Raw genomic sequence first — 212,702 nt, forward strand, 5'->3', positions numbered from 1 at the left:
CCACAGGGCTTCAAGCGCGGAGCAGGAAGGGAGTGGGCACTATAATGGTGAGTTTATTCCGTTATTCGTATCGTCGCCGTCAAAATCTGAGGACGCAGTAATAAGTAGCAACGTAGTATAGAAACACGAATGCGTTGACCGTCAGGATGGCGGGTGGACTTCAATCTTCAGTGTACCTCACCTTTAATAAACACTGGTGTACCTATTCCTAGAAAGAGCTCATCAAAATAAGGTCCACCCGCCATTTTAAGGTTATACAGGTCCTAATTTGTTTTTTATGTTCCTGAATATTAAAGGGGCCTTAAAAATTGTCATTTTTCAAATAGTCAAGAAGAGTGCACGAACATAGATAGGGCACCTAATCAGTACAGACTTATACTGGGTCAACCAAATCTTGTCAGTACATAGGAACAAAAAAACTATACTCAACCTTTTCTTTTGGGTGCTGGTACTAGTGTAAGACAAAGATAGTATGATTCTCTCTGTCTATGTTTGAAATCAAACAGACCTTTGACACACTATAAATAATAATTTTACTTTACTTTTAATTAGTTACTGTTATTTTTACTTTTGTGCGTTCATCTGTCGCGGATGCCTCCTATAACACGTTGTTTGGCGGTATGGCAAAGAAAGGTATACTTATTTTAACTTACCGATGTAATTTAATAACTTCGGAAGTATTTTTAGACTAGTACTAGTAGTCAAAATGATAATTAGTTTAAATATTTGGTCTTTTATTATTTTAAGACAGAGTTATAAATATTTCAGCATTTGATGGTCACTGGACGCAGGAGCTCGCCCTGTGCCGCAAATACGATATTCGGGACTGCTGCGTGCTTCTCAAACGCCTCCAACACCACGAGGCTCTCGCCAGCGACGATACCCACTACATAACACACACTGACACGGAATCTGATACAGAGGAAGTACACACTAGAGTCGACTATGAGAAATCAACATGTGATCTTTGCGGAGAAACTTTTGCACTGAAATCCGATTTGAAGAAACATATCATGATTCATATGCATGTACCTACCACACACCATCCACAAGCGGGTACTGATAGGGAATTGGATACTGACGAGAAAAACATCGATATTGATTGTGAGAATACGTGTGTAGCTCGCACTAAACAAATGTATGAACATTTAGATATTCATAATTATGAGTGTGACATTTGCGGTAAAATATTTCAGCGAAAAAATAGCTTAAAGCATCATATTAAAACGCACTCAATACAGTCAAAGTCTAAGGACTTTAAATGGAATAACATAGGAGAGAAATCATACAACTGCGAAACATGTGGAAAGCGTTTCCTAACTAGAGGCCAGTTGAATAGACATATACGAATTCACACGGATATAAGACCATATTCGTGCGACGTATGTGAAAAACGATTTGGAACTGGGAGTAATTTAAAAAAGCATACTGATTCATACCGACATAAGAGCATATTCGTGTGACGTATGTAAAAAGCGATTTAGAACTGTGAATTGCTTAAAACAACATACACGGATTCATAGTGACATAAGACCATATTTGTGTGACGTATGTAAAAAACGATTTAGAACTAGGAGTAAATTAAAATGTCATACACTGATTCATGGAGACATAAGACCATATTCGTGTGACGTATGTGAAAAACGATTTAGAACTAGGAGTAGTTTAAAAGTTCATACAATGATTCATGGAGACATAAGACCATATTTATGTAACGTATGTAAAAAACGATTTAGATATTCGAGTCATTTAAAACGTCATACACGGATTCATGTTGACATAAGACCATATTCGTGTGACGTATGTAAAAAAGGATTTAGAACTGGGACTGATTTAAAAAAACATACACTGATTCACGGTGACACAAGACCATATTTGTGTGACGTTTGTAAAAAACGATTTATATATTCGAGTCAATTAAGAAATCATATACTGATTCATGGGGACATAAGACCATATTCGTGTTTCGTATGTAAAAAACGATTTAGAACTAGGTCTGATTTAAAAATTCATACACGGATTCATACTGGCGAAAAATCATACACATGCAAGATATGTGGAAAGAGTTTCGTAACTAATGGTCGGCTGAATAAACATATACGAATTCACACCGGCTTGACACCATACTATTGCGAAACATGTTGAAAGCGTTTCCCAACTAGAGGTGGGTTAAATATACATTTACGAATTCACACCGGCTTTACACCATATACGTAGTGACGTATGTAAAAAACGATTTATAACTGGGAGTGAATTAACAATTCATACACGGCTTCATACTGGCGAAAAACCATACCCATGCAAGATATGTGGAAAGAGTTTCACATCTAATAGTCGGCTGAATAAACATACACGAACTCATACCGGGTTTAGACCACTTTCGTGTGATGTATGTAAAAAAGTGACATCTATACAACTAGGGACCCAATCAAGGGCCGATTGCATAACAAACTACAACTAATATTACAAGCGGAACTCCTTTTCTAATTTCACTTATTAAATAAGGAGTTCCGCTTGTAATATTAGTTGTAGTTTGTTAATATGCAATCGGCCCCAAGTTGTATATAAAACAAGCAACAACGGTTGCACTCCGGGAGTGCCGATAGAAGTGAAAACTCACTTCACTATACTATGTTACCGACGCCCGGTAACACGATACATACGTTTAGCGGAGGTATTCTATTTATTTATTATATATTATTATCATTCTCAAATAAGATCACACTTTTTCATTGACAGGTTTATTTACATACTGCCATGACAACGTCAAATTATTTAAACATAGGTAAAGAGTCTTGAAAAGGAGTCCGCAACATAAATGTCAAATAACATTGAGTTTTTCTTTATTGATTTAAATGCCATTTAAATTATGAGTGGTCACCTTACGGGGCTTACGGTCACGTGATCGCCTTTTACGCCCCTTACGGTCACGTGATCGCCTTACGCTGTCACGAGTTTATCATTTTTTCCCCACCTCAAAAAGTGCCCAGCGCCGCTAAAGAAGTTTTCACTTCAAAATAATTTGATTGGTTCCCTAGTAATATTATAGTAAGGTTGTAGAACATTTCAAGTCAACTACTGTAAAGTACATACATAATATCCTATATTATGCAATGAAATTATTCATGAAATCAAAAATATGGCAAAATAATGTAAAATAGAGCAATAAAAAAAATCTTACTTGTGTTTCATTCCTCTACCTTGTACTGCCCCATGTGCATTATAATGTACACTCCGTTTCAATCTAATAATAGAACCAATCATAATTATCATAAATCCTAATAGCCGTTTAGACTCTCGCGCGAGCCACGAGACGAGCCGCGCCACGAGACGCGAGTGTGAGCGGTGGGCTCGCGGCTCGTCTCGTGGCCTGCAAGCTCATCGAGCTAATATAATCGCAGCTAACACTAACGGCACGGCATAAGGTTTATAACCGAATGACAAGTCAAACGCGAGTGTGTCGAGGCGAGCCACGTGACGCGCCGCGAGCCGAGAGTCTAAACGGCTATAAGGTTAATAGTCCCATAGAAAATTCTAATTTCGGGCATGAATCTAGTATATAGTCTGGAAGGGGTGAGGGGAGGGTTGCCATACTTCAGGTATGTTTTGTCCCTCACGGAGGCACGCGTTTACCACTTCTATAGGATCCTACCTTCTATGCGCGTCTCGTGGCACGGCTCGCGCCTCGGCTCGTGGCTCGAACGAGAATGTAAACCGAGTGTGAGGCCGCCTGCCTACTTTACTCGTTGCGTCTTATACAAGAAATACAAGAATAGACTGAACCGGACTTTATGTTCCCAGTAGTTACCACTGGTAACAACTTGGTGGTAACTAGTGGGAATAACCCGTTTTATCGCATGTTGACAATCGTGTCTTAAGGCCTCTCCAAACGTAATCGATAATCGCATGCGATTTTCGTTGGTCCTGTTGCAAGGTCTGGGAAGCCTTTAGTGACACTGTGAAGTTGACATTGACATTTTCTGTTTGAGGTTATGTTGATAATATAGCTCAATACATAAATTATATCCATTGAATATAAAATTAATTAATGATATCTTGGATTTAATACGATAGTAATTTTCTAAAAAGCTATTTATTTTACATCTTATTCATTCTTTTCATAAAATATGTATTATGTTTGTAATTTGATCATCGCTTGATTTGTTGTTAGTATTAAAAGTTGATGAATGTAGAATGGAAGGTTCCACCGGATTGTCTGAGTTAGTGTGCGTGAAGGAGGAGCCCGCCGAGCCAGAAGCGGAGCCCGAGCACCCGCCGCCCGGCGCGGAGCAAGGTGAGGGTCCGAGTGTTGGTATATAGTAAGGTGCATACACACAGTAGTTAAGCGATGCAACATGGTTACGTTAGGTAACTCACCTATTTACTGTTGCTCCTAATAGCACCTGTAACGTTGCTATCAGTCTCCTGATATATGAGCAATATTTAGTGTCGGGACTAGGTGTTTAAGAGCTCCAGGGTTATATCGGTCAACTTTACAATCCAGACACTTTGAATTTACAAATATTTCTATTTATTAAAATTAAAACATTGTCCATTATGGAAGATTAGTCAGCAGTCATTTGAGTCTGCATTTGTCTGCCACTGCTTGCTCCTGATGATGCTCCTTGGTACACAGTGAAACATGTTGAGCAATTTTTGACTTAAGATAAGTTAATACATTTAATATGTATGTGTTTCATGGAAGTTTTGTTATTAAAATTGATCACTTCATGTTAGGGTTAGGTTTCACTTCTTTTTTTTCACACAGGCTCATCATTACATTTTGCATTTATTCTGTATTTGAATTGATTAAATTAATCTTTTTTTTTAGCAGTACACATCAAAGAAGAACTACAGAATGGACATTATTCAGACAGTCTGAAGGACGCAGAGTGTGTCAAGCAAGAGATGGAGTGTGGAAATGAAGTCAATGAAGATCCGTGCTCCGACAGTGAGTGTGGTGTGAGCGAGGCAGCCATGCTGGCCGGCCTGTACATAGACCATGACGTCAAAGATGAGCTTGTTCTGGGACAGGAGTGTCCATATAGACCTGACGTCACTCTAGTAGTTAATGGTAAGTTCTGAATTGTTTTATATGATGCCGTTTGTTTGAAGTGCTTACTATATTGATATCCATGATTTGGAAAAGTAAAGTGAAATAAAAATAAGACTATATTTTAATGTCCATTGTTACCAGGTCGGGTTGGCTCTCTGCTCCGAGATTGTTGCGTGACACTCGAACGCCTCCCACACGTCGAGCCGCTCGCCAAGCGCAAAGACACAACTCATACTGACTCGGAATCTGATACTGACGAATTATATGCTAGAGAGAAAGCACCAATATGTGATCTGTGTGGTGAAAGCTTCAGTCTAAAGTCAGATTTATTGAAACACGTCATGGATCATATCTACAGGCCTTCAAGCGCGGAGCAGGAAGGCAGTGGGCACAGTTATGGTGAGTTTATTGTGAGCGTCAGGATGGCGGATGGACCTCAGCGAATTTGAACGAAATATTTATAAACATATTGTACTTTCGGTGTACTTTAGTGTACCTTTAATAGAATCCAGTGTACTTCTCCCAGAAACGAGATATTTAACAAAAAGGGTCCACCCGCCATTCTGACGTCAGGATGGCGGGTGGACCTGTGTAATCTTGCATTATACCGCACTCCAAGTATGTAGTTATAGTGTACTTTCAGTGTACTTCTGTAAACCTTTGATAGAAATCAGTTTACTCGTCCCTATATAGGTTATAGGTTATAGGTATTCGCGGGCTTGGTTTCCGCAACTCGACGTCATATTATTGCGCCTATTTTGCGTGATGGGGTGGCGGCCTATTCCTGCCAACCCAGCTCTACCAGGAAGCCTAGCAGACCCTTGACGTTGCCGACGACTTCTGGGAGCGACCCCGGTGAGCCGAGGTGTTGTGCCCGGTATTCTGCCACCCCTGGGCATTCGAGAATGACGTGGGCGGCTGTCTCCTCTGCCTCCATGCACGCCCTGCAGAGGGGGCTATCTGTAACACGTAGGGTTAGTAGGTGTTTGTTAAATGAGGCGTGGCCGGTTATGGCCCCAGCTATAAGCCGGAGCTGTGGTCTCTTCAGCTGTCGCAGCCTCCGTGACAGATTGGGGTTGTGTGTCGGGAGGGCTTCCTTCGCCTGCCTGCAGGTGCCTAGGTTAGACCACTATTGTTGGTGTTTTACCTTGGTGTTATGTCGCAGCATGTTCCGGAGCCAGGCAAATGGCAGAGGTATAATTGGCTCAGGTCCTGCCACCTTCAGTTCCGAGCCACCTCTCGCCAGGATGTCGGCTGCATCGTTACCTCGTGAGTTGCTGTGTCCTTTGATCCACTGCAGAGTTACGCCATTGGTGGTACATACCTCTGACAGAGCTTTGTGGCATTCGTAAATTAGCCCTGAAGTGAGAGTATAACTTTGTAGAGCTTGCAGTACTGATCGACTATCAGAGAGTATGCGGATGGGGTAGTCCATTACTTCCCTTGAGACGATTACGTGTGCTGCCATTATGATGCCCATACGTTCCGCCTGGAAGACTGTGTTATGGGCACCAAGTGGTGTTGAGATGTGTATGTCTAGGTCCTCTGAGAAAACCCCAGCGCCAGTGCCTGACCTTGTCTTTGATCCGTCTGTGAAGATTCTCAGCTCCCTTGGGTTGAGTCCTTCCTACTCGTCCCTAAAACGAGCTATGCTCAAACTAAGGTCCACCCGCCCACCTGATATTTATTTTATTTTATTTTTATTAAAGGTACACTAAAGTACACCGAAAGTATAATATGTTTATAAATATTTCGTTCAAATTCGCTGAGGTCCACCCGCCATCCTGACGCTCGCAGTTTATTCGGTTATTTGTATAATCGCGGTCAAGATCTAAGGATGCAGTAATAATTAGCAACATGTACTATGTTGACCCCTTCCATAGAAACACGAATACATTGACAATTTGACATGTATAAGTGCATACTGCATACTATACTTATTTAAAAGGCGGGTGTTGGCGGGACGGGTTGCAATTTTACAGTAGATAACCAACCGGACTAGAACAAAAACTCGTTCTTCTTATTTCCTTATTTTCTACTTTTGGTGCGTCCACCAACAACTTCAACATCTGTCGCCGACGCCTCGTACATGTTACTAGGCGGTATAGCAAAGAAAGGTTTCTTTAGTTATTTTAATATACCGATGTAATTTAATGACTTTGGAAATATTTTTAGACTGCCTAGTCAGCGTGATAATTCATTGAAACCATCTATGTGGTCTTATAACATGTTAAGACAGTGTAACAATGTTTCAGCATTTGCTGGTCAATGGACGCAGGAGCAGGAGCGCGCCCTGTGCCGCAAACACGCTATTCGGGACTGCTGCGTGCTTCTGAAACGCCTCCAACACCACGAGGCTCTCGCCAGCAACGACACCCACTACATAACTCACACTGACACGGAATCAGATACAGAGGAAGTACACACTAGAGTCGACTATGAGAAACCAACATGTGATCTTTGTGGAGAAAGTTTTGTACTGAAATCCGATTTGATGAAACATATCATGATTCATATCCATGTACCTACCACACACCATCCACAAGCGAGTCCTGATAGGGAATCGGATACTGAAGAGAAAAACATCGATATTGACTGTGAGAATGAACCTACATGTGAATTTTGTGGCGAAGAATTTACTCTAGAATCAAATTTAATGAAACATGTTATGATCCATATGGACGTAGCTCGCACTAAACAATTGTATGAAAATTCAGAAATTCATACTTATGGGTGTGACATTTGCGGTAAAATATTTCAGCGAAAAAATAGCTTAAAGCATCATATTAAAACGCACTCAATACAGTCAAAGTCTAAGGGCTTTAAATGCAATAACATAGGAGAGAAATCATACAACTGCGGAACATGTGGCAAGCGTTTCCTAGCTATAGATCTGTTGAAAATACATTTACTAATTCACACGGACATAAGACCATATCCGTGTGACGTATGTGAAACACAATTTAGATCTGGGAGTGAATTAGCAATTCATACACGGCTTCATACTGGCGAAAAACCATACCCATGCAAGATATGTGGAAAGAGTTTCGCATCTAATAGTGGGCTGAATGGACATATACGAATTCACCCTGGCTTTAGACCATATTTGTGTGACGTATGTAAAAAAGGATTTAGAACTAGGACTAGTTTAAAAATTCATACACGGATTCATAGTGGGGAAAAACCATACACATGCAAGATATGTGGAAAGAGTTTCGCATCTAAGAGTGGGCTGAATGAACATATACGAACTCACCACGGCTTGACATCATACTACTGCGGAACATGTGGAAAGCGTTTCCCAACTAGAAAACAGTTGAATAGACATTTAATAATTCACACGGACATAAGACCGTATTCGTGCGACGTCTGTGAACAACGATTTAAATTTTCGAGTCATTTAAAAATTCATATACGGATTCATGGTGACATAAGACCATATTTGTGTGAGGTATGTGAAAAACGATTTAGAACTGGGACTGATTTAAAAATTCATACACGCATTCATACTGGCGAAAAACCATACACATGCAAGATATGTGGAAAGAGTTTCGCATGTCAGAGTGGGCTGGATAGACATATACGAATTCACACCGGCATAAGACCATATTCGTGTGACGTATGTAAAAAACGCTTTGGAACTGCGTCTTGTTTAAAAGTTCATACACGGCTTCATACTGGCGAAAAGCCGTTTTCCTGTGAGATATGTAACATGCGGTATATGCGAAAACAATGTTTATTGATGCACAAATCCACCAGTCACGGATTGTGTAATTAATTTACGCGGGAGGGGTATTTTTTCTTACGAGAGGTTAGAGTTTTGATAAGATCACAATAATGCACTAAGTTAAGGTTAAACATTGATCAAGCGCGGACTGATCAAAATCATAAAAGATGAAGAAAAGTTAAAAAAAACGTCATAATTGTTTTAATTGCATGAATGTGTACAGAAAGTGTTATTTATATGCAATTAACATATACAGATATAAAAAAAATACTTGACACATTTGTCAAGCCTCAGGAAGGTATAATAATATTAAAGTTACCACAAAGTCCACCGGTGGAGGAGGCCGGAGTCGAACCGGCGTCTTCAGTTTGCACGGCTAATGTCACGGGGGCCTAGCCAAGATGACAATTGTTTGCAGAAAATGAAACAAAACGCGATCTCTCCTCCATCTGCTGCTGCTGCCTCATCTCTCCCGCATGCTGTCTTTGAATGGCTAGGCGCCTTTGACCACGTCTAATCCTTTACTGGATTACGGTATAGCGAGATAGATGGTGCTGACAGTGACATCTATACAACTAGGGACCCAATCAAGTTGTATATTAATAATAATTTAATTGGTTTCCTAGTTAATATTATAGTAAGGTTGTATTACTGAATCGCGATTAGAAAGGGATTGAGATAGCTGTCAATCCATATTGATTTTGACGTAAGTGTATGGAAATCTGTTATTTCCACAGACTTGTCATTTTCGCGCTCGCGCTTGACAGACAGCTGAAGTGTGCGAAAGGGAAGCCATCACGTATATGAACATCGCATGAGTGCGAAAGAGTCAGACTACAAATGAGAAAACGTGACCATTTTTGAGTTTGACGACGGCCGCGGACGGCCAAGAGCGTATCACCGTAATTTTCAATTTGAAAAATATACACAAATTCGGAAGAAAACTATTTGATAAAGTAATACAATGAAGATAGTGTCTTGTAGTGTACCGGATTTCAGTGTGACGGGGCCAAATAAACCTAGCAAATACTTATTTCAGAGGAATAATGATATTCCGAGCGAAATTTTCTTAACGATATTTTGTCAAATTAACAGCATAAAAAGTGTAAGAAGCTGGTTTATACAGTTGATTATAAGTTTTTCTTCCTTTGTATGCTAATATTTTATCATATTAGCTATAATTTAAAATATTTTGTGTAAAAACATAACCTGTTACTTTACGTTAGGGCTTGACAAAATGTTCATATGACAGTATCGATAACTTGTCGATATATTAATAGCTATGTAATTATTTCTTCACAAGACATCATTAAGATATTAGCTTTTATAACCGACTTCAAATAATAACGATTGTTATACCTTTTTGAAGGTGCTCATGTTTAGCGGTAAATTTAAACTTCACTTTCCAATATAGTAAGAGTTACATTAAGATAAGTCTGCAACGATTTTGATAGCACACGCAGTGCAAGTGTTCTTTATACGTCATAATGTCGTAGAATCTTAACGTTTAAAATAACACATTTGAAAAAGTAGTCGATAAAGCAATCAAACATCGACAGATTATTAATATGTTGTAACATGACATCACTTGTGGCGACAGGTATTTTAATTATTAGTATTTTTATAAATAATATTAAGATACTTAATATTCAAATGCCGTTGCGTCTCCGCGCGACGCGAGCGCAGCGTACAAGAACTTGCTTTATCGCTCGGTTTGCTTCGCCGTAGATCGGCGGCCCGAGCGCGCATTCGTGCGCGCTCGGAAATCCCAGCCAGTCGGCAATTTACCACTCTCGAGGCTGGAAGCATGCGCTCGCGCCGCCCGAGCTAACGGTTAATGCTTACGCGCCGACTCGCTTGCTTTATATTCGGTTTGCGTGCGCGCCGAATACGCTTATAGTTTTTGCCTTTTTATGTAAACTTTCTTTATGTGCTTTTCCTATCTTCTGTGCTTACTCTGACTATCTCTTCAACTATACTGTGCTGTGCTTTGTACTCTTACTTCTTTCCTTTGTGCTTGTGACTCTTGTGTGCCGTTATTTGACAATATATAATTAATGTGGAACTAGCTTGTTTCTCTTATCTCGTTAGGCTAGTTCACCACACACTATTTTTGATCTCACATAGACAATTTACGCACACAGTTGCATTTCATTTTTGGTCGCACTTTTGAAGATTGACAGTTGTTCTTGTCTATTCTAATTCTATGGTTATTTCTAATCCCTTTCTGATCGCGGCATGATAATAGAACATTTCAAGTCAACTAAAGTCTATTTTTTTATTCCGTAGACTAAAATGACATTTCATGGTATGAACATCATGTGTCACTTCATACTATGAAATGTCATTTTAGTCTACCGAATAAAAAAATAGACTTTACTGTAAAGTACATACATAATATCCTATATTATGCAATGAAATTATTCATGAAATCAAAAATATGCCAAAATAATATAAAATAGAGCAATAAAAAAAATCTTACTTGTGTTTCATTCCTCTACCTTGGACTGCCCCATGTGCATTATAATGTACACTCCGTTTCAATCTAATTATAGAACCAATCATAAACCCTAAGGTTGATAGTCCCATAGAAAATTCGAATTTCGGGCATGAATCTAGTATAACTGGAAGGGGTGAGGGTAGGGTTGCCATACGTCAGGTACGTTTTGTCCCTCACGGAGGCACGCGAATACCACTTCTATAGGATCCTACCTTCTATGGTTGACAGACTATGCAAGATGACATAATGAAAATACCACAGACAAGAAAATTATGGAACACCAAAAACGATTGTTTTCATTCGCGGCTCGTCTCGTGGCTCGCCGCGAGCGCGTAAGCACGTCGAGCTAATTATTACACTCTCGCCTCGTGGTCACAATAAGGTTTGTCGCCCAAAAACCGCTCCCCCACGCGAGCCAGACGAGCTTTAGCCCACCGTTTACACTCGCGTCTCGTGGCACGGCTCGCGCCTCGGCTCGTGGCTCGCACGAGAATGTAAACGAGTGTAAGGCCGCCTGTCTACTTTATGGCTCCTCTACACGATGGGCCAGCACCGGCCACTCCAAGGGAAGCATTTATGCGTTAGAGGGAGCACGTCATATTGCTATCTCATTCTATTGCGTGGCTGCGTCCCTTGGAGTGGCCGGCGCTGGTCCATCGTGTAGAGGAGCCATTCATGGTTTCACTCTTTGCGTCTGCTATAATAATTATACAAGAATAGACTGAAGCGGACTTTATGTTTTATCGCATGTTGACAATCATGTTTAAGGTCTCTCCAAACGTAATCGATAATCGTATGCGATTTTCGTTGGTCCTGTTGCAAGGTCTGGGAAGCCTTTAGTGACACTGTGAAGTTGACATTGACATTTTGTGTTTGAGGTTATGTTGATGATATAGCTCAATACTTACATCCATTGAATATAAAATTAATTAATGATATCTTGGATTTAATACGATAGTAATTTTCTAAAAAGCTATTAATTTTACATCTTATTCATTCTTTTCATAAAATATGTATTATTAATTTGATCATCGCTTGATTTGTTGTTAGTATTAAAAGTTGATGAATGTAGAATGGAAGATTCCACCGGATTGTCTGAGTGTGTGCGCGTGAAGGAGGAGCCCGCCGAGCCAGAAGCGGAGCCCGAGCACCCGCCGCCCGGCGCGGCGCGAGGTGAGTCGCCGAGTGTTGGTATGTAGTAAGGTGCATACACACTGTAGTTAACTTAAGCGATGCATCATGGTTACATAAGGTAACTGACCTATTTACTGTTGCTCCACAATAGCACCTGTAATGTTGCTATCAGTCTCCTGATATATGAGCAAGATTTATTGTCGGGACTAGGTGTTTAAGAGCTCCAGGGTTATATCGGTCAACTTTACAATCCAGACACTTTGAATTTACAAATATTTCTATTTATAAAAATTAAAACATTATCCATTATGGAAGACAAAGCCAGTAGTCATATGCATTTGTCTGCCACCGCTTGCTCCTGATGATGCTCCTTGGTACACAGTGAAACATGCTGAGCAATTTTTGACTTAATAAAAAAATAAAATAAAATAGCCTTTTATTTCTTGCGAATTTTTAACATTGTTTGGTGTTTTAGAATTAGTCTAAAGTTAACTTATAATTTTTATAATGTTAGTTCTAATATTTTAAATGTATTTTAATATTTGGCAAGAACCCTGTCTTCGCAGGTGAAGGCCTCCTCCAGAGTTTTCCACTCATCTCTATCTTGAGCTATTTGCATCCAGTTTTGACCAGCGATATTTTTTATTTCGTCTTCCCATCTAGTAACAGGTTTTCCTATACCCCGTTTTCCTAGTGGCCCTTTCCATGATGTCACATTTTTGGTCCAGTGCTGGTCCGGTAATTGTGATACATGTCCCGCCCACTTCCATTTTAGTTATATGGCGTGTCTAAGCGCGTCTTTGGCCTTTGTTAAGTTTCTTATCTTTGTATGCCTTATTTTTTGGATTTTTTTGATGCCGACCATACTGCGCTCCATTCCCCTTTGACAAGTTTTTATTTTGTCTTTGACTTTTTTTTTGAACTTCCATGTTTGGCAACCGTAAGTTAGCCCTGGTAGTAGACACGAGTTCAATTCTAGTTTTTAAGGTTATGGGCATGTTACTCTTGAAGATTTCTTTCAAGTTCCAATACTTGTTCCACGTGCTTTGTATTCTCCTTTCAATTTCCAGTTCATTATTTTTCTTGTTGAAACTTACTTGCTTGCCGAGGTATATATATTGTTTAATATAGTTTAAGGGCTTGTTGCCTACTGTTATTGTTTTCTCTGTACTGTTTGTCATTATCATAGTTTTAGCCAAGTTCATTTCAAGTCCCACTTTTATACTTGCTCTATGTAGAGATTCCATCATAATTTGAAGTTGCAAGCCCGTTCAGCCAGTACGACAAGGTCGTCTGCAAAACGGAGGTGGCTTAAATATTTGCCTTTTATATTTATACCGTAGTGCAGTCTAGTATTCCAGTCTAGCTGTCCCATAATTAACTCTAGGATGGCTATAAATATTTTTGGGGATAGAGGATCTCCGTCTTACGCCTCTTTTTATGGGGAAACTCGGACCCGTCGTTTCTAGTCTTATTCTGCCTGTGCTGTTTTTGTAGAGGCTCTTGAGGAGTTCTATGTACTGGTGTTCTACTCCCTGGTTTCCAAGAGCTTCCCATATGCTTTTGTGTGAAGCCGTATCGAAAGCTTTCTGGTAATCTACATAGGCAATGTAGAGCGGTCTCCGTCTCTCTTGGTATTTCTTTATTAGTAGTTCCAGTGTGTGTATGTGATTGGTGGTAGAAAACCCTTTCCTGAAGCCTGCTTGCTCCATAGGTTGGTATAATTCTAGAGTTTGACTTATTCATTGATTAATAATTATGGAGAAAAGCTTGCCTTAAGATAAGTTAATACATTTAATATGTATGTGTTTCATGGAAGTTTTGTTATCAAAATTGATCACTTCATGTTATGGTCAGGTTTCACTTCTTTTTTTTCACACAGGCTCATCATTACATTTTGCATTTATTCTGTATTTGAATTGATTAAATTAATCTTTTTTATTTGGCAGTACACATCAAAGAAGAACTACAGAATGGACATTATTCAGACAGTCTGAAGGAGGCAGAGCGTGTCAAGCAAGAGACAGAGTGTGAAAATGAAGTCAAGGAAGACCCCTCATGCTCCGACAGTGAGTGTGGTGTGAGCGAGGCAGCCATGCTGTCCGGGCTGGACAACCATGGAGTGAAGGATGAGGTTGTGCAGCCGGAGTTGGTGCCCTCACAGACAGCCTCATGCGCCGGCAATGAGTGTGGTGTGAGCGAGGCAGCCATGCTGGCCAGCCTGTACACAGACCATGAAGTCAAAGATGAGCTTGTTCTGGGACAGGAGTGTCCATATCGACCTGACGTCACTCTAGTAGTTAATGGTAAGTTCTGAATTGTTTTATATGATGCTGTTTGTTTGAAGTGCTCACTATATTGATGTCCATGATTTGGAAAAGTAAAGTGAAATAAAAATAAGACTATATTTTAATGTCCATTGTTACCAGGTCGGGTTGGCTCTCTGCTCCGAGATTGCTGCGTGACACTCGAACGCCTCCCACATGTCGAGGTGCTCGCCAAGCGCAAAGACACAACTCATACTGACACGGAATCGGATACCGACGAATTATACGCTAGAGAGAAAGAACTGATATGTGACCTTTGTGGTGAAAAATTCAGTCTAAAGTCAGATTTATTGAAACATGTCATCGATCATATCCACAGGACTTCAAGCGCAGAGCAGGAAGGGAGTGGACACAGTTATGGTGAGTTTATTCAGTTATTTGTAGTATCGGGGTCAAGATCTAAGGATGCAGTAATAAGTAGCAACACTAGATTTTGCCCTGTGCGCGGGGCCCGAGGGCCCCGCGGTGTGCGTACTGTTTGTTGTTGTTGTTGTTGTGTAGTTGGTGCTGTTGTTGGTGCTGTAGTAATTTGTTTTCCAAAGGGAAAAAGAAATAAAGTTGTACTTTTGCTAGAAAGAAAAGATCCGCATGCGAGCACTTCATTCCCGCAGCTCGGCCTACGGCCTCGCGTGCTTGGGAAACCGTAAGGGACGCTCCGGGCCTTCGGCCCTACGCGGAGCTCGGCCTTCGGCCTTCGCTGGGTTTCGAAGCTCAGCGTCGGGCCTTCGGCCCGCCGCTTCGCTTATTAAAACACTTGGGGATGGTTGGTTTTGCTTGGGAGCGTAAGCGGGAAGTTGGAGCTCAAACACGACCCAATAGTAAAAGTGTCTTGACAAGCTTACGTCGGGCCTACGGCCTTCGGCCTTCGGCCCGCCGTTTCGCTTGTCTAAGCCACTTTTACTATTGGGTCGTGTTTGAGCTCCAACTTCCCCCTCTCGTGTGACGCTTCGGGCCTTCGGCCCTACGCGGAGCTCGGCCTTCGGCCTTCGCGAGCCTCGACGCTTCGCCGCCGGGCCTTCGGCCCGACGGCTCGCTTATCAACACAGTTGACTTGGTAGAACGCTTGGAAGCACTTCATTCACGCAGCTCGGCCTTCGGCCTCGCTTTAAATTACTGGGGGTCGCACGCTTGGGGGTCTGGGTGAAGGCTCCGGGCCTTCGGCCCTCCGCCGGGGTCGGCCTTCGGCCTCCCGGCCTGAAGCTCGCCCTTCGGGCTCGCTTAACACACTTTTTGTATAGGATTTTGCTTTGTTCGTCATTCCCGCAGCTCGGCCTTCGGCCTCGCCCAAAATTACTGGGGGTGAGGCACGCTTGGAAGTTCGGGGTGAAGCTCCGGGCTTGACGGCCCTCCGCGGGGTCGTCTTTCGGCCTCCCGGCCTGAAGCTCGCCCTTCGGGCTCGCTTAACCTACTTGGAAATTTGACTTTTGCCAGTGTCCGCGCCGTTTTGGACTTTTTCCAAAAAAAATTTTTTACATAGTAATCTTGGGCCCCCAGGCTCGCCGCATGCTAAATCTCAGCGCGCTCGGACCAACTTGAAAAAAAAAAAAAAAAAAAAGTCGACCATTTTGAATTTTTTTAAATGCAGTTTGTTTTGTCTCGGGGCCCTCTATGACATTTGGTCGAGCACCCATCTCGCACCGTTTAAGAGCTGCCATACAAAAAAATAATTACCATTTTTTCCGCCATCTTGGGACTTTTCGAAAAAAATTTTTTTTCATAGGAATCTAGAGGCCTCTATCTCCCGCCGTGCCAAATCTCGGCGCGCTCGGACCAACTTGAAAAAAAAAAAAAAAAAGTCGACCATTTTGAATTTTTTTAAATGCAGTTTGTTTTGTCTCGGGGCCCTCTATGACATTTGGTCGAGCACCCCCCACCCATCTCGCACCGTTTAAGAGCTGCCATACAAAATAAAAATTGCCGTTTTTTCCGCCATGTTGGGCTTTTTCCAAAAAAATTTTTTTTCATAGGAATCTAGAGGTCTCTATCTTTCGGCATGCCAAATGTCGGCGCGCTCGGACCAACTTGAAAAAATAAAAAAAAAAAAGTCGGCCGTTTTGATTTTTTTTAAATGCAGTTTTATTTCCCTCGAGGCCCTCTATGACATTTGGTCGAGCACCCCCCACCTATCTGGCACCGTTTAAAAGTTGCCATACAAAATAAAAGTGACCAGATTTTCCGCAATTGAAACATTTTTCAAAATTTTTTTTCTTCATAGGAATCTAGGGGACCCCGAGTTTCCGGGCGCAAAATTTTAGCGCGCTAGGACAAACTTGAAAAAATTAAAAAAAAAAAGTCGGCCCGTTTGAAAAAAAAAATGGCGGCTTCAAAAACTGCCAGGGTCCCTCTATGACATTTGGTCGAGCACCCCCCACCTAGGTCTCACCGTTTGGCCGGGCCGTCAAACATTTTTCTAACCGAGAGCGGTAGACCAAATGTCAGATTTTTCTGGAGGTCACCGAGCCGCCCTCTATACGACCGTACCATAGTCAAATACCCCCCGAACCCCCTTCCGGGAGATCAATTGATCATCAGTCAGTCGTGTTGCAGCTTTATATAATATAGACAGTACCTACTTATAGAAACACGAATACATTGACAATTTGACATGTATAGGTGTATACGATACTTATTTAAAAGGCGGGTGTTGGCGGAACGGGTTGCAAATTTAGAGTAGATAACCAACTGGACTAGACCAAAAACTCTTGTTCTTCGTAATAAAAAATATTTGTTGAAATTTGAACTTTAATAGCTGTTAATAGAGTTGGATATCAAATCTGCCATATGTGGCTTCGTGTACGGTAAAGGGTTATTTACTTATTTTTTACTTTTGGTGCGTCCACCAACAACTTCCACATCTGACGCCTTGTACTTGTTATTAGGCGGTATAGCAAAGAAAGGTTTCTTTAGGTATTTGGAAGTATTTTTAGACTACCTAGTCAACGTGATAATTCGTTGAAACCATCCATGTGGTCTTATAACGTGTAAAGACAGTGTAATGTTTCAGCATTTGCTGGTCACTGGACGCAGGAGCACGAACGCGCCCTGTGCCGCAAACACGCTATTCGGGACTGCTGCGTGGTTCTGAAACGCCTCCAACACCACGAGGCTCTCGCCAGCAATGACACCCAATACATAACTCAAACTGACACGAAATCAGATACAGAGGAAGTACACACTAGAGTCGACTATGAGAAACCAACATGTGATCTTTGCGGAGAAAGTTTTGTACTGAAATCTGATTTGAAGAAACATATCATGATTCATATCCATGTACCTACCACACACCATCCACAAGCGGGTACTGATAGGGAATCAGATACTGAAGAGAAAAACATCGATATTGACTGTGAGAATGAACCTACATGTGAATTTTGTGGCGAAAAATTTGCTCTAGACTCAAATTTAATGAAACATGTTATGATCCATATGTACGTAGCTCACACAAAACAATTGTATGAAAATTCAGAAATTCATACTTATCAGTGTGACATTTGCGGTAAAATATTTCAGCGAAAAAATTGCTTTAAGCATCATATTAAGACGCACTCAACACAGTCAAACTCTAAGGACTTTAAATGCAATAACATAGGAGATAAATCATACAACTGCGAAACATGTGGCAAGCGTTTCCTAGCTATAGATCTGTTGAAAATACATTTACTAATTCACACGGACATAAGACCATATCCGTGTGACGTATGTGAAAAACGATTTAGAACTGTGAAGTGCTTAAAACAACATGCACGGATTCATAGTGACATAATAAGACCATATTCGTGTGACGTATGTGAAAAACGATTTATAACTAGGAGTGAATTAAAAAATCATACACTGATTCATGGAGACATAAGACCATATATGTGTGACGTATGTGAACAACGATTTAGAACTGGGAGTAATTTAAAAGTTCATACACGGATTCATGGAGACATAAGACCATATTTGTGTGACGTATGTAAGAAACGATTTAGAACTATAAAGTGCTTAAAACAACATGCACGGATTCATGGTGACATAAGACCATATTCGTGTGACGTATGTGAAAAACGATTTCGAACTGGGGGTAATTTAAAAGTTCATACACGGATTCATGGAGACATAAGACCATATTTGTGTGACGTATGTAAGAAACGATTTAGATATTCGAGTAGTTTAGGACGTCATACACGGATTCATGGTGACATAAGACCATATTTGTGTGACGTATGTAAAAAACGATTTAGAACTGGGACTGATTTAAAAAACCATACACGGATTCATAGTGGGGAAAAACCATACACATGCAAAATATGCAACAAACGGTTCACGCAACTGTCAACCTTAAGGAAACATGAATTAACACATACTGGAGAAAAGCGGTTTTCCCTAGACATATGTAACAAGCGGTTTGTGCGAAAATAATTGTATTACTTAGCTATATTTTAAATATCGTAAGCCGGAAAGGTACATCATAGATGCTGCATTGAAAAAACACCCTAACACCTGTACTAATGTATTTACACCTATGATGACGAAATAAAATTATTGATTGATTGATTGAAAAAGAGATGTAGAGAGGCACATTGGCACCATTCATTTATTACGTAAGACTATTTAGGGAGGGGGACGACTGGGTTTTTGAGTTTTTATATGTTTTCCGAGCAAAGCTCGGTCTCCCAGATATTTCTTATAATTTGTAATAAAAAGGTCAATACACATCAAATTGTGTAACATATTTTCTATAATATTAATATCCAGAGAGGAAAATGAGGAAGGCGTTTGTATGGAGAAGCGGTGGTCTCGTCTCCTTTCCTCTTATCAGTTTCAAAAAGATGGGTAGTCTATCTCGCGGGCGAGATATGTCGCGCCCAGTACCGTCTTTACCATAAGGGCTCACTGGGCCCGTGTCCAGGGCCCCCATCCTCAGTGGGCCCCCAAGGACAGACAGTAACAGTATATTTGATTACCCATAATAAACAGGAGATCATAGTAGCAAAATGTTAGTTTAATTAGCTTTCTTTACTTTCCAAAAGGGCCCCAAATTCTTATGTGCCCAGGGGCCCCAGCATAGTTTAAGACGGCACCGGTCGCGCCGCTCCTGTGTTAAGCCATAGAGTAATGTAAGTAAAGAAAGAGTGGTAGCTCCATACATCAGTTTTCTTACCAAAACGCGAGTTATTTCGTAGTCGACGTCTAACGTCAAATAGCGGAACTATTAGTACCGCTACTTGACACCAGATGACACAAGTGTCGCTACTGACGAAAAATGTACTACTAAAACAATTTACAACTAATATTATAAACAGATGGAGCTGAAAATAGACTTCCAGTTAATCTGGTTATAATATTAGCTGAAAATTGTTGAGCATTAGAGTTTTCGTTCGCCGCGACATCTATTGTCAACTAGCAGTACTGATAAATTCCGCTACTTGACGCTAGATGTCGACTACCAAATAACTCGCTTTGTGGTGAGAAAACTGAAGTATGGAGTTACCACTCTTTCTTTACTTATAATACTTTATGGTTAAACCTACAGCGCGAATTTACGCATGTCATTGCAAAGTTCACACAATCTTTTCAAAATTAATCAGTACTAACTCCTTAAAGTGATGAAGTTATGTAAAATACATAAATGTGTCATAGTCCATTGTGATAAAAGTGTGCTACGTTGGTCATTACACACGAGGCGGTATTGTGCATTTAGAAAGCCGATGTGTGTAATGACCAATACACACGTGTTTCAACTTCAACACACTTGCGAGGAAAAAAAGAAACTTACATACATTAATCAAATTTTAATTGTTAAAACAGCCAAGTCCTGCATCTGTCATACTGCCTGCCATGCCGGCGCTCCCTCTTGCCTGCCAACCAATTTAAGAAGGCCGTAGGTACATATTATTAGCAATAAAATTAGCTACAATCTTAACTCGATCGGTTATGATACATTACCACACTTGTGCGATAACATAATAAAAAAGCACGCGTGCGTAATATCTAGGGTTATGAGCCTAAAAGTGGTTCAATAATTTCCACGTTACGAGCAAGTGTGTTGATAAAACTATTTAAATCAATTTGTTTATTATTGAAAACTGCATGATATTTTACTACTGTCACAGTGCACGTGAATAACATGAAGTCACTAAAAGATTTTCAAAGTGTAAACGAGCGTTTCTTTTATGTTTTGCCATTTTTATATATTGTAACCTTTTCTGCAACTTTTGTGTTATTTCTTGTCAGGATCGTGAGCCATTTTCATAGGACAGGATTGGAGAAAAAAAGTGTCCCAAAATCTCCATACATTTTTCAAACTTTCCTTTTTGTTCCGCCATACAAACGGCATGCAAACGGCTAACCGGTCCGGTGACGTGACGGTGGACGTCATCGCTGTTGCTGTGGAGTGAATTTGAGACGGCGGCGGGTTTGTCGCCAACAATGGTAAAATAATATAAAATAGAATAGAACAAATAAAAAATATTACTTGCGTTTCATTCCTCTACCTTGTACTGCCCAATGTGCATTATATTATAATGTACACCCCGTCCCGTTTCAATCTAATCAGAACTAATCAAACCCTGAGGTTATAGTCCCATAGAAAATTTGAATTTCGGGCCTTTTTCTACTGACAAAGTGGTTTGACAGACTATGCAAGATGACAGCTATGCTTTTTTACAAATGAAAATACCACAGAAAATAAAATTATGGAAAATAAACAACGATTTGTCATGCACACGGTAGATAAAACTGCGCAAATCGGACTGCACAGATTAATCGCTACGATTTATAGTTACGTGTGTAGCCGGCATTATGGCCGCCTGCCCTACACTACAATAAGATTGGAGCCTTGAAGCAGCATTTAATGTTTATTTATCGCATGTTGACAATCATGTCTTAAGGCCTCTCCAAACGTAATCTACAATCTCGTGCGATTTTCGTTGATCCTAAATTATCTAAAATCGCATGCAATTTGTTGCAGGGTCAATCAATCAATTAATCTTTGGGTGTTATGGCTCCATCGATATTGTCGATGATTCCGCCAACGTCAAGGTTTAGGAAGGCACGTGCTTTATGAAGACAATTGGCCGGTGAATATCCACGACGCAGTTCACTCAGATGAGAATCGAATCTAGATCTACCTACAACCAGGACAAAACAAACATACATTATTAAAACTAACTACTACAAATACAAGTTATTGTTTTTTATGTGTTTAGCTAAGACGTTCACAAAAGGGGAGGTAACTAATGTAAGGAGGAAATTAATGTTAACCGGACGGGGAATTTTAGGGGGGAGGATGTCATATAAGGGGGTAACGAGACGATTACAATCCCAAAATACGTGTTCGAGAGTACCCTCCGCCAGACCACATTCACATAGAGAGTGGTCTCGAACACGCATCTTTTTTAAGCGAACGGGGGTGCAAACGTGGCCCAGTCGAAGGCGAATGATCGTTGATGTAATGTTCTTCGGCATTGACTTCCGTGCACCAGAGAACCACGGCTTATGGAGAATATTTGGTTGGATACTGCGAAAATGTTTAGCAATCTGTAGTTGGGTAGTTTGCCATCGGGTGTTCCAGGCATCTCGCAAGTGGGTCAGAGCTTGGGCCTTAATGTCGCGAGGAAAGCATCGGTCATACATGTGGTTGCCAATCGTTATTGCTTCTTTAGCGTATTGGTCGGCTATCTCATTGCCTGTTATTCCGCTATGACTTGGAATCCACGCCAATATTACCTGAATATTCTCCAAATGACATTTGTAAAGCACGTCTTTGATTTTTAAAGTAATGCATGAGTAATGCCGAAGTTTTCTTTAGCATGAAAAGGCCTTTTGACTATATCTTGCAAGCAACTCAACGAATCAGTTAAAATAATGGATTTATTAAGGTGGTGGGAATAGATGTAAGACACGGCCTCCAACAATGCGACTGCTTCTCCGGAAAATACCGAGTTACCAGGAGGAAGTTTAAAGCTCAAAATAATTGTTGCAGGGTCTATAGAAGCCTTTAGTGACAGTGAAGATGACATTGACATTTTGTGTTTGAGGTTATGTTGATATACTTATTACTTACATACAGCAAATATGAAATAAATTCATGGTATCTTGTATTTAATACAATAGTAATTTTCCAGAACGCTATTCATTTTATAATTTTTTCATACTTTTCAAATATATAATATTATTAACTTGAAAAGTATTATTAATTTGATCATCGCATTAGTCCGTTGTTGTTGTTACATGGTTTATACTATTAAAAGTTGACCTGTTGCATGAGTCTAGAATGGAAGATTCCAGCGGACTGTCTGAGTGTGTGCGCGTGAAGGAGGAGCCCGCCGAGCCAGAAGCGGAGCCCGAGCACCCGCCGCCCGGCGCGGCGCCAGGTGAGTCGCCGAGTGTTGGTATATAGTAAGGTGCATACACACCGTAGTTAACTTAAGCGATGCAACATGGTTACATTAGGTAACTGACCTATTTACTGTTGCTCCACAACAGTTCACAGCGGTGTGGATGCACCTGTAATGTAGATCAGTCTCCTGAAATATGAGCAAGATTCAGTGTCGGGACTAGGTGTTTAAGAGTCGTTATCGTTCAACGTTACAATCCAGACACTTTGAATTTACAAATATTTCTATTTATTAAAATTAAAACATTGTCCATTATGGAAGATTAGTCAGCAGTCATTTGAGTCTGCATTTGTCTGCCACCGCTTGCTCCTGATGATGCTCCTTGGTACACAGTAAAACATGTAGAGCAATTTTTGACTTAAGATAAGTTAATATATTTAATATGAATGTGTTTCATGGAAGTTTTGTTATTAAAATTGATCACTTCATGTTAGGGTCAGGTTTCACTTCTTTTTTTTTCACACAGGCTCATCATTACATTTTGCATTTACTCTGTATTTGAATTGATTAAATGAATCTTTTTTATTTAGCAGTACACATCAAAGAAGAACTACAGAATGGACATATTATTCAGACAGTCTGAAGAAGGCAGAGTGTGTCAAGCAAGAGACAGAGTGTGGAAATGAAGTCAATGAAGATCCGTGCTCCGGCAATGAGTGTGGTGTGAGCGAGGCAGCCATGCTGGCCGGCCTGTACACAGACCATGACGTCAAAGATGAGCTTGTTCTGGGACAGGAGTGTCCATATAAACCTGACGTCACTCTAGTAGTTAATGGTAAGTTCTGATTTTTTTTTATATGATGCTGTTTGTTTAAAGTGCTCACTATATTGATATCCATGATTTGGAAAAGTAAAGTGAAATAAAAATAAGACTATATTTTAATGTCCATTGTTACCAGATCGGGTTGGCTCTCTGCTCCGAGATTGCTGCGTGACACTCGAACGCCTTCCACACGTCGAGGCGCTCGCCAAGCGCCAAGACACAAGTCATACTGACTCGGAATCTGATACTGACGAATTATACGCTAGAGAGAATGCACCGATATGTGATCTGTGTGGTGAAAGCTTCAGTCGAAAGTCAGATTTATTGAAACACGTCATGGATCATATCCACAGGGCTTCGAGTGTGGAGCAGGAAGGCAGTGGGCACAGTTATGGTGAGTTTATTCAGTTATTTGTATAATCGCGGTCAAAATCTGAGGATACAGCAATAAGTAGCAATGTAGTACCTATAGAAACACGAATACATTGACAATTTGACATGTATAAGTGCATACTTTACTTATTTAAAAGGCGGGTGTTGGTGGAACGGGTTGCAATTTTATAGTAGATAATCAACCTGACTAGAACAAAAACTCGTTCTTCTTATTTCCTTATTTTCTACTTTTGGTGCGTCCATCAACAACTTTTACATCTGTCGCAGATGCCTCGTACGTACTTACATGTTATTAGTTATTAGGCGCCGGGCGGTATAAAAAAGAAAGGTTTCTTTAGTTATTTTAATATACCGATGTAATTTAATTACTCTGGGAGTATTTTAAAACTGCCTAGTCAACCTGATAATTCGTTGAAACCATCTATGTGGTCTTATAACATGTTAAGACAGTGTAACAATGTTTCAGCATTTGCTGGTCACTGGACGCAGGAGCATGAGCGCGCCCTGTGCCGCAAACACGCTATTCGGGACTGCTGCGTGCGCCTCGAACGCCTCCAACACCACGAGGCTCTCGCCAGCAACGATACCCAATACATAACTCAAATGGACACGGAATCTGATACAGAGGAAGTACACACTAGAGTCGACTATGAGAAACCAACATGTGATCTTTGCGGAGAAAGTTTTGCACTGAAATCCGATTTGAAGAAACATATCATGATTCATATCCATGTACCTACCACACACCATCCACAAGCGGGTCCTGATAGGGAATCGGATACTGAAGAGAAAAACATCGATATTGACTGTGAGAATGAACCTACATGTGAATTTTGTGGGGAGAAATTTACTCTAGACTCAAATTTAATGAAACATGTTATGATCCATCATATGTACGCAGGTTGCTCTAAACAAATGTATGAACGTTCAGAAATGAATACTTATGAGTGTGACATTTGCGGTAAAATATTTCAGCGAAAAAATAGCTTAAAACATCATATTAAAAAGCACTCGACCCAGTCAAAGTCTAAGGACTTTAAATGCAATAACATAGGAGAGAAATCATACAACTGCGAAACATGTGGCAAGCGTTTCATAGATAGAAATCAGTTGAAAATACATTTACTAATTCACACGGACATAAGACCATATTCATGTAACGTATGTAAAAAACGATTTAGATATTCGAGTCATTTAGAACGTCATACACGGATTCATGGTGACATAAGACCATATTTATGTGACGTATGTAAAAAACGATTTAGAACTGGGACTGATTTAAAAAATCATACACTGATTCATGGTGACATAAGGCCATATTTATGTGGCGTATGTAAAAAACGATTTAGAACTGCGAGTGATTTTAAAAAACATACACTGATTCATGGTGGCATAAGACCATATTTATGTGGCGTATGTAAAAAACGATTTAGAACTAGGAGTAAATTGAAAAATCATACACTGATTCATGGAGACATAAGACCATATTCGTGTGATGTATGTGAAAAACGATTTAGATATTCGAGTCATTTAAACCGTCATACACGGATTCATGGTGACATAAGACCATATTCGTGTGACGTATGTGAACAACGATTTAGAACTGGGAGTCATTTAAAAAACCATACACTGATTCATGGTGACATAAGACCATATTTATGTGGCGTATGTAAAAAACGATTTAGAACTGTGAGTGATTTTAAAAAACATACACGGATTCATAGTGGGGAAAAACCATACACATGCAAAATATGCAACAAACGGTTCACGCAACTGTCAACCTTAAGGAAACATGAATTAACACATACTGGAGAAAAGCGGTTTTCCAGTGACATATGTAACAAGCGGTTTGTGCGAAAAGAGATGTAGAGAGACACTTTCGCACCATTCATTTATTACGTAAGACTATTTAAGGAGGGAGGGGGGCGACCACGGAGCCAATTATCTAAAATCACATGACATATTTGTTGCAACGCCTGTAAAAGCCTTGAGGGGAAAGTGGTCGACCGCGTAAAATCACCTTTTTACACAAACGTACCTAGTCCTCATTTTCCTCCCTGGATGTTAACATTATTGGAAATATTTTGACCCAATTTGCTCTTGCAGCTCTGCCCTTACGTATTTTTATCGTATTATAAGTATAAAAGTTAGGTAGATTTAAAAAAACTATGGAATTGGTTTTTCGCTCCTAATTCTTATAATACATACCTATTAATATTGATAAATACCCCGCTACATATATTTATCAATATTTAATTACATAAACGGGTCTACTATCGGTCGGGGTCGGGGTTAATATTGATATATATTATTGATAAATATGTGACGGGGGGGATAGGCACCCTATTCAATTTTTTTCTTACGTAGGGGTGGAAGCGGTCAACATTTAGCCAAAATCGCCTTGCGATTTTGACGAACATAAATTGACCCACACGGGTTATGAGGTTTACGATATTGAACAATTTAGATTTAGATATAACTCAGAGATAGCCATACTTTTTACTTTTGCAAATACACATTATACACGCCCGGCCCGGCAAACAAATAAAACCATATAAGTTGATCAATAACTGTTTAATGATAACTTTTTAAACAAGATGAGAGTTGTACATTTTAATTGCCTACATAGATATAATGCTGGCTGTACACACTCGCCGAGAGCGCCGAGAGTCTCCGATCCAATCAGAGATGCGTGAGACGAGACGAGTAAGAGCGAAACGAGAAGGGAGCAGTATGTACGCACTCGTTATCGGCCTGTCTCGGGGTGTCTCGAGTGTGGAGTCGACTGCGCAGATCTGCGAAATCGACTCCACACTCGCGTTCGTGGCTTCGCGCCGCGATTCTCGCACGAGTGTGGAGGGGGCTTTACATAATGCAAAAATTCATGAAATCAATATTATGGTAAAATAATATAGAGCAATTAAAAAATCTTACTTGTGTTTCATTCCTCTATTTTCCCAATTTTCATTATAAAACAAATTCAATCTAATCAGAACCAATCATAAAGGTTATATTCCCGTACTAAATTTGAATTTTGGGCCTTTTTCAACTGACAAAGTGGTTTGACAGACTGCAAGATGACAGCTATGCTTTTTTACAAATGAAAATACCACAGAAAAGAAAATTATGGAATCCAAAGTATTGTATAAGGCCGCCTGCCATACACTACAATTAGATTAAAGCCTTGAAGCAGACTTTATGTTTATCTATCGCATGTTGACAATCATCTCTTAAGGCCTCTCCAGACGTAATCAACAATCGCATGCAATTTGTTGCAAGGTCTGTGGGTGCCTTTAGTGACAGCAGTGACAGTGAAGATGACATTTTGTGTTTGAGGTTATGTTAATAATATACTTACATCCGGCAAATATGAACTAAATTCATGATATCTTGTATTTAATACAATAGTAATTTTCCAGAAAGCTGTTCATTTTATAATTTATTCATACTTTTCACAAAATATATATTATTAATTTGATATTCGCATTAGTTCGTTGTTACTATTAAAAGTTGACCGTTGCATGAATCTAGAATGGAAGATTCTAGCGGACTGTCTGAGTGTGTGCGCGTGAAGGAGGAGCCCGTCGAGCCAGAAGCGGAGCCCGAGCACCCGCCGCCCGGCGCGGCGCGAGGTGAGTCGCCGGATGTCGATGGTAAGATGCATTTACACTGCAGTTACCTTATGTGGAGCACTGTGCAACAGTCTTCTTCTTCCTCGGTCCCTCTTTGCTGAGGATCGCGACCGTGTATGCTCCGTGTCCACAGTGTGCGATCATAGGCCATATGAGTCACGCACTGCATGTCGCTGCCAACCACCCTCTTCACAACATCAGACCATCTCGTGGGTGCTTTTCCTCGCGCTCGCTTGCCCTCTAACTGTGTAACAGTATGAAACCAGTTTAGTTACCTAATGTTACCGCATTTTGTCCATCTCTGTGGTAAGATGCATACACACTGCGGTTAAATTATGTAGAGCAACATGGTAACTTACCTATTTACTTACTGTTACTCAGTTTAAGGTCAGATAACAGTCGCTTCCGTAAAAACTAGTGCCTACGTGAATTCTTGGGATTAGTTGTCAAGGGGACCCCAGGCTCCTATGAGCCGTGCCAAAAATGCTGGGCAACGCGAGGAAGACTCAGTGTTGCTCCACAAAAGTTCACTGCGGTGTGGAAGCACCTGCTAGGCATCTGTGTCTCCCCAGATATGTACAAATTTGGCCCGGATTTAGAATCCAGAATCTGGACTGGGCTTTTAAAGAATTAGAGTCAAAATGGAGTATCAACTATCACTACAATCCAGACACAATGAACTTCCAGGTTGCCCAGTATACACTAGTCTCCCCAATTGAGTCATGTAAAAATTTCACTAAAACATGTACAAATACAAAATACATATACAAATACAAATGCATTTGTTATTGTTATTTTCCCTAGCTACGGTTACTTAGGTATTGATAATTGCACGTTTTATTAACCAGTTTTTTATTTAGCAGTGCACATCAAAGAGGAATTACAAAATGGACATCATTCAGACAGTTCGAAGGAGGCAGAGTGTGTCAAGCAAGAGACGCAGTGTGAAAATGAATTCGAGGAAGATCCCTCATGCTCCGACAGTGAGTGTGGTGTGAGCGAGGCAGCCATGCTGGCCGGCCTGTACACAGACCATGACATCAAAGATGAGCTTGTATTGGGACAGGAGTGTCCATATCGACCTGACGTCACTCTAGTAGTTAATGGTAAGTTCTGAATTGTTTTATATGATGCTGTTTGTTTGAAGTGCTCACTATATTGATGTCCATGATTTGGAAAAGTAAAGTGAAATAAAAATAAGACTATATTTTAATGTTCATTGTTACCAGGTGGGGTTGGCTCTCTGCTCCGAGATTGCTGCGTGACACTCGAACGCCTCCCACACGTCGAGGCGCTCGCCAAGCGCCAAGACACAACTCATACTGACACGGAATCTGATACTGACGAATTATACGCTAGAGAGAAAGAACCAATATGTGACCTTTGTGGTGAAAGATTCAGTTTAAAGTCAGATTTATTGAAACACGTCATGGATCATATCCACAGCCCTTCAAGCGCAGAGCAGGAAGGGAGTGGGCACAGTTATGGTGAGTTTATTTGGTTATTTGTATGGTTGCGGTTAAAATCTGAGGATGCAGTAATAAGTAGCAACATAGTACCTATAGAAACAGGAATACATTGACAATTTGACATGTATAAGTGCATACAATACTTATTTAATAAAAGGCGGGTGTTGGCGGAACGGGTTGCAATTTTACAGTAGATAACCAACCTAGATAACCAACCGGACTAGAACAAAAACTCGTTCTTCTTATTTCCTTATTTTCTACTTTTGGTGCGTCCACCAACAACTTCAACATCTGTCGCCGACGCCTCGTACATGTTACTAGGCGGTATAGCAAAGAAAGGTTTCTTTATTAATATTAATTAAAATAAATTAAATAAGCCTTTAATCCATATAAGAGACACTTGTAAAATACAGATTTAGATATTTGGTTTGTGAGATATACATTTGATTAAATTATAGAATGTCTCTTAGTGTGGTGTGTCTGTCGGCATAGGCCTCTTCCAACTCTTTCCAGTGCTGTCTGTCCAGGGCTACTCTGGTCCAGTTGGGTCCTCGAGTAAGTTGGATGTCATCTTCCCATCTGGTTATTTGTTTTCCTTTTGTACGCTTACAGCCAAGTGGGTGCCAGTGCGTCACTTGTTTGCTCCATTTTTCCCTATTGTCACGCAGCATGTGGCCTGTCCACTTCCACTTTTGTTGGTCGCTACGCTCGAGTATGTCCGTTACTTTTGTTCTTCGCCTTATTTCCTCGTTCCAGATTCTGTCCCTTAGTTTTGTACCAAGCATACTTCTCTCCATAGCACGTTGGCATTTAGTGAGTTTGTCTTTTTTAATATACCGATGTAATTTTATGACTTTGGATTATTTTTAGGCTACCTCGTCAACTGATAATTCGTTGAAACCATCTATGTGGTCTTATAACATGTTAAGACAGTGTAACAATGTTTCAGCATTTGCTGGTCACTGGACGCAGGAGCATGAGCGCGCCCTGTGCCGCAAACACGCTATTCGGGACTGCTGCGTGCGCCTTGAACGCCTCCAACACCACGAGGCTCTCGTCGCCAACGACACCCAAAACATAACTCAAACTGACACGGAATCAGATACAGAGGAAGTACACACTAGAGTCGACTATGAGAAACCAACATGTGATCTTTGTGGAGAAAGTTTTGTACTGAAATCTGATTTGATGAAACATATCATGATTCATATCCATGTACCTACCACACACCATCCACAAGCGGGTACTGATAGGGAATCGGATACTGAAGAGAAAAACATCGATATTGACTGTGAGAATGAACCTACATGTGAATTTTGTGGCGAAGAATTTACTCTAGAATCAAATTTAATGAAACATGTTATGATCCATATGGACGTAGCTCGCACAAAACAAGTGTATGAAAATTCAGAAATTCATACTTATGAGTGTGACGTTTGCGGTAAAATATTTCAGCGAAAAAATAGCTTAAAGCATCATATTAAAACACACTCGACCCAGTCAAAGTCTAAGGACTTTAAATGGAATAACATAGGAGAGAAATCATACTACTGCGAAACATGTGGAAAGCATTTCCCAGCTAGATATCGGTTGAAAAACCATTTAATAATTCACACGGACATAAGACCATATTCGTGTGACGTATGTGAAAAACGATTTAGATCTGGGAGTCAATTAACAATTCATACACGGCTTCATACTGGCGAAAAACCATACCCATGCAAGATATGTGGAAAGAGTTTCGCATCTAAAAATGGGCTGAATGGACACATACGAATTCACCCTGGCTTTAGACCATATTCGTGTGACTTATGTAAAAAACGATTTAGAAGTAGGTATGATTTAAAAATTCATACACGGCTTCATACTGGCGACAAACCATACACATGCAAGATATGTGGAAAGAGTTTCGCAGCTAATAGTGTGCTGAATGGACATATACGAATTCACACTGGCTTTAGACCATACGATTGCGAAACATGTGGAAAGCGTTTCCCAACTAGAAAACAGTTGAATTGTCATTTAATGATTCACACGGACATAAGACCATATTCGTGCGATTTCTGTGAACAACGATTTAAATTTTCGAGTCATTTAAAAATTCATATACGGATTCATGGTGACATAAGACCATATTCGTGTGACGTATGTGAAAAACGATTTAGAACTGGGACTGATTTAAAAATTCATACACGGCTTCATACTGGCGAAAAACCATACACGTGCAAGATATGTGGAAAGAGTTTCTCATCTAATAGTGCGATGCATTCACATATACGAACTCACACCGTCATAAAACGATATTCGTGTGACGTATGTAAAAAACGATTTATAACTGCCTATTGTTTAAAAATTCATACACAGCTTCACACTGGGGAAAAGACATTTTCCTGTGAAATATGTAACATGCGGTATAGGCGAAAAAAAGAATTAGTGATGCACAAATTCACCATTCATGAACTTCGTAAATAATTTAGAGGGGAGGGCTATTTTTTCTTACAAGAGGGATGAGTCTTGATAATTCTTACGTAAGATCACAATAATGCAACCAAGCGCGGTCTGATCAAAATCATAAGATTTAGAAAAGTACTTAAAGATGAAAAAAAAACTTTAAAATAAAGTCAAAGTTATTACCAAAAACTAAAAACTATTAGTACCTTTGGAGGTGCAAAAAACATCCCTAAAAATTGTTTCTGGGCCATTCCATATGAAATCAACAAATCGGAATTAGAAAGTGTGCTGCATGAACTCAGATTATAAAAAAAAAAATTGAAGATATCCTTTGTGGTACCCGAAGTGCTAAGCCACATCGACTTATTAGGGTTCTGTACCTCAAAAGGAAAAAAAACGGAACACTAATAGGATCACTCGTGTGTCTGTCTGTCTGTCTGTCCGTCCGTCTGTCACAGCCTATTTTCTCCGAAACTACTGGACCAATTAAGTTGAAATTTGGCACACATATGTAAGTTTGTGACCCAAAGATGGACGTGTAACGTAAATAAATAAATTTTAAATAAGGAGGCCATTTTTGGGGGGTAAATGAGAAAATTAAAAAATAAAGTTTTTCAAACTATATCGTGTTACATATCAAATGAAAGAGCTCATTGTAAGAATCGCAAATATATATTTTTTTATAATTTTAGGATAAATAGTTTAGCAGTTATTCAAGAAAATAGGCAAAAAATTACCATTCCCCCGCCCCCCCCCCCTTTATCTCCGAAACTACTGGGTCTAAACTTTTGAAAAAAAAATACACAAAATAGTTCTTTACCTATAGATGACGGGAAAAACTATTAGAAATGTGCAGTCAAGCGTGAGTCGGACTTAATGTACGGAACCCTTGGAACGCGAGTCCGACTCGCACTTGGCCGGTTTTTTTTTACCGTATGACCAAGCAGTGTCCATCTAAATTTAAGAAATTTGTCAAATTCATAAAACTTTTAATTTAGAATAGGTATTTAAATGAATACTGTTTCGTTTGATAGGGAAATAAATGTGCATTTTATTTTGTACAACAAAACTAACTTTATACTAATAAAAAACAAAATGGTCTTCGTCTAAATTTTTTTCTTAATTTTCTCATTTTTGCGATTTTCAACTGTATACTGTGTCAATCCTGTTCCATGTCAAGGATTACTTGTTTTTGAAAAATAAAGTACTTGACCTACTAATTATAATTATTTTTTTATTCAGTATCAAGAAACAAACGGTCATTTACATTAATGCGTAGTAGTTTAACATTGCATCTTAAGGTTAGACCTACAGTTTCCTTAATTAAATATAATGAAATGGTGCTAAGTTTTATACACTATGGTTTTTCTTTTACATTTCTATTGCTACAGAAAATCAGAGCTTAGTATTTATCTAATTATTAAATTATTATTAACAAATACTAAAGTTTTACATTTACCTTTACCTGCAAAGTTATTAAGTTACTACACTAATACTACTAGTTACTAATACTACAAAATAACCATGGTTGTCTTACAACAATATTTTCTATTAAAAAAGTAGGTGTGGAAATTGACAATTTCGAAAAATGCTCATGTTTGTCTCCCAAAAAACCCATGTGGAGGATAAAACAAAACTCTGAAATTTTCTGAGAATATGAGTAATATGACCTACATCTTCGTTAATCAGGTTCAGTACGTTTCATTTTGTTATTTTCCACTCCACGTCACTACACACGTTTTCATATAAATTCCATATTAGAAAATCGTTTTGACAGTTCTAAAACAGAAGCTGATTTGACTAGTAGGAAAGTAGCCAATTGCCATAATCCGAAGTTAATAAATTATGAAACCCTTTAAATTATCACGATATAAGGATTAGATATTTTTCAAAGTAGCACTTAAAAAAAACATATTTCCTATATACGTGAAAATAACAGAATAATACTGCGTACCTATAGTTAATGAAGACAAAGACATAGACTATATTTTCAGAAAAAAAAAACAGATTTTATTTTTTCCTCCACATGGGTTTTTTGGGGGTTAAAATTTACCATTAATCGAAACTCTAAATTTTCACAACTCTTTTTCTGATATTATTCTACAAGAATGAAATTTATTTAACAATATAAGAAGGTCATGTAGGTACATACTTAATATTTTAGAAAAAAGTAAACCTTGATGTGCAATAGGGTTGCCACAGAAAATGTTTAAAAACAAAAATATATTTTTTGGAATATAATATTAGCCAATAAAAAACGTTTGCTAAATAAGTTATTGTCTTATTAAAATTTGACAAAGTAAAATGATGCTAAATGATAATTTGATCAAACAAATTAAATGCGAAGTGTAACGGCAAAGACTCATTTGGGGAATGAAACTACTGCGATAAGTTTGTTGGGAAGTGAGATTTGGCGAAATGAATTTAGGCCAAACGGAAGTACATCCGTAGTGTACATGTACACAACCTGCTACTGTATGAGGGCCATTTTATTTAAAGTTTGCCCCTACACTTTTTAGGGTTCCGTACCCAAAGGGTAAAAACGGGACCCTATTACTAAGACTCCGCTGTCCGTTCGTCCGTCCGTCTGTCACCAGGCTGTATCTCACGAACCGTGATAGCTAGACAGTTGAAATTTTCACAGATGATGTATTTCTGTTGCCGCTATAACAACAAATACTAAAAACAGAATAAAATAAAGATTTAAGTGGGGCTCCCATACAACAAACGTGATTTTTGACCGAAGTTAAGCAACGTCGGGCGGGGTCAGTACTTGGATGGGTGACCGTTTTTTGCTTGTTTTGCTCTATTTTTTGTTCATGGTGCGGAACCCTCCGTGCGCGAGTCCGACTCGCACTTGGCCGGTTTTTTTTTAATTTGAGAATTTCTATGTTATTTCTACTCAGAATCACGAGCTCCTTCTATCCTAATAGGAGAAAAAAGTGTCCCAAGGTTTTTTCCCATTCGGTTACCATTTTTCATAGACTTTGTATGGCGGTTGGCGGTATGGAAAGAATGAAAAATGTATGGAAATCTTGGGACACTTTTTTTCTCCTATTAGGATCAAAAGAGCTCATGATAGTCATGATTCTGAGTAGAAATAACATAAAACATCTGTTTTTGAAAAAAAAAAGTGTAAGGGACAATTTTAAATAAAATGGCCCATGAGCAAGATTTCCGCTGCACCTAATAATTAGTACCTACTTTTTAGTTGTAGTTTATAGCTTTAATTTTAGTTTATTGTAATGAATTGTAATGGGTTTATACCTAAATAAATAACATTTTAATTTATTTATTTATTTTATTTATAAACTCTTTATTGTACAAAACACAAATTTATGGCACAGGATAGGCAGTACAAAGGCGAGAACTTATACCTTTAAGGGATTTCTTCTAGTTAACCTTTGAGTAGATGAGAATTGATGGAGAACGGTAGACAAATATAGTACTGAGTACAATAGACTAGAGGAAAGTCAATAAAATTATAAAATATTTTACCGTGTAATTTTATTTTGCAATTGACTCAATAATTCTAAATTATAACATAACTGTTACAGTATAATCAGGCAAAGTCATGTGGAATGCTAGTACAGATAAATTCCAATAGTTTTGACCCCAACTGGAGGTCGCGACAAGTGTAGAGACATTGAAAACCAGTTCACTGCACCATTTTAGGCCGATATAGTTGACTCGATCAAATATAAGTGATTTAGACACAAGGTAGTAGTATCAGCCAAGTTTATAAAGCGATAAAGTAAATAAAAGTACATAGAGTTAGACCAAACAAAAACTGCAGAGATTTTGATAGCCCACGCAGTGCAAGTGTTATTTTAAACGTCAAACTTCTATGAAATTATGACGTATAAATAACACTTGCACTTCGTGGGCTATCAAAATCGCTGCAGACTTTTCTTGGTCTAACTCTATTATCCTTATCTTAATTTTTTATTAAATCTCGTTGCGACTATCATCCGAATGTCTACGCAGAGTCCTTGAGTAAGCTTTTTGTGACTGGCAAAGTTGATGGGAAAATACGTTGGTCTGACCAGATCTGCACCGCTCTCGACTCCATCATTCAAATCATCATTGAGAAAGTGATGCAAAAGCACAGAATAAGTAATAGTATTATCATACAGAACGGCCACGCACCGTCCCGCCCCGACTCGGATTACCTCGCCCCGCGACATGAATCTGGCGGACTTATGGCGTTTTAGTAAAGCGACTTACCCACACATACACAATGACGTGTGAGACGACGTGACGTGAGACGTGCCGCGCACACATAAACACAAATTATTTTTGATGTATGGCGTGTCCGCCCTTTGGCAAAAGGGAGGTCACAGACTCACGGCTGACCCTCAATATTGAGGAATACGACGCAAGGAGGAATTACTTATTTTCCTTTTTAGGGTTCCGTACCCAAAGGGTAAAAACGGGACCCTATTACTAAGACTCCGCTGTCCGTCCGTCCGTCCGTCCGTCTGTCACCAGGCTGTATCTCACGAACCGTGATAGCTAGACAGTTGAAATTTTCACAGATGATGTATTTCTGTTGCCGCTATAACAACAAATACTAAAAACAGAATAAAATAAAGATTTAAGTGGGGCTCCCATACAACAAACGTGATTTTTGACCGAAGTTAAGCAACGTCGGGCGGGGTCAGTACTTGGATGGGTGACCCTTTATTTGCTTGTTTTTTGTTGATGGTGCGGAACCCTCCGTGCGCGAGTCCGACTCGCACTTGGCCGGTTTTTTTTTCTTACCTACCTACGTATATGGGGCATTATCTATGAACAGGGACCTTATAGTCGATGGCGCTTACGCCGCACAGCGACGCGCGGCATTGTATTTATATCGGAGCATCGTTAATAATGGCGTAAGCGCCATCGACAATAAAGTCCCTTTTCATAGATAATGTCACATATTTGTCCATTTGTCTGACTACTCGTTATTGGTAGGTACAATTCACGAAAATGTTGTATAATTATTATAATTAACTCATTAATTGACTCGGGAACTGCTTAGAGCAAATTATGCGATTCTAATGTGGCCATACGAAGTCATCATTCAAACGATAACAGTTTCTGCATATTAACTCGCCCTTATTTTTGGCGGGCCCATAACCATAACATTGACCTCCAAATTTTAAAATTTGCTATTTTAAAATTCCCAATTTAACACGCCAAGTAGGTACTGATGTAGGTAGTGCCACAGAATAAATAATAGTACTAAGTACAGAAAACTCACTCTCTAACAAAACGCGTCTGTTAATATCAGCACAGATATGGCCGCTAGGTGGCGACAGCGCCACGCGCGGCTTATGGCTTTCCCCAAAATTGGGGCCGGAACGGATGTACTTTTAGCTACCTGTAGCAAACCGACGAAACCGCGGAGTGAGACACGCCTGGTAGTGCATAATTATTTTCCATCGTATTTTCACGGAAACGTACGACGCTATTTCAGTCAGTCTCGGTACAAAAAGTACTGAGGTTGACTGAAGTAGCATGACAAATACGAACATTTCCGAGAAAATACGATGGAAAACAATTACTTATGCACTTATCTGTACCTACTACTGTCAAGTAAAAGCTAATCATTAATAATTAAAGGTATCATATACAAAATGACAGCATTACAATGGCATTATGTAAATGCGACAACAAGTTGAAACGATACATAATTAATGGTATTTTCATGTGTCAGACTAAAACAAACTTAACTATACAGTTACGAAATAATAAAACTTCTCAACCTCGTACTGACTTCGCAAATTCTAACTGCAAATGTAAAATTGTAGCATCAATTATAAAAGTAAATTTTATTTTTCAAAGCTCGTATCTAATTTGACGCGATTGTTAAAAATGTGTTCTTTGCGTGTAAGAATAAAGTCGATATTTGAAGTGCATGCGCATATTAAAAATAAGATTTGGAAATAAACGATTAAACTGACAGATATCGCGCGTTGGCGCCAGCGCCAGCTCTATTACGAGTGATTACGATTTAAAAATAAAAGTCGTAAGTACAATACCTATTTAACTTGCTAATACTTTTTCAATTCGCAACGTTACTGGCCGCTATGATTGCCGAGGTCACATTCCGAATTTGAATTTTGGCGTTCTTTGCGGGCTGTCAAATTTTGAAATTAGAACGTTCGGCCTTCACCTTAATGGTTCGCTTTTAGATTTTTGGTTCGTTTAATTTAATGTAGTACTTATGTAGGAAGTAAATAAATATACTAGTTTGCATTCGTTGGTTTTGTTTGCATATCTGGGAGAACGAGCTTTGCTCGGAAAACATAATTATAATAACTCAAAAATGCGCGTTTTCCCAGAGAGTAAGACCTAGCTAGATCGATTTTTCGCCCCCGAAAACCCTCTTATAGCAAATTTCATCGAAGTCACTAGAGCCGTTTCCGAGATCCTCGAAATATAGGTATATATAAATAAATAAATATACATATAAATAAATAAACAAGAATTGCTCGTTTATAATTAAATAAGTATTCGTTAAAAATTGTAATTATTGTAATCAATAATCATCCTGCTAGTAAGTACTACTTTTTAGTATAAAAGAAGTATTTATTATAGTTTTATAAGTCTTAAGTATTCGATTGACATATACACAAACATATTGGTTTAAACCCTGTATTTGTTGGAAGAGCGGGGTTTTCTGTCACAAGCATATCTGTTGCTAAAAGAAGATCCCAACCTAGTATATAGTAAGTAACTAGTAACCTATATTGTAGCAATACTTGTACAAAATCAATAAATATTTTTCATTTTTGAAGTGAAAACTTCTTTAGCGGCGCTGGGCACTTCTTGAGGTGGGGAAAAAATGATAAACTCGAGACAGCGTAAGGCGACCACGTGATCGTAAGGTTTAGATTTTAAACAATTAACGTTACAAATTTGAATTTCGAATTTTAAACAAGCTCACTGACCAGCAATTTCGGAACTAAAGTTTTTCTAGAGAAAGGAGAATGGGTCAATTATACATAGTGCTGCAGACATTTTGGACTAGTCATTGAGTTTTCACTTCCGTCGGCACTCCCGGAGTGCAACCTGTTATTTTTTTTTTCATTTTTTCATTACGAACATACCTACAGACAATTATTAATATTATTATGGTCAGTGTAGCGATGGCATGCACAAGGGCACCACGCGGCCTCGCGCCCGCGAAATCGATATGTAGCTTCGAGTGGACGGCGTTATGTCACATGAAACCGGCATGAATATATATATTTTTTTACATTTTTCTTGGCATCATATCTTGCAAAATGTATAATTTTATACACTAATTTTGTATTTTTCTCATTGAATTGATTTTTTTGTATTTTCCCTCAATAAAGCGTTTTTGTTAACGTCTACAACAATATTTATTATATTCTAATATTTATATTCGCCCCACTACTGGGTTTAGGATTTAAATTACTCGTACAGCATAGATTATAATGCGGGCTGTACACACTCGTCGAGAGACACCGGAGCGGTGACGAGACTCTATTGACGAGTGTGTACAGCCGACATAATAAATCGTGCTACAAGTGAAGAAGCTCACCAGTGACCGACAGTTGAAAGGAAAAATATGAGCAATAAAAGCGAAATGGAAGAAAATAAAAGGTCTTTTACTAGATCTGGGTTACACAGTTCAAATTGCCGCTTTATGAAGTCATCAGTCTCTCGTCGTTAATTGTCATACTTTTTATATAGGTTTTTGTTTAATATGACGTTCAGACGATGTTTATGTATGTACAGGCGACGTCAAAGATATGTTTACATTTTTCGCCTTATTACAAAGGCATAAGGTGCAAAAGTGTAAACATATCTTTGACGTCGACTGTACAGGCCAATGATGGTAGACGTACCTATACGGTGATTATGATTAGTAAAACCATTTACATTGTTTAGCTTATAAATTCCGAAATAAAGCGAATAAGTATATTTTATTACACTAAACTGTATAGTAAATTTATTTATTTAAACTTTATTGCACAAAATACAAATAAAATGTAAAAATGGCGGACTTAATGCCTAAAGGCATTCTATACCAGTCAATCATAGGGCTAAACCGCTGGTTCCTAACCTTTTCAGTCCGGTCACCCCTATGACTAACTAGGGAACCTGATTTTACCCCTCCTCCCAATGGTAATAAAAAATTTAAAAGTGTACGTTTGTTGTATTGTTATATTAGGTTAGCTTATTACCCCCGTATAAAACCAGTTTTACCCCCACGGGGGTAATTACCCCTAGGTTAGGAACCACTGGGCTAAACAGAGATGTAATATTACATCCTACTAGAGATGGAACGTTGTTCAAACATAACTTGATACTGATTGGTTAAATCTATTTATATGGCATGACACCGTCCTCGGATCTATATCAATGATCTATGGATCTATAACATTCTAATGCGGATAAGCTCTCACGCGCCGTTTAGTATCGTTAATCGCGCACTCCGCGGCGCTCCTATTTATTATTATTTAATTTATTTATTTTAATTTATAGTTGAATAATTTAAGATGTTGAAAATCGCTGCCGTTGTTTTTTGTTTGGGTAAGAATGGTGTTATTAAATTGAAGGTCCCAGTAAAGAATTGCAATTTAACCTCGTAAGGCCCAAGCTATTTTTAGGACGTTTATCATATCTACCCAACGGCCTAATTTTAGGTACTTATACTAGCGGCCCAGACCTTCTACTTGCTATAAAATCTGAAATTGGCATATTTTTAGCTGAAGTCTTATTAAGTACTGTAAATGTAAGTATTATGAATAAAAATAATTTAAAATTACTCGAAAAAAAATGTCCTATTTTTAGGTCACTGGGATTATATTTTGTGAATATTTGTTATTTTATCTAGTCACTACATTTGCAATAAACCAATGAAATAGCTGTTAATCATTAAATAAAAACGAACATACATATTTCATAATTATTTTTATTTATGTATAGGTAGGTAGTACATTACAGTTGTACAAAAAATCTAAACTTATGTATTCTAAACATCAACAAAAAGTACTTTCTTCTAAAATATTATCACATCAGCCTCAACTTTGTTTAACAATTGCACTTTAGTCTTTATTAAGGATGAGATCAAGTTTCTCACATTACTTATATAAACAATTAAACATCATAAAAAATAGTTTTTCCTGTAACATTACTATAGTATAGTCTCAAATTTGCTTAGATAAATATAATACTTTTTGGTATTTATCAACAATGAGATCAGTGTTCTTACATTTTTTTATCTTATCCTACAAATGAAATATCAAAATAAACATTTTCTTTCAAAATAAAGTTACAAAACTCCTAGAAAAAACAAAATTTATGATAAAACAATTACATTGTACTAATGCAATAACATTCCATCGACCTAATTTTAGGACATCGAAATTTGCTCGCATCTCCTGCTCGAAATAAATCATAACGGAAAAAAATTTTAGTGATCGTCATAATACAAAGCTTAAATTAGTAGTTTATGCAACAGTGATATAATAAGGGTTCTTAAAATTCAAGGGTCGAAGTTACAAAACGAGACGTAGTCGAGTTTTGTAAAAAAAGACCCGAGAATTTTAAGAACCAATTATGAGCTGTTGCATACATTACTTTTTCTATGACAGCAGCAGCAAGAAAAAAAAAAAAAAAATTATTAAAAAAAAGAGTTATTATTAAAAAAAAGAGTTATTATTTAAAAAAAATTGAGTTATTATTTAAAAAAAAAGAGTTATTATTGTAAATGAAAACATACCTCTTTCAATCAAGATGATCGGAACTTGTATCTTTAAAAAAAATAAAGCAGTTGTATTATACTCATAAGATGACTGCTAGCAGTCATCTTATGAGCCTGTAGACAAAGCATTCAAATGACATTGCTTTAGATATCACTGTCAGTCATTTAATTGACACATTTAAGTGCTGGAGTAGAAAAAAGTATTTTTAATTAAATTTAGGTTAAAATAATGTAAGATTCTGGTGAAAAAAACGGATTTACTTACAACGTTTTCGCGAGGACGCCATCTTCCCAACATCCGCGTGCCAAAAGACTGTCATTTGATTGTCAAACGTCAAACTGACAGGTAATCATAATAACTGCGCTCAGTTCCGCCATATTTAAGAAATAACGGTTTCTTTACACGCAAAGATTTAGGATCGGTACGTGTCAGAAAAATTTAAAAGTGTACGTTTGTTGTATTGTTATATTAGGTTAGCTTATTACCCCCGTATAAAACCAGTTTTACCCCCACGGGGGTAATTACCCCTAGGTTAGGAACCACTGGGCTAAACAGAGATGTAATATTACATCCTACTAGAGATGGAACGTTGTTCAAACATAACTTGATACTGATTGGTTAAATCTATTTATATGGCATGACACCGTCCTCGGATCTATATCAATGATCTATGGATCTATAACATTCTAATGCGGATAAGCTCTCACGCGCCGTTTAGTATCGTTAATCGCGCACTCCGCGGCGCTCCTATTTATTATTATTTAATTTATTTATTTTAATTTATAGTTGAATAATTTAAGATGTTGAAAATCGCTGCCGTTGTTTTTTGTTTGGGTAAGAATGGTGTTATTAAATTGAAGGTCCCAGTAAAGAATTGCAATTTAAATAACAACACTTCCGTGAGACACAGACAGTTATAGACGCGTCTATCGCGATTTTTTTAGTGTCGAACCGTCGGTAAATAAAGGTAATAAAATAAATTCGCGATAGACCCGTCTATAAATGTGAGTTAATATGTGTTCAAAATGCGAAAGTTTTAAATATTATATTGGCTCTGTGAACTATAATCAGACCTCACGAGGGTAGCTTTAAACTGAATAAATGTGTGGCTCTGCTATTTTGAAAATTTTCCAAAATTGAATCGCAAAAAAAAATTATCTATTTAATTATTTTACCTGCTCACAAAATATCAGGAGAATCTAGACTTATTTCGACCGGGATATGAACCGTGATTACCTTTTGTGTTGTTTTAACTAACCGTGAATCATTCAAAACTGTTATCAGGAGAATCTGTTTCATGAAACACTCGGTTTCAAAATTTCATGATCATTGCCACCTGTAGAGTAGAACATTCGGACATATGAAAGCATTTTTGCCCAAGTAACATAGACCTCCGTTAACGCTCGGTCAATAATTTAATTTTATACAAATAATGATGTTTTTATTTTAAGCCTATAAATTTTTTTGTAAGTTATAAAAAAAATACATTTATTTCAGGTCTTAAAAACCCATATTACATTTACAAAATGATATTAAAATCAAGAGTAAGAATTAAAATGAAACTTAAAAATACATTAAAGACTCTAATTTTGACCCTCCTAGTCTGCATAATTTTTATTCCCATTTCAAAAGATTTCATTAAATCTCAACTGTAATTTTTAAGTCACTTTAAACTAAGTAAATAATATTTTTTCTCAGCGCCTAAAGTTAAGGCTACGTTCGTAATAAACCATTTAATAAGATATATAACTATTTTAACCATTTTGCTGACATTTCAGCGGCCCTCTCCACCTGCCAGGTGCCGATGGACTTTGCCTACTACCACGATCTCCACTTGCCCCACTCTCCCCCGCTCCATCCCACACTAGCTCGCGACACCATTCATACGGTATTCAGCTGTCAGGGCCGAGCACGGGGGTATTATGCGGATTTGGACACTGGATGTCAGGTAAAGCCACGATCTCCGCTTGCCCCACTCTCCCCCGCTGGCTCGCGACACCATTCATACAATCTTCAGCTGTCAGGGCCGAGCACGGGGGTATTATGCGGATTTGGACACTGGATATCAGGTAAAGCTACTACCACGATCTGCACTTGCCCCACTCTCCCCCGCTCCATCCCACAGTAGCTCGCGACGCCATTCATACGGTCTTCAGCTGTCAGGGCCGAGCACGGGGGTATTATGCGGATTTGGACACTGGATGTCAGGTAAAGCTACTACCATGATCTGCCCTTGCCCCACTCTCCCCCACTGCACCCCACACTGGCTCGCGACACCATTCATATTCATAGGGTCTTCAGCTGTCAGGGCCGAGCACGGGGGTATTATGCGGATTTGGACACTGGATGTCAGGAAGCTACTATGATCTGCACTTACCCCACTGCACCCCACGCTGGCTCGGAATGCTATTCATACGGTCTTCAGCTGTCAGGGCTGTTCACGGGTGTATTACGCGAATTGGGATGGATGTCAGGTGCATAATAATGCATAAATGAATACCTAATAGGTAACATGCTTATCAAAGCTCAACAAACACGAGATTCGGTTGAGGAATGCATGACCAGCCAGCCATACGAAAGGATTTTGCCTTTAACAGAAATTGAGACCTTCGCTCTTGCTCGGTCAATACGTAGTATACCGAAGATCCGGCCCGGCCCCGGCCCGGTCTAGCGTGAGTCGTCCTTTAACCGGTTAACTCCGAATGGGATGGTGTACCTGAGGCTTACAAACCTACCTCCAACCGCAGCGGAAACTTCCGTTTCTTCAGGATCATTTATTCATTCATTCATTCATTCATCGTGTCCGTGCTGTATGTCTGTGTTGTTTCCAGGCGTACCACTTCTGCTGGCACCAGCGTCTAGTGGCGACAGACCTTTGTGCCAATGGGACTCTTTTCAATGAACAGTTCCAGGTACCGTATAATGTTTTGATTAATACCTAAGATAAATGTTATTCTTTTCTTTTTTAGTCTTTTCACTGGAGTATTTTATAACATTAAAACTTTGACTGTGTTAAATTATATTATATTAACTTTAAATTATTTATTAGCTGACATTGAGTTATTATTACTATAGAGCAGCTATACCAAATAATGAAATTGTCCTTAACCTGTCCCTGGTCTACCACGCGACCAAAATGTCGTAAGCGCAGTAAAATTCATGGAGCTTACGCGTTTAGGTCGCGAGATTCACGCTTCGCTTCTATGGTTTGTTGTCAAAACAACAACATCCCATGGCGCAAAATACTGGTTCTCTGTGTCGGTTCTATACGTAGTAATAATAGTTCAATGTTAGCTGACCATATTACCATAGAGAAATAAGTCAGTTCAGACTATTAATTTCAGTGTCTACATCTAGCATCGAGTAGCGGAACTATCAGTACTGCTACTTGACAATAGATGTAGCAGTACTGATAGTTCCGCTACTCGATGCTAGATGTTAATAGTCTTTTTGGTACTAAAACTGATGTATGGAGTGAGCACTCTATGTATTTTTTTCTCTATGATATTACTTAGTTTATTTTATATACAAGGCCAATTCAAGCTTACATTTTGATGTCAAAATGATATCAACTTTAGGTAACTTAAGAGAAGTTTGGATGACGAGCGCTTTTTTACTGTAAATAAAATAAGTAGGTACCTAAGTAAAGAATAAACAGTTCTCAATATTTATATCTAAATTAAATATTGTCATCGAGGTTAGAAATACTTATACAGGGTGTCCCAAGAAGTAGTGATATACTGAAGCTGGGAGGTAGAGGACCTAGAGGGCTATCTGAATCACCCCCATGTATGTTCCGCGATTTTTCGTATTTTCGGAGTTATGATTTTTTTTAATTTTTCACCTATCGCCGAGTACGATGAGATTTTTATTTATGGTGACGTGAATTATTGCGGTAGATGCTTGATTTTTTTTGTGTGCTAAGCTGATAGATAGGCCAATTCAGTATGGTAACATTTACTATCGTTAGATCTCTGAATGGAATTAAAAAAAATGTAATGCCAAGAAAGATAAAATTACCCAGAACGAGTGTGTATACCTACATTTAGCTTCCTTCTCGTCTCGTCTCGCCTTTCTCTCGATGAGTGTGTACATCCGGCATTAGAATATGAAGTTTTTTTTCTTTTCAGGTCTGCGATCATTTCTACAACGTGAGATGCGGGTCACCTTATGAAGATCTATGAAGAGGATAGGATGTCAATAAAAATATAAAATATATTTTTTTGGTTTTTATTTAAAAATGAGTATCCTTAAAATAAAAATGCATAGAAATGCTACAGATCTGTCAATTACAGATTACTATACATTAATGTCTTAGTAGTGTCATAAATACCAACACTTTTGGAAAATATCATTAATATTATGTATAAAAAATCAAAACCAGGATTCTAAATTATCCGGATAATCTAAATATAATCGAATTATTCAGATAATGATAGTCTTTGATAATTATCGCGATAATTGTCCGATAAATATCGGATAATTATCCCAAGTACTTACCTATGGATGGTTCTATATTTATTTCCTTTGATAATAAAAAATAATTGGACGTTTTTTGCAATTTTTTTATAAATGTTATTAGGTTATTATCAAATCGATAATTATCAGGCATATAAATCACGATAATTATCAAGATAACTATCATTGATAATTATCCTTTCGAACCCCGTAAAAAACTATAAACATGTCACAAAATAAATTTCATTGGAGACTGGCTTAGAATAAAACATATTATCAAAAAAGAGTATTAAAACTAAATGACTAAAACAATCGAAAAATCATACTGGTCTTAACCTTCTGTAGGAACGATATTAAGCCACAACCGCAAAAAGTCTTTCACTTAAAACTTAAACAATAATAGCACACAAGACAAAAAACCTAAACTGCTGACAGCCCTATGACTGGATTTGGGCGCGGGCTTGTCTTCTATCTCGTTCTCTCTCATGATCCTGTCCATCTCGTCCAAAATGCGCTTCTCTTCTAACGCTAGGGTTGTCGCCTCGTTGATGGTGCGCATGAGGGGGTAGTTGGAATATTCGGGCTCGGGGAGACGGAGGAATAATTCACCGTTTGATGCCACGTAGGCTGTGCGCTTGCTGAGGTTTTCTAAGCGGTTGGCTGTAAATAATAACAAAAGTTGTATTTATAGTTAACTAGCGACCCGCCCCGGCTTCGCAATAACAAATTATACATAAACATTCCCCTTGAATCAGTCTATCTAATTAAAAATACCGCATCAAAATCCGTTGCGTAGTTTTAAAGATCTAAGCATACATAGGGACAGGCAGACAGCGGGAAGCGACTTTGTTTTAAACTATGTAGTGATAAGTAGCATATAACCATTTTCAACTCCTTCTGCTAAAATATTAGTTGTAAATTGTTTTAGCGATATATTTTTCGTTAGTTGCGACACTCGTGACATCTGGTGTCAACTGATGTATGAAGTTAGCACTCTTTCCTTACTTATATATGTATATTTCTCTAGAGGTCCCTTTCTTTCCCATGCAGTTTTAAGTCATAATGTATTGTTTGTCATACTTACTATCATTGCCTACTCATCAACAACTAAATCTACTGAAACCGTGAACTTTTCAGGATTTACGTAGGGTTATCCTATAGATAGGTTAGGTTAGGTATGTTTTATGGCAATCCTGAGAAGTGAGGCGTTTCTGAACCAAATGACATAACTAACGAAAATGCGGACAAACAATACATTACCATTTATTAAGGTTGTCTGGAAGAGATCGCTCTTTAGTGATAAGACCGTCTGTTGTCTGCCTCTACATTTAATCGATTGTTCTATCTTTTTACTGAGGTGTGCCGATAAAGAGTATTCTATCTATCTATGACTGCAAACTTTTTGGGAAACAATAGAGACCCATTTCTCTATGATATTAAGGAAGAATACTCACCATCAGGCAATTTCAAGGTCTTAAGCGCCTCCTTCAGCACCGGGCTGTCTCTGATCTCGGCATACGTCTTCGTGAAGACTTCGTACACAGGATGAAACTTCCACATTCATAATATTAACGAAGAATACCCACCATCAGGCAATTTCAAGGTCTTGAGCGCCTCCTTTAACACCGGGCTGTCTCTGATCTCGGCATACGTCTTCGTGAAGACTTCGTACATGGTATGAAACTTCCACATTCATAATATTAACGAAGAATACCCACCATCAGGCAATTTCAAGTTCTTGAGCGCCTCCTTCAACACCGGGCTGTCTCTGATCTCGGCATACGTCTTCGTGAAGACTTCGTACATAGTATGAAACTTCCACATTCATAATATTAACGAAGAATACCCACCATCAGGCAATTTCAAGGTCTTAAGCGCCTCCTTCAGCACCGGGCTGTCTCTGATCTCGGCATACGTCTTCGTGAAGACTTCGTACATAGTATGAAACTTCCACATTCATAATATTAACGAAGAATACCCACCATCAGGCAACTTCAAGGTCTTGAGCGCCTCCTTCAACACCGGGCTGTCTCTGATCTCGGTATACGTCTTCGTGAAGACTTCGTACATAGTATGAAACTTCCACATTCATAATATTAACGAAGAATACCCACCATCAGGCAATTTCAAGGTCTTGAGCGCCTCCTTCAACACCGGGCTGTCTCTGATCTCGGCATACGTCTTCGTGAAGACTTCGTACATAGTATGAAACTTCCACATTCATAATATTAACGAAGAATACCCACCATCAGGCAATTTCAAGGTCTTAAGCGCCTCCTTCAGCACCGGGCTGTCTCTGATCTCGGCATACGTCTTCGTGAAGACTTCGTACATAGTATGAAACTTCCACATTCATAATATTAACGAAGAATACCCACCATCAGGCAATTTCAAGGTCTTGAGCGCCTCCTTCAACACCGGGCTGTCTCTGATCTCGGCATACGTCTTCGTGAAGACTTCGTACATAGTATGAAACTTCCACATTCATAATATTAACGAAGAATACCCACCATCAGGCAATTTCAAGGTCTTGAGCGCCTCCTTCAACACCGGGCTGTCTCTGATCTCGGCATACGTCTTCGTGAAGACTTCGTACGCGTTCTCCGTGGTGTCCACTTCGCAGGACCCCTTGAAGTCGTCCGTGTCGATACTCCACACCATGAGGCCGCCGAGGCCGTAGGACATTGCTAACCTGATTGAAATATGTGTTAGATTCAAGGACATATAGGCTGAGGAAACGGAACGCGGTATTAGACAATTTTTTATTAATTTTATCAGTCGATCAGGTTTGTTTTGAGGATCAAATGTCTGTATGGGACCCATTGTCTTAAAGCAATACAAAAGTCACAAATGACGGTGAACCGCACTTTACTGACGAAACGCTTCATAGAAAATGGCATCGTGACGTCACCACACCATGTAACGTTAGAAGTTTCGATGTATGAAAACAAGGAAATTCCGATTTTGTTGGTGAAATATTGCGTTTATGTATACGGTTGCTATAAAATTTCTTTTTAAATTAAATGTAAGGAGTCGAATGGTATCATTATTTTTTTCCTATTAGGAAGTATGTTGTTGAGCATAAGACTTTCCGGTCGGTGCTACATCTATTGTCAAGTAGCAGTACTGATAGTTCCGCTACTCGATGCTAGATGTAGACACTGAAATTAATAGTCTTTCTGGTACCAAAATTGATGTATGGAGTGAGCAATTTATGTATTTTTATCTCGTTACCGATTTTCTTGTTTTATTCGTCTATTTTTGAAGGAAGGACGTAACTTACTTGACTTTGACAGCGATGGACTGAGGATCATCATAAGATATAACTCGTCCACCATCGCGAAGAAAAGGCGTGTTGCTGGCTTCGTCCCACTCACGCCGCCAAGAGTTTGTCTGGTTTGAGAGCTCCATACAAATCTGTAACGAATAAAATACATTTATTAGAGCGGCAACGCAGCGAGCGTGATGGGCACCTTTGCGTCGGGGACAGCCCGGGACGGGTTTTAGTAAGTAGTTATTTTTTGTATTTTTAGTTTGTATTTATACTTATTTAAGCTGCTACAATAAATGTTTTTTCTAATGTTTATAACAATAAATACAATTTATTAGAGGTCATTTCAACTGCCTAGCTATCACGGTTCATGAGATACAGCCTGGTGACAGACAGACGGAAGGACGGACAGACGGACAGCGGAGTCTTGGTAATTCTTAGTTTTTATAAAAGTCTCAGTTTTTACCCTTTGGGTACGGAACCCTAAAAAGTTACTAATTGTCACTGTTTACCTCATAAACTATCTCTCTCTCAAGTCGAAGGCGTTCATAGGTTTATGGGTATCATTTAACCTTTAAACGGGATGCATGCAATGCAAGAGGTAATGAACAAAACTTGTTCGACACTGTCAAATCTCATTACGTAAAAACTGCGAATAGTTAACGTACCTCGTTGTACAACAAAATATGACATTGATACATCAAGGCGGTTTGTTTACAACACAGACCTAGAATCCGCGCTCGCGCTTGACAGACAGCTTAAGTGTGCGAAAGGGAAGCCATCACGTATATGAACATCCCATGAGTGCGAAAGAGTCAGACTACCAATGAGAAAACGTAACCACTTTTGAGTTTGACGACGGCCGCTAACGGCCAAGAGCGTATCACGGTAATTTTCAAATTGAAAAATATACACGGATTAGGACGAAAAGTATTAAATAAAGCAATTCAGTGAAGATGGTGTCTTGTAGTGTGCCGGGTTGCAGTGTCACAGGGCCAAATAATCCAAGCAAATACTCATTTCAGAGGATTTATGATATTCCGAGCGAAATTTTCATAACGATATTTTGTCAAATTAACAGCGTAAAAAGTGTAAGAAGCCGGTTTATAAAGTTCATTATAAGTTTTTCTTCCTTTGTGTGGTAATATTTTATCATATTAGTCTATAATTTAAAATATTTTGTGTAAAAACCTAATCTGTTACTTTACGCTAGGGCTTGACAAAATGTTCATATGACAGTATCGATAACTTGTCGGTATATTAATAGCTATGTAATTATTTCTTCACAAGACATCATTAAGATATTAGCTTTTATAACCGACTTGAAATAATAACGAATGTTATACCTTTTTGAAGGTGCTCATGTTTAGCAATAAATTTAAACTTCACTTTCCAACACAGTAAGAGTTACATTAAGATAAATCTGCAAGGATTTTGATAGCACACGCAGTGCAAGTGTTATTTATACGTCTTAATGTCGTAGAATTTTAACGTTTAAAATAACACATTTGAAAAAGTAGTCGATAAAGCAATCAAACATCGACAGATTATTAATATGTTGTAACTTGACATCACTATTTTTGATCTCACATAGACAATTTACGCACACACTTGCATTTCATTTTTGGTCACACTTTTGAAGATTGACAGTTGTTCTTGTTCATCTAATTCTATGGTTTACAAAGTGCCTACCGGGAAACGCGAAATCGAGACTCTTTATCGCTAGAATATGCAAGAGTCATTGTTTTTACAACTTGAAAGAATTTTGGAATTATAAAAACATGATGACATGAAAAATGAATTGATTTTTAATTTTTTGTTTTCTTATTATTTGGCATAATTTTAACTTGACATTGTTCATAAATTAATATAAATGTATTGTGTATAAGTGTACATATAGCTAATTAATGTACTTTGTAAATACCTACTTGAATGTTGTAGAATGTAGTTTAAGAATAATTTGCATGCTGTCATGAGATAGCGGATCAAGGTGGATCATTACTAACCTAACTATAAGACCTGTAACTAACCCTTTTTCTGCAAATAAATATGAATATATATATATATATCTCTGTTTGGCCCTATGGTTGACTGGTAGAGAATGCCATTTGGCATTAAGTCCGCCATTTGTACATTGTTGTATATATTTTATGCAATAAAGTTTAAATAAATAAATAAATAAATATGTGATAGGAGGTTATATGACAAAACGTCGACTCTCTCGTTTGCGGTAGACCCTTAGATTGGTGATTGTGGGAGTGGCGCCCCCTACGCAGAGTTTCGTTTATTCTTGGGCCTTATTTCCTGTTAATAAAGGCCTGCTTACCTCATTGTACCCCATGAAGCCTGCTTCTCTAGTATAAGGCCCCTTAAAGCCCTGGCTCTTGACAGGCGTTCTACCATACTCCACTTTTGCCACGCTGGCGTCCATTAGGTAGAATGTCCGTCCGTACATCGGGAGGCCGAGAACCATCTTGTATGGACTCACACCGTGCTCCAACATGTATTTGATTGTGTATTCCTGAAAAGAAAGGATATTGGGCGTTTTTTTTTGTTGTCCCAAACACTTTTTTTTCAAATTTGGGATTTTTTATGTTATTTCTACTCAGAATCACGAGCTCTTTCTATCCTAATAGGAGAAAAAAAGTGTCCCAAAATTTCCATACATTTTTCGATCTTTCCATTACGCGACCGCCATACAAAGTCTATGAAAAATGGTGTCGGAATGGAAAAAAACCTTAGGACACTTTTTTTCTCCTATTAGGATAGAAAGAGCTCGTGATTCTGAGTAGAAATAACATAAAAAATCCCAAATTTGAAAAAAAAAGTGTTTGGGACAACAAAAAAAAAACGCCCTATTAGAGTATTTGACTGTATTTAAAATAAATTATTTTACACCATGCATGAAATAAAGCACCAGAAGATTATTAGAGAAACGTAGACCGCAGTTATTCTTAGACACAATTTCTATTTTTAAAACCCGTATAAAACTATAAAGAGTAGGTGATATGATCGTGACGTCACAAGCTAGTGTTTCATATAAATTCCATAGTAGCAAAATCGTTTTGACAGTTCGGAAAAAGAAACTGATTTGACTAGTTTAGTAGAAAGTAGAAAACCAGTGTGAGACTAATTTTCTTATAGGGCAATTTTTTTTACCACTCTCAACATGTCTAGCTGGTTCAAGAGCTGACACTAGTGCGTTGGTGCCAAAAAAGTCGTCCCAAGTGGTAGTCTTAATATCAAGCGGATACTAATAATGTCTATACTGTGTCTGTGTAGCCCACCTCTAGACTGAGCTTAGGCCAATAGGGATGATGACACATGTTGAATTTTATAACAAAATCTAGTAAAATAGATAGCAAACGAGCAATTTATCACAATAATGTGGATATTAAAATAAAATATTGAAAAATTACAAAAATACAGGACCTGAAAGTTTTAAAATTTAAGTTTTTTTTTAACTTCCAAAAACTATAAAAGTAAGGGTACCATTCGATTCCTTACATTTCATATACATAAACGCAATATTTCACCGACAAAAACGCAATTTTCTTGTTTTGTCCATATGTTGTCCATACTACAAGATGGGCTCCCAGGGACCTTGACGTCACGTTCCCTTGCCGTTTTGTATAGGGCGTTTCGCGAGTGAAGTGCGACTGTCGGCCTTTGACTACAATTTCTGACTTTTGTGTTACTTTAATGCAATGGGTCCCATATAGACATTTGATCCTAAAAACAAACCCGATCGATTGATACCATAAATGAAAATTAGTCATGTAGCCTATTCTTTCATGAAACCGGTGCTGCCAAAAATACGGGGGTGCGGGGGGACGAGGTGAGCGAATCCCGTGCCGTGATTGGTCCGTTCAAAGACACGGACCAATCACGGCACGGGATTGACTCGAAGATGGAGTAACGCTACCGTATGTGTGGCAGAGGAGGTGCTATGTCTAGAGGTTGGATAGTCTGTGGTGTAGCCAATAGCCTGTATACATACCACGCTCAGCACATCAGGTTCAGGAGCGGACACAGGAGCGTTGGCTCCGACAAACCCGTCCCAGGTGCCGTGGTAGTCATAACACATCATGTGGATAAAGTCCAGATACCTGGAATTAGAATTGACTGATAATTAAAAAAGTTTTAGCCATAGAGAAATATAAGTAAAGAAAGAGTGGTAACTCCATACATCAGTTTTCTTACCAAAACCAGGCGTGTCTCACTCCGCGATTTCGTCGCTTTGCTACAGGTAGCTAAAAGTACATCCGTTCGGCCCCACTTTTGGGGAAAGCCATAAGCCGCGCGTGGCGCTGTCGCCACCTAGCGGCCATATCTGTGCTGATCGTAACAGACGCGTTTTGTTAGAGAGTGAGTCTTCTGTACTTAGTACTATTATTTATTCTGTGCCAAAACGCGAGTTATTTCGTAGTCGACATCTAGCGTCAAGTAGCGAACATTATCAGTTCTGCTAGTTGACGATAGATGTCGCGGCAAACTAAAACTCTATCTCAACAATTTAGCTAGCAACAATCAGCTAATATTATAACCGGATTAACCGGAACTCTATTTTCAACTCTTTCTGCTTATAATATTAGTTTCTGGTGTCAAGTAGCAGTCAGTGTTGGCCGAAAGTTAATGCAAATTGAAAATGCTGGCCATTAACCATTATAAATTGAATCGTAAACTATAATCGTCCGATACGGTTTAAGGTTCAATTTATAATGGTTAATGGCCAACATTTTCAATTCGCATTAACTTTCGGCCAACACTGGTAGCGGTACTGATAATTCCACTACTTGACGCTAGATGTAGACTACGAAATAACTCGCGTTTTGGTAGGAAAACTGATGTATGGAGTTACCACTCTTTCTTTACTTATATTTCTCCATGGTTTTAGCTAACTCTTTGAACGCCACGACTATTGTATGCAGCGCGTCAGGTTAACGACGTTCGCCATTTCACATTGCACGAAAGTTGATATTGCACTAGCCGCGCGGTCAGTTGACGTCTATAGCGGTCAATAGTGTTCTAAATGGGGTCCCGTTGTTTCCCATAAAGTTTCAAGTCATAATGTATTGTTTGTCACATTATCATTAGTCATAAAACTGAAACCGTTAACATTTCAGGATTTTCGTTAGGTTATCCTATAGATAGGTTAGGTTAGGTTAGGTTTGTGGCAATCCTGAAAAGTGACGCGTTTCTGAACCAAATGAATTATGACAAACGAAAATGCGGGCAAACAATACATTATGGCTTAAAACTATTTGGGAAACAATAGAGACCGGCCGGGTCAGGCCGAAGCGTTGACATGCCAATTTCTATGACGGCCATCACGTAGTACTTTCTATAGAAAACGAAGCGCCGGAAGCTCCGGCCAGACCCGGCCCGGTTTTCCGGTTTAGGGGCAACTGGCGGCCTAGCCAAGGTGACACTCGCTTGCGCTTCGCTATCGAACCGCTTTGTGGTTTGTGTCTCTCTATCACTCTTCCATATTATAGTCTGTGCGGAAAGAGAAGAGTCGTAGAATGTATTGGATCCCATACATTTCACGACTCTTCTCTTTCCGCTCAGACTCTAGTGTGACAGGTGTAAGGCCTGAGTGGACGCTCGCTCGGCGACGCGTGCAGCGTGGCTGTGGGCTCACTTGTGATGTGAGCAGCGTGCACTAAGGCCGCTCCTATACGTGCGCATTTGTTTAACATGCACGCCGCACGCCCCGCCCCGCTGCACGCACAACAAGAGCGTCCACTCAGGCCTTACACTGAAGCTTTGGATTCCTCCGAAAACGGTGCCGTCATATGACAGCCGCTATATAGCGGTGAATGACGTCACTAGAACGTTGTCTATGTAAACAAGATGGAGCGGTTTCCTAGACAGCGTTGATTGTCAACGTAACGTAAAAAAGCGGTGCCGTCATTTGGATGCCGGCCGCCATGACGGTGTCGATGGTTTCGTGAACGTTTTATTAGATAGCGGTGACGCCATTTTGAATAAATGACACGAGATTTGAATAAATGATTCCGTACTACGATTATTTTCCTCTTCTGAAGATATTTCATCCTCCAAGTAAATTATAGATGATCAAGCAAATCTTGTCAGTAGAAAAAGACGCGAAATTCAAATTTTCTATGGGACGATATTCCTTCGCGCCTACATTCTTCAAATTTGCCGCTTTGACTATGGTGGATGACGGCGTGTTATGACGCCGTGGTACTTTCCACATGTCGTCACCGTAAAGACGGCCGTCTTTTGCGGCCGCTATATGACGGCACCGCTTTCGGAGGAATCCAAAGCTTTACACTGACAGTTGCGTTTCGTTAGCTACGGAGCGTTAGCGATTGGCATGTTGGCTACGGGGCCTGTTTGATGATAATGATTAGTTTGTACCTGCTAAGCTTGGAGAGATCGTAAGCGGCGTCCATCGTTTCTTTACCAGCGCCGAGTGCCGCTGTTAGAAGGTATTTCTTGGGCTCAAAAGCTTCTGAAAGTTCCTGAAAATATATACATGTTATATTATTTTTCTAGAGTTAGACTAAGAAAAGTCTGCAACGATTTTAATAGCATAAGTACACAGTGCAAGTGTTAATTATAGGTACAGTCAGCAGCAGAAGTTGCTAAGCGGGTGAGGTGTTCAAAATTACCTTGACACGCTCTAATTCTCCACAATTTTAAGTGCCATGCTATTGGTCATCACTTTTATGATATCGCCTGATTGTCTGCAAGATGTTTAAACGATTTGTGCCCTTAGAATGTCCCTGATAGTACTCGTACAATCAGCAGCAGAAGTTGCTAAGCGGGCGAGGTGTCCAAAATTACCTTGACGCGCTCTTATTCTCTTAACAATATAGTCGCATCAAGATCATTTTGAACACCTGGCCCGCTTAGCAACTTCTGCTGCTGCTGACTGTACAAATGGTTATTTATTCGTCATAATTTCATAGAAGTGTGACGTTTAAAATAACAGTTGCACTGCGTGTGCTATCAAAATCGTTCCAGACTTTTCTTGATCTAACTCTACCTATAAAACAATGCTCATCTATATACAAATGTAATTTTGCATCTAATTATAATTAGATATTTTTTTAGAAATATTAAAAAAGGTAAAAAATTATACCTCCAAAAAAGGTAGGTACCTACATATCTTTTTTTTACCTTAACCAAAGTGACGTAGTTGGCTTTATCCTCTGGTCTGCCATCTCTTCTCGCAGGGTACTCCCAATCCAAGTCGAGACCATCGAACTTGTATTTGCTGAAGCAAAAAAAAAAAAATTAGGTACAAAGGAACAAAGGGTTAATCTGTCAGCTCCCACGGCTCATATATGAGCCAGAACGCTTATGGTGACGTCATATCGTGGGATTTGACAGGTTAATGTTACAGGTATTACAGCTTGGCAAAAAGAGTAGAAATTAAAAAGTCCCTTTCAAACCAATTTATATAAGAAAACGGGACCACACTACAGTGTTGCCACTTTTTAATTTCTACTCTTTTTTGCCAAGCTGTACATAAATGTACAGCTTGTACATGTACATTATTTTTAATAGCTTTGTTATGTTTTGATTTTTGTTACTAACCAATGATATGGACGATATTATGTCTGAAATAAAAAAAATCAATTTCAATAAATAGTGTAAAGAAATTCAATAGAAATCTTTGAACTTGATACAAATCTGCTGTTTATGGTAAGATTCCTAATGTAACGGCAGAGTCAGTCCGAGTTAGCTTAGCCTGGTTTGGCTTAAAAAATTAAAAACTATACGATTTTTTTTATTGAAAGTCCCATTAGTATGTTAACGAACGAATAATGAAAAATAAGTTTTTCCACCAATAAAATTTCATTCGATAAAGTGACTAGCGTTCGCGTTTGCCTTGTCTATTTTTGTATGGGATTTTGAACAGCGCGCCAAGCGGGACGTTTTGGAAACTCTAAATCCCATGCAAAATGACACACGCAAACGCGTACGTCACGTCACACTATCGAATGAAATTCACACTAGGGGTACAAATGTCTGTAGACACTACTTACTCCAAGAAAGCCATGACGCTAGTAATAAACGTCTTCCTATTATCTTCGCTGGCGGCCATCTTGGAATACTTGAGCGAACCCTCGTTCCACCCCCCGATGGCGATGGTTACCTTCAGGTGGGGGTAGCGCTCTTTCAGACCCACGAACCCTTTGTAGCCAACTTGGCCGTTGTTTTTTTCGATATCTTGCCAGGGGTCTGAAAAAAAAAACATTTTAGGCAAATTCACAGTTGCAGATAAGTACCTACATCAGTTTTCTTACCAAAACGCGAGTTATTTCGTAGTCGACATCTAGCGTCAAGTAGCGGACATTATCAGTTCTGCTAGTTGATAATAGATGTCGTGGCAAACTAAAACTCTAATACTCAACAATTTACGGCTAATATTATAATCGGATGCACCGGAACTCTATTTTCAACTCCTTCCGCTTGTATTAGCAGTACATTTTTCGTCAGTAGCGTCATTTGTGACATCTGGTGTCGAGTAGCGGTACTGATAATTCCACTACTTGACGCTAGATGTCGACTACGAAATAAGTCGCGTTTTGGTAAGTAAACTGATGTATGGAGTTACCACACTTACTTTACTTATTTTTCTACGATTTAAAGTTTCAAGAAATACTATAAAAAATTAGCCCGTGGTTAACAATCTACTATTTTGTCTAAAACATTAAAAGCGATCACTTACCCATAATTTTAATTGTATTAGTGCTTTCATCCAGTCCAGCAAAGGAGTATACGAGGTGAGTACACAAGGAAGGCTCCAGGTCGCCAATGTCGTATTTCCCGGCGTCGGGCCGGTAAGTGGCCCAGCTGGCAACGTAGCATACTACCACTTTCCCATGCATAGGGCCTGGAATGTTTAATTGTTTGTCAATGATTTGTTGAAAGATATTACTTTTCATTTTGTGGATCTTATATAAAGCTTTGAATTAAATTAATAAAGCCGATCCCGACGAGCTGGGCAAATCGACCGATTTGATTAGGAAAATAATTGGCGTCAATCTCATCTAGCGTCCACACGTATACAATTTAATCACCAATTTGCATTCCATAGATACTAACTTGAAAAGTTGGCATTTTTGTGTCCGCACCTGCTAATTTGATCGGGGAATCAAATTGGCGTTTGCGTCCGCACGTCCTGATTCGATCGGTCAATTTCATCAGATTGGTGAAAAATTGTCTCGTCTGGAATCCACTTAAAGTGGAAACATTCACTCTCTGGGTGGTTCTGCGATCTTTTATATATATTATTATAGGAGTAGTATCACAGAATAAGTAATAGTATTATCATACAGAACGGACACGCACCGCCCCGCCCCGATTCGGATTACCTCGCCCGCGACAGGCCGCGACAAGAATGTGTGCGTAAGTCGCTCTACTGAGAGCATGTCAGGATTCCGTCAGAAACTCAATGACGCGTGTACACTGTACAGACGTGCCGCGCACACATATAAACGCAAATCCTTTTTGATGTATGGCGTGTCCGCCCTGTGGTAGTATGGAGAAGCGATGGTCCACTATGCTCTTAAATTTTCTCTGACCTTGACTACCTTCATTAAGTAGGTACAGTTCAGTACAGCGGCCGAGGTGTTCAAAATGATCTTGACGCGACTTTATTGTTAAGAGAATAAGAGCGCGTCAAGGTAATTTTGGACACCTCGCCCGCTTAGCAACTTCTGCTGCTGACTGTACGAGTACTATCGGCATAGAGAAAAACCGGCCAAGTGCGAGTCGGACTCGCGCACGGAGGGTTCCGCACCATCAACATAAAATAGAGCAATAAAATCGTGTTTGTTGTATGGGAGCCCCCCTTAAATATTTATTTTATTTTATTTTTAGTATTTGTGTTATAGCGGCAACAGAGATACATCATTTGTGAAAATTTCAACTGTCTAGCTATCGCGGTTCATAAGATACAGCCTGGTGACAGACGGACGGACGGACAGCGAAGTCTTAGTAATAGAGTCCCGTTTTTTACCCTTTGGGTACGGAACCCTAAAAAATACAATTTCAGTGTCTACATCTAGCATCGAGTAGCGGAACTATCAGTACTGCTATTTGACAATAGATGTAGCAGTAAATACTGATAGTTCCGCTACTCGATGCCAGATGCTAATAGTCTTTTTGGTATGAAAACTGATGTACCTATGGAGTGAGCACTCTTGTCTTACTATATTTCTCTATGTTATCGGGGACATTCCCAGTGAACCACTTTAAGGGCACAAATCGTTTAAACGTCTTGCAGGCAATCAGGCGATATCATAAAAGTGATGACCAATAAAGGATGACTCACGTTAGACCGGGCCATAGAGAAATATAGTAAGACAAGAGTGCTCACTCCATACATCAGTTAGACTATTAATTTCAGTGTCTACATCTAGCATCGAGTATCGGAACTATCAGTACTGCTACTTGACAATAGATGTAGCACCAACCGAAAAGTCTTATCTCAACAGCATAAGACTTTCCGGTCGGTGCTACATCTATTGTCAAGTAGCAGTACTGATAGTTCCGCTACTCGATGCTAGATGCTAATAGTCTTTTTGCTACTAAAACTGATGTATGGAGTGAGCACTCTATGTATTTTTTTCTCTATGACCGGGCCGACTGGGCCGTGTCTGGGCCAGAGCTTCCGACGCTTAATTTTCTATGACAGATGACAAGTGATCCTGTGATCCTTTCCATAGAAAATGAAGCTCCGGAAGCTCCGGCCCGGACAGGGCCCGGTCTAACCTGAGTCATCCTTAACATGGCACTTAAAAATGTGGATGTTGAAAAAAAAGGTTAGCTCAGGTAATGTTTATTGTTATAAGTCTATTATTGTGTGACGGCCGACATTTGCAAACTAAGATAAGGAATCCAAAATGCATCCTAATTGCTTATCTTTATGGGGAGGCGAAGCTTAGCCCAAACAACAACAACTAATAAACTACGTACTTACCTACTTATTATTAGAACAAATTATATTATTTTCAGAAAATATTTTAATTTGTTTTTATTTCAAGTAGAAACAGTACTATACTGAAATAAATGTCATATACATACTAAGAAAAAAAGACCCAGGCCTCTATCGCGGCACCTGCGGCGATAGCAGAGGACGCTGGTTCGATTCCAGCCTGGGGCACTGGAGGCCTGGGTCCTAAATGCATCGTTATTGGGGGCCGATTTCTGAATTTCGACCACTCGATTTCGTGTATTTCGTTCAGTAATATCTCCACTACTAGGCATATAAATTCTACTAATAGAATTGAAAACGAGTGGTCGATACCACTCGATTCACAATTTCTATCACTCGTATTTCAAAATTAGCATTTCACCGTTTTCCACCGATTTTCGAGTGTCGAAATCGAGCGATCGAAATTCAAAAATCGGCCCCTTGGTTACCTATCTGTTCTCTATGGGAGGTATTCCATATTTCACATATCAGCCGGAGTTTAGCTCGCTCGTAAGGATCGGAGTGGTTCACCGGCAATGTCCCCGATAGTACATGCGTGTGACCCTGTTCCACTATTTCGGTGACATGAATCCTCTAGCGTGACAAACATCTCGAGCGTGAAACGTCTTTGTTCACGGTATAACATCTTTTCGGTAATAATAGTGGTAGGTACTTGATGGGAAAGTAATGTAGGTAAAGTGGAAGAGATCGCTCCTTAGCGATACGGCCGTCTGTTGTTTACCTCTATCTTCATGTATTTTTATCGATGAAATTTGGTATATGGGGGTTTTCGAGCATAGCTCGGTCTCCCAGATATTGCTTTGCTAATCCTCGACATGATAACGCGAAAGTAGTTTTTTAAATTTTATATTTAGTTCAAAAGGCGCGTGTGAGCGGTGCGTCACGCCCCCGTCGCAATATCACGGCAAGGTTAAACCTGTCACAAAACCGGAACGGCTTCGAATGGCCAAGATACGAGATAAATGTCACCTTTTATGTGAAATACTGAGTTTGCCACCTTTGTATAAATATACAGGGTGGCCCATTTAGATCGGTCAGTATGGGAAAGCTGAAACTATAAGACATATACGAAGATCTGTTCTTAGGAACCATGTCATCGATTTTAATAACAAGAAAAACTGCATTCATAAGTACATTAAAACCTGTAGGTACTCAAAATAATAAAAAGGCGGTGGTCATTTCGAACACTTTGCTAAAATAAATTAAAGAATATGAAAACAATGCATTTTATTCATTTTAGACACCATGTTTCAGAGTAATAGGTGTGCTTAAGACCTACACAATCGATATCTAAATATAAATAGTTTTAGTTTTATTTTTCAAAACGTCCGGGTTCGATTCCCGAGCTGAGAACAGGTTTTTTTTTAAGTATGAATGCAGTTTTCATGTTATTAAAATCGATGACATGGTTCAAGAACAGATCTTCGCATGTCTTATAGTTTCAGAGGGCCTACCGCGAACCACGTTCGAAGTGTTACCTCCCTGTCGCACTTACGTACGAATTTACAAGTGCGACAGAGAGGCAACACGTCGAACGTGGTTCGCGGTAGGCGCTCAGACTTTCCCATACTGACCGATCTAAATGGGCCACCCTGTATACCATATCATTGATAACTGAATACATCAATAGTAGTTTGTGTTACAAGGGATCAACATGATATACTTGGTCAACCAGATCCTGACAGTAGAAAAAGGCGGCAAATTTGAAAAATGTAGACGCGAAGGAATATCGTCCAATAGAAAATTTGAATTTCGCGCCTTTTTTTACTGACAAGATTTGGTTGACCAGCTATATATTTCCGTCAAGGGCGTACATTGAATCCCGAGCGTAATGAGGGATTCAAGTGTTAGGACGAAACAGGAGCTGAGATTTAAATATTTTAGGTAAATATACCCGTCTCGCTAACGGAAGCGGCTCCTAAAACTAGTGCGATAAGGACAAGGCGAAAAATCCTGCGTAAAAATCTCAAAAATCGAGGTTTCGTACTCGACTGTTTCCTCCTCCAAAACTTAACCAATCGTAACCAAATTTGGAAATCTAAATGATTATGAAATTATCTGTGTTGGACCGTTTTGCTTTTTTGGCTAATTGATATCAGTTTTGAATACCACGCCTCTCATTGCGGCATAGTCAATTAGGCCATTTTGGCCATTTTTGAAGGGCTCTAGCGCCTTAAAAAACAAAAATATCAAAAAAAGCAAAACGGTCCGACACAGATATTGACAATATTAATCTGTGTTGAAAAAATCATTGCTCTAGCTTCAAAACCCACGGAGGAAACAGTTGAGTACGTTTGTATGGAGAAATAACCACTCCTGTTGCCTCTTAACGCCCGGACGAAATAATTTTGATACCGTGTGACACATACTGCTTTTCACATCAACTATGAGGAAAATAAAAAAAACTTAATGGTGACACAATCTGATGCTTAAACAGATTATTTAAGCTAAAAAAAATGTAAAACTAGTGTGCTAGAACAGAAAAGTGCCACTTTTGATCCCTCCTAGCAGGGAGGAAAAGTGCCACTTTGATCCCTCCTAGCGGGGAAGAAAAAGCTCTTTTCCGAATAGGAGGCGTAAAAACTAGTTTTTATGTTGCTGGATTCGTCGATCTAATCTATGCGTCCAAAGTTAAAACGGCCGTTTTTGTTTTGAGTTTTTAGATTGACGAATCCAGCAACGTAAAAACTAGTTTGATGTATTCAAAAGGCACTTAAATACAAAATACAGTATGTAGCGGCCCCCTTTTTTAAATAATCACGATTATTTAGCAGTGGCGCTAGTGTGCATGTTGATGGGCTCTAAAATCAATAAGATGTGACGAAGCGGTCGATTCTCAGAAATACATGTTTTTGTTGAGTTATAAAAATCTGAATCATCATCATCATTTTCCTGGCGGGTTTCCGGTTCCCGGCAACTGCCCCAAAAATTGGTATTTGCACTAATTTTTACGAACGCGACTGATATCCCACCCAGAGGGGTCATTATAAAAATCAGATTCAATTTGTTTTTTTTTTAACAATTGTTACCTACTTCTATGTAGGTACTCAAAACAGGCAGGAATGCGATATTTTTAATAGCTACGAAAAAGACGTACCTCATTATTTTATTACCCCACAACGACATCGGAGTTTAGGATTGCCTCTATGAATAGGTATACATTATAAAAAAAAATCGGAATGAGAGTAAACGGCGATCGTCACATTTTAACAAGTGAAGTTTAGTGTACTAATTTGCAGGACAACTATAGCTGGTCAACCAAATCTTGTCAGTAAAAAAAGGCGCGAAATTCAAATTTTCTATGGGACGATATCCCTTCGCGCCTACATTTTTCAAATTTGCCGCCTTTTTCTACTGTCAAGATCTGGTTGAACAAGTATATTTTTTGTTAATTGTTCTGTCTCGTTGTCCAGCGGGCTCAGCACGGTTCCATTTCTATCGACTATCACTATGCCCATCACTTTCGCACTTACATACTTGTTAGAACGTGACAGGCATGGTGATAAACGATAAAAATATATTTTTGACATAAACTGTAACAATTTTTTAAGCATGAGCATTTGGTGACATATAATTTGATAATTTGTTATTTGACGATAGTAATAATGATATAATATTTGTAATAATTTAAAATGAAACCTGCATGTACTGTACTCAAACTCAATAGATTTAAGTATAATATTGCCTACCAGGGCCCATGTGAAACAACTATTACCTATGTATAGGTGAACCAGGATCTATTGAGGGTGCGCCATGTTGCGGAATTTCACTGGAACTAATTTTTTCATACTACACTGAATTGTCACCCTATACATGAGAATAACAGCGCCCTCTTGACAATTATCATATATTACTGGTCAGGCTATAACACCTGTGTACTTACCATGGATGCAATAAATATATGAATATGAATATGCAAATGCGACCGTGCTACTAGGGCAGGGGACAATACACAATTTGCCAGGAGATGCGTCATCACATGGATATGATGATATGATAAAGAAACTCTCTAAACTCCACGTATAGGTATTTAAGTCTGTGCTAAACTCCTAAGAATAAACCAAAAAAAAAAACAATTTTCGTGAACCTCGAAAGAAATGTAGTACCTAACGTATTTTTCACATAAAAACAACGGGCTGCACTCCGGGAGTGCCGACACAAGTGAAAATTCAATGACTAGTCCAAAATGTCTGCAGCACTATGTATAATTGACCCATCCTCCTTTCTATTGAAAAACTTTAGTTCCGAAATTGCTGGTCAGTGAGCTTGTTTAAAATTCGAAATTCAAATTTGTAGCGTTAATTGTTTAAAATTCGAATAGAAATTGTAAAGTTACCTTGCAGACCTCGCATCTAAATATATTTGGTCATGATATTTTGAGTTATATTCACCAGTATTAGAGTTCACTTTTATTAGCGATTTCATCAAGATGTAGTTTTATTGAATTATATTTGAGTGATATAAAGTTAGAATGTAACTGTGAGATCCTCGTATTTCAGCCCGTACAAGATTAGATTAGAACCTTTTTCATGTAATGTCATTGAGTTTTTCTTTATTGATTTAAATGCCATCTAAATGAGTGGCTATCTAAACCTTACGGTCACGTGATCGCCTTACGCTGTCTGGAGTTTATCATTTTTTCCCCACCTCAAAAAGTGCCTAGCGCCGCTAAAGAATTTTTCACTTCAATTATATATACAATTTCTATACCTACATAAAAATAAGAGGAGGATCAGTCTGTATTTGCTGCAAGGGCTAGTAATTGTATTTTTGACAAATTAATTTAAACTGGCTATTTTACTACCTATTGTTAAAAACGTAGACCTTGACAAAGCGTCGACGGCTATGGTCCAAATATAGCTTTTAAATTCCTTCGCGTCTCTTCAAGGTCACACTTAAAAAGTTCCCTTGGGAATAATCACAGGCCCCATACATTTATAACAAAAACTTAGGTATTTTTCTAAAGAAAAAATTTTCTCACTGGAGACAAACAATAGTAAGAAGAACTTTCTAGAGACAATCACTATTATTTAACTTAAAACCCAAAATAGCTACGAGTATGTTAGTCAATTTTAAAACATTTCTCAACGGAAAAACGTGCAATATAACCCTGATAAAAAACCCCCTTCACTTACCTCCCAAGGTCTGGCCGTCAAGAACGGACGCCATCGCCGCCACAATTAAAAAAAACAATTCCACTCCCGCCATTTCACACGTTAAAAAAACAAACGGAATCCACGGAACTTGGAACGAAAATTTTAAAATTCGGATTTGGAACACAACGACCGCGGACGCGGCATCCTCACGACTAGAGTTTGACATTTGTTGCACGTTCTACTAAACTTACCGGTTCTTTCATAGACATTCCATTTTCAACCTTATATTTTATTAAGGTTAAGATTCATTTCAGCTTGTGTTATAATTCTCAACCGGTTCGCTTAATCAGTTATTCACTTTCCCTTGCTTATTCGTTTTTTAACCTTATGTACATGTGTTAAGGTGTATTTTCGATTGTGTTGTTGAGTAAATGTAAAAGTATGCCCATTTGAGCTGAACATATCTCTTTGTGCAAGCAACTTTGCAATTTCTTTGTACAAAAAATTATATAATAATGATGCGTTGGACTTTCGGATACGTTGTTAGCTTAGGTAAGAGAAAATTTTAGGTAGCAGGTTCGAATCTAGGTGGAATATCGTTTTGACTCGGTCAATGACCTCATGTCATTGTTGTTTTGTAACAGTGGTTTCCTTACCTGCGGTTTGGTCTGGAGCGACTGTTTAGTCATAATGTCGTTAGGTCTGACGTCAGAGCCTGTTTGTACCTAGGTACAGTCGCCATCAGATATATCGGAGCGGCCGAGGTGCTCACAATATCTGAACACGCACTCTAACGCTTTGAAAATAGGCGTGTTCAGATATATGTGAGCACCTTGGCCGCTCCGATGTATTTGATGGCGACTGTACACAAGGTATGTAAGTACAGTCTGCATTAATATAATTGGTCAAACCAATTTGTCAGTAAATAAGAACAAAAAAAACTATACTTACTCATTCTTTTCTTTTGGGTGCTAATCTAGTACTAGTGTAAGACAAAGATAGTATGATTCTCTCTATGTTTGAAATAAGACAGTCCTTTGACGAACTATAGTAGCGGACGAAACAGATATTGTGATTTAAAAAAAAGTTACTGTTTTCCTTATTCAGAAGTTTATCAACCTCTCGTGCATTCAGACATCGTTTAACCCGTTTAAGACATTTAATAGCATTCGCTATGCTCGTAATATTGCTGCGTGACGGAGCAATTTTTAAGGATTTCGTTGCCTGTTCCATTTTCGAAAACTTTTGGCTGTGGCGGCGATTCCAGTATTCGATGCGGATGGCACGCCTATCGTGTCATACGCCACACGTTACAAACATTGATGACACACCTGTCGTGCCATCCGCATCGAAACGGTTTTAAACAAGTTTTGACAGATAAATGAATTTATGTTTCGTTTTTAGGGTTCCGTACCTCAAAACGAAAAACGGAATCCTTATAGGATCACTTTGTTGGCCGTCTGTCCGTCTGTCCGTCCGTCTGTCTGTCAAGACCCTTTATCTCGGAAACGCGTGGAGGAGTTGAGTTGAAATTAAAACCATATAGGTAAGTACTCAGGTCTACAATGGGGATCTATACAGTACAGGAAAACGTACAGTTGAGAACAGGGATGATGCGAACATCCGCATCCGCATCCGCAACCGCGGAACTTCCGCATTATTTTCAACATCCGCATCCGCATCCGCATCCGCATAAAATCGATGCGGAGCTTATGCGGATGCGGATGTCGAACAAGTCGGTACAGGAACGTCTTAGCGGCGGCGTAAATGCTAGATAATTTCATAATTACCTATAACGAAATCGTCTAGATCCAAAGTCAGCCAAGTTACTGTTTATTAAATATAACGCACCTATATTCTTGTTCAAATACTAAACGTTTCGTTTTTTTTTTAAATAAAAAAATACTAAAAATGTAATATTTGACGTTTTCTAAGTACCTAATCTTGACATTCGCATCCGCATCCGCATCCGCGGATGTCAAAAAATCGGCATCCGCAACATCCCTGGTTGAGAACTACCAAATATCTAAGTGGTGAAGATGGAAATGTTGTCGCGTAGAAAAATTGTAAACCCGACAAGATATCCTCCAGACTGAGCATAGCGCTACCCCCTCTGCCACAAATATACGGTAGTTTTACTCCATTTTGGAGTCAAAGTGTCCGTGTCTTTGAACGGACCAATCACGGCACGGGACTCGCTCACCTCGTCCCCCGCACCCCAGTATTTTTGGCAGCATCGGTTTCATGAAATAATTGCTATAATAATGTAGAGCGCAGTTTTTCGAAATGGTTCGCCTCTACATACCTACATTTATTTAGTTTTTACTAGTTTAGTTTAAAATAAAACGATGTCACTTACCTATTTATTAATTTTAATTTCACAATAAAATTGCACATCGAGACAATTAAAATATAAGTAAAAAGTAGTAAATATAAAACGGGAGATCAAATCAGCAGTGATTAAGATTAAGTTAATTAATTAAAGTTAAATGCAAGAAAATGGCGAGATAAGTAGTCACAGAGCTCACAGACCTAGTGTAAGGCCTGAATGGACGCTCGAAGCGGAGCGTTCGGCGGGGCGTGTAGCGTGGCGTCGGGCTCACGCGTGATGTGAGCAGCGTGCACTAAGGCCGCTCGCCCCGCCCCGCTGCACGCACAACTCGAGCGTCCACTCAGGCCTTACACTTAAGGTTTTAATGCTAAGTTAATCAGCTTATGATCGTCGTTTGTCCCTCTCTATGGCATAACGACAGATAGGGAGAAAAGACGATCATCGACTGATTAAGTAACAAGCCGATATAAGTCTAGTGAAACTAACCGTAAATCATTCAAAACTGTTAAGTCTCATTTTATTTAAGTCTTTGCTTTAGGCGATCCTAATCATTAGGTTATCTAAAATCTGCTAAAAGCTTCTAAATGTAAATATAATATATATCTTAGTCTAAGATTTTGATAAATTACAGGAAGTTACCTACGCAATAATTTTTTCACTCCAGGCCGGAACAATGGCGTTTTTACATGGGGTGGTACATTTTATAATCAAGACTGCAATGCTGCAATCAACCTCCCCGCAACACCTGATTTTGCCTGGCGCGGAGAGGGCAACCAACAAGTAACAATTGTTTGCTAGATTTTATTTTTTTGTTTTTGTATACCTTGCCGGTGGCAAGCATACGGTTCGCCTGATGGTAAGGCAGTCACCGTAGCCTATCTATAGACGCCTGCAAGATTTATGAATTACGCCAAAGATAACAACAATGTTATCTTCTAATGGCTTAAGGAGTCTTCAGAAGTCGATATAGTTGTTAGAGTTAGACCAAGAAAAGTCTGCAGCGATTTTGATAGCCCACGCAGTGCAAGTGTCATTTTAAACGTCAAACTTCTATGACTTTATGACGTGTAAATAACACTTGCACTGCGTGGGCTATTAAAATCGCTGCAGACTTTTCTTGGTCTAACTCTATTGGTGTTGGGGCTGATGATGCTCCTAAGCCAGTTGGCGGTGAACTGCACGTTGTGGTAGATCCCGGGCTGGTGGTCCACTCCGCAGCCGAACCCTGCTGATGTGATGCCGGCCAGACACCTTCCGCTGTCCAGGACTATTAGGGAACCTGAGTTACTTGAGTGGCAATAATTAACTTTGAAGTTCAGATGACTATATCTCTGTTGATGTGTTTCTTATTAGATAGTCCCTTCAGATATCCCTCTTTCTCACTCACTCTCACTCTTCCCTCTCTATCATCTTAGCATCCCAGTTGCATTTTCAACTACTGCTTTTGAGGATTGCTATAAATAGTATCTTCCATCGTTGAGCAATTTTAGAAGGCAGTCGGAGACTAGATGATTTGCATAGTGTCTTTAATAGCAATTGAGAGTCTGACGCTGGATATTATGCAAAAAATCCATTTTGGAGAGAATTCTTTCTAGTTTTTGGGACCTTGTGTCAAGATCTGGTTATTCGTGAAGAATCTTCAGAAGTCGATATAGTTGTTATTGGTGTTGGGGCTGATGATGCTCCTAAGCCAGTTGGCGGTGAACTGCACGTTGTGGTAGATCCCAGGCTGGTGGTCCACTCCGCAGCCGAATCCTGCTGATGTGATGCCGGCCAGATAGTATCTCCCGCTGTCCATGACTATTAAAGGGCCGCCTGAGTCACCTGAACAGAACAAGTAAAACGTATAAACTGACATAATCGTTCTCATTGGAGTTGAAATTGGCCGGTTCGGCTTTTAGAAGGAAAACATCCTGAGAAAACCGGTCCAATTTCAATAAGGCCTAGTTTCCCCTTTGGGTTGGACTGTCAGTACCCCTAGTGTAAATTTCATTCGATAGCGTGACGTGACGTATGCGTTTGCGTTAAGCGTCATTTCGTATATAGGATTTTGAGTTTCCAAAGCGTCCCGCTTCGCACGCTGTTCAAAATCCCATACAAAAAAAGACAACGCAAACGCGAACGCTCGTCACGCTATCGAACGAGCACTAGGGGTTCTGGTAGTAACAGTCGCTCTGAAAAATTTGGATATTTGTTAGATAGATTACGTTGCCTTGGGGTTTTTTATGATGCAACCAGCGGCGGCAGCACTGTCACCATGCCTGTCACGTTTTAACAAGTATATAAGTGCGAAAGTCACGGGCGTATTGACAGGCGATGAAAATGGAACCATGCTGCCATCAGGAAAACGATAAGAAGAAGAGACAGTAACAATTAATTGGTGTTACCTAAGCAAGCATCTTGGTGGCCATCCGAATGTCCCGCGCAGATCATCTCAGAATGAATTTCAACTGTGATCTGCTTTCGCTGATGCCAGTTAATGCACTGCTCTGTACCTGCAAGGGTACATAATTTGGGCATTAGTACAACAACAGCAAATACATTCCCAAGTTTTATATTACTGGTTTAAGATATAGGTAAGTACACTAAGTATAATTATCATTAAGGCTCACTTGCACCTTTCCACTAACCCGGGGTTAACCGGTTAAACCTGGAGTTAGTTATGGTTACCAGTACAATACTGGTTTGACTGTTTAACCGCTTAACTCCGGGTTAGTGGGATGGTGCAAGTGGGCCTAGGCGTCAGGTTAGGTTACCTAAATAGTCTGAGTTAGGGCCACTTGCACCATTCACTAACCCGGGGTTAACCGGTTAAACCTGGAGTTAACATGGTTACCAGTGCAATTTGACACTGGGTTAACGGTTTAACCAGTTAACCCCGGGTTAGTGGGATGGTGCAAGTGGCGCTTATGGTTTTAAGTTATCCAGTCAAGCCACTAGGTTATGTGGCGCTAGTAAACAATGTGTACTTATTTATTAAGTGCCAGTTGCACCATCCGTACTTGACAGACTGATCAACGTCACCCGGACGCCGCGGCGGTTTACTATGAAATTCTTCATACAATAAAATTTAGCGCACTCTTTAACGAAGACAAAAGTTTGGTGCAACCGACCTTAAAGTGTAAGGCCTGAGTGGACGCTCGAGTTGGGCGTGCGGCGGGGCGGGGCGTGCGGCGTGCATGTTAAACAAAAGCAAGCGTATAGGAGCGGCCTTAGTGCACGCTGCTCACATCACGCGTGAGCCCACAACCACGCTGCACGCCCCGCCGAACGCTCCGCTTCGAGCGTCCACTCAGGCCTTACACTATTAAGGCTTACACTTACACTAAGTCAGGCAAAGATGACGGGTAAATATTCAAAATCGAAGGGAAGGGAATAGACGGGAGGCCTTTGCCCAGCATTGGCAATAAAAACACTTACTCAATATAGGCACCGTCGCTGACCGAAGCAAATTCGTCCCAGTATGTCCATTACTAGTATCCGTCTTGCCCCATCCAGCGATCACTCCACTCTTGCCCCTCAGTTCCATGGTAGCTTCCGGCAGACAGATGGGCAGTATGTGGCTGGCGTACGCGATTGGTCGAGAGAGCTTGAGCAAAGCGATGTCGTAGCGGTCTGGCTGCGTCATTCGGAACTGGAAGAGCGGGTGGAGAATTTTTTGGATGACCCTGGAAATCAAACATCAAACATTTATTCAGCAAAGCTACAGGGGCACTTTTACATGTCAAATAATTACAAGCAATAAAAATAACCAAAATTACAAAAAAACAATTACAAATATGAAATCGATTAAATACCTATAAGATACCTTTATTATAGGATGTATACAGTCTCTTATTGTCGAAAACACAAAAAAATACTATAGATACTTAATATAATAATAAAATAAAAAGAACTCACAAATACTAAAATTCTTTAGAGATTTAAAAGTCTCTAAGTGTCAGAGATAGAATAGAATATAAGAAAATAAATAAAACAATTTGATTAGGTACATCAAGTTTGGATTTTTGATAAATGTTATTTCAAAACCGCATCAAAAACAGGATGTTGACTTTCTAGTGATCCATTTGATTTTGGCAGCTCTAGTTGCCAGCAGTCAGCCTAAAGGACGACTCACGTTAGACCGGGCCGTCTCCAGGCCGGAGCTTCCAGCGCTTCGTTTTCTATGGAAATCATCACGTGATCACCCGTCATCTTTCATAGAAAAGTAAGCGCCGGAAGCTCCGGCCTGGTCTAACGTGAGTTATCCTTTACGTAATTAATAGAGTTCACTAAAAAGCTTCTATACACACGTAAATGCTCTGGTGCGCGTAGTTTAAAGATGGTTTACCTCTAAGAATCTTTGCTGTGTGGCAGTATTAAGAATCATGCTAGACCGGGCCGTGCCCGGGCCGAGGCGTGATACATGTCATTTTCTTTGGTCTATGACGGCTGATCGGTGATCACATGGTCCTTTACATAGAAAACGAAGCGCCGGAAGCAATGCCGCTGTTGCAGGTGTCCATGAGCGACGTTAATTGCTTACCATAAGGCGATTTGTCTGCTCGCTTGCCACCTCATCATCTCCCTCGCGTTATCCTCGCATGAAAAATACGTCATAAAAAAATCTTAGATGCACTTTAAAAGTAAGTACTATTACTTACCCGACTTTCCTGGCAGTATTGGATCCAGCAGTGGTGTCCAAGGCTCCGAGCCACACCGCGATGTCTCTTGGATGCGCACGCGACACGCAATGTGCTGCTGTCGCCACGAACCAGTGGGACACTGAAATGAAACCATAAAAGGAAACCATTAGCAAAGAAATATAAGAAAGAAGTCCGCGCTGGCGATGGTTTCCAGCAGCGGTCGCGGCACACGCACCACGAACGAGGTGAAGTGCACGTAATGGCGCCATCGCAGCTATATGCAGATATTAGTGTAAGGCCTGAGTGGACGCTCGAAGCGGAGCGTTCGGCGGGGCGTGCAGCGTGGCTGTGGGCTCACGCGTGATGTGAGCAGCGTGCACTAAGGCCGCTCCTATACGTGCGCATTTGTTTAACATGCATGCCGCACGCCCCGCCCCGCTGCACGCGTAACAAGTTACGATAAATTCCATCGTAACTTGAGAAACGAGTACAGACTTGTAAATACGCATCAGACTAAATCGATTTTTTACAAAAATAGCATTTTTTCCATGTCAATCAAGATTTATAACAATATTCCGGATGTATTTAGGAACCTTGACAATACTAGATTTAAAAAAGCACTTAATGAATGGCTACTGAGCAAAATGTTTTATTACCCACGTGACTTTTTAAATAATAATGGCAAATTATAAAATATTAGTGAATAATGACTAAGTTGACATATTAAGATGTAACGTAATGACACAAAACTGGGGACTTTATTGTATAAAATAGTGTGTTAGGTATATGTTTACTTATACTGTAAATAACTTGACTGCATGTAGTTAGTGCATGATATTAAATATTGTACACCATAAATATGGTAGACTGCGGAAAAGGATTTATTATCATTAACATCTTTATATTTTTTACCTGTGGTCTGACAATAAATAATTTATACAGTGAAACCTGGTTAAGTGGGACCTGGATAAGTGAGAAACCTCTATAGCTGGGACTCATGGTGCGGTCCCGACACTTTAGCACTGAATTACCTCTGTTAGTGAGATAAAACGAACCTCTATAACTGGGATTAGCTGTTGTGATTTTATAGTCACATTTACCTCTATAAGTGAGACATAGAGTGTATTCTACCTCTTTTACTGAGACTATATGTATAAGATTACATTTTCCTAATTGTTTTTTTAGAATTGTATAGGAATTGACCTCTGTATCTGAGATAACGTCAATCTATGACCTCTCTAACTTGGACTTTATTGATCAATTTCCGTATTCTTACTAACTCTTAGTCTATGCACAAATTCCGCATTTGCTTAATTGTGTCTAAACGACTTCAAGTTTTATTTAGTTACTTTATGTGCTTAGTTAAAACTATCGAAACGAAAGCTGAAATCTTGATAAGTAACACGAATAAACAGATTTTCATTTAATACATTTCTAAGACGCAATGAAGTCCGTATCAAATTAAATTGAAAAAAAACTATCCTTTGGAGAATCATTCAAAATAAATTCAAAAAAATATTTAAACAGACTTATAAAATATTTAGGGACAAGGATTATTTTACCTTATTTATTTTTAAAGATATTTACAAAATACCTTATTAACCACCTCTATATCTGAAATATATCCTCTATTCTCACCTCTATTAATGGGACCCTCTGTAAATGAGACAGACATTTATTTGTACCTGGCTAACTGAGAGCCTGGGTAAGTGAAATACCTCTTTAAGTGAGACAAATCTGCTCGTCCCTTGAGGTCTCACTTATCCAGGTTTCACTGTATTACTATTTCTAAAAAAAAACAAGAGCGTCCACTACCTTACACAAGACTTATGGTGCTTATAAAATGTGTCTAACATAAACTAACCTAGAACACCTCCACACTGAAACTCGGAGATCCTGACATGCGCCTGCCACGGAAACTCGGCGAACCTCGCCTCTCGTCCGCCAATGATCCTCTTCTGCAGAATACGGGTGGACGGAAGACCGCAGTCCAACTGGAATTCAGAAAAGAAAATTAATACACTTTTCATCTGTTTAATGGCAACCATCGATAGGTACCAATACTAATTGTTTTACCAAAGAATTCCCAAGGCCGTCTACGGTCTACGTCATTAGGTCAGCTAAATGTCATCGTCATAATCTCTTACATAAGTACACCAAATTTCAGCTCGATTGGATTGGTATCCAACATGCTCCACCATCCATGGACCATCTGGATTGGATTGGCACAAGTAGTCGAAAAAATTTGGAAATTTTGATGACAACATACATACGTACCTATTTAAGTATATAGACTCTAACCACGCTTATTTTGCACCGGCTGACCGCCGACAGTAACAATCTATACATTGTAAATACAGTCAATAGGGTATTTGACTATTAGTCAAATCAGTTTCGTTTTTCAAAATGTCAAAACGATTTTGCTTTATGAAATTTATATGAAACACTAGCATGTGACGTCACTATCAAATTGTGTACTCTTTATAGTTTTATACGAGTTTTAAAATAGAAATCGTGTCTAAAAATAACTGCTGGCTACGTATTTCTATTAATCTTCTTGTGCTTTATTTCATACATTGTGTAAAATAATTTATTTTAAATACAGTCAAATACCCTATTACATGATGATCAGCTGATGATGGTCAGCTGGCGGAATTGGTAACGCATTGGACCGGCAATCCAAGGATGTGGGTTAGAGTCCCAATTTGGCCAGAGTTGATCATCGTTGATTTTTAATTGTGATTGACATCTGTATTTACAATTTATTGGGAGCCTTGGGTGTTCGCGAGGTCTATAGCTAATAGAGCCACTAATATACAATACTGCAAGTTTAAATAAAAGCTTATAAAAATACTAACCTTCAAATCAAGGGTGAACAGGCACCTGGGCAGGCTCGCTCCATCGTAGGCCATGTCTTTCGCCTCGGCTAGTCTGTGGCCATGATTAAGCCCATTTATAATAATAATAATAAAAACCTGAGTACTATCGTCGTCTACCCTCCTCCGGAAAACATTGTTGGGGACCACACTGCGCTGCGGCACGCGCAGGCGCGGCGGCGCCTTGTACCGCCATTCTGATGACGTCATGCTGGAACTGACCAAATTAATCGTTTAATCAGAGATTTGTATTATAAATAGATTGATAAGATATAGTAATACCATATCAATCAAAATAACCTAACCTAACAAATAGTTTCATCAGAATCGGCCTACTGTTACGCTCATTATAATTCATATGATATTAGGTTTAGGTTTAAAGAATTTATTACTCATAAGAATATTACAATTCACTTACATGAGTTAACATTACTTACTTATACTAAGAAGTAAGAGTTAATTATCTTGACGAGTACATTTTTATTAGTTATATAATATTAATATTATGTGCAAATGTATTAAGTGTTTGCAAAATATATACAGGAAAATATATATGTAGGTAGGTAGACATTTTTATTGTTTTGCCCGCAGCGACTTACACAAGTAAGTACGCGAGCACCTTATTAGTTTTATCAGCTGCGCGAGCGCAGGCGCGAGGTCTCAGGCTAACCAGAACTGCAGATCGCGGGATGGGTAGCGACTATGTGTAATTAGAGATCATGGTTACTAAGCTAGCTCGGGCGCGCCATTAACTTGCCCGCGCTCGGCAGGCGATCAGAATAGTACATAGCGATAACAACTATTCGATATTAAACTTTCGTGAGACATATTTTAAACTGTTTAGACGACAACGGTTGCACGAGTTGCAGTCGCCGCGAGCACTCAAGCCTGAAGAAGGACCCCCGAAGAGCCCGAAACATGTCGCCAACAGCGACTAAAAATTCAAGTGAGTGTTCAACGGCACTTAAAACGAAATCACTCATCTGTTCATTCCTTCATTTCTCATTCTCATTCTTCACCACACACACACACACACACGCACACACACATACTACACTTCACAATCACAAAACACACAAACACCATATCCCGACTAGAACAATTACACACCTGGAAACAAAGTGTATACCGATAGCGCCGCGTTTCCAGAAGCAAAACACTACCTTAAAAAAAAAACCGTTGTCGTCTAAACAGTTTGATATGATATTACTTACAACGCATCTCCACGAGTATATTATGTAAAGAGCGAGATATTATTTCTCTCGTTCTTACCTCTCTTTCTCCCTGACGCAGCACGTCAGCAGCCAGCCGCCGCCGCAGCCGCGTGCGCGCGCGCCGCCTCGCAGCCAACACGTCAAGGCTAAAGTGCATGGTCGGGCTTCACCGCCCACGCTACACGAGGCGGGGTAGCCGAGGAGAGAGATCATGCGGCTGGTGAGAGCTGAAAGGCATATACAGAAGATAGTTGAACATATTTAAACTTGTCAGTAAATAAGAACAAAAAAAGCGGCCAAGTGCGAGTCGGACTCGCGCACGGAGGGTTCCGCACCATCAACAAAAAATAGATCAAAACAAGCAAAAAACGGTCACCCATCCAAGTACTGACCCCGCCCGACGTTGCTTAACTTCGGTCAAAAATCACGTTTGTTGTATGGGAGCCCCACTTAAATCTTTATTTTGTTCTATTTTTAGTATTTGTTGTTATAGCGGCAACGGAAATACATCATCTGTGAAAATCTCAACTGTCTAGCTATCACGGTTCGTGAGATACAGCCTGGTGACAGACGGACGGACGGACAGCGGAGTAATAGGGTCCCGTTTTTACCCTTTGGGTACGGAACCCTAAAAACCTATACTCATTCTTGTCTTTTCGGTGTTAGTACTAGTGTAAAGTGTCATTCTATAGAACGTGCTAAATATGTAAACAAAAGTCACTAGTAAATTCATATTTTTTGACAGTTTCAAAATGGCGGTTTGTTTACATAGTTAGCAAGTTCTATAGAATGACACTATAAGACAAAGATAGTAGGATTCTCTCTGTCTATATTTAAAATGAGACAGTCCTTTGACAAACTAGAGTAGCTTAATGAAATTGTGTCATTCTCGCGTTTTCAGTCGAAATATTCTTCACAAGTTTTGCTTCTATCGATAACACTATCGAGAGCCGTTCGCGTTGTCTAAACAAAACTACAATGCATGTTTTGTTTCGTAGTATATAGTTTAGAGCAAGTTTCGTCCAAATACAATGTTATCATTAGTCTTTGAAGTTTTAAGGATGACTCACGTTAGACCGGGCCGGGTTCGGCCCGGTGCTTCCGGCGCTGCCTTTTCTATGGAAAGCATCACATCACCTGTCATCTGTCATAGAAAATTAAACGCCGGAAGATCCGGCCCGGTCCCGGCCCGGTCTAACGTGAGTCATCCTTTATATGGCGCTTTGAATACAAAATGATTCCCCCCCGAATCCTTCGTGTACCTGAACAAAATCTTGCCATATTGTAATGTCATTTATGATTTGATCGAAACGAATGTGCTAAACTTTTACATAATAATAGTATTAATGTAATTGAGAAACTAAAAAAAATACATATGGAACATTAAATAAAATAATAATATAAACTATTTATAAATAAACTTAAAATAAACGCCTTATAAATAAAAAACGGCCTCCAAGTCACTGCCGATGGCCAACGGGCAACGTGCCTAGCAGGCTGGCCGCATTGCCACGTTGAATCGCAATGCTAATGCGTTGAGCAAAATATCCTCTGGCCCCTTGTGGCGTCTATAAGGCGAGCCGCTAAGGCCTTGTATATCTGGCGCGCAGTTGGCCCCCACGGCCCCAGCGTTTCGACCCCAAACGCCTCAAAAATATAACTACCGCTAACTTTTACCGATGAGATAGTAAAGAAAAAAAAAAACTTACATTCAACAGCCCCAGCCCGTCCTGTAACATTCAAAATCATCAGCGGAATCAGCACCCTCGAGCTAAGCCGCCATTTTGTTTTCGTCCGCCATCTTGTAAACTCCAAAACGTTCCGTTTCTTGCATTCTCTATTCTCTTTTTGAAATCTAGATCTATTGTAGCGTCCATGATTTTTCTCGAGACTATTTCTGCATCCATGATTCTTTTTGAGCTTTTCATTTGTTTTGTAATATGTTTTTTGGAATTTGGTATGTGTTTGTGTGTGTGGAAGCCATGTTGTTTTCACCGCTGGCATGGTGTCGATGCGTGGGTGGTTGATGACATATCGTCGTTGTGATTGTTTGTTCTGAAATCCAGAGCAAATAAAGGTATTTAAAAAAGGCTAGTATTTAAACGATCAGCGAAAATTGCAACTCTAACCTAACCTTAAAAATAATCGCACAGCAAAAAAAAAACGAATTGCAGAGCAAAAACAGTATTATGTTGTATGATGGACTTTCAGACACCTACAGTATGAAAGACATCAACGCGTCGTTACATGCGCGTGAGTGTATTAAGACAAAAAATCGACAACCATGAACACTAAAAAGTTTACTCTCGGCCCGATTCGACCTTTAAGATACGTCAAATATTAGGTTTAGATACGCTATGGATTATGTCAGTGTCAAAAATGACGTTTTTGTTTGAAGAAACGTCACTTTTAACATATCGTATCTAAACCTAATATTTGACGTAAGTACCTATCTTAAAGTTCGAATCGGGCAGTTATACCTAATTAAAGGATCTATGGTCGCTTTTCCCAGACCTAGTGCTTGTCTTGCAACCTATAGTCAGGAGAAACCTAACCCCGCGATTAAACGCGAAAGCCGCGCGCTCCGCTGCGCAGGTGGGACGACCTCTAATCGTAGTCTAATCAACGTAGCCCAGTCAATTAGTCCTTGGTTTGACTCTTTTTACAGGGCGGCCCAAAATCAACAAAATTGGCCACAGGGGTGTTCGATTCGTCGGTATTAAAAAAAAATACATGTACGTATTCTATGTTACTGTTAATACCTCGATATATTTTAATAAACATTAATTTTCTTTTTAATTGTGGGAGGATAGATTATAATCTTAAAATTATATAAACAATTGTCTATCACACTGAAAAAAAAATCGCATAGTAAATTGTTGCCATGTATAAGGGCATTTTACGTCAAAAATGTGACGGTTACATAAGAAGTGGCGTCCTCAATAATTTTCTACAGTTTCATATTGGACTGTAACTCTGGCCAATGTGGGATTAGAACCCCCATCTTTAAGGTCCTTCTACTCTCATTCCCCTGGAATCTCATTCCCCTGGCTATAGTTACATATTCGCAAATTCCCAAGAGATTCCGCTTAGCTGTTCTGGTTGTAGATGGAACTTGGCACGAGTTACACATCAGTCATCAAAAATGAGATGCTAAAACGGAATTTCCTGGGAATCTGCGAAAAGGTATGGCCAGGGGAATGAGGTTTTTATAGAATATCGTTTGTTAGATTTCCGGTCTAACACACTATACTAACGGTCCGGTTCGAACTTTAAGATACGTCAATTAATAGATCTAGAAACGAAATGGATTAGATGTGTCAGTGTCAAATGTGACATTTCTTCTAAAACGCGAACCGCGAAATTGAAACTCAGCTATCTACCTCTTTAGCGCTCGAATATGCAAGAGTGATGGAGAGGTTAGATAACAAAATTTCGACTTGCGTTTACGGTAGACCCTTAGATTGTGACTTATTGTGGGAGTGGCGCCCCCTAGGGGCTGTCCATAAATTACGTCATCTATTTTTGACGATTTCCCCCCCCCCCCCCTAAAATCATACAAGAACCATGTTTCGAATTACCCCGTTTCCTCCTACGTCATGCTACCATCATCCGATGTCCAGACCCCCCCCCCCCCCCCTAATTTGAAATGACGTAATTTATGATAGCCCCCTATGCAGAGTTTCGCGTAATATTCCCTATTCCGTATTCAAATTATTTGTATATAATTTCTTTCGATATGTATCTGGCATATAAAAACGCAGCTTAAATCCCCGTGTGACTCAAGCGGTGAAACTCAGCCATTAAATAACGTAAGATCACTCGTATAGAAAACATTCTTTTGTTTCTTCTTTAAACAATAAATTTCACTTCACAACCTTTTGTGATGGTAATTTTGGCTTTCGAAAAGCAATACTGGGACCGATTCGACAAGTTTTATGGCAGCTCATGACATGGCAATCGTAAATAGTTCGGATTCAGACTACACCAGTATGGTTGCAGCAGTACTGCAGCGCAATATTACTGCCGACTGCATTTCTGCCACTAATGTCAAACATCCAAGCAAATATATTAAGACCAATATCGTTAAACTAGAGACTATGCAGATCAGATTTTTAAAATTACTTGTCAACCATAAAATTAAACTCAAATGTAAAGGTAACTACAGACTACTATTTAAAATTTGCAATATTTTACCAGTTAGTTTAAAACATAAATACTTACTCGCGATCAATAACCATAGCTACCAAGAGTCTAACTCAGCGGATTCCTTAACACCAGTTAATCATACATACATCACAAAGGCTGTGACTACAGGCAAACTATCCGTTCCTAGAATTAATAACTACTACGGGGATAGAACACTTAGAAAAAGAATTCCATACTTACTCAATAGTTTGTCTGAAGCTATAAGACGCGAAAACAAGAAGTCCAAATTTAAATCTATGTTAAAAAAACATTACCATGACACATTGTAGTAATTAATTTACCTACTTTAAGTTACATTAAGTTACATATTAACCAGAGACTGATGACCCCACAGTCAAACTCATTGTTGAGTTTTGCGGGGCTATGATTATAGTTAAGAATATCACTGTACTTTATTAATTAAATAAATAAATAAAATAATATCATAATCCGTCAGCTGTCAACAATGATATTTATGGTCCAGAAATGTAATTTTAGACAAACCCATTACATTTGTAGAACAAACACACACACACACACTCTCTCTCCCTCTCTCTCACACACATAATTTTTTCTTTCCTTTTTTCTTTCTTTGAATTGCTTAATTTCTCTAACTATTACATTACATAGTAGAACAAATTAAATTATTTTTAGAAAATATTTTAACCAGGCAAATAATAATAATATTTTATTTGGCCAGGGGGCGCCATAAGCCTTCAGTATGTAGTGCATATACTTGGAAAAATTCGACCGATGCCGCTGTGGCCCGGTGGCCGAGTGGTAACAGGCACCTGCCGCGATAGCAGAGGACGCTGGTTCGATTCCAGTCTGGGGCACTAGAGGCTTGAGTCACTTTTTCTTAGTATATGACATTTATTTCAGTTTATAACTATTACATTCATTACCTATTCTATTATTTCTATTAGATTACTAGATTAGTCTTTACTCAACCTTCAGCTTACGAATTACGAATCCGGCTAGCACGTGACAGGCATAATATGTCTATCCTAGTGTGGGGCCACAGGACATTATTAATTTTTAAAAAGGTTTTTTTCTTTTAAATTTATATTATTCTTATTCTTATTCTTTCAAGAAATTCAAATCAGTAGGTATTGGGCTCCTATACGATGCAAACGGGAGATGATGATGATTGAAATCTAATAATTTATTCATTAAAGTGAGTGAATACGGTCATCAGTACGAGTAAGGCCTTGTTTACAGTATAATGAATATTTTTACTTTTTACGCTCTACATAACATTAATTGGGGCATTATCTATGAAAAGGGACCTTATTGTCGATGGCGCTTACACCGCACAACGTTGCGCGGCATTGTATTTATATCGGAGCATCGTTAATATGGCGTAAGCGCCACCGACAATAAGGTCCCTTTTAATAGATAACGTCACAATTTAGCTCTAATTTAAGCGTTCCGTTTCGAACTGGGCTGTCAAATTAGAACCTCTCGGTTGCTATTCTAAATTGTTTTTTAGAGTTTATGACATCATGCTTTATGTGACATTAGAAAAACAACACGTAAAGTCCCTCTTGTATGTTGCTGTTAGAGTCTGTGAGAAGAGTCGTGAAATGTAGGGGAGCCCATACATTCTATGACTCTCCTCTTTCCGCATGGATTGAGATTTTGTATTTAAAATATACTATAACACAACATTTTCAGAAAATTTAATATTTTTAAGATATGAGAGCCAATAAGCTAGAAGGGTTGCAACTGCGTTGCTGGCATTTAAGATGGGATGGGAGTATGTTCTTGTATTGAAGGTCGTATCGGTAATTTAAATATTTTAAATGTTATGAAGAACAAGCAAAAATTGTTGTAAATGTAAAGTAATTTATAAGAATGCGTTTTTGCCTGTACACTACTAGTTGCAAGATACATTATATTTAAGTATTTTACATATGTATTTATTATATTAAACCATTTTATTATTGATATTTAGCAAACCTTTGTGGATCTTTCTCTATTATTAACCTACTAAGTTAAAAACGATTATTAAAGTACAAATACCCGAAATATTGGCCAAGTGGTCGTCATAATATGAATTCTAATGAAAAATGTCGAATCGGTCCCTTATTAACAACCCTGTCTATAGATTTTCTCGGAAACTGAAACTGGGTGTATTCTTAGCCTACTCAATAAAGTAGGAAAAGCACAAGTTTTCTTCGAGACAAAGTGACGATTCTTCATAACAAAAACGCCCCGTTTGACACTGACACATGCGATCCCGTATCGTTAGCAGATTTTTGACGTACATCTTAAAGTTCGAATCAGGTCGTGTCCAACTCTAGCGGCCCGATTCTAATTTTAAGTTACGTCAAATATTACGTCTAGATACGATATGAATTTATTAGTTAACGTATAGTTCGAGTGTTACAGTTTGTCTAAGGATAAAAAGAGGGTTTTTTTACAGTAGTAACTTATAAAATGTTTTCAACTTTTATCAAGTTTTAAGCTTTGAAAGCTCTAAAAGTATAAAAGCTGTATCTGGGTCAAATACAAAGGCATCTTCAAAACATTTCCCCTGCACCCGATCGGCTCACCTTTCACTTTTATCCAACACTTTCACTACAATAATAAACTTTATTTTCGTATTTAACACTTAAGTATAAATTTAATTAAAAATAATGTTAACGATTTTTCTATTTTTTTTTCTTTACACTGGAAGAGTTAACAAATTAAAATCTTTATTTACCTATTTTTAAACAATTATAAACTTAATAATTATTAACACTTTTCAAATCATATTTAAACTGTCAAAAAAAAAACAACAAAAAAGTACCAAAAAAAACAATAATTATGATAATGCAGTAAAAATTTAAGATATTATATGTTTTTAAACTATACGATTAAAGTCTCCACATTTATGAAGCAAAAAAGTTTTTTTTTACGCGCGCGCCGTGAATCCGGCCCAAAGCCTGTCGCACAACTGCAGTTTCTCTAAACCAGTCATAAAGCCGGAGACACACTTGCGACCGACGAAATTATACACCGTCCCACCAACTTACCTTTACAGCCGACAGAACGACGCTTTGACAATTTACATGCAAATTAGTATAAAGATTACATGTCAACGCGTTTTTGAGCTGCAAATATAAATTTGTGTTTGGAGGAAAAATTTAATAGTATGTTATGAATAGAGAGTGTATTTTCTTTTAGGCGCAGTTTTGAATTTTATTAGTAATTTATTTAATTTTATCAATGTCGTAGAAAGTAAAAACGGCCTTGAATATTCGGTGACTAATTTGGTGAATATTTATAAAGTAAAAGTTGTTTATTTCTTATATTTCATTTTTTGTTTTTAAGTAAATCATAAATCATAAAGTCATAAATCATTTATTTTACAAGTAGACATTAATGATAGGCGTTTTCATTAATATTTATTTTTCTCGTCTTTTAATTGGTTTAGTTACGTAAAATATCATTATTGAATTATTAATTTAGCTTTGGTTATTATGGTTAGTGAGAATAAATGTATTAAGGCAAACTCCTCCTCCTTTATTTATATTAATGCATTTTAACATTATAATTTAAAATAACTCTCCTTGCACATTCTATTGAATGGATTGATATCAACTAAAAAAACTCATATTTTCATAGATATTAGACGAATTTTCATGGGACTTTCATATACATATTATAAAACGACACAAGTCGTTGTTTGTAGTTCGTCCTCGTCTTGTGTACCTAAACTACATATTTAATACGTACCTGCTATTTTTTTATAGTAACTTGTAAAACCACCTAAATAAAAAAATAATTTTGTATCAAGCAGAAAAAGTCTGCGAACGATGCTTAAAAATAAGTTTACAATTTAAAAGTGGAAAAATTTACTGTCTGTGGGTGAGATTTAAACTCACGCTGGATCGCTAGCCCATTGCCATCTGAGCTACCAAGACAGCAAATATTTCCACCATATGTTCAAGTCTCACCCACAACATAAGCCATATTGAGCTTACTCAGGCACTAGGACGATTTGTGTAAAAGTGCCTCTTAATATTTATTTACAGTACATCTGGTGCTCCATTACAACACCCCGTGCTATAATAAGCACATTACGAAACTATCGAAAATTTAAACAGCCATAAAACGTTGTACGATACACACGTGCGAATAGGTAAATCGCAACTCATGTCGATTTAAAACACTCCCCACGGTTTTAAAATTCGCCGCTCGTTGCGAATTTCCAATTTTTCTCACTTGTTTGGTAAATAACTGAGCTCGAAAACAATAGAAAAGGTAATCACGGTTCATATCCCGGTCGATATAAGTCTAGTGAAATAAGTAACTATTATTTTATTATATAACTAACTTATTTAAGTACCTAGTGTGCCCGTGGCCGTATGACGGGCGAGGCTGCGCACGAGTCGACGCGTAATTTAATAGCTCTATTTCTTACAGCCTGCCTACTGTACGCCGTAACCCCTGATCGAAAGTTAGGAGTTATAATAGTAGTTTATGTGACTGTCACATAATGAAAGGCATTAAAATATGAATCTGGGTTTATGAAACGAGTCAAAAGTAAGTTTCATAAAATCAACACACGAGTTTTAATGCCTACAACTCCATATGTGTTTGAGCATTTTTTTTTTGAAGTGAAAACTTCTTTAGCGGCGCTGTGCACTTTTTGACGTGGGGAAAAAATGTTAAACTCGAGACAGCGTAAGACGATCACGTGACCGTAAGCTTTAAATGACCACTCATTTAGATGGCATTTAAATCAATAAAGAAAAAGTCAATGACGTTACATGAAAAACTGTTACATGTAATGTCATTGAGTTTTTCTTTATTGATTTAAATGCCATCTAGTGAGTTTCGATCTAACTGGTATTAATATAACTCGAGTACTAACGGTGATGTATTAGGGGTTTGAAGTAATGCGACGAAATAACGCTAGATGGCGTTAACCTCAATTATACCTAGTGCTGCAGACATTTTGCAATAGTGATTGAGTTTTCACTTCTGCCGGCATTCCCTGAGTGCAACCCGTTGTTTTTTTTTTTGACGAAGCATGTTGTGGATACTATTTTTGTGTGTAGCAATTATGACGAAGCCTGCGCTGTGGATTGATATTGTATTTAATTTGGATTATTTGTATATTCAATAATGTGCCTGATTATGAGTAGGCACAGTTATTGCAAACTTGGTAAATTTTATGTTACTTCCCTTCAGAATCACGAGCTCTTTATTGGATCCTTATAGGAGAAGAAAAGTGTCGTGATAGTTCCATCCATTTTGTGTTACTTCTATTCCTTTACCTCACTTTACTGTCATACAAAGTCTAAGGAAAATGGCAACGGACTGGAAAAAAAATCTTGCTTCACTTTTTACGTATTAGAATCGAGATTTTGAGCAGAAATAATAATATGAAAAGTATTAAAAAACGTCGTTCGATACACGTGCGGAAATGTCATTCTTCACTCGTCCCGAGTCTTGCCACTCGCCTATCGAAGTGGACCTACTATTTTTTTGAAGTGTAGTTTACCTACAGCCTTAAATAAAATGGCCTATACTTACATATATTACATTCCTCTGAAATTACCCAATGAGGAAACATTTGGGGCATTATCTATGAAAAGGGACCTTATTGTCGATGGCGCTTACGCCGCACAGCGTCGCGCGGCATTGTATTTATATCGGAGCATCGTTAATAATGACGTAACTGCTATCGACAATAAGGTGCCTTTTCATAGATAACGTCACATTTTACCACCATTTAGGTTATTTAAATGACAGTCCGTAAAGTCCGTTTGTTTTAGCTAGGGCCTACCGCGACAGGGAGGTAACATGTCGAACGTGGTTCGCGGTAGGCCTTCTGTTCCCATACGTATGTACCTATTCGTTCGCAAATAAAGCGCTAACAGCCTCAGTAACGGTACGCGCAAAAAATGTCCCGTAAGTGACTTGTGAGACACAATTCCTCGTGTGTGTAAGTGTATTAATTACAAAAGAGTAGGTTTTATGGGTATTTTATTAATTAGTAGGTATTGAGACTATTGAGAATTGCATTTAAATAAGAGAATCGGGTATTTGACTGTATTTAAAAAAAAAGAGATAGGCAGTAATTTTTAGACACAATTTCTTATTTAAAATCCTGATAAAACTATAAAGAGTAGGTATTTTAATTGTGACGTCACATGCTAGTGTTTCATATAAATTCCATAGTAGCAAAATTGTTTTGAAAGTTCGAAAAAAGGAACTGATTTGACTAGTAGTCAAATGCCCTATTGCAATAAAAGTTCTGCTGTGGCCTATTTTATAAAGCTACAAGTTACAATTTACAAGCGGAAGTCTCTTTCTAACCCTATGTGTTAGAACGAGACTTCCGCTTGTAAATTGTAACTTGTAGCTTTCTAAAATAGGCCACTGGTGTCTCCAATGTGATATCATTGAGTACGTAATTTTAAAGCGATAACTTATAATAACTTTTTAAACACACTTTGCCATTATAAAGTAGGCGAAGATATAGCTTGCTCAGACGGATTCTAAAAAGATAAACATTTAAGTTTTAAGTAAGTACTAGCAACCCGCCCCGGCTTCGCACGGGTTAGGAAATTATACACTTAAACCTTCCTCAGGAATCACTCTATTGATAGATGTGTGATGTGGGACGTTGAGTGAAACAAGTAGGTTCGAGTAAAGACGTGTAATCAATTAAATAACACGTACATGCACTTATATATGTTAAGGCTATGCTTGTGTGTGGGTGAGGCATAGCGCACACTACACCTCCCCCCTTGAAGGAAAAAAGATTAAACTAATTCATAAATTTAATCTTTTTTTTTTTACTTAAAAGTTTTATTGATTATAATTAAGTTTAACGCACCATTGCAAAGAAGAAAAGAAATAAAAACTATAGAAAATTAACAAAGATAATCAAGAAAAAGTAATAACATATGATATAAAGTTAAAAAAATATCTTTAATGCAACTGAACATGTGGGTTTTAAAATGTAAAAAATGCTATTTTATTTATTACTTAATCCTGAGATTACGGTTCAAAATAAATCCAAAGTTTGACAGTACAGGTAAAAAAAAAACATTTGTAATTATTGTAATTATTACTTATTCAACTACCTATTTCATGCACGCTTTGATGACGAAACGTAACACGTAACTCATACGTAAATCACTATAAAACTACTTAATCAAAACATTAAACAATATTGTATAGGAAAGTACACCACCAATTTTTTATAATTAAAATATAGCATAAGAAACAATTATAATTGTATTCGTCAATGCATTTCATAGTCCTTTAGTTTTTACGTACTTACGTACATATCGTACATTATATAAGTATTTTGATTGTCTCGTATTGGTACCTTGAATTATATCTTCATTACATTTTAGTATATAGTTACTTGCAAGCTTTATTCATTTAACACATTTATAATTATATGCGCATTACAACAACATTTTCTTAAAGTTTGCATCTTTAGCGTGCATCTCTATCACTCACTGCAAGGGTACACAACGCATTTACTTACCTGGTCGGCCGACCCCACAATAATTATTTATTTAAACATTTGCTCAGGATACAAGGAAATTTAATTCAACGCGCGCACACATACTATTTATTTATATTCACATTCAGGCAGTTCTTTTAACACTTCCTTACATCATATCCTTCCATGTGTCCAAGGTGTCTCCACAATTGATACTCGACCGAATCATGGTCAGACATCCAAGGATTCCGTGCCTGCCTTGTATCCTGGCGTACCCTTGTTAATTACCTAATCGCTCAAGGCTGCCTCTCGGGCCACCGAAGATGCGATAGGTTTTTTTCTATTCATATTACCCTCTCACAAAAAAAAAACATTCATAAACCATGCACATAACACAACACCATGAAAACTTCAACAAATAAGAATTTCAACAACTCTTAGTTGATCAGGCTAATCGTTCTATGAAAAACTTATCTGCTTCAGTTTACCCGAACACTACGAACGCACAATCTAATATCAATCAAATTCCATCTCCTAAATTAATCAGCCTATAACCGAACTAGGTCCCTATTATTTTACATTTCAACAAACCATTTCCAAAACTTTCAAAAGACACACATTTACAAACATTTTTACGAACCTTAAAATTCAACCCCTAAAATCCAACATTAAATCTTTTCTTAAACGTACTAAGCCTACTAACTCAATACATTTCCGTCATTTACAATACATACCATTCTTTATTCTAAAAGTCATATATCCATATTATTATACAGTCATATCTTATGTTTAATTCGTCTGATCCGTGTTTATAAAAAATTACAAGTCCGGTACATATTAAGTTTTAAAAATAAACATTTAAAAAATCTTAAATTCCAACTAAGTCTTAAATTGTACATACTAATTTATTAATCCTAGTATATGGTTAAAAGTCGGATTTGTCTTTATAATTAACAAAGAATTATTGTAAAATTTAAATAATCTAAATCGATGCACAATGCTACAATGTTTACTTTGAAATTTGAGCTGTAATTACAGACGGCGCATACCAATCGTGGTGACATCGTGGCCAATGTATAGTACCTACTTTATTTGCAAGTTATGATGAAATTACTTCTAAGTATTGGGAATAATTGTAAAACAAAAGTTTACGTAACACTGAATGAAATTGGAATAAAATAAATTGGAAATTTTAAAAAGAATAGTAGACAACAAAATATTATAAATATGTGGCTTGATTTAATCGAAAAAATTACATTGAGAAATAAAATAATTATATACCAATCTTTTAACCATATTAGTGTTTCGTCATCAAGCGGCAATTTAATTCAACGCGCGCACACATACTATTTATTTATATTCACATTCAGGCAGTTCTTTTAACACTTCCTTACATCATATCCTTCCATGTGTCCAAGGTGTCTCCACAATTGATACTCGACCGAATCATGGTCAGACATCCAAGGATTCCGTGCCTGCCTTGTATCCTGGCAGGGTCGCCATGTGATGTGGGACGTTGAGTGAAACAAGTAGGTTCGAGTAAAGACGTGTAATCAATTAAATAACACGTACATGCACTTATATATGTTAAGGCTATGCTTGTGTGTGGGTGAGGCATAGCGCACACTACAGATGAAAACCGCATGAAAATCCGTTCAGTAGTTTTTGAGTTTATCGCGAACATACAACACACAACACAAACAGACAAACGCGGCGGGGGACTTTGTTTTATAAGGTGTAGTGATATCTCGTATTTAACAACCAAAACTTTAAAATAGTCTGTCAAGCCGGATATGTCAGTAGCAATGTAAAGCAAACTAAAGTACCTATGGTATCCCTAGGAAACGAACAAAAAGCAGCAATGTACATCGAACAACGATGAAATGTAAACAAAACAGTTCCGCAAATAAGATATAAATGACACGCGATTTTCGAACAATTCAAACGTAAAGTCTATTTTTTTATTCGGTAGACTGAAATGACAGTTAATAGTATGAAATGACATTTCATGTTCATACAATTAACTGTCATTTCAGTCTACGGAATAAAAAAATAGACTTTAGTGTTGCTAACCCGCGATCTTTCAAATTTGCCGCCTTTTGCTACTGACAAGATTTGCTTGACCAAGTATAATAAATCATATTTTATTACGTTAAATGTCCGTATGAATATATAATCCGCGATTTTCGAACAATTCAAACGTAGTGTTGCTAACCCGCGATCTTTCAAATTTGCCGCCTTTTGCTACTGACAAGATTTGCTTGACCAAGTATAATAAATCATATTTTATAACGTTAAATGTCCGTATGAATATATTATCTTCGAAAGTTGTTATTTTCACGGGTTTGAATATAGACGGCGCCAGCAACGTAATACGATACGGCGCTGGAGGCAAGTTACGAGTAAACTTGTATTTTATGAGAGCCGTAATATGGCAATTTGACCATTTAAGTATCGGTCTGATTCTAATTTTAATAAACGTCAAAAATTTGATCTCGATACGATATGGATCGGATCTGTCAGTGTCAAAAGTGACGGTTCTGTTTGAAGAAACCGCAATATATAATAGGGTCAAGGCGTGAACGTCTTAGCTAAACACATAAAAAACGATAACATGTATTTGTGGTAGTTAGTTTTAATAATGTATGTTTGTTTTGTCCTGGTTGTAGGTAGATCTACATTCGATTCTCATCTGAGTGAACTGCGTCGTGGATATTCATCGGCCAATTGTCTTCATAAAGCACGTGCCTTCCTAAACCTTGACGTTGGCGGAATCATCGACAATATCGATGGAGCCATAACACCCAAAGATTGATTGAACAGTGGCTCAACGCAAACAGTGGTTCAGTCGCCCAAATATCGCTATACACTGTAGCACCCTAAGTGTTAGAATAACCATGGTTCATCCAATTCAATTTGTTGAATTACTGAATGTTTCTGCAGTAGCAGGGAAACAAATATAGCCTCTCTCATGTTGGAATTAGGTTGAGTGAGCCACTGTATCCGGCTATTTTTTCCGAGCCATTGTTCCCTACTTGACCCTACTTAATAACTACAACTCTAAGTTATGTTAGTGGCAGGAGGTCCCGGTTCAAATCTTGGTAAGGGCATTTATTCATGTGGTCATCACAGAAATTGTACTACAAATTGTACTATTTATTTACCTGTGATGAACGAATAAAGAATTGAATTGAATTGAAAGAGATTAGAGCGAAAGAGCGAGTATAAGTTTTACTTATTAATACCAAAATATTAATCCGTGAAAAGAACGTAAGGAACGTAAGTAGGTATAACGGGTTAGCACTGATTGACTAGCACGTTATCTTTTCGTGGATTAGCAAAGTAATATTATGGTAAATATTTAATTAATAGAGTGTGTTCGGAAAGAGCAGAGTCGTGGAATGTATTGGTCCCCATAAGACTCTTCTCTTTCCGCACCGACCATATTTATGGATTTCCGCAAAGTAACCTCAGGCGTGTCTCACTCCGCGATTTCGTCGCTTTGCTACAGGTAGCTAAAAGTACATCCATTCCGGCCCCAATTTTGGGGAAAGCCATAAGCCGCGCGTGGCGCTGTCGCCACCTAGCGGCCATATCTGTGCTGATCGTAACAGGCGCGTTTTGTTAGAGAGTGAGTCTACTGTACTTAGTACTATTATTTATTCTGTGGTAACGTCTGATTCTATTCAGGTTTAAGAATCTTTATTTCTCAAGAAGATACTTATAACAAAACTTCACTTATTACTTATTACTTACAGTAATAACACTAATAACATATACTAATCTATGGTCAAAAATTCTGCTCGTTCTAAACTTATCGATAGTCAAGCGCCATCTTTGAGTATTGTGAAGAACTAAATGAATCAAGTGAAAGGTTTGACTCCATGGGCCACTGCGAGTCTTACTCTATGAATCTTTTTTCACGGTTTCGTTAACAGATGGCGATGGCGCTCTAATCAGGCCCCGTAGCCAACATGCCAATCACTAACGCTCCGTAGCGAACGAAACGCAACTGTCACTGTCACACTTACATGGAAGAGTGATAGACACAAACTACACAAAGTGATTCGATAGCAAAGCGCAAGCGAATGTCACCTTGGCTAGGCCACCAGGCTTGAGACGATTGTATCAACCAGCGTTAGCGATCTTCAAGGTCATATCAAAACGAGATCAAAACCTTAAAAATTTGTTAATCAGAATCGGCGTCATTTATTTTTAAAAGGTGGGCAACGCGTAAACGTATCGTAAGCAAATAAAAATGAACCGTGATATTAATATCGATGTGAATTAAAAAATGATCGAACAGAGTCAGGTTTCTAATGTAAAAAAATCCTTTTATTATAGTAGGTACTATTGGGTCAACATTTCCGTCTTCACCACTGATGGTTGCCAGTTATCAACTGTGCGTTTCTCCAGAAACTTCCTGCCTCGCACAGCTAAACTGTGGAATGAACTCTCGTCTGCGGTATTTCTACACCGAACCGCCCTTAATTTGACGACTGGTCTGGCCTAGCGGGTAGTGACTCTGCCTGTGAAGCCGCGGTCCTGGGTTCGAATCCCAGTAAGGGCATTTATTGTGTGATGAGCACAGATATTTGTTCCTGAGTCTTGGGTGTTTTCTATGTATTTATGTATTTGTATATTATATATATCGTTGTCTGAGTACCCACAACACAAGCCTTCTTGAGCTTACTGTGGGACTTAGTCAATCTGTAAAAATGTCCTATAATATTTTTATTTTTATTTTTTATTTATTTAATTAAAACCTTCAAGAAAAGAGCAATAAAGCAGGCAACGCAGTTAAAGCCCTCTGGTGTTGCGGGCGTCCATTGGTGACGGTAATCGCTTAGGTGATTCGTCTGCACGTTTACTTCCTATAGGGAGCGTGCACAAACTGCAGGGGGCAGCACAGGTGCGAACGGAAATGGAACGGTAAGTAGGTAACCCTTCGCGCCTACATTTTTTAAATTTGCCGCTTTTTTCTACTGACGGAAATGGCTTGACAGACTATATTTACGTGACAAGGGTAAAAATTCGCCTTTTTCGGAAGTCAATTTTTAGGGTTTCGTACCCAAAGGGTAAAAACGGGACCCTATTACTAAGACTCCGCTGTCCGTCCGTCCGTCCGTCCGTCCGTCTGTCACCAGGCTGTATCTCACGAACCGTGATTGCTAGACAGTTGAAATTTTTACAGATGATGTATTTCTGTTGCCGTTATAACAACAAATACTAAAAACAGAATAAAATAAAGATTTAAGTGGGGCTCCCATACAACAAACGTGATTTTTGACCGGAGTTAAGCAACGTCGGGCGGGGTCAGTACTTGGATGGGTGACCGTTTTTTTGCTTGTTTTGCTCTATTTTTTGTTGATGGTGCGGAACCCTCCGTGCGCGAGTCCGACTCGCACTTGGCCGGTTTTTTTATAGAACGACATCCCTTCGCACCTAAATTTATTAAATTTGCCGCTTTTTACTACTGACGGAAATGGCTTGACAGACTATCTATCTATCTAATACCTTTAAACGAGCAATTCTTGCATATTTATTTATTTATTTATTTATATATGTATATTATATATTTAGGGATCTCGGAAACGGCTCTAACGATTTCGATGAAATTTGGTACCTATATGGGGGTTTTCGGGGGTGAAAAATCGATCTAGCTAGGTCTTATCTCTGGGAAAACGCTAATTTTTGAGATTTCATGTTTTCCGAGCAAAGCTCGGTCTCCCAGATATTATTTACATATGTAACAACATGTATGTCAGTTAAATAGCTGGTAAATCCCCATTTTCACGGAAAATAAATATAATTGCATTACGATCATATCATTATCGTTACGTAAACCATTTTCACCGAAACCGTCAGTAAGTTAATTGCAGACAGAGCGACACGCAAATACATCACGCCAATGTATTTGTATTATTTACTAAATGTAAATATTTATTGTAGAAACATAAATATATAAATAAAAACTAAAAATATAAAAAATAACTACTTACTAAAACCCGTCCCGGGCTGTCCCCGACGCAAAGGTGCCCATCATGCTCGCTGCGTTGCCGCGTTGGATTGCGATGGACAGCTTTTGCATTAGGAAAAACCCGGAGCGGGGGTCAAGGCCCCTTTCAATCAGGCGACGATCCAGCTCACGGAGGAAGGTCTTACCCCCTTTACTAAATAGGGTATTTAACTTTATTTAAAATAAATTATTTTATACCATGCTTCAGTTATTTTTAACACAATTTCTATTTTAAGACCCGTATAAAACTAGAAAGAGTATAGGTTTGATTGTGACGTCACATTCTAGTGAAGACAGACAGACGCACGAGTGATCCCATAAGGGTTTCGTTTTTCCTTTTAAGGTACGGAACCCTAAAAACGTATGAAATTACGTAAACTTTAACACTCTTGTTAAAACCATATCTGTCTAAATTAAATTAATATTTTACGATTTATACTTAACATGTTTTTCCTATTTCTGGTAGCGTAACATTTAGGAAGATATAACTAATTAAGGAAGAATATTAAATATGCATTCTATTTTTTATGATATAGGGGGCAAACGAGCAGACAGATCATCGGTAAGCGGTTACCGTGGCCCATGGACACCCGGAACACCAGAGGGCGGGCTTCGTGTAAGTTTCCAGAAACTTGAGAGGATGTTTCTGTATTTTTGGGAATATTCTAGGCACTTGTACATTTGCTACGCTGGTGCCCGATCGGAACTTACAAAACTTTTCACATCATTACATATGCATGCATATAAGTATATGAAATTCGCAATAAAACAGCGCCTTTCCGCTTTAGAGGACTCCTAAGTTTTATAAAATAATTAGCGACCCGCCCCGGCTTCGCACGGGTTAACAAATTATACATAAACCTTCCTCTTGAATCACTATATTAAAAAATCGCATCAAAATCCGTTGCGTAGTTTTAAAGACCTAAGCATACATAGGGACAGACAGCGGGAAGCGACTTTGTTTTATACTATGTAGTGATATTTTCATATCTGTAGTTTGAGTAGTAGCTAGCAATGTGCCAAAGAGAATCTTCAAAAATTCTGCACGTTTATTACCAAACCTTGTTATAGTTAGTTACGATTTCTATGACACTTGAAATCATAGAAAAATAATTATATTCCTCTATGCTTGAAACAGACGCCAATGAGGGATGAAAATGTTAAATGAAACAATCGTCAACAGTTAAGATTCTTAACGTTTCGTGGTTGCCCCTGGTTGTGCTTAGCAATGTGCAAGTTAAGTTGTTCTTAAGTTAAGAACATTGAGTTATATAGATTCCATAAGAGGTATGAGAATTTTCCCATGAAAGTTTCCAGAAATATTCGGAAATTTTGAAAATGTTCTTCAACTTGCACATTGCTAAGCACAACCAAGGGCCTATACGAGTACCTTGAAACTTTACAAGTGTACAATTCGACAATATTGTTAAATTGTAAACAAAAATATGTACCACAATAATTTTATATACTTATGTCACATGTACAATACTACAATTTACAAATATTTTGCATTTGAGGACCCGTAACACAAAACATAGAGGGTTAATAAAGTTTATAAAAATATATTTATATTTATATATTGCCTAGAGGGTATGTCAAGATAACACATTTCACACAAATTTATTTTTTTACAATCAGAGACGTCTGCGACCGATGCTATTAAGCTTAGAATAAATTTAAAAGTGGAAAATTTATTTTTATTTTATTTATAAGGCACACTTTACAGACGACATTCAATACATGAATACAATAAAAGTGGTAGGCTTTGTATAGAAATGCCACCCAAAATAAGTGAGCACAGCAAGAACAATAAATAATAACGAGCAAAAACTATCCTAAAATTATAAAATTATAAAAAAAAAACACTACTACTTAACTACTACTGTTATTCTTTTTGAGAAATAAAAATATCTTTAAACCGATTTAATTATTAAATTACATAAATGATCTTAACATGTTAAATTGCTTACTATTGTTGTTGTGTAGTATGGTGGCCAAGAACCTCAACGACTTGCCTCTTGAAAACCGCTAGCCGTGAGTTGAAAATGTCGATGTCTCTATGTTGTGATGCTAAATCATTGTACCGACGACACATTCTAACAATTTGGTTATAAAAAGAAGTATTATTTTTGTAGACTTGAAGGGCGAAAGTCTTAGGAGCACGGGATCTGAATCGAGGGGTATTGAAAGTAACCAGGGATAGTAAGCTAGGTGAGTCAATATTATGATGAAGAAGTTTGTGTAGGAATAAGAAGTCATGTAAGAGACGACGAGATTTAAGGGAGGATATGCAAAGTGTATGTAGTCTCTGTTCATAACTATGACGTATGAGATCAGGTTTGTAGCGATAGGACACGAGTTTAAGGCATTTTTTCTGTACTCGCTCAATGTTGTTAGAGTGCACATCGTAATGGGGCGACCAGACGATGCAACCATACTCGAGCACGCTGCGTACGAGACTCTGAAATAGGCAGAGAAGACTGCTCGGTTTTTTGAAATCTTTGGTAACACGAAGGATAAATCCCAGCATTTGGTTGCTTTTCTTAGTGATATATTCATAGTGGTACCTAAAATTAAGTTGTTCATCGAACCAAATGCCCAGGTCCTTAGCAACAACCCTACGCTCTAGTTTCTGACCGGTCAGCTCATAGTCATAGTAAAGTTTCTGTTTTTTATTAGAAAAAGATATTATAAAACATTTACTAACATTTAAAAACATACGATTACTAAGACACCAATCAGAAATTGTATGCAAGTCATTTTGGAGCTGAGTGCAATCATCAGTATTGTGTATCTTCGTGAACACCTTCAGATCGTCTGCATAAAAGAGTGATGGACAAGAGAGGTTATCTGCCAAATCGTTTATAAAAACTAAAAATAGTAATGGCCCCAGATGCGACCCTTGCGGCACCCCAGATGTAATGGGCACAGGGGCAGACATAGAACCATTGATAGCTACAAGCTGGCTCCTCTTATTCAAGTAAGAAAATATCCACCTGAACAAACTTCCGTGTATCCCGTAAAACGCAAGCTTATGGCAAAGTATACTATGATCTACCTTATCGAAGGCCTTGGAAAAGTCAGTATATATTGAGTCGACCTGTCCCCTATTCGCAAAGCTGGTACATAAAAAGTTTTTGTATTCTAGGAGATTTGTTATGGTAGACTTATTTTTAACAAAACCGTGCTGTTTTTCGGAAAATAATGTACTAAAGTGATAGTAGAGATGTATATAGACTAGAGATTCGAAAAGTTTTGCTATACATGACAGAATACTTATGGGTCTATAATTTTCGCAACACGACTTATCACCCGATTTATAAATAGGAACAATGTAGGCAGTCTTCCATACGGTTGGAAAAGTTCCAGTCTTTATGGACTTATTAAATATTAGACTCAGTGGCAAACTAAGCTCTTTAGCACAAGAGATAACAAAAGATGGAGGAATCTACTAAAAATCTACTGTCTTGGGTGAGACTTGAACTCACGGCCTCTGGATCCAGAGGATCCTGGATTCAAGTCTCACCCAAGACAGTAGATTTTCCACTTTTAAATTTATTCTAAGCTTTACATTTCACACATTCGCAGTTCACAACACACATAAACAGGACACCAATCAATTTTCCGCGTTTTCTAAATCTTGCGGTCAAATAATAAAACCTTATCCAAATAAGCACACCGTTTAAGAATTACATAAACCTGGTCGCGTCACACACTATTTTATGTAACCAGTTACAGAGATAGTGGGGAACGCACGGACGTACCAGTCCGCGATCACCAGCCAACGGCGCCGCACGCTCGCCCGCTTAATAAAAATGAAAACAAGATTATAAAAAACAATACATGTACACCAAAACATGTATTAGTTACACGAGCTACGAGGATTTTTCGAAAAAAGTGTTAGTCGTAAAATGAAAGTGAAACTCTAAGTGCAGTGACCGTTTCAATATGTTGAGCGAAAAATGGAAAGTCATTCTCATACTGGCTACGTCTGTGGTTGCGGGCGAGTCGAGCCGCGCGCTGAGCCTAGTCCGGGACCCTTACCGTCCTATCTTCATCCCTAAATACAAACCTAAACGCTCCAGAGTTCTTTTCTTAGACGACCACGAAAATTACCAGTCAGTCGGCCGAGGCGAGATAGATTTAACTTTAGAAAAAGTCAATTCGAAAATCAAATTTGACGACGCTAGCGATTACGATTTCACCTCACCCGACAAGACAGAACTATCAGGAAACGAGAGGTTCTACGAGCCGAGAATTCATCCTTTCCAATACCCTTTGTACCAAGGAAGATTTGGGAGATACGCTCCTAACTTCAACTTTGAGCCTACCGTTCCTTACGCGCCTTTTGCGCCGGCGGTCCGCAACAGTTTTTACAATACGGGGTGGAAGGCGCGCAGCCCAAGAGTAGTCTTCCCTTATAGTGATGTGAACGCTATCCAAACAAATTCGCATGCTGGCCCGACGTTTAACGATAACGTGGTGTTCCGCGACAGTTTAAACGACGTGGGGGAGAACGAGTTAGCTCTGCAGGACGACAACAGTGGTGATGCGTTCGCGGAGAGAGGTGAGTGGGAAAAAAGTTTGTAGACACAATGTTACTATCACTAATTTGTAGTGGCGGTGCGACGTGCGTCAAGATAGATAAATAGAATAGGGAATATTACTCTGCGTAGGGGGCGCCACTTCCACAATCAGTCACAATCTAAGGGTCTACCGGAAACGAGAGAGTCGAAATTTTGTTATCTAACCTCATCACTCTTGCATATTCGAGCGATAAAGAGGCAGCTGGGTTTAGATTTTCGCGTTTCCCGGTTAGGCCCTTTGTAAACAAACCGCCTTGATGTATTAATGTCATATTTTATTGTCTGTGATAACTTGTCAAAAATAGTTTAAGGTACAGTATGTGTCAGTTACTCTATGCTCTATGTATGGTTTACTATAGGCGCTAGTGCTGCACTCTTGCGGCAAAACATTGCAGTAATACTCCCTATTACGTTTCATTGACGCACCTAAGTTAAATATACTACTTAGGGCTCCTTGCGCACAGGGTTAGTCAACTAACTCTGAGTTAACCGTTAACACGGGGTTAAATTGTAGTGTTAACTCCGGTTTTAACCGGTTAACTCCAAAATAGTGGCTAAACCTGGATCGCGCAAGTAGCCCTTAAGTACATAACATTTGATTAAAGATAGACAACAGGCAGTCTTATCGCTGATCTGTTCCAGATTTTTTTTTCATTAACTCAAAAAATGTAGTACGCGCTCGATACAACATAACAATATATACCTAATCACTACTTAACAAAAAAAGCATCATAATCATACAAAACATACCAATACCAACATATTTACTAAACCTTTTGATTCTATGTTCACGTGGATGTAAATAAACATCAACATATTGAGATAAAACAGACACGTTGTTGTTGACAGTCGACATACATTACAAATTAATAACAGAAAATGACTATCAGGCGGTCTAGCATGAGTTGCGTTTTTGCGCGCGACTCCATACATCTTGAAATTGAAATTGAAATTGAAATTGAAATGAAATTGAAATTGAAATTCATGTATTTGCAAGAATGCAGGTCAAAAACGTTACAAAAAGGGTAAATACAAAGTTCCAAATACATTCCGCCACATAATGGCATGCAATATTATTTACATTCTTAATTTAATTCTAAGCTTAATTCTAGGTGGAGTTCAATATTAAATATTAATTCATTCTAGGTGTCTGTCAATTATATTATATTGAAGTCGCGCGCGAGATCGCAACTCATGCTAGACCGCCTGAAGAGACCCCCATTTTCTTTCAAATATAAAGTAAGTAATCGGTGGTTAATAGTAATAATAATGTTGTACCTCTTACATTTCATCAAAGTATCAAAAGGGCCACTACGTGTTGGCTTCGGCTCCGCGCACGCCTCCCAAAAGTCCGGAACACCATTGTTGCGCGATTGTTCCGCTCTTTAACAAAATCGTTGGCTGAGTATCCACAACACAAGCCTTCTTGAGCTTACTGTGGGACTTAGGGCCCGATTCGGATTTTGAACTAGACATTAGATATCTATTAGACATCACCAAGATACGATAACGATATGTTTAAGATCTAACCTGGCAAATTTGACATTTGCGCGATTCTGGAGATACTCTTGAACGATTTCCACAAGATATGACTTAGAGATCCAATTCACATCTAATAGATATCTAACTCTATCTAACGTAAAAGTGACATTGGTTGCCCGAATTGCGCTGCAAAAGAGAACTAGTTGAAATCTAAACTATAACGTATCTAGAATGGATCTGGTACTTACGTGTGGTCTCTTGTGGATATCTTGAAGTTCGAATACGGCAGTAGTACATATCGTATCGTTTTCTTCTCTAGAACGGATCTTGTTTTCCGAAACCGCGGTTAGTCAATCTGTGTAAGAATAAGAATGTCCTATAATATTTATTATTATTCCGATATCAGTGTATATTCGAATTAGCCTCTTAGTCTACCAGACAAGCCTGTTTATGGCAGGAAATTAGACATGGTTAGTTACGCGACCGTTTTGAACTTATAACCTCTGAAAGTTGTTATAATATATGTACTACGTAATATGCATATTACGCTAGACTACACATATGTGCAATATGTGTGAATAGACTAATATCATCATCATCTTCCTCGCGTTGTCCCGGCATTTTTGTCATGGCTCATGGGAGCCTGGGGTCCCGAGAATTGGCGTAGGCACTAGTTTTTACGAAAGCGACTGCCATCTCACCTTCCAACCCAGAGGCGAAACTAGGCCTTATTGGGATTAGTCCGGTTTCCTCACAATGTTTTTCTTCACCGAAAAGCGAGTGGTAAATAATTATCAAATTATATTTCGTAGGTACATGTATAAGTTTAGAAAAACTCATTGGTACGAGCCGGGGTTTGAACCCGCGACCTCCGGATTGCAAGTCGCACGCTCTTACCACTAGGCCACCAGCACTGTGAATAGACTAATATGTATATCTGACTGTAATCATGATTTTGGTGAAGTGTGTATTACTGTGTGTATTATTCTCGGTTGTGCTGTATAGGGCAGAAATAATTATTTGTACAACAAGAGATCAAAGTTTGATATTACTTCGAGTGCTTATTTTGAGTCCCGTGCAAGCGAAAGATTTTATACTAGATTCACGAGCGTAGCGAGTGAATCTAATTTAGAATCTTGAGCGTAGTAAGGGACTCAAAAGCGCACGAGATGTAAATAACTTTGATCTCGTGTAGTTCACAAAACTTTTCACCTCAGCAGTGAGAACATATTAGAGAACCCGAAAAATGTATTCCTTCTTCATTACTTACCTCTATTCACTCATGTTTTCGTAAGATATACCAACAATTAAGTTTTCACCTTAGCAGCTCGAACAAGGGTACTTTGCTACTTAAAAACGCTCATTTTGTCTCACTCAGTGAGCAAAATGCGATTTTTTTCACTGTTTTTAAGTAGCAAAGTACCCTTGTTCAAGCTGCTGAGGTGAAAAAATGGTTGTCGAAAACATGCAAAAAAAATAACAGCCGTATTCGAACGATGCTTATACTCGTAACAGTCAGTGTCAAAAGTGAAATTTTCAACCAAAATGTAGGTAATTCTTCTTCTTCTTCCGGCCTTGTCCCATTTCTAATTGGGGTCGGCTCTTAATTTTGACACTGACAGATCGGTATCGTATCGCAGTGATATCTTTGAAGCATTGTTTGAATTGGGCCGTGACTCACATTAGGCCGTTTTTAAGTATTTTCTTTCATCATTATTCCTCCAACTATTGTGATACAAATCACTTTTGAATCGGACAATCATTACGTTTTCACCGTTGTGTCATCGTGTCATTAAGTTTCGAACGTCATTTTAAAATCATTAATCTCGTGAACGAAAGAGTGTAATAGCCTCTGCATAAGATTTGCTTTTAGAATAGAATAGAATAGAAATAATTTTATTCGTGAGCACAAACACAAAATAGAAAATTATACATAACAGAGAATAAAAGGATAAAGTGCCACGAAATGGTCTCACCTCAGTGACCTCAGCATGTTGCTGGCGACTTCCAGTTCCTTTTTAAGTTTTATGTAATATTTTCAATCGCCAAAGTGTAGCAATGTGCCAAAGAGAATTTTCATAAATTGCAATTCCCCCATGAAATATTCCCCCAAGAACCTAGCTCTTTTTATCTTAAAACGCAACATCTGTTTTGTGACCTTTTTGATAACCAACCAACCGTTAATTTAATTTTTCAGTTGACTTTTAACTCTGTCTGTGTAATGATAATGGTGACCGAATTTTTAGCCATCTATTCTGCAAGATTTTTTTCTGCTCTATACAGCACAACCGAGATTTGAACCCACGAGTTTTGACTGTCACACTCACTTGAAAGGTTAAACTTAAAATATTTAGGTTGAAAATTCTCTGAATGGCTCCCAAAAAGAATGGCACAGCTGTTCGTAATATGCCAAAAACGTTACATAACGTTGTAAGTATTGTAAAATAATATACACAATACGAACTGAGAGTTCACGCCTTTGCATTTCCACACAATAGGTAAAAGTGCAGCGTGCTTTTACAAAAACGTCACAAGTCTGTATGATACTAGATGTCACTTACGCTCTTTTTATCCCATTAATTTGACATATACAGAAGACAAAGGATGTAAGAATGTATGGAGTTCAATGTCGGTTAAGACCTTGTCGTTTTAAGGCGTTACGTTTAGTTAGGCAACACACTTTCCACTTTCAGTGAACATGCATTTCGTGAAGCTCTGAATGTAGTGTCAAAAATTGCTTGTCATATGTAAAGAGTTGCACACACGAGAGTAGAGTTTGCATCATGTTCCTCGCGTTGTCCCGGCATTTTACCACGGCTCATGGGAGCCTGGGGTCCGCTTGACAACTAATCCCAGGAATTGGCGTGGCCACTAGTTTTTACGAAAGCGACTGCCATCTGACCTTCCAACCCAGAGGGTAAACTAGGACCTTATTGGGATTAGTCCGGTTTCCTCACGATGTTTTCCTTCACCGAAAAGCGACTGGTAAATTTCAAATGATATTTCGTACATAAGTTCCGAAAAACTCATTGGTACGAGCCGGGGTTTGGACCCGCGACCTCCGGATTGCAAGTCGCACGGTACCACCTAGGCCACCAGCGCTGTGAATAGACTAATATATGTGACTGTAATCATGATTTTGCTGAGTAGTGTGTGTTATTCTTGATTGTGCTGTGGGTATAGAGCAGATAGAAAAATTGTTTACGAAAACATGAAAAAAAAAAAACAACGGGTTGCACTCAGTATCAGGGAGTGCCGGTAGAAGTGAATACTCAATGACTAGTGCAAAATGCACCATGTATAATTGAGGTTAACGCCATCTAGCGTTATTTTGTCGCATTACTTGAAACCCGTGAGGAAACCGGACTAATCCCAAGCACATCACTGTTAGTACTCGAGTTATATTAATACGCTCTTACCTCTAGGCCACCAGTTTTTTACAAGAGTAGAGTTTGCACTTGTCATGCAAACCTGTGTGTATAATATATGTAACAGGCCCCGTAGACAACATGTAAGTATGTCACAATAATATGGAAGAGCGAGAGACGCAAAGCGATTTGCGAAGCGGAAGCGATCGTCACCTTGGCTAGGCCGCCAGGAGCGGAGCATCTATAAATAATAAATAAATAAATAAATAAATAAATAAATATTATAGGACATTATTACACAAATTGACTAAGCCCCACGGTAAGCTCAAGAAAGCTTGTGTTGTGGGTACTCAGACAACGATATATATAATATACAAATACTTAAATACATAGAAAACAACCATGACTCAGGAACAAATATCTGTGCTCATCGCACAAATAAATGCCCTTACTGGGATTCGAACCCAGGACCGCGGCTTCACAGGCAGGGTCACTATCCACTAGGCCAGACCGGTCGTCGAAGAATCTATAAAAGTCATGTCCCACCGGATTGCCTATTTCGAGACAACCAAGCCTCTTATCCTACATAACTTAATTCACTACATAGTATAAACCGAAGTCGCTTCCCGCTGACTGTTTGTCCCTATTAAATAGGTACCGGTATGAATCAGTCGTCTAATAATGAAAGATAACTCACAAAACACACATAGCTACTCGCACAGCTAATCTGTGGAATGAACTGCCGCCCGCCGTACTTCCGAATCGATATGACCTTCAAACCTTCAATAAAAGACCGTACTCAAATCTTAAATCCGGAACATCGATAAGAGATAGATACCTAAATAAGAGAAACACGTAAAGTGCCATTCTATGGAACTTGCTAACTATGTAAACAAAAGTCACTAAATTGACATTCAGGGACGATTTCAATATGGCGGTTTGTTTACATAGTTAGCAAGTTCTGTAGAATGACAGTTTAGTACTATTACTTATTCTGTGGTATCACATAATTAATTTATACGAAAAACCACTTAATTTATATAAAAAAACAAGCACAAACGAATCTACATCCGATTTCCGGAAACGAGACCAAACGCCGGCCCCGAATCGAAACAAAAAGCCTCGATCTCGATCGAGCGCATTACGTCGGGTTACGTCAGTCGCCATCTTGGTCGCCATATTGGATTGTGCAAATAGAAAGTGGATATGGCACGGGGTGACTCTGTGTGGGTCACAGACAATCCAACCTCTAGACATAGCATAGTCGCGCTACCCCCTCTGCCACACATACGGTAACGTTACTCCATCTTCGAGTCAATCCTAAAATTGTCCTAAAATGTGTTATTAGTAAGTAAGTATTTTGTCTAAAAACTAATATGATAATTGTTAGGTATATTATTTCCAAAATGTTACCTATTTTATTTTACTTCAAACACAATCTTGTATTGTTGATGAATAAATATGATATGATATGATATGATAATCCCGTGCCGTGATTGATCCGTGTCTTTGAACGGACCAATCACGGCACGGGATTCGCTCACCTCGTCCCCCCGCACCCCCGTATTTTTGGCAGCATCGGTTTCATGAAAGAATTGGCCTAAGCTCAGTCTAGAGGTTGGATTGTCAGTGGTGTGGGTCAAAATATTAATGGTGTTGAGTTTACAAATACTGTTTTTAGGGTTCCGTACCTCAAAAGTAAAAAAACGGAACCCTTATAGGATCACTCGTGTGTCTGTCTGTCCGTCTGTCACAGAGCCTATTTTCTTGGAAAGTGTTGAAATTTGGTACATACGTATGTAAATTAGTTGTTCCTATATTAACAATTTATATATATGAACAGCTGTCTTACCTGACAGAAGATATTTTTTTCTAGAGGTTTTACCTTACTGCATAATATATCTAGTAACCATATATTACATAAATATTATAGCATTCTTTTATTATGTTATTGACACGCGACGCAGTGATAGTTGACCTATAAATCATATAATCATCGTTACATTACATTACTATAATTGTATGTATGCACGCACATGTGTACCTACGCGATGAGCTATAGCCAATATGTGCAACTGGTGTGTATTGGCCTTATTTCGCTGTTAGGCAAACTTACTTAAAGGTCGTTCTAATTTAACAATCACTACATAGTATAAAACAAAGTCGCTTCCCGCTGTCTGTCCATATGTATGCTTAGATCTTTAAAACTACGCACCGGATTTGGATGCGGTTTTTTTAAATAGATATAGTGATTCAAGAGGAAGGTTTATGTATAACTAGCGACCCGCCCCGGCTTTGCACGGTTAACAAATTATACATAAACCTTCCTCTTGAATCACTCTATTTATTAAAAAACCGCATCAAAATCCGTTGCGTAGTTTTAAAGATCTAAAAGCATACATAGGGACAGACAGACAGCGGGAAGCGACTTTGTTTTATACTGAGTAGTGATATTGGTAGCATATAGTTATTATGCAGTGAACTAACATGAAAGTAAGCAAATTAGGAATTAGTCTAACACCTTTAACCATTTTTTACATCTCCAAATTTAATAGATAGATAGATAAACACTTTTCATTTCCACAATATACATGGTGATATCGTTATCCCTAGATACTTATACATCTCTGTTCTATTGCGGTAATTATTTAACAATAACAATATAACAGTATCTTTATTTAACAAAAACAGAAAACAGGAAGCGCTGGTGGCCTAGCGGTAAGAGCGTGCGACTTTCAATCCGGAGGTCGCGAGTTCAAACCCCGGCTCGTACCAATGAGGTTTTCGGAACTTATGTACGAAATATCATTTGATATTTACCAGTCGCTTTTCGGTGAATGAAAACGTCGTGAGGAAACCGGACTAATCCCAATAAAGCCTAGTTTACCCACTGGGTTGGAAGGTCAGATGGCAGTCGCTTTCGTAAAAACTAGTGCCTACGCCAATTCTTGGTATTAGTTGCCAAGCGGACCCCCAGGCTCCCATGAGCCGTGCAAAATGCCGGGATAGCGCCCGGAAGATGATGAGTATCTTTATTTAACAATAAAAGTTTAACAGGCACATTGCAGTGAACCCCGCACTAGGCATGGCCTGTATCGCGGGGGTCAAGGTCAATTTATTTTTTCTACTCCCGTACTTTAATTTGTCATTTAAAGGGTCGTGCACATACCTTTAAACCCCTACCTTATAGTTGTCAAGACAAGTATTTAGTCTATTCCCCAAAAAAATATTTGTGCATACACGCAGTATCTTTATGGCACTTTTACGATACTTCGTGTAATGACCACTTAAAATATATTGAATGAAATACATTGTTGCGAACCTTATTTTAAATGTCATCTCTGACAAATAAGTGCACCATAGACATGTTTTTTTTTTAATTTAATTCTTTCTTTTTCCGCCCGTACCCTCCATTTATGCTACTTCTTGAATGAATGATATTTGTTAAATTTACAATTTTATTTCAAAGTAAATAAGTACTTGGTCGTAGAAAAAGTATTGTATGCAACGTTGTTTAACCGAGTCAAAAAATACTCGTACGTAGTACTGTTACTGTTGTGTTTAATTTGTGTTTAATTTGATTTGTATAATAATCCAATATTCTTATGGAATAATAACATCAATAAATTGCTCTGATAATTAGCTTAAGATAATTTATAAGTATGTTACGATTCATAAGTGCTTGTTGCTAGGCCTACATGAATAAAGTATATTTTGACTATTGACTATACTCACGCTACTCGCCTTTTTTGACCTCCCTTAAACAACGGTTGCATAAAATACTATAACGATTATTAGAGTCTGTTCGGAAAGAGAAGAGTCGTGGAATGTATTGGGCCCCATACACTCCACGACTCTTCTCTTTCCGCACAGACTCTATAATGTAATGTTTACACAGGTATTATGTTTCGAATTTTTAATCAACACTCGGTGGCTGTTTTTAAAGTTCAGCTATCGTTTTACTACTTTTACTGAAAGCATTGAAATTTTCTTTTATAAGAATAAGAAGAGCGGAAGAAATCAACTTTTACTAACCAAGATATGAGTGTAACTTACTCGAAATAAATGATTTATTTATTTAAAAAGCCTCCATGACGTACGCACGCGGGGTCAACTCAGCGTGAGCGATTGTCAAAGTATCAAAACAAGATCAAAACCTTAAATAATGTGAAATAAGAATCGGCCTCTAACATTTTGTGGAAAACCGAATGTCCTTTATTTGAATACACGCAACATACTCTCACGCACAAGTTCACTATTATTCCTTCATGCATTTTAAAACTCTAATCACATGGCCATAAAGTTTAAAATTCATTGCAATTTCACGCATCACAAGTTAGGTTTCCGAATATCGTTACAAGCTAATACCAATCTTATTTTAAGTGAGTAAAGTTGAAATTTGAAATAATTTTAATATTGGTAAAGTTGACAGGTGCTATCTTCCTATTTTTTACAAGACTCGTATGGTTTTTAAGTGTCTTTTACGTTGTGTTTACTTTGTACAAACAATATTGAAAGAAACATTCGACGCACTGACTGTCACTGCTAAAAAGGAGTTTTCGATTTCATGTACAGTCGCCATCAGATATATCGGAGCGGTCAAGGTGCTCACAAATATCTGAACACGCCTCTATTGTCAGGGCGTTAGAGTGCGTGTTCAGATATTGTGAACACGTTGGCCGCTCCGATATATCTGATGGAGACTGTACCTACATTTCAATGGAAGCGGTTTTTAAACCAAACGATTTTTACAAAAACGTAGTTACGATACTTATGAGTACAGTTTCATATCTATTATAAACCTTACGCGTTGAATGATGGTTTTTTTGGAAGTTTAGAAATGTAACATTTAATAAAAATGTGGTAGAAAGCATATTTCTTCAATAATATTTAAAATTGCCCCTATCCATCTAGCTAAAAGATTTGATCGCTATGCTCGTGGTTCAATTTTGGAATCTTTCGCTTGTTCGGGTATCAAGATTAGCACGAGGAGTTCAACAATAATTTTGCCACCTTATAAAACAAATAAACTATTTTATGTTTCTTTTTCTGATATATGTTTCGACGTAAAATAATCTTACTTTCTGTAGAGGCACTAATATAGTTATGATAGCTACTGGGGTGGACTGTATTATGGAGATGATGGAAACTCGTAGATTGATATGTTATTAAGTATTTTAATAAATAAAACCAAACACAAAGATGATATCAGTATCACGGTGACAGGCAGACTGACATCGACAAGGATTTGAATTAGAAATACAAATTAAAAAGGTATAAAAGAGGTCGCGGCTGGCGACAGTCGCCAACAGGTTATTTAAGTATTTTCTTGTTACTAACAAACTATGGACACTTATTCGTCTGAAATAAATGTATTTTATTTTATTTTTTATTTATTTAAGAATCTTTTAAAACTATATTTTTTAACACTAAAAATAATGAAGCAACACTATTACATAAAATCTCATCTGATTCAAATCTTATGATTCCGTTAATCTCAGTGACAGATGTCATCCAATTAACCAAAACTCGATTAAATCTCAATTAATTATGCAATAATTATCAAACAATAGTATTTATATTAACTTCGAAGTACACTTTCGTTTCTGCAATACTTTCTTTATTATACAAACTGTCGTAAGTACCATAAACGTTATGTGGAGTTACGTTATTCTATTTTAAGTTAGCAAAACGGTTCCCACTGTTTTGTGACACAGTGAAACTAGGTTTTCACCCGGCGTCGTTCGGTCCCACGTCTTTAGAAATTATTGCGCATTGTTCGTGTTTTTTTGATAATCATTTTTTCCTGTGAGTGTTTGAAAGTTTGACCTTAGTTGGTTTGTATGTATTATTTATACTTATGTTATGATTCATACTTGATCCTAAAGTTGAATATAGGTATACTTACTCGTAACTGAGCGTTTATTTTATTTTTTGCCATTTTTATATATTGTGACCGTTTTTGCCACTTTTGTGTTATTTCTACCCAGAATCAAGAGCCCTTTTCATCCTTATAGGAGAAAAAAAGTGTCCTAAAATTTCCATACTATTTTCAACCTTTCCTTTTTGGTACCGCCATACAAAGTATATGGGGAAATAGTAACACAATAGGAAAAAAACTCTGGGACATTTTTTTATCCCATTCGGATCGAAAGAGCACGTGATTCTGAGTAGAAATAACACAAATGTGGCAAAAAAGGTATTGTACATATAAAAATGGCTAAAAATAAAAGAAACGATCAACTATGAACTAAACTGTAATTACAATGTGAACAAATAGGTACGATTAGTTATACATTAAACTAAAGCAAAAAAAATGTAGGTAGGTACCTACCTACTAACCTATTTTTAAACACGACAGTTTTGAATAAGACACCATGCTTGTTAACGAATTTCAATGACTGACTGCTATTTAATGATTTATTTACGTGCTAGGCCCCTCAGATTGACCCCTGGGGCTTCTCAAAAGCTTGTAACTTGTAATACATATGTAATAAGTCCCTTTCTAACAAAAGCTGTCCGAAAGTGACATCCGCTTGTATTACAAGTTACAAACTTTTAAGAGACGGGCCCCAGCCCCAATTAAAAAAACAACGGGTTGCACTCCGGGAGTGCCGGCAGAAGTGAAAACTCAATGACTAGTGCAAAATGTCTGCAGCACTATGTATAATTGAGGTTAACGCCATCTAGCGTTATTTCGTCGCATTACTTGAAACCCCTAAGCACATCACTGTTAGTACTCGAGTTATGTTAGTACCAGTTAGAGGGAAACTCACTAGATGGCATTTAAATCAATAAAGAAAAACTCAATGACATTGTAACAGTTTTTCGATCAGGTCACGTGTCCATCTTACGTCTTCCGTCTTACGAATCTTACCTGTCGCGAGTTTAACATTTTTTCCCCACCTCAAAAAATGCACAGCGCCGCTAAAGAAGTTTTCACTTCAAAAAATGGCGGCTCAGATGTTTTAAAAATGCAGACAAACACAAAATGCATTCAGTTTCAATACAATGAAAGATCCAAATCAAATGTAGACAGGTATAGACAATGACCATGCCCTTGAAGCCTTGAAACGAAGCCCAGATCATCACGATGGTTCATGGCTGTTCGTTTACCTTTTTTTTAATCATACTGATATTAGGTGAGGGTCAATCGGTCCTCGCTAGGAGTACGTGCGGCCGATTGCCATTGAGTTATATATATTTGGGAAGTATGTATTTGTTTGAGGTGTTATATTAATAAGTTTTTACTATCTAGGGGCTAATAATAGTTATTTGTTGAATGATTTTAAATTGTCTATTATGTATTTAGTATAGTTTAAAAAGGAGTCTAAGGCTTCTACTTTTTCCGTGAGCTTATTTATATTAAACGGGTCTATGTTGTATTTACTGCATATGGTGTCGTGGGTTGTTCTTGCGTAAAGGAACCTTGTGCAAGCTTTAATAAGATGTTCAATTGTTTGCTGTGTGATACATTTGTATTTAATGATCATGAATAGGTAATTTAAAATTTGATAAGTAAAGTAAAAACTTCCATAAAATACCACACATAACTCAGGAAAAAGACTATTGTCTAAGAAAGTTGGTGTTATGGCATATAATTTTGCATAAGTTTTGCGTGTAAACTATGCATATGAGCTTTGTTACATAGTAGGTACATAAAATGTAAATAAGTATGTACGTATACTTATCCTCTAGGGGAGAAATCTTAGTTTATCGCGTAAAACTTAAAAGTTCTTATTATACAGTTATTATTATTACTATAAATAGTAAAAATAAGTTCAACATTTCCTAAATGTAAAACTTTACAAAAATATTTCTTTTTCTTCTTATCTGTCTCCTGTAAACCAATGTCAGTGGCGTATGGCAAAAGCGTTTTCTCACCCGAAGAATGTACAAAAACTAGCTCAAAGTTAAAATTTCACCTCATTTTTTCTTTTTGTCGTAAACAATACAAACAAAAACGAGATACAACACAATGAAAGATAGATCCGAACTGGCAATGCAATCAAAACCTTGACAGCAAGGTTCAAGACAGTTCAGATTGTGTACCAGCTGATTTTATTATTTCCTGAAGTGAGTCAACGCTTTAGGAAGTTGACATGGTTTTGTTTATTTATCGATTTACTAGCGACCCGGGCTTTGCACGGGTTAACAAATATACATAAACCTTCCTCTTGAATCACTCTATCTATTTAAAAAACCGCATCAATATTAGTTGCGTAGTTTTAAAGATCACAGCATACTTTGTTTTATACTATGTAGCGATTTAAACTTTACTGCACATTAAATTATAAGTTTATAAGCACAAATGGCGGACTTGATGCCTTAAAGCATTCTCTACCAGTGTGTGTACCAGTCAACGACTGGGCCAAAAAAAGACGTTTGTTAGGTGCATTTTTGATAGAGATAGATTTTTGTTTAGTCATAATTTGACAACAAATGATGTCCTATATGATCTGATTTTATTTTTACGGAAAAGAAAATGTGTTTTTTGTCCGAATCAAAATGTTCTTAAGGACTTAGTACATTCCGCATACTCCGCATAGTTACCTAATAAATTGTTTTCGCAATTAAGATTAAAAAAAACCAATAGGATTAGGCACCTACTAACTTTAACTATTTTTTATACAAAGCAAATTTTTTTTAATAAATAATTGCGGAATAATGAAGGTTTGTGCCTGTTCTGACAGATAGGTATTTATACAGTGTGTAAGTCTAATACGGGCAATAAATTAAACCAGATATAGAATTTACCCGTCTTATCATTAATTAAAATGTTTCTTTAAGTTACACTTAATTATGACTCCGTGATTAATTTTTTCCACATGTACCGAGCAGCAATGTACTGCAAACATTAAGAAACAGAAGATGACATGACATTACTAGATACGAGCTTTTTATAGTAACTGCCAACAAGCGTTGACAGTTACTTTAAAAAGCTCGTATCCCGTAACTTGTGTGGTGTATTACATTGCGGGCCGAATTATTTTGTATGGTTAAAATTTTCAATGCATTTCTAAGTAAAATCTATCTCAATATACTTTTTAGGTCCTATGCTAACCACCGTTTAAATATTCGCCCGTATTGGATTTACACACTGTATAATGGTTAATTATAGCATATTTACTCCAAAAAACAAAAGATGCATACAATATAACCGTATAGCAGTATTTCAAAAAGAAAAGACATGTAATAATTGTTATCAATAAAATTATCATTTACATTTTCATTTTCATTTTTCATTTTTTATTTTCTTTTTAATTTTTATAGAGGTAAGATTGCTTAGAAAATAAAAAAGAGGAAGAGGTCAAGCTCCATTTTAGACATATATAAAATAGTATTTTATTAGTCTAGATTTTTAATTAAATAAGGGCCACCACAGACACAACTTAATTGGCCCCAAGATAGTTTTCAAAGGGCCGACATAATGCAAAAACTAACCATCTGAAACGTGCGCTGGTCAAAGTCGGACAGACAATATTACGTAACCAATATTTATTATTGTACGGAATCGAACCCACGACCCATTATCCAACCTCACCTACGCGTGTCGTAATAGTTACACAATGACAAACAACCGCTGTTCTAAATGACTTGTAAAAAAAATATATTTGTCTGTAAAGTCGGTTTACTTACGGACGACAATTTTGCGTGATAACGTCATAAGAAAACATTGATGAAAAATTGCACACTTTTATACGTTACCATGGAGATCTGTCCACAACGTGACACTTTTTCGTGCATGCTACCGGTGTTCATCGATTTATAAGACGTTATCACGTCAAAAACGTTTTGGTTTTAATGCTAACTATAAGGTGTTAAATTATGAAATTGATGTAGTAAAAGACATTTGGGGAAAATATATTTCTCCATAGTCCATATACGGTCTAAGTTATACTGATTGGAAAGACGATGGCCCTGGATTTGTGATAAGCGATATATTTTTTGCATTGAGTAAAAAAAATCGTTTTTGAATTAGTTATGTAACATGTTTGTACATCCATCCATCTAGTTTTTTAAGTTCTGATATAACCTAGATAGTAGATACTAACAAAACTATACATTTATAAAATTATTTTAATATATATATCTATTTTAAATCATCGCTCAAATCTACAGCACAAATTTTATTTAACTTACAGTTCCTTAATTAAAAAAATTAGGCGTTAATTTGCGGAAATCCATATTAGTCGTAATTAAAACAATAAATATTACTTTGCTAATCCACGAAATAATAACGTGCACGTACCTAAGTAATGCGTTACTATTTCGCGGATCAGCAAAAAATAGTTTTTGTTTTTATTATATTTTCCTTAGTTACGAATGTTTATTATACTTATATAATACATAACTTCGTCTACTAATAAATGTACTGCATGTTTTAGTCATTTCTGTACAAATTGTCTCAGAATGTCCCAATCTACTCTAAATACTATAAGTATTATAACAATAAATACTTATTAGAAAACATTGTATATCAACAGTAAATATATAACACTGATTTAAACTTTCACAATTTTTACACATTATTAAATTGTACAACGGGACTTAATCGCGTATGTAAGTTTTAAGATTTACCTCCGACGTTTCGAGGACGGTGTTGTCTCAGTGGTCTCGGAGAAGACTGGCTTAAGTTGACATCAGCATCTTCTAACCGCGCGAGTTTTTTCGAATAAATATATAATTTTCGAGTAAATATATACCCCAAAAAACAATGAAGACACATCTTTACATAACACCTATAACGCACAATTAACCTAAACACCCAAAGGTTATAACCTTATTGCACTCTTATCTAACAATTCAAACAAAATTTAACCTCAAAATTTAGCATGCAAAGTTCATGTTGCATAATACTGTCCATCTAAAGTTGTAAATGCCTCAAGCAAATATAGACTCTAAATCTCGTACATTAAGGTTGTGTTTTCGTTGGAAGTTTCCGTAGCGGCTATGTAATAATATTAAGTAATCGTTTGGTTCCGTATTGTGTTTTTTACTTCCGATGTTTTTGGGTCAGTTATGTTGCTATGTCAATATTGCCTACTTAATAACTGGTCGAATGTTCCACTTTTTAAATGTTATGGGTTGTTTAATGGAATTATGCGGAAGTGGCACAAAAATGTAAACAGACTTAATAATAAGTAGTTATTTATTGCTTTAGTGAGAAAAGTTGTTGTGTACCTCTTGTATTTATATGGCGTTATTCATAAACGGCTGCTAGTGCTAACTTAATCAGTTGATGATCGCGCGTCGTTATGCCATAGAGAGGGACAAACGATGATCATCAGCTGATCAACTTAACAGACGTTTATGAATAACGCCAATAATATTTAGACCTGAGCAAGCGAGATTCTAAAATTGAACCATGAGCTCAGCGAATATTTTTAAAATGGAATCTAGAACGTTACGAGAGCTTTAAGGCACGCGATGCAAGTGTAATAAAACAATTTTTTTTCACTTAAGACGAAAAGTTTTTCACACGAAATCACCTTTTCATACAAACGTAGTTCTCATTTTCCTCACTGAATAAAGTTGTAACGGTCTAAGAATCTTTAAGCTACTTAAAAGTCAATTCTAGCAGTCAACATGTGGAAACAGCTTAAAACAACTATGCCACTCTTGTGGATGAAATGTAAGTTACTCATAAATTTTTGAAAAATAAAGAGAGCTCTTAATAGGAGCTATGTGGTGATAAAAAAAAACAACGGGTTGCACTCAGGGAGTGCCGGCAGAAGTGAAAACTCAATGACTAGTGCAAAATGCACTATGTATAATTGAGGTTAACGCCATCTAGCGTTAGCGTCAATTACTTGAAACCCCCTAAGCACATCACTGTTAGTACTCGAGTTATATTAATACCAGTTAGAGCGAAACTCACTAGATGGGATTTAAATCAATAAAGAAAAACTCAATGACATTACATGTAACAGGTTTTCGACCAGGTCACGTGATCGTCTTACGCTGTCTCGAGTCTCGCATTTTTTCCCCACCTCAAAAAGTGCACAGCGCCGCTAAAGAAGTTTTCACTTCAATATTTTGTCTTCAACATTAGTCCGCCGGACGATATCAGCCTGTTAGTTGTTCGGAACTGTCAACTTTTTGTTCTAACTGACAGGCACAATGTCTTCCGGCGGACTTATAATCAGTGGGCCCCCCTTATACTCTCCTTTTCACAATAGTCATGTCACGTACATAATAAGTATGCGTCGAATACCACAAAAGCCCATAAGGGTCTACGAACTTTTGTAAGCTTACGAAAGCTTACGCGGTTGCGACACGTGTGTACATATTTTCGGTGGCTAGTAGCTATTGGGAAATTGTTCGACACTCGACGGATTCTATTAGTTATGTTGGATGTACGAGTATGATCGGTTTGTCAAAGAAACGCCGCCGATTTTATTATAAGTAAATACTTATATTGTTGTAATATATGTAGGTACGATAACTTAGAGTCCCACGAATTTTTAGTTCTTTTTTTAGCATTAGACAAACGTAGTCCTCATTTTTTGGATATTATCATTATTGAAAATATTTTGACACGATAAGTTGTATATCAACATCAGCAATGCCCCTACGTTTGATTTTTTTCTAATTTTGAATTATTATAAAAGTTAGGATCATTTAAAAAATTGTATGAAATCTGTTATTCGCACTTAATTTTTACTACAATAAAAAAATCGAATTGTATAGACAAACGTAGGGGCATAACTATGGTTAATATACATCAAATTATGTAAAAATGTTTTCAATAATGTCAATATCCGGTGAGGAAAATGGGGACTACGTTTGTATGAAGAAGCGTCTGTCCCCCTTTCCTCTTAAACATAACTGTACAGTGCCATGCATTATGCAACCGCGCTATGCATTTTAATGTCAAAATAAATACTTGTGTGGTTGCACGCTGTTTTATGTTTCTAGTGGGAATGGACGGTGGAATTTTAAGTGTTTAGTAATTTATGTTTAATAAATATTAGTTTATATGCTTTACTTTATGGACTTTGTTCGAAATAAATTATTTGATTTAATTATACATACATAAATCAAATCAATTCAAAACATACATTTTATTTAGACCCGAGTGCGTAGCCAACATGCCAATCGTTTACGCTCCGTATCGAACGAAACGCAACTGTCACTGACGCACTAATGTGGAAGAGCGATAAAGAAAAGAGACAAAGCGATTCGATGGTGAAGCGCAAGCGATTGTCACCTTGGCTAAGCACCAAGTTCAGTTGTGTTGTCAATTACATTATTAACTTAAGACTGTTGGGTTTTGTAATGTATTCAATACTAGCGACCCGCCCCGGCTGCGCACGGGTTAACAAATTATACATAAACCTACCTCGTGAATCACTCTATCTATTAAAAGAAACCGCATCAAAATCCGTTGCGTAGTTTTAAAGATCTAAGCATACATAGGGACAGACAGCGGGAAGCGACTTTGTTTTATACTATGTAGTGACACTCACGCGCATGTAGCAATGCGTTGATGTCTTTCATACAGTTGTATGAAACTCCATACCATAGATATCAACGTGTGTTTCATCAAAACAGGGCCGACTATTAATATTAATAATTCATCTTCCTCGCGTTGTCCCGGCATTTTGCCACGGCTCATGGGAGCCTGGGGTCCGCTTGGCAACTAATCCCAGTAATTGGCGTGGGCACTAGTTTTTACGAAAAAGCGACTGTTATCTGACCTTCCAACCCAGAGGGTAAACTAGGCCCGTATTGGGATTAGTCCGGTTTCCTCGCGATGTTTTCCTTCACCGAAAAGCGACTGGTAAATATCAAATGATATTTCGTACATAAGTTCCGAAAAACTCATTGGCACGAGCCGGGGTTCGAACCCGCGACCTCCGGATATTTTAATAATTATTAATATTAATAATTATTAAAATATTAATATACGAAGCAGGAGGTCCTGGGTTCGAATCCTGGTAAGGGCATATTCATGTGTCTATCACAAATAGTTGATCCTGATTTTATGTATCACTACATAGTATAAAACAAAGTCGCTTCCCGCTGTCCGTCCCTATGTATGCTTAGATCTTTAAAACTACGCAACGGATTTTGATGCGGATAGAGTGATTCAAGAGGAAGGTTTATGTATAATTTGTTAACCCGTGCGGAGCCGGGGCGGGTCGCTATTAGTCTCTAATAATTTGTGTAAGATTGTCCCATCCCATAACTATATTTGTATGCATCTTCCATCTCTTTCAATCCTTATTGTATGCGTATATGGTATATGTACTAGTATATAATTTAATAGACTATTAGGCTACATGACTAATTTTCATTTATGGTATATCAATCGATAGGGTTTGTTTTTAGGATCAAATGTCTCTATGGGACCCATTGCATTAAAGTAACACAAAATTCAGAAATTGTAGTCAAAGTCGCACTTCACTCGCGAAACGCCCTAAACAAAACGATAAGGGAACGTGACGTCAAGGTCTCTGAGAGCCCATCTTGTAGTATGGACAAAACAATAGTTGCTATACAATATTGTTTTGGATAAAATGTAAGGAATCGAATGGTACCCTTACTTTTATCGTTTTTGGAAGTTTAAAAAAAAACTTAAATTTTGTAACTTTCAGGTCCTGTATTTTTGTAACATTTCCATATTTTATTTTAATATACAGATTATTGTGATAAATTGCTTGTTTGCTATTTATTTTACTAGATTTTGTTATAAAATTCAACACGTGTCATCATCCCTATTACATGCAATTTTACAATCAATGACATCTATTACACTCGGACTAGAAATAAACACGGCATTGAGTAACGGCAGACGATTTCACTACCCCCTCTCGCTCTAACTGGCTGTCTCGCTCTAGTCATTGACTTCGAGGGGTTTCCCACAAGGCAGGAAATGTAAACCTTTTGCAATGTGTGTTTGAAGATTGGTGTCAAGGTAAAAAGGTTGTCGATTTCTGACTTGTCTATCTTTTTTTTTTAGGTTTAGGTTAGTTAAGAGGTGTATTTTGCTATTTTGTCACTTGAGCTTAAATTTATAAAAATACTAGCGATCCGCTCCGGCTTCGGACGGGTTAACAAATTATACACCTAAACCTTCCTCAAGAACTCTATTGAAAGGTGAAATCCGCATGAAAATCCGTTCAGTAGTTTTTGGGTTTATTGCGAACATAGCAACATACAAACACACAAACAGACTGACGCGGCGAGGACGCTATAAGAAATCCGAAAGTTAAAAATAAAGCGCCAATTTACTTTTAAACCAGTCCTGCAAAAATTGGGAAATAGTCAGAAAATAAAGCATAATATTTACGTAATTTTACGATTTTTTTTAATATGATTGAGCTATCATTAAGTTTTTAGGGTTCCGTAGCCAAATGGCAAAAAACGGAACCCTTATAGATTCGTCATGTCTGTCTGTCTGTCCGTCTGTCTGTCCGTCCGTATGTCACAGCCACTTTTCTCCGAAACTATAAGAACTATACTGTTGAAACTTGGTAAGTAGATGTATTCTGTGAACCGCATTAAGATTTTCACACAAAAATAGAAAAAAAACAATAAATTTTTGGGGTTCCCCATATTTCGAACTGAAACTCAAAAATTTTTTTTTCATCAAACCCATACGTGTGGGATATCTATGGATAGGTCTTCAAAAATGATATTGAGGTTTCTAATATCATTTTTTTCTAAACTGAATAGTTTGCGCGAGAGACACTTCCAAAGTGGTAAAATGTGTGTCCCCCCCCCCTGTAACTTCTAAAATAAGAGAATGATAAAACTAAAAAAAATATATGATGTACATTACCATGTAAACTTCCACCAAAAATTGGTTTGAACGAGATCTAGTAAGTAGTTTTTTTTTATACGTCATAAATCGCCTAAAGACGGAACCCTTCATGGGCGAGTCCGACTCGCACTTGGCCGCTTTTTTATGATCTTGTACGACGTAAATCAACTGTCAATCATTAACTCGTGGCGTGAACCATCGCAACGCTCAAAACTCCCCTTTTTTAACCACTCGCTACGCTCGTAATTTAATTTTGAAATTTTTATTGGTTTTATTTTTATTTTTGCCCCCTTTTAAAGCCAATAATTATGAATTCTTTAGTTCTGTTACATTTATCGATTATAATGTCAGCTAATTCACAACTTATCATTAAAATGTCTTCTAAACAGCCCTTCGGCAAGATAAAAAAAAAACATTTATTTCGGGTCTTAAAAACCCAAAAAAAAAATATATAAAACAAAAAATATAAAATAAACACATTAACAAACTAGGTACTTACGCTACAAACATTTACTAATAACTATCACTACATAGTATAAAACAAAGTCGCTTCCCGCTGTCTGTCTGTCTGTATGTATGCTTAGATCTTTAAAACTACGCAACGGATTTTGATACAGTTTTTTTAATAGATAGAGTGATTCAAGAGGAAGGTTTATGTATAAGTTGTTAACCCGTCTAACCTTCACGAATCTATATTATTAGCTAACAAAGAAATTACTATACGAGTAGGTACTCCGTTCTATCGCAAGCCAACATGTACGCAACATTAATTTCAAGCCATTTTAAACCTTACACCAACGAGTTAAGGTCGAGTGTAAGCTGTGTAAGTGAAGCGTCTGTCACGGATGGTAACCGCGTATGTAACATTTGGACGATTACTACGATTTGTACATTTTGAGGTAATGGTATAGTGGCGCGGGAAAGCGAAGTAGCATCCATATAATACTCATGTACTATGTATTCGTAATATTCGTATAAGTTATTTTAATATCTGGGAGACCGAGCTTTGCTCGGAAAACATATAAAAACTCAAAAATGCGCGTTTTCCCAGAGATAAGACCTAGCTAGATCGATTTTTCGCCCCCAAAACCCCTATATAGTAAATTTCATCGAAATCGTTAGAGCCGTTTCCGAGACTCTGTGTAAAAGTCGATATCGATTTAAATAATAGCATTCGAATTTCGGACATCTCTGAAAAACAAAGGATAAACTCGCTTACAGAAGGGGCTACCGCGAAAACCAAAAGTCGCAAATTGTGGGGATCTTTCTCTTTTACTCCAATGAAGGCGTAATTAGCAGAGAAAGATGCCCGCAATTTGCGAATTTCGATTTTCGCGGTTATAGCCCAGCTCATTTTATAAACATTTTTTGTTAAAAGTTATCCATGATTGCATTGAAAGATTATTTACAGTAGGTCCATATGGTGCTACTTTCCCAAACTAGTGCGAGAAAGAGCACTTTCCGTGCGTATGTCGGAAGTTTAAAACTTTAAAGTGCTATATGTACTGTAAAACGTTGTACATTACACGTGCGAATAGGTAATTCGCAAATCGTGTCGATTTATAACACTTCCTTCGTTCGTGTTTTAATATGTCGCCACTCGTTTCGAATTTCCTCTTTTCCGCACTTGTATCGTATATAATATATTTTAAGTAACTTCTCCCCCAGCGCCCCCCCCTAAACTCTGCTAGTCTTAATGGCGCAAGCGTGTGAACGTGGCGTGCGCAAGCGGTGGTTTTTGTCCCTAGTTGTGTCAAGAGAATCAACAGTTTTTGTTGGAAAAGGTCGGGGCTAGAGGCTAGTGAATGTTATACTCACTTATATGTAAGCAAATACGCACAAATACTATGTTCCTAGGTTCCTACCTATATTTAGATGTAAGTACGTAAATATTCTTTAGACATACTGGGGTAAGTAGGGGCAAAACTGACATTCAAACCTCGATAACATTTTATTTTTACATATGCAAACTGAATGGTGTAATAGGGGCATTCCACGAGAATGTCGCTTACGTAACGCTTTCGCCTTGTATGGCAGCTACCTTAATCAAATCCCTAAAGTTCTAGAATATACTGCCAATTTCTTAGCCAAGTCGTGAAATATTAACAGACCCAATATAGCTTACTCAGCATTTTCAGAAGTATTAGAATAATCTCGTTACGTAAGCGACATTCTCGTGGAATGCCCCAATACTCGTTAGTGTTCCGGACGTTTGTATTTTAGTTTTTATTTTATTTTGGGTAGTTCCATTCCACAACTTTGACGATAAACAGGAATTGGCGCTGCAGAACGGGTAGTGACTTCGTTTCCGTAAAATGCGGACCACAGGCTCAGTTAGCCATGGGCAATGCTATACTAAAATGATGACCAGACTTAAGCCCTATTTAGACGGCGCGTGAACTGGTATACGATTTTAGTTACATTTATTTTTATTTTTTATTTTTACTTTATTAGGTACACTAAACAGACATCGTACAATATCATGGGTAATACAATTGCACATTATGGCTTAAATCTAGCACGAGATCCAAAACAAGTGTACACAACATGTTTTACAATTTAGCGGAAATATTACAAACTAATTAACACCATATTATAGCTACAGTGAAAAATATCAGAGAAAAACTATCTAAACATTACAATATAACGAATAACGAACTTTACATATAAAGACTATTGAACATCACAAATGAAACAAACTTAGAGGATTAAGGCAGATGTCATCAGTTTAGTGGGAGAAGAGGAGAAGAGGACGCCAGCCAAGCACTTCCTAAACCTAGCGATGTGAGGGTCAAAAATATCAATGCCCCTACCGCGATGATCACCGGCTGTTAAATCGTTATATTGGCGGCACATTCTTGTGATTGGATTATAGAATGAAGTGTTGTTTTTGTACACTCTAAGTGCGAAAAGTTTAGTGTTACGACCTCTAAATCTAGGTGTGTACAGGAATGAAATGAATGCAATCTAGGTAATGGATGATAATAGTGCAGCAGAGTCAATTGCGGACCATTGATGTTACATCAATTCAGCCGACCGATCAAACGACGCAATGTAATGAAACTCGCATGCGAGTTCTCGTTCCGTCTAAATGAGCCCTTAGTGTGAACTTAGTAGTATCTTTCAGGCGGTCTTCACATCGGTTGTGTATTCACACGCCGATCCTGTGTGCGAGCGAGACGTCGCTCGTGCATAAGGGCCCATTTAGACGATGCGAAAACTCGCATGCGAGTTCCGTTACATTGCGGGTTTTGATCGGTCGGTTAAATTGGACGTAACCAACAGCCCGCAATGTAACTAAAATCGCATGCGAGTTCGCGCGCCGTCTAAATCAGCCCTCTCAGACACCGAAGTGCGGATACGCATCAGTGTAATAACCATAGATAAATATAGTAAGAATAGAGTGCTCACTCCATTCATCAGCTTTGGTACCAAAATACTATTATTTTCGTAGTCGACATCTAGCATCGAATAGCGGAATTATCAGTACCGCTAGTGAGTCGCGACTCACGAAAATTGTATTGAACATTAATTTATAACTAATATTAAAGCAGAATGAGTTGAAAATAGAGTTCCGGCTAATCCGGTTATAAATTATAATGTTAGCTGACAACTGTTGAGCATTAGACTTTTGGGTCGGTGCAACATCTATTGTCAAGTAGCAGTACTTAACTGGTAATTCCGCTACTCGATGCTAGATGTCGACTATGAAAATAATAGTATTTTTGGTACCAAAACTGAATCATGGAGTGAGCATGTTTTTATTCTCTATGGTAATAACTGAGTTAGCGCCTCCATATGATTATGAAAGGACATCTCTGCATTTATTTATGAGTAATACCGTTATGTAAGATTGCGCGCTGGCCGGATGCCGACTCATGACATGATTTTGGATCGTAAAGATCTTTCACAAAAACATTATTGGTTAACAGGCCAAATTCGAACGTGCACCAGATATCAAAACGATATTTGAATCATATAGGAATCGCATCAGTTAGCTGTCATTCATCGCCACCTACTTCAGCCATCACATCTATATTTGGCAACAATTTTTAAATCCTTACATTCTAAGAAAAACATCGTGAGGAAACCGGACTAATCCCAATAAGGCCTAGTTTCCACTCTGGGTTGGAAGGTCAGATGGCAGTCGCTTTCGTAAAAACTAGTTGCCCACGCCAATTCCTGGGATTAGTTGCCAAGCGGACCCCAGGCTTCCATGAGCCGTGGCAAAATGCCGGGACAACACGAGGAAGAAGAAGAAGAAGATAGTTTATAAAAAGGCAATTAGGTAAAAGAAAAAAAAACAACGGGTTGCACTCCGGGAGTGCCGGCAGAAGTAAAAACTCAATGATATTATGTCGGTCACGTGACCTGTCGCGAGTTTAACATTTTTTCCCCACCTCAAAAAGTGCACAGCGCCGCTAAAGAAGTTTTCACTTCAAAAATATTAAATTTTTCTAATTCGTAAGACCTCCCATATCATTCTGAAAAAGGTGGCCATTAATAGCAAGCAAAGCCGCGGCACTAACCATGTCCGGGTGGTGATGTCATACGTTCACTTTCGTTTGACCATAGCATCTGTATCGGATTTAAGACTCTATACATTTAAGTTAAAGTTCAAAATATGTTCGACATGTTTCCGATGCACTGTTATTATTTATTATGATACTCGTAGTATTTAGGTCTGAAAATAACCACTGTTTTTTTTTTTTTAAGGTAGTGTTTTGCTTCTGGAAACGCGGCGCTATCGGTATACACTTTGTTTCCAGGTGTGTAATTGTTCTAGTCGGGATATGGTGTTTGTGTGTTTTGTGATTGTGAAGTGTAGTATGTGTGTGTGTGTGTGTGTGTGTGTGTGTGTGGTGAAGAATGAGAATGCGAAATGAAGGAATGAACAGATGAGTGATTTCGAAATAACCCTGTAGTTTCTTTGACGTGAAACAACAATTTGATTTTAGTCAAGAGAAGAATAGTGATGAAGACATTTGTGACAATCACAAACCGGTCTGTGCATGACAATAAAGTAAAGATAAAAACAAGCAACAACGGTTGCACTCCGGGAGTGCCGATAGAAGTGAAAACTCACCTCACTATGTTACCGACGCCCGGTAACACGATACATACGTTTAGCGGAGGTATTCTATTTATTTATTATATATTATTATCATTCTCAAATAAGATCACACTTTTTCATTAACATGTTTATTTACATACTGCCATGACAACGTCAAATTATTTGAACATACCTAGGTAAAGAGTCTTGAAAAGGAGTCCGCAACATAAATGTCAAATAACATTGAGTTTTTCTTTATTGATTTAAATGCCATTTAAATTATGAGTGGCCACCTTACGGGGCTTACGGTCACGTGATCGCCTTACGCCCCTTACGGTCACGTGATCGCCTTCCGCTGTCTCGAGTTTATCATTTTTTCCCCACCTCAAAAAGTGCCCAGCGCCGCTAAAGAAGTATTCACTGAAAAAAATATGTTCCTACAGCGAGCTGCAAAAGTGCATACCCACTACAAAAGTGCATACCCACTTTATGAATTTACATAGTGGGTATTTACTTGGCAATCACTTTTGCAGCTGGGTGCAGGTAAATGAACCTAACTCAGCATATTTAATGCACGTTTACGCTATTTGATTTATTAAAAAAAAGCATTAGTAAATTATAGGTATTTGTTCAACTCGACCGAATCTATTCAGGAAATTCCAAATGCATATATGTAATAGGAACTGTTTTACATGTACGTAAAACGCATGTAAATTTAATGAACTTGTACAGCAAACGGCTATGTAATCGCGGATGTGGTGCTATGTACGTATATATTTATTTAAACTTAATGCACAAATCTACACAAAAAGAGTACAAATGGCGGACTTAACGCCTTGGGGCATTCTCTACCAGTCAACCATTGGGCTAAACAGAGACAGTTTGGTGCAGGATTGTATATAGCGGATATGAAAACAGACACAAGTCGAGACTACTATGATACTATACTTACACAAATATACATTCTAAAATATAACTACATATATACAAATTCAATATATACAGGGTGTTTCCTGTAACAGGAGCAATAAATTAAACTGTAGGTTGTGCTCCTCAAACTGACCAACATTTGTTCAGCAACTTTTGAAAATAACCCATGTTTTGATTTTTATTACACTTTTTTAAGTTTATTCTAAGACGCAATGTATTGCAAATTTGTTATGTTTAAAGCGTCACAAGCAACGTCAAACACACTGATGTCAGCGTACATTGAAGGTACATTTATTTTGTATGAAAAAGAGGAAGTACTCGTATAAAGGATTCATAATTTTTAAAAGTGGCTGAAGCTAAAATGTTGGTCAGTTTGAGGAGTACAGCCTCTAGTTTAATTTATTGCTCCTGTTACAGGAAGCATCCTGTATATATTTTATTTCATAATATTCTCCCTTTTTTATTTCCCTGAAATTTTAGTACGTACATGAATGGGTCGTTTATTTTATCAATGTTCTTTGTATATTAGGTAGGTATCTATTGTAGGTATCTATTGTTGTATTGTATATAATGTAAAGAATGTTTTCACTTTTAGGAATTTCCAAACACACATTGAATATTGTACCTTACTATTTCAACCACTTACTTACCTACACTGCTCTTACCTACCCTACTCTAAAATACAAAAATAGAATACTTTCTCACTCATACAAATTAAAATGCTTACATACACACTTATACATATTAGGTACATGTTCAAAGTTGTATACTTATAGTTATAGTGTTATTTTTTTATGAAAAATTTTTTTTTTTTGTGTAGTGCTATATATTTTTCTTTTCTATTACTTTTGCAGTTCAGTTACAAAATTTTGGTTTATATTAAGTATTTTTTTTTTTTTTTGTTTTTCTCTTTTCTTCCTATGATTTCTCCAATAAAGGATTGTAAGAAATATGTAGATATACGTAGTGTTAATACATATAAAAACGGCTTATTAGAAGTACATAGTAAAATAGTAGGTTTAAAATACTTTTCAAACTTAACAATAGGGTCATACACATTTTTTAGCAAACTCGTTCGCGTCTCTCCTGTAGACATCGCAAATTTATGGGAATCTAAAGCTGATTTTTACGCGGTATCTTACTGGCAGGATAAATTTTTTCAGTACATGAGACTCGTTAACTTTGATTGTATCGTCCACAGAAGTGACCTTTTTCTAAAATGTGTTAGGCCCAATAATTATCTTCTTTCACCCAATTAACTACTTAGTGTCAGAGCGTCACACAATTTGTAGATGTAATAAATAAAATCCTACAGCAATGCACCAAGCTATGAAAAAAAGTAGGTACCTAGTTAAAAATGCACTACCTATTTTCTGTAAATTACGCACGTCTCCGACGCTTTGTTACTAAAGTGTCATTCTATAGAACTTGCTAATTAAGTAAACAAAAGTCACTAGTAAATTGACATTCAGAGACAATTTTAATATGGCGGTTTGTTTAAATAGTTAGCAAGTGCCATATAATGACACTTTACGTATCAAGTCTTTTTTTTTTGGGTCATTATTTGAGTGTTTCAAATACCCCCGCTTTTATGGACTTGTTTATATATTGGCATCAGAATTTTCAGTTGCCCCAAGACTCAGAAGCCATCTTTTATTTTTTATTAAGATGTTCAAAATATGTAATTATGTAGGTACGTAGTAGTCTAATTTTGCACGCAGGGCCTCACGAGGTTATGTGATTGAACTATAGCCTGAATTCTTCCATGAAATTTCTACTGCCATGTATAAAAATGTGTCCAGGAAAATGACGCATTTTGTCCACAAAAATGACATTGCAAAAAAACACTCAAATAGTGACCGTTCCATGATTGACGTCATAATTCATATGATTCTTTTTTCGCACAGATGCCAACGACCACCGAGCTCTCGACATCCAAAGAATGGATTTCAAAAAACGAACACTGTCAAAGCCAATGTTCGTCCAAACAGAAATAAAACGGCCGTACATAAAACGAAACTACATTTCGAACGCGACTGTCCTGCCCAAGTTTAAGCCAATCACAGACGAGCAGATGTCCCGAATGCGCGACATTTTAAAAGACATTAGTACAAAAACAGTGCCAATATACAGTACAATTAGAAAAGGTAGAATATTATCGACGGAACCGTCGAAAGTCGAACCTCAGAAAGAGGATAGACAGGATGAAAAAAACTGTTCGCAAGGCGGGACTTGCGAGTTTTTTTTTTATTGCTGGATGGTGGGTGGTCTGCTCGAGGGATCCTGTGGGGGATTGCTTAAAGGATGCTGCCACAGAGTTGCAAAGGCTGGGATCCTTGGGGTCCAGGATTCGAACAGCATTGAGGTTTCGGGAGAAAGTTATGGGCCCGTGATTAATGATGAAAGTAAGTTTTTTGGAATTTCGGGGATACGTAGCTAATGTGCCTTATTACAGCATGATTCTTGTCTTATCATTGAAATATTTTAAATGTTACTGTAATGCCCTCTCGATATGCTCGAGTGACACTGTTCAGCACTTTAGGTGCGTATCTTTTGGCACTTTTGTGGCACTTTTAGTAAAAAGAGATGAGATACTGATTAAAGTTACTGTTGATACTCGCCAAAAAATGTACCTAGTTATACTTCCTGTACCTACACAGTTTATACAATAAATATTTCTGATTTCTGAAAGTGGCACCCGTTCATATAACAAAGAAAACTACACATATATTTACAAAAAGGACATGTTATGTATTTATATAGTACCTGAATGAATTATATGCATGAATGTATACAGAGTGTTATAAAAGTTTATTAAAAGACATGACGTGACATCAAAGTGCCGGGCAAAGTGTCATTAAAGTGCCATGCCTTGATAACTTAGGACTAAAAGTGCCGTTGTGGAATTTTCTAAGTAATTATGTGAATTATTTGATATTTTTGCTGTGATAAGGCACTAAAAAGCTACGAAAAGTCCCCTACTAACAGAGCTCAGATGTGGTCGTTCGGCAAGACATAGGTAGATAGAAAGCTCTAGAACGTTCTAGATTCCAGATATGCCGTGACGTCATCAGGTACTTTGTATATAGTAAATATATATTTATATACTCTTCTCGCTCTTCTCTAACTATGTCTTGCTTTCTCACATCTATATTATTAACAATCATTTGTATATATGTAATTGTACTGTATAATACTAACACGCTAACTATTTTTTCTATGATCAGTTTTATATGTGATATGTTTCGTTAATCCCTTATGTTAGTAATGCATGTGTAAGAGGGACAATATAATTATAAATTTTATTATCAAATATAAACGCGATCGTAATATGAATGTTATGGTTATTCAATGATTTGTAGCTTTTGTAAATACAGTGTTTGCATAATTTATTAGTCATTTTTACTCTACTTCAGCAGACTATTAGAAAACATTTTTGTTGTATATTGTGTATGAATATTTTCAGCATTTTTTTACTATATAGAATACACTTTTTGATGTATATTTTGTTAATTTTCAATTTTCTTTCGTACAGGGTTTCACTTCATTTCGTAAGCGATCTTTCAAGTCGTATCAAAACCATGACATATTTCTTAATCAGAATCAGGCTTAGGTCAAATGAAATGACATCGTTTAATTCACAATGAACATATGGTAATATAAGATCTTAAATTACAAGCGTTGCAAAAACACATTACATCACAAACATGTGAGACAGTTAACAACATATGATCAACTAAGCCTATTTAACATAGCATTCTCGGACATGTACATACAATTATCTCTAAGCCTAGACACGCTTTATGTCATACGTGTAATGACTAGCTCTTGGCATTGACGGTTAGGTCATGTGAGAATCTAGGTAAAGATAGGAGCTACCATTATTATTAAAAACTATTATGTATGGGAATCACGAATAGGATCGTACTATTTTTAGACCATTAGCAGGCGTGGCTCGCTCCGCGATTTCGTCGCTTTGCTACAGGTAGCTAAAAGTACATCCGTTCCACACCAATTTTGGTGGCTAGCCATAAGCCGCGCGTGGCGCTGTCGCCACCTAGCGGCCATATCTGTGCTGATCGTAACAGACGCGTTTTGTTAGAAGTGAGTCTTCTGTACCTAGTACTATTATTTATTCTGTGCCATTAGTTTGTCACAAAAATACACAAAGCCTGAAAAACGAAAGTGATTAAAAACAAACGCCATATTGAGTAAACATCTATTTATTTGCTACTTTTTTAAATTAGATATATACTTTAATTTAAAAAAACTTGTACATATTATTGTACAATATATATCGTATTTTTTTACTTTTAAATAAAAAGTTACGGTTTTTACTAGTTTTTAGAATCATTATGGTTTTTTTTTATTTGTATAATAGGTAGAGCCTGTTCAGAAAGAGAAGAGTCGTGGAATGTATTGAGCCCCATACATTCCACGACTCTTCTCTTTCCGAACAGACTACAGTCACCTGCAATAATATATGTATTACTCTTCGAAGGTCGCAAAAATATCTGACACTCTCTTACGGCCGATGACCTTTTATTAATGCTTACGGCTCTACAAATAAGATCGTGTCAGACGTTTTTGAGGCCTTCGTTGTAACATATTATTGCAGGTGACTGTACTACTGAATAGGTACACAAACACTGCACTATCAATATGCGGTTTCCACAAATAGCTTTCACCGCCAATTTATTACGTATAAATATTATTATTATTTTAACACGATTCTTGATACCACAAGGTTTTTATTTAGTTCTTTCCTTATCTTATACAAACTCGGGATCACTAGGTTAAGACTGTTAAGACCAGATAATTTATAGTACCTAGGGTCAAGGCGGGAACAGCGGCTCAGTCGCCCAAATATCGCTATACACTCTAGCCTAGCACTCTTACGTGTACCATTGCCAACCAATAACCATTGCTCGTCCAAATAACCCCTCTCATATTGGAATTACGTTAAGTGAGCCACTCGTACCCGGCTATTTTTTTCCGAGTCACTGTTCCCTCCTTGACCGTGTATTTGTATTTTATAAAGCAAACTGCCATTTAATACTTTAACCCAAAGCGAAAAATATGCGGGTTGATTAAAAAACTGGCGCTCTTTCACAATTCTCTTACAAAACCCGAACCAGCTACTTAACTAGGACAACACTTGAAAAAAAAATCAATTCTTGCCAAATGTTGTCAAATTTTCCCACTGGTATATCCAAGTACATACAACACTCTGGTTTTTCCAACGCAAAACCATGTCACGGTAATATTTGTGATCATCTATTTCCACACGAAATTTCATCGCGATTGTCTGCGCTTGGGCAACCGGATGACTCAGTGTTCTAAAGAGATTTCAGCAAGCTGTGTAGTAAGATCCGTGTGAGATTGTTTAAGAGGTAAATACGAATGACAAGGACTTAAGTTTGCAATGATTTGTACTAGCGACTCGTCCCGGCTTTGCACGGGTTAACTAATTATACACAAACCTTCCTCAAGGATCACTTTATCGATAGGTGAAAACCGTATGACAATCCGTTCAGTAGTTTTTGACTTCGCGATCGCGAACATACAAACACACAAACAGACAGACGCGGCGGGGGAGTTTATTTTATAAGGTGAAGTGATTAACACAAATGCTGTACAGCCCCTCCATACTCGTGCACGAATCGTCCCGGGATTCGCGCACTAAGTGTGGAGGGGGCTTATGGTTATGATAATTGCACACACAATAATGACTCATGGTCATTCTTGCTTTTGACATACTTTGTTGAATTGAATTAAATTAAATAATCATTTAATTCAGGCATAGGGTCAAGGCGGAAACAGTGGCTATACGCAGACAGTGGCTCAGTTGCCCAAATTGTTAGATTCGAATCAAAACTTTATAAAAACAAATAATAATATTTTCTTAACATCATTTTAATTTGTATTAGAACAAATTAAATTATTTTCAGAAAATATTTTAATTTGTTTTTATTTCAAGAGATTTGTTATTACTGGAGGCCTTGGTCACTTTTTCTTAGTATATGACATTTATTCGAAGATCATTTTAATTTGTTCTAAATACTTCTAATAGATACTTTACTAGTTTTTAGGGTTCCGTACCCAAAGGATTAAAACGGGACCCTGTTACTACGACTCCTCTGTCCGTCTGTTCGCCTGTCTGTCCGTCCATCTGTCTGTCTGTATCTCATGAACCGTGATAGACAGTTGAAATTTTCAGAGATGATATATTTCTGTTGCCGCTATAACAACAAATACTTACTAAAAAGTACGGAACCCTCGGTGGGCGAGTCTGACTCGCACTTGTCCGGTTTTATTTAATTAATCAAGAACATAAACATACTATCGTGCAAGTATTTATAAATAATCCCTTGTTATGTGATCAGCAATTAAGAGATAAGTGCGAACGAGTAGACGAGCAAACAGTGAAAGGCAGGAAGACACGCGTCGCCGCGCGCGATTACTTGTCCGAGAGTGGTGCAATTCATGAGGAATAGGCGGGGTTCAGGATAAGGGTATCCGATGACGATATGTCGAAGGGCAGACGTTTAGAGGCCAATTCTAAGTTGAAAGGGGCCCACTGATTAACAGTCCGCCGGACGGTATCGGCCTGTCAGTTGTTCGGAACTGTCAAAATTTTGTTCTAACTGACAGGCCGATACCCTCTGGCAGACTGTTAATTAGTGGGCCCCTTAAGAGCCCATGTATACCGAACGTTCTCCTCACGTGTGAAAGTCAACACCGACATTGGCAAATTCACCCTGGGCAAAATTGCAGGGAGTAAGCCAGGAAAAAAAAAAAAGAGCCCATGTGCCCTTTCACGACGTCGACCGCTTCTTCATACACACGTAGTCTCCATTTTACTCTCTTAATATTAACAATATAGAAAAAATACGCACATAGGAGCTATGGGACATATTTTTGAGTATGATGCGTGCACCCATATTTTTACACTTAACTGTACGAGAGTTTAACTCACATTTATAGACGGGTCTAACGCGAAATTTATTCACATACCTATATGTATTCAAAACGCGAAAGTTTTAAATATTGTACGAGAGTTTGTTCTTAAAAACTTCTAATTCTTTTAAGTCCTGAGTCGAGTCTTTTATCTAGTCTTTTTCAAGATCAACTCAAACGGCCTCCGAATTTTGAGTAAAGAAAATAGGCGATATCGTATGATTTTGTACAGTTGAGTTCGTAATTAAACATCTTTACAAGCAAACGTTGCAAAAGTATATTTAAACGACCTTATTTTCAGTGGCGAAGGTGGGTAAATATGTATTTGTGAATGTACGTAACTTATGATAAAGATAATAGTTTATTCAAGTAGGCATATTACAATGCGTATGAACGTCAAATAAAGCTACACCGGCTCCAACCCTACACCTCTGCCTCGAGAATGAAATCCCCGTCAATTGGAGGAGGGTATCCCAATATGGGACCGGCAACAAACTCGGCGGGACACATGAATTTTATGTAAAATAATATGTTTTTAATTCCGCCCGCTATCGCTTGTGCCTTGCGCGCGCGCCGCATCTGTTTCCGCGATTACGAAACTAATCAAGGGCAAGTCGCTTCCTCTGGCTAATTAGGGGATGTAGGACAGTGCCACAAGTGAACCAATACCGATGATGATAATGATTATACTTCCGGCAATGATTTCAAAAGTAAAAAAATTGGCCCGTTCGCTCGCTCCTCAAACCAGCGAAATTTTATTCAAATCTAACAAAAAAAAATTCAACGACTTAATTAATAAAAAAAAAATCGGTCTAAATGGTAAACGGGTGAAATATAAATAATCACATGCTATTAAGCTCTAGGGAGGCTCATATATGGTGGAAATATTCGCTGAATTGGGTACGGTCTTGGTAGCTCAGATGGAAGAGCACTGTACTAGTGATCCAGTGGTCGTGGGTTAAGTCCCGCCCAAGACAGTAAATTTTTCCAGTTTTAATTTATTTCGAAGCTTAATAGCATCGTTCGCAGACGTTTCTGCTTAATACAAAATTAAAATTAATTTAATCACATGCTATATTCGTATAACTTATACATTTATTTATTATACATTTATTTATCTTTGCTTTAAATAGGTAGACTTAACCCAGAGTAATTTTATGAAAAGGGTGCCACTTAAAACTATGATATTTGAATTACCAAGTCGCGAAACTCAGAATACAATCACCAATAAAATATTTCACATTTAAATATCATAAAACTGCACTAACGGTATTAAATTTCTTAATAAAAGCCAAAATTTTATCACCGCACGCGATCTCTCGCTAAAACGAGTCTTTAGCAGTAATAAAGAACATAAAGAACTGAGTATGACGAAAAATCACGACGTGAAATGACGAAATCTCTACATTAGGGCATTAAGAACAATGTCGGACTTTCTTCGAACCCACGCTGTAGGGTGCCTATGCTTTGGGAGCCTGTGTGGGATATTTCCTGCAAGGATTTTGTATCGATTATGATTACTGTACCTTTATGGTGACGACGCAGAACTGTGTTTTAGGGGCCTAGCCAAAATGGTAATAGTACATTGGCTTACGCCAAACAGAAGTAAAAATGTATCGGGATGACAGAAGCTATGAAGAGTCACGTGACTATTTTCATACATCATTTAAGTTTCAATTGACGTTTTATATCAATGATTGTCATCTTGGTCAGGCCCCTTGAACAGACTACAACAGAAATTTTGCACAGTTGCATCTTATATGATTATTTGAGCGTTGGTTTGAATCAGATCTTAGAATTTCCGCGGGCACATTTTTTTTGTAGAAATAGTTTTATATAATTACATATGTCGGCTTCAGTTACAAGTATCAAAAATGTTTATAGCTTTGTAATATGACGAAAAATGTAAGCATATCTTTGATGACAACTATACGAGAGCTCATTTTGTAATGGTTGACCTTGCACACACGTGCCTTACTTAGCTAAGTCAATTTCCTTTAGTTTTGTCGTTAGAGCCATTGTTTTATATCGTCTGTCGTAAAATAAATACGAGATACGAATTTTATCAATAAACTATACTGGGTCAAATTCAGTGGGTTTCAGTCCGTGTACATTTTTGTAGTATTTCTTTGTTTGTATAAGTCATGGAACTCTATTAACCAACCGGAAATATTGATATGGGGACTTTTTTGTTGTAAATAGTATTTCACAAATCAAAAGTCAGTCGGTTAAAAAGCTTTCATATTGACCCAACAACCTCTTACTTAAAAAAGCGGCCAAGTGCGAGTCGGACTCGCCCATGAAGGGTTCCGTATTTAGGCGATTTATGACGTATTAAAAAAAAACTACTTGCTAGATCTCGTTCAAACCAATTTTCGGTGGAAGTTTACATGGTAATGTACATCATATATTTTTTTTAGTTTTATCATTCTCTTATTTTAGAAGTTAGGGGGGGGGGGGACACACATTTTACCACTTTGGAAGTGTCTCTCGCGCAAACTATTCAGTTTAGAAAAAAATGATATTAGAAACCTCAATATCATTTTTGAAGACCTATCCATAGATACCCCACACGTATGGGTTTGATGAAAAAAAAAATTTTTGAGTTTCAGTTCGAAGTATGGGGAACCCCAAAAATTTATTGTTTTTTTTTCTATTTTTGTGTGAAAATCTTAATGCGGTTCACAGAATACATCTACTTACCAAGTTTCAACAGTATAGTTATAATAATAATAAAAGACGTTTATTCAAAGAGTTTGAACATAGGTACATAATAAAAGTACACAATAATGCTTACAAACTAATTGAAAGGGAAGGTGGCTCAGCTAATGTCTGTGCCAAAAGACTACGGGGCATAGCGGCCCTAAAGACTTCCAGCAACGGACGCTGTTATTCTGCCACCGCCGTATTGATAGTTCTTATAGTTTCGGAGAAAAGTGGCTGTGACATACGGACGGACAGACAGACGGACAGACAGACGGACAGACAGACGGACAGACAGACGGACAGACAGACAGACATGACGAATCTATAAGGGTTCCGTTTTTTGCCATTTGGCTACGGAACCCTAAAAACAAAAGGTCCGAAAAAAATATTCTAACTCATGGTCACCGCACAGTTCGACTTTCATTCACAATTGTTCTTTATTACCCAAAGTCACATACGCATCTCGAATACATTATGTCTTACTCTTAAGTGCTATACAGACTATACAGTAAACTGGAGTAGCATTCAGCCTTTGAAAATCTGAACTGGATTTGATATGGTTTTGCGATTACACATAATGCATCTCGAGCACATGATATCATATTATTTCTTAATTAATGAAACAAATCATTATTACTACATAGTATAAAACAAAGTCGCTTCCCGTTGTCTGTCTGTCCCTATGTATGCATAGATCTTTAGAACTACGCAACGGATTTTGATGAGGTTTTTTTTAGTAGATAGAGTGATTCAAGAGGAAGGTTTATGTATAATTTGTTAACCCGTGCGAAGCCGGGGCGGGTCGCTAGTATAGCCGTTGTGTTGTCTAGCCGGTTGAAGTGATTTTGAATTTTGTGTTTCGGATAGTTTTTTTTTATTCAACCCCAAGGGAGGTGAAAAAAGAGTTGAAAGTTTTAACAACTTTTTCATGAAATTGTGACTAATTAGTAGATATAAGTAACTAGTGGATCTGTGAGCTATAGACCTCGCGAGCATAACTCAAAACTGCATAAATGTTATGACTACCATTAAAAAAAATCCAACGATCCACGAGAATCGGTTGACGGCGCGATTCGGAAAATGAAAAAGAGATTTTATTTATGATATAGGAGGCAAACGAGCAGACGGATCACCTGATGCTAAGCGATTACCGCCGCCCATGGACACCCGCAACACCAGAAGGGTTGCAAGCGCGTTGCCGGTCTTTAAGGTGGGAGTACGCTCTTTTCTTGAAGGTTTGAAGGTCGTATCGGTCCGGAAATACCGCAGGCAACAGTTCATTCCACAGTTTGGCTGTGCGAGGCAGGAAGTTTCTGGAGAGATTCACTAGATATGAAATAGTAAAGATATGTGACGTTCCACGGCAAAAGGTACCATTGCCCCGGCTGAATATTGGAGCAGCGTTAATAATAGCGTAAGCCCCAGCCGCCATAAGGTACCTTTTGCCGTGGAGCGTCACATATCTTTACTATTTCATATCTAGTGAATCACTAATTCATTTCCCGAATCGCGCCGTGAGAATTGCGACCTGTAGAGAAGAAAATCCGGACATACGAAAGCATTTTTGCCCAAGCTGAAACGGAGAGCTTCGCAAACGCTCGGTCAAAAATATGTCTCACCCGCTACAGTGAGTATTTCAACTTTTCCTTTATTCCTTAGATTGATATAACAATATTTATACAAGCGAGATGCACTGAGTGATGTCAAATCGAAATCAGTAAGGGATCAAATGAAGTTCGAATCTGGCTTTTGGGTCCCACGCACATTTAATTTTGTTATCTTACGACAATGTCTGATAAAGTCATAAATATTAACAAAGTGCGGCCCGCGTCAACTTCGTTAACTACTATGTGGCCCTTGGCTGCTAAAAGGTTGCTGACCGCTGTCTTAGGGCATTGTGAAATTTTTTATATATGACGGTGGGACGTGTAAAGCAATGAAATTGTATACAATAAAATAAACTATACAATCTTGTCATCTTTCGTCGTCGATTTCATTGTTACACATCATATTCATCGTATGAATAGTTGTTACAAAGTCACCAAAAAATTGTACCTGTATAAACAAATAAATATTAAATAACAGTTTTGAATGATTCTCGGAATTATATCGACCGGGATATGAACCTGATTACCTTTTGTATTGTTTTCGAGTTGTTCGAAATAAATATTCAAGTATAAATAATAATAAAATATAATATATGTACATTTACGTACTATAATTTATTATATGTAGGTACATGTATTAAATGGGTGTGTAATGCTTAATATAATTATAAAAAACTATCATACATTTGTTATAACGCCATTTGATATATACGTTATAATGTAATTTTTATTATATGATTCCTTTGTTATATTGTGATTTCATCTAAACTGTCATTGATATAATTCCTATTGTAATATAAATTTTAATTAGTATAAATACATGTTTTATAATGACATTTGTTATAATATATTTTTGTATAACGTAATACTTCATACAATTTTATCAAATATAAATACATATATTGTATATATTTTTTTGTCATATTTCATTTAATGATAACGTATAGTTTTACAAACTTTTTAAGTTTCTATTCTAGGGAGGTCGCAGTTATAACCTAACCTAAACCATTTTTTGCTAGGTATTTTATTCAACGGAGGGTCAAAGATCTAACCTAACCTAACCCTCCTTTTGCTAGTTAGTTATTCGTTTGTGCGGAGTCGCAGTTCTAGCCTAACCTAACCCATTTATGTCATGCAACTATTATGCCACACGAATAATTATGTGATATCACTTGTTATAACAAATAATATGCTTTAGAGTATGTAATAATTATGGCAATGTATATTAGACGAAGTATAAATATACCTTATGACCATTATACCAATAATAACATGATGTATATCGTTAATTAGGTATTGCGGTAGTATGCCATTTATTACGTTGTTCAAAATAACGATATATCAAACTATATTATATGAAAAGTAAATATACATTTCATCGCCTAATAATCTTAGCAATGTTTTATTTATTTTCGAGCGATTGACCCAAAAAATACGCATAGAAGTTGTTAAAAACTTTTGTCAAAATTTCATAGAAGTTTGACGTTAAAAATAACACTTGCACAGTGCTATACTACACTTGCAAAATCGCTACAGTTAGCTTGGCCTGACTAAAATGTTGTACATTTAAAGACTTACGTTTTCTAGCAATAAAAACTAAATGCTACCTAACTTTTTAGCACTAAACATATCCGGAACATAATTGTTAAGAAAATGGCGTTTCTTTTTGACAATTTGCATGTTATTAGTATGCTGTAAGAGTTTATGTAATTTCACATAATAGTATTATTGTGAGCGACCTACATGTTCAATATTATGCTTTAAAATATGTATATATTCGTAATATTAATCATGTTTGTGTGAAAACAAGTTAGTTAAACTAAAACTATTTTAAATAAAACGTTTATGTTCGAGTAGCGACCCTCCGCGGCTTTGGACGGGTTAACAAATTATACAGAATCCTTCCTCTTGAATCACTCTATCTATTAAAATAAACCGTATCAAAATCAGTTGCGTAGTTTTAAAGATCTAAGCATAAGTACATAGGGACAGACAACGGGAAGCGACTTTGTTTTATACTAAGTGATAAAACTGATAAAGCACTCGGAAACAGCAACAATTTTTTTTATGTTTTGACGGTCTTGTTGTGAATTAATTTAGATCTGCATAATAAATCAATAATATAATGAATTATATTTACATCAATAAATCCAAGTACATGCGGCCCACACCAATTTTGGTGTCTACTGTCTAGCCATAGCAGTTGCCGCGCACCGCTACGGAACGGACGCCTGCTCGCGCTAGCGCCACCTGGCGGTCATCTGTAGTTATAGACGCGTTTTGTTAGAGTGAATCTTCTATACCTAGATTATTTATTCTGTGACTGAAGTAGCATGACAGATACTAACGTTTCCGAGAAAATACGATGGAAATGATGCACTACATCTGTACGCCAGTGCACCATGTTTATTTTGACCACAGCTGATTAGCCGCGCGTGCATCTCGATGCCGTAACAGTTATGTCAGAGGGGAAAGTCGCCTACTGACCGACTTGCCGTTTTCGCTGGCGCCAGCGACGTAAGTGAGACAGTGGGTAAGTTTATGACCAGAGATCGGACAGATTGGCGTCATTGCTCGCAATAATATGGACATGACTCCAAATTTGATTAAATAATTAATCATTTAATTAATTTTTTACCTGAGATTTAATTTTGTTCCCTAGTCAATAAATAGCACCTAAATATATTTTTGATATAAAAAAATAAGTACCCACAGAAAGTTTGGAGAACATACTGATTATTTTTTTAAATTAATTTACATTATAAGAACTCTTTGTGTTATTTATTGATTAGGAATCAAAATTAAACCTCAGGTAAGAAATTAATTAAATGATTAATTATTTAATCAATTTTGGAGTCATGTCCACATTATTGCGAGCAATGTCGCAAATTTGTCCGATCTCTGTTTATGACAAGCAAGTAATATCAACAAGGATAATTATTATCAAAACAAGTTATTCAACAAAAAATCTTTTATGATAGGTGACTGCTATAGTTATTAAGCGCTAGTGGCCTAGCGGTAAGAGCGTGCGCCTTTCAATCCGGAGGCCGCGGGTTCAAACCCCGGCTCGTATCAATGAGTTTTTCGGAACTTATGTACGAAATATCATTTGATATTTACCAGTCGCTTTTCGGTGAAGGAAAACATCCTGAGGAAACCGGACTAATCCCAATAAGGTCTAGTTTATTCTCTGGGTTGTAAGGACTAAGGTCAGATGGCAGTCGCTCTCGTAAAAACGAGAGCCTACGTCAATTCTTGGGATTAGTTGTCAAGCGGACCCCTGGCTCCCATAGGTGGCTAAAAAATCACCTTGTATTAGACTTATATCGACCGGGATATAAACTGTGATTACCTTTTGTATTGTTTTCAAGCTCCCGATATTTCGACGCAGTTACATGCATCTTGTATCCCGATCGATATAAGTCTAGTGAAACTAACCGTGAACCATTCTAAACTAACCTTGTAGGTATATTGCCCTTTATATTTTCAACATAGGCACGTAAAGTGCTTATTTATTACCGCACTAGTGCGGTAAGGTAGCACCATGTGTACTGTAATATAAACAAATAAAACAGCAGCCAGATATAATCTACATGGTTATCTCACCGCGTGAAGGGTCGAGTAAAGGCAGGTTTTCCTCCCTAGTGACATAACTGTTACATTGCTTGTTTGAGATGCGAAATGCGTACACGCACAGGCTGGTTTCCTAGCTTGCCTAACCGTGCGATTAGGTATTGGCTTAACGCCTTTTCAGATGTTAGATTGCGATAGCATTTATCCAAGAACTAAGTTAAAAACTTTCAACCCCATTTTCACACGCTCAAAATTGATAGACAGCGATTAAATATAGCCGAAGATCTTAATACATTTTTAATATCCCTTATTATTCATTCACATCCCTTCTCCCTACCGTAACTTTAAAAATTACACGCTTTATTAAAAACACCGACCGACTGGTGGCCGCCCGGTAGGTCGGCCCAGATACCGCTGGGGAGACAGTGTGGAAACGGATCTGCGTCAGCTTCAAGCCGATAATTGGCAGGAAACGGCGCAGGATCGGGAAAAGTGGTGTGCTCTCGTTTCAGAGGCCAAGATCCTCTTTGGGTAGCTGAGCTGTAATAGTTAGTTACTTATTAAAAACAAGTTGTAGTCGGTAATAAAAGTTTTTATTGGATAAAATACAGGTTGATTCATGAGACGTGAGCAGGACTAAGCCTACACAATCAGTAAATGTAAAAGAATCGTTCACCACAAAATTTAAGTAAAACAATCACGCATTTTTCTGTTATTATACTTTTTGGTAACGACAAATTTCATTATCTACAATCATGGATACCCTAAAACTTTTAATTAACAAAGATAAAACCTTTTTAACCGTTATGACAGCACTTTGAATATGAAGAAAATAAAATGTCACACTTGAGTGAGATACGATTTTTCAAAAGTAACCAGACTCCGATGACATTCAATTTGGCACTTGTTATGGATAAAACAAAGAGGGTGACCATAAATGTCGTAAATAAATTGAAACAATTTTTTTAACAGTATTAAAATAAATTAAAGTTAATCTCATAAATACTGGTACGAAACAGTTGTTTATAACTTACTGTATGCCTAGGCTTGATCCTGCTCACGTCTCTTGAATCACCCTGTAGAATTCCCGTGGCGTAATTTTTGACCTATAATCAAACATCTAATAGTTATTCGAGTTCGTTGGGGGTCCTTTCGTAGCGGAGTTTTATAATCATTGGAAAATATTCGTTGCATTCATTCCTATCAGCAATCTTCACCATCTAGTCTGTAGGCTGAGAGTCAATGTGAATTACCTAACAGAACTGAGACGTTTCTGAGAGAATATGCACAAATCACTGTAACAAAGCTCTTAAAGTTAGACCAAGAAAAGTCTGCAACGATTGGGTAGCACTAGCAATGCAAGTGTTATTTAGGTATTACGACTTAATTTCATAGAAGTTTGACGGTTAAAATAACTCTTGCACTGCGTGTGCTATCAAAATCGTTGCAGACTCTTCTTGGTCTAACTCTAATTTAATTTATTAAGTCTAATTTATTTTGCTCTTGATAAACGCTTCCTCCTGTACGGATATGATGGTCGTTCTTGTCTACGTGACAGCGTGATAAAACGGTGTCCGTCACTTTCTTTCCCACGGTGTTAAACAGTGACAGTTATTTTATCACGTGGATAAAGATGGATAAAGCTATCCATAATAGGCTGGCTGTAGAGCTAAGATGGCCGGCTTTATCATTTGTCACCATGGCTGTCACGTTCCAACAAATATGTAAGTGCGAAAGTGACACATGGCATGACGTGATAAAAATGCGACCATGATACCGCTGCTTTTACTCTTTCCGAACATTATGAACCAATACAAATGTGACGTTCCACGGCAAAAGGTACCTTATGGCACTTGGCGCTTACGTCGCATAGCGCCGCAATAATAATAGCGCGCGGCGGCGGAGCGGCGTTAATAATAGCGTAAGCGCCAACGGCCATAAGGTACCTTTATCCGTGGGACGTCACAAATAAACAAAAGTAAACAAATATAACATAACACATAACCCACATTTTCACTGCCAGCTCAAGGCCGGGAGCGCTCTGAATACCATATATCGCCCTCATTATATTCATTAGAATTCATTTCACTGTACTGTAATGTTACGTAAGATACGTGTGCGGTGTGTTATAATGAGTTTGTAATAGTTTCCGTGTTTAGATGGGTGAGTTGATCGATTGATTACGTATAGCCCTTTGGTTTAAATAAGGTAGTTTTAGAGAAGCAAGTTTTTGTTAAGTATAAAATATTTCTTATATTACTTAACCCCTTACTGCATGTGATAACAAATATTTGTTTAAATTTTAAGTTTAATAGCTGTCAATAGAGCTGAATATCATATCCGCCATATGTGGCTTCGTATGCGGTAAAGTGTTAAATTGGTCGATAGCCTGTATAGATAAATAGCTGTTGAAATTACACTTTAAATCAATCAACCGGGTCATTTTAAAGTTTTTATACAAAATGACTCGGTTTAGTTGCGCTTGTAGTTTACGTTTCATTTAGCTACCTACTCTAAATTTAGATAAATTGTTTTCGCATTTAAATATTAGGTATGTAAACAGTTTTGCAGTGAACTATTGTCTGTAATTTTCTGTACAAAACAGTCTGCCGAATTTTGCAGGGGAGGGGCACGATATATACGTAACGTAAAAATAGCAATGTCAAATAAACGTATGACCATTGGCCTGTTTTCGACAAACGGGAACGCCTAATGGCTACTCCGTTTGGTTTATATCCTTTTAGATTTTAGTCAATATTTTTAAACCGCAAATTAGTGCAAGCGAGATACATAGAAAGTAAGTTACGCACACGCTAGCGAATATGTCAGTCTTAAACTGGTGGTAGCCGTAAAAGTCGCATTTCTCAACCGATTCTCGTAAAAAATTGTGAGTAATTTCGATACCTACTTGTATGAAATGTGTCGATATTTTGTTTAATGGCGGAGGAATGGGGAAGGATGACTCACGTTAGACCGGGCCGTGTCCGGGCCGGAGCTTCCGGAGCTTCGTTTTCTATGAAAAGCATCACGTGATCACCGTCATCTGTCATAGAAAAGTAAGCGCCGGAAGCTCCGGCCCGGACACGGCCCGGTCTAACATGAATCATCCTTTACTCGTTGTAGTAATAAATATGTAGGCCAGTGATTCATTACAACAGAATTGCGGAAAATAACAGTTTAACATCCAAATAGGCATTTTACATATTATTCTTATGTAATAGTCTTGAAATACCGCATTACGATACATTACCTTCGAGTAATAGCCCGTTTATCCGCTGTAGCAATATCCTATGTGAGATTATATGTCTGAGTCTGAAATTAAGTGGTATTCTTGAAACTGTGGCCTTGATGTAAGAATAGAGGGTTTTAGTATGTATCATAGAGAAAAAAATACATAGAGTGCTCACTTCATACATCAGTTTTAGTACCAAAAAGACTATTTTAGCATCTAGCATCGAGTAGCGGAACTATCAGTACTGCTACTTGACAATAGATGTAGCACCGGCCGGAAAGTCTTATGCTGTTGAGATAAGACTTTCCGGTCGGTGCTACATCTATTGTCAAGTAGCAGTACTGATAGTTCCGCTACTCGATGCTAGATGTAGACACTGAAATTAATAGTCTAACTGATGTATGGAGTGAGCACTCTTGTCTTACTATATTTCTCTATGGTATGTATGTAGGAGAATTAAAAATGCATTTAACTTTAAGGCAATTTTTATAAAGTTGCCTTTTTTCGTCAGTTTTCGATGAAATTTGGTGGTAAGATATATTATATTCTTTGAAATTCATTACTTTTTAGATTTCATTTACACACTTTTCAATCTTCCTCACAACAAGCTTACACACATACACGTTCACACTCCTCTTTCTTTCCTATGCTTATGTTTAGTATAATTATAAATATTATTATTGGTAACTCGTGATGACCTTGACCCCCGCGATACAGGCCATGCCTAGTGTGGGTTCACTGTAATGTGCCTGTTAAACTTTTATTGCCAATAAAGATATTGTTATTGTTACTGTACACTACAGGGTGGCCCATTTAAATCGGTCAGTATGGGAAAGTCTGAAACTATAAGACATACGAATATCTGTTCTTAGGAACCATGTCATCGATTTTAATAACAAGAAAAACTGCATTCATACATCAAAAAAAAACCTGTACTCAGCTCGGGAATCGAACCCGGACGTTTTGAAAAATAAAACTAAAACTATTTCTATTTAGATATCGATTGTGTAGGTCTTAAGCAGTAAATTTTACTATGAAACATAATGTCTAAAATTAATAAAATGCATTGTTTTCATATTCTTAAATGTATTTTAGTAAGTGTTCGAAATGACCACCGCCTTTTTATTATTTTGAGTACAGATTTTTTTTAGATGCAATGCAATTTTTCTTGTTGTTAAAATCGATGACATGGTTCCTAAGAACAGATCTTCGTGTCTTATAGTTTCAGACTTTCCCATACCTACTGACCGATCTAAATGGGCCACCCTGTATATCCTAATCCAGTTCGAATTCCAGGATTACGATATAGCTATAGAGATATAGGGCTACCATCTAATAAGTATACAATAAAGGGAACAGTTCAAATTATTTTATTGAATACCTATTGTGCTAATATTGTACGTCAAGAAATATTGCATTCGGCACCTCTATTTTAGTGAAGAAATTAAGGGTTAAAAATATATGGTTTGTGTTATTATTATTTATTTTTATACCTTTAAACGAGCAATTCTTGTATATAATAATTAAATCTTCTCGGGGCAGAGGTGTAGGGTTGGAGCCGGTCTACCTAGCTTTATTTGACGTTCATAAGCGCATTGTAATTATGCCTACTTGAATAAACTATCTTTTATCTTTATCTTATCTATATATTTCGGGGATCTCGGGAACGGCTCTAACGATTTCGATGAAATTTGCTATATGGGGGTTTTCGGGGGTGAAAAATCGATCTAGCTAGGTTTCATCTCTGGGAAAACGCGCATTTTTGAGTTTTTATATGTTTTCCGAGCAAAGCTCGGTCTCCCAGATATTTATACCTTTAAGCTAGCAATTCTTGTATATATATTTCGGGGATCTCGGAAACGGCTCTAACGATTTCGATGATATTTGCTGTATGGCGGTTTTCGGGGGCGGAAAATCGATCTAGGCCCTGTATCTAAGAAAACGCGCATTTTTGAGTTTTCCTATGTTTTCCGAGCAAAGCTCGGTCTCCCAGATATTATTACCATCACAAACAAGACTAACACATTGAACGATTGGAGGAAGCAATCTCAACGATTCGTATTGTTGATGTCGGTAACTTTCTCGTTTGCGGTGAGGCCGCAGGCGGATCGTTTACCGACAATACGTTAATGCCGACTATCACTCTGCAAGAAACATATAAGTATATAAAGATAAAGAGATAAAGAGATCCCATACAAAGATAGACATAAGTAACCCAAACGCGAACCCATCACGCTCCTCTCCTTTTTCCTGGGGTCCCAATAACGCCTAGTTTCCCCTCTGGGTTGGAAGGTCAGCTGGCAGTCGCTTTCGTAAAAACTAGAGCCTACGTCAATTCTTGGAATTAGTTGTGGAACGAACCCCAGGCTCCCATGAGCCGTGGCAAAATGGACAACGCGAGGAAAATGATGATTCCGTTCATAAGTTCTGTAAAACTCATTGGTACGAGCCCAGATTTGAACCTTCGGCCTCCGGATTGAAAGTCGATGTCAGATCCACTTGGCCACCGCCGCTTAACATAAATAAAGCGCGAGTTAAGGATGACACGCTAGACCAGGCCGGGACCGGGCCGGAGCTTCCGGCGCTTCGTTTTCTATGGAAAGCACCACGTGATCTTTGATCAGGTCATAGAAAATGTCGGAAACTTTGGCCGGGTCCGGCCCGGTTTAGCGTGAGTCGTCCTTTAGTCTTAGATAATTAACTTGTTATACAATAAATCGTCAGATGACAAGCAAAAGTCACTAAGTACCTCCACAAGTTCATAGCCATAGTGAACCATATTAGTACGAAAAGAAGGTTGATTTTTGTTTAAATATTTTATAGTAATTAGCGACTTTTGCTTGTCACCTGACGAAATGAATCTTTGGTGCTTCGAATTTGTACGGCTCATTGATTTTGTCTTGTGTAAGATTATTAGACACGCGTTTTATACGGTATTTAAAATAATCGTTAATTTGTTACTGGTCTTTGTTAGTAAGTATACTTGGTCAAGCAAATCGTGTCAGTAGAAAAAGGCGGCAAATTTGAAATATCGCGGGTTAGCAACACTACGTTTGAATTGTTCGAAAATCGTGTGTCATTTATATCTTATCTGTGGAACTGTTTTGTATACATTTCATCGTTGTTCGATGTACATTGCCGCTTTTTTTTTGTTTCCTAGGGATACCATACTTTAGTTTGCTTTACATCGCTACTGACATATCCAGCTCGACAGACTATTATAGTTTATAGCTGGTCAACCAAATCTGGTCAGTAAAAAAAGGCGCGAAATTCAAATTTTCTATGGGACGATATCCCTTCGCACCTACATTTTTCAAATTTGCCGCCTTTTTCTACTGTCAAGATTTGGTTGACCAAGTATAGTTACAGAACTCATGAAATAAGGTCCAACATAACAACATGCAACATACTTTAAAGGTTCAACACACAATTTAAGGCGCATGGTTGCCGCCTCTCATGCATAATCTTCATAAGTATTTGATTCATAACTATTCGGATATCCGTACAGGAACTTACATACAATTAGTCCGATTACATGTATGTAATGCTTATCTAATAAGGGGGCGGTTAGTTTACAATCGAGTTATGTGTGCGATGGACGTGTGAAAAAAGTTGGCAAAAAAGGGGTGGAATATGATACGAAAGTAAATACGTAATGGTTTAAAAAAGTGATTCTTATGCAAAGTGCAGTGAAGTGTATTTTTTATAACCAACAAGTTTTAGTCTATTTGATGTTCGTTTCAATATTTTTTTATTTTTGATGAAGAGAAGAGATATTATATAGGTTTATGTCTATTCGTAGTGATGATTGGGATTTTAATTTCAAATAATTTAATTAAAAATAGAATGCGCTTTCATTTTTTAACATATCTAATGCCTTTAAACGAGCAATTCTTGTTTATCTAATACCTTTAAACGAGCAATTCTTGTTTATTTATTTATTTATATATATATATATATTTCGGGGATCTCGGAAACGGCTCTAACGATTTCGATGAAATTTGGTATATAGGGGTTTTCGGGGGCGAAAAATCGATCTACGAGTAGCTAGGTCTTATCTCTGGGAAAACGCGCATTTCCGAGTTATTATATGTTTTCCGAGCGAAGCTCGGTCACCCAGATATTAATTAATAAACGACTATTTTAACATGAATTATCAAATTGTATACAATGAAAGTAAAAGGTCATGTTATCAATCAGTCCATTAAAGTTGTCAAAATTCGAATTTCTCAATTAAGAGGAATGGAAAATGAGAGAACTAGGAGTAATTTAAGATTACTGTGATGTGCCGAATTGAAAATGAAGTTAATAATTATAATAGTAATGTCTCTTCTCGCTGGATTCACGAACGAAGTGAGAATCATACGAGTGATAAGGAGGAGTGAGAAGAAAATACCGAAAGTGAATTGGGAGAACTATACGTTTGAAGGTATACATACAGGGTGGTCCAAACATTGATGTCCAAATTTTTTTTAGATTCCTCACATCGTGGTCTATCAGAATGTACCCCATATAGGTTAGCCGATTAATCGTAGTTTACAGGTTATGACTTTTTTAACTTTTAACTTTTTTATTTGTTTTGTAATTCCGGGGGCAAAGAATTAATTTATTTTAACAAACTGGTCAAGCAGATCTTGACAGTAGAAAAAGGCGGCAATTTTGAAAAATGTAGGCGCTAAGGGATATCGTCCCATAGAAAATTTGAATTTCGCGCCTTTTTCTACTGACAAGATTTGCTTGGCCATCTATAGTAAACTTTTTTGATTGTTTATTTTTGTAACATAATCCTAGATGATTTGTGTTTTTAAGTAGTCAGACTACTATAAGTACATAGATTATGAACTGAAATAGATATCATACATTAAAGAAAAAGTGACCAACTCCACCGTGGCCGAGGCGGGAATCGAACCCGCGTCTTCAGCTTACGCGGCTAACGTCCTGACCACTAGACCCGGCCACGGCGGTACTCGTCCCAAATTCTATATCTTTGTATTGTATGCTATCTTTGAAAGGCTAGGCGCCTTTGACCAACTCACTTGACGGTGGACTTGGTCACTTTTTCTTTAGTGTATGATACCTATTTCAGTTTACTGACTCTTCTTCTTCAGTCGGTCCCTCAATACTGAGGATCGTGACATCATGTCCTTCTGTTGAAGACCAGGTTCCTCCATAGGGTTCTGTTCCCCGCCAAGCGCATGGCCTCGTGCAGTTTTAATTCCATAGGTGCCGAAATTTGAGAACCTCATCTAGGAGGAGGGGTCTGAGGTCTCGAGCCTTCAACTTTGTCCGTCTAATATTAAGATCAATCAGATCAGATCAGATTCAATCATCTCAATAATTTTTCATTTCTTCAATTTTTTAACAAGCAGTTACGTCTGCGAGCAATATTCCAAATTTTATATTAAAGGAAAAAATGGAAGAAGTTACGCTTCCGGCAGGACTTGAACCCGCATCCTCCACAATCCGTGTGTAACCAATTGAGCTACGGAAGCCTACTAGGACATCGCAAATCTTTCCATTCCTTCCTTTATGCATACACGCCTTTGGGGTGGCGTATAGCGACATCTACCGAAAGACGATTACATCTTTTAACGGCACCGGAGTCTCAAGTTGCATTGAGAATTCACCAGTAACAATGTGCTAACCCATACTAAATCAATTTTATCGAGATTTTATCATTTTTTTTATTTATTTTTTAATTCTTTCTCTCCAGGCTGCGGCATAGCTGTCGGGAAGCAGACAGCGCAGCGGCGCATCGTCGGCGGCGATGATGCCGGTTTCGGAACGTTCCCCTGGCAGGCCTACATCAGGATAGGCTCCTCCAGGTACCTTGTTACAGGGCTATAAGGTTCAATTTCCAATCGTCATTTATAGACATACGTTTCTTACAAGATGTCGGGGATACAATAGTAGACTTTAATTTAACATTTTGCATTTTATAAAAAAAAAATGTTGACGTATAAAGGATGACTCACGCTAGACCGGGCCCGGCCCGGGCCGAGGCGTCCTACATGTCATTTTCTATAACGGCTGATTGCTGCTTTCCATATAAGCGTGAGTCATATGACTCACGTTAGACCAGGCCCGGCCCGGGCCGAGGCGTCCTACATGTCATTTTCTATGACGGCTGATCGTTGCTGCTTTCCATATATGCGTGAGTCGTATGACTCACGCTAGACCGGGCCAGGGACGGGCCGGAGCTTCCGGCGCTTCGTTTTCTATGGAAAGCACCACGTGATCACCGATCAGCCGTCATAGAAAAGGACGTGTCGGATGCGTCGGCCCGGGCCAGGCCCGGTCTAGCGTGAGTCATAAACAAGTCCATGCTTTGAATTTGACATCCCGGTACAAAAATGGTGAAAAACATTTTTAATTTCATCTTGGTGTTACAAAAAAATATGTATTATATGATGTATAAATACACGTACAAGTAAACTAACACTAAACAAATTGTATAAATTAACTTACACATCACAATCACATCACACAGGAATTAAAGTACCTACCCGGTGGCATTCGAACTTTCGAAATCTGTTATTGATTTTTTCTTGATTTATATTACTAGAATTAGACCAAGACCATACAGAAAAAAATACATAGATTGCTCACTCCATACATCAGTTTTGATACTAAAAAGACTATTAATTTCAGTGTCTACATCTAGCATCGAGTAGCGGAACTATCAGTACTGCTACTTGACAATAGATGTAGCACCGACCGGAAAGCCTTATTTATGTTGTTGAGCATAAGACTTTCCGGTCGGTGCTACATCTATTGTCAAGTAGCAGTACTGATAGTTCCCCGCTACTCGATGCTAGATGTAGACACTGAAATTAATAGTCTTTTTGGTATCAAAACTGATGTATGGAGTGAGTACTCTTGTCTTACTATATTTCTCTATTACCAAGATAAGTCTGCAAGAATTTTGATAGCACACATATTGGAAGACTGCAAGTGCGTGTGCTATCAAACTCGCTGCAGACTTATCTTGGTCTAACTCTACTTACGATCTCGCTCGCGTCAGTGTGAAAAGGTAACATTCGGATGACAACTGCCGCTGCATTACTGTTTGCGACATTACTTAATATCGCCGCTGTATGAATCAATTTCCTTGATAAAATGAGTGACGTAATGACGTTCGCCGCCGCATTAATGTCGCAGTTATGAAGTTCAATCCGTCTCTCATTTTATGAAGGAAACTGAGAGATACAGCGGCGGAACGAACGCCGCTGCAGTAATGTCGCAACAGTAATGTAGTTGCAGTACGAGATGCGACGAGTAGTGTCAAAGTGAAATTCAAATTTTCATTTTTGTGAGTTCGATCGGTTGTGACGCTGATTTTTTCAAAATTTCAACTTTCTAGTAGCATTACTAAGTGCTAGTAAGATGTCATATGAAACGGCTCGCAGTATATTTTGTGCACCACGATAAGCGCGAGCGATCATAATATATCAATATCAAAACCGTAACAGATTTTTAAATTAGAATACCACTCCTGCTTTTAATTCTAACACTTAGTTAGCCATGCTTATTAAATTATGGAACTGTATTAACACTTAACACACTTTGTTCATAGCTTTATGTGTACCTAACCCTTTATAACGCAATATAAGTTAGAAACAATATGCATTTTGACGACAACATTTCTGTGAGGCTCAAAAATATTAAATATTTAGGTAAAATGGATCACTCACGTTTTTAAGGCGCTGGGCGTAGGTGACGTTCGTATTATAACTGAAGTTGCATTACTATTGCGACATCATTGTAGTGTGTGCTACGCATTACCCCTACAGGCTTATCCTGGCAGGGTCGCCATGTGATGTAGGGCGCTAAAGGAGAACTACTTGGTCTTAAATATAGATTTATTGTGTCAGTAATAACATAATTCAAAACTGTCAATCCCTCCTCCACAGGCATTGCCTAGTGTGGAGGTCAGTAAAAACTATACCCATGTGAATATTCATTTGAAATATACAATTTACATTTTCATCTTTCATAATAAATATTAGGGGACATCTTACACAGATCGACCTAGTAATATAATATATAACAGCTTATATAGTAGAGCGCTGTAGAGGTAAAGCACACACTACTGACTACATCATCAACACCGACGCAATAATGTCGCAACAGTTACGCGGCTGCAGTTGACATCTAAATCACACCTTAATATCGGTCGCGAAAAGCTATGGCTCACAGTATGCGTCAGTCAGCCGTGTGTCGTTATGACAAACATGTCAAGTAATTTTCGAATGTAAAACTAGTACGTGTGTGACCGTTTTACTATAATTATTTAATAAAGTGCGGTCGAAAGTATTAATTTATGACCCATTTCGTACCTTGTCACAGTAACAAAAATATGAAACTCGCTAGAAACCTTACACTATTGTCACTGTGACAAGGTATAAAATGGGTCATAAATTAATACTTTCGACTGTACTATACATTTATAAGATCTTTCTTAATTTTTTCTCTATCCAGAATCACACACAATTCACTATCTTAGCAATTTTGTGCAATATAAAGGGTTAAAACTTTTGTGACCTAACAATGAAAATTAAATTCGACTTTCCGTGAATGAAAACAATTGGAAACTCATTTTAGATGAACGGTTTTTTCTGACGGAATTCTGTTAGACATAAAGGCAATATTCGGAAGACTGCAGCGGCATTACTGTTGCGGCATTACCGCTGTGGTGCTGTCAATGTCAGTTTCCTTGATAAAATGTGTGACGGATTGAACGCGGCAGTTATGCGGCTATGAACGTCACTCATTTTATCAAGGAAATTGACAGTAGCAGTGCCCGCGTCAAAACTGCAGCAACGATGCTGCAACAGTAATCCAGCTGCAGTTACTACAAAACTTCAATTTCAAAACGAGTAAAATAAATTAAGAAAAATACTGACGTAAACTCGTCGTCATTAGAACTTGCAAACTATGTAAACAAACAATGTAACTTTGTTTTGTGACTGTTTCTCCTTGAATGTTCACACTACCCCATCAAACACAATTCAAACTATACACTTATACACTATTGAAACGGTCCGTTCCGTAAAATACATAAATATATAACTGTATCTTGGATATTTAATTAAAAGTTGAAAATGGTTTCATAAGTTAGGTTAGGACCTGATGGAATGACGTTTTTGTTTCTTTTAAATTCTACAATTGTCTATGATGGGTAGTGTTGTGACTAAAGTTTGAGATATAAACCCGCTACACACTACCCAACTCACGCTCTGTACCTACCGCCGCGGTTGTAAAATACATCAATACATCATTCTTAAGTACCAATTTGTCTTCTGATCGTGATTAAACAAATTAAAAATAACTAACTACTTGTTTTTTTAATTTTGGTATTTTATTATTCGATACGGTTTGACATTAGTAAAGTAGTAAGTAAGAGTCTTGCCCATCACTAGTAAATTTATCATTTAGAGACAATTTCAATATGGCGGTTTGTTTACATAGTTTGCAAGTTCTAATGACGGCGAGTTTAGAAAGGTACCATCGCTAACGCTGTTAACTGTACATCGGTGGACCATATGCCTTTTGTAATAAGGTCCACCGATGTACAGTTAGGAGTGATGATGTTTGTACTGCTGTCATATTATTTGGAATAAAATGCTGAAAAAAAAATGTTTTACGTATTGTTTAAATCCAAGTAAAGGATATTCGGAACCCGAAAATCATTAATATCTCTCTGGCAAGCCATTTTCGTCAGTAGGAAAAGGCGGCAAATTTAAATAATGTAGCCGCAAAGAGAATTCCCATAGAAAATTAAATTTCGCGACTTTTCTACTGACAAAGTGGGTTTGCCAGAGTATACTTTACTCTTTTTGAAATGGCGTTTTGGTGAGGGGCTACCGCGAAAAGCGAAATTCGCAAATTGCAGGAATCTTTCTCTTTTACTCCAATGAAGGCGTAATTAGAGAGACAGAGACAGATGCCCGCAATTTACGAACTTCGATTTTCATGGTTATAGCCCTGTTTATGAATAATATCTACTAATACGTGTATTAATGAATTCCAGATGCAACATGCTTATGTCGATTTTCGAGCTTATCGGGTGGAAGCAGTGTTGGATAGAGAGGTAAATGTGCGAAAGAGATAGCTCGACATCAGTAACTGGTAGAAATGGTACCAGCGTGGTAGAAAATGGGAAAATGTCGACGTAGAAACTGGTAGAAAAATCTGTTTGGTAGTTGCAGGCATGAAAAAGGAAATAAAGTTACTTAAAGGAGTTACATTTACCTCTTTGAAGGACAGCTTCTAACAGTAGAATTTCCCATTTTACGAATATGTTAATTAGTTAGTTAATCAATGCTGGTCAACCAAATCTTATTGTCAGTAAAAAAAGGCGCGAAATTCAAATTTTCTATGGGACGATATCCCTTCGCGCCTACATTTTTCAAATTTGCCGCCTTTTTCTACTGTCAAGATCTGGTTGACCAAGTATACCAGTACCAATAGTTTTCCCAAGAGTTTATTTTTATGAATTTCATCATTTGCATTTAATATTTAAGTTGGTAGTTTTATTAATTATTATTTATTTTAACAGTATTCTGACATTTCGTGAAACGGAAAAGTATGGCTCGTAGAAAACGTCCTTCAAAGATATTAAATGTAACTTAACGTAAAAAAATGTAAGAATGCGAATGGATTTTTTTTTCTAAATATAGTTTTAGGTAGTATTTTGATTTTTTTACATAGCTCACCGAGTAGAAAAAGGTAGATTTTTTTTCATATTTGGCGAATGTATTATGGTAGCAAATGTTTTTTTTTAACTGCATAATTATTCGCATTTTAGAAATGGTAGTCGTAGCTTCTTTAGAAATGGTTTTAAGTAAATGCATGTAGCATGATAAAGTTACAATTTTGTACATTCAGAGTATCCATTTTTAAATGTATTTTGTGTATTTGTTTAGTTATGTTCTGTTTCGCTCTTAATCTTCTGTCTCGTGTATTATTACTTTACTTAGTACTATTTTATTATTACTGTCTACTTTTTCGCACATTTTTCTTCTCGTATACTTAAGTATGTAAAATAACATAGTTTAACTCAAAACTAACACTTTAACCGCTGTAAAGCTTAAAAAATATATATGAGGTAAGTGATTTTTTCTTTGTTTTTATATTAAGTTTGAATTATATGTTTAATTATAATATTAGGTATTTTAGTTTAAAATGCGACTATCAAAATATCCCTAATGCGTCCTAAAATTAATGTTTCCTGCATATAATTATTTAATAATTTAATTTCTCTTCTCTGCACCCAAAAGTTATGTTAAAGGATGACTCACGCTACAACTGTCCGGGCCCGGGCCGGGGCGTCCGACACTTCACTTTTGACCTTTCAACCAGAAACGTCACTTTTGAGACTGGTGTACCAATAAGTGTGAATACTTCTCTGTCGCGGGTGCCACCCGCTGGAGGTCGATTCTAATTTATCAATTTGTTATCGGTTTGAGCTGGTTTTGATAAGACCTTCATGATGGTAAATAGGAACCAAAAAACTGTACTCATCCTTTTCTTTTGGGTGCTCGTACCTACTTGTGTAAGACAAAGATAGTATGACTCTCTCCATCTATGTTTGAAATAAAACAGTCCTTTGACACACTACGTAGTAATTATATTCTCTTTGGACACACTATAGATACTGTCAGTTACGTTTTCCATAAGATACGGTTGCGTAAAGAAAATTGGATAATACGAGTAATTGTCTATGTTTAACTTATGTGAGTTATTAATTATAGCAATTGTTTTTAGTATCGATGTGGTTACATAGGTTATGTCAACATAGTGATTTTAGTTACAAGATATATAAGTTATGTCAGATATGATGTGACAACAGTCTACAAAACAAACTGTAAAGGGGCCCACTGATTAACAGTCCGCCGGACGTTATCGGCCTGTCAGTTGTTCGGAACTGTCAAATTTTTGTTTTAACTGACAGGCCGATACCGTCCGGCCGTATTGTTGTAACAAATCTGTCGAGTCTTTTGCGTTTGAAATCTTAAGGATATATCATCATTTCTCAAATTTTCTGTGTTTTTCAACGCATTTTTAAGGCTCCGTACCTCGAAAGGAAATAACGGTCCGTCCGTCCATCTGTCTGTCTGTCAAGACCCTTTATCTCGGGAACGCGAGGAGTTACTCCAGTTGAAATTTAAACTAAGGTCTCTTGAAGCTTTGAAAAAAACAATACTTTATTTAAAAGAAAATAAGCGATCTTAACATGTCTTTTAATTGAAAAATGCTTTTTGAAAATCAGTAACTATTATTTATGAAAGCTGAAGAATATAAATTATCGTATTAGATTAATAATTGTGAGATATTTGCCGTGACTTATTTTTAAAACGTGTTTTTCAATTAAAAGACACATTAAGATTGTTTACCTTTTTTCTAATGCTAAAAAAAAAACTATAGGTAAAAGAAAAGATACGGTCGTTTATGCCGCAAACACGTAGGTATATTTCGAATTTTCAACACTCTCAAGGGAATCAAAATTTATAGAGCACTTCCCGTTGACCTAGAACTATGAAATTTTATAAGTAGTACACTACAAGTACAGAGAAAAATCTCTAAACTATACATTTGTAAAAAATAAAATTATAATTAAGTTAAAATTGCACGGAACCCTCGGTGGGCGAGTAATACTCGCACTTGTCCGTTTTTTTCCAATACCTATTATTTTAGTAACATACTTTTGTCCAACAATATATTTCCCACACCAGTGTAACAACACCTTAATGTTATATCACACTAATATATAAGGCAGCGATTACACCGATTAGTTTCACATACCTATCATTAATCCTCACTAAAAAGGCACGTCCACACGAAAGGGCATGTTACATCATAGCTATGTTACTTTTACAACATATAAACTATAAACCTAGTTTAAAAAAAATAAGGGAATATCTACCTTATGGGTAGAGATTACGACTGCTTTTTGGTTGGGTAAGGATTTTGTAGAGCGTTAGTCAATTTAATGTTCCAATAAGCATGTAGGTGCTATTAAAGGATTAGAAATAATGTTTTAATGAGTTTAAGTTCTTTAGAAGTGTTAAAAGATGCGGCATATTTATGGAAAAGGAATTTCAACTGACAGCTAGTGATAGTTAAGTTTTTTATGTATTTATACGTATTTTGTCAAACATCAAACAACAACATCAACATTTATTCACCAAATAGGCCACAAGGGCACTTTTACACGTCAACATGGAATTTACATACAGCAAAAAAAACACATCAACAATTATAAAATACAACTAAGCCGCAAATATCAAATCAAACTAAAGTATTACATAGAGATGTATAAAGTCTCTAAATGTCGAATAACAAAAAACGCTATAACAATAGTATTGAAAAAAAAAACACAAAGGTACAAAAACTATAATCTAAAATTATTTAGAGATGTAAATGTCTCTAAGTGTCATCATAACTAAAAGATTACAATATATTGTAGTTAATCAAATTATCCTTAGAGATTTATAGAGTCTCCAAGAGTCAAATTCCTGTATACCTAATTAAAAACATTCATTAAGAGAGAAAATGATAATAAAAATAAAATAGCATACGAGAACCGAATGAGGTGTGTCCATGTAATTATCCTCAAAAATAAAGTTACTAAATATAATAGCTCGTGTTAGCTTAAATAGACTAGTCTCCATAAACAGCACCCGTTCACGAGTATGACGCGTATCTCAGCCATCGCCTCTTTCGGGAAAGTGACGTGTATTGTTTTTTTACGTATTTTTTTACCCATATTGTAAAGAACCCTAATAAATAAAGGAAATAATTATCATCAAACCCCTATCATTCCAGATGTGGCGGTTCTCTCATCTCCCGCCGCCACGTGGTCACAGCCGGGCACTGCGTTGCGCGCGCGCAGCCGCGTCACGTCCGCGTCACGCTCGGCGACTACGTCATCAACTCGGCCGCCGAACCGCTGCCGGCGTACACGTTCGGTGTGCGCGGGATCAAAGTGCACCCGCTGTTCAAATTTACGCCGCAAGCGGATAGATTTGATGTGGCGGTGCTGACGTTGGATCGGAATGTGCACTATATGCCACATATAGGTCAGTATTTTACTTCCAAACGTTTAACCAGGAATCCGATCCCTGGTTAGGTACTACTACGTCATCAACTCGGCCGCCGAACCGCTGCCGGCGTACACGTTCGGTGTGCGCGGGATCAAAGTGCACCCGCTGTTCAAATTTACGCCTCAGGCGGATAGATTTGATGTGGCGGTGCTGACGTTGGATCGGAATGTGCACTACATGCCACATATAGGTCAGTATTTTACTTCCAAACGTTTAACCAGGGATCCGATCCCTGGTTAGGTACTACTACGTAATCAACTCGGCCGCCGAACCGCTGCCGGCGTACACGTTCGGTGTGCGCGGGATCAAAGTTCACCCGCTGTTCAAATTTACGCCTCAGGCGGATAGATTTGATGTCGCAGTGCTGACGTTGGATCGGAATGTACATTATATGCCGCATATACGAGTAGGTCAGTATTTTACTTCCAAACGTTTAACTACCTAACAGCCATATTCGAACCTTTTGGACGCCAATGACCGATATATCCGCACCGTAGGTTCAACGCCAAAGACCGATTAATCGGTCACAGACCACAGAGCAACATAGACCTACGTGCATATGCATAAAGTTCAATTTCAGTTTTGACACTTCGGTGACGTGGCGTCAGCGTGACAGCTTTTGGTTTTGACACGGCGTCGAAAAGGTTAAGATACGTCAAATATTAGATATCCATACGATATGGATTGGATATGTCAGCGTCAAACAAATGTCAAAAGTGACGTTTCTTCAAACAACAACGTCACTTTTGACACTTGTTTGACACTGACATATCTTGGTGATGTCTAATAGATATCTAGTAGCTAGATATCTAGTTCAAAATCCGAATCGGGCCCTAAGTCACTAAAGTCGGACCAAACGAACTCTACATATCATGCAATGATAAAGTGTGTCACAGTCATTATTAATGTTAAATTGGCTAATTTATATGAAAATATGTTATTTAAAGAGTCAAATCGAGTTCGTCATGACTTTTGCAATGATAAAGTGTTGTAATGTCATCATTTAATGTCAAATTTCATATAAAATATTAAGTTATAATGACACTCCACACATTTCTCCGTTCAAATCATTGCAAAACTAGCTTAGCGGAATTCTAATGACACCCTCTCACTTTGTTATTTCGCGGAATCAAAGCGCACCCGCTGTTCATACGCTGCCGTGACAACTAGGTAACTAAGTGTAAGGCCTGAGTGGACGCTCGAGTTGGGCGTGCAGCGGGGCGGGACGCGCGGCGTGCATGTTAAACAAATGCAAACGTATAGTAGCGGCCTTAGTGCACGCTGCTCAAATCACTTGGGAGCTCGACGCCACGCTGCACGCCCCGCCGAACGCTCCGCTTCGAGCGTCCACTCAGGCCTTACACTTACACTAACTGTTTAAGAATCTGTGAAAGACTTGCCTTCATTATCAAGTGTCTTAAAACCTCGATTAATTATGCCTATCACAGCACAGCTAACTGTAAATTAAAGTCCACTGTTTCTCTTTTCCAGCACCAATCTGCCTGCCAGAACGCGGCAGCGACTTCCTAGGGCAGTACGGCTGGGCGGCCGGCTGGGGAGCCCTAAGCCCCGGGTCACGGCTGCGGCCCCGGACTCTACAAGCTGTGGATGTGCCAGTGCTGGATAATAGAGTGTGCGAGCGGTGGCACCGAGCTAATGGTAAGTGTTAGGGGTGGGGCATTAAAGGTTCCGTCACACAGCCGCGTTTTCCGGGCGGGGCGCGAGCGGGGCGTGAGCGTTTTATATGTAAAAGCGGCGCGCCCCGCTCACGCCCCGCCCGGAAAACGCGCCTGTGTGACGGAACCTTTAGCCTCGGGTCACGGCGCGGCCCATGAACTCTACTGACTGGTAAATACACATTTGTACAAGAAAATAAATGATTCAACGATGGGTATAGCTTATGCAATGCTTCTGAAAGTAAACCAATTTCTGACATATCGACCGGGATATGGACCGTGATTACCTTTTATATTGTTTTCGAGCTTCCGATATTTCGACGCGGTTACATGCATCAAGTTCACGGGTAGGGTTTTCAATCCGGATCCGAAATGTATGAAACTATCCGGATCTGCATCCGGATCCGCGGATCTTCCCATACATTTCAGATCCGTCTTACATTCACGGGCAGGCGGCAGGCGGGTTCCCTGTTCGTAGCCGTTTTTGCTACTAAGCGGAAAAAGCACGTAATTGTCTACGCTCGTAGCGCGTAGCGCGCTGGCAGTGAATGCTTTAAGTTCCTCTCGCTTCATTTCAAGTCAGACACTTATCAAAGATCTTCCTTTCATACGCTCAAATATTCTGTGGTATAATTTTTGTGCTAATCAAAAACCATCTCTATTTCCAGGCATTAACGTCGTAATCTACCCAGAGATGCTCTGCGCCGGCTACCGCGGCGGCGGCAAAGACAGCTGTCAAGGTGACAGCGGAGGCCCGTTAATGTTAGAGCGAGCCGGCAGATGGTACCTCATTGGTGTTGTCTCAGCTGGCTACTCGTGCGCAAGCCGCGGACAGCCGGGGATCTATCATAGGGTTGCGCATACGGTGGATTGGATCAGTCATGCGACAACCCTATCTTAGGGCCTCTACACAATAATTGCTTGCGATTTGAGTTACAGACGTGCTTCATTTACCATCGTATTTTCACGGCAACGCCACAGAATAAATAAAATAGTACTAGGTACAGAAGATTCACTCTCTAACAAAACGCGTCTTTTACGACAGATATGACCGCTAGGTGGCGCAAGCGCGAGCAGGCGTCCTTTCCGTAGCGGTGCGTGGCAACTACTATGGCTATACACCAAAATTGGTGTGGACCGCATGTACTTGTAGGTACTTGTAGTGACGCGACGAAATCTTGAAGTGAGCCATGCCTGGCAACGCACGAACGTGTTATGCTATTTCAGTCAGTCTCAGAACAAAAAGTACTGATAACTGAAGTAGCATGACAAATACGAATGTTTCCGAGAAAATACGATGGTAAATGATTATCCACTACATCACATTGCGGCATTTTTGCCCTGCCAAATTAAAATATTGTTATTTAAAAAAATAAATGAACTTTAAAATGGAACTTGCAGATTTTAAAAGTAGGTACATTTTTGCATTACATTTTCATTTAGAATACATTTTAGCTTAGCAGGTCAAATTTGATTTGATGAATTCGAAATACTTAGCCGGCAATTATATGTGACGTTATCTATGAAAAGGGACCTTATTGTCGATGGCGGTTACGCCATTATTAACGATGCTCCGATATAAATACAATGCCGCGCGACGCTGTGCGGCGTAAGCGCCATCGACAATAAGGTCCCTTTTCATAGATAATGCCCCATATACAATCGCATGCGATTAGTTGTAAGGTCTGTAGAGGCCTGGTGTACACTGTGTACAGTTCAAAATTGGAATGGACTTTGCTGTAGGGTTGTGCCTTAGTGTAAGGCCTGAGTGGACGCTCGCTCGGCGGGGCGTGTAGCGTGGCTGTGGGCTCACGCGTGATGTGAGCAGCGTGCACTAAGGCCGCTCCTATACGTGCGCATTTGTTTAACATGCACGCCGCACGCCCCGCCCCGCTGCACGCACAACAAGAGCGTCCACTCAGGCCTTACACTTAGTGGAAAGTTGGAAACTCAACATGCTTTGTAGCAATTATAGCTGGTCAAGCAGATCTTGTCTAGAAAAAGGCAAATTTGTAAAATGTATATCCTCCCATAGAAAATTTGAATTTCGTGCCTTTTTTTACTGACAAGATTTGCTTGACCAGCTATACCATACTTGTCGATTTTTTGTGATTTAAAATGATCGGAATCAATGAATAGGAAAATAACAATTTACAATACAAAATACGAGTACATATTGAGAATGCGATGCGGTAAAAGCGAGCACGCACTAGACGCGCAATATACGCTAGTGTGAGTAGCCCTTAGTGAGCCAAACCTTGAGAGCCGCCCCACACTAGCGTCTCCCGAGCGTCAGCGTCGCCGCCGCCGCCGCCGGTCGCGCAATGTCATGGCCGGGCGGTAATCACCTCCTTAGAACGAATTTTCTCTGTGACTTAAAATTTGTTGTTTGTGATTCTGATAAATACCTTATTGCAACATGGTTCTAATTTCTAAGATATTTGGCTGGATTAAGAACTTTGTAGCATTGGACGACGATATGAAAATGTTTAAATCGAGACAATGATCGTTCTTACTCCCTCTTTGTGTATGTTGTTTTAGCTGTGACTAGAACGATCATACAGTATGATCATACAGTGCAAAAAAAAGTATGATTCATACTTTTTTTGCAGTAATATCGATGTTTCGATTTATTTTTAAGACTGTCATCCATTTTGAAGGAAATGAAGTGTGTTTTTGGAATATCTTGTTTATCTTAAACATTTATACTCGTATAATTCTTTCAGTAAACAAACATACTGTTAATAAAACGTATTGAAAACAAAAACCTGTATTCAAAGGAAAAGACGAAAACCTGGAGGCCGATTCTAAGTTTCAAATCGGATTGGATATTTTATTGTTATGATATGAATAAGAACGTTAAGGCCCACTTGTACCATTCCACTAACCCGGGGTTAAGAGGTTAAACCGTCAACTCAGTGTCAAATTGTATTGGTAACCATGGTAACTCCAGGTTTAAGCGGTTAACCCCGGGTTAGCGTACAAGCGCGAGCTATCGTATCGTATCAATATCAAAACCATAAACCATATCAGATTTTTAAATTTGAATTCAGCCCCATAGCGATCTGACATGTGGAAACGATAGGAAATATACAAAAAATAGTCGTAATTCTATCCCTTTCGTACTTAACTCCATTCCCAAAGTGGGAGAGAGAAAAAAACTGTCGTTTTATATTAAAATACCTACCAATAACCTATTGTAAAAAAATCTCATTTAAAACTATATTAGGCTAAAATTGTGATACTGACCATGCAACAAGGGCTGTGTGTAATTTCGCCGCTAGGGGCGCTAGTGTAGTTGGAGGTCTTTCAAAATGTCAAATGCATAGAAGTTTTGGGTGTTTCAAGCTTTTTTATCGCTTTTTTTTCACTACTTATTCATAATTCTGGTAAATATTTGTCCATCTTTGATTATAATCATGGTAAACAATAGATATAGCTCAATAAATGTTTTTAAAAAAATGCCAATTAAAATATATGCTAAATTAAACAGGTTGAAAAAACGGCAAATTTAGACGTTAAAATACCTTTCTCTATATTACAACGTATTGATTTTATAAAAATAAGCATAGAATAATTTTGAGATCTGTTTTTCTGGACCACCATCAACAGTGGCGCCAACTGGTGAGCAAAAAAAAACGCTAGCCCTCATTAAAATACTCGCCAAAATTGCAATAAAAAAGTATAATTCTTAAGTGCCTATATAGCATATGTAAATAACTTAGTTGTACATAATTTACCAGTTATTCTTGTGTAAATATTTATTCGGATATAAGGCTTTAAATAAATTATTGTGAAGCATGTATTTATTTTCTAAATGTCTTAAGTTCACCTTGTTTTCTTTTTATTTGTTTGATTGAGAATGTTAAGCACTATTTAAGAACAATTTAGGTTAATAAAGTGTATTTATTGTTAATTTATATTTGGACCTTTTATTTCAAATCCTTTCGTTTTTCTCCATCGTCATACAGCGGGGTAACGCTGCAAGTGTGATGGGGACCTTTGGACCCGGCATGGCTCAGAACGGGTTTTAGTTCTTAAATTTTACATGTACCTTTATATTGAAATAAAAACCTTCTTTTTGTTTTTCAGAGCTTAATAAAACAATTTTTATTAGTATTTGAAATGTAGTGTTATACCATTTGTATATCAGAAAATAATTTAAATCGGACTGGCAGTTTCAAAACAGTTTTTTTTTATCTAAAAAAGTTGTTTCATAGACATTATTTATTTAGTTTGTATTAACAACTTTTAAATGTGGAGGTTAGGTTAAATTTATTAGTCAAATCACCCTTCTTTTATTTATAATAAAAAAATCATCCAAAGTGCAAAATGAGTAAAAACTACTTTATTCTATATCTTTTTTTGCAATTATTTTTGTCTGATTTAATCCAATCTCATTATTCAAACGCTGATTGGTCAGCTACCAGCCAATAGGGATGCGATGCGCGCGCACATGTTTAACCAGCAACGCGTACAGAGGGCGGTAGTATCGCTCGAGCGCTGCTGAGGAGATGACGTCTGTGCCGAGCGTCGCCTGGAGTATTTCTTGATAATTTTGAGAATGACCTCTTGACATTAGTTCTCTGAAATGAGAAGATTATAAGTTCAAAAAGACCAAATTTAAATGGCGTTCTAACAGCTTTAATATTCTGTCGATAGGTGGCAGTAAATTTACTGTGTTTACGTAATTTACTTTGACAATCCGCCTCTATTTCAAATTCTCTTTGGTGCATAGTAAACAAATACATGGGTTTTTAATTTTTAATAAGCAGAAACGTCTGAGAACGATATTATTAAGCTTAGAATTTTAAAAGTGGAATAATTACTGTCTTGGGTGAGACTTGAACTCACGGCCTCTGGATCGATACTCCGGCGGAAGTAGCACGGTCGCATTTTTATCGCTTGTCACCATCCCTGTCATGTTCTAACAAGTATGTAAGTGCGAAAGTGACAGGTGATAAAAATTGAACCAAGCTGACACTGCTGTGCTCTGCCATCTGAGCCACCAAGACCTCATCCATAGCCAGCAAATCTTTCCACCGGTCAAAGGGACCCGAGCGACATCTACCGTAAGAGCTTTACACTTCTTAAACGACTACCGGAGTTCCAAGTCACATTGGAAATTCACCAGTTACGATACCCATACTAATTTTAATATTTAACAAGCAGAAACGTCTGCGAACGAGTCTACTCACCGCAGCAGTTTTCCAGCAGCCTTAGACCCGTATATATCACACCTGTTCATCGGTATGGTCTTCGGTATGTCCTCCTTAGCTCCGACACGGCCAAAGATGGCGGCTTTGCAGAGGCTTTCAAATAGCTGGTGTTGAAGAAAACTGCTTAGGAAGTATCTGGAAACAATCAAGACCAAAATGGTTGCATGAAAGTAGTCAATAAATATGGACGGGTGACGCTGTGCCCTGAGTTGTTTAGGTTATGGGGTCAACCGCGAATGATGAAGATATCGGTTCGAGTCAGAGGGTTTACCGCAAAAACCGAAATTCGAAAATTGCGGGGATATGTCTCTTTTACTCCAATGAAAGCGTAATTAGAGTGACAGAGAAAGATGCCCGCAATTTGCGAACTTCGATTTTCGCGGTTATAGCCCTGACTTCGGGCACAAGAAAATTATTAAATAAGGTGACAGAAGTACAAATACTGGTATTACCGAAGGTATACTTAGAGCTAAATAGAAATTAAACTAAGGATCTCACTACAATTAGGTAAGCTTGGCTTCTTTGGATTTGAATGAGACGGATGCTTGAGTATGAGAATACTCGAGCCTTGTCGAAGTAACTTAAAGTTATAATAAATTAGTACCTTATAAATAAATAAGGGATAAGTAGAAGAGGGAGTTGGAAGGGGCAGACCTCGGCGGAATTTCTCTGATCAGATCGGGGAAATCCTGAAGAAAGGCCAGGTCAAGAGCACCCTAAACCGGCGAGCGTGTATGAGGAATGTTATGAAAGTAACGGAAGCGAAAGAGGTACGTCAGGATCGTAGCAAGTGGAAATCCGTAGTCTCTACCTACCCCTCCGGGAAATAGGCGTGATTATATGTATGTATGTACCTTATAAATGGTGTATTATCAGGGACATGATATTTAGCCCCAGCATCAAATCCCTCCTCACCCCTCTTCTCCGGAGGCGCTATCCCTTGCAGTTCTATCACCAGGTCCCAAAACTCCTCATTCAGATCATCCTTCAAATCACCTTCGAAATACCTCCATCTATACTCATCTATGACAAGCGAAAATGGTATCTGTGGTATCTTGTTTAAAGCTTGCTTTAGAAGTAACACATCATCTGTAGTTACGTCATTCCAGTTTGCATCTTCAAATGAGTCAAAGGAATTTGGGATCTGTTCTTCAGATGTTAGAGTTTCTTCTGCATTGGTGGTTTTTGGTGGACCTTCATTTGTTGAGTCAAAGGAATTTGGGATCTGGTCTTTAGATATTAAAGTTTCTTCTTCAATGGATGGTTTAGGGTTGGTGAAAAGCATGGAGTCGTTGATTAGGCCGATACGGTAAAGGTGTTGTGGGGTTAGTACACCGTACATGATGGTGTCTCCGACGGTTTCGTGTAGTGCTGAGTTCGCTTGCTGAAAAAAAATAGTGAGTAGAGGCAAAGAGAATTTAGTATAGAGGCGTATTGTCAAAGTGAATTTTGTAGTCACAGTAAATTTACTGTCATCTTTCGATATAATGATTAAAACTTTTAGAACGCCATTTGACTTTGATCCTTGTTCTTTTACTGATATGTGTTAATTTTATTAAATATCAAACGGTGTCGCCATCTACACGAGTATAGGCCAAAGGTATGGCGCCATCATTTCGAGCATAATTTTTCTCGATTTTCGGAGGCACGTTTTTCTGTTACCCTTTATTTATCTTATACGGAGTTTATATATCTTTGGTATAGGTATCGGAACCTGGTACCTGGAGCCAGATTCTAATTTAATAACGTATTACGGTTTTGATACGACCTTGAAGATGTTACGCTGATTGGAGCCTGTAGTGAACAAATGAACTTCGTGCGTGATGCGCACCAATCACAAAGAGGATTGTCAATGTGGCGTAACAATAACAAATTGTTAAACTTGAATCTATCTCCTACACTTAATTTTTAAGGTTACTTTTAAGATGGTTAAGGTATTTTTGAAGGTTAGTAATTTTTTGAGGTTGTTCGAATGGTCACGTAGTAAAAACACTTACTCGAAAAATGCCAGGCTGGTTTTGATATGCCATGTAATACTGAATGTGTCCCAATTCATGATGGATTACGTACAAATCCTCGGCTGTTGATCCTGAACAATACAAGAGCCTGAAATAAAATAATTCTTTAATTATTTTGGCCAGAATTGAATATGTCATAGGTTACTTTTGCCACAGAGAAAAAAATACATAGAGTGCTCATTTCATACATCAGTTTTAGTACCAAAAAGACTATTAGCATCTAGCATCGAGTAGCGGAACTATCAGTACTGCTACTTGACAATAGATGTAGCACCGATCGGAAAGTCTTATGCTGTTGAGATAAGACTTTCCGGTTGGTGCTACATCTATTGTCAAGTAGCAGTACTGATAGTTCCGCTACTCGATGCTAGATGTAGACACTGAAATTAATAGTCTGAACTTATGTATGGAGTGAGCACTCTTGTCTTACTATATTTCTCTATGCTTTTGCAGACTTGTAGTTTATCTGTCTGCTACCTACCTACATTATGAAAGGTATTAAAATAAGGGATAGTTGTGGAAGGGGTATACCTCGGCGAACTTTTTCTGATCAGATCGGGGAAATCCTGAAGAAAGGTCAGGTTAAGAGCACCCTAATCCGGCGAGCGTGTATGAGGAATGTTATGAAAGTAACGGAAGCGAAAGAGGTCTGTCAGGATCGTAGCAAGTGGAAATCCGTGGTCTCTGCCTACCCCTCCGGGCAATAGGTGATTATTGTTTAAAAATGAACTTTAATAGTTGCTATATAGGGCTGCGCATGCGGTAAAGGGTTAAGTAGATACCTAAGTTTAAGTTACCTATCAACTAACTAGCTTCCATATAGGTACATAAAGGAGCCTTGTCTGCCAACAAACCACTCTGTGGTTTGGCAGAAGAATATATGCAAATTAGTTGTAAGCAAGATTTCTGAATAAACGTTTTTTTTTTCATCATCTTCCTCGCGTTGTCCCGGCATTTTGCCACGGCTCATGGGAGCCTGGGGTCCGCTTGGCAACTAATCCCAGTAATTGGCGTGGGCACTAGTTTTACGAAAGCCACTGCCATCTGACCTTCCAACCCAGAGGGTAAACTAGGCCCGTATTGGGATTAGTCCGGTTTCCTCACGATGTTTTCCTTCACCGAAAAGCGACTGGTAAATATCAAATGATATTTCGTTCATAAGTTCCGAAAAACTCATTGGTACGAGCCGGGGTTCGAACCCGCGACCTCCGGATTGCAAGTCGCACGCTCTTACCGCTAGGCCACCAGCGCTAACGTTAAAACGTTTTTTTTATTATTATTTTTTATATGTATTTGTGTGTAAATATTTGTGTAATAGGGTTTATGATAGTCTCAAAACATTAATAAAAGTGAGATTAAAGTTTCGTGAGACATAATACCTATATTTTAAACTGTTTAGACGACAACGGTTTCACTCACTTGATTTTTTAGTCGCTATTGGCGACATGTTACGGGCCCTTCAGGGGTCCTTCCTCAGGCAACAAAAAATCAAGTGAGTGAAACCGTTGTAATCTAAACGGTTTATCAATAAAAGTATTCAAACTAAACTGGTAATACCTGAAGTCGCCATCTTGAAACATGTCCGCCGCGGTGCCGTGACAGCGCGTGCTCGGGCCCTGCCGCTCGAATACAGATTCGCGCCAAAACGTATCTGTCATGGCGGGCAGCCCTAGCGATTGGTAGAAATCTTCGGCGTGTTTTACCTGCGACATTGAATTAGGTCAGGCCGGTTAGGGGGGTGAAACTGGCGGCCTAGCCAAGATGACGTTCGCTATCGCTTCGCCATCGAATCGCTTTGTGTCTCTCCATCACTCTTAAATATTAGTGTGACAGTGACAGTTGCGTTTCGTTCGCTACGGAGCGTTAGCGATTGGCATGTTGGCGGTGGGGCCTGTTCCTTTCGGGCATACTCGGCTCCGTTCGGCTCAGCATTGCTCCAATCAGTTCATAATGGCCGATAGCTATCGATGGCCATTTAGTTAGAAATTTTGTTCTCTTGGTGACACCTATGAGCGAGGAATAAGAAGGATTACATTTTTCAGGTTGGCTAATATGTTTTGTAGTTGTGTGTACTACACAAGTTCAAAGTTATTTACATCTCGTGCGCTTTGGAGTCCCTTACTACGCTCAGGATTCTAAATTACATTCACGAGCGTAGCGAGCGATAATAGAATATTTCGCTTGCACGGGACTCGAAAAAATATCAAACTGTACTGCTGTTGTACCTACAAATAATATTATTTTGAAATACCATGTCCACAGTTGTCCAATTCGTGTTTTTGATACTCTTGTCGAGGTCTATGGTCTGAGGCAGGACGAGATCAGCAATGGACTCCCAATTCTGGGACCATAGACTGCCTGAAATTAAAACAAAGAGGTAAAGATATTGGTAGATGGTAGGATCCCGCCGTAAAAAACATCTTGGCCTTCGAGTAACACCGGCATCCGACACGTCGGAAGGGAAGAGCCCAGGCGATATCCTACGTACAAATCATTCTGCCATTTTTTGCGGGCGGAAAGTGCACACAGTCGCACTTCTCACTCACTTACATACAAAATCCAATCTGTAATGACGAGTATACATAGAAAATGACACACGTCAAAGACAAATCTTGCACACTTCGATCTCTTTTTGTATAGGTACATACGAGTCACAACACGCACCGGCATTAGTTACAGGTACAGTAATAGGGCCCGATTCGGATTTTGAACTAGATATTTATTAGACATCCATTAGACATCACCAAGATACGACAACGATCATTTAACGTAAAAGTGACTTAATTATGTTTGCCCGAATGAGCTGCAAAAGTATCTAATTGAAATCTAAACTACCAGAGGTATCTACTATCTATTAGTACATATCGTATTGTTCTCTTCTCTAGAACGGATCTTGTTTTCAGAATACCGCGGATACTATGCTTCGGCAGAGGGGAAATAGTACGAATGCTGTCTCCCTTCCCGGTGTTGCTCGAAGATATGTTATATACTACGGACCGTCACGGTAACAAAATAACAAAATGGGTCACGTAGGTAGTGTTAGGTATGATCCCCGAAAAAGTAAATGAAAATTGAAAAGAAGACTACCTACCAAGTAAATGAGCAGGTATAGGCCCCCGCTCCGGCACTATGTCTCCATACTTCTTCCTCAAGTAGTATCTAGCGACTCCGTGTAGAAGGGAGTACAAAGGTTTGACACGGTTGTAGAGACGGCGGCAGATTAGTCGTAAGTCTGTTACTTCCGATTCGTCCCGCCAGGTGGCGCCGATGTCTGTGTAACCTAAAAATTATACATTGTGCAATAAGGGTGATGTAGATAAAATTGTAAACGAATTTACAATTGGATACCACTAAGTCATACGAACCTAGGTTTTACGTCAAATATTAATTTAAAATCAAGGTAGGGTGACTTAGTTATTAGCCACTACATAGTAAGTGGCCACTCCTAACAAATCAGAAAGAAACAAGCCAATTGAAACCTAATTGATAAGAGTAAGCCTCATTGAGCTTACCGTGGGACTAGGTCGATTTGTGTAAGATTGTCCCATAGTTGGCTACTTTCCTACTAGTCAAATCAGCTTCTTTTTTAGAACTGTCAAAACTATTTGCTAATATGGAATTAATATGAAAACGTGTGTAGTGACGATACAGTCAACTCACCTACTTTTTATACTTCCATCCGATTTATTAAATAGAAACTGTGTATAAAAATATCTGCTATCTGTGATTTTATAATAATTATCTGGTGCTTTATTTCGTGCACGGTGTGAAATAATTTATTTTAAGTAGAGGAAAGTACCCATTAAAAAAAAGAGTGGCCAATTACTATGTAGTGGCCAATAACCAATAGTATTAGAACTATTACCATTCCGTTTAGCCGCTCTATTCTCAACATTAACCAACTCCCTATAGGGCTCCTTCATCGGCGGCCCCAGCTTCTCCCGCCAGGATATCCACAACCACCGCAGCACTTCCTCGTTCCTCGAGAACTTCATCATTTTATCGAAATCGGCGTCGCCGTGCAAACAGAGGGAGGTCTCGGCTTTCTCGTTTACTGCCAGTTTTGCTGCTCTGGAAAAAGGAAAAAAAATAAACTGTTTTACGAAAATAGGAAATAGTATTTGTTTCATAGCGCTCATTTGTTTCATGTTTAGAAAATGTATGGAGTAGTACTTTATAGACTTTCAAGACGTCAAAGAGCGTGTAATACAATACACAACAGTATAAGCAGCCATACGATACTGATTTGGTTGAAAAAACACTGATAGATCAGGATCGTATCGCTGTGACATCTTATAAACATTGTTCGAATCGGGCCGTTAGCATAACTTACCTAGATACTCCTTCTGACTCCACATTGAGAACTCGTTTGACAGTCGCGATGTATTCCAAGATGGCGGACTCCACTCCCGCCAAATCAGTGGGGGGTTCAACTTTTTCGAAAGGAATACACACTTTAGCGTCCGAGTATATGGACTGGAGGTGTTCATACAATTTGCTGATTTTCCTGAAAATAAGTAATTAATGTAATGGACCCTATAATGGACGTGGAACCGGTAATGGGACATAAAACCACAAATCCTCTAAAATAAGTATCTAAAAGTAGTTTATGAACACTGGCAATATTTTACCATAAATAAGAGTCATAGAGCTGTTTAAGTTTGAATTTTTATTAATTTCGGTTACTTTTTAAGAAATTGGCGTCAACCCAAAAGTTGTCGTGTCACCGAAAAATATAACTAGTAAGAATTCTTAACAACTTCGCTAAGAGAGGTGAGTTCATATATTAAATTGTAATTAATTATAACTTGGTGTAAACTAGAATGTGTTTTGTTAATTGCATTTACCATGAAATAAGGTATACAACACACTATTTTGTGTCTCTAGAGATGTATAAAAAATAATGGTATTTTGCCCAATCCCATTATAGGAGCTCTAAAACTGCATACCTCCTATGATGGGATAACTTACAATTTACATAATGATGCTTGCCATGGCGTAATTTCATGTTTAAATAATACAGAAGTAGGTATAATGTAGTTACGAACTATGTCAGGAAGTCTTCTCGGACTTCGGATATAGTATTTTATGCAACCGTTGTTTAAGAGGGGTCAAAAAAGGCGAGTGGCGTGAAGCCGAAAATTGTTAATAAAGACGCCACGAGTATTTTTTGACTCAGTTAAACAACGTTGCATACAATACTTTTTCTACGACCGACCAAGCACTTACTTTGAAATGCAATGAAATAATAATAAGAATAGATGATGATGATTGTTTAATGTCCTAATGTGATAGGTTGTTCAGTGCGTGGGATTCTTAAGGGGAACGAAAATTTTATTATTTTTGCGCCACGACGCACGGTTTAGGAGATACAGCCTTATAAATATATATATATATTTTTTTTGTTTTTTTAATATTAATTAGGGGTTTCTTACAGAGGAATGAACATTTTATTATTTTTGCGCTACGACGCACGGTTTAGGAGATGTAACCCATAAACATTTTTCTTTCTTTTTTTTTTATTTTGTTTTGTTTTTCGTGTTTTTTTAAATATTACTTTGGGGTTTCAAAGGGAAACGAAAATTTGATTATTTTTGCGCTACGACGCACGGTTTAGGAGATACAGTATTATAAAGTTTTGTTTTGTTTTTTTTTATTTTTTTTATAATATTAATTAGGGGTTTCTTACAGAGGAATGAACATTTTATTATTTTTGCGCTACGACGCGACGCACGGTTTAGGAGATACAGCATTATAAAGTTTTTTTTTGTTTTTTATTTATTTCTCTTTTGTGTTTTTTTTTTAATATTAATTAGGAGTTTCTTACAGAGGAATGAACATTTTATTATTTTTGCGCTACGACGCACGGTTTAGGAGATACAGCATTATAATTTTTTTTTTGTTTTTTTTTTATTATTTCTCTTTTGTGTTTTTTTTATATTACTCGTAATTAGGGGCTTCTTACAGAGGAATGAACATTTTAATATTTTTGCGCTACTACGCACGGTTTAGGAGATACAACCCATAAACATTTTTCTTTCTTTTTTATAATTTTTTTTTTGTTTTTCGTGTTTTTTAAATATTACTTACGGGATTCAAAGGGGAACGAAAATTTGATTATTTTTGCGCTACGACGCACGGTTTAGGAGATACAGCCCTATAAAGATGAAAACTGATGATGATGATGATGATGTGACCAAAACATGTCTATGGTTCACTCATCTGGCAGAAATGACAATTAAAATTAGGTTGGCAACAATGTATTCCATACAATATTTTTTAAGTGGTGATTACACGAAGTATCGTAAAAGTGCCAAAAAGATACTGCGTGTATGCACAAATACTTTTTTGGGGAATAGACTAAAGACTTGTCTTGACAACTATAAGAGAGGGGTTTAAAGGTGTGTGCACGACCCTTTAAATGACAAATAAAAGTACGGGAGTAGAAAAAATTAATATCGTTTTTACAAAAATTTATTTAACATGCCTGTTAGTTAGTGTGGTTCAAATCTTGGAAGTTGAATTTGAGCCACTTTCGGATTTCCGATTGAGTTGAAATTTTGGATACGTAAGCAAATCGGATGACAATGCAATATTATGATAACATGGACCTGATCTCATGATGGAGACAGGAGGTGGCCATGGGAACTCTGTAATAAACGCAACCTTATTGTGTTTGGGTTTGTTAGAATTGTCTTGATGAGTATTAGTTGGCTGTGAAAAGAAAAATACATTCTTACATAAAAGCTTATACCAAATATGACTAATAACTAGTTTTTTGCCAAAAATTTATTCCCTGTTCCAATATCTTATACTGATAGGGTATGTCCATTATAGGGGGCCCATTACTGGATCCACGTCTATTACCGGGGTACCATTACTGGAGCTTTGGTGTCCATGACTGGAGAAAAAAGGCATAGTTTTAATTTGTAAATTATGTGGAAACTAATTGCAGTATCTTTGATATAACACGCCTGAAACATAAAAGATGGATAGGATTTTCATCTTTAAACACGCTAAGCGGTAGAACTTTTGCCGGTATCAGGGAAATATCACAAATACTCCAAATTTCCTCTTAAATGTCCCATGACTGGTGCTGTTACTATACCTACTTAGGTACTCAATATTTTATAAACAAAAACTTAAACGCCTGGCGCCTGGCGAACGGAATGGTAATGGACGTGGCGCCAGTATCCTTAGTGTAAGGTCTGAGTGGACGCTCGAAGCGGAGCATTCGGCGGGGCGTGCAGCGTGGCTGTGGGCTCACGCGTGATGTGAGCAGCGTGCACTAAGGCCGCTCCTATACGTGCGCATTTGTTTAACATGCACGCCGCACGCCCCGCCCCGCTGCACGCCCAACTCGAGCGTCCACTCAAGCCTAACACTTAGTCTTGTATGGTTTTTAGGGTTTCGTACCCAAAGGGTAATAACGGTACCCTATTACTAAGACTCCACTGTCCGTCTGTCTACCTATCTGTCTGTCTGTCACCAGCCAATATCTCATGAACCGTGATAGCTAGTTTTCTAGTACTTACAGTTCAAATGAAAGTAATGTAGAATAGTTGAAATTTTCACAGATGATGGTTTTGTGTTGGCGCTATAACAACAAAAACTAAATAGTCCGGAACCCTCGGTGGGTGAGTCCGACTCGCATTTGTCCGGTTTTTTACACGTAATAATCTTAATTTATAAGTTTGGATTTAACTTTGAAGAATTAAAGAAAACAAAACCGCGAATGGAATAGGTTCACTGATCTTACAGCTCACAGAGCTATTAGTGTAAAATTGTATAGGTAGTTGATATTTTAAAGAAACGTACATAGCTTCATCTAGCGTGAACCTCGGGCCCCTACAGAACAGATACGCCATCCTCCTCTCGGTCCCATTGAGCAACTGACTCCTCTCCAACGCGGCCAATCTTGCGCAACTTCTCTCTTCCCAAACGATCCGCTGTCGCTGGTAATTGGCAGACCTAAACGAATATTTAATTTTTAACAAGCAGAATAGTCTGCGACCTATGCTATTATTAAGCTTTAGAATAAATTTAAATGTCGAAAAATTACTTAATCAAGGGGTGAAATTATGACTTGATGAGGAAAGTAAAATGCATGTTGCATGTGATTTTTAAAAACATGTCTGAAGTATTAATTTTATACTGTCTCTCGAGGGTACTTTCCATTAACAGTTTAAGTAAAATAATCGTTATTTATGGAATGGAGAGTTAAAAATCAGAATGGAAATTCTATAACAATTCCATTTAAAACCAAATTCCAATTGTTTAAATAAATAAATAAATATTACAGGACATTATTACACAAATTGACTAAGCCCCACGGTAAGCTCAAGAAAGCTTGTGTTGTGGGTACTCAGACAACGATATATATATAATATACAAATACTTAAATACAAAGAAAACGACCATGACTCAGGAACAAATATCTGTGCTCATCACACAAATAAATGCCCTTACGGGGATTCGAACCCAGGACCGCGGCTTCACAGGCAGGGTCACTACCCACTAGGCCAGACCGGTCGTCGTTATCTTATAAAAATAAAAATAAATTACTTGGAAAGTTAAATGCTCTAGTGCACAAACGTATCTTTTTTGCACAGCTTTTAGAACAACAATGTCCCTCTTTCAGAGCATGAGAAATGAAAAAAAATATAAAAAAATGACAGTACACATGGTGCTACTTTCCCGAACTAGTGCGGGAAATATCACTTTCCGTGCGTATGTCAAAAGTTTAAAGTGCCTATGTACTGTAAAACGTAGTACGATACACGTGCGAATAGGTAATATGCAACTTGTGTCGATTTAAAACACTCCCTTCGGTCGTGTTTAATTTAATCGCCACTCGTTTCGAATTTCCTCTTTTCCGCACATGTATCGTAAATAACTATTGTATTGTATTGTAAACTACTCACCTCAAAGGAAGCTCAGCATTTCCAGGCTCCAAAGATGACTCCCACGCAATCTCAGCAGCGGCAGCATTGAACTTGGTGGTGACGTCATTGAGGTGCTGGATGAAGTCCTGGGAGGAAGCATCAGTGCTGGAGACAGATGTGACGACTGCTAGGAGGATGATTAGCTTCATTTTAATGCTAAAAAAGTTCGCATAGTGGTTTTCCTGAAAATCAAAATAAGCTCTTCAAAGAAATACCGAAGAAATGGAGGCTAATACCTCTATATAATGTTTAAAACTTTCGCATTTTGAACATAAATATATTAATCGCGATAGACCCGTCTATAAATGTGAGTTAATAATACCTCTATAGCCAAGTGGCCTAGTGATTCAGGCAATAATTCGTACTAGGGTAAATTGGCCAGTAAATGGCCACCGGCCAGTAACTAGCCACCCTAAAGTTAAACTAAAAATGATTCTATTCATCAACAGAATTCATTTTAGTATAAGCAGCCTTCAATAACTAGCCACCTTATACTAAAATTAATTCTGTTTATAGGTGAATAGAATCATTTTTAGTTTAGGGTGGCCAGTTACGGGTCAATTACCCTTTACATTTTCATTATAGCCTTCTAAAAGTTGTCTTAAAGGGATGACTCACGTTAAACCGAGCCGTGTCCGGGCCGGAGCTTCCGGCGCTTACTTTTCTATGACAGATGACGGGTGATCACGTGACGCTTTCCATAGAAAACAAAGCTCCGAAAGCTCCAGCCCGGACACGGCCCGGTCTAACGTGAGTCATCCTTTAAAGAAATACTGAAGAAATTGGGGCGGGTACCTCTATAGCCAAGTGGCCTAGTGATACAGGCAAAAATTCGTACTATATACACTTTTAATCACAAAACTTGCGTGAGACAAAGACATATTAAATATATTAAAAACGGGTCACTCACGTATTTTAAGTCGAAAAACACATGTCGAGCGTTTTTCGACTTAAAATACGTGAGTGCCCCTTTTTTAATATATTTAATATATATACACTTTCATTATAGCCTTCTAAATGTTCTCTTAAAGTCGCATAATTATAATCTCGTGTGCGCGTCGGAAGTCACGATGAGAAGGGTGACTCTGGCTGGCTCTATGTAGTTATTGGCCACTACATAGTAATTGGCCACTCTTAACAAATCTGAAAGAAATAGGTCAATTTAAGCCTTATTGTTAGGACTAGCCAATTACTATGTACTCTATGTAGTGGGCAATTACTATGTAGTGGCCAATTACTGTGTAGTGGTCCATTACTATGTGGTGACCAATAACTGCAGCAGTTAAAAAAGTACCCTATTAGTTGCCTGTTCAAGGAAAAACACAGTCAGCAATAAACGTTTGTAAATTTATTAGTTTTTTAGTTTGATTTCAATTTTTATAGCGTACGGCACCCAAAGAATAAAGGCGTTATTCATAAACGGCTGCTATAATAACTTAATCAGTTGATGATCGTGGTGTGTCCCTATCTGTCGTTATGCCATAGAGAGGGACAAACGACGATTATCAGCTGATTAACTTAGCAGACGTTTATAATAATGCCGTAAGGGTTTAGTAGGTTCCCCGCGATCCCTAAACTTGACAAGCCGCAATCTTATCTCGAGTGTCAGTGATTCCTGATAGCTAACAGCGTTCATTAAAATGTACACGTTATCTGCTGACTCTGCTGTCCGTACTGATGGACGTTTGATTAACGTAAAAATAATCATCATCATCAGCCTTTTATCGCCCACTGCTTAGCATGCGTCTCTTCGACACAGATGAGTCGTCATAGAAAAAAAAACCGGCCAAGTGCGAGTCGGACTCGCACACGGAGGGTTCCGCACCATCAACAAAAAATAGAGCAAAAAAAATCGTGTTTGTTGTATGGGAGCCCCCCTTAAATATTTATTTTATTTTTAGTATTTGTTGTTATAGCGGCAACAGAGATACATATATCATTTTTTGTGAAAATTTCAACTGTCTAGCTATCGCGGTTTATGAGATACAGCCTGGTGACAGCCTGGTGACAGACGGACGGACGGACGGACGGACGGACGGACGGACGGAATGTGAAGTCTTAGTAATAGGGTCCCGTTTTTTACCCTTTGGTTACGGAACCCTAAAAATGACATTTCGGACGCCTCGTTCCGGCATCCTTAACTGTGGATTGCTAATTAATGTCAAATGTTGACACAGGATTGTTCCGATTCAACAGGAGTTCAACTCGCTACGACAAATATCGCTTGTCGAATACGGCCCCTGGGCTATAACCGCGAAAATCGAAGTTTGAAAATTGCGGGCATCCTTCTCTGTCACTCTTAATTACGCCTTCATTGGAGTAAAAGAGAAAGATCCCCGCAATTTGCGAATTTCGGTTTTCGCTATAACCCCTCGGCACTGGTTTATCTACGATTTGAAAACTAATTCAAATAAACTGTCCTATAACCACAAAACAAATAAACTTTTACAATACATTTCGGCCCGAGGTCACAAAGTCATCCCGAATTCCCAAAATGATATTTGCACAATGATTGTATTAATCCCTCATTATACGGGTTTCCACCCGCAAGTTCGTCCGCATAGAAGTAGGTGTATGTAATTAAAAATGTTCAACCTAATTACAAAAGAAAAAATTCAAAGAATATGGCGAAATTGACAGGAAATTATGAGCCCTTGAAACGCGAGTCCGACTCGCACTTGGCCGGTTTTTTTAATACCTTTTCTTTAAGAAAAGAAAATGTATGTAGGTAAATAATTCATGAGACTACAGGAATGTAATATGTAGGTACCTACCTATTAATATTTGGTTAAATGAAACGGTTATTTATTCAATTATTAAATAGATAAAAGCTCACAATAAAAATTGCTAGATTATTATACGTTTTGTATAATGGTACCTACATATTTAATTACACAAAGGTAGACACTGCACTGCGATATAATTTCATTGTTTTTACCTTAAATGAAATTATATACGTGTAATTAAATTATATCTATTTACCTGCGAAATTAAATGAAAAAGTATTAAAATATTTTTAAATATAATATTGATGATCATAATATAAAGTCATGTATGTAGAATTGTAGATTAGGTGTTTATTATTATGAAAAACCGAAAAATTTAATCTAAGTAGAGTAAGTAGGTATTATAAAATAGAACAACAAATAGTAAGAATTTAATTTATTACCTAATACCTAATGCGCTGTCCAAAACATTCCAAAAATGCCAAAATTAGTACCTCTATTTTGGAAATGGGAAATTTCTTCCCAAAAAGGGAGACTTTCATGAAACTTCTGAGAACTTTTCGGAAACTTTTCGCAACTCAATCACTCAACTCTTTCTGTCAATGTGGGCACAAAACATTTTTTTTTATTAAATAAACATAAACCAACTCTGGGAACAAATCAAATTATTTTTAGTAAATATTTTCATTTTTAGGGTTTCGTACCCAAAGGGTAAAAACGGGACCCTATTACTAAGACTCCGCTGTCCGTCCGTCCGTCCGTCCGTCTGTCACCAGGCTGTATCTCACGAACCGTGATAGCTAGACAGTTGAAATTTTCACAGATGATGTATTTCTGTTGCCGCTATAACAACAAATACTGACAACAGAATAAAATAAAGATTTAAGTGGGGCTCCCATACAACAAACGTGATTTTTGACCGAAGTTAAGCAACGTCGGGCGGGGTCAGTACTTGGATGGGTGACCGTTTTTTTGATTGTTTTGCTCTATTTTTTGTTGATGGTGCGGAACCCTCCGTGCGCGAGTCCGACTCGCACTTGGCCGGTTTTTTGTTTTTTAAGTACCAGTCACACTACTAAATATAAATTATAAACTGAAATTTGGACGGGTTCCACCGTAGGGGTGGCCAAGAGGTTCAAGGCGTTAGCCCGGATTGCTAAAGACGCCGGTTCGAATCCGGCCTTCACCACTGGAGGGCTTCGTCACTCTTTAATATATGACATATATTTTAGTTTTGGAGTTGAAACTCTCGGTCCATGGGATCCCAGCGCGCATAAGTTGTTCGCAGAAATCGCGAAGCGTCTGGTTGACGTAACTGGTGACCGAAGAGCTGGCGGTTACCTCGCACTTAGATTTTTTAAGCTAGTTTTTAATTTATTTTAGTAATACCACTGTATATCTTTTTTGTAAATAAATGTTTATATTTTAGTTTAACTATAAATAAAGATAAGTTACCTTAATCTCGATTCCCACGTCAACTCGGCGGGGATCGGTGGCGATCGGGCGAGATCAGGAGTCGCACTGATAGGATGACAGTAAGTTATTTCCATCGTGGATTTAGGGCGGAGGCATAGCGCGAGCGATGCAGAGGGGCTACCGCGAAAACAGTTTTTCGCAAATTGCGGGGATCTTTCTCTTTTACTCCAATGAAGGCGTAATTAGAGTGACAGAGAAAAATGCCCGCAATTTGCGAACTTCGATTTTCGCGGTTCTAGCCCAGTATTCGGAACTTTTTCTGGATATCGTATGGTGCCTACAATACGGCCACATTGCAAAATGTATGATTTATTTAAAACTAGCGACCCGCCCCGGCATCGTACGGGTAGTTCAACGAATTGACACAAAAAATTTACAAATTATACACCAAAACCTTCCTCAAGAATCACTCTATTAACAGGTGAAAACTGCATCAAAATCCGTCCAGTACTGTTTGAGTTTATCGCAAACATACAGACAGACAGACGCGGCAGGGGACTTTGTTTTATAATACGTATGTATCCTACCTAGGTATTGCTTTTACTATTTTGTGTACTCAAGGCCCATAATGCCATATTGCAGGTACGTACCTATCATACTTACCTATGGTTCGCTTTTGTAAATGGTTCGGTTAATTCGGGTTTAGTTAATCCTAAACTGAATTCGGGTACTCTGTACTGTAGGTATTTTTAGAAGCAATTTTTACATTTTTAGCTTTTGTGCAAATATTGTTACGAAATTTTAAGGTGCGTTAGTGACTTACTTTCGTGTTTTTTTTTAGAGTGAAAGTGAAGAAATCAGGCTTCGAATCGATTAAGTTACTAAGGTAAACGTACCAGTGCTCGACATGCTAATGCCCAATAAATGACACCCTGCTGTCACCTCTATTGACAATGACTTAAGTTTCAAGATGACATATACTGGGACCGCGTCGAGCACCAGTACGTTTACCTTATATAGAAAAAAGCCTCACGATTGCTAATTAAATTTTTGGCAACCATATTAGGTATGATCTAAAATAGTAAGTAATAATTATTATAAATAGCGCTACGATTTTTCAAAAACTCTTGCTGGCTGAACTTTCTGCACCTTAAATCTATATCTTTGACTGGAAGACGGGCTTGAGGCTAAGCGCTCCCCTGGGGCGAAGTCAGTTCGTCTTAATTTGCGTTCTGTTTCTCGATTCCATTACCACGTACAAATCTTTATTATTACGTACGTCTATTTGCGATTTACTTCTTTTGGCTATTTATAGTGTGTCAAAGGACTGTCTCATTTCAAACATAGACAGAGAGAATCATACTATCTTTGTCTAACAATAGTACTAGCACCCAAAAGAAAAGGATGAGTATAGTTTTTTTTGTTCCTATTTACTGACTGGTTTGACCAACTATATATAATTTAATATATGTAAAATGTTTTTCCTTGGTGTTGAGGAAATTGAGGTGTATTTTACAAATTCGTCAGTAGAGGAAAAAAACAACGGGTTGTACTCAGGGAGTGCCGGCAGAAGTGAAAACTCAATGACTAGTGCAAAATGCACTATGTATAATTGAGGTTAACGCCATCTAGCGTTAGCGTCAATTACTTGAAACCCCTAAGCACATCCCTGTTAGTACTCGAGTTATATTAATACCAGTTAGAGCGAAACTCACTAGTTGGCATTTAAATCGATAAAGATAAACTCAATGACATTACATGTAACAGTTTTTCATGTAGTCATTGAGTTTTTCTTTATTGATTTAAATGACATCTAAATGATTGACTTGGCCATCTAAATCTTACAATCACGTGATCGTCTTTTTTCCCCCACCTCAAAAAGTGCACAGCGCCGCTAAAGAAGTTTTCACTTCAAAAAATTATAAAATCATGTTAAAATTAACTGTATCAGTTGTAATTACCGTCTGTCATAATTTGTTACGACACCACCAACATATTAGAAATTAAAAATGTTTCAAACCATCGTATAACTACACAAATAAAAGGAATATTTTATACTTAGTTTATGTTTTTATTTTAATCTATCTATCTTGAAATAAAACTATTAAAACGGATTAAATATATCGCTTATATTGAATTTATACTACATCCCTCTAACTATCTTTCTTTTTAAATCTAAGTATAATTTACACTTATTTTAGTACAGTTTAAATTTGCTTCATACCGTATACTTACGCCAATAAACATCGATAAAATCTAAATCGAATACAGCCTGTAGAAATTTCAGGTATTCACTGCATGCATTTATATTGCATTAGGTGTTGTACCTATATCGAATTCCGACTCATATCATATTGGATATATGAATATTTGAGGACCTTTTAAAAAAACGTAACGTAACCTTTTCAAAAAAATAAAATAAACAAATATCATTTTCACCTCAGCAGCTCGAACAAGGATACTTTGCTACTTAAAAACAGTGAGCAAAATCGCATTTTGCTCACTGAGTGAGACAAAATGAGCAAAATCGCATTTTGCTCACTGAGTGAGACAAAATGAGCAAAATGCGATTTTGCTCACTGTTTTTAAGTAGCAAAGTACCCTTGCTCGAGCTGCTGAGGTGAAAACTTAATTGTTGGTATATCTTAAGAAAACATGAGTGAATAGGTAAGTGATGAAGAAGGAATACATTTTTCGGGTTCTCTAATATGTTCTCACTGCTGAGGTGAAAAGTTTTGTGAACTACACGAGATCAAAGTTATTTACATCTCGTGCGCTTTTGAGTCCCTTACTACGCTCAAGATTCTAAATTAGATTCACTCGCTACGCTCGTGAATCTACTATAGAATCTTTCGCTTGCACGGGACTCAAAATAATCACTCGAAGAAATATCAAACTTTGATCTCTTGTTGTACAAATAACTATTATTATCAGGCAACTAAGGCCCTGGAAAAATCATGTTAGGAATTGGTGTAAATTAAGAATAGGAAAAAATGCGAATAGAAATTACGCTACAGGTAAATTATGATTTTGGGAAAATGATCTAACCAGTCCCATAGATACATACCTTACAAACTAACATACATACAATAATAAAAATCTTACAAGCTAAGAATTATTTAATTTCGGCGACACGGTGGTTTTCTGGTGTGTCGCCTGTTCCGGTGTAGGATTTGGCAGATTCCCACGGAACCGCCGAAACACCACACCATCCGACGCCGTGATAAACACAAAAGCTGTCACTCAGACTGTACCTTATTCCATTGTAATAAGGCGAAAAATGCAAAGATATGTATTTGACGTCGACTGTACATATCGGAATGGATGGAACCGCTAACTGATTGATGACCGAATGTATGACTTGTATGAGATGAACGGAGTGACGTGTGAGTGGGTGAGACTGAGATTTTGCATATGGCGATTAGACGTGTAGTTGTGTATGGATTCAGAATCAGAATAGCCATTTATTTTTAGTGTCAAATTTCACAATATTATTTATAATAGTTTTTAACCTTTTGACGCCAATGACCGATATATCCGCACCGTAGGTTAAACGCCAAAGACCGATTAATCGGTCACAGACCACAGAGCAACATCGACCTACCGTGCATATACATAAAGTTCAACTTCAGTTTTGACACTTCAATGATGTGGCGTCCGAGTGACCGCTTTTGAGTTTGACACGGCGTGGAAAAGGTTAACCATATTTCAGTTTGTTTTTATATTACACATATTTTCATAAAAATGGCCTCTCCTTCCGGAAGAAGGAGGGAATATGGATTAAGCTCTTACTATTTTCCTGTAATTAAATATCTGGTATAGGCACAGAATAAATAATAGTACTAAGTACAGAAGACTCACTCTCTAACAAAACGCGTCTGTTACGATCAGCACAGATATGGCCGCTAGGTGGCGACAGCGCCACGCGCGGCTTATGGCTTTCCCCAAAATTGGGGCCGAACGGATGTACTTTTAGCTACCTGTAGCAAAGCGACGAAATCGCGGAGTGAGACACGCCTGGTATGGGTTTGCGAAACAAAGCAAAATTGTATTGGGAAAGTTAGTTTTATTGAAGAAAACGCTACATACATATTTAATTTTTATTGATATGACATAAGTTATCACATAACACATATGTACATAGGTCCTAGACATTAGAGAGTTGTATCCATCACTGGTTTAACGTGATAATTCATAAAGCAGTGATCGATGCAAAGGTTGACATCGCATTCCATGCATTTCCAAACGGTCCTGGCGGACACCTTCCGTTGGGTACACATCCAACACCGACTTTTTTTAAACCCAGTACGTGTTGGGAAGTGCCGGTGCTCGAGTTGAGGCCTTTGGTGGCTTTTTGGTCTTACAGTAGACGTTTTTGTCGTCAGTCCAGACCTTCTAGTTATAAGTCTCTTCTCGTCAGTCAAGTCAATTTGCCGATGTATTTTCAGTAGGTCCTCTGCCAGCATTGTCCTAAATTGTCGGTGGTTTATTTTTGGATTTGATGTGGCAAATATGAGGAAACAGTTAAATATGGCCGCATTAAACATGCGAAAGAAAAGCTTTTTGTACCAAACTTTGTTTTTACATCTTTCTAAAGGATGGGCGGACAGGTAGTGATCTTTCTTATCTACTCCCATTGACTTATTGTAGTCTAGAACAATGCTGGGTTTGTATGTCACTCCGGTATCCTTGTTTTTGGTTCCGATTTGTAAGGAATGGTATGTGGATATTAAGCTAACTATATTAGCATCCCGCCACACAATCACAGACAAATCGGGGCAATAACTAGCGACCACTTCACCACGTTTGAGGTCTGATTTATCTAAAGCTTTAAGGGAATCGGGAACAAATTCACGGTTGAGTCTAAGTGTGCCGTAACAGTCAGTCTTTTGTTGTTTCAAACATCGCACCAGTAAAGGACTGTTGTAAAAATTGTCCATGATTAATGTATGACCTTTGTTAAGTAGCGGTTCTACCAAGTCGTAAACAATTTTTGCAGTCGCGATGGTGGGTCGATCGGTTGAGTCAGTCGTGTCGATTTCAGGCCCAGTCATGTCATGTTGTACGTGTCCAGTCATATCGTCTACTACGGGGTGAGTATTTGTAGGCTTAGTTTTTCCAGCATATACAAAGAAATTCCACAGATAACCACTAGACGACTCGCATAATTCGTAAGTCTTTACACCTACTTGAGCAGCCTTTGACAGAACTTTTTGGGCAAAGCCTAACCGCCCGTGCCATTTCAGTAGAGATTCGTCAATAGCTATCTCCTGACCTGGATAGTACAGGCTGGAAAACTTTTTGTTAAAGTAGTCGGTTATCGGTTGAATTTTACTTAATTTTGTCGGTTCTGTTAAATTTTGGTTGTCTACGAAATGTAGCAGCGATTTTATTAGAAAATATCGGTTGTAGGACATTATTCTGGAAAAGTATGGCATTGATCCGAAACCATTGAAGGAAAAGTATGACTCCTCATCTGGAAGGGGGTATAGCCCTTGCAAGATAGTGAGTGCTAGAAAGCTGACCATTTCGTCTCTATCGATTGGAGTCCAACGTTGCAACCGCGAGTTTGGCAACAGCTTGTTTTCAGCTTTTAGCAAAGTAATTTTTTGGCTCGCATACCTATTGGTCTCCGAGCAAAGTCGGTCCAGTAAGTCACTGTCACACATTTTGTAAAAAATATCTACGGCACGGGTTTGGTCTGTTATTGGGAAAGTTGGCCCTGAAGAAGCTGTAAACGTTTCTCTCTGTCCTTTAAATGTACGTTTATCCTTGTCCCACTCAAAATTGTAGTCGGCCTTAGGTACATTTTCGCGTAATGCCAGGTCATTTTGTCGATCTTCAGCTACCAGAACTTGGGCCTCAAAATCTGTTAAATCAGCTTCTATAGCAGGTTCTGTTAAAGCGTCGCGCGCTGGCATATTCGGAAGAAGGTTAAGTGATTCGTCGTCCTGATCCGCATCCATATCACAGTCACTCAATTCGTCAACAAGACGCGTCCACTCGTCAATTGATTCGTCAAAGTGTTTCTCATTGACCCCTAGAAGAGAATTAAAAATTAAATATTGAATAAAATCTAAAAATCTTAGTTTAAGTAAATATTTTTATATTATAGCAATTTTAATTTTATATGGACTTATTGTCTGAAATAAAGTGATTTTATTTTATTTATTCATTAAAAAAACCGTCCAAGTGCGAGTCGGACTCGCGCACGGAGGGTTACGCACTGGTTACGCACCATCAACAAAAAATAAAGCAAAAAAATCGTGTTTGTTGTATGGGAGCCCCCCTTAAATATTTATTTTATTTTATTTTTAGTATTTTGTTGTTATAGCGGCAACATAGATACATCATTTGTGAAAATTTCAACTGTCTATCGCGGTTCATGAGATACAGCCTGACGGACGGACGGATGGACAGCAAAGTCTTAGTAATAGGGTCCCGTTTTTTACCCTTTGGGTACGGAACCCTAAAAAGTAACATTTATAAATATTTTATTATGAGTGAAACATACCAATCGCAAGTTGTTTATTTTTAGAACTTGATGAAGAAATGTGTGATTTTAATTCATCTTCGGAACCTGAAATAAAACACAATGTAATATGTCATATGCATCACTTGAGAACTTCAAAATTAATCTTTGTTAACTAGTACAAAATAAGTTAAAAATTAAAACTACACTCTTTTTATGCAACAAAAATTAATTTTCTTCAAAATAGCCTCGTAAATAAATCAATTTTAAATATGGAGGCCGTTTTTGGGGGGTAAATGAGAAAATTAAAAAATAAAGTTTTTCAAACTATATTGTGTTACATATCAAATGAAAGAGCTCATTGTAAGAATCCCAAATGTATTTTTTTTTATAATTTTAGGCAAAATTTACCATACCCCCTCTTTATCTCCGAAACTACTGGGACTAAAATTTCGAAAAAAATACACTAAATAGTTCTTTACCTATATCTATGCCAGGACAACCTATTAGAAATGAGCAGTCAAGCGTGAGTCGGACTTAATGTACGGAACCCTTGGAACGCGAGTCCGACTCGCAGTTGGCCGGATTTTTTAAAACATATTAATTAAAATAAGTTTAGTAACAACCTGCTCTTTTCATAAAAAAAATTTCAATATTTTTTACAAATAACGTCACCTAGGATAACTTACCGAAGCCTACCAGAGATACATCTGGCCGATATGGATGCTCCGGCCCCAGCACTAACTCTTCCTTCACGACATGGTCAGCATACAGGTCTGCCAGCATGGCTGCCTCACTCATTCCATACTCTTCGCTCTCCGACTCTTCTTTCACATGCTTTGATCCAGACACAAGGTCAGTATCCACACTGGCCAGCATGGCCGACTCGCTCATGCCAGTCATGCCACACTCCATGCTGTCTGAACACAGGGCCTCCTCCTTTAGCTCATCAGCTAGCTTTCCTGCCTTTCTTACACCATAGCCTGCGCTGTCTGAATATAAGGGCTTGTGGTTGATGTACAGGCTGGCCGGCATAGCTGCCTTACTCGTGCTGCACTCCTCACTATCCGAGCATGAGGACTCCTCTTTAATTTGATCCGCACACTGTGTCTCCATCTGACAGTCAGAATGCTGCATATCGTCTGTCTGCTCCTTAATGTGCTCTGCCAAGTTAAAAAGCATTTAAGTTAGACCAGTATTACATTTCTGCCCAAAAATATGTATACTTAATTGTAAAATTTCGGAAAAAAAGGTAGGTTAAAATTGAAATGCAAGATTTTATTTCATAGTTTGTTACAAGTGAAACTAATTGCGTTAGCTAAGGTCTCCATTTCAGCTTGGGCAAAAATGTTTTCGTATGTCCAAATGTTCTCCTCTACATGTCGCATTCCTCAACAGATTCTTGTGAAATTTTGTGAGCAGGTTCGATGATTAAATCAATTTATTAAATAAGTAAACAAGTAATATATGCAAAAAATTATAAATTAAAATTAAAAACTACATCTAACTACAATCATCATCTTCCTCGCGTTGTCCCGGCATTTTGCCACGGCTCATGGGAGCCTGGGGTCCGCTTGGCAACTAATCCCAGTAATTGGCGTGGGCACTAGTTTTTACGAAATCGACTGCCATCTGACCTTCCAACCCAGAGGGTAAACTAGGCCCGTATTGGGATTAGTCCGGTTTCCTCACGATGTTTTCCTTCACCGAAAAGCGACTGGTAAATATCAAATGATACATCTAACTACAATAACAATAACTAAAATTATAAAAAAATGTATGCCAAATTTCAATTTAATTGGTCCAGTAGTTTCGGAGAAAATAGGCTGTGACAGACGGACGGACAGACAGACTGACAGACGCACGAGTGATCCTATTAGGGTTCCGTTTTTCCTTTTGAGGTACGGAACCCTAAATACGGGCTCCATGATTAAATAGAATTTATTTGTAGATTCAGTTTTTGGAATTATTTAAAAATAGCGGAGCCATACATTTATTCCGTTTTAAGTTACGCTCGCGAGTTCTACAGCTGTCAGTAATTCCAACAACAACCTTGATGAAACAAGAAATAAATATATTATGAAATATCTGGGAGACCGAGCTTTGTTAAGAGTTATTCTCTTGCTTGTCCGTGGAGTATCTTCCGGCATTTCCTATCTTGCACCAGCTCTTTAAATTTTTGATACGACACAACCCCTACTGTTTCTTTCACTTGTTCTAAAAATCTGCCTCTGGGTTTTTCTCTACCCCTTTTGCGTCCTATCTGCCCCTCCAGGATAGTTTTAAAGAAGTGGTTGTGTCGTATTAAGTGTCCAAGCATAAAAAACATATAAATCTCAAAAATGCGCGTTTTCACAGAGATAAGAGCTAAGTAGATAAATTTTTCGTCCCCGAAAACCATGGGGGTTAGCAAATTGCATCGAAATTATTAGAGCCGTTTTGGAATTTCCCGAAATATACATAGAAATACATAAGAATAACCTATGTAAGGTGTAAGTGTAAGGCCTGAGTGGACACTTGAAGCGGAGCGTTCGGCGGGGCGTGCAGTGTGGCGTCGGGCTCACAAGTGATTTGAGCAGCGTGCACTAAGGCCGCTCCTATACGTTTGCATTTGTTTAACATGCACGCCGCATGCCCCGCCCCGCTGCACGCCCAACTCGAGCGTCCACTCAGGCCTTACACTAAGATGTACCTGGACTTTTAAATTGGTCCCCATACTGCAAAGAGGATTGACATCCTGTAATAACTTGTTCTCTGTCTGGTTGACATGCAAATTTCGTGCGAACACATCCTGGTTTCATGTTCACTCGTGATACCGACCCGTCACATGATACTATTATGTAATGTTCCATATCATTTGGCAACTAAAAGAACAAAAATATATAGTTGTAGTAGTCAAAGGTCGGCAAGGGTGCGCTATAGTGTGTCAAAGGACTGTCTCATTTCAAATATAGGGTCTTGACCAACTATATTTGCTTTATAATATGACGTAAGGCATGTCAAATTATAAGGTAAATATAAATATATGGTAAATAGCTCACCCTTTCCAACCTCTGGTAACTAGTAGTCCATTGAAATGATAGCTAAGGCCAAAACAGGCATAACCCAATAAATAGCCTAATAATTTGAATTTGAGTAATGTACGATTCCCACCGACTGGGCAGAGTCGGGCAGCGCCGGAGCGCATTTTCAATGTGCCTAAACATTATGTGTGTAAGGCAGAAGCGATTGAGTCCGTCTGGACGCATCCGCGAGTAGCCGACCGGCTTGCGGCCGTACAAATGTGAAATGCGTTTCGACTGCGCCCGTTCGGTGGGAATCGTACTTAATACGGCATCTCATTCATTAAACAATACTTACATCAAAGTGAGCTTCACAAAACTATATTGTGGAAGTCGGTATGCATCTAAATTCTAAAGTAAAGTTGACAATAGGTATTTGTTTGGTATTTGTTTTGTATAGGTATGGTCTAGAAGCGTAGAAGCGAGCTCAGTGAGCTGTCATTGTTTTTATGTACGATTAAAGCCCCCCATTCACACTCCTACATTGTAGTCCGACTCGCAGGACTGCGGAGGCGGAGTAGGATATAGCTCATACAACTCCTACATTGTAGTTCGCCTAGCAGGACTACGGAGCAAGAAATAGCTCACACACGGTACTGTTTTGCCGTCCATCATCAGTACTGCTTCGTTTCTTACTAGTGTCGGTCGGTCTACCTACTTTTGAAAATGTTACGTGCAATTAAAAAAAAAAAAGAAAATAGCTCTTCTGCTAAACTGTCATTCAATAGAACTTGCTAACTATGTAAATAAACCGCCATACTAAAATTGACACTAAATGTCAATTTACTAGTAACCTTTGTTTACATAGTTAGCAAGTTCTATTGAATGACAGTTTATGTATTTTCTTCTCGTTATTGGATAAAAATAAAAAAGAGTGTGGGAGAAGAAACTGCTTAAAATTCGCCATAGAGCGTCATATTTCTTAAGTATTGGTAATAATTGTAGCAATGCCTATTCCTCCATTGTTTCTTGGAGTGATTGGGTGATTTTTGGTCCCACAAACAGCGATTTTCATTATAAATTTCGAAAAAATTGCGTTGTCATACGTCAAACACGGCAGTCCGCTACGCAGGACGTCAACCCACAAACAATCCTGCACTGCGGACTGCAGCGGTGGGCGGCTTGCAGGATTTGTAGGATCCAAGAGGCATCCTACTTGGGTGTTGTAGGACGACACGTAGTCCGCGACCCCATACACAATCCTACATAATGAGGCGGACTACAATGTAGGAGTGTGAATGGGGGGCTTTACCTATACAACAAGCAGATATCCGAACGCACGCCGCACGATGTCAAAATTGACAACTGGCAGTAGATCTGTCAAACAAACAGTGTTGCCAGATCGTACCTTTTAGTACGGTTTTACGTACTATTTTTTGAACTTGCGTACCTTTTTTGTACGCAGCGTACATCGTACTAAAACCGTACCTTTTGATGTACAATTGTTTATCAACTTTTTTTTTCGTTATATTGGTTCAGGATGGTTTGTTCAGGGCAAAATATCTAATCTGACAACAATAGCCACCATAAAAAAGTACCATGTACTATAGAAAATACACGTTTCTTTAGTTGCAGTCGGCAGTTGTGTCTTTCTTACCTGTGCTTTGCTAATAGTAATAGTAATATCGTTTATTGCAAACCATGGTACAATAGAATAGATGTTACAATGGAAAAAGATGACATGGCACCCTGATAGGTTACTGGCAATTATCCATAAAACTACATTAAATAATTCATGTGTAATATTATTCATATTGCTTTGTGATTGCTTCTAATGCAGTTGCTCGAGGAATAAATAAAACGCTAAAAGAATTTAAAAAAATGATAAAGAATTTGTTCTCGGGCTGTCAGGTACCTAAATCCTACTTTTATTATTAAAAAGGGAAGTTACATAATTATTGTTACTTATCTGCCAACTTGTTTATCTTACCAATCTTATTCAAATGCATTTCTTTTTTATTTATATACTTATGTACATTTGCATATCCAGTAGAAAGTTACTTATACTTGGTCAAGCAGATCTTGTCAGTAGAAAAAGGCGGCAAATTTGAAAAATGTAGGCGCGAATGGATATCGTCTCATAGAAAATTTGAATTGCGCGCCTTTTTTTACTGACAAGATTTGCTTGACCAGCTATAGTCATCTGAGTGTATTTCGTTTTATTTGGCATTATTATCCAGATTACAAAACTCAGGTAGTCAAAATTCAGCCAGCCATTTATAGCCGGTCAAACAACTTAGTCAGTATAAAATGGCGCGAAATTTAAGTTTTCTATTGGATCATAACCCTTCGCACCATTTTTTTTTAGATTTGCCGCTTTTTTCAACTGACGGAAATGGCTTGACAATTTTTTTTTTCATGTACCCATATCAATGCAAACAAAATTGGTTAACTATGACGTGTACACTACACTTATAGTTGGTCAAACCAATTTGTCAGTCAGTAACAATCAGGAAAACTATACTCATCCACCCACCATACCCCCCACCCACATAGAAATATTGTTTCTGTAAGAAAATTTTACTAATAAAAATACCGTACCTTTTTTATCAACATCGTACCTTTTTTGACGTACGACTGTACATAAGCTGGAAGCTGGAAGCGCTCTGGCAACACTGCAAACAAATGTCAATGCAACTCGCAACGCTCTCATCTCATCTCTGTGTTGATTGCTATAATTTTAGCTAATTTATTGTAAATCTAATTTGCTATCATACTTAATGTTTAGTGATTAAAAAAAACTAAGATTTCTTCAAATGTGTTAGACCGCAAACTAGGTTAAAATGAGTAATATTTACATTCAAGAACCGCCCGCACTAGGAAAGGTAATTTTCTGTTTTTTGAGACACCTTACACATTGATGGACTTTTCCTTAAATAAATGGGGCATTATCAACGAAAAGGGACCTTATTGTCGATGGCGCTTACGCCGCACGGCGTCGCGTGGCCTCGTATTTATATCGGAGCATCGTTAACAATGGCGTAAACGCCATCGACAATAAGGTCCCTTTTCATAGATAACGTCACAAACAACATCTTTACTAAGCTATGTTGGAATCTAGCGCAACACCCTATGCCCATTCCACCTGTACTTGTATTTAATTATGAGTGTTTTCTATTTCAGGTACTATTAAAGACATCAGCTGGTGACATAGACATAGAGTTATGGACAAAGGAGGCTCCCAAAGCGAGCCGAAATTTCATACAACTATGTATGGAAGGGTACTATAATGGTGAGATTTTTTTTATTTCAGTGGGTCCTTTGGTCTGGTTATGTATGGGAGCCAGTAAAATTGAAGATATTTTTCGAATAGTCTGACCGTCAACTGATCCTAGTCACATCTGATCGAAAGTAAAGGGACAGCCTAATATGGTACCTATACCTATGCTTATAGGTATATGGTGGGAGCGTATTTCATTCCTTAGCAGTCCGCACCAAATAGCTTTAGTTTCACTTTACACTTAACTTTAGTCGGTCCTTAGTGAAGGTGTTATTTTATGAACTACTGTAACACTTTCAGGTACAATATTCCACCGAGTGGTTCCGGGCTTCATAGCACAGGGCGGCGACCCAAATGGAGACGGTACAGGCGGAGAATCTATCTATGGAGCACCTTTCAAAGTAATTACCTTTTGGAAAAAAGCTAGCATCAGGGATGTTGCGAATATCCGCATCCGCAACCGCGGAACTTCCGCATTATTTTCCATATCCGCATCCGCATAAAATCGATGCGGATTTAATGTGGATGTGGATGTGGAACAGGTTGGTACAGGAACGTCTTAGCATCGGCGTAAGTGCTAGACTGCTAGGTAATTTAGTCATTAGCCAAAAAAACCTATTAGAAATTAGCAGTCAAGCGTGAGTGGGACTTAATGTACGGAACCCTTGGAACGCGAGTCCGACTCGCGCTTGGCCGGTTATTTGAAATAAAAATTACTAAAATGTAATATTTGACGTTTTTTATGTACCTATCTTGATATCCGCATTAGCATCCGCGGATGTGAGCCTTTAAAAGTCCGCATCCGCGGATGTCAAAAAATCGGCATCCGCAACATCCCTGGTCTACATTTTTGTTTATTATTATTCATAAACACATTGTAATTATAGTGTTTGCCAAAACATTACATAATATTAATAACATTACATTACATTACAAAACATTACATTACATAATACAATTGATAAACACTCTCGAGAGTATAGGCATTAGAAGCCTTCCCTTGGCTTTATTGAGCAGTTATCTGCAAGCGCGCAAACAGCGGGTAAAAATTGGTTCTTACGTTAGCGATGAGTGTGAAGTCACATATGGTGTCCCACAGGGAAGCGTTTTGGGCCCAACGCTATTTCTTATTTATGTAAATCAGCTTTGCAACTTGACCATTGAAAGGGGATCTATCTTTGCATACGCAGACGATACAGCAGTTGTATTCTGGGGAGACAACTGGGAAGAGGTTAAAAAGACAGCTGAACTCGGTCTCGCGAGGATTGCATGCTGGCTGACGAACAATCTTCTAACCCTTAATACTAGTAAAACAAATTATATCTGTTTTACCAAATACCAAAGAACCCAACCGGATCCAAGATACACACTCAAGATACATACATGTCAGAGAACTGGCCCCCTAAACTGTAACTGTTCAACAATCAATCGGGTGGATAGTACTAAATATCTCGGCATCATGATCGACCAGCGTCTTACATGGCATGTACATTGTGAGCTGATTATGACTAGAACTCGCAAGCTGATTTACATATTCAAAAACTTAAGACATGTCACCTCTAAAAATATCCTCAATCAAATTTACGTAGCTCTCGCTCAGTCGGTCCTAGTGTACTGCATTTCTATCTGGGGCGGTACCACCAAAACTAAATTTCTCGAGCTGGAGAGAGCACAGAGGGCACTGCTAAAGGTGATGTACTCGAAACCATTCAGATTTCCTACAAAAGATCTCTATGAAATCTCTAAATTGTTTACTGTCAGGAAATTGTATGTCCTACATGCGACCCTGAAAAGACACAAAACTACAGTATACAAACCTGAGACTGGGGAAAAAAGAAGAAGAAAGCCAAATGTGATTCCGACTCCAGAAGTCAATTCTGTGTACGCTAGGAGACAATACGTGTTTCAGTCTGCAAAACTATATAATCATATACACAATCAAATTGATATTAACTCTTCATCATATAAAGAATGCAAAATTAAAATAATGAATTGGCTAAACGAGAAAAGCTATATAGATATTGAAAATATTTTATCAGGAAATGACTTGTAGGCATAAATATATTTAACATAATTGTACACTCACAAACGCGCATGTACACACACACACACACACACACACTTGCACGCACTCATACTCACAAACAACATTGTGGTCACAATCAACAATTATTAAATAAAATAAATTATTAGATTTAGGTTAATTTAGTTAAGTTAATTTAATTCTTTTATACTAAATTATCCGTAATAATTGTAATGTACTTTAAATCTGTTACTTTATTCCTCAAAGTTTTCTAACTCTCAGATTTAGAATAATTTTTGAAGATTTTCCAGTGAAAGATATTACTCCATATTTTTTATATATATATATATATATATATTGTACCAATAAAGCTAAAGCTAATTCATAATAATGGAAGTGCGGTGTCTCTTGACACAAGTATCTCGATACTTAAAAAGAGACACCAACTAGAACACTGTAAAACTGTTTGGTTTACTGAATAAAATATATTTTATTTATTTTTTATTTATTTATTACAATCTTAATACAAACTAGTATTACTAACTTAACTAATATTTAAAGAGATGTTGCCACTGTCATGAATTTGGTTAGTAACTATTAACTTAACTTAAGACCTATGTTAGAGATATAAAAATAATAAATAAAAAATACACACAAATCACAAAATTTTTAATAAAACTGACGACAAAATGTCTATACTTTGAGATACTCCAAAACTAATTTCAGGATGAGTTCCACACCAGACTCCGGTTCAACCGGCGAGGTCTCGTGGCCATGGCCAATGCGGGGAAAGACGACAACGGATCCCAATTCTTCATCACACTCGGGGCTACTCCGGAGCTGCAGAACAAGCATACTATCTTCGGGAAAGTCACCGGTTAGTATTAGAAGCAGGAATGTTGCGAACATCCGCATCCGCAACCGCGGAACTTCCGCATTATTTTCAACATCCGCATCTGCATCCGCATCCGCATAAAATCGATGCGGAGCTTATGCGGATGCGGATGTCAAAGAAGTCGGTACAGGAACGTCTTAGCGGCGGCGTAAGTGCTAGGTAATTTCGTCATTACCTATAACGAAATCGTCTAGATCCAGAAAAGTCGGCCAAGTTACTGTTTATTAAATATAACGCATCTATATTCTTGCTCAAATACTAAACTTTTTTAAATAAAAAAATACTAAAAATGTAATATTTGACGTTTTCTAAGTAACTAATTTTGACATCCGCATCCGCATCCGCGGATGTGAGCCTTTAAATATCCGCATCCGCATCCGCGGATGTCAAAAAATCTGCATCCGCAACATCCCTGATTAGAAGGAAGGAAATAGTACAGTCGCCATCAGGCCCGTCTTAAACTATGCTGGGGCCCCTGGGCACATAAGAATTTGGGGCCCTTTTGGAAAGTGAAGAAAGCTAATTAAAGTAACATTATTCTACTATGATCTTCTATTTATTATGGGTAATCAAATATACTGTTACTGTCTGTCCTTGGGGGGCCCCCTGAGAATGGGGGCTCTGGGCACGAGCCCCGTGTGCCCCTATGGTAAAGACGGTACTGGTCGCCATCAGATATATCGGAGCGGCCAAAGTGTTCACAATGTCTGAACACTATGTTTCAAACTATTTTATTATAAAAAAAAATTGTTTGCATTGTAAATTTACATAAATTTTTTTATATTATTTCTATATTTACCTTAACCATTGCGGCTGTATCCCTGATATAAATTACCCGCATTTTTTTTTACAAAAAATGTACATAACCGTCTTTTTCAGGTGAGACCATATACAACGTGCTAAAACTGACCGACGGTCTAATAGGCCCCGACGACCGGCCCGAGCACCCACATAAGATCACAGGGGCCACGGTGATCATTAACCCGTTCGACGACATCCAACCGCGGGTCGCGGCCCCTAAACCCGTTGAGGCCACTAAAAAGAAGAAAGAGCGCGCAGCAGCTGTTAAGTAAGTACCTTGAAACCTACACGCGAGGCCGAAGGCCGAGCTGCGGGTAGTTAGTGCTTAAACACAATAATGCAAGTGTCTAAATGCAAAGGCTGAGCTCCGCGGGCCGAAGGCTCAGAGCGTCTGACAGGTGCATGCTTCCTGCAATTTCCGCAAGTAACTTCATTGCGAAGGCTGAAGGCCTAGCTTCGCGCAGGGCCGAATGCTCGCCGGGGGCGGGAGAAGTGCACCTACACGCGAGGCCGAAAGCCTGCACCTGTCGGACGCTCCAGGCCTTCGGCCCTAAGCCTTCGCATTGAGACATTTGTACTATTGTTCTGTTTAAGCACAAACCTCCCGCTGCTCGGCCTTCGGCCTCGCATGTAAATGCATCTTTCCCGGACGCCCGGGCCTCGTGCCTTCGGCCCTGCGCGGAGCTCGGCCTTCGCTATTTACTTACTATCGGACGTTGCAGGAAACATGCACTCATCAGACGTTTCACGGCAGAAACTGATTTTCCGTTAAGATAATCTTTGGTTCCACGTAACGTTTAATTCATTACAAAGATTCATTTATTTCGTCATCATGGGTTACATAAGGTGTCAGTTTAGGTAATAAGTCCATGGTCCATGGTGTGCCTTTCGGCGTACGACATAAAAATATCATCATCAGGCTATATTAGTCCACTGCTGGACATAGCCCCACTTATCTATATGTTAAAGTAGTCTCAAAATAACAATAATACACTTAAAATACAAGATAAACCTCACATGGATTACTCTTTCTTATAATAAAAACTTTGTTCTAGAAACTTCGGTTTGCTGTCATTTGGCGAAGAGGCCGAGGAAGATGAGGATGAAGCCATGGAGTACAGAGGGAAGCCTAAATCTACACATGATCTGCTAGAAGATCCTAAACTTAGCAAAATGACTGCCGCTGGTAAGAACCTAACTAATCATAATCATAATCATTTTATTCGTAAAGCTAATTTACATGTCAGTCTGGATACAAATTTAAAATTATACGTAAAAATAAATAATCCTTACATAGTAAGCATAATCCGATTAAATCGATTTGTAAATGTAGTTCTATAAAGCTAGAACATACAAAAATAAAAAAGTCAATTATACAAATCTAATAATAAAAAATGTCAACACTTTCAATAGAAAGTAATCAAAGTAATTTTTACAATTCCGGTAGTTCCTAATCACTCTGGAATAGTTTATATTTTGACATACATATAGGTAATTTTTTGACATTGTATTTATACTGGATCAACCAAATCTTGTCAGTAGTAAAAGGCGGCAAATTTGAAAAATCGCGGGTTAGCAACACTGTGTTCGAATAATTCCAAAATCGCGTGTCATCTGTGTGTTATCTGTGGAATGTGGATCGTGAATGACAGCCATCATCTTATTGTTTACATTCTGAATCGTTTCTATTTCAAGAGAAATTTCTGCTGTCACCATTAAATACCAAGATTATGCATGACCTCAAGCAAAGCTAAGGTGCCTACAATGTACAATCATGCTCGTTGACGGTAAATATTACTAAAATTTGAGGTTATGATAATTCACTCGAACTGACGTATGAAGGGCGGAAAAATAAACACGTTTTGGTTCGATGTACATTGCTGCTTTTCTTAGCGCAATTCTGCTCATTGGGTGTTACATGGTGTTACCCTACTTTAATTTGCAGTACATTGCTACTGACAAGATTTGCTTGACGCACTATAGTATGTTTATTATGCTCTGACTAGGGTTTGCTCCCGGGAAATACCGGAACCGAAAGTATCGGGAATTCCCGGGATTTAGAGCCAAGCAAAGAACCGGGATTTCAAAATTAAAATCCCGGTACTCCCGGGATTTTGGGGACTAAAATTTCCGGTACAATATTTGACTGCTTTCTGTTATTTAGCATGAAATATCATGTTTTATTAAGAAAATAAATATATTTTATCAATCTAAGGTTGATGATAATACTTTTACGGCTTTTACATTAAAATAAAATAAAAAAAAGTCAATGGGTTTGACAATGCCGACAATATAAAATTGCGTAATTTGATACTTTAAGGGCATAAATGTTTGTACGATAAATAATTTTATACGAACAATTAGTTATTTCATATTTGTATACTACTTTTAATTCAAATTCAGACACGGTATAAGAAACTCACATATGATAATGATGTTTTAAATGAATTAATAATTCTGGCTGAATAATTTCTTTATTTGTCGTATTGATAGTTCTGTTATTATATGTTAGGTCCACAGCCCATTTTGAACGCATACGACGCATCCTTTTTACACAAAACGTCTTACATATTTAAAAAAAATGATGATATTACTGAGCCACAATTCAGTTTTTGATGCCGATCAACAAAAATAGTAAAAATATCACATGTAGTTTAGAAAAAAAACACAAATTATATTAATGATTGTGTGATTTAAAGACAAGTACTTATTGTGGTACAAAAGAAGTGTGTACCTTCACTGTGCTACTTTTTTATTGTTTTAAGAAAGATTCGTGGTCGTTTTACGCTTTTTTTTACTGAAAACTGATTTTTGAAGGCAGTTCCGAAAGTACCGGGAAATCCCGGTTCCATTTTTGCCCGGTACCGAAAATCCCGGTTCTTTTAAACAGTACCGGTTCTGCAATCCCTAGCTCTGACATTCTCTGACATTTCATTTTACTGTATTTAACTTTTAGTTTTAATTTTTATTATGATTATTAATTGATTGTTTTATATTTTTTACTTAATTCTTAATTATTTTAATGTATTATTGTTTACAATCTGACGATCTTTTTGTGAATTCATGTTATTTGGAAACATTGTGACATTGTTAAATACCATGTAATTTCCAATAAGAAATAAATAAATCTATCTATCTATCTAATGTTAACACCATAGATTAGGAATCCTCTAGACGGAGTTTAGAGCAATAATTTCATGAAACCGATGCTGCCAAAAACACGGGTGCGGGGGACGAGGTGAGCGAGTCCCGTGCCGTGATTGGTCCGTTCAAAGACACTTTGACTCGAAAACGGAGTAAAACTACCGTATATTTGTGGCAGAGGGGGTAGCGCTACTATGCTCAGTCTGGAGGATGTCTTTTCTGTGGTTCACACACACGCAAACTTTTGCTTTTTGTAAGCTTTTATTTAGGTAGTTTGACTGTACAAACAACAACACTCTTAACCTGTCCATCGGTGGACCTTATGTCTTTTGTAATAAGGTTTACCAACTGTCAGTTAACAGTAATAACAGTGGTATGTATGTTAAAATTGCTCATATTTTGAAAACTAAATAGGCCTCATGAATGAAGTTTATATTTGAACGAAATATTTTTTATTACGTTTGTTACCATTATATTATGTTACAAATGCATTTCCGTTATTAAATTATCATTTAATTGCCTAAAATAATAAATAAAAAGTGCAAAAATTTGCCCGCGCGAAGCTAGTGACCGAAACGCAACGCCATTGGTCGAAACGTTACAACAAATTGTTAAGACCACCCAAGAGTGAAATGGATGGCATTATTATCTGAGTAGCAAACGGTATACGTCAGTTGTATGCAAGACACCCGCGTGACGTCACCACGCGCGTCGAATTCGCGCCAAAAATTATGAGCGTTTCAACCGCTCAAAATTTTTCAACATTTTAAATATTTTTTAATAAAATAATGGGAAGGTTTATAAAAGTATTTTTATTTTTTTCGGTGTTGAAACGATATAATAAATAAAAATAGCTGAATTGAAGGTGGAGACACGATGTGGCCATGGGCATTCTGTTATAAAATTACGCAATTTAACTGTTTTTGGATTTGTTAGAATTGCCTCGATTTATTTTAGTTGCATGCTGAAAGGAAAGTACATTCAGCCATAAAAGCTTGTATCAAAAATGTTTTTTTTTGTCAAAAAACTTATTTCAGAGGTTTTGATAAGTAGGTGCATGCATCGAGCGAAATTGAAGCGACCAGCCTCGCCTTTAATAAACGGCCTCGCTTCGTCATTTGTCGTGAGAATCTCAACACTAATCCTAACTTTATTACAGAGCTAGAATTAGAAGAACAAAACCAAAAAGACAAACAACCTACCCAAGAGGAAATTAACGAAAAAAAAGAGGAAACAGCCGCGACCGTCTCCAGTATAAGAGACAAGCTTAAGAAGATAAGTCCAGAAAGAGAGCGTAGCGGCAGTCCGGAGGGAAAGAGACGGAAAAGCGAGAGTGAGGAAGAGGAGTATTATATTGGAATGGAGAGGGATAAGGAAAGGAGAAAAGAGAGGTATTAGAACAAATTAAATTATTTTCAGAAAATATTTTAATTTGTTTTTATTTCAAGTAGACACACTACTATAAATTATAAACTTTGAATAAATGTCATATACTAAGAAAAAGTGACCAAGGCCTCCAGTGCCCCAGGCTGGAATCGAACCAGCGTCCTCTGCTATCGCGGCAGGTGCCTGAGCCATTCGGCCACCGGGCCACAGCGGCATAGGTCGAATTTTTCCAAGTATATGCACTTCTTACTGAAGGCTTATGGCGCCCCCTGGCCACCTCTAAGGTAGAACAGTATGGTTCGACCTTTCTAACTGGATCATCTCAGGTGATACCGAGTTAGCGAGAGAGATGGCGCTGCCAATCAATGTATTAGAACAAATTATTTTCAGAAAATATTTTAATTTGTTTTTATTTCAAGTAGACACACTACTATAAATTATAAACTTTGAATAAATGTCATATACTAAGAAAAAGTGACCAAGGCCTCCAGTGGCCTTCAGTGCCTTGGTCACTTTTTCTTAGTATATGACATTTATTAAAAGAGAGGTATATTAAATTCATTTATTTAAGAGCCAACAGGAGTGGTCATTTCTCCATACAAACGTACTCGACTGTTTCCTCCGTGGGTTTTGAAGCTAGAGCAATGATTCTTTCAACAGATTAATATTGTCAATATCTGTGTCGGACCGTTTTGCTTTTTTTGATATTTTTGTTTAAGGCGCTAGAGCCCTTCATAAATGGCCAAAATGGCCTAATTGACTATGCCGCAATGAGAGGCGTGGTATTCAAAACTGATATCAATTAGTCAAAAAAGTAAAACGGTCCGACACAGATAATTTCATAATCGTTTAGATTTCCAAATTTGGTTAAGATTGGTTAAGTTTTGGAGGAGGAAACAGTCGAGTACGAAACCTCGATTTTTGAGATTTTTACGCAGGACTTTTCGCCTTGTCCTTATCGCACTAGTTTTAGGAGCCGCTTCCGTTAGCGAGACGGGTATATTTACCTAAAATATTTAAATCTCTGCTCCTGTTTAGTCTTAACCTCCTGAGACTAAATGTACCTACATTACAATGTACATATTCGTTGCAATCTAATTTAAACCTTTCATGAACCAAATAAAGCAGCATTTCTTTTATTCAATTTCTTTATAAAACAACCTAAATTCAGAGGGTAAAGACCCTATTACTAAAACTCCGCTGTCCGTCTGTCCGTCTGTCTGTCACCAGGCTGTAACTCATGAAACGTGATAGCTGGCCAGTTGAAATTTTCACAAATGATGCATTTCTGTTGCCGCTATAACATCAAATATTAAAAACAAAATAAAATTAATATTTAAGTGAGACTCCCATACAACAAACGTGATTTTTGCCGTTTTTGCGTAATGGTACGGAACCCTTAGTGCGCGAGTCCGACTCGCACTTGGCTAGTCTATTTTTCTTAGACTACACATCTTACAATCAAAGAATGAGATTATTTAACTTTAATATAATACACTAGCGACCCGCCCCGGCTTCGCACGGGTTAACAAATTATACATAAACCTTCCTCTTGAATCACTCTATCTATTAAAAAAAACCGCATCAAAATCCGTTGCGTAGTTTTAAAGATCTAAGCATACAGACAGACAGACAGACAGCGGGAAGCGACTTTGTTTTATACTATGTAGTGATGTTGAACATTACATTAACATTATTTTTGATTTACCGCAGAGACAGAATAAGAAACGAAATTAAACAGTTGAGAAAAGAAATGAACGCGCCCAAAGAAGATAAACAGCAGGCAAAAGAAGATCAGAAAGAAGATAAAAAGAAAACTAAAGAAGACAACGGGATGTACAAGGATTATGTCGATGAACAGGAAAAATATAAGAAAATGAAGGAGAAATTACCGAAAAAAGGAGCTGCCAGGTAATAGTTATTTTCGATACAAGTGCGAAAAGAAGGAAATCCGAAACGAGTGGCGATAAATTAAAACACGACCGAAGGGAGTGTTTTAAATCGACACGAGTTGCGAATTACGTATTCGCACGTGTATCGAACAACGTTTTACAGTACATATGGCACTTTAAAGTTTCAACATACGCACGAAAAGTGCTATTTTACGCACTAGTGCGGAAAAGTAGCCCCATATGTACTGTAAATAACCTTTTTCTTTTATTAATCATAAGTTTTTGGCAAAAAATTCATTTTTGGTGCAAGCTTTTATCGCTGACTGTACTTTTCTTACAGACAACTAATACTCGTCGAGACAATTCTAAAAACCCCAAACACAATAGGGATGTTGACACATGTTGAATTTTATAACAAAATCTAGTAAAATAGATAGCAAACGAGCAATTTATCACAATAATGTGGATAAAATATTGAAAAATTACAAAAATACAGGACTAAATTTAAGTTTTTTTTAACTTCCAAAAACGATAAAAGTAAGGGTGCCATTCGATTCCTTACATTTCACCAAAAAAAATATTGTATAGCAACTATATACATAAACGCAATATTTCACCGACAAAAACACAATTTTCTTGTTTTGTCCATACTACAACGTGGGCGATGACGTCACGGCCCCTGGCCGTTTTGTATAGGGCGTTTTGCGAGTGAAGTGCGACTGTCGGACTTTGACTACAATTTCTGACTTTTGTGTTACTTTAATGCAATGGGTCCCGTATAGACATTTGATCCTAAAAACAAACCCGATCGATTGATACCATAAAAAAAATTAGTCATGTAGGCTATTAGGTTGCGTTGTTTCATCACAGAGTTCCTATGGCCACCTCCTGTCTCCATCATCAGATCAGCTCGATGGTACCATAATATTGCATTGTCACCCGACTTACATGTGTATGCAAAATTTCAGTTGCAAGATTTGATTATAGACAACGGGACAGGTGAAAGTAAATAAATTAAAGCTTGCAATTAAAATAGTAATTTTTAGGGTTCCGTACCCAAAGGGTATAAAACGGGACCCTATTACTAAGACTTCGCTGTCCGTCCGTCCGTCTGTCACCAGGCTGTATCTCATGAACCGCGATAGCTAGACAGTTGAAATTTTAACAAATGATATATCACTGTTGCCGCTATAACAACAAATAGGTATACCTACTAAAAATAATACAACAAACACGATTTTTTTTGCTCTATTTTTTGCTGATGGTGCGGAACCCTCCGTGCGCGAGTCCGACTCGCACTTGGCCGGTTTTTCTAACTGTGGAAACATTAACACATTCATTGCCACCCAGCCAAACAAGACATCCGCGCCAGGCCACAAAAATGTCTTCATATAAAGCTGTAGTACCACGATCCCGACTATCGGGCCGTCCGGCCTGGGAACGAAATCATAAAATACCCGATAGTCGGGTTTTCGGCACTGAATGTGTTAAAACATGAGAGTAGCGAGTGGTCCAAGGCATGAGAGGCAAATAACTTTGCTGCCAAGTGAAACACAAAACGTTCATCTAAACTAAACGTAAATAATTACAAAACTATTTATGTTTATTATCATTCATAATGATCGTTTGTAAGTACATTAATTACCTACTAATATGATGAAATGATAAATAAATTAATTAAAAATTAAAAAAACACGACTTCAAATTAAAAGCGAACTGCAAAGCTAAATAAATGTTTTTTCTAAAGGTTGTGTAATATGGCGTATTAAGTCCACCATATTGTTTTTATAATGACGTCACATAGCCTATGTTACTCGGGACATAGAGAAATATAGTAAGACAAGAGTGCTCACTCCATACATCAGTTAGACTATTAATTTCAGTGTCTACATCTAGCATGGAGTAGCGGAACTATCAGTACTGCTACTTGACAATAGATGTAGCACTGACCGGAAAGTCTTATCTCAACAGCATAAGACTTTCCGGTCGGTGCTACATCTATTGTCAAGTAGCAGAACTCATAGTTCCGCTACTCGATGCTAGATGCTAATAGTCTTTTTGGTACTAAAACTGATGTATGGATTGCGCAATCTATGTATTTTTTTCTCTATGCTCGGGATGATGTAAGGATTCTAATGATATATCATACATGTAAATCGGTTAAGGCATTTAGCTGCTAGAGTGGAAAAAAGAAACTTACATACCCACCCACCCACATTCAAACATGAACCCTGAAAACAACTCCTTTTTTTAAATTATTAATTCTTTGTAAATTATAAGGTTATATTAGATAATATAGATAGGAAAAAAGACTTGACACTATTCTATTCTGTCGTTATTATTAATTAGTATTTAGTTTCAAATCTACTAATAAAGTACCTACCTACAGTCGCCATCAGATATATCGGAGCGGCCAAGGTGCTCACAAATATTTGAACACGCCTCAATTGTGAAGGAGTGCGTGTTCAGATATCTTTGAGCACCTCGGCAGCTCCGATATATATGATGGCTACGATATGTATACATAAAAAGATTTGCTTCCAATATTTTGACCTTCCTGTGAGTAGTTTTTTTAGTTTTAAATCTTTTCTCGAATTTTCGCTTTGATTTTGTTTACGTCACAATTCATTTTCGCGTAAAATGCCTATAACATTGGGATCGTGGTATAATTAACATTAGTTTGTGACAAAATATTCTAAATATTATTTGCAATTTATATTGCACTCTACGCCATAGCATTTACGACTTAAATTTGTGTGTGCCGTGCAAGTATCAAGAAGAATGAAGCAAAATCGTCTTTTCAGAAGCAGACGTACGAAAGTATCAAGAAAACCGTTCAAAAAGAAACCGTGGGTCAAGAATTTATACGAAAACCGGGACTATCCTGACAACTATACAGATTCCAAATTTCTTGAAGAACTAAGGAAAAACCTATTCGTGGAAAAAGTGACTTTAAAACAAGCGGTACAAGGCTCATTTCGGGTTGTACTAAGACTGTCTATATGCGTGTTATACGCTGTTCTATTCACTTATATGTATAACGATTGGACGCACACATATACAGTTATATATGTAGCTATAACTTTCACTATATGTAGTTATATCCTATACTTAATTGTCGAAGGTAGCGAGTTACTTAGTAATTTGAAAACTGTGCTAGTATACCTAGTTATAGGATACCTAGTATCACCAATTTTACATACTTTGACAGATACAGTCAGTACTGACACTATATACGCGTGGGCTGTCATAATGATGTTGGTTCACATGATTTTCTTCGACTACGAAGTACCGATAGCATTAGTGTCAAAATCACTGTCAATAAACGCCGCCATATTTGGCTCTGTGTGTCTAGCGTCTCGACTGTCAACGCCGTTCGACGCGTTCGTGCTTTTGACAGTTTCTGTCATTTTCTTCGTTTTGAGCCCGCAACTTTTTAAAGTTTTACTTAAAACTAATTTGTTTTTGCCATTATGTATATTTACGGTGTTTTTGACGGTGATTAGTTTATGTTCAGTTTCGATGACGTTGTTATTTTATTATGTCATTTTGGTGTGTATTTTGACAGTTTACTGTCCTGTCATGTTTGTCAGATGGCAGAAATATAAGGATAATATTTATGGGCCGTGGGACGAGGCTGTCATAAATGATTCTGACGATTTAGATGAATGCTTGAATGAATTTAGATGATAGTATTATAGTATTTTATGCAACCGTTGTTTAAGAGAGGTCGAAAAAGGCGAATGGCGTGAGTAACAATTTGAGGCGAAGCCGAAAATTGTTAATAAAGACGCCACGAGTATTTTTTGACTCAGTTAAACGACGTTGCATACAAATACAAATAAAAGTACGAGTATAGAAAAAAAATAATTACAGTATTTTTAAACAAAAATGTATTGATTTTTATTTTTAACAAGCAGAAACGTCTGCGAACGATGCTATTAAGCTTAAAATAAATTTAAAAGAGGAAAAAAATACTGTCTTGGGTGAGACTTGAACTCACGGCCTCTGGGTCGATACTCCTGCGCCTGCCATCTGAGCCACCAAGACCTCATCCATAGCCAGCAAATCTTTCCACCATATGGGTCAAGGGGACCCTAGCGACATCTATTGCATAAATGTGGATATTTTTTGTACAAAAACATTATAATTTACCACAAATTCAAGTACAGACAAGTGTAAAAATATGGGTGCATACAACTTACCCAAAAATATGTCCCATAGTTTAAATTTCGCCGACACACATATTTTTTTTTGAGTAAGACGTGTGCACCCATATTTTTAAAGTTGACTGTACAGCCTGGCAAAAAAGAGTAGAAATTAAAAAGTGGCAATACTGTAGTGTCGTCCCTTTCGAATCAATTTAAGAAAAACGGGTTTTTTGCCAGGCTATACAAAAGGAAACTATTATAACTCATTTCTGTCAACTTTATGTTTACCATTGTAAACATGATTGTGTCAAATTACTTTTAATTTAGTTTTAAAAACACTTATACTGTTACTAACGTGCATTCTGTCACAATTTAAATGTTTAAATTATGTTATTTCGCTGTCGAAGGAGTACCGTAAAATGGGGTGAGTAGGGTCAAAACTGAAATTCAAACCTCGATAACATTTTATTTTTACATATGAAAGCTGAATGGTGTATATAATAAGTGTTCCGGACGTTTCTATTTTAGTTTTTATTTTATTTTGGGTAGTTCCATTTCATAACTTTGACGATAAAGAGGAAAACCCACCTCACCCCGTAGAGCCTCGTATTTGGGGTGAAAGGGCTTTTCATACAAAGGTGATTTTGGAAGATTGTTGGATCGATTTTTTTTATTATGCGTATTACTATAGCTCCATTTTAAATTGAAATACATTATTTTTGTAGCAGTAGCCTTAAAATCCCTTCTCACCCCCTTCTCAAACCTTTTCTCGCCATTCATAACCCACCTCTCCCCGCGAAACCTACTCACCCCGTTTTACGGTATTGTTTGCAACCGTACATAAGAAGGCTTTAACCGTACATAAGTGTGACTTTATAAAACGAGCGAAGCGAGTTTCATAATAAGATTACATGAGTATATCAGATGCATAACCAACTTAAAAGAGCCGAAGTATTTTACGATACCTAGCTAGTTTAAAATATTTAAATTGTAATGAAATGATGACATGTTATTCAAAAATTATATTGTTTTATTTCTTATTATTTGCTTTATTCATTGCCCACCCTTTCTAGTAGGAGGGAGGGGAGTAGTACGAATTTTTTTCTAAGGCGATGCCGTTTCGTACGAGTATCTTGCCTCTGCGCTGGACTTGAATTTACGGGAAAAAATGACCATAATTGGTTCTTGTCCATTACTGGTGCCGTCACTTTAGGTACCTAATTCTTCAAAATCTTTTTAACACGATTTTCTTCCCCTTGAGATTCGTGTTATCGAGGTTCCACTACACATTTGTTGCAGGGAAAGCTTCACGTTAGAGCTACTCGCCAAGTTCAAGAACAAATTGCACGCTATAAAAGAGAAGGCGTCTACATCAGAGGCGGAAGCGGTAGCGGAAGCGGTAGCGGAGGATGACAACCTTAATAGTGACGAATGGTACGTTATATCAAAGACATATATATATAGTTGGTCAAACCAATTTGTCAGTAGGTAAATAAGAAAAAAAAACAACGGGTTGCACTCAGGGAGTGCCGGCAGAAGTGAAAACTAAATGACTAGTGCAAAATGTCTGTATAATTGAGGTTAACGCCATCTAGCGTTAGCGTTAATTACTTGAAACCCCTAAGCACGTCACTGTTAGTACTCGAGTTATATTAATACCAGTTAGAGCGAAACTCACTAGATGGCATTTAAATCAATAGAGAAAAACTCTATGACATCACATGAAAAACTGTTACATGTGATGTCATTGAGTTTTTCTTTAGATGGCGTTAACCTCAAGTATATTAGTATAGTATAGTATAGTATATTAGTTTAGTATAGTATATTAGTATAGTAGTATTTTGCACTAGTCATTGAGTTTTCACTTCTGCCGGCACTCCCTGAGTGCAACCCGTTGTTTTTTTATTTATTATTTTAGAAATGATTGACATTGGTATGTTATTGTGTGTACAGGCTGGGTCACACCCTCAGATTTGAAGAAAAAGGCCCCCTCCTTGCGAAGGACGCGTCCACAAAAGGGGACGACTGGTTCGACATATATGATCCGAGGAACCCTATCAATAAGAGAAAGAGAGAGAATACTGATAAAAAGAGTAAGAAATAGTATCCGTTTAACATCAAATTTCGGGTCGGCTTGGTAACTTAAGCCCAAGAAAGACGAAAAAACTTTTAAATTTAAAGTTACTTTGAATGGACTTTACGTGTTGTGTTTAAATACAAATAGTGTACTGTACCTACTTACCTGTAAGATAAATAAAATATTTGATAAATAATCATTTTTAGTATTATTTATTTACAGTACATAAAAATAGTTATTTGTACAACAAGTGATCAAAGTTTGATATTTCTTCGAGTGCTTATTTTGAGTCCCGTGCAAGCGAAAGATTCTATAATAGATTCACGAGCGTAGCGAGTGAATCTAATTTAGAATCTTGAGCGTAGTAAGGGACTCAAAAGCGCACGAGATGTAAATAACTTTGATCTCGTGTAGTACACAACATTTTTCACCTCAGCGCAGTGAGAACATACATGTTTTCTTAAGATATACAAACAATTAAGTTTAATTACCGCAATGGAACACAAAAACAAAACGTAATAATAAATTCCAGTAAAAGAATATAGAAATAACAAACATTAACTGACACTTCAATCGCCAACTTTGACAACAAAAAAAATCTTTGTAAGATACGGTCCGAATTGCGGATACGTACTATTTGTCAACTATGGTAGAAATTCTTAAAAGTAAAATAATTAATTTAGCGTGATGATCTGTGTATTTTTTGAGTTCGTTATTTTAATTGTACAATAAAATACCTAAAATATAGTATTTTATCAGGTTTTATGAAATCTTAAACTTTATTTTTATTTATTAATTATTAAGAATTCATACTCGTACGTGGTTTGGAACGATGCGGTCTGAAGTTTTTCGGGGGTCTATTATAAACCGTGAATATACCGTTGAATGTCGTTTTAACTTTTTTTTGTCTGTTTCTTTGCTAACAGTGTGAAAGGGACAGAGATAATAGAACCCAAGTATTTCGAACTTTTATTAGACCCCGCATGTTGAAATGACATTTGACAATAAAGGTCACTTGAATGTCATTTTGTCTCACTCAGTGAGCAAAATCGCATTTTGCTCACTGTTTTTAAGAATCAAAGCACCCTTGTTCGAGCTGCTGAGGTGAAAAAATGATTTATTCAGTAGCATAGTAGCTTAACAATATGCAGGTTGGTGTCTCTTTTTAAGCATACAAGATACCTGTGTCAAGAGACACCGCTCTTCCTTACTGGTTTACTAAGTACAATAACAGAGCAACGGTTGAAAGAAACAAAAAATTTACTAATTTACCGCCCTATACTTCGTTTTTTTTAGCATTAGAAATAAGGTAAACAATCTTGATGTGTCTTTTGAAAAACACATTTTAAAAATAAGTTACGGTAAATATGTAACAATTATGAATCTAATACGATCTTTTATAGTCTTCTGCTTTCATAAGTTATAGTTATTGATTTTTAAAAAGTGTTTTTCAATTAAAAAACATGTCAAAATCGCTTACCTTCTTTCAAGTTCTTTCTAATGCTAAAAAAACGAACTATAGTGCGGTAATTGGCACAATACGTGCATGCATAGGTATGTCGAAAATTTTAAGGGCCATATGTACTGTAAGACGTTGTGAAATACACGTGCGAAAAGGTAATTCGCAACGTTGCGAATTTCCTACTTTTCGCACTTGTATCGTAATGTACTATTTCCTTGCATAAAAGCAACCAATACAATTGGTTCCCTTCCTCACTTTTCTTCTTCACTCTCACTTTGCACCCTAGAGACTAATTCGAACCTATACTGACATCAAAATGATGTACTTGTCCGTACAGTCACCTGCAATAATATGTTACTCTTCGAAGGCCGCAAAAAACGCACGCCAGGCGTGGCTCGCTCCGCGATTTCGTCGCTTTGCTACAGGTAGCTAAAAGTACATCCGTTCGGCTCCAATTTTGGGGAAAGCCATAAGCCGCCCGTGGCGCTGTCGCCACCTAGCGGCCATATCTGTGCTGATCGAAACAGACGCGTTTTGTTAGAGAGTGAGTCTTCTGTACTTAGTACTATTATTTATTCTGTGGCGAGCCGTTAATTTAGTTTAGTTAGTAGGTACCACTGTATATAATTATATTTTATGTAAATAAATACTATATCAACCCCCTTTGTAAGTTCAAATGCGAATATCCTTTTGTCCAAAGTAACGGCTTTTTTAAAACTTATTTCAGCAAATGTGTGAAAAATTAGCAAAATGCTGTTTAAATTCCATTGTTTATTTGCATCGTTTCCTGGCTCGTGGAAGTAACTTTTAATTAATATAAGCTCTTCAGATTTTACACAAAAGTAAAATAACCAGTATTTTAACTGCATAGACATGAAGCTCTCCTTTTTTTGCGCGACATCGCCGATATAATATGATAAAATGCAGGAGAGTAGGCTGCCATCATGGTATGGTCACGTAAAAAGAAGGCCTTCTGACTACGTAGGAAATTTGGAACTTAAACTTTCCATCACAGGGGCCCGTTTCTCAAAAGCTTGAACTTGTAATACAAGTGGAAGTCCCTGTCTAACTAAAGCTGTCAAAAAGTGACATCCGCTTGTATTACAAATTACAAGCTTTTGAGAAACGGGCCCAGGTCGCAGTAATTAAAGAATGTCACTTACGCTCCGTAGCGATCGATCGAAACGCAACTGTCACTGTCGCACAACTACGGAAGAGTGATAGAGACACAAAGCGTTTCGTTGTCTTAGCGATAGCGATTGTCAACCTGGCTAGGCCGGCAGGATCGAAGATCCAGGGGCAGACCCAGAGCAAGATGGAAGCAATTATACCTAGTGCTTATGAGTGCAAGTTATTCGAGGACGATGTCGTTGAGAAGCAGGAAAGCTGACTTCACCGCCATGTGGTCTGGGATAGATAGCTAGGAAGAGAGAGACACATGAAGCCCGCCTACGGAACACCATAAATGGTGCAGGGAGACCAAAAAGATGGAGGGTCACCGCTAGGTGGGTTCTTTGGCGTTGTTATCTAAGGCTATCTGAGCGTTTTCCAAAAAAAGTGTACATTTCATTCATGTCTTCAAAATATTGACTTCTTGGACTCATTTTACTCAGAATCATTTGTACATTCACGCCTCATACATAAAAAATGTGTCCAAAAATTCCTTTCCAGATCGTCACATTCTTGTATGAAATTATTTTTTATTTGTATGAACGTGACGCACTGGAAAAAAATTTTTTCATACAAAATTTTGGGACACATTTTTTCATGTATGAGGCGTGAATGTACAAATGATTCTGAGTAAAATGAGCCCAAGAAGTCAATATTTTGAAGACATGAATGAAATGTACACTTTTTTTGGAAAGCGCTCATCTATAGCAACCCGCCCAGTGAGTTTGGCATGAGAGCAAAGGTTACAGCGCCTAATAGGCGGGTTCTTGGCAGTGAATGTGTCAAAGAAGTAAATAAGTTAGGAACCTTAATTACCTACTTGATTAGCAGAGATTTAAAAGAAGAATGGTACTTACTTAATCGTTTCTTTAGCGTATATTTAAAAGTTTTAGGTAATCGTTTCCATTTAAAATGCTGTAAATGTGTTAGCTGTGTCTCTGATGTGTCATTGGCCCCTGTTTTCATACATTAACGATCATACAATGCCTTTATGCCTCTAGTGGCGGTCAAAATTCACGGGTCACTTAGATGCGCGCTAGTGATGGGAGCCACTGTCGATAGAACGCACTAACTATCGATAACACCCATTTTCATACATACAATGCCTTTATGCCTCTAGAGTGGCGGTCAAAATTCACGGGTCACTTAGATGCGCGCTAGTGATGGGAGCCACTGTCGATAAATCGTACCTAACTATCGATAACACCCATTTTCATCCATTAATATCCATACAATGGCGGTCAAAATTCACGGGACTCTTAGGTTAGGGGATTAAGGGCCAGTTAAACCAAACCGTCTGTCACCGTTAAAGCGTTCGCAAAATTTTATCTCATACTTTTCTGCTGCGTGACCTTGATCAGTCTGTTAATTGTGGTTGGTGCAATGGGGTTGGCCGGTCGAAGTATGTAGCAGATGGCGCCATCATAGCTTGCCCTGTCTATCCCTAGAATTGTGTCAATTTTTTTTAATGCCCTGGATGCCAGCCC

General features: G+C 37.9%; 10 protein-coding genes across 12 annotated transcripts in view; 6 read left to right on the forward strand and 4 right to left on the reverse strand.

Moving 5' to 3' along the window:
- The window catches only part of LOC134659075 (zinc finger protein 658B-like), a 12,073-nt gene extending 10,295 nt beyond the window's left edge, over positions 1-1,778 (forward strand). The window contains exons 7-10 of the mRNA XM_063514680.1: positions 1-47; positions 769-1,410; positions 1,451-1,632; positions 1,737-1,778. The exon at positions 1-47 is cut by the window's left edge and continues 220 nt beyond it. Coding sequence (XP_063370750.1) covers positions 1-47; positions 769-1,410; positions 1,451-1,632; positions 1,737-1,778 — 913 coding nt within the window. The remainder of the gene's footprint in view (positions 48-768; positions 1,411-1,450; positions 1,633-1,736) is intronic.
- A 26,035-nt stretch (positions 1,779-27,813) lies between these two features.
- Positions 27,814-29,833, forward strand: LOC134659076 (uncharacterized). Its single transcript, XM_063514681.1, has 4 exons — positions 27,814-27,913; positions 28,777-29,019; positions 29,143-29,400; positions 29,796-29,833. The coding sequence occupies exons 1-4, from the start codon at positions 27,814-27,816 to the stop codon at positions 29,831-29,833; spliced, it is 639 nt and encodes a 212-aa protein (XP_063370751.1).
- A 470-nt stretch (positions 29,834-30,303) lies between these two features.
- Positions 30,304-35,395, forward strand: LOC134658968 (zinc finger protein 239-like). Its single transcript, XM_063514574.1, has 2 exons — positions 30,304-31,399; positions 35,391-35,395. Exons 1-2 carry the CDS (start codon positions 30,304-30,306, stop codon positions 35,393-35,395), a joined length of 1,101 nt encoding a protein of 366 aa, XP_063370644.1.
- A 6,844-nt stretch (positions 35,396-42,239) lies between these two features.
- LOC134659211 (U-scoloptoxin(01)-Cw1a-like) lies at positions 42,240-45,746 on the forward strand. Its single transcript, XM_063514840.1, has 4 exons — positions 42,240-42,395; positions 43,340-43,509; positions 44,393-44,473; positions 45,692-45,746. Exons 1-4 carry the CDS (start codon positions 42,362-42,364, stop codon positions 45,743-45,745), a joined length of 339 nt encoding a protein of 112 aa, XP_063370910.1. The 5' UTR covers positions 42,240-42,361; the 3' UTR covers position 45,746.
- Positions 45,747-46,277: 531 nt separating this feature from the next.
- Positions 46,278-144,276, reverse strand: LOC134659233 (probable chitinase 2). 2 transcript variants are annotated; one of them, XM_063514870.1, is made up of 11 exons: positions 144,271-144,276; positions 65,407-65,487; positions 58,001-58,165; positions 57,315-57,510; positions 56,443-56,539; positions 55,678-55,781; positions 53,291-53,399; positions 51,617-51,811; positions 49,303-49,436; positions 48,530-48,711; positions 46,278-46,679 (listed from the first exon to the last, which is right to left on the reverse strand). In XM_063514870.1, exons 2-11 carry the CDS (start codon positions 65,477-65,479, stop codon positions 46,402-46,404), a joined length of 1,533 nt encoding a protein of 510 aa, XP_063370940.1. In that variant the 5' UTR covers positions 65,480-65,487; positions 144,271-144,276; the 3' UTR covers positions 46,278-46,401. The 2 variants fall into 2 exon arrangements, with proteins under 2 accessions (XP_063370940.1, XP_063370939.1); XM_063514869.1 differs by lacking the exon at positions 144,271-144,276 and having other exon boundaries at positions 65,407-65,620.
- On the reverse strand, positions 69,303-83,244 carry LOC134659283 (serine protease 42). The gene is made up of 9 exons (XM_063514937.1): positions 83,161-83,244; positions 78,124-78,469; positions 76,473-76,641; positions 75,300-75,417; positions 74,189-74,318; positions 72,343-72,463; positions 71,120-71,367; positions 70,087-70,194; positions 69,303-69,523 (listed from the first exon to the last, which is right to left on the reverse strand). Exons 2-9 carry the CDS (start codon positions 78,416-78,418, stop codon positions 69,339-69,341), a joined length of 1,374 nt encoding a protein of 457 aa, XP_063371007.1. The 5' UTR covers positions 78,419-78,469; positions 83,161-83,244; the 3' UTR covers positions 69,303-69,338.
- On the forward strand, positions 97,680-160,066 carry LOC134659281 (plasma kallikrein). Its single transcript, XM_063514934.1, has 6 exons — positions 97,680-98,650; positions 127,182-127,679; positions 149,066-149,177; positions 157,183-157,436; positions 158,952-159,119; positions 159,805-160,066. The coding sequence occupies exons 1-6, from the start codon at positions 98,032-98,034 to the stop codon at positions 160,035-160,037; spliced, it is 1,884 nt and encodes a 627-aa protein (XP_063371004.1). The 5' UTR covers positions 97,680-98,031; the 3' UTR covers positions 160,038-160,066.
- Positions 160,067-163,492: 3,426 nt separating this feature from the next.
- On the reverse strand, positions 163,493-174,340 carry LOC134659214 (angiotensin-converting enzyme-like). The gene is made up of 10 exons (XM_063514842.1): positions 174,192-174,340; positions 170,707-170,880; positions 170,239-170,444; positions 169,465-169,653; positions 168,625-168,731; positions 167,931-168,076; positions 166,353-166,461; positions 165,210-165,739; positions 164,335-164,490; positions 163,493-163,722 (listed from the first exon to the last, which is right to left on the reverse strand). The coding sequence occupies exons 1-10, from the start codon at positions 174,239-174,241 to the stop codon at positions 163,560-163,562; spliced, it is 1,830 nt and encodes a 609-aa protein (XP_063370912.1). The 5' UTR covers positions 174,242-174,340; the 3' UTR covers positions 163,493-163,559.
- A 9,274-nt stretch (positions 174,341-183,614) lies between these two features.
- Positions 183,615-188,743, reverse strand: LOC134658969 (piggyBac transposable element-derived protein 4-like). Its single transcript, XM_063514575.1, has 4 exons — positions 188,625-188,743; positions 186,622-187,095; positions 185,975-186,040; positions 183,615-185,500 (listed from the first exon to the last, which is right to left on the reverse strand). The coding sequence occupies exons 1-4, from the start codon at positions 188,731-188,733 to the stop codon at positions 183,615-183,617; spliced, it is 2,535 nt and encodes an 844-aa protein (XP_063370645.1). The 5' UTR covers positions 188,734-188,743.
- Positions 188,744-191,727: 2,984 nt separating this feature from the next.
- Positions 191,728-208,652, forward strand: LOC134659232 (spliceosome-associated protein CWC27 homolog). 2 transcript variants are annotated; one of them, XM_063514868.1, is made up of 10 exons: positions 191,728-191,819; positions 192,118-192,226; positions 192,515-192,615; positions 194,964-195,114; positions 196,012-196,201; positions 196,989-197,119; positions 200,237-200,468; positions 202,177-202,374; positions 207,806-207,940; positions 208,460-208,652. In XM_063514868.1, exons 1-10 carry the CDS (start codon positions 191,778-191,780, stop codon positions 208,608-208,610), a joined length of 1,440 nt encoding a protein of 479 aa, XP_063370938.1. In that variant the 5' UTR covers positions 191,728-191,777; the 3' UTR covers positions 208,611-208,652. The 2 variants fall into 2 exon arrangements, with proteins under 2 accessions (XP_063370938.1, XP_063370937.1); XM_063514867.1 differs by lacking the exons at positions 207,806-207,940; positions 208,460-208,652 and adding an exon at positions 205,160-206,053.
- The last annotated feature ends 4,050 nt before the right edge of the window (positions 208,653-212,702 follow it).

This window comes from Cydia amplana, chromosome 24 (genome assembly GCF_948474715.1).
Source record: "Cydia amplana chromosome 24, ilCydAmpl1.1, whole genome shotgun sequence".
Taxonomy (NCBI): Eukaryota; Metazoa; Arthropoda; class Insecta; order Lepidoptera; family Tortricidae; genus Cydia; species Cydia amplana.

Coding starts and splice junctions, on each gene's coding strand:
- LOC134659281 (XM_063514934.1), top strand. CDS start 98,032: ATGTTGAGCGAAAAATGGAAAGTCATTCTCATACTGGCTACGTCTGTG. Junction 149,178..157,182: donor ATCAGGATAGGCTCCTCCAG/GTACCTTGTTAC, acceptor CTATCATTCCAG/ATGTGGCGGTTCTCTCATCT. Junction 157,437..158,951: donor GCACTATATGCCACATATAG/GTCAGTATTTTA, acceptor TCTCTTTTCCAG/CACCAATCTGCCTGCCAGAA.
- LOC134659076 (XM_063514681.1), top strand. CDS start 27,814: ATGGAAGATTCTAGCGGACTGTCTGAGTGTGTGCGCGTGAAGGAGGAG. Junction 27,914..28,776: donor GCCGCCCGGCGCGGCGCGAG/GTGAGTCGCCGG, acceptor TTTATTTAGCAG/TGCACATCAAAGAGGAATTA. Junction 29,401..29,795: donor AGGGAGTGGGCACAGTTATG/GTGAGTTTATTT, acceptor TGTAAAATACAG/ATTTAGATATTTGGTTTGTG.
- LOC134659233 (XM_063514869.1), bottom strand. CDS start 65,593: ATGTCAAACTCTAGTCGTGAGGATGCCGCGTCCGCGGTCGTTGTGTTC. Junction 58,166..65,406: donor TGACGGCCAGACCTTGGGAG/GTAAGTGAAGGG, acceptor TAAACATTCCAG/GCCCTATGCATGGGAAAGTG. Junction 48,712..49,302: donor TCCATCGCTGTCAAAGTCAA/GTAAGTTACGTC, acceptor TATTTCAATCAG/GTTAGCAATGTCCTACGGCC.
- LOC134659283 (XM_063514937.1), bottom strand. CDS start 78,418: ATGCCAGCGGTGAAAACAACATGGCTTCCACACACACAAACACATACC. Junction 76,642..78,123: donor ACGGGCTGGGGCTGTTGAAT/GTAAGTTTTTTT, acceptor TATGCCTTTCAG/CTCTCACCAGCCGCATGATC. Junction 74,319..75,299: donor TAGACGACGATAGTACTCAG/GTTTTTATTATT, acceptor TCTGAATTCCAG/TTGGACTGCGGTCTTCCGTC.
- LOC134658968 (XM_063514574.1), top strand. CDS start 30,304: ATGTTAAGACAGTGTAACAATGTTTCAGCATTTGCTGGTCACTGGACG.
- LOC134659211 (XM_063514840.1), top strand. CDS start 42,362: ATGTTGAAAATCGCTGCCGTTGTTTTTTGTTTGG. Junction 43,510..44,392: donor ATTTGGACACTGGATGTCAG/GTAAAGCCACGA, acceptor TGTTGTTTCCAG/GCGTACCACTTCTGCTGGCA. Junction 44,474..45,691: donor TTTTCAATGAACAGTTCCAG/GTACCGTATAAT, acceptor TTTTCTTTTCAG/GTCTGCGATCATTTCTACAA.
- LOC134659232 (XM_063514867.1), top strand. CDS start 191,778: ATGAGTAATATTTACATTCAAGAACCGCCCGCACTAGGAAAG. Junction 196,202..196,988: donor GAGCGCGCAGCAGCTGTTAA/GTAAGTACCTTG, acceptor ACTTTGTTCTAG/AAACTTCGGTTTGCTGTCAT. Junction 197,120..200,236: donor TAGCAAAATGACTGCCGCTG/GTAAGAACCTAA, acceptor ACTTTATTACAG/AGCTAGAATTAGAAGAACAA.
- LOC134658969 (XM_063514575.1), bottom strand. CDS start 188,733: ATGAAACCAGGATGTGTTCGCACGAAATTTGCATGTCAACCAGACAGA. Junction 186,041..186,621: donor TGTATCTCTGGTAGGCTTCG/GTAAGTTATCCT, acceptor GTTTTATTTCAG/GTTCCGAAGATGAATTAAAA. Junction 185,501..185,974: donor AAATAAACAACTTGCGATTG/GTATGTTTCACT, acceptor ATTCTCTTCTAG/GGGTCAATGAGAAACACTTT.
- LOC134659214 (XM_063514842.1), bottom strand. CDS start 174,241: ATGGCGTATCTGTTCTGTAGGGGCCCGAGGTTCACGCTAGATGAAGCT. Junction 170,881..174,191: donor TTCACGCTAGATGAAGCTAT/GTACGTTTCTTT, acceptor ACTTATTTTCAG/GAAAATCAGCAAATTGTATG. Junction 164,491..165,209: donor GATAATACACCATTTATAAG/GTACATACATAC, acceptor GATTGTTTCCAG/ATACTTCCTAAGCAGTTTTC.